At 35.5% G+C, this 238,244-nt stretch overlaps 18 protein-coding genes and 3 long non-coding RNA genes across 40 annotated transcripts; 8 read left to right on the plus strand and 13 right to left on the minus strand.

Annotated features, from left to right (window-relative positions):
• Nucleotides 1-9,783: 9,783 nt before the first annotated feature.
• LOC6583621 (membrane-bound transcription factor site-1 protease) lies at nt 9,784-15,175 on the minus strand. 2 transcript variants are annotated; one of them, XM_002009251.4, is made up of 6 exons: nt 14,932-15,172; nt 14,332-14,871; nt 13,283-14,135; nt 10,706-11,445; nt 10,110-10,644; nt 9,784-10,049 (listed from the first exon to the last, which is right to left on the minus strand). In XM_002009251.4, exons 1-6 carry the CDS (start codon nt 15,136-15,138, stop codon nt 9,850-9,852), a joined length of 3,075 nt encoding a protein of 1,024 aa, XP_002009287.3. In that variant the 5' UTR covers nt 15,139-15,172; the 3' UTR covers nt 9,784-9,849. The 2 variants fall into 2 exon arrangements, with proteins under 2 accessions (XP_002009287.3, XP_043865537.1); XM_044009602.1 differs by lacking the exons at nt 9,784-10,049; nt 10,110-10,644; nt 13,283-14,135 and having other exon boundaries at nt 11,365-11,445; nt 14,932-15,175.
• Nucleotides 15,176-17,806: 2,631 nt separating this feature from the next.
• Nucleotides 17,807-29,571, plus strand: LOC6583622 (lachesin). 2 transcript variants are annotated; one of them, XM_002009252.4, is made up of 8 exons: nt 17,807-17,989; nt 26,242-26,311; nt 27,246-27,572; nt 27,629-27,898; nt 28,144-28,241; nt 28,296-28,598; nt 28,665-28,835; nt 28,934-29,571. In XM_002009252.4, exons 1-8 carry the CDS (start codon nt 17,987-17,989, stop codon nt 29,096-29,098), a joined length of 1,407 nt encoding a protein of 468 aa, XP_002009288.2. In that variant the 5' UTR covers nt 17,807-17,986; the 3' UTR covers nt 29,099-29,571. The 2 variants fall into 2 exon arrangements, with proteins under 2 accessions (XP_002009288.2, XP_015018462.1); XM_015162976.3 differs by having other exon boundaries at nt 17,808-17,989; nt 27,234-27,572.
• LOC122757516 lies at nt 22,357-23,440 on the plus strand. The gene is made up of 2 exons (XR_006357576.1): nt 22,357-22,579; nt 22,642-23,440. It is a non-coding gene; the product is annotated as an uncharacterized LOC122757516 (long non-coding RNA).
• Nucleotides 29,572-33,810: 4,239 nt separating the features above from the next.
• On the minus strand, nt 33,811-41,020 carry LOC6583623 (dynein regulatory complex protein 11). The gene is made up of 8 exons (XM_002009253.4): nt 40,161-41,020; nt 37,222-37,552; nt 36,856-37,145; nt 36,602-36,758; nt 36,160-36,423; nt 35,815-35,972; nt 35,169-35,752; nt 33,811-33,992 (listed from the first exon to the last, which is right to left on the minus strand). The coding sequence occupies exons 1-8, from the start codon at nt 40,894-40,896 to the stop codon at nt 33,891-33,893; spliced, it is 2,622 nt and encodes an 873-aa protein (XP_002009289.1). The 5' UTR covers nt 40,897-41,020; the 3' UTR covers nt 33,811-33,890.
• A 5,376-nt stretch (nt 41,021-46,396) lies between these two features.
• LOC6583624 lies at nt 46,397-49,021 on the minus strand. Of its 2 annotated transcripts, XR_006357611.1 has the most exons (6): nt 48,896-49,020; nt 48,677-48,840; nt 48,488-48,621; nt 48,143-48,213; nt 47,914-48,086; nt 46,495-46,674 (listed from the first exon to the last, which is right to left on the minus strand). XR_006357611.1 is itself a non-coding variant. In XM_002009254.4 (5 exons), the coding sequence occupies exons 1-5, from the start codon at nt 49,019-49,021 to the stop codon at nt 46,582-46,584; spliced, it is 588 nt and encodes a 195-aa protein (XP_002009290.4). In that variant the 3' UTR covers nt 46,397-46,581. The 2 variants fall into 2 exon arrangements, 1 of the variants encoding a protein (XP_002009290.4); XM_002009254.4 differs by lacking the exon at nt 47,914-48,086 and having other exon boundaries at nt 46,397-46,674; nt 48,896-49,021.
• A 1,578-nt stretch (nt 49,022-50,599) lies between these two features.
• On the plus strand, nt 50,600-52,611 carry LOC6583625 (GDP-Man:Man(3)GlcNAc(2)-PP-Dol alpha-1,2-mannosyltransferase). Of its 2 annotated transcripts, none has more exons than XM_015162978.3 (5): nt 50,600-50,768; nt 50,829-51,021; nt 51,083-51,541; nt 51,639-52,315; nt 52,374-52,611. In XM_015162978.3, the coding sequence occupies exons 1-5, from the start codon at nt 50,752-50,754 to the stop codon at nt 52,447-52,449; spliced, it is 1,422 nt and encodes a 473-aa protein (XP_015018464.1). In that variant the 5' UTR covers nt 50,600-50,751; the 3' UTR covers nt 52,450-52,611. The 2 variants fall into 2 exon arrangements, with proteins under 2 accessions (XP_015018464.1, XP_002009291.2); XM_002009255.4 differs by having other exon boundaries at nt 50,600-50,765.
• A 2,120-nt stretch (nt 52,612-54,731) lies between these two features.
• LOC6583626 (fatty acyl-CoA reductase wat) lies at nt 54,732-58,589 on the plus strand. The gene is made up of 10 exons (XM_044009566.1): nt 54,732-56,152; nt 56,204-56,319; nt 56,378-56,445; nt 56,518-56,844; nt 57,234-57,343; nt 57,423-57,508; nt 57,581-57,690; nt 57,771-58,022; nt 58,098-58,355; nt 58,418-58,589. The coding sequence occupies exons 1-10, from the start codon at nt 56,041-56,043 to the stop codon at nt 58,497-58,499; spliced, it is 1,521 nt and encodes a 506-aa protein (XP_043865501.1). The 5' UTR covers nt 54,732-56,040; the 3' UTR covers nt 58,500-58,589.
• Nucleotides 58,590-64,541: 5,952 nt separating this feature from the next.
• Nucleotides 64,542-104,618, minus strand: LOC6583627 (transcription factor AP-2-epsilon). 7 transcript variants are annotated; one of them, XM_015162983.3, is made up of 9 exons: nt 104,132-104,618; nt 104,016-104,063; nt 72,962-73,189; nt 72,720-72,902; nt 71,528-71,735; nt 70,544-70,733; nt 70,212-70,476; nt 65,710-65,877; nt 64,542-64,835 (listed from the first exon to the last, which is right to left on the minus strand). In XM_015162983.3, the coding sequence occupies exons 2-9, from the start codon at nt 104,052-104,054 to the stop codon at nt 64,725-64,727; spliced, it is 1,392 nt and encodes a 463-aa protein (XP_015018469.1). In that variant the 5' UTR covers nt 104,055-104,063; nt 104,132-104,618; the 3' UTR covers nt 64,542-64,724. The 7 variants fall into 7 exon arrangements, with proteins under 7 accessions (XP_015018469.1, XP_043865503.1, XP_043865505.1 ...); XM_044009568.1 differs by having other exon boundaries at nt 104,016-104,618; XM_044009570.1 differs by having other exon boundaries at nt 72,720-72,884; nt 104,016-104,614.
• A 16,998-nt stretch (nt 104,619-121,616) lies between these two features.
• On the minus strand, nt 121,617-123,589 carry LOC6583629 (alpha-soluble NSF attachment protein). The gene is made up of 4 exons (XM_044010407.1): nt 123,364-123,589; nt 122,451-122,766; nt 122,052-122,372; nt 121,617-121,996 (listed from the first exon to the last, which is right to left on the minus strand). The coding sequence occupies exons 1-4, from the start codon at nt 123,453-123,455 to the stop codon at nt 121,847-121,849; spliced, it is 879 nt and encodes a 292-aa protein (XP_043866342.1). The 5' UTR covers nt 123,456-123,589; the 3' UTR covers nt 121,617-121,846.
• Nucleotides 123,590-123,865: 276 nt separating this feature from the next.
• Nucleotides 123,866-126,735, minus strand: LOC6583630 (serine/threonine-protein kinase polo). Its single transcript, XM_002009260.4, has 5 exons — nt 126,370-126,735; nt 125,767-125,991; nt 124,920-125,699; nt 124,426-124,854; nt 123,866-124,353 (listed from the first exon to the last, which is right to left on the minus strand). Exons 1-5 carry the CDS (start codon nt 126,466-126,468, stop codon nt 124,159-124,161), a joined length of 1,728 nt encoding a protein of 575 aa, XP_002009296.1. The 5' UTR covers nt 126,469-126,735; the 3' UTR covers nt 123,866-124,158.
• A 576-nt stretch (nt 126,736-127,311) lies between these two features.
• Nucleotides 127,312-134,657, minus strand: LOC6583631 (DCN1-like protein 4). 4 transcript variants are annotated; one of them, XM_015162986.3, is made up of 7 exons: nt 134,576-134,657; nt 133,827-133,893; nt 133,542-133,756; nt 128,627-128,718; nt 128,312-128,565; nt 128,050-128,257; nt 127,312-127,988 (listed from the first exon to the last, which is right to left on the minus strand). In XM_015162986.3, the coding sequence occupies exons 3-7, from the start codon at nt 133,646-133,648 to the stop codon at nt 127,909-127,911; spliced, it is 741 nt and encodes a 246-aa protein (XP_015018472.1). In that variant the 5' UTR covers nt 133,649-133,756; nt 133,827-133,893; nt 134,576-134,657; the 3' UTR covers nt 127,312-127,908. The 4 variants fall into 4 exon arrangements, with proteins under 4 accessions (XP_015018472.1, XP_015018470.1, XP_002009297.1 ...); XM_015162984.3 differs by having other exon boundaries at nt 134,608-134,630; XM_002009261.4 differs by lacking the exon at nt 134,576-134,657 and adding an exon at nt 134,011-134,035.
• On the plus strand, nt 130,413-132,323 carry LOC6583632 (lysosome-associated membrane glycoprotein 5). The gene is made up of 5 exons (XM_002009262.4): nt 130,413-130,694; nt 130,838-130,920; nt 130,982-131,230; nt 131,314-131,723; nt 131,869-132,323. Exons 1-5 carry the CDS (start codon nt 130,604-130,606, stop codon nt 131,909-131,911), a joined length of 876 nt encoding a protein of 291 aa, XP_002009298.2. The 5' UTR covers nt 130,413-130,603; the 3' UTR covers nt 131,912-132,323.
• Nucleotides 134,658-141,952: 7,295 nt separating the features above from the next.
• On the minus strand, nt 141,953-143,652 carry LOC6583633 (dysbindin protein homolog). The gene is made up of 2 exons (XM_002009263.4): nt 142,716-143,652; nt 141,953-142,640 (listed from the first exon to the last, which is right to left on the minus strand). The coding sequence occupies exons 1-2, from the start codon at nt 143,467-143,469 to the stop codon at nt 142,540-142,542; spliced, it is 855 nt and encodes a 284-aa protein (XP_002009299.1). The 5' UTR covers nt 143,470-143,652; the 3' UTR covers nt 141,953-142,539.
• Nucleotides 143,653-144,932: 1,280 nt separating this feature from the next.
• LOC6583634 lies at nt 144,933-146,346 on the minus strand. Of its 2 annotated transcripts, none has more exons than XM_015162987.3 (2): nt 146,084-146,346; nt 144,933-146,032 (listed from the first exon to the last, which is right to left on the minus strand). In XM_015162987.3, exons 1-2 carry the CDS (start codon nt 146,104-146,106, stop codon nt 145,102-145,104), a joined length of 954 nt encoding a protein of 317 aa, XP_015018473.1. In that variant the 5' UTR covers nt 146,107-146,346; the 3' UTR covers nt 144,933-145,101. The 2 variants fall into 2 exon arrangements, with proteins under 2 accessions (XP_015018473.1, XP_002009300.2); XM_002009264.4 differs by having other exon boundaries at nt 144,933-146,027; nt 146,084-146,344.
• A 239-nt stretch (nt 146,347-146,585) lies between these two features.
• LOC6583635 (transmembrane protease serine 9) lies at nt 146,586-150,231 on the minus strand. 2 transcript variants are annotated; one of them, XM_002009265.4, is made up of 4 exons: nt 149,447-150,231; nt 147,263-147,601; nt 146,904-147,199; nt 146,586-146,844 (listed from the first exon to the last, which is right to left on the minus strand). In XM_002009265.4, the coding sequence occupies exons 1-4, from the start codon at nt 149,457-149,459 to the stop codon at nt 146,689-146,691; spliced, it is 804 nt and encodes a 267-aa protein (XP_002009301.2). In that variant the 5' UTR covers nt 149,460-150,231; the 3' UTR covers nt 146,586-146,688. The 2 variants fall into 2 exon arrangements, with proteins under 2 accessions (XP_002009301.2, XP_015018474.1); XM_015162988.3 differs by lacking the exon at nt 149,447-150,231 and adding an exon at nt 147,782-148,992.
• A 7,196-nt stretch (nt 150,232-157,427) lies between these two features.
• Nucleotides 157,428-162,120, minus strand: LOC122757468. Its single transcript, XR_006357514.1, has 2 exons — nt 160,650-162,120; nt 157,428-157,597 (listed from the first exon to the last, which is right to left on the minus strand). It is a non-coding gene; the product is annotated as an uncharacterized LOC122757468 (long non-coding RNA).
• A 6,160-nt stretch (nt 162,121-168,280) lies between these two features.
• Nucleotides 168,281-189,824, plus strand: LOC6583637 (protein I'm not dead yet). 2 transcript variants are annotated; one of them, XM_015162990.3, is made up of 10 exons: nt 168,281-168,482; nt 185,939-185,964; nt 186,032-186,158; nt 186,221-186,337; nt 186,406-186,554; nt 186,618-186,732; nt 186,803-186,879; nt 186,936-187,394; nt 188,256-188,631; nt 188,692-189,824. In XM_015162990.3, exons 1-10 carry the CDS (start codon nt 168,459-168,461, stop codon nt 189,193-189,195), a joined length of 1,974 nt encoding a protein of 657 aa, XP_015018476.1. In that variant the 5' UTR covers nt 168,281-168,458; the 3' UTR covers nt 189,196-189,824. The 2 variants fall into 2 exon arrangements, with proteins under 2 accessions (XP_015018476.1, XP_002009302.1); XM_002009266.4 differs by lacking the exon at nt 168,281-168,482 and adding an exon at nt 178,326-178,472.
• Nucleotides 182,383-183,036, minus strand: LOC116804299. Its single transcript, XR_004364268.2, has 3 exons — nt 182,825-183,036; nt 182,588-182,692; nt 182,383-182,533 (listed from the first exon to the last, which is right to left on the minus strand). It is a non-coding gene; the product is annotated as an uncharacterized LOC116804299 (long non-coding RNA).
• Nucleotides 189,825-190,815: 991 nt separating the features above from the next.
• Nucleotides 190,816-196,152, minus strand: LOC6583638 (catalase). Its single transcript, XM_002009267.4, has 2 exons — nt 195,945-196,152; nt 190,816-192,497 (listed from the first exon to the last, which is right to left on the minus strand). The coding sequence occupies exons 1-2, from the start codon at nt 195,999-196,001 to the stop codon at nt 191,034-191,036; spliced, it is 1,521 nt and encodes a 506-aa protein (XP_002009303.1). The 5' UTR covers nt 196,002-196,152; the 3' UTR covers nt 190,816-191,033.
• A 371-nt stretch (nt 196,153-196,523) lies between these two features.
• Nucleotides 196,524-219,652, plus strand: LOC6583639. Of its 4 annotated transcripts, none has more exons than XM_015162992.3 (7): nt 196,524-196,886; nt 198,409-198,599; nt 205,574-205,636; nt 211,358-216,868; nt 217,922-218,050; nt 218,122-218,846; nt 218,914-219,652. In XM_015162992.3, the coding sequence occupies exons 4-7, from the start codon at nt 211,363-211,365 to the stop codon at nt 219,124-219,126; spliced, it is 6,573 nt and encodes a 2,190-aa protein (XP_015018478.1). In that variant the 5' UTR covers nt 196,524-196,886; nt 198,409-198,599; nt 205,574-205,636; nt 211,358-211,362; the 3' UTR covers nt 219,127-219,652. The 4 variants fall into 4 exon arrangements, with proteins under 4 accessions (XP_015018478.1, XP_015018477.1, XP_043865368.1 ...); XM_015162991.3 differs by having other exon boundaries at nt 196,562-196,579; XM_044009433.1 differs by lacking the exon at nt 196,524-196,886 and having other exon boundaries at nt 197,771-198,599.
• A 1,009-nt stretch (nt 219,653-220,661) lies between these two features.
• On the plus strand, nt 220,662-225,377 carry LOC122757622 (nuclear hormone receptor FTZ-F1-like). The gene is made up of 3 exons (XM_044010335.1): nt 220,662-220,822; nt 223,992-224,655; nt 224,959-225,377. The coding sequence occupies exons 2-3, from the start codon at nt 224,106-224,108 to the stop codon at nt 225,375-225,377; spliced, it is 969 nt and encodes a 322-aa protein (XP_043866270.1). The 5' UTR covers nt 220,662-220,822; nt 223,992-224,105.
• Nucleotides 225,378-238,244: the final 12,867 nt, after the last annotated feature.

Genomic DNA, 238,244 nt, shown 5'->3' on the forward strand with positions numbered 1-238,244 from the left:
AGCTGCACCAAAATCTCGCGTTTTTTTTTTTTTTGCTTACAGAACAACTCTGGGTCAGGTGACTTTCAACCCTACGTTATATAGTAGGGACAGTTCCGAAAAAATTTTGTAAAATACATTTTACTTTATACATTTTACTTTTTCCTATAGTGCACTGCAGCCATTGCGTGTTTATGAGTGCGTGCGTATGTCTGTCTGTGAGCGTATGTGTGTGCATGTGCGTAGGGTTCAGGGGATCTCGACTAGAGCTTTCTTACTTGTTATATCCTGAACCCATTGTATGTAACAGGCAGAAGGAGACGTGGCAGACCCCACAAAGTATGTATACAGTGACGAACTAAATTATTGGCACAGCAAGGTTTTTAAAATTTATACCAATTTTTAAAGTATTTTGAAACGTTTTTTTAATGAAGCAAAAAATTAACCAAATAGAAAAGAGTATTTTTTAAATTATATAAAAAAATATTGCGAAAAACTTCATCGTACATTTTTTTAAAATTAAATAACAAAAAAAAAAAAGCTAAATTTTGCTGAATCTAATTATTGGCACACTTAGTATTTTTTTTTTTTACGATTTGACCGATTGGGCAAAATTGTTTTGGCAATTTGAATTTTAATATAGAACATTTTGTAAGAATTGAGCATATATTTTTACTTTTCTTAATAATGGCACCTAAGCTAAAAGAGACATCGATAGCTCTGAGGAAAATTATCCTGCATTTGCACGATCAAGGCAAACTTTATGCAGAAATTGGAGGTATAATGGAATGAAACCGATTCACTATTCAAAGTTATGTGCAGCGCTCCAAGGAAACCCGCAATCTGCTAAGTTCATAAACATACAGGTCGCCTGTTGAACAGCCATGAATGCCGGAAAGTCGTGTGAAAGGTGCAAGTGAATGCCAAAATAAGATCAACACAGATTGCTGCTGAAGATACAAAAGAAATGGGGAGGGATATGCACCCGATTACGATACGAAGAGTACTGCACAGGGTCGAATACAGAGCGCGTGTGGCTCGACGAAAGCCGTGCATCTTAGATGGCAATGAAAAGACGCGTTTGGACTACGCTAAAGAATATTTTAGCAAGCCATCTGACTACTGGAGGCAGGTCTTGTTCTCTGATGAGAGCAAGTTCAACATATTTCGGTCAGACGGGCGTCACTCGGTTTGGGGAAAGCCAAATATAGCATTTGATAAAAACAATGACACTCCAATTGTTAAGCATGGTGGTGGGGTGATGGTCTGGTGTTGCATGTCTGCTGCAGGTGTGGGCGAATTGGTATTTGTAGATGGAATAAAGGACAAGCACTTTTATCTAAATATTTTAAAAGAGAACGTTAAAAAAGTGCCGAAAAACTACAATTACCAAACTCGTTCACATTTAAACATGATAACGACCCCAAGCATTCCGCCCATATCGTCAAAATAAAGCCGGCCTATAATACCGCCCATGTGTTGCCGTACCCAACACTATCTCTAGACCTAAATCCAATTGAACACTTGTGGAAAGAATTGGATAGGCGCATTTCAAAAGGGGTAATAACAAAAAAAGCCGACCTAAAACGAGCTCTTATTGAGGAATGGCATAAAATTAGTGATGTCACTCAAAAATTAGTTAATTCAATGCCAAACCACTTATCAGAGGTTATTAAAGCTAAAGGGTTTAAAGTTTTTTAAAGTTTTAGCCCAATTTCCATACAATTTCTATGTTTTTATGTTTTTATCATAGCTCGCAATTAACTGTTAACACTTTTTCGTTGTCTGCAAATAAGTGTCTTTCACTGACACAGTCAAAAACACTCAGACAGAAACTGTTTTTGTCGCGTCTGGCTTAGCTCGCTCGCGCTCTGAGGGAGACAGTTATTTCTGTTTTCGTTTCCTCAAGTCAAACACTGATCGTTTGCTTGAGTTAAATGAAGCAAACGGTAAGTTGCGTTTGTATGGGTAATACGCGCGATTGCTGCGTTCTTTTTGTATGTATGTATGCGTGTATTTACATGCACACGAAGGCAAAAACAATTTCTGCTGAGTTTTTTAGTCAAAGTGTTTTTTGCTGAGAGTCTTTGTGTGAGGGAAAATCGTGTTAGCTTTAGGCGACACTCATGTGAGAGCGGCACACGAATGAGTCATTGCATTGCGTCTGAGCGAAACAGATTCTAAAGAAAACAAAGAGTGACGCTCAGAGCGAGACGTGTCTGCACAATTTTTTTGGTTATGATGCGAAGAAGAGCATAAACGAAAAAACGATCAACTCTCATTTGCAACTCTGGTTTTTATACCTCTGGTTTTTATACCCTGAAACCACTTTCAATGGGAAATCAGGGTATAATGGTTTTGTTGAAATGTGAATAACAGGAAGAAGGAGGCGTGGCAGACAAAGTATATATATTTTTGATCAGGGCGACGAGCTGAGTCGATTTGGCCCTGTCCGTCCGTCTATCCGTATGTATGAACGCGTCGATTTCAGAAGATATAAGAGCTACAGACTTCAAATTTTTTTGTAAATATCCGTATTTACAGCGCGGATATCGAGTTTACATAGCTCACAAATAAGTCTTTTTCACTGACACAATCAAAAAGACTCAGACAGAAACTGATTTTGTCGCGACTGGCCTAGGTCTGCTCACGCTCTGAGCGAGAATGTTACTTCTGTTTTCGTTTCGCTCAAGTCAGTCACTGATCGTTTGCTTAAGTTTAATGAAGCAAACAGTCTTTTCCGTATGTATGGGTAATCACACGCGATTGCTACGTTCTTTTATGTATGTATGTATGCATGTATTTACATGCACACGAAGTCAAAGATGATTTCTGTTGAGTTTTTAGTCAAGCTGTCTTTTGCTGAGAGTCTTTGTGTGACAGAAAATCGTATTAGTCTTTACGCGACACTCATGTGAGAGCGTCACACGAATGAGTCATTGCCAGTGTTTAAAAAACTGCGAACAGTTTTCGCAGTTCTGTTATTGCTTGAACTGTTGCTGCGAGCATTTTCGACAGACGCAGTCGCAGCAAAAGCAAAAACATTTTTTGATCAGCAGCGCAGCGCTTCGGGAATCGACAGCTTCGGCAGTTTTAAGAATGCTAGAACTGTTGCTGCGCGCATTTTCGACAGACGCAGTCGCAGCAAAAGCAAAAAACAATTATTGATCAGCAAAAACTGTGGAAGCTGTCTGTGCTGTGCTGTGCTGTTCGGCAGTCGACAGTTTTTCTCTAGCTGCGACTGCGACTGTCGCCAGTGAACGCAGTTCGAAGCGCTGCGCTGCTGATCAATAATTGTTTTTTGCTTTTCCTGCGACTGCGTCTGTCGAAAATGCGCGCAGCAACAGCTCTAGCATTCTCAAAACTGCCGAAGCTGTCGATTCCCGAAGCGCTGCGCTGCTGATCAAAAAATGTTTTTGTTTTTGCTGCGACTGCGACTGTCGAAAATGCTCGCAGCAACAGTTCAAGCAATAACGGAACTGCGAAAACTGTTGGCTGCAGAAGCACAGCACAGACAAAATTTGACGACTGTTGCTGCTGTGACTGTAAGCATTTCAAACGATCAACTCTTATTTGCAAGCTCTGCGAGTTTATCATTAAAAATCGATAACTCATCCCGATATTTATTTATCGATAAAAACCGCATCGAAAATCAGTTATAAAATTATACATCCTACATCTTTGGAGCTACAGTCTCCAAATGTATAGTGATATGCATTTTATACAATTTCGGTTTTTGCCAAATTTACCCCCCACCCCCTCACCACCATGTTTGTAATATGCGTATGGCAAGTGCACGCATATTATGGTTATAATTACGATCTAAAAGTTTCATGAAGATCGTATGTCCACAAAAAAAGTTATTAAACGATTAAGTTCTCATAGTAAGGGCTGAAGTCAGCCCATGAGTTTTTATGCGTGGGTGCTTGTGTGTGTATGCATCTGTGTATGTGTGTGCGTGCGTGTGTGTGAAATAGCTATTGCTCGAAGGGTTCAGGGGATCTCGTAGTCGAGCACACTCGACTAGAGTTTTCTTACTTGTTATTTTTGATGTGCCAATAATTTTGTTCAGCTATGTACGCAATGTAGTCGTAGTCGAGCAGTCTCGACTAGAGCTTTCTTACTTGTTTTTGTATAATTTAATAAATACCCTATTCTTTGGTTAATTTTTTGTTTCATTAAATAAAAACTTTTAAAAATTGCTATAAATTTTAAAAACCTTGCTGTGCCAATAATATAGTTCGTCACTGTATATATACGAGCTGAGTCGATTTAGTCCTGCCCGTCCGTCTGTCCGTATGTATGAACGCGTCGATCTCAGAAGATATAAGAGCTAGAGACCTCAAATTTTCCCGTATATACGTATATAAGAAAATGTCCGTACATATAGCTCGGATATCGAGTTTATCAACAAAAATCGATCTAATACCGTTATTTTTATCGATAAAAAAGCTTATCGAAAATCAGTTATAAAATTATATCTCTTACAGAGCTAGAGTCTCCAAACATTAAATGTAGATTTATAGAACTCCGATTTTTGTTATAATTCACCCCTAACCCTTATATCCTCCCCCTCACAACTAAATTTGTAAAAAGCGTATTTCAGGTACAAGCGACTTGTGCCTTGGCAAATGCACGCATTTCATTATTATAATCATAATTATCTTCATTTCATGAAGATAGTATATTCACAAGAAAAGTTATTAAACAATTAAGTTCTCATAGTAAGCGCACACTGCAGCCAATGCGTGTTTATGCTTGGGTGCCTGTGTGTGTGTGTGGGATGATTGAAATAGCTGTTGCTCGAAGGGTTCAGGGGATCTCGTAGTTGAGCAGTCTCGACTACTACTACTACTACTACTTTCTATTATTTCTGTGGACAGTGGGAGTGAGGTAGGCTAACTAAATGTACGAATTAAGGTATGTAAGTTTACCAGTCACCGACTAACACTCATCGCGAGCAGACGTCAGTTGCTAACCAATCGTGCTGTTATCAGTTCTCTTCTCTCCTCACACTCTTTCTATCAACCGTTACTTGTACAAAATATTAGTTCAAAGCGCTTGATTGCAGATAAAAAAAAAAAAACCATGGGTGGCCCGGGGCCCCCAAACCTGGGACATAATCGGTTCAGCACTCTGGCCGATAGTCCCCCAACAAAAAAACGAAAACCACCTTCAAAAACTTTAAGTGACTTTCCCGAACTGCCATCTAACAACATTGCTAACCCAAAATATATCCGCCAAAGACAGTGATAAAACAATCTCAGAATATTCTTGCTTCGCTGTACACAAGGCGCTTAAGCACATCAATAAGAATATTAATGCAATAACAAATTTAAAAGACGGAAATCTACTAATGTTGGTTCAATGAAATTCTTGAAGAGCTCGCCTCCCAAAAAGTTATCGCAATCTACAAATTCACCAAGCAAGTTGAGGGTGTGGCAAAACCGTCGGGGGTTATGCTTCTTACCTTCGATCTCTACAACCTTCCATCGAAAATCGACATATGCTGGCACACTGTAAAGGTATCCGAATTTGTTCCGAATCCCATGCGGTGCAAATCTTGCCAAAAACTCGGCCATACCCAAAAATACTGCAAGAACGAACCAAGGTGTAGTAACTGACTCACCCCGCACTCTGGTACCTGCTCTCCAAAATGCGTGAATTGCTCACAGAACCATGCTGCCTCAGACAAAAAATGTAGTGCATTCTTACAGCAAAAAGAAATGCTGAAAATAAAAACCACGAAGAAGTGTACAGTGAGAGAGGCAAAGCTTCATTACAAAGCTCCCTTGCCTAAACAATCCAAGCCCGACAGCTACGCCGCAGTCACAGCAAACATAGAAAACGAAAATAGCACAGCACAAAAAGCAAAGTACAGCATAAACCGTTACACTGATAAGAGCAATATTGGTGGCTCTGACGATCGCCTCTCGGCGCCCGACTCGCTTCCACATAATAACTGTCAATCTCCTTCTACTCTCTCCTCATCACTTCCCTCTTCATCCCAACTGTCCCCTTCTCTATCTTATTTCTTAGAAAAAACACTCAATAACCGAACAAAACCAAAATCACCTACTCACTCACACTTAACACAAAACAACACCACCGATTGTGGCTCAATTGAGATTATCTGATTCAACACCAAATAACACCATCGATCTTGACCCAACTGAGTCAATGTCCGACTGATACAATAATAATAATAAATAAATAAAAAATAAAAAAAATACTATGTTCCCTGAAGACATACATATATCAATTATTACTTCATTTATCTATGACCATTAAAGTTATTCAATGGAACCTAAAAGGATATATAAATAATTTTGATGAATTAACGATTCTAATAAATAATATAAATCCAAATATAATATGTCTTCAAGAAACTAACTTACCTTTTAACTCAAAAAACATAATCTGCAACAAACAATACATAGGTTACTTCACTAACCTACCACACAACCTTAATGCCAAACAAGGAATAGGAATTCTTGTTAAAAGGCACCTACCGCACTCTCTGCTCCCTTCTCTGACTAGCTCAAGTATACTTCACTTGGCCACTCAATTAAAACTTAACGAAAAATGTACTATTCTTAACAGCTATATCCCCCCTGATCAATATTTTTCTGGGAACGAAATACTTACAATAATAAACAGCTTCTCCGCTCCACTATTGTTTACTGGAGATTTCAATGCCTGGGGTTTTGCTTGGGGCTCTCCACGCACCACCTCCAGAGGTAAAAACATTATCGAAGCCGTCTCAAAAACTAACCTATCTCTTTTGAATAATGGCAGTCCAACATATTTTTCCACACATAAGACTTACACACACATAGACCTCACGTTTATCTCCTCTAATCTGCATCCACACTGCAATTGGGAAGTTTTAAACGACTTATACAGCAACGATCATTTCCCAGTCATAACTGAAATACTAAATCAGTTTCATTTTGAAAAGTCTAATTTCTCCCCTAAATTCAAAATTGATTTAGCCAATTGGGAATTGTTTCGCTTAAACTATAATACCCACACCTCATTCACACAAAATGCAGACATTCAACTGCAAGTCTCCCAAATGACCAAATCAATTCGAATGGCGGCAAATAAGGCAATTCCACAGACCAAACCCCACACATTTAAAAGAAAGATAATTTGGTGGAATAAAAATCTGGGAGATCTTCGGGATAAAAAGCAAAAATTATGGCAAACCTATAAATACAAAATGACAGATGCTAACCTCATAGCTTACAAAAGAGCAAATGCGTTCTTTAAGCGTGCAGTTAAAGAAGCCAAACGTGAGAGGCTCGGTGCCTTCACATCCAATATTTCTCCTCAATCCTCCTCCAAAAAAATCTGGCGCGACATTAAATCCCTGGTGGGAGTCCCCCCTCCCCAGCTTAAGTGTATCAGAGCTAATAATACATTAATAACGGCACCCTTAGAAATATCGAACATATTTGCCACAACTTGGTCAAAGTATTCCGAAGACTGCAACTTCAACATTCAATACAGGCAACAAAAGGCAGCATCCCTTGAGTATGTTCATGCTCCTGGTAGACTTAGTCTATCTGCTAAACAACTCGAATACGATTTCACAGAGTTAGAACTATGAACTGCCCTAACAAAGGCTAAAGGCAAAACACCAGGTCACGACAGAATCTCGTATCCGATGCTTAAACAACTGCCCGCCACAGGCAAAGCAGAGCTTTTAAACCTATACAACAATATATGTTCTGTTGGTCAGTACCCCCACGTGTGGAAATCTGCCATCATTGTATTGTACAACAATATATGTTCTGTTGGTCAGTACCCCCACGTGTGGAAATCTGCCATCATTATCGGTTATTCTATTCATTATAGCATTTGAAAAAATCTACAAAATTGTATCTAATCATAAAAAAATTCAATCAATCATGTACGCAGATGATGCCATAATCTTTAGTAAAATCAAGGACTTAACAAAACTTAACAATATTTTAAAAGATATACTTAAGGAAATATATAACTGGGGTCTGGGCTCTGGTGCAACCCTATCTCCCAGTAAATGTAAAATTTTGCACATTTGTAAAAAAAAAGATGTACATACTCTAGTTTAAGCTTGAATAACTTTACTATAGAATGCGTCCAGGCTCTTAAGATATTAGGCCTATATTTCGACAAGCGAATGACATTTAAAAATCACTGTCTGTATCTCAGAGATAACCTTGAAAAAAAAAACTAAACATTATAAAATAGCTCCAAACATTCCTTAATAAATACAAATAGTCTTATAAACGTCGCCAGGGCTCTTATACTGGCAAAAATAGATTACGCGTTGCCAATATTCGGCTGGTGCGCAAAGTCACATATCCGCCTGTTTAAACCAGCCTACCACACAGCGGTTCGTCGCAGTATCAACGCCTTCCCAACATCTCCAATAAAATGCGTCCTAGCAGAAGCGGGTTTGTCCACAATGGAGGACAGAGTTGCAGAAACAATAGCCCTGCTTATCCCGAAAATGTTCTGCTCACCCAACCAGCTCCTTCAAACTGTGGTACGGAAAGCTATAAATCAACGGAGAACCTACCGATACCTCTCCACAATACGCCGATGCGCCGCTCTCTCCAAAGAATGGAATATCGCAACTCCAACAACACCGAAAATCCCCAGCGCCCCTTCATGGCTTCTTAGACAATCCTCTATTAACTGCGCGCTACAGGAATTTCCAAAAAATCACACAAACGGGGAAACTTTCCGCCAACTATTTTATAATGAAGCCAAGGAATTTTATGTTAATCGAACGTGGATATTCACTGACGCAACAAAATCAGCTGAACTCACTGCATTCGCATGCGTTGACATCAATGGTAAAATTCTATCAGCAGGAACACTACCAGAATACTACTCTGTATTTTCAGCCGAAGCAGAAGCTATTCTGAAAGCCATCGTTTACGCACAAGGCAGAACTGGAAAGTTTACGATATGTACCGATAGCCTGTCGACTGTAGAATCTGTCAAAAATCTATCTAACACAAACCCAACAATCGTGCAGATACGAGAAAGTTTAATAAAAACCACTCTAAAACTTAACATATTTTGGGTTCCCAGCCACAGGGGCACCAGAGGCAATGAGTTGGCTGACAATGCAGCAAAAGCAATGTCAAAGTATCCCACAATCATGATACTCCCTTCAGCGGAAAAAGATCTGCGAAAAGTTATTCTCAAACAGCTCCACTCGCAATAAATCGAAATCTGGGCTAACTTTCATCACAGATACAGGAACTGCAACCCAAATTTGGAGAAAGTCAAGTTCCCTATCAACACATCCCGAACGAAAAACACTATTTTCACCCACCTCCGGATAGGACACAGCAGTGGCACCCACAGCCATGTACTGTCAGGAGACCCAAAACCGAACTGCCACTTATGTGGTCTAGAGCTCTCTACCGCACACCTGCTGGACACCTGCAAAAAATTAGTTAGCATTAGAAAAGCTCATTTTCCAAATATACTACCCTCATCCATCTTACCCTACGTCACAACAATAAATATAAATAAAATATATAGATTGTAATTTAACAAATAAGATATAATCCTACATAGAGCCGAAGGCCTGGTCGCTAGCGCTCTTATTATATACTTAGCTTTAATATTCTTGTGTATTATAGGTAACTTTGTAAAATAAATAAATAAATGTAAGTTTACCTCAACTTGTAGTTGACTGTACATTAATATTTTGCTTCAGCCGTAAGTGCTTGTTCCAAATGGAATTTATTAATTTTAAACATTATTTTATAAAAATTTCAAAAACAAAATAAATAATTTACTTGTACTTTCAGCACTCCTTCAAGAAGGATAAAGAGTATATTCATATTTTATTAATATATTTTATTTAAAAGAACTAAATCCTATTTTTCCTTTTAAAAATAATATAAAAACAATAATAACAGTTAAGCTGAGTGTTATCATAAATAAAACAGATATCTTAATATTATTGTCGATTTGGTCAGAAACGTATTTATCATTATTCCAAGTTATTTTGGCAAGCTCAGTATTCAAGTTAGCAATAATATTATTATTTTGATTTCCTGAAATGGAGTAAATTGTTAGTTTTATATGATGAAATAATTCAATAGCTTATCAGATACCTTCGATTCTATCGACATCCAGTTCTAACGTTGGGCTGATGGCTAACGTTGTTGCCACTATCCATTCCAGTTTTTCGCATTGCAATATAGGCTTCTTCTTATATCTGACCACCAATGAAAACTTTTTTAAATTACTACCTGGCATTCTGATAGGTAAAGCCGTTTCCTTCATTTCCCTAAACTCTGAAATTCGATTCAAATTGTCTAATAACATTGATTTATGAGAATTCATTGCAAAATCCAATATGGTTGTTAAAAGCCAGAAGCATGCTTTTTCCATGTGCGAGGAATCTAAGCAATTGGAATCGCCAAAGACTGCAATACGACCTGTGAGCGTCTCACTGAACAAATTTCGATTTTCTAAAATTGAATGATTAAATGGAACATCCCAGTCCTTAATGCTTTCGTTAGCTGGAGGGTCCCTTCGATTCTTAGTTTTATCAAAGAACCGATCTTTGGAATTAGTTTGAAATAATCCCATTATAGGTAAAAATTGTTTCGCATACATATTTTGTGATTTTCCGTTTGTAATAATCTTAAATAGAGGTGGAAATGTTAAAATTAATATTTATGTTTATTAAAATTAAAGTTATTACCGATGCGCCTTGATCATTTAAATTGGCTCCAATAACTACATCATCTCGATTATTTGGAAATGTTTTAAGCGTTGCTCCACTTGCATAATACATTGAATGGTCTCCCAATTTGAAGTGCCCTTCACCAACAAAATCACCGAAAGATATATTAAAAGGTCTCAAAAGATCGTTCAGGGCTGGAATATTAGCTCCACCAGTATCAGGTATCCACCATTGTCTACTGTTCTCATCAAAAAATTTTATGTGTCTCATTACCGTGGTATTATACCAATCCGCAAATATAATAACACTTAAGCCATTTTCATAAACATAATTTTCGAGACAGGATATCTCTTCGTCATAGAATTCTTCTTCAGGGTCTACGATTAATAAAACTCCATATTCATAGGGGTTAAAGCAAGTATACGGTTCTCTTAACACGTCGATATAATAGCCAGAGTTTCTCAAATGAATATATGTGTCACGGAAATTTGTATGAATGTGATCTGCCCTCCAATCGAGCGGATCAGTTTTAATCTTTAAATTGTCTCTTGGTATATAGCCTGGTGGATATCTTAGACTATGAAATTGATCCCACAGAATTCTTTTGTGCCGGGGTGGCTTTGGTGTAATTTTTATTGTCAGATGCAACTCTACTTCCCTTCGTAGAGTCGTATTTGTGCCAATTGGGAAACTATCTATCAATAATATTATACGTCCCTTAGCTATACCTTCATAGTTCTGTGCTTCACTATTAACAACTGAAATTAGAAAACAGTTCATTTTATAAAACACACCATTGGGTACGAATAACTAATTATTCATTACAAACAAGTAAGAAAGCTCTAGTCGAGACTGCTCGACTCCAAAATCCCCTAAACCTTTCGAAGAATTGACATTTCACAATAATGCTTCGCGTGGTTCAACTTTCACAAGAAAAACAACGAAAATAAAATACATACATGCATATGTGTCTACATTTAAAATTTGCACTCCACCTCAAAAGGATTTTAATCGCTAAAAAAAATATCGGGAATCATTATCGATTTTTGGAGAAAAAGTCGATATAAAAAAGTCGATATATTAGTTATTCATACATACGGACCGACAGGGATAAATCGACTCAGCTCGTCGCACTGATCAAGAATATATCAGGGTAGGGTTGCCATCCGTCCTGGAATTCCGGGACATGTCCCGCCTTTGGACGTAATGTCCCGGTGTCCCGACCTAACAAAAAAAATCGTCATTTTGACTAAATGCGACTCAAATTGCAAACTTGAAGAACTTTTTGTCGAGACAAATGAAGAATTTTTTGAGAAAAGCAGCGCAGATAAGGTAGTACAGTTTTTTGCAACAAACGTGACTCAAAAGTATTAAAGATAGCTCAAATCCTGTATGGGATTCTTGAGCACAATGCAAAATTTTTTGACTTATTAAATACGTAGTGGCCGTCGACTCCTCAATTTTAGCCAGTTCTTAGAACGAGCAACCGGTTACCTAAATGCAAAATTTGAATTCTTACGCTCAAAAAATGTGAAAATTACAGGGGATTTCTCGATATCCCACGCCCCTAAAGAGGCGTACAAATTATTTTTGGGGCATCGATAGAGGAGGCTACCAGTAACTTAACTATCCAAATTTGAAGCTCCTAGCTCTTAAACTGTAGGAGATATAAACTTTTGCGGTTTGCCACGCACCCTATGGGCGGACATATGTATATCTACCATAGCTCGTTGGACTTGGGTGATCAACCCGCGTATATATACCAAATTTCAGATCTCTAGCATCAATAGTGCCTAAAATATAGCAGAATTCGAAAAATCACTATATCTTCTTGCCACGCCCCTAGTGGGCGTAGATATATAATTTTTTCACCCATCTTCATAGAATTAAAACATTAGCTTACGTGCAAAATTTCAGCATTCTAGGTTTATAACTTTAGGAGATACAGTTTTGTCCGATTTGCCACGCCCCTAATGGGCGGAGATATATCCGCCATAGCTTGTGATCTTGGGTGGTTGGCGCGGACCTACATACCAAATTTCAGCTTTCTAGCTCTTTAACTAACATGATTTCTGGTATATCGGAAAATGAATTTTCCGATTTGCCACGCCCCTAGTGGGCGGATCGGGAAAATTTTAAAACTTTATAAATCGGAGATATACACGAGTATGTGTTCCAAATTTCAAGTCTCTAGCTTCAATAGCGCCGAAATAGATTGCGTTCATACGGACAGACGGACAGACGGACGGACAGCAAGACGGACATTGCACAAAACCAATATACTCATTTCACTTTCGTGAATGAGTCTAATTATATATGTAAAAGGATGTATTCACATGTATGGATGTACTGGAAATTTGTCAAGACAGAAAATTTAATTTACGTTTCATTTATTTATAGTGAGTATGGGCCTCTGGCCCAGATGGTAACCCTAGTTCATGGTATAAAAATTATATGATATAGTATGAGGGCAATGTTACTTGTCTTACGGAATGGAAATGTGTGGGAATGTGTGTGTGCATGTGCATGTGTTGTTCAGGGTATATCTGGATATATTCAGGAGTTTCGACTAGAGAAGGCTTTTTACTCTCTTACCAATGTAAACTGACATCCATCCAGTCCAAGGCCAAAGCGTCATTGAAAAAGATGTAGAAATGTTAAGGTACCGACCAAAATTATGAGGATCTGGTACCCATCTCGGTTGACCAATAATTTTACCAGTTACAGATATACCATTAAGAATTGTAACGTTTACAATCGCAGCAGTGCTTCCATAAAAGAGTGGTTGGCTACTATAAGGCCACATATAACTTGATGTGAAATCGATCGAAGATGGGATAAGACTAATTTTTGGCTTGTAGGATAGTAACAACTGCATACTTTTTAACAAATTTAGTTTCCCTTGACCTTGCTCAAAAATATTATAATTCGCCAGCTTTTCAGCACCTTCAACAAGCACTTGTTTTAAGGATGACGGGTTGACTAATTCTATTTTATGCGAAACGCCACTCCTGAGCAAAGCTGCGACTCCTGCAACAACTGGCGATGAGACTGAAGTTCCTGATAACCTTCTGCATCCCTTGAGTACGTCACTTCCCTCAACTTGACTGCCATAGGTGACAATGTCTAACCCTATTCTACCATAACCAACAGGAAGTTCCCAGGTTGTCATTCCTCGAGAACTAAATCTGGCGATTTGATTGTCAAAATTAATACTTCCAACGCCGATAACATCGCTTTGGTCACCCGGGTTATTCAGAGTTCCGTATATGGGACCATCATTTCCAGCGGCCGATATCATTATTATATTATTTGCTGATAGTTCTAGAACTTTATCGACGAATGGGGAGTCCATAAAATCTGGCCCTCCAATGCTTAAATTGATAATATTCACTTTTTTGTAAATGGCATAATTGAAAGCATCTAAAAACCACGAAGTATAAGATACCTTTAATTAAAAAGAAATTGGATATTATGGTAAAAATAGGTAGGGAAACTGAATTAGGTAACTAAGAATCAGATTATATTTTTCCAATATTTTTTGGCGTTCTAAATCCAATGGTAAATACTTTAGATTCCAATCTTAGTCTGATTTCAAGTCATAGTTTCTGCCAAATTTTCGGCTTGTGTGATTCGATGTTTACCTGAGAGTTCGTGAAAACTTTATATATATGCAACTCAGCATCTGGAGCTAATCCAAGGCACTCCTTTGAAGAAGCTATTACACCTGCAACGAACGTCCCATGGCTCACGCCATCTTCAGAAGATTTCTCATTTGTCCAATTCGTTCGCTCCTTGACGTTTCGAAAATGGGGATGATTTTGAGTTAGGCCGGTATCAAAAATTGCAACTTTAACACCCTTCCCCGTAATTCCAAGTTTCCAAAGAACGTCCGCATATAAGGAGGCAGCCACATGCTGCTGCTGCCCGGACTTCGCGTACTTATCCCGCGCAACTCCTTGAGGATGGCGAATATTGTATGTGGTGCTGTGTGTGTTATTGTATGATAAAAGTCTTTGAACATAATGATGACGAGAAACTCCTTTAACAGCGGGGTGGGCTCTGATAAAGCTGAGTGTTTGTTCAATTAAAGTGTAATTTGTATCCGATATATGCAAAATGTCGAAATCACTTGGGTAATGACTAGCTAAGTTATAACGGGATATAATTGACCATTTTAACACCTAAAAATATAAAGTGTCATTTTTTTGTAAGCCATTGATTTATAAATGCATATTACACACATTTCCTCTTATTAGCCTCTTTGAAATAAATGAATTCCTAACTTGCGTATAGTATTTTGAATGGTAGGTCACAATATATTCGTTAGGAACGTTCTTCTCCTTAAATTGTGGTAATTTAGAGGAGAGATTCTTTTCTTGTATGTTTGATTCAGCTATAAAAGACGCAAGAACCGCATTTACGACGAATACATATGTTAATGCACTCATTTATGAGAAATACTACAGACAATACAAACAATATTTTTTGAGCCCAACGTTTCACATATGGTCGACAAGGTAGCGCCTAAAATTTTTATGTTGCGCGTAGAATGACAATGGAACACATTTTAATAATATTATTAGTAATAGTATTAACCAAGTAACACATAGACTAGACATTTATAACTAATTTAGCAAGGGACTGCGAGTGTGTGTGTGCATGCCCGTTGTCAGAAATAATTATCGAAACGCTTTCAGTATGTTTGAGCTGACTCATTTTTCGGCGTGGAAAAAATTTGTTCTAGATGTCTAGTCCATGTGTTGTTTGGTTAGTTGTAAAAGTATTAAATCATGGTGATGTTTAACTTAATAAAATTGAGTACTGAATTATATAATTCTTTTTAAATTTATTTTAAACTCTACGCACTTATTACTTATTATTCTTTACTAATTTTGTATTCTTTTTTTTTTTTTTTATATATATATATATATATATATATATATATATATATATATCTTGAACTCAATGAAAATGGGAAATCAGGGTATAATGGTTTTGTTGAAATGTATGTAACAGGGAGAAGGAGGCGTGGCAGACCCCACAGAGTATATATATTCTTGATCAGGGCGACAAACTGAGTCGATTTAGCTCTGTTCATCCGTCCGTCTGTCCATATGTTTGAACGGGTCGATCTCAGAAGAGACTAGAGACTTGACATTCTTTTTCCTAGGCCCTTGTTCCGTTATTTTGTTATCGATTAAAAACATTATCGAAAACTAGTAATAAATTTATATCTGCTACATCTTTAAAGCTAGAGTCGCAATATATGTACTTTATAGAATTTCGATTTTGCTAAAACTTACCCCTCACCCTTATATTTACCCCCTCAACCACATATTTGTAAAAGACGTATTTCAAATAGTAGAGACTAGTGCTTTGGCAAATACAAGCGTGTCTATGATATATTTATAATCTATAAGTTTCATGAAGATAGTCCATCCACAAGAAAAGTTAGTAGACGCTATATGCACGAAATATGTTTAGGTACTCGGAATTCAATGTTATAAACGAAATATTTTTCTATGCTACTAAAAGAAAATAAGACCTATTTCAATATTCTTCTAAAGCATTAGGAAATATCAATGTCGAGAAAACATTAAATGTGACGAAATAACTATTTTTATACCCTGAACCCATTGAAAATGGGAAATCAGGGTATAATGGTTTTGTGAAAAGTATGTAACAGGCAGAAGGAATCATCGCAGACCCCATAAAGTATATATATTCTTGATCAGGACGACGAGCTGAGTCGATATAGCCCTGTCCGTCTGTCCGTCCGTCCGTCCGTCCGTCCGTATGAGCAAAAGGATCTCAGAAGATATAAGAGCTAGAGAGCTGAAATTTGGCATGCATACTCGTGAATACCATAGGCAGTACGAGTTTGCTTTATTTTTTCGATAACTCATCCGATAACTTTTTTATCGAGAATAATCGAAAAATCGACTTGGTTTTTTCAGCCTAATTTGGACACTTTTAAACCTGGAGACTTCAAATTTGCCTTGTATATAGAGTTAATGGACACAAAGATTTTGTAATTTACAGATTTTGGATACCACGCCCCCTTCGCCCCCAATTTGTAAAAAACGCATTTCAAGTACTAGAGACTTGCAATGTACACACATTTTAACCATATGATTACGGTTTAAAAGTTTCATTAAGATCGTGTGTCTACAAAAGAAATTATTCAACAAATAAATTCTCATAATATTGCCCACATTGCAGCGCAGCCTAAGCGCTGTCGCTGCTTACTGCGCAGCTAGCAGAGCGCGTGCTTATAAGTGCATGTGTATGTATGTGTGCATAAAAAAAGTCCAGAATGATTAGAATATCAGCTTGGAGGAGGGTTCAGGGTATCTCCTAGTCGAGCAGTCTCGACTGGAGCCTTCTTACTTGTTTTTTTTAAATATGTAGATTTGAATATTACTTTTAATTTCTCTTATTGAGACAGAGAATCGCTTTCTTACTTTATTTGTTGCGTGCTGAGCTTAAATAATCGCTGGTTGGTAGATGAAATATGTTATTTTTCGCAATTCAAGCTTATATAACAGTTTGTTTCAAAACGATTAAAATTTTTATGTATGTATTTGATCTCAATTACTCTTGATTTGTCAATAATGAAAAGTATTGATGGGCATTCGTGTATAGTTAAAAAATTTGTCAGGTTACAGTTTTAAATTTGGATATAAGCAATTAAGCTCTCTTTTCAAGCGGTTTTCATTTAGTGGATGGATCACGTTGCTTTTTTTATGAAAACATTGCGACTGACACTAACATTTGAGCACTCGCAATAACTAATATTTGAATACCCGCAATGTTTCTTTCTTTGCGGATAGCTTTCACTCTGACATCAGCCTTAATATAAATATGTATATAAATAGGTATTAAGGATAGCTCGCCATTTAAAATTTGACATTTCACCTAAGATTTGTCTATAAAGGTTGTGTCTATAAAAGCGATTTAGTTATAGTGAGCACAGGATATTTCTATAGTCGTGTATTCTCACATAAAATTAACAGTTTTTATTTTATTTTAGCCATGGAGTCAACAATACAGTCATTCGCCAAAAGTTCTCTCGGAGCTTTTGAGGTAAAAGCATCTAAAAGTTGGGCGTGCGCAGATCGAAATGAAAATGTTAAGGATAAATACAATTATACTTGTCAGCCAGAAACATTGGTCTATTTTGTAACTTATAAAGATTGTTGTTTACTTAATTAAGGATACCTAAAAAGTTGTACAACATCTAGAGGAAAAGGTTATTAAATGGAATAAAAATCAGTTTGAAGCTAAAATAACAATATGGTAAGTCAAAACCTAACTGTTACATATTTAGCCAGTTTTTATAAGTATGTATGTAGATATTTATTTAGGGTTTTTTAAAGGCTCTATGCAATTATGTACATATATATATATATATGTATATACGTACATACATATGTAGATACATACATAATCTACTACTACTACTATGTTTGCCACTGTGTTAAGCTTAAATTGCATTTAGACTATTTTATTATAAATGTATGTATATGTATATATGAATGTTTATGTATGTGCATAAATTTAAAGGTTTATATGTATATGTACATCATACTTAAATGATTAACTGAGGAATAATATAACTTTGTTCGATAAATTGGTATGTACATATGCATTTAGGTTTGCTGCTAAAAGAGAACTTAACTTCTTAAGCTACAAAGAAATAATTTTTTTTGTATAAATAAGTCTGAATAATTCCGAGAAAGCATCATTATAAAAAGTGGTATACATTACAGGGCAAACCACTACAATGATAGATATGCATGTATGTATGTATATTTATATGAATATATACATACATACGAAAAGAATACATTCCGTGCTACGGAATCTCTAGTTATATAAGTATATGCATATATGTGCGTTATGTGTATATTCTTAGACACATCTACAATATAAATATGTATGTATATTCGCCTCATAAACTTGATTACATTTGTATGTATGTAGGAATATGTACATATGTATATGAGGAAATATACATACATACATATGTATCTGTATCTACACATAATTATACCCTGAACCCGTTTTCAATGGGAAATCAGGGTTTAATGGTTTTGTTGAAATGTATGTAACAGGCAGAAGGAGGCGTGGCAGACCCCACAAAGTATATATATGTATTCTTGATCAGGGCGACGAGCTGAGTTGATATAGCCCTGTCCGTCTGTCTGTCTGTCCGTCTGTCAGTATGTTTGAACGCGTCGATTTCAGAAGATACAAGAGCTAGAGACCTCAATTTTTTTGTAAAATGCGATGCGGATATCGACTTTTGCTTTAAAAATCGATAACTTGCCAAGTTATTTTTTATCGATAAAAAACCTTATCGAAAATCAGTAATAAAATGATATTTCCTACAACTTTAAAGCTAAAGTCTCCAAATTTTTAGTATAGATTTATATGCATTTTATACAATTTCGGTTTTTGTTAATTTAATTTAGCCCCACCCCCATATCCACCCTCCCACCCACTTATTTGTAAAAGGCGTACTTCAAATACTAGACTTATGCTTTGGCAAATGCATCAATATAATCATAATCTAAAAGTTTCATGAAGATCGTATGTCCACAAGAAAAGTTAATAATGATACTTAAGCGCACACTGCAGCCCATGCGTGTATAGGCGTGTGCGGACGGCCGTATAGCATTGCTTCGCAAGCACTTTACACTCCCTTAGCCTGGGACAGCTCGTCTTTGCTCTATTCTGCGAAGCTCCATCATAATTGTGGCCGCGAAGGTGGTTATAAGTTTCCAAGCTGCCTCCGATTCCAGCATAACGTTGACCATGTTGTCTGCTCTAAGGGAGCGGCCCACTGCTTCTTCCAGACGTCTCTCCTCTAGGAAGCGTCCACATTCGAATAAGACGTGGTTGGCGTCCTCCACCAGACCTCGTCCGCACCAAGAGTATTCTTCGGTTTCTTCGTGGTCAGAACGCTTTAAGTAGCTCCGAAAGCACCCACGTTCCGAAAGAATCTGTGAAAGATAAAAATTCAACTCGCCGTGTTTGTGTGTGTGTGTGTGTGCGCGTGTGTGTGTATGCGTGTGAGTGTGTGTGTTTGTGTGTGTTTATGCGTGTGTGTGTTTGTGTGTGTGTGCCCTGCTCAAAATGCATATCTAATGCTTACTTCAAATACATTAATTCATATACATAATTCTATGCCCATATATATATGTATATATATACTAGCTGGCCCGGCAAACGTTGCATTGCCCTCTATGTTATTTCTAGGTAAAAAATTGTTGAAAGCTATGTTGTTCAGGTTGAGATACACTCTGATTAATTTATTAATCGGATTTTCATTCAAGCACCTTGTGGTAAACGAAATTCTTTGTTTTTTTGGTCAGGTGCAAGAACAAATAATGCGGATGGTTTGCCAACACGTGAGCATGCCACGTAATTGCTACCGTAATTTCGGATCTCGCACGTACAGTTGCCAAAATCAATGACATGAGAAATGTCCTCCCAGTTCCACCGGGGGCATTAAAAAAATAAGCCACCATTTCCATCATCAATTGCATTAATCAGTGTATCATAAATTTCCCTCTACTTAGGATTCAACAGTGGTACATTTGTTTGAACAGATTGCATTAGCTCATGTGGATCATATTCATGTTCACGGGCTGCCTCTCTTTGAGAAGCACGAATTAAGGCCCTTCTTTGCTGGGTACTAACGCGGCGCCTTTCTCGTTCTTCATCAGATAATTAACTCGCGATATTCCGTTGCCTAATTGCATCATGGGTCCGCCGGGAAAGATTAGATCTTCTAGGACGCGGCATTTTTATACCCTGAACCCATTTTCAATGGGAAATCAGGGTATAATGGTTTTGTTGAAATGTATGTAACAGGGAGAAGGAGGCGTGGCAGACCCCACAAAGTATATATATTCTTGATCAGGGCGACGAGCTGATTCGAGTCCGTCTGTCTGTCTGTCCGTCTGTCCGTATGTTTGAACGCGTCGATTTCCAAAGATATAAGAGCTAGAGACTTCAATTTTTTTTTTTAAATGACCGTATATACAGCGCGGACGTCGAGTTTGCTTTTAAAATTCGATAAATCATCCCGTTATGTTTTTATCGAGTAAAAACATTCAAGTTCAAGTCAGATGCCACTATAGCTAATTGTGAATGATTTCTATTTTTTTTAAATTTCTCAAATATTCAATATAGTATGTAGATCATATGCTGAAAGTTTCATTAAATTCCGTTCACTCAAAAATTAATTAAAAATCATCAAATATTTGGCCAATTAACAAACGCACGTACATCAACTTCCTCTAGAACATTCTTTGAATCACATCAGCTGATAGTTTCGTTTAGTTTTGGTAGATGGCGCTGCAGCAGTGAATCTATTCGAGTTTTGCCAACGAAGCTTTTAGAAGTGAGGTGGCGTAGTGTGTTAGCGGCATGACGCTCGATCGAGAAGTCGCGTTTCGAAACCCGATCGGTGCAACTGATGGTAATTTTTTTAATTGCTTCAAAATATTTTTATATTTTCATAAATGAGTTTTCTATTTAATTTATATTTTTAAATACACCGAAATTGAAATTTTAACCATACTAAATGTGCGTATTTAAAAGTTTGGATATACTAGCAGATTCTTAGAATCACATCAGCAGTTAGTTTGATTTAGTTTTGGTAGATGGCGCTGCAGCAGTGAATCTATTTCAGTTTTACCAGCGAAGTGAGGTGACGTAGTGTGTTAGCGGCATGACGCTCGATCGAGAAGTCGCGGTTCGAAACCCGATCGGTGCAACTGATGATAATTTTTTTAATTGCTTCAAAATATTTGTATATTTTTTTTATATTTTATATTTTTATATTTTCATAAATGAGTTTTCTATTTAATTTATATTTTTAAATACATCGAAATTGAAATTTTAGCCATAGTAAATGGGCATTTTTATTAGTTGGGTTCAGGGTAGTATCTAGTCGAGCACTCTCGACTAGAGTTTTCTTACTTGTTATTAATAGTAATACTGAATATACCACATAATTCAATCGAGAAATATAAATATAAATAATTTACAGAAATTCATGTTTGAGACAAACAAATACCTGAACGCGTATTATTTTTATCATGTGATTTTTTTTATGAATAGTCAGGTTCGCCTGAGGCTGTGCCGTAGACTGACTGACTACTTTTGTTTATTTACTTCTATACTATTGTATAATATGAGAGCAGGACCGAAAACTGTCACTGTTATCAAGCCTACTGAGTATCAAAAAAAATTTGAATCTTTAGGGAAAAAACCGCGTTTTTCAAGTATTCGTCAAATTTTTTCAGTATTTTTAAGATCTATTATCCTACTCGTAGCGGAGACAAATCTGTTGGAAGCAAAAACATGAAAATTGGTCCAGCAGATCTCGAGTTATAAGTGGAGGAGCACTTTTACACAACTCTCTTTTATATATATAAAAGATATATATATATATATATATATATATATATAAGTTAAAACTTTCGACAATCTAAGGAGGCTGGAGAGTCCAGTCAGACATTCAAGGGGAGAACCTAACGAGTAGAACAGATTTAGTTCAGTTTATATTCGGACTAGAGAGAGTTTAGACCTATTGTTCCAAATTATATAAAATATATTATTTCATTGAATACAAAGCTGTTATATATTCACAAGAACCCAACACAGCGTCCCCCAATCACTAGTACTCTAGTATGGGAGCGCTTAACTGGCGCCCGAGCAGGGACCCACATTCTTCACGGAAATAAAGGGAAATGGTGACGTGTCAATAATTCTATAAAAATAACTTATTAAAAAAAGCAAGTACAAATAAATTGTTCCAATCCAATTGGGCAATTGTTGGCAAAATTACGAAGTACTTCTGCGATTTGCAAAGTAATGGGGTGAAAGTCCTTGCCATAACATAATAATACAATAAATAATAACATAATTTCTAGCAAGTGTTGGTGCACTAGATAATTCTATAACATAAAAGAAATCGTGGCTAAATGGTGGTATTGGCAATACCTAGGTCAAATCCGTGTCGAGACGAGTCTTAAAACGAAAATACAAGAAATTTGCAGGCATAATGGTGGTACGAGATTGATTCTCGTATTGAGGTTCAAGTCCTTGCCGTAAGACAAATGTCATAAAAAATAAACGTCACAATTTCCACCTGTGTTGAATGATGGGTTTCCGTATAAATTAAAAGAAACCTAGTGGTCAAAGTTAAGTTTAAAGCACTAACTATATAACAAAATTAAAAGCCGGTTGTCTGGAAATCTCTAATCAACAAACAAAGCATAAATATGCAAAAATAAAAACATGAATTGCAGAGACCTTCTATTCGATCGTGGAATAACCCTTACCCTAGTAGGTCTTAGAACCAAAGAGGAATACTTTGGGCTTCCCTTTCGGAAGGGAATAAGTCTGGCAACAATATATAAAAGAAAAAAGTAAAATAAATAAATAAATGAAACGAAAGCAAGAGAGAGACCAGATGATTGTGGAACCACCCTCACCTAAGTAGGTCTTACACCAAAAAGGATCCTGAGGGCTTCCCAAGCCATATAAAATAATAAAAACTGTTTGCCGGTTCGGTAACAAAAGATAATACAACTAGTAATTGGTAATTCAAGTAATTCTATAACAGACAACACAATAACACACGTAGTAATACACATAACACACGTAATTCAATACAATTAGTAATTCAATGAAATAATATAAAAGAAACAATCAAATTAAGACTAAGGACAAAAAAAGATTTGCAAAAGACAAAGTAAAGGAAAGCCGAAATGTGACACTCAAAACAAAAACTGGAAAAATTCTTCATAAATCACACTTAAGAAATAGGAAAAAAAAGGGAAAATGCACATTTTAATTAATTGAATTGTAATAATCCTCTAACTTCCTTAACTTCCTTAGCACCCATAGCATCCACAGCATTTTACACGTGGTATATCCTTCCTAGTTTCCGAGGAATGAAATAGATGCGCTTACAATGTTGGATGTATTGTCATAACCACAAATGAATAAAGGTGGTCATCGATGGTCCTCTTTATGCTAACTTATGGACTCTGGAACTATCGACTATGGATAATAAATTTATATTGGGCAATTTATATTGGATAAATACCATTATATTGGACAACTTATATTGGATGAATATCATTATAATGGACATATGCACCCTGATCTGCGGGACGCAGATATTTAGATGGGGAAGAGTTAAGACTTTCGACAATCTAAGGAGGCTGGAGAGTCCAGTCAGACATTCAAGGGAAGAACCTAACGAGTAGAACAGATTTAGTTCAGTTTATATTCGGACTAGAGAGAGTTTAGACCTATTGTTCCAAATTATATAAAATATATTATTTCATTGAATACAAAGTTGTTATATATTCACAAGAACCCAACACAGCGTCCCCCAATCACTAGTACTCTAGTATGGGAGCGTTTAACTTATATATATATATGTATATATGTAAGCTCTCTCAATAACTCTTAATTTTATGTAAAGTTGAAGTTTTATTTATGACTATAAGATGCCCTGAATCACAACCGATTTGTTCTTTTAACATATTCCATTAGACATAACCAATTTTAACTTATTTTCGATTAAATATATATTCGCATATTCAAAGTCTAATCGAATGTTTTTCACCCAAAAATAATCAATCTACATTACCGCGGCCACGTGCCCTACCCCTACTATAGTTGTTTTGGGGGGACCTCATCATGCAAATGTGATGGTGGTAAAAAATATAATTAAAGTAGAGTTAATCAAATATGTTCATCCAATTCAAATCGGATGAGAGAAGCCGAAATTTCAATGGATTTTCTACTTATATTCTGATTAACATAATAAATGTTTTTATTACCCACTACGGGAGTCTTAAGCAGGTGAAATTTCATATTGTATATTTCATTACTCTACATTCGCACTTATACGTTTTGCCATATTTTGTTATTTTCAAAGATTTTACCAAAACAAACAGTCGATATTATTTTCCTGAAATCACTAAGTTAAAAAAAAAAAAAAATTATAAATGTATAGTCGAGACAGCTGGATCCCCTAAATCCTTCGCTGAACTTATATTCCAACTGATATTCGCTCGACAAATAAGTTACCATAATATTGGCTACATTGCAGCTCAAGCGCATTCGCTGCTATTTTAGCAGAGCTCGTATTTATGCGTGTGTATTTGTGCATAAAAGATTCTTAGAATGATTGGAATATTAGCTCTTTGCGGTGTTCAGGGGATTTCCTATTCGATCAGTTACTTGTTTCCTTTTTATACCCTGAACCTATTGAAAATGGGAAATCAGGTTATAATGATTTTGCGAAAAAGTATGTAACGGGCAGAAGAAATCATCGCGAACTCTATAAAGTATTTAGTATAAGTATAAAGTATATTCTTGATCAGCACGACGAGCTGTCCCTCTGTCCGTCCGTCCGTCCGTCCGTATGAGTGCGTCGATCTCAGAAGTTGTAAGAGCTAGAGAGCTGAAATTTGTAATCTGAAAATTTAATTGTTGAAAAGTTTCTTTTGTAGATGGACTATCTTTATGACTTTCAGAGCGTGATCATATGGTTAAAATGCGTGTACATTCCAAGTCAAAAGTCTCTAGTACTTGAAATACGCCTTTTACAAATGTGAGGGTGAGGGGGTGAATGAGGGGAGGGGGTTAATTTTGACAAAAATCGAAACTGTATAAAATGCATATAAGTATGCAATAAGTATACATATAAAATTTGAAGATTCTAGCTTTAAAGATGTAAGAGATATAATTTTAAAACTGATTTTCGATAATGTTTTTAATCGATAACAAAATAATGGGACAAGTTATCGATATTTAAAGCAAAACTCGATATGCGCGTGCTATACACGGACCTAGAAAAAATTTTAAGTCTCTAGCTCTTATATCTTCTGAGATCGACGCGTGAAAGCATACGGACAATAGACTCAGCTCGTCGCCCTGATCAAGAATATATGTACTTTGTGGGGTCTGCCTCCTTCTGCCTGTTACCTACTTTTAATCATTATACACTGATTTCCCATTTTCAATGGGCTCAGGAAATTAGATTCTCGCCAAAACAACATCAGTATATATTTCTTCATTGGGATAAGAATTTAAGAAGTCATTAGCAAAAGCTTTGCAAATTCTACTAACTATACCTGTTTCAGTTGCTTCCTCTGAAAAACCATTCAGCAAATTTAAATCTGTCTGTCGTGAAGAGTTTTTAATTTTGTTTTAAATTTTGAATGTAATGAAATTTAATGTTTCTTTTGAGTAAAAAAAAATTGGGGTAATCAAATTATTCTAGTATCGTTTTTTAAACTCACGGAACAGCAAAGATCGTTTAGCCGCCCTCAAATCATTGCGCCCGGGGCGTTCTCCTCCCCCACCTACTTACATCAATGTAGACTGAAGTGTTAGCGTCAAGAGAACTGATACTTGTCTATGAATTAAAAAATACATTTATTATATTTTCTATGTAAATTTAGTACTAATTTATATTAAGCAATATTTATTATGCATTTCTCTTCCAGATACTTTGCAATCAGTGGGCAACTATGCAATTCTTCATTTATTTTTTGGCTATATCGATTTCATTTACAGGTAAGTGCATTTCAAGTAGGTCAAACAACTTAAATATTCAATAATATTTAAGGACCGAAAATAATTAAAATTTACTGCGTTCAGAAATATAGCAGGGCGACACGCCAATCACACAATACAATCTATTTACATAATTGATATGAAGTGGAGTGAAACAATAAAGTGATTTGTTTAGCAGAAGGTAATATAAATATTTAATCCTTTTGTGATATGAAGAAATAAAGTTAAATAGATTTCATTTCAATGGTTAAGAAAGCTCTAGTCGAGACTGTTCGACTACGAGATTCCCCAAACCCTTCGAGGAGCTGATACATATTTCTTCGCTTTTTTCTGCTTACACAAGAAACATACTCACAGACACACATAGGCACGCACGCATAAACACGCATGGGCTGCAGCCTGCCGTGCGAGCTTACTATGGGAACTTAATTGTTTAATAACTTTTCTTGTGGTTGGACTTTGCCATCGAAATTCTATCAAATACATTTGAGTCTACATTTAAAATTTGGATACAAGCTTTAAAGGTGTAGGAGATATAAGAGAATAATTTATTTTCGATAAGGTTTTTAATCGATAAAAAACCGAGATGAGTTCTCGACTTTTAGAAATAAACATCGCGTTATATATATATACGGACATTTAAAAAAAAATTAAAGGTCTGAGATCGACGCATTCATTAGTATCATGAGGCTTGACTAATCTGCTTCTATCGCAATTTCCATTCTGTTAATAGTATTCTAAAATTAATGAATGCAGACGTTTGTATAGAGCAGATGCGTTAATTTACTTAACTTTACAGTTTAACCTTTTAAATGAAAATTTTTAAATTTTAAAATTAAAACTAATATTTTTTTAAACCAGTTAAAAAAAAAGTCCTCTAAATTGTATCTAGCTTTTAAAGCCATTTATGTTCATTTTTCAGTTTCCATTTCAGAGGGATCATTCATACTACCAGAAAATGAAGCTCCTACAACAGCACCAAAATTTTTGTCTAGGGGCCACCTTTACAAAGTAATAGTAGGCGAAACAATTGAATTACCATGTAAAGTTCAAAATCTTGGTTCATACGTATTACTATGGAGAAAAGGCTCTTCCGTGCTCACTGCTGGCCATTTAAAAATTACAAGAGATCAGAGATTTAAGATTGGTGCAGACTACAACCTTCAAATAAATGGAGTTAAGACTCAAGATGCCGGCGACTACATATGTCAGCTTGGAGACCAGGAGAATCGAGATCAGGTCCACACGGTGGAAATCTTAGGTATTTTTAAAATATTAATCATCTCCCTATAAATTATTAATATAATTATTTTACAGTTCCGCCAACGTTGAGGGCCCTTCCACATAATGGTCAAGTAACTGCGCGAAAGGGAAGCACAGTTACACTTGAGTGCAAAGCATCAGGCAATCCTGTTCCAACAATATACTGGTTTAAGAAAGACGTTTACTCTGGGCCAACTCATTTATCAGACAGTTCAACATTGATTTTAGAAAATGTCGATAGACATCACGCAGGGACATATCAATGTTCCGCCGATAATGGTGTTAAAGAACGAGTATCAATGGATATACAGCTAACAATATTATGTAAGTAGATCTACGTACATTTTTGCAAAATACAACATTGTATTGGTAGGTAATATGTAAGCTTCGACACAGATCGATTATGAGGCATCCCGATGTCAGGAAATCTATATTAGATTCTATTAATATTTCATTCCAATTGGTCGCTGTGTACTGAGGAATTTCTAAGATAGGAAGAAATCGCAAAAAAGATTTCAAATAAAAGTAGTAACATTTACTAATTATTTTATGAACTTTTTTCATTAAAGCTCCTCCTGAAATTACGGTAGAGAAAGCTTGGGTTCACGCTGCAGAAGGATATGATATAGAGCTAGTGTGTGTGGTTCATGGGGATGTAAATTCTGAAGTAAGTTATAAACGGAGAAGGTAGAAAAATATTAATGTGAAATTGCTTCAATAGATGCTGTGGTACCAGAACTCGTTCCTACTGGATCCAACTGATCGACGTTCCATGTATCCTCATGATGATAGATACAGTCTCATTATTCGAAATTTCCAACAAACTGATTTTGGAAACTATAGTTGTGTTGCCGACAATGCGCTGGGACGTACAAAGAAATACATTGAGGTTTCTGGAAGACCAGGTCCAGCTGATTTTATCTCGCCAGCCTTAAGTGGCTTTTTAGATCATTATAACTTGACTTGGACTATAGAGTCGATACCCCCTCTAGAAGAAATTAAGTTATTGTACCGAAGGCTGCTGGTAAGTACTAAAAGAAAAAATAATTATTGACAAATATATGTTCCTAATCAAACAAACAATTTTTAGATGAACGAAACCTACCAGCATCCCGGTAAATGGCACGAATATCATATAAAACCTATTCCGATTCGGACAGACGGTACACATTATTTAATGTCATACGTCATACGGAACCTGGAACATAATGCTGTCTATGAGGCAATAGTGCAAGCTAAAAACAAATATGGATGGAATGAGGTTTGTATATACATTTTAGCTATAGCTAAAATAGCTATATAGCTAAAAATAGCTATAGTATTTTCAAAATAAAGTCATTAATTATTTATATATTGTAGATCAGTGATATTCATCAGTTCTATACACGCAATCATGATCTTCTCCTGGATATAGATATGGAATATAAAATGGGCATTTCAAGTTGCAGTCGATTAGCAATCACCATGGATGTTATAATTTTACTATATGTTATTTTTATTTTATCGGTCAAGATTATTATTTAAAAATATTTAATCATTTGCAAATCTAAGTTCAAAGGTGCCTTACTATGTATTTAGAATATGTACATATTTATAATATTTAGTAGATATTAAAAGTTATGTTGAGGTAAGAGAATCATACAGTAACACACTTAATTTGCTAGTGTATTAAAGATTTTAGTTTAGTTCTTTTATCAAGTCAAAAATATATTAAAAAATCAAAATTGAGTTTAAACTTATGTAAATACATATAGGAATATAAATATATATAATTTTTGTTATTTACTGAATCATCATTATTTTTTGTTGATATATATTTCCTATATGTTTCAAATAAGAAAGCATAAGTATTACAATGTTATAGAATTTTCTAAATGGAATAACATATGTTTATTAAATAAATGTAGTAGTATAATTCATATGTAATAAATGACAACAAAGTAAATATAAGTAAGAATATTGAAGTCGGTCTCTGCCGACTTTGTCATGTTCTTTCACTGTCAAAAAAAGCGGTAAAGATTGAGTAAAAACTCAAGTAAAAGAAAATGAATAATTTTTAGTTTGTGAGCGAGTATTTTCATCCCACTGGTATATAAGTAGGTATGTAGATTGAAATAACGAAGACAGGCATACCATACAAAAAATTTGAAATGTTTATTTTGATTATGTGGTATATCCACAAATATTAAAAGTTCATATATAATGTAAAGATTAAAAAATTTACTAACTCATTGTTCCGCCGATATACTGCCGACAAAAAACTTTCAAATAATAATACAAAATTTGTTATTCCCATAAATTGGCAAAATCTTAGGCGTCCGAGATGTATATTATTTATTTATTTATTTATTGTTATCAAGAATTAATTCTAAATAACAATTTGTTAAGCCAGAGCGACAAAGACCTTCAGGCATCGAGATGTATATATATAATTAAAAGTGTGTATTGCATTATAAATTATTGCATTTCGAGATATCTTAAATAAATCATTCCTTAGCCACGTAAAAGGGATTTTATATTAAGGTTTTTTTTTTTTTTTTCATTTTTGCCTCTATTGGGTTTACTTAAATGTGTCACCACCAAAATATGATATTTGTATATTGGAAATAATAACATACATGTATATACAATATAATTTAAATGTAAGCTATAAAGAGTTCTAGTACTGTTAGATCATGATTAAATTCATGACGGTATCAAATATAAAAAAATATAAAAACCAATACGATTTAAGAACTAAATAATCAAATTAGCTTAGGTAATAATTTACAGATAATCTAAAATATTTATGGGATAGATCCTAATGAGTCTTGAGATATTAAGTAAAAATATTGGAATTACTAAAGTATTTACTGTTTTTAATGTGTAATAATATATATATATAAGCGATCGTCCATGAGATGAGCAAAGAAAATTCCAATCAAAGCATCAGCAATTCAAATCATTTAATACATACAGCTCACATTAAATAAGAAACAAAATTAAAATAAGAAAGACTTTCGTGTGATTACTATTTTAAGCTGTCTCACTCACACATGTGAACTGATACCTTGAACTTTACCTATTGGTATTGGATATGCTGGTATTGTGGACAACGAATTTCTGGAATAACCATTAACTTTTCTTATTTTGTACAAAGCATAAAACCAAATCTTTTTCAACCTATATTAGCTACTTTGAATGCTATTTTGAAGGGTGAAAGAGCTTAGGTACCTCGTAGTCGTTACATGGCGACTACTGTACTTATTGGTGAATTGAATTCGAATTGAAGTTAATGCTATCTATGAACATTTTAGATCTTTATTATATTGTGGAGAATTTCATTTGTATACCGAAAACCCAGCTATAGTTGGAATTCAGGTTTATAATGTATGTAACATGAGAAGGTTGCGTAGCATACCCATATATAATATATATTTTCTGATCAGGATGGCAATATGAGTCAATCTAGCTATATTCGGCTGTCCATCCGTCCGTCTGAGTGTCTGTCGGTCCGTGTCAAAGCTGGAGACTGGATATCGTGTATGCCAAACGCATTACAACTTTTGTTTTTATACCCTGAACCCATTTTCAATGGGAAATCAGGGTATAATGATTTTGTTGAAATGTATGTAACAGGCAGAAGGAGGCGTGGCAGACCCCAAAAAGTGTATATATTCTTGATCAGCGCGACGAACTGAGTTGATTTGGCCCTGTCCGTCTGTCTGTCCGTCCGTCTGTCCGTCTGTCCGTATGTATTAACGCGTCGATTTCCGAAGATGAGATCAAATTTTTTTTAAATGTCCGTAATTACAGCGCGGATATCAAGTTTATCATTAAAAATCGATAACTCATCCCGATCTTTTTTTTATCGATAAAAAACCTTCTCGAAAACCAGTTATAAAATTATATCTCCTACAACTTTATTGCTAGAGTCTCCAAATTTTTTATGTATGCTTATAAGCAATTTATGCAATTTCGGATTTTGTTAAAATTTACCCCCCACCCCTATATTCACCCCCTCACCCTCACTTTTGTAAAAGGCGTATTTCAAATACTAGAGACTTGTGCTTTGGCAAATACATGCATATCCATGTTGTTATCATAATCTAAAAGTGTCATGAAGATCGTATGTCCACACACAGTTATTAAGCAATTAAGTTCTCATAGTAAGCGCACACTGCAGCCTATGCGTGTTTATGTGTGTATGTGTTTGTGTATGTGTGTGTGTTTGTGTGTGTGTATGTGTGTGTGTGTGTGTGTGTGTGTGTGTGTGTATGTGTGTGTGTATGTATGCCTGTGTGTCGTGCGTGCGTGTGTGTGTGTGTATGCCTGTGTGTGCGTGCGTGTGTGTGTATGTGTGTGTCTGCTTTTGTGTGTGTCTGCTTTTGTGTGTGTATGCGTGTGTGTGTATGTGTGTGTGTATGCGTGTGTGTGTATGTATGCCTGAGTGTGCGTGCGTGCGTGTGTGTGTGTTTCTTGTGTAAGCTGAAAGACGCGAAAAATTATTGAAATAGCTATTGCTCCAAGGATTCAGGGGATCTCGTAGTCGAGCAGTCTCGACTATAGCTTTCTTACTTGTTAAGCATAGCTTGAATATCGTATGAGCTGCTGAGGTCCATGAAATGAACAAAAAAAAATGATGTATTTTAAATGATCAATACTTGTGTAATGTCAAATATATATAAATATATGTCATCATAAAATATCACGGTCACTTAACTATTACTCTAATGTATATATATATTTATATATAAATATGTATAAGTACTTATTATGACGTTTCCAACTGCATTATGCGAATATAATTTAATATAGATAATAGAGCTATACAAAAAACATGTATCTCATAAAGAAATCGGAGCGGAGCTAGATTTGTAAATCTGATTTAAATTTTCAAGCATGTTTTATAATTAAGCTTTTTATTAATAATATTTTTCCAAAAAATAAATATCAGTAATACAGTAGTTATTATTTATTGGCTAAAAAGAGTGGCAACAAAAATCAAATAAGCATTTTTATACGTACATAGGTTTTGGCCTGGTCTGTCGTCTAGAATCGGGTCGACTTGATTAATTTAGAGTCTATGGATGTGTAGTTATTATTTAAATTAATTTTGTATCTTCCTTTTTATAAAAAAGCGGCAGAAAATAGAGTTTTGTTGAACATCATTTAGGAACCAATGTTAGCTAAATATGCTTTTGTAGGATTTGGATATTTAAAAGGACTTGAATACTGTTTTGGGACATTCTGTTAACCCAATATGTTTAGATCTATTCGAAGGATAACTCTAAGTAATACCGGCACTTCAAATATTTTTGTTTTCCATTCTTTAACGCTCAACTCATATATACATATTTGGTATGCGCTATCAAAACAAATGAAAAAGTAAAGAAAATGAGAAAGTAAAAAACAGTATTCCTGTTTTTAACCTACAATTCAGTGATCGATAAATATTTGATAAATTAACGATCAAATTTGAAGTCTATGGGGCAATATGTATAAAAGCAAGGCTACTTGCAAAAACTTTCTTAACATATTTAAATACCATTTTAATAATCTATAAGAATACTTGGGTAAATAAAGATAGTACATATACATAGCTCATTGGCCTAGAAAAAAGAAACAGATGTTATCAAATAATCTAAGCACATACTCGATCTTGATAATTTCCATGGTATTTGTTACTTCTGTTTAACTATAGTCTGAGTGTAAACTAAGAAGTAATTAAAATTGAAAAATTGTAATGAGATATATTATATAAGTGAGCCATTAGCTTAATAGATTTTAAATGTCCGTCTGTTCATAAAATTTTGATAATACTAGTTTGATTAGAATTCACCGAATAGCTGTAATTGAATAAAACAAACGATCAATACCAATACAAAAATATTTTAAGCACCGTCTTATTAGCATTTAGGTAATTAAGTTTTAATTTTAATATATATAACTAGCTAATTAAGGCACATAAAATTAATAAATTTACTAACCTTAGCTAATAAATAGCCAAAACATTAAAAAGGAAAAATACATTAAATATAACTGCTAGAATAATATCGATGTAAATGTTTGATAAATAAAAGTCATATCATTTTAATAAGAAACTATAATATTCTTATTCTGCGTTTGAGGTACAGTGTTTTAATATACGAAAAGTTTTCCCGTAGATGGTCCATCTTCATTAGAACGTAATAATATCATTAAAATTACGTATGGCTTTATACAAAAATCCATAACATAACTTAAACAGTATGGTATACACGACTCTACATGTAACATGATTTATTTACTATATAATCAAAGGAGATTTATAATAATGGCTTCATTTCATAATCGATTATTTCTTTTTTTGCTTTGCCAATTTGGCAGCCATGGCTGCGTTTCTCATTTTTTCAAATTTGTTTGAGGCACCAAACCATTTGTTGAATTTATCCATTAGCTAAAAAAAGAAATAAATTAAAAGTCAATCAATCGAATAATACAAATATCGATTACAAAATTTATATCTTTATATATTCAAATTAAAAATATTTATACATTCTTTGAATAAATATGGTACCTTATTATTAGGCCCGAATTATATTATATATTAAAGAGTTTGTATTCATTTAAGCTTTTATATTTAGAATTTTTATATAAATGTTTTAGTTGATGAGTTTAATTAGTTCAAGGAATTGTATTTGTAATATTATCGTAAGCAAAACCGCAATCCTAATCTTAGCTTTATTTTCTTTATAGTTAAATGCTAATCATTATACCCTGAACCCATTTTCAATGGGAAATCAGGGTATAATGGTTTTGTTGAAATGTATGTAACAGGCAGAAGGAGGCGTGGCAGATCAGCGCGATGAGCTGAGTTGATTTGGCCCTGTCCGTCTGTCTGTCCGTCCGTCTATCCGTCTGTCCGTATGTATGACCGCGTCGATTTCAGAAGATATAAGAGCTAGCGACTTCAATTTTTTTTTAAATGTCCGTAATTACAGCGCGCATATCAAGTTTATCATTAAAAATCGATAACTCATCCCGATCTTTTTTATCGATAAAAAACCTTATCGAAAACCAGTTATAAAATTATATCTCCTACACCTTTATTGCTAGAGTCTCTAAACTTTTTATGTATGCTAATATGCAATTTATGCAATTTCGGTTATTGCTAAAATTTAGCCTCACCCCCACATCCACCCCCTCACCATCACTTTTGTAAAAGGCGTATTTCAAATACTAGAGACTTGTGCTTTGGCAAATACATGCATATCCATGTTGTTATCATAATCTGAAAGTTTCATGAAGATCGTATGTCCACAAAAACATTATTAAACAATTAAGTTCTCATAGTAAGCGCACACTGCAGCCCATGCGTGTTTATGCGTGGGGGCTTGTGTGTATGCGTGTGTGTGTATGTATGCCTGAGTGTGCGTGCGTGCGTGTGTGTGTGTGTGCGTGTTTCTTGTGTAAGCTGAAAGGCGCGAAAAATGATTGAAATAGCTATTGCTCCAAGGGTTCAGGGGATCGTAGTCGTAGTCGAGCAGTCTCGACAATAGCTTTCTTACTTGTTTTTGAATAGGTACTCTTTACTGCTTAGTCTAGGATTTTTTTAGAAGATTTTTATGCATACCTTATCCTCCGGTGGGAAGAGTGGAGGATCCATTTCCGTCAAGAAGTATTCCAAGAACTCCATTGGATCCAATGCTTCAGCCTTAAGGCGCATTTTTCGGGACACACTCAATGTATTAGATACGCTGTTCGCTACATCCCCAGAGTTATAAGCTTTCATAATTTTTGCCAATGCCGAATATGCGTAATTCTCTAAAGCTTCTGGTGCATTTTCGGTCATTAAATCCAGCCAAAGTAAAAAGCAAGTACCATAGTCGCATTTCGGAATAAGTAAGATTTTTTGGAAATTTCGCTTAAGGAGCGGTTTGGCCATCCAAGGTAAACTTGTTGTACCGAGAAGTACAATTTTATCTGACTTTTTAATTGGCTTTAAAATTTTCTTCTGAATATACGGAGCCAGTAGTGTTGGCAATATATCTTTTTCCTCAGGTGGAATCTTTTTATGAAATACGCGATGAGCTTCTTCAATATATAATATTGTTGGCTGAAATTCCCGGGCTACTTTCATGACAATATGTAAAAACATGTCCATGTCTTGAGAGAAATTGCAAACCTTTTCCGGACTGAGATTTATAAAAACAGCATCTGTAGAATTGTATATATATATATTATTTAAGATAATATTGTCTATAATCAAGTGCTCATACCCAACTCAGATGCAATTATATTGCAGAGCAGTTTTTTGCCGCTGTTGACTGGCCCAACGAGCAAAATTGACTTGGGTTTAGCAATATCAAATTCACTCATTCCAAGCATACTTTCCTGAACAACCATTTTAATGTCTCCTTTGGCAGGGCCGACAGTTCTAGAATTACACAAGAAATGTTCGAAGTTAAAATAGCGATTTTAGGGAGTCACAAAGTAAAAAATGATGCCAATAAGTCTATAAACAAATAACAATTGACAAATTGAAGTAAAATGGGAGAGTCTGAATACTACTGAAAAAAAACTAGAACTACATTATCAATGATTGCATTGGAATAAATTCTTACGTTAAATAGTCTTCATCTCTAGTATCATCAGCAATAAAATTAAAGTCGGCAATGAATTCATTGAAGTCTCTATGAGAAACTTCTTCAATTACAGATGCGTCCTTCAGTTCATGATACAATGAACTGAGAGTTCTATCTCCTGTCGGATCTATAGCTCTTTTCTTCTTTTTGCCCTTCTTCTTCTTCTTGTTTTTCACCTTCCCAGGTTTATAGGGTTCATCTTGATCAGCAGCTAAAGCACTTTTTAGCAGTTCATATTCAACGCTGAAATTATTATGAAACAGATTATAAATACATTTCTTTAATTTGGTGTCACTTAACAAAATAAATTGTTTGTCTTAATTTTGACATTCTAACTGTTCTAACTTATTACTTTTTTTTTTTTAAATGAAAATTTTCAATGAATAGATTTTTGAGCAGAGGAAATATTGTTAATATTTACCGCATATACTCGTCTACCAATTCCCGCAGTTCGTGATGTATTACATCTAATTGTTGTTCAGTCACCCACGCTTTAATTGGATCATGATTCTTATTTAGATATTCATCAACATTTCGCCAATCGATTGAAAATTGCTTCATTGTCTCTTCAATATTAACTGTTACAATTCAATAGATTTAATTTAATTAATTTATTCAAATGATATGACATCTCATAAATCTGATATTTTCATTAACTTAGTTCTAATGACATACCTATTGGCTTGCTTGATGCTATTGAATAGGCAACATCAATTATTCCGGCATCTTTTAATTTCTTCCTTCGCTTCGCATCCTTTATTTTTTGGTTCTTAATTTTCTCTTTCATTTTCCTCTTTTCCGCTTTTTTCTTATCTTTTATTTTTTTCTTTTCCTCATTTGTCAAAGGTTTCTTAGTTAGACTTTCCTGAAATGCTCCTACGTCCATAGTTTCGTCAATAACAACCAACACAGTTCCGTTCTTGACTGGATCAGGATATGGGTGGAAGTTCCCAGTTGCTGTATAACTGTAAATCAAAAATTTATAGTTTATTTGTATTAATTTAAATGTAAATTTTTTGTTGAATATCAAAAAGTACTTACAATTCTGCAAACCAACCGCGAATATGATCAGAAATATCTTCCATCATCCAGGGGCTTCGTAATTGAAGCAAGCGGGTTCGTTCATCCATAATAAGTTGTTCGAATTCCTCATCAAGTTTTCTTCTCTTCTGCTCATTTCTATACATCTCAAGTACAGAATTAGAAAACTGGTTGGGTCTCTTTAGTTGTCGTATTTTTCGAATGCCCAATAATTCTCTTTTAAATTGTTTTTTGATTTTATAAATTTTTTTTGTTTTATACGCTCTCCACCAAGATTGAATAAGGCTCGCTGCGCGATTTCGAATTTCTTTTAAATCTTCTATATTATCATCTAAAATTTTAATTTATCGTCTTATTATTTACAGGAAAAAAAGTAAAACTACAGGAATGGTAGAGAAATAAAAAAAATATCTACGTTTTCAATAAAATGTAAATTCACATTTTTTTACACTTCTATACCCATTAAAAATTGAAACAAATGTACATACATACATGTACAAATATAGTGAGGTTGGAGAATATTTTAAAAATATCGTATCATGATATTTTAAGTTTGCCAAAATTACTGAGGTAAGTCATAAAGGCCCAAAAAACCATTCAAAATTGACAAACTACTGAAATTTCAGTTTTTGTGCGCTGCTGCTATTTGAGAAACCATAGAGAGAGACCATAAAGAGAGGCAGAGAGAGAGAGAGAGAGAGAGGAAGGGAGAAAGAGTGCATAAGCGTGCTTCATATGGAAATGTGTTCATTTCTTGCCAGCGCTCACAGCGCACTCATTTTGTCGTGTCATATTTTCACTGCTCGAGCCTCAAAATACCGAGCCGAACAAATACGAAGTTGTCTGGTCTCTTCAGTGCATTTTTTGTCGTTCGAAAAAATTGTACTACATGTCTAGTCTATATGTTGTTTATATAGAGCGACTTCCACTCAAGCCTGAGTCGCACTCAAATGTTGAGTTTGGCGAGGTAAGGGTCATTGCAGTCGAGCTTTAAGTGACCAATAGGAACGCTATCTGGGAACGCTTCCTGCTGCTGCAAGCATTCTTGCTTTGTTTCATTTAAATATAAATACCAAATGAATAATGTTACGTACATATGTATAGGCAACTTCAATGATCTTCTGAAGTGCTTCTTCACTCCTTGCTCTTCTAAGGAAGACAGTCAGACTGTGAGACAGACAGAGAGACAGATATATACACAGACAAAAACACGTATCTCATTAATCCGCTCAAGAATATATGCACATACATACATATGTATAAAACGGTGTTCGAATTAATAATGCTCAAAATTAAGTGAATGAGTGCGATAATATGACATGGAGGCAGAAAATTCAGCCGAGTAAATAAGAATTGGGTAAATGAGTTGCTAAGTTCACACACAGACACAAAATTGTTCATATATGTCGCCGCGGCTCGCCAGCATGTAAGGCGGTGTTTACATGTTCATGTGTTTTAGTGGAATACGGTAAAATTAATAGTATGTAAGCGGTAGTGGGGAAGTTGTAGAAACGTAAGTTGTAGCTGTGTAAGATATGGATAGTAGTTATAAGATAAATTAGTAGAGTTGAAGTCGTAAGTGTAAGTTATTGAAATCGGATTATTAGGTTTAGCGCGCGCACCGTCGGCGATGTGCAGTGCAGCCCTGCCTCAACGTGGTGAGCGCCCGCGAAAGCGGAGAACCCGCGCTGTGGAGCGATGCATTGCCGACGCGAAAAAAAATACGGACGTGTTAGAATTGAAGCATTGAACGTGAGCGGGCGCGCGAGTTAAAGAAAAGGCGCACGAGTAGTATGTAAGTGGCAGTATGAAAAATAAATATACACATCGAAGCGCAAAATAAACTGTGAGTGCATTTAATTCATTTTTATACCCTGAACCCATTGAAAATGGGAAATCAGGGTATAATGGTTTTGTTGAAATGTATTTAACAGGCAGAAGGAGGCGTGGCAGACCCCATAAAGTATATATATTCTTGATCAGGGCGACGAGCTGAGTTGATTTGGCCCTGTCCGTCTGTCTGTCCGTCCGTCTGTCCGTCTGTCAGTATGTATGAACGCGTCGATTTCAGAAGATATAAGAGCTAGAGACTTCATTTTATTTTTTTTAAATGTCCGTAATTACAGCGCGCATATCAAGTTTATCATTAAAAATCGATAACTCATCCCGACCTTTTTTTTATCGATAAAAATCTTATCGAAAACCAGCTATAAAATTATATCTCTACACCTTTATTGCTTGAGTCTCCAAATTTTTTATGTATGCTAATATGCAATTTATGCAATCTCGGTTTTTGTTAAAATTTACCCACCACCCCCATATCCACCGCCTCACCCTCACTTTTGTAAAAGGCGTATTTCAAATACTAGAGACTTGTGCTTTGGCAAATACATGCATATCCATGTTGTTATCATAATCTGAAAGTTTCATGAAGATCGTATGTCCACAAAAACATTATTAAACAATTAAGTTCTCATAGTAAGCGCACACTGCAGCCCATGCGTGTTTATGCGTGGGTGCTTGTGTGTGTATGTGTGTGTGTATGCGTGTGTGTGTATGTATGCCTGAGTGTGTGTGTGTGCGTGTTTCTTGTGTCAGCTGAAAGACGCGAAAAATTATAGAAATAGCTATTGCTCCAAGGGTTCAGGGGATCTCGTAGTCGAGCAGTCTCGACTATACCTTTCTTACTTGTTAAATATATATATATATATACTTATATAGTCTGCCCCAATTTCTGGCTTTTCCATCCAATACTCACTTTCAATGGATTTATTGCCACACTATTTGGGGCAATATCGAAGGCAGGACTCCTAAATGGGAATTCTTGTGTACGTATTGTTATTCTTAAGTCATCAACCGAAGAGTTCAATATTTTGCATACAATATAGCAGGCAGAAGAAAACATGCAGATATTGATTAAACATACATATGATGATTACCTGACATACAACCTCCCAAGTGATCGATTTTATCACGTAATTCTTTACAGGACTCATCAGTCTTAATAAAGTCCGCCGTGAATATAGTTCTTTTAACAGGAATACTCATTGCTTGATTTGGCTTGAAGGTAAATCTGTAATTAACCTTTTTCCTTTGTTTGACCTCTAAGAATTTCTTCTTATCATAATTGATATTAGCCTTATAGACACGAGCACTTCGGGCCCGCTCATGGGCTTGTATAAGCGCCACTGCATCGCTTATTTTAGTCCAATCCTTTGCATCGCTTTGCTCTTTCTCTTGATCATTCATGTAGAGCTTATTATCTACCAAAATGTTTGCAATATCTAGTGGACGACGATACAGAAATTGCGGAGATCTCCAAATCATCAAATCCACTGGAGTCAACTTTCTTACAATTAGCGCTTTGTCCATATAAGTATATTCACTTAGTTCCATTTCTTTCAGCTCTTCTTTGAGCAACATGAGTTGCTGAGTAGCATTTTCAACGAGCGCTCGGACCACCTTTCTTTTTTGCACTTGAAAGGTATTATAGTAAATAAAAGTTAATTTATTGACAAGTTCAACATATAGGATATATAGCTCGGAGAATATTTTAAATGACACGGATTTTTCCTCTGGTGGGTCAATTTTTTTAAATCGGTTTTGCTTTTTTATCAATTGACTGATTTCTTTCGAAGTAGAAATCCAGTACTTATGGTTCAAATTGAAGGACATCTTCAAATTCTTTTCAAATTTTACAAATTACTGCTAAACTTAAAATTTATGTTCGATAAATTTTTTTGAACTAATATATGTGTTACAGCCAAGTGAATTGACACATCAGTCACTATATCCCTATATGTCTTCAGTTCATGAAGTAGGCGGATGTATAACTGGGGCATATTTCATGAATAAAAACTGCTCGATATACGTACATCTTTAGAGTTGGACCTTAAAAATTTTGCATTCAGATTGTATTTTATACAATTTTGATTTTTGTTATACATACTTTGGATATCAGCTGAAAATTTTACCAAATTCTCTTTTAAACCTCAATTGCAAATATAGCCATTATTGAATGAATTGCTTTTTTCTTCTTAAATTTGAAATCAAAATCTGGAAGCTGCATTGAAATTCAATAGAAACGATTAAACAAAATCTTCGACGAATTAACAACAGCATGTGGCAGGAGGGCTAAGAATTTGTACATTCTATGCTTTTGCTTAATGACGCTCTAGCAGCGAAGTGGCGGTGCCGTTTTACGCTATAGGCATTGCGTAGAACTCCTGGACTCTATTGTAGGCGGCATAAAGTGGTCTGATACCTCATTTAATTAATTTTTTGGTTATCTTCTATTTGTCTAATTTCTTTCCATTTTTTTCTTGACAAGCATCCTACTCTATCGTGATAATGTTTTTAAATAATTTAAATAACTATAATTTTAATTTTTATTAAAAAGCAATACGCATTTGGTTTTTCGTTCTTTCTGGTCTTAGTTCAGCTCAACATCAGGGATTTTGTCTTTTGTTTTGTTAAAATGTTTATAACAGGCAGAAGGAAGCGTGGCAGATATATTCAGATCTGAGAAGATTTAGCACTGTCCGTCTGTCTCTCCGTACGTTTGAACGAGCCTATCTCAAAGTATAGAAGAGCTAGATGTCCGTAAGGTCCGTATATATAGCGCGGATATCTAGTTTACCTCCAAAAATCGATAAATTATCATGTTTTTTTAATCGATTAAAAGCCTTATCGATTATATGTATTTTATAGAATTTTTATTTTTTTACCCTGAACCCATTGAAAATAGGAAATCAGGGTATAATGGTTTTGTGAAAAGTATGTAACGGGCAGAAGGAATCATCGCAGACCCCATAAAGTATATACATACATTCTTGATCAGGACGACGAGCTGAGTCGATATAGCCCTGTCCGTCTGTCCGTCCGTTCGTCCGTATGAGTGCGTTGATCTCAGAAGTTATAAAAGCTAGAGAGCTGAAATTTGGCATGCATACTCGTGTGTACCATACGCAGTACGACTTTGCTTTATTTTTTCGATAAATCATCCGATAACTTTTTTATCGAGAATAATCGAAAATCGACATTGTTTTTTCAGCCTTGTTTGAACACTCTTAGACCTGGAGACTTCAAATTTGCGTTGTATATAAAGTTAATGGATACAAAGATTTTGTAATTTACAGATTTTGGATACCACGCCCCATTCGCCCCCAATTTGCATTTCAAGTACTAGAGACTTTTGCTTTAGAATGTACACACATATTCACCATATGATTACGCTCTGAAAGTTTCATTAGAATTGTATGTCTAAAAAAGAAATTATTCAACAAATAAATTCTCATAATATTGCCCACATTGCAGCGCAGCCCAAACGCAGTCGCTGCTTACTGCGCAGTTAGCAGAGCGCGTGCTTATAAGTGTATGTGTATGTATGTATGTGTGCATACAAGAAGACCAGAATGACCAGAATATCAGCTTGGAGGGTTCAGGGTATCTCCTAGTCGAGCAGTCTCGACTGGAGCCTTCTTACTTGTTTATTTATAATTCAACCCCACTCCTATATACATCCCGAAGCGCTTAAATTTGAAAAAGGTGTACATATTTCAGATAGATTTATGTTTTTGCAAATGCATGCATTTCCATGTTAAAGTCACGATCTGAAAGTTTCCTGAGGATAGGCCAGCGAAAGAAAAGTTATAATATATATTTACGATTATTGATATAAGACTATAATTACGTATATTCAGAGGTGCCAAGATGGAAGGTTACAGGACAAGCTACAAGTTTATATTTTGACTCTACAATTAAATGTGACTTTGTGAATCATTGTGAAATTTATTAAACAAGTAAGAATGCTGCAGTCGAGACTGCTCGACTACGAGATCCTCTGAACCCTTCTCGATGGAATCACGCTTAAAAGAGGTGATTAAACCAAAAGAAGGTAAAAACAAGTAAGAAAGCTCTACTCGAGACTGCTCGAGCAATAGCTATTTCAATAATTTTTCGCATCTTTCTGCACACACACACACACATGCACACATACACGCACGCAAGCACCCACGCCTAAACACGCATGGGCTGCAGTGTGCGCTTACTATGAGAACTTAATTGTTAATAACTTTTTTGTGGACATACGATCTTCATGAAACTTTCAGATTATGATTATAACATGGATATGAACGCATTTGCCTAAGCAAATAATTTTACAAATATGTGAATGAGGGGGTGGATATAGGGTGGATATAGGGGTCAAATTTTAACAAAAACCGAAATTGTATAAATTGCATATAAATCTACACTAAAAATTTTGAGTCTTAGGCTTTAAAGTTGTAGGAGATATAATTTTATAACTTATCTTCGATAAGGTTTTTTATCGATAGAAAAATATCGGGAGGAGTTATCGATTTTTAAAGCAAAACTCGATATCCGCGTGGTATACACGGACATTTTACAAAAAAATTGAGGTTTCTAGCTCTTGTCTCTTCTGAAAACATACTGACAGACGGACAGACGGACGGACGGACAGACAGACAGACAGACATGCAGACAGACAGACGGACAGGGCTAAATCAACTCACCTCGTCGCACTGATCAAAAATATATACACTTTGTGGGGTCTGCCACGCCTCCTTCTGCCCGTTACATACTTTTTCACAAAACCATTATACCCTGATTTCCCATTAAAAATCGGTTCAGGGTATAAAAAATCCTAATTTAAGAACTGTTGGGCAATAAAATCATTGAAAGTGAAGTGCACGAAATAAGCTGTGACATGGAAAAGGCCAGTTATTTTAGTTTTCTTTAGTTTTAAATGTTATTTGTTAGAACAGAAAAACAATGAAGTATGTTAATACATAATGAATAACTGATAAATAAGATTCCATTAAGATTTTTTGAATATCCTTACTGGTTTAGCGGGAATACGGCTTTAAAATTTTACTATACCGCTGCACGACATGAGCTGTGAGCCACTGTATATATAAGATGATTGGAAGAAGATATCGGTGGAATATGTCCAAAAACTAATAAACGTCATCCGTAGACGATTTGAAGCGGTCATTGAAGCGAGTGTTAATAGTTTTAAGTTAGTTTAAGTTTTATTAATTATTTTTGCAGGACAACTTGAAAAATATAATGTAATTAAAACTATGTTGAAATCTCACACTTAGCTTTTTTAAGGCATTTTTATACCCTGAAACCATTTTCAATGCGAAATCAGGGTATAATGGCTTTCTTGAAATGTATGTAACAGGCAAAAGGAGGCGTGGCAGGCCCCACAAAGTATATATATTCTTGATCAGGGTGGCGAGCTGAGTGTGTGCGTGTGTGTGCGTGCGTGCGTAAAAGACGCGAAAAATTTGAAAAATTGAAATAGCTATTGTTCGAAGGGTTCAGGGGATCTCGTAGCCGAGCAGTGTCGACTAGAGCTTTCTTACTTGTTGTTTAATGTTAAAGAACAAGAATATAGTTTTTCCCATGCGAAAACACTTTCGTGTCAAGCTGTATACTAATTACAAAATGCCTCGCGCGGACCGGAACGGGTTTCATGACTCATGAGCGCCCACCACCTGACCAGCTATGCAATTAGAAAATACAAAGTCATACAAATATTATACACACTTTAGATCTCTACATATACGCATATTTGCAAGTTACGGATCGTGACGCCATATCACTCTAGTGACGGCCACATCCAAGGGTATACTTTTCCTGATTCAGTTTTCCAAGATTCAGTTAGCCAAAAGAGTAAAATATATCAGAATATTTAGATTTAAATCCGTTTAATTTAGTATTTATTGCTATTCCGAGCATCGTCTCATTTGGTTCAACTGCCAATACGGACTGCCCTTTGTCTGGCGGCGGCCTCTATTTAGCGCGCTTACGACGTCGACGTTGACGTCGTAGCAGCCGAGCGACAGTGGCCGCTGTCGCGTCAGTGGCTTCAGCGTGAGTGATTTCCTTTGCATTGTTTGAAGCAGGTCTAAATTCCGTGTGCTCAGACCGTGGACAAGTTCCAAGTTGAGGTGATATCCCCTTTTGGTTAGGTTTGTGATCACCGACGGCATCGCCACTAGATGTGCGTGTTGTTCCGGGTAATAGAACGTCAGGACTCGGATTTGCCCATCGCCTCGATGGCCTCTTCAATTTCATCCAGTTTTACTATGTGGATCAGGCTGAATTATCCATCCACTCTCCATCTGCTGCCCTGTCTCAACGTCACTAGTGGTCCGTCATATTTGAAGACGTGAAGAGCGTTGATATTAAGCATATTAATGAAAGTAATGGGATGCTGAATTAGTACAATATTAAATAAATGTTGCAATTGCGAAAAAACAATATATATATATATATATTATAATTATTATTATTATTTATTATTTTATTATTATTATTATAAATTATGTGACAGTTTAAAAATAAAACCAGTTATTGAAATTATAAAAATCATAATATTTTATTCAGTGTCAAAATTAAAATAAAATCAAAGTAAATAGGAAAACAAAACTTATGCATGTAGAATTGTATGCATATATGTACATATTAATTGTCGAATTCAGTTATGATTTTAAATGAAAAAAGTAAATAGTATAAAAAACTTAAAAGCAAAGTTAAACCTATTTTATTTTATATATGTACATATGTATATTATATATGTACATATGTACAAATGCATACAAATGATGTAGAAATGAATACATATAATACGCTTTACTAACCAGCATAACCGAATTGCAGCAAAAGTACGTCACAGGGCCGTAGCAAACAAATCAATTGCGTTCGTTCTGCTCCCATCTCGCTCTCGTTTTTCAACTACCGCTCTGACGAAGCGTAGTCGCTCATTTCGTTTTGTGCTATTGCTATCGCTACAGATTTTAACACAACAAACTACGAGAGCAGAGCAGAGCTCATACATTTTTTCCTTCGACTATGGCTCTGCTACGGCTCCCGTCCTAAGTGAGAGCGGTAGCAAGAGCAAAACGAAAAACTACGGAGTAGCGTAGCATTTTCAAACGCTGTTTAGCGCGCTTACGACGTCGACGTCAACGTGGTAGCAGCCGAGCGGCAGCGGCCGCTGTCGCGTCAGTGGCTTCGGCGTGAGATATGTTGGGAAGCAGAGGTGTCAAGCTGGTGGTAGGGAAGAAAGGAGGTGCTATGCATTGACTGGTGTTAACTTGCATTTGTGATTCGACTTGGGTTTCTTTAGTGAAAACACGGAATATTTTATATCATACAATATTTATTATTTTATTATTAACATATTCAACATGAGCTGGTGGTTTTAAAATTGCCCATATAAAAAAATATTGTATTATAATCGACAACATTATAAGTTGAATCTAGTTATTATTATATGTTTAACATAAGAATACATATTAACACCACACAAAGGGTTATTATTTATTTTTAAGGGATTTCAAACGGAACTACAACCGCTTCTCTATGATCAACTTGTATACTTAATACAGCGGCGACGGATTTTTGTATAAATATTCGCATCTGAAAGTATTATAAAAAAAATTAGTGTTATTACATTAAGGCTTAGTGTTAGTTACGGCTTAGACTAGTGTTTTTACATTTAAGTTTAGTATTATCCTAAATAAATAAACACAGATTAGACATATAAATGATAATTAATTAAAATGAGCCAAGCTTGATTTTTTATACCCTGAACCCATTGAAAATGGGAAATCGGGGTATAATGGTTTTGTTGAAATGTATGTAACAGGCAGAAGGATGCGTGGCAGACCCCATAAAGTATATATATTCTTGATCAGGGCGACGAGCGGAGTCGATTTAGCTCTGTCCGTCCGTCCGTCCGTATGAGTGCGTCGATCTCAGAAGTTATAAGAGCTAGAGAGCTGAAAGCATGCATACTCGTGTGTACCAAACGCGGTACGAGTTTGCTTTATTTTTTCGATAAATCATCCGATAACTTTTTTATCGAGAATAATCGAAAAATTGATTTTGTTTTTTTTAGCTAATTTGAGCACTTTTAGACCTGGAGTCTTCAAATTTGCGTTGTATATAAAGTTAATCGATACAAAGATTTTGTAATTTACAGATTTTGGATACCATGCTCCCATGCTTTGTAAAAAACGCATTTCAATTACTAGAGACTTGTTCTTTGGAATGTACACACATTGAACATTCAACAAATAAATTCTCATAATATTGCCCACACTGCAGCGCAACCCAAGCGCAGTCACTGCTTATCTCGCCGTTAGCATATGTATGTATATGTGCATAAAAGAAGTGCAGAATGATTAGAACATCAGCTTGGAGGGTATCTCCTAGTCGAGCAGTCTCGACTAGAGCCTTCTTGTTTTGTTTACTGTTGATTCCTAATGAACTCTAAACACGTGACGTAAATTTATTGTGTGAAGTGAAATAAAAAAGTAGAGTGTGACTTCAAAAATTGACTATAGAATCAGTAATTATTGATGATCATTAATTATTGAAGCCTTTACGGTTGTTGGAGACTTTTTATGAGATATGGAGAAGCTTTTCACTAAACAAAGCACCTGTATCTTGTTACCGCATATTGTCTTTATAGTACCTATGAGAGATGCAAAAGATGTGTTTTTGTCGGGTGAGTTCGGGAGCTAGAATCCTAGGAACTTTTGTGAAGTCGGAGTTCTTCTTATGCATTAAGTAAAATAGTGGCTCATGTAAGGTGTGATTTTTTTGTTAGTGAATATTTTGAATAGTGTTGTGGAACACTGCCCCAGGGAATACCTTATCCGATTTGTGTACTTGTGGAGAAGTGTCCATCAATATGTATGGTGTGTCAGAGTGTTTGAGTTTGTGCAGGACACTTTCCTGCTAAACACACTCGAAAGAAGTGGCATATCGTGCGTGGGTATGTAAATAATGAGAAAAGCAGCTCTACGCAGGGATCAGGATGCCACCTTGTGGAACACTACCGTATTGAGAGAATAAATAAAAAAAAAACAAATTTACTAACCTGAGCAGTATCATCTAAATGAATACCTTTTGATATATAAGATTGATGGTTGGGTACGTCCTTTAATAGGCCTAAAAAAAAGAGAAGAAAATATTTGATGGATTAATTATATCCCTATTCTTGACACATGCAACAGAGTTTGAAGACAAATTAAAATATGTATATTTTCTAACCGTTTCGAAATTGTGAATTTTTAATATAATGTAAAAACAATGAGCTGATAACTCTGATCCACTTACAAGGACCCGGTCATTATTTAATTTTAATAAGTTGACATTGTATATAAAATTTATTATCATCTTTTACTTTCATATCATCTACATATAAATTATTGCGATATCAAACCTTTTTGTACAAAGCCAGGGTGTTGAATGTTGTTCCATTGCTGTTGAAGACGCTGTGAATATAATTTAATCCTATCTGAATACTCTTGATGTTCCAAGGTGTGAGAATCCAGGGCTCCCACATTGATCATGTTGCTAAAGTACAACAAAAATAAAAGTAATAATATATATATGATTTCTTTGTACGTACATTGCAGTATTTTGCACCAATCTTGATAACGCATTTTGGTCATCCTTCTTTGGTAGTGATTGAGAATAATCATTGCTTAAATCAGCTGAGTTACTTCGCCGCAAAGCTGGACTTTGATTAACAGAATCCGCAAGAAGATGCGTCCTTTCGCTGGGTTCAATGCCCTATTGAAAATGTTTTTAATTATAATAATAATAGAACACATATTCATGACCTCACTTGACTGCCAAGGTCATCTGTACAATGCCAACAATTACAAATGGATGCTAAGCATTCCCATATAGAACGAATGTAGTCCATATCTACGCTGTTATTGTTAATCATATTTAGTGATGGAAAAAGCATCCACAACAACGGCATTCCCGAAATGTAAAACAAAATGTGAGTGTTGTAAAACATCATTTTTAACTTTATCTTACGATAAATATGCAAACGTTCTAGGTCTTCAAGCGATGATTAACTTTGATTTATTAATTTGGGGATGAACGATAAATTACGTAGCAGAAATATGTTTTAAAAATTTATTTGAATTAATTTTTTAAGATATCATGACTTGATAGCTCCTGTGCGAAATATATTAATGTAAAATATCGATATATACCAAATTAATGGCAAACAAAAGTAATAATACTACCAATAATAATATAATAATAATACTACCCATCGGAGACATCGAAAATCTTAAAGATTGAAGGCTCAAAATGAGGACAGATTACTCTGCAGCATAGCTCGCAAATAACTGTTGACACTTTTCGTTGTCTGCAAATAAGTGTCTTTCACTGATAGAATCAAAAAGACTCAGACAGAAACTGATTTTGTCGCGACTGGCCTAGGTCTGCTCACGGTCTGAGCGAGAATGTTATTTCTGTTTTCGTTTCGCTCAAGTCAGTCACTGATCGTTTGCTTAAGTTTAATGAAACAAACAGTCTTTTGCGTATGTATGCGATTGTTGCGTTCTTTTATGTATGTATGTATGCATGTATTTACATGCACACAAAGGCAAAGATCATTTCTTTTGAGTTTTTTAGTCAAACTGTCTTTTGCTGAAAGTCATTGTGTGACCGAAAATCTTATTAGTCTTTACGGGACTGTTATTTGAGAGCGTCACACGAATGAGTCATTCCAATGCGTCTGACCGAAACCGATTCTAAACAAAACAGAAATCGGCAGCGGTGCCCTGCAATGTTTTTAATTTTTTTCAAATTACAGCTAACATCGATGTATGTGAGGGAGAGCGCCTAATAGTATGGCAAAAACTAAAGTATCGTATTTATTATTAAAGTATCGGAGCGTATCGAATATTTCAGATCAAATAAGCGATTTTTTTGAAGAAATCGATGTTTTTTGTTACCTTAAAGTATTGATGTAAATTTGAAGGAAAACATCGATGTCGATGTCCCTAAATATTTTCAAAATCAAGCATCGATGTTGGATTAATACATCGGATTATTTATTTATTTTTTTTTTACTTTTTTACTGGTGCTCTCATAGCGTTATTATTATTTAAAAAAAAAATTAATAAAATAAATAAAAATAAAAAAAAAACTTAAAAGTATTCAACATTTTTTGACAAACATATAAATATAAAAATAAAAATGAGCTTTCATAGTAGTATTTTGCTTAAGGCCTAACTTTAAAATTTTTAACATAGGAGAAATATCTTATACATTTCACTAAAATTAAACAGAATTACATATTATTTTAGAGGAACAGAAGATACTAAAACAAAACAACAAAAAAATTGATTGCAATTTCAAATAAATTAGGATAGGTACTTTTCATACCATCTCAGAAAGAAAAAGGGTTTCTTTCAAATGGGGTTAACTGCATTCGCAGATGATGTTTTGCAAAACATCGATGCATCGTTCAATATCGGTATCAGCGAAAACATCGGTAAAAATTGGTAATAAAACACCGATGATTTTTTACATTACTACCTTAAAGAACATAAACCAACACAATCAACAAGAACATTATGAGTGCGACAAATTCTTTATAATTTTAGGAATATAAAATTTCTACTACTATTTCGAGAAACTTTAAATAGATATTGTAATAAATATTAAAACTATAACATGGTGATAATAATGTTGTATGATTTTATAAATATTATGAAAAAAATGAGTTTTAATTAAAAATTTTTTTGCAATAGATGCTGGTGCTTTATATTGTTGCTGGGTATCGCGTCTACATTCCTGTTTTGTCTACGTCAATGGATTCGAAATAAGAAGAAAAAGCTACAATCCCAGTCAGATAATAAATGGAATGTTGGCCTGTTTCACCCATATTGCAACGCTGGCGGTGGCGGCGAGCGTGTCTTGTGGTGCGCTGTGAGGGCGTTGCAGGTATATATATATATTTAGGAATAATATATGTTTATATACAAAGAATTTCGTTTCGCTTTAGAACAAGTATGATAAAATAAAGATAGTCATTTACACAGGAGATATTGATGCGACGCCCAGTTCGATTCTGCAGAAGGCGAAAAACGTATTTAATATAACGTTGGAAGCTGAACAAATTACATTTGTATACCTTAAACAGCGACAATGGGTTGAGGCGAGAAAGTATCCTCACTTTACATTGTTGGGGCAAAGTTTGGGCTCCATTGTATTAGGTTTGGAAGCAATATGCAAATTTCCACCAGATATCTTTATTGACACCATGGGATATGCTTACACGTTTCCTATCTTTCGCTACTTGGCTGGTAGTAGAATTGGATGCTATGTTCACTACCCTTTAATAAGTACCGATATGCTAAGAAAAGTGCAATATCGGCAATCATCTTTCAACAATAAAGCGTATGTTGCTCGGAATCCTTTTCTTACCTGGATAAAGCTCACCTATTATCGCTTGCTTTCTAGGGTAAGTAATTTATGATGACGTGTGAATATAAATGTAACGCATGAATATAACATCTATAATATAGAGCACATAGTAATGTGACATATTTTATTTATAGGCATATAAGTGGGTAAGCTGCTGCTCCGAAACTATTATGGTGAATTCCACTTGGACTGAAAACCATATTGTTGAACTGCTGAATGTTCCATTAAAAACGCATCGAGTATATCCTCCATGTGAGATTGAGCACCTGAAAAAACTAGAACATATAGAAAACAATGACGAAATCATAATAGTGTCTGTGGGGCAGTTTCGACCCGAGAAAAATCACCCATTACAATTACAAGTTTTGTATGAGCTAAGGACTTTGCTGGCTAAAGATGAAGCGCTCTGGAATCGTATTAAACTGGTTATAGTAGGATCTTGCCGGCATGAAGAAGATTACGAAAGGCTTCATAACATGGAAGACCTCGCAAAGCATTTATCTCTTGAGAATTCAGTCGAGTTTAAAGTAAATGTTTCTTATGATGACCTCTTAAATATATATAAACAAGCTATAATTGGCTTACATACTATGTGGAATGAGCACTTCGGAATCGGAATCGTTGAATGCATGGCAGCTGGTATAATAATGATTGCTCATAAGTCAGGTGGTCCATTATTTGATATCATTGAGACATCTGAAGGTTCGCAAAATGGATTTCTTGCCACCGATGCGGTTGAATATGCAGCTAGCATATTAAATATTATAATTAATCCTGCTGAAACGAATAGGAACATAAGGAATGCAGCACGGTGCGTACTTTTTTATTTAGTAGCGCTGACCATATTTTTAATTTTGTTTACATTTCAGATCATCTGTTGAAAGATTTTCAGAAAAAGAGTTCAACAACCAGTTTTTACGAGCTATTTCGCCCCTTTTTGTATGAATGACTGGATAACCAATTATGAAATTCTATACATATGAGCTTGTGGACAATATCTTTTACAAAATGTCAAATATGTCAGAAAGTCAACTATTTAATTGATAAGTCGAAAATTATATATAGACGCTAGATTTTTTGCCAAAGTAATTATCTTTAATTGTTTCAGCTCTTTGTGTTATGTTTTTCATTTATTGGAGAATGTTTCTCGTGCGTTTGAATATATTTATATATATATTCAAATGCATTTGAAAACGAATGGTCCTCATAATATCAATATCTACCTAAATTAAATCTACCAAGAGCATAGTGTAGACCAAATACCTACACTACATTGAACTTATTTAGAAACAAAAATTAAACTTCAATATTAGAAGAAGTAAGAGAGCTCTAGTTAAGACTGCTCGACTACGAGATTCCCTGAACCCTTTGAGCAACTAATATTTCAATAATTATTCGGTTCTTTTCTGCTTACAGAAGAAACACACACACTCCCAGACACACATACATAGGCACGCACGCATAAACACGCATGGGCTAAGGGAGCTTAATTGTTTAATAACTTTTATTGTCGATGGACGATCTTCATGAAACTTTAAGATTATGATTATAACATGGATATGCATGCATTTGCTAAACCACAAGTCTCTAGTATTCGAAATACGCCATTTACAAAGGTGATGGTGGGCGGGTGAATATAGGGGGTGGGGGTGAATTTTAACAAAATATTTACGGACATATAAAAAAAATTGAAGTCTCTAGCTCTTATATCTTCTGAAATCGACGCGTTCATACCTACGGACAGACGGACGGACAGACAGACGGTCAACAAAACCATTATACCCTGAAAATGGGTTAAGGGTATAATAATTTTGCTAATTCGATATCATCGGGAATGGTACTGCTGGACATCAAAGTCGCATTTAACTAAGTTTATTTAGCCAATGCTTCATCCACAGCAGTCAATATTTCGGCAGGAACCCCAAGGCCTATTCTATACAATATATATACCTCCACCTCGGTTTTTTCGTATGATACGGCAATTCTTTGTGGGGGAATTCGTTCCGTATGTTTGAACGCGTCGATTTCAGAAGATATAAGAGCTAGAGACTTTTTCTCCTTGGTCCATGTATACCACGCGGATATCGAGTTTTGCTTCAAAAAGCCATAACTTGCTCCGTTATTTTGTTATCGATTAAAAACATTATCGAAAACCATTAATAAATTTATATCTGCTACATCTTTAAAGCTAGAGTTGCCAAATTTAAAATGTAGATCCATATGTACTTAATGGAATATCGATTTTTGTCAAAATGTACCCCCCATTCCTATATTCACCCCCTCACCATCACATTTATAAAAGGCGTATTTCAAATACTAGAGACTTGTGCTTTGGCAAATGCATGTATATGTTATAATCATAATCTGGAATTTTCATGAAGATAGTCCACTGCAGCAAATGCGTGTTTATGCGTGCGTGCGTATTTCTGTGTGTGTGCATGTGCGAATAAATATTGAAATATCAGTTGCTCGAAGGGTTCAGGGGATCTCGTAGTCGAGCAGTCTCGACTAGAGCTTTCTTGCTTGTTATACCCTGAACCCATTTTCAATGGGAAATCAGGGTATAATGGTTTTGTTGAAATGTATGTAACGTGGCAGACCCCACAAATATATATATATATTCTTGATCAGGGCGACGAGCTGAGTCGATTTAGCCCTGTCCGTCTGTCTGTCTGTCCGTCCGTCCGTCTGTCAGTATGCTTGAACGCGTCGATTTCAGAAGATACAAGAACTAGAGACCTCAATTTTTTTGTAAAATGTCCGTGTATACCACGCGGATATCAAGTTTTGCTTTAAAAATCGATAACTTCTCCCGATAATTTTTTATCGATAGAAAACCTTGTCGAAAATCAGTTAAAAATTATATCTCCTACAACTTTAATGCTAAAGTCTCCAAATTGAATGCAGATTTATATGCATTTTATACAATTTCGGTTTTTATTAAAATTTACCCCCACCCTTATATCCACCCCTTCAACCACATATTTGTTAAAGGCGTATTTCAAATACTAGAGACTTGTGCTTTGGCAAATGCATGCATATTCATGTTATAATCATAATCTAAAAGTTTCATGTAGATCGTATGTCCTCAAGAAAAGTTATTACCCGCCTTTTTAGGCGTGTATGTGTGTGTATGCGTGTGTGTGTGTGCGTGTGTCATGTGTAAGTAGAAAGACGCGAAAAATGATTGAAATAGCTATTGCTCGAAGGGTTCAGGGGATCTCGTAGTCGAGCAGTCTCAACTAGAGCTTTCTTACTTGCTATTTATTTTTTATCTTTTTTTATAATTTTAAAAATTTTTATCACCATCTCCTTCCACATGATTAATCTAATAAAAAATACATAGTTAAATACAATATATACAATAATGATTATTATTATTTATCCTATTAAAATTTATAATATAACGTTATGAATATATTTATTTTTGGAAGATTATGAAGTTTGAAGATACTTAGCAACTTGATCATCCCGCGTGATGAGTTATGAAAGATATACATTATCTTAAGTCTAAAGTTTAATGCTGTAATTATCTTATGTATATTTTTTGTTTTATTTGGAATATACGAAAGAGAGCAAATAAACGATTGCGAAGAAGTTCGATGATCCCTGTATGTTTACAGTAGTACAAATTGATGGCATGCTAGAGTTATATTTTCATCTGACCAATTAGAAAGGGTATATCTTTTTGCGTTCTGGCTGTTAGCATTGCACAGTGGTTGCGCCCATATGTCAAAAAATGCATGCATTGCTCAATAGATCAAGGCCACCTAACTACAAATATGTCATAAAAATAAAAAGAAAGTTTAAAGATCTAAGTTTAGTTTTCTTGTTTTATGCCGAAACATCCACGTGTTGTCCACAGTAGCACAGTGCAGTGCCTTCCGGTATCGCAGCTCAATATCAGGTTTTTGCAGCATTCAGTGAAAGTGATTATTAAACGTAGTGAGTATGACCAACACAAACAAATAATATTTTCTAACATCGGCCAGTCGAATTGGATATACTGTACTTTTATTTTATAAGGTACCTAATATGCAAATAATTAAATGAAGGAATGTCTCAATACTTATCACATAGTTTGTAATTTTTGTAGTCAATTTTTGTTTATGCTTATAATTTTTTATACACAAATTTATAATAATTTACGACGCTCTAGGTAAGCAATTTTTACATCGCCCAATATTCATATACATTTAATATGAGATCCGTCTCAATTTTAAGATTGAAAAAAAGAAAAGCATTTTAAAATTTTAATTTTAAGAGTATGGGAAAATGATTGTGAACAATGTCGCTCACACTTGCTAGTTAAACATGCGAAGCGGTTGAGGATTGAAAACACAGCAAGAGAGTTGCAACACTTGCTTAGAGGCGGTTGGTTTCTTTTTGAATTCCACTTATTGAGTATGTTGGATAATATTTTAAATAAAATCTGAGTCCCCTTAAGATACAAATATAACAATCAACAAATACTTAATAAAATTTACAACCTAATTCATCAGTTTTGTGAGTTCTTACATCTGTAGTACTAAGAAAATGTATCAATCAAACACAGTTACAATATTAAATGAGGATCACTCAAATATACGAAAGTTTTTTAACAAATCGAATATATTTATAACGGGTGGAACCGGATTTTTGGGAAAGAGTAAGTAAAATTGATTAATGAAGAAGATACACTTGAATGTTTTTTCTTTAGTCTTAATAAACAAACTACTTGCATCGTGCCCTGCTTTAAATACAATATATTTGCTGGTACGTACTAAAAATAACGAAAGTGTAGATGCTCGATTGGATGAAATGTTTGCGGATCCGGTAAATATTATGTTTCTAAATATAATTTATATTATTGATTAAACCAAACTAATTTCAGGTGTTTGAAAGCCTTAAACAAGTTTCTACAAAGTATACTTTGCACTTAAAGGCGATTGCTGGCGATTGGTAAATTGAAAATTAATTTTATAAATTCAAGTTATATTTATATTTTATTATATTTTTCATTTTAACTTACAGTTTGAAGCCTGGCTTGGGATTAAACAGTAATGATCGTCAATTATTAATAGACCACGTTGACGTTGTGTTTCACATGGCTGCGACTGTTCGATTTGATGAGAAACTGAAAAGAGCTGTTAAAATAAATGTTCACGGTACATATGATATAATGCAACTCTGCAAGGAAATGAAAAAGCTGAAAAGTGTTGTCCACGTATCCACGGCGTACACACATTGCCCTCGAAGAACGATTGAAGAAAAGTTATATTCGACCCAGAATAATCCCAAAAGTTTAATGCTAATGGCTGAGTATATACCCGATAAGCTCTTGGATTATGTAACACCCATGTAATTATATTATAAATTGCAAAATTATACTAGTCTTATATTAATTCATATTTAAACTAATTCATACATAGTCAATTTAATTTTGCTAAAATGACAATTGCCATTCGATAATTATATTTTTAAGTATCCTATTTAATCAATAAAGTAGCGTTGATTCATTGCCAACAATTCTATAAAGAACAATAAAGTAATACAGCTGGATTTACTAACCAAGACTCCTGCTAATTCGAAAGGATTTTACTTAAATCTTTAAGGTAAAGATCTAAATAGTAATTTAGTTTAAGGTCCGATTCTTGGTAATAATATAATTTTGAATTTTGGTTAATAAGATTTCATTCATTTGTATCGTCCTATTATCAAAAATTTCAAAAAATATTGTTCCATTGCAGTCTACTGGGAAAATGGCCAAATACGTACACCTTTACAAAAGCCGTTGCTGAGGACGTCATTCGAGTTTACACAGGTATACTTCCTGTTGGCGTTTTTCGTCCTGGTATTGGTATGCTTCTTCATATATTTTTTATTAAAACTGTTATCATTTCCAACTATATACTGTTTATGATTTGATTTTTTGCTAGTAATATCGACATATCAAGAACCAGTGAGCGGCTGGATAGATAACTTTTATGGGCCAACTGGAGCAATAGCCGGAGCAGGCACTGGGGTATGCTTTATATTGTGTTATTATTCATTTTTAGCAATAATAAGAAATTAATGTAAAAATATTCTCTTATAGTTGATACGCACATTACAGTGCAATCCAAAAGCCCTAGCGAACATGGTTCCAGTGGACTTCTGCGTAAACAGCATGATAGCTGCTTCATGGGATATATATGAAAGGCACAAGTAATGTTTTGCGAAACTAAATCGATCTTCATTGATTTATGTATCTATGATATTCTTACATTCAACAACTATCATTCCAGTGCTAAAAAATGTTTGGCAGATATACCGGTGTATAACTTTTGCACACCCAACGAGAATCAGTTAACTTGGGGCGAGTTCACAACAAAGAATACAAAATATGGTCTAATGTACCCAACATCAAAAGCAATTTGGTATCTGAGCTATTCGAATACCACTAACAAAGTATCCCATATGCTTTCCATATGTTTACTCCATTATTTACCTGCGCTTTTCATTGACTTTTTTTGTTTGTGCATTGGAAAAGAGCCACGGTAAGTGCAGATATATGTGTATGTATGTCAATGTATACCTTTTTAATTACGTAATATTAATTACATAAATTGCAGATTACTTAATACTTATAAGAAGATACATAAATTCATAAATGTGATTTCCCATTTCTCCACTCGTGATTGGGACTTTCATATTGATAATGTTCAGAGCCTTTGGAGTCGAATGTCGAATATTGATAAGACCGAATTCTTCTTTGATATGCGCCAATTGGATTGGGATTTTTATCTTCAGCAATATTTTCGTGGCATACGCAAGTACTTGTTAAAAGATCCATTGGAAACCATACCAAAAGCATTAGTTAAATGGAATCGGTAAAAATGTTTCTATTCACTTTTATGAGCTACCATGAAATATTAATATTATTCCTTCACAGTTTGTATTGGCAGCATCAAATCCTTAAAGCTATCATTTACTTAATTCTAATGATTATAGTCTGGACATTCTTGAAGAACTAAAAAAAGAGCATGAATCATGAAAAACTATTTCTCCGCTGTTTTCACAGGAAGAAATTATGAAATTCAACAATAATATTTGTTCGAAAACAATTAATATGATAGGTGTATTGGGTTTTATAAAGTATATATCTGGAATATGGGGGATCCAATAAAATATTTTATTATTTGCTTAAATCCTGTTTATAAATAACCCTGTGTAATTTTTCTTATAAAAATATAAAATCTCTAAAATGCTCCTTTCAATATGTGAAACATGCTCCTCCATCGATTTTGACATTCGAATGGTCAATGATTTCATCCATCTGACCGCGGAAAGGAACTGGCTGCTGAAAAGAATTAACCGCTGCACGGCAACTCATGATGCATTTTTCAGTTTACCTACGATCATCAATCAATGGATATATGATAAGTTTAGAGTACTCAAATGAAAAACAAGTAAGAACGTTGCAGTCGGGCGTTACCAACTGCGGAATACGCATTCACCCCCATTAGCAATTTAGTAGCTAAGTTTAGCTCTAATACTGAAGAATATGCAGTTTTTCTCGATTTGCCACGCTCTTACTGGGCGTAGTCACCTCATTTTCGACCAGTCCACTATGGGCGATTTGTCGATTTTGGCGGCATAAAGTCTAAAAATAAAGCTAGAAGCGTAATTTTTTTTTTTTATTTGAATATCAGATTTTTTTCTCTTAAATTGTGCCACGCCCTTTATTAGCCCCCTTATTAAAAAAAATCTGCAAAACTTTGACACTTTTCTGGGTTAAAGAGAACTCACACTATATTATTGTTAATATATAATAAAGGTTATTCGTCTGTGGTTGTTGTTGTTCCAAATATAAACAAGTAAGAACGTTGCAGTCGGGCGTTACCGACTGCGGAATACTCATTCACATCCCATCAACAATTTAGTAGTTAAGTTTCGCTCTAATACTGTAGAATATACAGGTTTTTCCGATTTGCCACGCCCCAACTGAGCGTAGACACCTCATTTTTTGTCAGTTTTTAGAAAGAGATAACGGTACCCTAACTGCAAAGTTTGAATGCTTAACCTAAAAAAATGTGAAAATTACAGGGTATTTTTCGATATGCCACGCCCCTAAAGAGGCGTACAAATTATTTTTGGGGAATCGATAGAGGAGGCTACCAGTAACTCAACTATCCAATTTAAAGCTTCTAGCTATTATACTTTAGGAGATATAAACTTTTGTGGTTTGCATATATCCGACAAAACTTTTTGGTCGAGGGTGATCAGTCCGAGTATATATACAAAATTTGAGGTCTCTGCCATCAGTAGTGTCCAAAATATAGGAGAATTTAAAAAATCACTATATCTTCAGGTCCGATTTGCCACGCCCCCAATGGGCATAGACTTATAATTTTATCTTTAGATTTTATAGAGTGATATCATTAGCTGACGTGCAAAATTTCAGCATTCTAGGTTTACAACTTTAGGAGATACAGTTTTATCCGATTTGCCACGCCCCCAATGGGCGTAGATATATCCGCCATAGCTCGTGATCTTGGGTAGTCAACGCGGACCTACATACCAAATTTCAGCTTTCTAGCTCTTTAACTAACATGATTTCTGGTATATCGGAAAATGCATTTTCCGATTTGCCACGCCCCTAGAGGGCGGATCGGGAAAATTTTAACACTTTATAAATCGGAGATATACACGAGTATGTGTTCCAAATTTCAAGTCTCTAGCTTCAATAGCGCCGAAATAGATTGCGTTCATACGGACAGACGGACAGACGGACAGACGGACGGACGGACAGCAAGACGGACGGACAGCAAGACGGACATTGCACAAAACCAATATACTGATTCACTTTCGTGAATGAGTATAAAAAGCGTGTAGTTGGTGAACGCAGAGGTAACTTTAAGTGCATCTGTTTTTAAGGAGCAAAACCGAGCAAAAAAGGTTTTTAATACCATAAACAAGACATATTGCCTAGTAACTTACCATTATTATTTGCATGTTTTTATTTGCCAAGGAACACAATTAAAATTGTTAGATTTTTTGCTAAAAATATAATCAGCAATAACACTGGGCAATAAAAAATATACAAACGTGTATGCACATACTAGTTGACCCGGTGAACTTCGTACCGCCTAAAAGTCTCTATATAAGTCGGGTTTGTTACAACACTTATGGTTTTTGATTTGTTGGATTTGTCTCCGCCCCGAATAGCAGCCCGAGTATATATACAAATTTGAGGTCTCTAGCATTAATACTGCCGAAAATAAAACAGAATTTGGAAAATAACTTTGTCTTCAGGTCTGATTTGCCCCTAGTGGGCGTAGACATATAATTTTTATACTCATTCACGAAAGTGAATCATTATACTCATTCACGAAAGTGAATCAGTATATTGGTTTTGTGCAATGTCCGTCTTGCTGTCCGTCCGTCTGTCCGTCTGTCCGTCCGTCCGTCTGTCCGTCTGTCCGTCTGTCCGTATGAACGCAATCTATTTCGGCGCTATTGAAGCTAGAGACTTGAAATTTGGAACACATACTCGTGTATATCTCCGATTTATAAAGTGTTAAAATTTTCCCGATCCGCCCTCTAGGGGCGTGGCAAATCGGAAAATGCATTTTCCGATATACCAGAAATCATGTTAGTTAAAGAGCTAGAAAGCTGAAATTTGGTATGTAGGTCCGCGTTGACCACCCAAGATCACGAGCTATGGCGGATATATCTACGCCCATTGGGGGCGTGGCAAATCGGATAAAACTGTATCTCCTAAAGTTGTAAACCTAGAATGCTGAAATTTTGCACGTCAGCTAATGATATGACTCTATAAAGTCTAAAGATAAAATTATAAGTCTATGCCCATTGGGGGCGTGGCAAATCGGACCTGAAGATATAGTGATTTTTTAAATTCTCCTATATTTTGGACACTACTGATGGCAGAGACCTCAAATTTTGTATATATACTCGGACTGATCACCCTCGACCAAAAAGTTTTGTCGGATATATGCAAACCACAAAAGTTTATATCTCCTAAAGTATAATAGCTAGAAGCTTTAAATTTGGATAGTTGAGTTACTGGTAGCCTCCTCTATCGATTCCCCAAAAATAATTTGTACGCCTCTTTAGGGGCGTGGCATATCGAAAAATACCCTGTAATTTTCACATTTTTTGAGGTTAAGCATTCAAACTTTGCAGTTAGGGTACCGTTATCTCTTTCTAAAAACTGACCAAAAATGAGGTGTCTACGCTCAGTTGGGGCGTGGCAAATCGGAAAAACCTGTATATTCTACAGTATTAGAGCGAAACTTAACTACTAAATTGTTGATGGGATGTGAATGAGTATTCCGCAGTCGGTAACGCCCGACTGCAACGTTCTTACTTGTTTCTTTATAGAACCATAACGTTAAATCACGTACAAAATTTTAACGTTCTAGCTTTGAAACTTTAAGAGATTCAGTTTTATCCGATTTGCCACGCACTCAATGGGCGTGGAAGAAATAAGCGTGTAGATTATAACAAAAAAGCAAAATTTAATTGGGTTCTTCAAAAATAATGGGATTAGTTATCAATTTCTGGAAACAAACTCTATTTACTCGTGGTATATACAAACGGACATCCTACTTTATGGGGCCTGGCATGCTTCCTTCTGCATGTTACATACATTTAACTAAACCATTATACCCTGATTTCCGATCATAATATTTCTCCTTACAAACCAATATTATTGCATATATGTATATAAGATAAAAATAATCCCGTTTAAAAAAATTCTATATACTTTTCATCAGAAATTGGAGTGCCATTTGGGGTTAGATTGAGCTATACATACATATACAATCGTAAAGGTGAATCTATAGTTGCGTAAGTGCAATTCTTGTTAGTGTCTTTTAACAGCAGAAATTTAGCAAATACAGTCGTGCTTATTTGCTGTTTAACCAAAAAAATAAAAATGCGAAAATCTATATTAGTTCAACTAACGTATGCTAAAAATTTGGAGATTCGATCTTTCAAATTAGGAGATATCCTGAATCCTTCAAGCTGATATTCTAACCATCACGTATAAGCACGCGCTCTGCTAACTGCGCAGTAAGCGGTGGCATGGGCTGCGCAGCAGTTTTGTTGAATAATTTCTCCTGTATTAGGACTATCTTCATGAAACTTTCTGAACGTGATCATAAAGCTAAAATGTATGTACATTTCTTTAATACTGAAAATACGTTTTTTTTTTTTTTTTTTTTTTTTTTTTACAATTTGGTGGCGAAATTCAAAATCTCTAAATTTTAAAATCTTCGTATTCAATAAATGTATATACACAGTAAAATTTGAAGTCTCCAAGTCTAATAGTATTCAAATTTGTAATGGAACGTGTCGTCGTATGATGAAGGCGAATAAACACTGCTATCAGGGCGTGGGGGCGTGGCAAATCGGACCTGAAGATAAAGTGATTTTTTTAATTCTGCTATATTTTAGACACTATTAGACCTCAAATTTTGTATATATACTCGGGCTGACCACCCAAAATACCCTGTAATTTTCACATTTTTTGAGGGTAAGCATTCAAATATTACAGTTAGGGTACCGTTATCTCTTTTTAAGAACTGACCAAAAATGAGGTGTATACGCCCAGTAGGTCCGTGGCAAGAACTTCATTTTCTACAGTATTAGAGCGAAACTTAACTACTAAATTGCTCATGGGATGTGAATGAGTATTCCGCAGTCGGTAACGCCCGATGCAACGTTCTTACTTGTTCCCATTAATTCTGTCGGCGTGGGGGTGGGTTTCGCCACACCGTGACCATATATACAAAAATTAAAATTTTTAGGATTCCTTGACATGTAACATAGGCTTTAGACGGCACTAGTACAAACATGAGGACAAGAAATGAAACTAACACGGACAGTTAGACAGACGTGGAAGCCGAGGTGGTGTTGGCTTCACGCTGTCTTCACGCTGTCTTCACCCAACCTCACCATGATCTTCCTTTGCAACTTTTGATCGAAGATCCCCAAAAGAATGCTTCGACCCTCTCTCTCTTTTACGCCAGTATACTATAGGCCTAACCTAACATATTGATGCTCTATTATTTAGCAAATAAACTCAAAAATAAATTCCATGCTTGTATACAAAACAAATAAGAAGGCTCCAGTCGAGACTGCTCGACTAGGAGATACCCTGAACCCTCTAAGCTGAGACTCTAATCATTCTGCACTTCTTTTATGCACACATATATACACATGCATCCACACTCACGCATAAGCCTACGCTCTGCTAACTGCGCTTGGGCTGCACTGCAGTGTGGGCAATTATGAGAATTTTGTTGTTGAATAATTTCTTTTGTAGACATACGATCTTAATGAAAGAGAGCGTAATCATATGGTAAATATGTGTGTACATTCCAAAGCACAAGTCTCTAGTACTTGAAATGCGTTTTTTACAAAGGGGGAGAAGGGGTCGTGGTATCCAAAATCTGTAAATTACAAAATCTTTGTATCGATTAACTTTATATACAACGCGAATTTGAAGACTCCAGGTCTAAAAGTGCTCAAATTAGGCTAAAAAAACAAAATCAATTTTTCGATTATTCTCGATAAAAAAGTTATCGGATGATTTATCAAAAAATAAAGCAAACTCGTACTGCGTACACACGAGTATGCATGCCAAAGTTCAGCTTTCTAGCTCTTATAACTTCTGAGATCGACGCACTCATACGGACGGACGGACAGACGGACAGGGCTATATCGACTCAGCTCGTCGCGCTGATCAAGAATATATATACTTTGTGGGGTCTGCCACGCCTCCTTCTGGCCGTTACATACTTTTTCACAAAACCATTATACCCTGATTTCCCATTTTCAATGGGTTCAGGGTATAAAAAAACGTTTAGATTGTTTTAAAAACATATTTTTATTTCTTTGTATAGATTTAAAATATTTAAAAAGTAGATTACTTAAAAGTATAGCCCGAATAATTAAATTGTTTTAAAACCCTTTGTGTCTTTTGACGGAAACACATTGATTTTCCTTTTCTTTTCATTTCAAATTTTAAAGAAATCATAATACCATAATGTGTGTGCACATATCCTTTTAATACGTACTTTAAAATTACTGTTTTACAAATTTTCATTAATTTACACTAAACTAAATACATTTACAATAATTTAGTACTTATTAAAATAGATATTGTACCTAATTTTGTATTAAAGGTTTTTATTTAAATACGAGTAGCGTGTTTGTTACAGTGTAGTCTATCATTTTTTATCGTTGTCAAGTTTACTTTTATCCAGAGATGAAGATACCATTCCGCCTCCATTTGAAGGATATAGTTTTTCCAAATAATTAAGAGATTCATTAAGAAACGTCTGCAAATAAAATTATTTATTTATTAACTTATTAAACATTTTTACTAAAGCACTATGCCAATAGACTCTAAACTTGCAGATAAATAGTAATTAAATTAATTAAACCAACTGCGGAATACTCATTCACATCCCATCAGCAATTTAGTAGCTAAGTATTGTAGAAAATTAAGTTTTTCCCGATTTTCCACGCCCCTACTGGGCGTAGACACCTCATTTTTAGTCAGTTCTTAAAGCGAGCTAACGGTACCCTAACTGCAAAATTTTAATGCTTGCGTTCAAAAAATGTGAAAATTAAAGGGTATTTTTCGATGGTCTTGGGTAGTCAGCTCGAGTATATATACAAAATTTAAGGTCTCTAGCATCAATAGTGTCCAAAATATAGCAGAATTTAAAAAATCACTATATTTTCAGGTCTGATTTGCCACGCCCCTAACGGGCGTAGACATATTTGTTGTATTGTATTGTAATTGTAATTAAACTTTATAGAATCATAGCATTAGCTTACGTGCAAAATTTCAGCGTTCTAGCTGTAAAACTCTTGGAGATACAGTTTTATCCGATTTGCCACGCCCCCAATGGGCGCCATAGCTCTTAATCTTGGGTGGTCGAGGCGGACCTACATTCCAAATTTCTGCATTCTAGCTATTCAACTAATATGATTTCTGGCATATCAGAAAATGCATTTTCCGATATCAAGTCTGTAGCCTCAATAGCGCCGAAATAAACTGCGTTCATACGGACGGACAGCAAGACGGACATTGCATAAAACCAATCTATTAATTTATTTTCGTGAATGAGTATAATTATAGCTAATAAATCGGAACTCAAGAAAGGCAAATAGCTAGAATGTTTAATATATTTATAGTTCATTTACCTGAAAAGCATGTAGCACAGCAATAATTGCAGGGGAACCGAATCCATGCGTTATTAGGGAAAAGTGTGTTAAATGCCGTTGCATTGAAGGCTCCAACAAATGCTGTGATCTTGTCCCAAAATGAGTGGTTCGATCCTGACTCAATATTTGCATCAATTCTTTTGTAATCTGGAATATTATAAAGATATCATATTACTTCAATTTGTGTATATTTCGATTAAAATATCATATATAAGTAAGAAACAGTTCTCTAGGCCCAGCTAGAAAATACTTGTTACAGTAATTTCATTTGTACATACACATGGTTTATCAAACATGCTTTATATATATATATATATATATATATATATATATATATATATATATATATATATATATATATTAAAAGGTAGCTTTGGAACATAACAAATTATATAAAAGCAGCAGAAATTTGGTCGTTCAGTTCCAACGTTAAATCTATCTTTTTAGATATAGCTTTAGTATATTCGACATATCTTTTTGATGTTCTGTTGCCAATGTAAGTATATATTCCAAATTTCAAGTCCCAATAGCACCTCATTTTTGGCAATGCTCATTAACTCTATTTATATTTTTTTCTATTTAAATTAGGTTCTTTTTGGTTATGTATAACTAGTGGTTTTCTATTATGTTGAGATTTGGCTTTGAGGTGGCGAATCAAAGGAGGACTTTAGAGACTTTCAAAAACCTGCATTATCTGTTTGACCTAATGACACGGGGCGTTGACCTACTGAAATGTGAAAATGAATACGGACTCGTCAATTAAATTATTTCCAGAGGGTAAGCATGCTTAGTTAGGACATCCAAAGTTTTTGTTGTTAATTATAGCTCTGTTAACAGGAACCAAATCTTCATAGCTAGCGAAGGTTACATATCCCGAAAGCATTGCAGACTGTGCTGAAAGGCTTCTTCATACGGGTGCCATTATTTTTATAACCTGAAGGAGGCGTGGCAGACCCCACAAAGTATATATATTCTTGATCAGCGCGATGAGCTGGGTCGATATAGCCCTGTCCGTATGTCCGTCCGTACGTCCGTCCGTTCGTCCGTATGAGTGCGTCGATCTCAGAAGTTATAAGAGGTAGAAAGCTGAAATTTGGCATGCATACTCGTGTGTACGCAGTACGAGTTTGCTTTATTTTTTGATAAATCATCCGACAACTTTTTTATCGAGAATAATCGAAAAATTGGTTTTGGGTTTTTAGCCTAATTTGCGTGCGTGTGGATGCCTGTGTATGTATGTGTGCATAAAAGAAGTGCAGAATGATTAGAATATCAGCTTAGAGGGTTTAGGGTATCTCCTAGTCGAGCAGTCTCGACTAGAGCCTTCTTACTTGTTTATTTTAACAATATAAAATAAACTTTTTGAGCTCTAGTAGCCGCAAAAAATGATTCAAGCCGACCAACAAATTTTTTGTCAATTTGATTAGTAGTATTTCTCTACTCAAAAGATATAATTAATAGTTATTAGCTTTTTGGTGACTTCGCTCAATTGCTTCGTTAACAGTTATCAGCAACAAAAATTTTACAATATTTGAAAGTAATCTAGTCTATCATATTTGTTAATACCCTTTAGCCATGAATTTAACATTCTATTTAACAGGTTTATATATTATTATTTTCATGTTCCCATTGTAGTTTTTGCGGTATACAAATATTGGAGCATCTTGCTTTTGTCGCTTGCTTGGTGTGCTCGCTACTTTATCAAACAAAATTGGAGAAATTTAAAGAAATTAAGTAAATAACAAGTACGAGTGCTGTCTCTAGTCGAAACTGCTCGACTAGTAGATCCTCTAAGCCTTGCATAGAACTGATATTCCTACCATTCTACACTTTTATACACACATACAAAATACATGCACTTATACATACATCCACACGCACGTAAGCACGAGCTCTGTAAAATTTGCAGTTAACAGCCACTGCACGAGGGATGCGCTGCAGTGTGGGATATATATTTATGATAATTTATGGGTATATTCCGAAGAACAAGTCTCTAGTACCTAAATAGTTTTTTTTTCGAATTGGGGCCAAAGGGGTTGTGGTATGCAAAATCTGTAAATTACGATACGAAGTAAATATGAAGTCTCTAGGTCTAAAAGTATATAGATTTAATAGTATGAATATTATTCTCGATAAAAAAGTAATCGGATGAGATATCGAAAAAAAAAATTATTAACTCATACTGCGTATGGCCCCTAACCAGAGAACACATAGACTAGAAATCTAGAACAAATTTTTTCAACGACAAAAAAATGCGTTGAAGAGACCAGACAACTTCGTATTTGCTCGGCTCGGTCTTTTGAGGTTCAAGCAGTGAAAATAAGGCACGATAAAATCAGTGCGCTGCGACCGTTGCCACGAAATAAACACGTTCCCAAATGAAGTACGGTTATGCGCTGTTTTTCCCTTACTCACTCTCTCCCTCTATTTATGCTCTCTCTCTATGGTCTCTCAAATAGCAGCAGCGCCAAAAAAATTTAAAACTGTTCGCGACGATCCCAGCTCTTTCCTTTTCCTTTCCTCATACAAAATGTTAGCGTTTTCATGATTATTTCTAGGAAGGGTATGAAAGCGTAGAGGCGCATAAAGAATATGATTTCGCGACGGGCATGCACACAAACACTTGCTTGAGCACTTGTGTGCATTTAAGCTATGTGCGCAACTCTTGCTGCCTGTGCAAATTGTAAAGCCCAAAAGTTGCATCGATGGATTCCCATCTATTATAGTTTGGAGACGGTAGCTCTAAAGGTGTTGGAGATATAATTTAATTACTATTTTTCGATAAGGTCTTTAATCGATAACAAATCTATCGGGAGTAGTTATCGATTTTGGGAGAAAAACTCGAGTATCGAATGCGCGTGACATACACGGACCTTCTGAGATCGATGCATTCATACCTACGGACGGATATATAGCCCAACTCAGTCTCCCTGATTATAAAATAACGGTAACAGTTATCGATTTTTGGATCGATTTTAAAAATCGATACCTTGTCCCGTTAGTTTATTATCGATTAAAATAATTATCGAAATTCAGTAATAAATTTATATCTGCTATATCTTTAAAGCTACAGTCGTTCATCCCCTCACCCACATATTTCTATGAGAGCATGACTAAATATCAATCATTACTTACTGATTTAGATAAAAAAAAAATTGTGCAGTTCCGAAATTAAAGAACTTTTAGAGAATAACGAATTTTTCGATAATGTTTTTAATCGATAACAAAATAACGGGGCAAGTTATCGACCTAGGGAAAAAATTTCAAGTCCTAGCTCTTATATCTTCTGAGAACGGCGCGTTCAACCATACAGACAGACGGACAGAGCTAAATCGACTCAGCTCGTTGCCCTGATCAATAATATATATACTTTATGGGGCCTGCCACGTCTCCTTCTGCCTGTTACATACATTTAACAAACCCATTATACCCTGATTTCCAATTTTCAATGGGTTCAGGTTCAGGGTTCAAAAAAAAGTTAAATGATTAATGAAATAAAAATAATCAAAAATAACCAAAATTACAAAAATAAACATAGAAATAATGATTAGCTGAATAGTTTAGCTGTTTAGCTATTTAATTAAATTATATATAAAGTAAATTTATAAAAATTTATACGTTTCTTTTGGCATTGGTAGCAATTAACCGACCTTGTAGTAAACTTGGGCTTCGATTTTGAATGTAGAATTAGAGCTAGAGACTTGAAGGGTTCAGGGGATCTCGTAGTCGGGCTGTCTGGACTACAGCTTTCTTAATTGTTTTTGTTTTTTCTGTAGTCTGATATTTACCGAATAGGTAGTTTATCGTTGATCAGGGCAACGAATGAATCGATAAGAGCTCCTTGTATACCACGCGGAAATCTTTACTTACTTTATTTACTTTAAATACCCTATTAAAATATCTCCAAATTATGTGTATTTTATACAATTTTTAATTTGTTAAATTTTTGAAGCTCAGTTTTAAATATAATCATTTGAATCAAATGTCATATTTCATAAAAAGTCAAATATTCAATAGAAAACGTAGATTTATTTAAAAGAAAACTTTGGCCAATTAGTAGCCGCTCGTGGCAAGTAGCGCTGAAAAACGTACAATATTTTTCCTATATACACATACATACATATGTATGTCGTGTGGTCGAATAAATTCAAACACCCACGTTTTTCTATGCTGCTGCACACATCCATATATGTATATGTTTAAATGTGTATATTAAATGTGTAGATTTGTTTGTGTTTATGAACACCGTATGCAATGCGTTTATTTCAAAATCCTAATCATTTGGAGTTCATGCAATCGCCCAGTCGGGTACCCCAACTAGATGTCTTTTCTAATCTCTTGTTATATGTATGTATGTACCCTGTTAAAGATTTCTTACATGTTTGTTAAATATGCTATCTACATGCATAGGCATTGTAATTTTTTAATTTTAAGAACTTAATAATGGAAAAACTCTTATTGATTATTTAGTAGTAACATACTTGTTGTGAGTGAAGTATAATTTCTTTTCGTCGATATGAATCCTGGGGTTCTGTCTGATGCCGTACAATATATTCAGCCAATTGTCTGGCTGGAAACTCAGTTTCGCAAACAAAGTGAAAATCTTTGGCCAAGTGTGTTGCCTCTCCCTCGACTAAAGATGTTAGCAGTGTGACATTAGCAGCTTTTCGTCGTCCCGCCGGTAAGTTCAGACCGATTTTCTCAAGCTTTTCCCTCAAAAGGCGGCCTCCATTTTTGCTCTTTGCTCTTTATTGAAAATATATTTATCGATTATTAGAAATTTGCAAATTGAACAAGCTTGGAGAAAACGGACCTTCTTAACACCCCGCCAAGTAACGATGCATTTAGGCATTCGGGCGGTGACAGTCTGCGTTGGACTTCGGCAATTGTGACCTTATACTTCGATGTACTTGATAGAAGACTAAGTCGACCTGGAACTGCACAAAACACCTCACTAGGCGATCCAGAGCCAAGGTTTCCAGCTTCCTTCCCACTTTTCATGCCTGTGTCGAAACGCGTTGGTTTATCAAATACAAAAACGTTAGTATGAATAGAATGCTGTATAAATGTACATTGCGCATTGTAAAAGAAAAATTATTCATTGTGTTAATGTTTTGCAATCCAAGTGTGAACTCAGCGTGTAGGGATCATTTTACAATAATCCTGCCAATTAGAGGAGCTAGCTTCTATTTCATCATACACTCACATCATATTTATGCAGTTTAGGGGTTGATGGCATAGTTGTTTTGGAATGTTTGTGGCACCGCCCCATTCACTCCGCCTATTTTTTAATCTACAGGAAGGCTCGCTCTCTAGTATATGAAATTTAATAGCATTCATACATCTACCAAACACCAATCACAATATAAATGCAATATTCGAAAAACTGTACAAATTTTGTTTTTAGCGTTGTATTTAACGGCAATTTTAATGGAACGATTGCGAGGCTAATAACGTTAAATTCAAATTTTGTATTTCCTTTATTCATGGAAAATTGCAAGAAATTGTAAATTTATCTTTTGGTTTTTATAATAACCAGAGTATGCATATTGCACTTGACAATAAACTGATGCTATTTTTCATCCCCTCGTGTGAAACTTCGAAGAACAATAGGCTAAGTAGCCACAGGTACATCAGACATAATCTGGTCTGGTTATTAGAAGTCCTACTCTAATTAAAAAAGGTGATAATAATAAATGCATTTCGTTCATATAAAAAACATGTCCATTGCATTAAACCAATATACTCTTTTCAAGCACTTGTTTGCAAACCATTTAGTGTCCTTAAATGAAATTACTTTTTATTAGAGGTAAGTCTGACATGAACGCCACATTCTCATCCAGGGCAGGTGCTTGGACATCATCAACGGCATTCTGCAGCGCTTGATGTAAGGCCAAAGATTCATGTTCATGTCCGAGTCTTGTTCCATGCGCTGCTCCGGCTGATATTGCACTGCCGTAATCGCTTCTTCGTTCCGTATATGGAAAGCCGTGAGACAACTGAGTCTATAAAATTTCAACAATAGAGAGGATTGTCATATTACATATATCTCTTTATGGAGGGTAATCTTAAGATTTTCAAACTATAGCTTTTATCACTTGAATTATTTAGCTACATTTTTACTGAATATTTAATCATATTTTTATTGGCTAAGAAAATTAAGTATATATTGTTAAGGCTGGAAATTTTACAAGCACTTTGTATAGTAAAATAAAATCAATTAAAATCGTTGATCAAAATTTTGGGTAGACCATTCCCCTCACCGTGCCTAGGGTTGAAACAGCTTAGCTCTGCGCCAATCCCAGTGTTTAGACAGTCGTGTATTTTTGCTTTTTATGCGTGTATGCGCACAAGCTCTACGGGGGAACGCCTTTTAGTTACAGCGTCAACGTCAACATTAACGTTGCAAATGCTTCGGCCGTGGTTGCAAAAGCCCAGTTCGTTCAAAACACGCAGAAGTGTGCGAGTGTGTGAGTGCACCGTACATACATACATATATATATATATATATATATATATATATATGTATATATATATATATATATACATATATATATATATATATATATTCTTGCGTAAATTCGTGGGTATGTGTATGTGTATTTATGTAAACCCTTTTTCTTTTGGGACAGGAATGTTCGTTGTTATTTTCAAGATGTTTCAGTGAAATCCCAAGGAAATTTTTAAAATACTTCTTAGCTTTTGTTGCGTTCTATTTCATAATGCACTTAACTGGAATTCGAAATGCCATAACTCTGGCAATTCATGTAGATTGAAGAGATTTTCAGCTGCTTAGCCCTCAGTATATTTACATAGTTATAAATTGAACACATACATACATATATGATGCACAGCTAATAAATAATATGTAATATATTTAAAATAAACTTGAAGCTTTATGTATATGAGAACGAAAAATTATTAGTTGATATAACTGACACTTGATTGGGGTACATTAGCTTATAGTATGTTTTACTCTTAATACTTACAACATGTCCTTGCAAGTCTTCCCTATGAGTCCTATGAATACCCAGTTGATCTTGTGTCGACCTGAGGCCAGCCAACTGGTTGTAGTGATGAAGTGGGGCGTGGTGCAATGAGGATAGGGGCTGGCCGTAGGGATCCGTGCCTAAGTACTCCAACGGTCCGTGATTCTGTAAATAGCCAGATATCTAAACTATTTTGGCAATGATACGTCCAACTGGTACGCCGTCCAATTTGGAGCACTTACCTGTTGCTGGGGAGGGCTCTGAGCAGAGTGATGAAAAGGTGGTGGAAAATACGGGGGCTGAAAATCAGACTGCAATGATTGGTGATGCATGGTTGCTGCCGACCCATGGGTACCACTATGTCCACTGTGTCCGGATGTGGGACCTCGGCCCGAATGCCCTCCTGAATGAGTTGTATAAGCCGGGCTGCTGCTGGAAAGGCCCAAGCTGCCATGACCACTAAGGCGCTCCTGTTTTCCAAGTAAAATTTCAATGAAATAAAGTTTAGCACAACTCACAAACAATTTATATGTGTAATTATGACAGACAAAGACTTCCCTATCCGAAATGTATATAATTAAGAAATAGGAACTCAATAAAGGCTTGTTTTATTTATTTATTATAAGATTATTATTATTATTAATTGCATTTCTAAAAGCTTTTTTGCTTGGTTTGTGATATCAATGCTTAAGCAATATTTACATTTTATGGCTTTACTGAGTAATTACTTATATATTATAAAATACAATTCTTATCCGCTTGCTTTTATTTTTATTCTTGCTGATTTAAAAATAAAAAATATATTTTAGGAATTAAAATTTTCTTTTGATAGAAAGACTTAGTCCATTACATAATTTATATAAAATAAGACAGAGAGAGAGGACAAAAAGATGATGATGTTCAGAAATATTTGTAGCATTTAATCATTTAAAAATGTATGGAATAAAGCCTTTAAGATTTTTATATTATTGGTTTACTTCAAATGTGACCAGTCAAATATAAGAACGCCACTACGAAATATCGCAAGTATACATACATCTTTTATTTATTTATTTATTTATTTTTATTTTTAGATACATATTTCATATTCAAATTAATTTGTTTTGGCAAATAAACTTATCCCGCGTTGTTGTTGTTTTTTTTTTCTTTTTCATTCTTCTAACCACTGTTTTTTTCTTTTTATAATTATCATTTCAATTAAAAACTTGAAACATAGCATCATGAACAAAGGCTTGAACTAGACGTAAGGATCTGTGTGAAGTTACAAATATAGAATTTAATGGATAACAGATGACATTCTCCCTAAACAGAGTCAATATTAAGAACAATTTGATTTAGATCACAAAAATTACATAAACTAACAAAAACAAAAATCTTCGAGTAATTGTTGTACATTGTAGATTGATTACACATAACTGTTGCTGGAGCTGTAGCTTGCATTTATTTTAAATCATCATTGTATTGCCCCAACATCTAATTTCGAGTAGAACGCACATTAAGGAATATTACCGCCGGTCTTTCCGCATGGCGCCATTCGAGAGAAGTTCAGGTTCAGCTTTCCTACGTTACTAACCTGAATTTCAATTACGGCGGGCATATCCACATAAGATAGAGTCATGATATCATATTGTAACTTTAATCTATTGAGAACGAGATCCGGTAAACATGTCTACTTCGATTGGATCACTCAATGAACAACAATACACACAACGAACACATTATTTTAACAATAGTCCACCATATCATCTTCTCTCAGAATGTTATGTTGCACTTTACTTTTGTGTTATGAAAATCACCAAATATTTTATAAGCAAGTTCAACTACAGAAGGAAAGTCTAGAAATTAATTCAAACTCGGTCCCGACGGCGACGACGAAGTAACAACGACGACGGCAGCGACAGCAACAGCAGCAGCAACAGCTACAACAGTCTGTGAATGCCAAAAGCGAAATGAAAACTGGTCGCGAGTCGCGACTGTGTGTTGAAAGGGCAGCAGCAGCGTAGCCAGAACAGCGCTGAGTCGCGTAGTCGTCGAAGTGCCCGTCATACGGCTCGGAAGTTTTTTGCATTCGCCAGCCAGGGTTAAGCATAAGAAAAGTAAATATGGAAGCATGTATGTACATATGTGTATACATACCTTATATGGTATGGAGTGCATGATTTTGGATGAATATTAGACTGAATGAATGTGATTCAATTGAATTTTAAAATGAATATTATGGAATTCTATGAATTTCATAGTTTTATATCCATTTCTTTATACATCAACTGATACTTTTCTCTAACTTTTAGTAACAGATGGGAACAAAGATTTTATATATTCTTGATCACCCATCTATTTTGGTTGTTATTATGTTTAAAATTGAGCTATGTAGATATTTGAAATTTTATTGTATATACTTATATAGATCAGTTCTATTTCAAACAATCGTTTCCTATACCCGTTTTAATATAATACATTTCAAATAAGATCAACTTTAAGTTATTAGGTTAAAAATTTTGCATATAGGAGAGTTTATATATTTGATTCAAACTTCGATCCTAAGACACAAAAACAAAATAAAAATAAATAAAATTTAAATAAATAAATAACAAACATACAAAAAGTATATAGTTTTATTAGTACCTTAAGTTCGAAATTCGAAAGATAGAAATAAAAAACAAACAAAATTTAAGCATTTATAACAAACAAATGTATATATAATATGTGAAAATCACTATTTCGACCAAGGTGTTCATCGCTCAGTTCGCATTAGGTTAAATACTTGAACAGTCGAATTAATGTAGACTCATAACATTATGTTATTCGTAACATATGACAGTAGTATTTCAAATATACATACGTACACTCACTAATACGCGAACACGCGCATATGTACATATATACAATATAACATATTGACTTTTGTGTGTCGCAAAAGCCGTGAATGGCTTCTGATATGGCAAGCCATCGTAACATCCGGTTTGCCAAATCCTTAGAAAAAGAAGGATGTTGAGAGACTTTAATGATAATGTGTGTGTGTGTGAACACTGCTAATGTCTTCTTATTCATAGCGCCTATTGTTCGTTTTTGCAAATTTATAAAATTCCATGGCTCCCGTTTGGCCATATGTAAATTATATATACATATTTATGTTATATTCACGAAAGGAATGATTTTCACCGATTTTCAAGCTGCAGTTCTTTACATTATGAACTCTTATGATTTAATTTTATATATACATATATTGCGTATTTAAATGAAACTGTATTTTTTTTATATTTTACATATAAATATGAAACTAAATCTAGATGTACAATTCATTTCATTTTTTCTGCATTTAATTATATGTAAAGCATAGTGCTCTTTTTGGAGGACTGGCGAATAGATCTAACCTAATTTGGATTTTTAATAACATTAAGGATACACTATAAAAATTAACTTCTCTGGTTGTGTAACCCCATGCTTACGGGAGCGTGGCTAATCTAAAAATAGCTTCTCCATAACAGGTCATTCACCTTTGGGGCGTGGTAAATTGGAAAGATTGTGATTATATTATAAATTCAAAACAGATTTTTGAGAAGAAAAAAAAGTTGTGACGGGAAATTTTTGAAAGTTCAAATATTTTTTATATATATATATATATATATATATATATATCACTGGTAGAATTATTGGTAATTAACACAACATTTTACTAACTATTCCACTAGACTCGGATAATCAAGACATAAATTACCTAATATTCATTAACATGTGTATTTAAAAATATTAATGAAGACAAACTATAAATTTTACTTAGAGCTGAAAATAAATGTTTAAAGATTCATAGATTTTCGTTGTTTTAAATTGAATTAATATGAAATCTGCCTATGAATTATTGGCCTTCTAGAACAGATGCTTGCGTACATAACGAATATTTTGATGTTTGTATTAGTATTTAATTATGTATGTTTGTTCATCGTAGCAGTCTCGATGTAGACGACTAGCGCGAACGTGGCAATTGCGATCTGGACACGAGTTTATTGTGGCTTTATAAATTAAAATAATTTTGATTGATTACTTTGGATTATCTTGTCATTTGCCAGCATCAAATAGAATATTTAACGATACAGATAAACCGGTTTGGGTTTTTTTTGTATGAATTTCGGCTCTTAGGTTTTTTGACTTAACACACATCATGCAGACTCACTGAAAAATGTGCGTAAAGATTTGATCAAAAGCTAAAGACAGACGTCAGTTTAGATTCTACTTCAATTCGTAATATTTGCTACCAAGCGAAAAAATTTAAACAGCTTTTGCCGCTACGACAGACAAGAATCCAAAAAGCCAAGAAGCCTAAATAAAAAAAAATAAAAAAAAAACCAATTACAGAGCTCTTCCAAATTATGATTGACCAAATGTTTGTAAAAAACATATTCCCATATTTTCCGATTTATCAGTAATATAATTATAGTCACATAAATAGCGTATGGATCATACAAAAGTATAGTGCACTATGATTAAATTCAACTATCTAATATTTTTCAATCTAAGCTAGTGTACGGCTGATAATTTTTGAAAGCTTCTGTCATATCCGAATGTATTTAGACAGATAGATATTGGCTTAACTTATTAAAGTTACTTTTTAAATTGACCAAGATGTATATTTATTTATCAATTTTTATCAATATAAGCTAGAAGTAATGTGCCTGATACACCAACTAATCATAAAATAATTGTAATTAGCATTGAATAATATACCATCAACAGTGTTATTAAACAGTGAACTAGTTTATGTTTTCAAAATTTAATTGTTGTCCAATTTTGATTGAAAATAGTAGTACACACATATTCAAATACAAAGGGTAAGTTTTTTTTCTTTGGTCCATGTATCATGTTTTGAATTGTGCGCTATTGTCTGTAGTGAATATGCTGAAATTGGAAATTTTCACTGGTGGTCAATACTCCCATACCGTAATTCAAGCTATAAATAAATAAATTATAAAGGTTGGAATGACTGACTGACTGACTGGCTGGCTAGTTGGTTTGCGAGAAGGCACAGGTAGACAAGGCAGTTGGAAGCTGTTGAACAGGTCGAAATAGTTTCACCTCCACCTCAAGTGTGTGTGCAGAAACATAAATACTCACAAACACACGCACGTATTTAAAGGCCAACAGAAATGCGCACTACACATTGTATTCTAATGAAATGCTATCCACTCGCCAATGATCAATTGTCATTAAAAGAGCTTTGACTCCAGACTCTTTTTTTTTTCGATTACACAGGTAAACCGCCAAAAATATTCTGCCTCTCATCCCCGTACATACACGGTGAACGAAAATCGAAAAATCCCTAATCAGTTTGCATAGTTGAATCAATACGAATTTGAGATGTTTTCGCCCGCTTATTTATTAGCAAATTTAACTAACCCTAAATAATAAATAAAAAAAAATAATAAAACGAACAAGTAAGAAGGCTTCAGTCAAGATTGCTTGACTAGGAGATACCCTGAACCCTCTAAGTTGATATTCTAATCATTCTGCTCTTATTTTATGCTCACATACATACGCATGCATCCACACGTATAAGCACGAGCTCTGCTAACAGCGCAGTAAGCAGCGGCTGCGCTTGGGCTTTGCTGTAATGTGGGCAATAAGCTTTTACTGCGTATGATATACACGAGTATGCATGCCAAATTTCTCTAGCTCTTATACCTTCTGAGATCGGTTTGCTCATACGGACGGACGGACGGACGGACAGGGCTACATCGACTCAACTCATCGTCCTGATCAAGAATATATATACTTTATGAGGTCTGCGATGATTCCTTCTGCCTGTTACATATTTTTCACAAAACCATTATATCCTGATTTCATTATACACGGATTTCACTTAGACAGTGAGGGAGAATACAAGATAATCAAGTAAGAAAGTTCTAGTTGAGACTGCTCGACTACGAGATCTCCTGAACCCTTTGAGTAACTGATATTTCAATAATTCTTTACTGACACAAGAAATACTCACACTCACAGACACACATAGGCACGCACCCATAAACACGCATATGCTGCTGTGAACTATGGGAACTTAATTGTTTAATAACTTTTCTTGTGGATATGCATTCTTCATGAAACTTTAAGATTGTGATTGTATCATTAAAATGCGTGAATTTGCTAAAGCACAATTATCTGGTATTTGAAATACGCCTTTTACGAAATTCAAGGGTGTGGGGTTGGATGTAGGGGTGGGGGGAGAGTTATAAACAAAATCGAAATTCTATAAAGTACATATGAATGTACATATAAAATTTGGCGATAAATCTATCGTTATTTTTTATCGATTGAAAACCTTATCGAAATGAATCTATTTAATATCTCCAACATCTTTAGGGAGATATTAAATAGATTAATTTCGATAAGGTTTTCAATCGATAAAAAAACGGTAGATTTATCGATTTTTTTAAGATAAACTCTCTCATATCTTCTGAGGTTGACGCGTTCAGTCATACGGACAGACAAACAGATAGACAGGGCTATATCGACTCAGCTCGTCGACCTGATCAAGAATATACATATATACTTTGTGGGGTCTGCCACGCCTCTTTCTGCCTGTTAAATACATTTCAACATTATACCCTGATTTCCTATTTTCAATGGGTTCAGGGTATAAAAATAAGCTGACTTTTTAATTGTAGCGACCTATAAATATAGCCCGATATTTGTTAATGTACATACGTCATACCATCGCTAGAAATTAATGTCCGAGTCTGGTTTGACTATTTTCAAGAAATTTAATTCCGGGAGATGACTGCTCACATTTTTCCATACCCGTAGTTGAACGCCTAATATATTGTTTTATTAACCGGAAGGAGTTACCATAAATTCTGAGAGCCAAAAAGCGCCCTCTGTTGATAATAGATTTATTGTATGTAGCTCCCTCTAGCTGTTGAAATCCGGACCATTAAAAAATAAATGGTAAAATGCCTTCTCAATCGTACCTACTATAAGCAATAGATGGCGCATATTGATGCGAAATGGCCCAATTAAATTATGATAACAGTCAAACATATTTAATAAAATTTGTTCAACTGTGCCCTTTGAAATTTTATAATACAGAAATTTGGAAAATAGTTTTCCTAAGTGACTCTCAAGCATATCGTGTCAATTGTATCAATAGAAAATTCAAAATTAACCAGATAATTGGACGACAATATTTCCAAGCAGTGCATGTGAAGCAGTGTTATAATATGATTTAAGCAGTGAACCTGCATAGAACGCCTTGTTTCTTCTTGCATCAAGCATGACAACGAGAATGACATAAGAATGTGTATTTTACTTCACTATTTAAATTGAAGGCTGAAGTATCCATATTATATAAACTCTAACGTCTAATAAATTAACACAAATTGTATTATTATTTGTAACTTATATGTATGTATGTATCTTGTGAGGAGTATTAGAGGGACAGGTATCCCTTGTATAACGCGGTCTTAAACAACGCGGTTTCGATATAACGTGATTTGAAACAAGTAAGAAAGCTCTAGGCGAGACTGCTCGACTACGAGATCCCCTCGCAAAAGCTATTTCAATCATTTTTTGCGTCTTTCTGCTCACAGAAGAAGCACACACACACGCATACACACAAACACATACACACACAAGCACGCATAAACACGCATGAGCTGCAGTGTGCGCTTATTATGAGAACTTAATTGTTTAATAACTTTTCTTGTGGATGTACTTTCTTCATGAAACTCTTGGATTATAGTTTATTATAGTTTATACAGTCGACTCTCGTTATTTCGAAATTCAAGGGACTCTTAAAATATTTCGAATTGTCGAGTGTTTAACCATATGAGTACGAATTACCGCGTCTTAGCAATGATTTTTAGTTCGAATTACTGAGTGATAACTTTGAATTCATGAGTGGTTCGAAATAACGCAAGATTGAAAAAAAAAAAAAACAAGAGTCGACTGTATCTCCTAAATTATAATAGCTAGAAGCTTCAAATTTGGATAGTTGAGTTACTAGTATCCTCCTCTATCGAAGACCCAAAAATATTTTTACGCCTCTTTTGGGGTGTGGCATATCGAAAAATGAAAGGGTGTGAATGAATATTCCGCAGTCGGTAACGCCCGACTGCAACTTCCTTACTTGTTTTATCTAAAATATATGCTGTTAACTAAATGTTAAATATTAGTAAAAATTATGTCTAATGATTGAATTAATAGGTAACAAGGGGTGAGTCTAATCGCTAAAATTAATTTTCCGAAACTCTGATTTAGTCTACCTTATGTGTATAGTGCATGAGGAGAAATATTGTTTATTAACTGCTATATACCTTAAAGACAAAAACAAGGAAATTAATTTGAATTCACAATGTAAACAAAAATTAAATTAACGCTTCTGACAAAATATTTTAGAGAGGTGCAATTAATTTTAGTGTAAGTGCGGGAGCAGTCATTATAGTGAAGAGCTCATATACACATTCCTCGACGATTACGTAACAATTTGGTGTAGTTAAACAGTAGCTGTTCCCCTAAATTGGCAGCCGTCTGTTGCAGTTATTACCAAAATTACTGCATAAAATCGTTCCACTTAACTGAAAATGTTTGCAAGTCGCAACTGATTCGCTGGCTCGCGGATGCCTTTTGACCAATTTTTCGACTGTTGCGGTTCAGGCCTACATATATTTCAAAACTGCCAATTAGGTGTGCGCACAGTTCATATACATGGGTATTCTCTAACATTCTTCAGTGTATACTTGCGATAATTTATTATCTACCACAAGCCAAGTTCATACAATTTCAGATTTTATGAATTACTCTTCATAGTATTCGTGTGCAGTGAATCATAGGTATTGTAACTGCAGAGAATGACTATTCTCAAGTCTGATTGATAATTGTTTAATTAGGATTGCCATCGCGAGCATACAAATCAAATTTCGAGTCGATAACAACGGCTGTATAGTTGAAACTCGGATGTAATTTAAATATGAAATATATTAGATTGGATATTTGGAGCTCAGTCTTTATGTGTATGTATATTTTTTCATATTTAAATTACATCCGAGATTAAACTCCAAAGCATTAGCATATGTGGACATAATGTTGCACCGGACGTCCAGTCGATGCTAAGTCACTGGAGTTGGATTTGCCGGATGGACCAAAAGCGTTTTCGACTATAAATTAAATGAATTCAAAAGGAACCGTTCAAACTCATAATATAATATTCGTAACAACAATAAAAATACATGGAGAGCGATAATCGATTTTTGTTTATTGCGCTCGCGTTTCTCTTCTCGTTCCCTGTTACTCTGTTGCCCTGTGTCCCTGTTGCACTGTTTCGTCGGCTACATTCATGCTCATATCATTCTACCACTGGCAAGCATGGTCGCACCGTCCCTTCGCCGGTTTTCACTCCCACTGACATGACGAGGCCGACATCTGCCTTTTAATGAAGTAGTAAAGCTCATTCATAAACATATTCAAGTGGGATATACGCACAACTTGGATCAAGTGAAAATGTAGGGATGCAGTGCATGGAGTGTGAAGTGAGTGTTGTGGATGGAGCTCTAGCAGGTTTATGACGAATAGCAGAGTAAGAAAGCCAGCCAGCCAGCCAGCCAGCCAGCCAGCCAGCCATCCAGGTAGGCCCTACCAGACGGCAGACCTGCTTAAATACTAACCAAGCTCGGCAAAAAAAAAAAAAAGAGAAGAAAACAAAAAAATGGACTGCGATCTGCACTTCAATCGCGCCAGTGCAAAGATGCATTCGCTTCTCCTCCCATTCTGCTTCTCCCGATCCCCCTCCTGTTGCTGATGCTCACAACTGGTGAATTCGCAAACGAGCAGATCTCCGCTTTGCCACGAGCCTAACACACGCCGCAGTTTCGACACTTGCTATCGTTCGCAGTTCGCATCCGCGATGCAGAAATTTACATTTATCTTGTGTTTCAATTTCATTCTGAATGGACTTTTTAATTTCCTTTTTGCAAATGAAATCAATTTTGATGCGACGTAGGAACGGAGCACTTACATATTCATAATAATACCTACTCGTCTTGGCATACCAGGTATATATAAATATACGTCGGTATCTGCATAAACAATTCATCTTTCTGATATCTTCTCCTTCTTAGGCTATTTCCATCAAAAGTCTCGAGCAATCAAAATAATATGAATGGATATCCATATGACTATGAGCAATCTTTTCTTGAATTTGTTGTATGTTTTGATCCTAAGGACTAATTATTTTAACATTTAGCATCGAATTTAGCACAATTTTTACTACAATTACTGCTGAAAGTAGCAATATAAACCGAATATTGATTTCCAAACCAATTCTCTCAAAGCAAAAGTCTCAACTTACACACGAGGCTAGCGAAATTGAGCTGATATAGAGACTATATATTGTTGATAAACCCATTGAACTCATGCTTGGATATGTGCTTCTGTTCGTCGGTATAAATATAACTATCATTAAATATATAACTATCATTAAATATGCAACTATAGGTAAATATATAAAAATATAATTCATCCGATATCAACCAAATATTACATTTAATCTATTTATGTTAAAATCTGGAGATTTATACAGGTGCTAAATTAATTTTCTAATTTTGTTGTTTTGATAAAAACAAAGTTTTTACAATTCGAAAATGAGTGAAATCATACATAAAAGATAAAAATAAAAAACCAGTTCGTATGAAATAGAAAATTGTTGAAAAGATCAATAAACAACGAAAAAGAGAAAATAATTAATCATAGATTATGCTTCATTCATTCATTGGTACCAAAGTGAATTTTTATTGGCAATTTTATTTTATTAATATTTTAAAAAGGAAACCAAACAAGTAAGAAGGCTGTAGTCGAGACTGCTCGACTAGAAGATACTCTGATACTCTGCGCTACAGTGTGGGCAATATTATAAGAATTTATTTGTTGAATAAATTATCCATCTTCATGAAACTTTCAGAACGTGATCATATGATTAATATGTGTGTAATTCTAGTCTCTACTACTTGAAATACGTTTTTTACAAATTGAGGTTGAAGGGGGCGTGGTATCCAAAATCTATATATTACAAAATCTTCGTATCAACATATCGTATAAATGTATATATACAGTAAATGTGAAGTCTGCAGGTGTAAAAGTGTTCAAATTAGGTTGAAAAAAAAAAAAAAAACAATATTAATTTTTCGATTATCCTCGATAAAAATATATCGAATGAGTTATCGAAAAAATATGATAAACTTGTACTGCGTATGGTATACACGAATCATCATATCTCTAGCTCTTATAACTTCTGAGATCTAGGCGTTCATACGGACGGACGTATAGACGGATAGGGCTATATCGACTCAGCTCGTCGCCCTGATCAAGAATATATATACTTTATGGGGTTAGCGATGATTCCTTCTGCCTGTTACATACTTTTCGCAAGACCATTACACCCTGATTTCCGGTTGTCAAGGGGTTGAGGATATAAAAAGGATTGAAATATTATTGGATATCGCAGAGGCTGACGAGCATGGCAAACTGTTATGGGAACCAACTAAGGACAGATATAAGAACTCTAACGATTCTCTTTTTATATTGGTTCAGTATCAATATTTTTCACATATCAAAATCTCACGCAAATTGGGCGCTACGTTATTTTTTCTGTGCTTCTGAAAAATAATTTTTGGCAACGCATCACGCGATTCACTCTTCAGTCTTCAGAAAGACTAACTGAGAGACAAATAACGCTAACACATTCGGCATACCCATTTCAACGGCTATGAGAATTCCTTTTTGTGGGCGATTACTTTTGCACTGCCTCTTTGTTGTGTTTTTTGTGTTTTTGTTTTGATCTTCGGCCCTTGCCCCATCATTTTATCCTATATTTTTGAGCTGGGATCAAAAAGTTCCTGGAATTCCGATAAACCATATAATTTTACTAATTGAATGGGGGTGGATAAACGTAGCCAATGCAAACTTTAGATGCACGAATAATATTGTTGTGCATATAATACTCTCACCAACAGTCCAGCTCGAATCTCGTAATTACCCTGTTTCTAGCACATAGCGAGTTTAGTCTGCAAACGATACTCTTTGTGGACTTCACGAAATGCACAATATTATGAAATTTCCAAGTCAAGAAAAACTTGTAGGATGTATTCTATCCTACAGCCCGAGAGGTTGACCATTGTTTTATGTAAAAGCTAAATTAAACCAAAGTCAAGTAAAATAAAATAAATAAATATACACAAATTCTTGTAAAGAGCTGGACTGATCTTGACCAACAGCATATATGTATCAGAATGTTATCAGAATTGTATTCAAGTTCTTTTTTTTTTTTTTCAAATAAAAATATAAAATTGTGACTTGAAATAAATTATAAATATCCTTTTTTACATTTTGCTATTGTAGTAGTATGTACTTTGTTTGCATTGTTTGCTTTTGATTCTAGAGTATATATTTGTCTGTTTACTTTACGTGTCAAGCCCGGATAGATACAGTTGATTTGAAAAACATATATTTCAACTGAATCGAGGTGATGTTAACATATGAACAGCCTAGAGCAAAGCGAAATAATCAAAAACTTAGTTAAATACAAAATTACGAAGCATCAAATGCAGACAGGGAAAGCCATATTAATTTATTCCATCGACCGACTTCAGCAAGAATAAACATATAAATGTCAATCTGGCGATTATACGATTATATTTCTTAAATAATTATCTATCTACATCAATGTTAATTAGAGTTACTAAATGAGCTCACTAATAATATTTAATAATAATATAAAATATTTGCATATGTATTTTTCGTATGATGAATTTGATCGCGAAATTGAATTGAACACAAGAATCTGATATTAGGAATTACATTTTAATAGAGGCCGTCTCCTTTTTGAGGATGCGAAACTCGGCCCTTAACATAAGTGCACCAATTATTATCATAAATTTGGCTTTGGCTATGGTAATCAATCTGCTTAAATCGCAGACATGGAGTTTACTCTTGACTTGTATGGTAATTGCCCTAAGTGCTTGCGTGCATGAAATTTTAAATGTCAATCAGAGATCCCACAGCCCCATTTGGCTTCGATTCAATATAAGATTTGAGTGATAGTGATTCTAGCTGACACGTAATTGATCAGTGAGTGAGTTTCTTCCTCTTCCTCGCAACGTATCGTAAAACGGACAAAGCATGGATATACATACATACATTTACGCATACTTGTGTATGTATATGTGTACAAAGGACGAATAGTATTTCAATCTTACCATCATAAATTTTTGATCCTCAAATTGATGGTCATTGGTCCGATGTAAGATATGCATATTATATGTAAGTTTTTCTTTTGTTATTCCTAGTGTTTACATAAAGTATATATCATATATGCGTCGGAAAGCAATTATCCAGCAGTTCAGCTTTCAGATTTTCACTGGAACACTTTTTCAGCAATTTTCACGTTTAGACTTTTAGTTTAGAATACAAAACAGGTACGATTCCTAAGTAGATAGATCGATTCGGCACTTAATAAGGCAACTATAAGTCATTCGAGTACATATTTATTATTAGGAAGAAGTTAAATTAATGACACTGATTTGAGTATACATATATATTTATACACGTATCTATCATTTTTTTATATGTACACCATAGAATATATATAAATATATATACATATGTATGTGTAACTTATCCGATGTGACGGTCTTGGCAAATATTGGAACACTTAGTAGTAAACTTGGGTGGATGATTGTGATCGAGAAACGTAATTATTATTTGAACAGTTTGCTATTGTAAGATATGTCGAAGACACAGCATAATATTATATTATCCAGTTGGGTTTTTCGAAGAAACCCGCAAATAAACTTCTGCCTTTGCGCAGCCACTGACGGTAGTTCTCGACTGAACTAAATTTTCTGTTTGGACGTAAAAACCTTCAGGGGATGTATTGCGATGCTGACGATGCTGCCGCTTGAATACAACCATACTCACAAACGCACACAGTTACACACACACTCTCACACACACGCATACAGTCACATTTGCGCGCGGTAGTGTGCATAAACACGCGACCATACATAACATGTACGTGTATATGTGCGTAAAAACCTATTAAGCCCCAAAGACCGTTCGACGCTCTGTGAACCGCACACACTTTTCGAAACGCACACAAACACACAACACACCACATACATACAAACAGACATACACACGCACACACACACTCACTAGCACTAACCCTCACCCGGAGCAGATTTTCAAAGACATTACTACACTCTTAGCTAAGAGATAAAACCAGAGACAAAAATCAAAGAGAGATGAGCATACAGTCAAATCCCTTAAAACTGATTTATCTTCGAGCTATGTCATATAAATTGTGCTTCGTGGTCGATTAATGCCAAAATTAGATCGAACTAAATGCATAATATATGTTTTTTATTTAAAGAGTATTGAGATAGTTCACAAAAATATAAAAATATTTATATATACACACTTTACATAATTTGTATCAAGACTTAGTTTGAAACTAAATTCCTTAAAAAAAAAAAAAAAAAAAAAAACACTTTTATTGTTGGTGGTCTTATAATATTGGCCAATTGCAAGAGAATTCACAGCAAGGCCCGATGTAGCGAAGAGTAAGTCTTTATAAGAGAGCACAGGCTGTAAAAATCTTTTCAGTCGGTGGCACCAATACTACTTGGATTATGTATGTATGTATGAGTGGCAAGCGACCGTTGCTGGCATACGTGTTCAACGCGCAACAGCATCAACTACAACCACAGCCATTTATATTTTCGGAAACCACGCCCCTCAAGCTGACTACTAGACAATGGGCCGAACCCAGAGGCTGCGTCAGCGGCATTGCCGCTGCGTCGGCAGCGCAGCTTCTGCACATGTGCACACACACTAACACACCGACACACACAGAGAGAGAGAGAGAGAGGCATGCACACACAAACGTATACGAACATAGATAGATACGTATAGAGATATATACATGCACACACATTTGCTTGAAATGGTTATGTGTGTATGTATAAATGCATACGGCTTTTATTATCACTTGGGTGTGTGCGTTTCGTATACTGTACAAGTCCGTGAGTATATAAGCACAGTGGTTGCAAAATGGATACACACACACGCTCATTACACATATAAATATATAAATCTGTACATATGTATATATAACGGTGGAAAGCTGGGGTTGCTAGCACACTTTAGCCTTAGGGATGTAACTTATGCTACTGGGAAGAACTCGGCATTGGACGCCTGGCAATGCGTTTCGCCAGTGGTGGGTGCCCTACCAATCTAGCCGAGGGCTTTATTTTACACAGCATCACAGCGTGATTATGTCAAAAATAATGGGAGTGAAGGAATATTCACACACACATGTCTCTAAATATATATATGCATATATGTATATACTTATATTCAAAGAAATACATTAATATATATGTACATATATTCATACATATGCGAGTAGATACATACAAAAATACAACTAATTTATTGATTATTAAATGCTCTAATAATAATAGAAAAATATATTTTCTGAACCCAATGATTCCATGTAAATTTTAAATTTGCAAATACACTATTTAGTTCAAACCAAAACTGATATTCAAACTAAACTAAAAAACAAAATCTCACTTCTAACTGATAATGAGGGAATAAATAGAATTAGTTACCGACAAAAGCTTCAGTTTTTGTAGCTTACGAGATTCATAGATTCACAGGCACGGACGGACGTACACGGTTACATTATATTATTGTATACATATTCTGCCCCTCTCATTACATCATTACAAAATCAAATTTTCAATGGGTTCTGGTTATCTACATAAATAATAGTAATATTATAAGATATTGTAATCAGTTGGATTAGACTAAAATTCTCAAAAAAACAAGTAAAAAGGTTCAAGTCGAGACTGCTCGACTAGGATATACCCTGAACCCTCTAAGCTGATATTCTACTCATTCTGCACTTATTTTATGCACACATACAAACACAGCAGCGAATGCACTTGGGCTGCACTTCGGTGAGGGCAATATTAAGAGAATTTATTAGTTAAATACTTTCTCTAGCAGAAGGACTATCTTTATGAACTTTTTCATATGGTTAAAATGTGTGTACATTCCAAAGCACAAGTCTCTAGTAGTTGAAATGCGTAAAATCTGTAAGTTACAAAATCTTTGCATTCATCATATGTATACACACAGTAAATCTGAAGTCCAGTTCAAAAGTGTTCAATTTTTCAATTATTCTCGATAAAAAGTTATCGGATGAGTTATTAATATATGATAAACTTGTACTGCGTATGGTATACACGAGTCTACATGCAAAATTTCAGCTCTCTAGCTCTTATAACTTCTTAGATCTAGAACGGACGGACGGACAGATGGACAGGGTTATATCGACTCAGCTCGTCGCCCTGATCAAGAATATATAAATACTTTGTGAGGTCTACGATGATTCCTTCTGGTTGTTACATACTTTTCATAAAACCATTATACCCTGATTTCCCATTTTCAATGGGTTCAGGGTATAGTTAAGAAGGCTGCTCCTGTTGTTTAGAGTAATATGTTTTTCGATATTTATGATTTGAAAATATTAGCTTAGCAGATTGTACTTCTTTATATTTTTTGGAAGTCCTGTCCTTAACCTATTTTTATTTGAATCCAACCAACGAATAATTAGATGAGATATAAGTTCGCGTGTATCATGCATGTGTATGTGTGCATATCTATGAAGGTATTTGCAGTTAGTCGAATTAATGCCCTACTGCAGCCAGATAAAGAATTATTTGCAACCACTACCATGAACGACAGCAGCCACAACGGCAGTCATGAACATCCTGCGGCGCTCACGAGTTGGACCCGAGGCTTTACATTTTAGCCTCATCCTAAATTGGATGCTCAGTCTCGCTAGATGGAGCAGCCTACACGCACAGTGGTGCAAATATCAGTTGAATTCGTTAGCTCTAGCTTATTTTGTGGTCGTTAGCACCCCCAATAGTTGCATGTATAGAGTATATAGATATTGTATTACTGATGAGTGCGCCGAAAATGTCGTATAGTGTTCCGAATTCAATAATTCGCTTGTACTCTATTGAATTCTGGGCAAAATTAAGAATTAAACAAGTATGAAAGCTTTAGTCGAGACTGTTCGACTCCTAAATCCCCTAAATCCTTCGATCAATTGATATTTCACAATACTTCTTCGCGTCTTTCTGCTTACACAAGAAACACACACACAGAAAACATAGAGATGCAAGCATAAACACGCATTGGCAGCAGTATGCTTACTATGGAAACTTAATTGCTTGATTACTTTTCTTGTTGACGGACTATGCTCATGATCAGATCGTGATTATAACATTAAAGTGCGTGTATGTGTCAAAGCACAGGTCTCTAGGATTTGAAATACGCCTTTACAAATATATAGGTGAGAGGGCGGATATATGGGTAGGAGGTAAATTACAACAAATATATAAATTCTATAAGATACATTTAAAATTTGCAGACCCTACCTCTTAAGGTTTAGGAGATATAATTAAATAACTAGTTTTCGATAAGGTTTTTAATCGATAATAAATTATCGGTTATCGAGTTTCAGAGATATGCGCGTGATATAGGACCTAGGAAAAAGAATTTCTAGTCTGTAGCTCTGATATCTTCTGAAACCGATGCGTTCATACATTCGGACGGACGGACGGACAGACAGACGGACAGGGCTAAATCGACTCAGCTCGTCGTCCACGTCGTCGATCAAGAATATATATGCCACGCGTTCTTCCGCCTGTTACATACTTTTAACAAAACCAATATATCCATTTTCAATGGGTTCAGGGTATGACAAATATAAATGACATACATGTATGTTTACGTGTATCTTCAGATGGATACATGTATACGATGTGTTTGTACATATGTATGTTTCCACATACATGTTATATGCAGACTATTTAAGCATTTGCCGACTGTGGACCAGTGTACGATGCATCACGAGTTATGCGGTACGGCAGCAAAGAGTAAAAATCAATATTGTTTCGTTTTTCGAGCAGGGATCTGGTATCGTGAATCCGAATCGTAACAAAAAATGGCGTCTCGATCATCGATCGTTCGCTTGCGCTAAGACCACAAATGAGCAGCCGCAGTCATAAATCGTGCCGTTGCAATGAAGCCGCCTAAGTGGAGGAGTGTCGAGCACGGCGGCAGCAGCGCTGCAATTGGATAATGCACCTGAGCACCCGTTTCGAGCCTCCTCAATTATTGCCGCTTTCTGCAGCTGAGCCAAGTGCAGGGATACGTAAGCTGTACAGCCACTTGTGTACACCTACCGTACATATATGCATATTCATATGTGCGTGAACACACTAAAACTACAGTACATAGTATGTAATACCCCAATTCATTCGACAGTAGATGCAGGGCAGAGCAAGAATTAGCTAGCATGTCTGTTGCCACTCACGACTTTTACGATTGCCGCTTTCAATACCTTTATTAAGTTTTGTGAATACCAATTTTATTTTCACTCAAATTGGCAGGCCTGTAATGCCGATTTGTGCCAACTACCACTAAAATCAAACACTCAGAACAGGCCTGAATTTATTTTTTATACATTCCGAATATATTACTCTTTTAAAAATTCGCTTATCCCGACGATTTTTATACTCTGAACCTGCGGAATCATCGCAGACCCCATAAAGTATATATATTCTTGATCAGGTCGACAAGCTGAGTCGATATAGCCCTGTCCGTCCGTCCGTATAAACGCCTAGATCTCAGAAGTTATAAGAGCTAGAGAATTGAAATTTGGCAAGCATACTCCTGTAAACCATACGCAGTACAAATTTGTCATATTTTTTCGATAACTCATTCGAAATCCTTTTATCGAGGATAATCGAATATTTTATATTTTTTTCTCAGCCTAATTTGAACATTTTTACACCTGGAGACTTCAGATATACAGTAAACAATTAATGAATAAAAAGATTTTTTAATTTACACACATTTTAACCATATAACCACGCTCAGATAATAAAGATAGTCCTACTACAAGAGAAATTATTCAACTAATAAATTCTCATTTATTTCCCACACCGCAGTGCAGCCCTAGCGCTGTGGATACGTGTGTATGCATGTGTGTATAAAATAAGTGCAGAATGAGTAGAATATCAGCTTAGAGGGTTCAGGGTATATCCTAGTCGAGCAGTCTCGACTGGATTCTTCTTACTTGTTTTTCATATTTTTCAGTCAACAATTAAGTATAATAAGTCGCTGTTAGAAATGTATATACATATGTATTTATGAATGCATACTTGTGTGCATAGCAGCGACACAAATACTGCTAAGACAGAATAAGAGAGACAAACTGCAATACCAACGTCACACAATTATTCTAAAAAAAAATTTAAATTTTTTTATTTCAAAACCTACATATTACGAAAATGGAAACCGTAAAAAATAGAAAAAATAGAAATTGCTCAGCTAACTGGGCAGTTGACTCAACGACTGCGCTTCGGCTGCAATTGGCGATATGTCATGCAAATTTATTTGTTAAAAAACTTTTCTTGTAGATGGACCTAAGTTTCAGAATGTGGGAATGACATTCATATACGTATATTTTCCAAACAATAGAAGAATTTCTCATTTAAAATACATCTTTTAAAAATGTCGGGTGTACTCGAAACAGGTATGAAAAATGCAGCAATCAGTATTGTATAAAATCCACATGAATCTATTTTGAAAATACTCTAGATCCAAAGATATAAGGAATATAACTTTCTAAAAAAAAGGATAATCAATAACAGAAAAACGAGAATATTAAATATGATTAAAGAAAAAAAAAGTCTTTTTGAATCTTTGACAACATCGGAAAAACTTCTTATACATTCCCCCAACAATATGCATACAATCCATACATACAGTACAGTAAAATTTCCGAACGGCCCCAGGGCACTTCGTCCATATTCGTTAAGTCTTAAGTTGCAGACAGATTCAAATTTTTGGTAGATGCGTCCGTCGCTTCTTGGCAATAGCAGAAGTCCCTTGAACGCCAGCAATGGCGATGCCGATGGAAACGGCGGCAGAAGCGGCAGCAGCAGCAGCAGCAGCAGCAACGACTACAGCAACGGCCCACTAATCATGACCATGAGCCAAGCAATGCTGCAAAAAGGCTGCTGCAATGTTGCACGACGTCGAATTGCCGCAGGGGAAATGTGCGCGCTCGCTGTAGCCATAGCCAGTGCCAGTGCCAGTGCTGTGGAGATATTGCCCCTTGCGCTGGCCATTGCTGTTTTCGTGGTATATAAGTCTGTATTTTCAGTTGCAGTTGCAGCAGGCGGATGTTTACAGCATATTTCCTACGGCTGTGCTCGTGTGCACCTTTAATCCGCTCTTCTTTATTTTTTTTCCTTTTTCGTTTTTGCAACCCAGCTACAACTCGAGAGAGAAGAGCCAACAGGCTAGCACCGGTCCATTTAAATATGAGGCTGAGAGATAAAAAAACATCTGCAGCTGTGTTTGCTCGTAGTGGATTACTGCTGGTACATATATAGGTTCCAAGTTTCAAGTATCAAAAGATCCACTGTTTCCATATATATTGGAGCTGTGATACTGTCCTAAGAATTAGAATATATAATAATTTAAAAACTAAATAGCTTAGCCCACTATACAATGCATTTTAAAATGTTTTTTTTTTTTTACAGCAACTGACGTATATAACACATATAGAGTTGGCCAATAAGCAAGACACACGTAACTGTTTGCTACTAAGCCGTAGATATCTGGCACCGAATAGCTCTGCTTAGATTGGCATCAGGAGCTAGAGAGATACCTTTGAAAACTTTTCGCTCGATCAGTTAACGTGAATTCTTACACGTTTATATACATATACGAATGCCCGTTGTCCTAATGGCCTTTTTTGTGACGAATGCAAGTTTAGTTTTTCTCTAAGGACTACTAAGTAATTTGAGCATTGCCGCCGGCTAAAATATACATTTGATGTATGATCAGCGCATGCGCTGGGCTGCTGTGTCTACCCGATGGAATAAATGGTGCCGCACATTAACACCACAATGAAACTTTCATACGTGTGAACTTTTAAATAGATTAAGCCATGTGTATGTGCCGAGCTGGTTGATCTATTTTAGAATTATCATGCTAATCATGCTTATAATGCGATCTGAAGAATAGGTACTAATCTTCTGAACAACTTCAAGAGTAGAGATCCTCGCGATTTCCACTTTGCGGTCGTTCCACTACGACCCAGATCTCGTTGTAAAACTTGAATGCCGAATTGCGTGCGGCGCCTCTTTTAGTCGATAAAAGAAATGATTTCTATGTGAGAAAATTATCAATGCGTCGGAGTTGAAGTCCAATCAAATTACCATTATTAAAACGAGCTGCATCGTAACTGCTGCAGTCAACAGTCGACAGTCGACAGTCAGGAGTACCGACGCGACGGTCTCTGCGAGTGCGTCGGTTTTTGGTCGCGAATGAGACGAGAGGGCTTCATGATCATTTGATGATCCCGAAAATTAAAAGCTACTCGTACAAATAACAAAACACAAGCATGCCTGAGCGGTCGTTAAGAAATATAAATTGGACAATGAAATCATTAAAAGGGCAACTAATTCTTAGCGTTCTTTAAATGATCTACTCGGATTTTAGTATCGAAACTTTTATGACAGCACACGATAAGTCTCTCATTCCTTAATACTGATGCAGTCTTCACATTATACGCACTAACATGACCTCTCGAAACGTACATCATATGCATCACAATTTAAACTTAACTTAACCTCTAATCTCTATTAATTCCTGATAATATATATAGCATTTTTTACGCTTTCAAAATATACAAGTTCGTTTCATAATATATTATAAGATTTTGGAAGGAGAAGAATTGTTGAATATATGTATATTCCATTATGCAATTATGAGCAGCTCAAATAAATCATTCACAAGCCACATAGAATCTGAAAACTGCATATCAATCTAGAAGGGACCATTGATCCCACGTCGATCATTTTAATTTCATAAATTATGCACTCAGCAGAGCTTAAAATGATTTATGTATGGATCAATATCATCATTAGAAATTTATGGTGAGGTTTTACACAAAAATAACAGGTTTCTCCGCATGCTGAATATTTTGCAATGCAGAAACTTGACTAAGTTGCAGAAACTTAGCGTTATTAAAACGAATAACCTCCAGAATTTATATCACTTATATGAACAATCATAACCAACATCCTTCATAAACTTGTATACAATTGGACTTCTGACTTTTTACCAAGAGCTTGGAAATAAACATATTAAATAGTTTGTCTGCTTTTATTTCTGTGTAGAGTTATATTTATCTCAGCTGCTGCTTATGTTTTGCATTTGTCACAATAAATGTGTCCTTCGAGTCTTAATAACTGTATTTACATATGAAGGTGCTTTAACAAGCAGTTCAGCCTGTGTTCCCAGCAGTTAAAGAGCAGCTTGAACGATTCTGATTTTGAGCTTATGTAGTAGTATATAAAAAATCCGATTTTACGAAAACAATATACTCGCTAACACTTTTTGCATAGAGTATTACTCCGAATCGCCTGAGGATGCGTTTCTACATCAAGATTGTCGAAGAAGTGCGTAAAAATTGAAATTCAACGGAACCGTAACAGATGCTTAACAGTTGCGTAGTGCTTTTTGCTTGTATTATGTGTGCACATTTATACCCGTTCACGAAGAAAAAGAGTATATTATATCTGTCGGTCTAACGGAAACCATTGCGAAGCTAGATCAACTTTTAATAAAGTGTGAGTACCCTTAAAAAATGTTACGTATATCAATACGTCAACTGGGATTGTCAAATCGAAAACTATGCATATTTGGAAAGTCCCAAGAAAAATATATATATTATATACCATAAAAAATTATGGCTGATATATACATGTTGTTGCACGATGCTATAGAGCATCAATATATATAAATATATATATACCGGGAAATCCGATGCAAGTATTATAAAGCCGGTTACTTCCGACTGCAACATTTTTATCTGTGTGGGAACGCGTTACAATAATTTCATACAATAGACTAGTTTCACCTTACTAAAGTTAGAGATGCCGATGTTACATTTAATTGCCTGCAGTCGTGCTCCCAGCGAATTGAATATATTGTTTATACGAGAAGTTACTGCGATCGCCATGCAGATGAGGTGAGCAGTAATTCAACTCAAATGCGACTCAACTCTTCTAGAGGAAGAGCCGGTTAACTAGTAGACTAGGTATTATATATAAAATAATATTCTGTATTATTAAATTTAATTGTCTCCAGCTGCAATCCATGCAGCTATCCAAAATTCGAACCTTATGGTTTTATTCGATTAAATTAAATTTCGTCTGAAACAATAGCCGTACTCATTTGAATCTACAAATTGTATGAATAAATTTAATAAATAAAATGATAATAGCATTGATGATCAATTACTTTTGTCAAGTTGAAGTCAAATATGGGTTATACGAGCGAAAATCATTATTTGATCTTACAAATCCATTAATGGTCAGCGATCTGAAATTATAATGTAGTCCATCTTCTTTTATATAAGCTGTATGTGTATAAACTAATTTAAATTAACAAAACTTTGACTGCCTTTTCAACTGTCGCTGCTGGATTTGCAGTTTGGCTTGGAATTGAAGTTGGAGTTGGAGTTGGAGTTGAGCGCGTGCCGACCCCCACTGACAAATTTGCTTGGCAGACTAACTCAAACACTGAGTACGCGTGAAACATGATATGCCGCCATTAATATAAATCATTTAATAAGTTCAAGCCGCGACGCCGTTGGTGCGCTGTTGTGCAGTGCATTACGGAGTAAATACTCGGCGTCATAAAATATACACATAAAAGAGAGCGAAGGAATACCTGTTTGGAGATATTTAGGGCTGAGTAAGCCTTATATCATAATTGTTTCGCATTCAACTTCACCACTAGAGAACGTGTAAATACATAAATTAAGCGCTTCGTTAACGTTATTCCTTTCTTCTCTTGAAAGCGATTCGTGTGTTTCAGTCATAAGGCCCAAAATCTGATTTATTGTGTGTAAATTTGAATTCGAATTTCAATTTGAGGTACATTCAGCAATCACACAAAAACAAATTTATACCAAGTATGCATACATATGTTAGTGTACTAGTATACGATTTTTATCTATCATTAATAAGAATAAGCAAGTCTGACTTATTGTTACAAATTCAAAACAAAGCCAACTTAGTTTAAAGAAACATGTATTATTTTTTGAATATTAACAATAATAATAATTTCAAATATATATATATATATATATATATTGCTTATAAAGTTTAACGATTACTGATATTCAATTCGGTCTTTAGAACATACCATGTTGTATTTGCTGACAAAAGACACTCGCACATGTTTATCCACTTCGAAGAGATGTTTTTTTATAAATTTAATTAAAATGACTGCTTTCAGGCCACGTGACCGACCTTCGTAATGTATCCGTTATACTCGTATAGAATTTGGCTATACAAGCCGTGGGCAACTCATGGCCCCTTAATAATGGTTGCTGTTGATGTTGTTTTTGCTTTTGCTCTTGCTCTTGCTGTTGATTTTCCGTTTCGCCCACTCAGGTGTGTGCGCGCCGACCTGCAACCGTAAAGCAACAAAGAAGGAAAAACATATGCGTGCCGCATAGCCGACGCTCGCTGCCACTCGCACTACTTGGCTTTTCACTTTTTAGCATGAAGTGCCCACTAATCACTTCACCCAAAATACGAACCCGGCGCTCACTTATCGCAAGGCCCATGCAAAATGCTGGCAGCAGGACAAATCGTAGGATGCTTAATACTTGCTCGCAATGGGGTTGAAACATTGTGGATAAACTAGGCAAAACATACATTGTTGTATTTTATTCTGTCGAATATTCCATGCTGTGTTGTGCTTTGTAGTGGCCGCAGAGTGTTTCATCACGTCTTCAAGCGCAAAAATAAGGTCACGTGTCGCACGTTGGTACTAAGGGGCATTTTTTTCTTGGTGGAGAAGCTTGATTTTGGTTATATAATACCTACGGCACTCAACTGACAAAGTGCCACATGATCTGCATTCCCTTTTGGCCACTCGCGTGCTCAATATTAACATATCGAATTATTAGCCAACCCGGAAAATAGGATAATGCGGATAAGGATTATGAGCACGAAGCATTAAAGTACAAGCATGACGTATGATATTTCATAATTATCTCTTAAATGTCTTTATGTGTGTAATTGGTATTTAAATACAATATTCATATCAGTATGGTAATTATATCATTTTCTGCTACACGATTATTGCCACGATTCTCTTTACATAGTCATAGACCGTTAATAATACCATCAAGTACAAATGCCACAATCATTCTTCGTTCTAAAATGTAAAGTATTTGGTCGTACTCTGTGCCATGCTGTACTTACTCACTTACAATCTGAAAGAAGTATATGTATTATATAAATTGTCTGGGATATTATTGGCCCAAGTGTTGCTTGGATTAAAGAATCCCTCATTTAAGTTTGACATTCACCATTTTTATGATTTGTATAGACTTTAAATGGTCTTATCATGATTGTATTTTATGAACTGCCAGGTCAAAGTAGTATTTTAAAAGCCCTTCGCTTAAATCGTTCCTGATCTTGTATTTTTTATAATTTTCATTATTTCCTTGCTCTTATTTTAAAATATGTATATTCGTGTATCATTAAATTTATACATACGAACAGACAGAACGACAAACCAAAAGGTGCAAGATCACCACTATTGTTGAATGTGTTAAATACATGATTTATAAGTCAAACCTTGGATTTTAAAAATTAAAGGGAGTTTGTAAACGAAAAATTTCAGCAACAATTTGTGTCATAAATATATGCTCTATTACACTTTCATTTTTCAGACTATTAAGAGATCAAATATTTTCATATTTCCATAACATTTATTATATTTATGAAATTAGTTGATTAAGTGCCAAAATTCAACAATTTTATACGTGTTGGTCGAGGTAACAATCGTAATTTTTAGCTTAGAGTAAGCCGTAGATTAAAATTAAGGTTTACAGGTTTAGTCTTAGCAACCGAAAACACCAATTAACTCAAATATCAAGGGAGAGCACTTAAGGGGCACTTAAATATATTACGAGTGTAATTTATTTTTCTGTTTTAAAAATTTGACGAATTCAAATATGGAAATTACTCAGCTTAAATATCACGTGCTTCACAGCTCTTGACTCACGCGCGGCCACGGGATACTTTTTCTCATATGTCACGTTTCTTAATTATTAATTTTAGTCGAAACAAGTAAGAAAGCTCTAGTCGAGACTGCCCGACTACGAGATCCCCTGAACCCTTGGAGCAATAGATATTTCAATACTTTTTCGCGACTTTCAGCTTACACAAGAAACACGCACACACACACACACACACGCACGTACGCACACACAGGCATACATACACACACACGCATACAGACACAAACGCATACACACATACACACATACACACACACATACACAAACACATACACACACAAGCAACCACGCATAAACACGTATGGGCTGCAGTGTGCGCTTACTATGAAAACTTAATTGTTTATTAACTTTTTTTATGGACGTACGATCTTCATGAAACTTTTAGATTATGATTATAACATGAATATGCATGTAATTGCCAAAGCACAAGTCTCTAGTATTTGAAATACGCTTTTTACAAAAGTGAGGGTGAGGGGGTGAATTTAGAGGTGGGGGGTAAATTTTAACAAAAACCGAAATTGTATAAATTGCATATAAGCATACATTAAAAATTTGGAGACTCTAGCAATAAAGGTGTAGAAGATATAATTTTATAACTGGGTTTCGATAAGGTTTTTTATCGATAAAAAAGATCGAGATGAGTTATCGATTTTTAATGATAAACTTGATATGCGCGCTGTAATTACGGACATTTTAAAACAAATTTGAAGTCTCTAGCTCTTATATCTTCTGAAATCGACGCGTTCATACATACGGACAGACGGACAGACGGACAGACGGACAGACAGACGGACAGGGCCAAATCAACTCAGCTCGTCACCCTGATCAAGAATATATATACTTTGTGGGGTCTGCCACGCCTCCTTCTCCCTGTTACATACATTTCAACAAAACCATTATACCCTGATTTCCCATTGAAAATGGGTTCAGGGTATAATTAACGAAAAGGGGATTTTGAGCATATGACACTCGAATTTAGGTAATAAGGTATGGAAATGCAGGCAGGACGGATCTGAAGGAAAGATTCGGTAAATACATGTCGACCTGACCCTATGCCCTTCAGAATCATTTTAAATATTATCTCATATGGCCATAAATAGTTAAATAAACAAGTAAGAGTGCTCTAGTCGAGACTGCTCGACTAGGAGATAACCTGACCCCTGCAAGCTAGTATTGGAATTTAAATCAAATTAGGCTGAAAACGAAATAAATTCATCGATTGTTCTCTATAAAAAAAGAAATCGGATGAGTTATCGAAAAAAATATGATAAACACGTACTGCGTATGGTATATATGTATATGCATGCCAAAGTCAATCTCCTATAACTTCTGAGATCTAGGGGCTCAAACAGACAGACACGCGAACAGGGCTATATCCACTCTGCGACGAGCTGCTCAAGAATATACATAATTTATGGGTTGTGCGATGATTGTTTCTGCCTATTACATACTTTTCACAAAACCATTATACCCTGATTTCCCATTTTTAATGGGTTCAGGGTATAACAACATTTTGCTGCTAAAGCAAGAAGTAAAGCGTGAAATTTATACTATATATATTATAGTATAAAGTATTTTATACCCATTCATGAAAGGGGTTTTGTGCAATATCCGTCTTGTCCGTCCGTCTGTCCGTATGTGCGTATGTGCGTATAAACGCAGTTTTTTACGACGCTATTGAAGATAGAAATTTAAAATTTGGAGCACATATCTCAGATTTAAAAAGTGTTAAAATTTTTTCGATCCGCCCACTGGAGGTGTAGCAAATCGGAAAATGCATTTTGCTAGAGAACATATAATCTGTATCTCCTAGAGTTTTAAACCTAAACCGCTAAAATTGCACATGATCTCATGTTATGATTCTATGAAGATGGATAAAAATATTATATGTCTACGCCCATTAGGGGCGTGGCAAATCGGACCGGAAGATTTATTTAATTTATTTTTCTGATATATTTTGATATTGATGCTAGAGACCTGTATATACTCGGGCTGACCAGTCAAGACCAAACAGCTATGGCGGATATATGTATGTCCGCCCACAGGGAGCGTGGCAAACAGAAAAAGTTTATATCTGCTTTAGTTTAAGAGCTAGAAGCTTCAAATTTGCTGGCGGGATGTGAATGCAGAGTTGCTAACGCCCGACTGCAACGTTCTTAATTGTTTCTAATTCAGTTATACTTTTTGCTTTATTAATCGCACATCCTTATATTGCCTAATACTGTTGAATTCGATAATTGAATCACTGTTGATCTCTTGGAGCCTTCTTTCAAAAATTATCCATTATTACGTTTTTACGTCCTTAATGATTAAAACATAGACTGTATGCAATGTAATATATACTCACAACGATGTCTACTTACTATTCCAAAGTTTATATTGAGATGTTAAAAAATAATCATTATATAATATTAATATACAGAAGATTGGCATGTAATAAATAAAATAATATTGAGCAAGTCACCTATTATGCGAGTGGTTAAAATTCCCTTAACAAAAACAATAGATGCATGGAATAGCAAGCACATATAGAGCTGACCCTTTGCAAAAGAGCTTTGGTAGCTTATGAAAAAATGATTAAGAAATTGTGGCTTAGCCGACGTTGATGACCCTTTGCATGTGAGTCCAAGACTTGATTTGCGTTACTTAAAGTGTAATCAGCCTCACCGCTTCACAGCGGCTCTGCGGGTTTGTCACCCCCATTAAAGAGTGTTTGATGTATTATGCGCTTCATTTGGTCGACAGGTCTGCGCAAATAAAACTCAGTCCTCGAACCACCGCCAAAGCAAGCAACACACAATGGAATGACTGCTACTGACAGTGCTAGCATCAAAGTCCATTCGCCAACAAATTAAACAAGGCAGCCCAGCTTTTGTCCATGTGCCGAAGCTTAATACTTTACTGTCATTACATTACTATCATTTGTTATATACGTTCTGTATGTGTATAGATATATCATAGAAGGCTTACGTATCTTACTAAACAAGTTTGTAACGAAATTTTAGTTTATTTTAGAATTAGCTCTAACAAGCCATATTAATTGACATATTAATTTATCAACGATCTATCTAGTAACTTGTAACTCTAAAATTATACCAATATAAGACATTAAATATTTAAAAGTTATATAACTTTTGTGGTTAATAGAAATGTTGCGCTCATACGATAGATGGATCGATCTAGATCGATTCTGTTCATTGTGCTGTTTAAGAATATGCCCATTTTCAAATGGTTAAAGGTTTAAAACCCAAGAATATTTATTATATTAATATATATTATAATGTTTACATTTTTACAGTAGCAACTTGATTTTGTTTTATCTTTTTATACCCTCAACACATTTTCGATGGGAAATCAGGGTATAATGTTTTTTTTAAAAGAATCTAACAGGGTGAAGGAGGCGTGGCAGACCCCACAAAGTATATATATTCTTGATCAGGGCACCGAGCTGAGTCGATTTAGCCCTATTCGTCTGTCCGTCCATGAATGTGTTAATCTCATAACACATAAAGCTAGAGAGTTTTTTCGAGCTATTCTTAAAAGATCGACTCCCGATATTTTGTTATCCATTAGTAACCTTATCGAAAATAAGTTATTTATATTATATCTCCTACACCTTTTGAGCTAGAGTTTCCAAATTTCAAATGTAGATTTATATATATTGTATAGAATTTCGATATTTGTTGTAATTCACCCCCACACCTATATACACCCCTCACCCTTAAGTTCCCGTAGTAAGACCACTGCAGCACTGCACTGCAGCTCATCCGTGTTTATGCGTGCATATTTATTGTCTTAGCAGAAAAACGCGAGGAAATGTTGAAATATCATTTCCTCGAAGGATTCAGGGGATCCTGTAGTCAAGCAGTCTCGACTAGAGCTTTCTTACTTTGAAAATGGGAAATCAGGGTATAATGGTTATGTGAAAAGTATGTAACAGGCAGAAGGAATCATCGCAGACCCCATAAAGTATATATATTCTTAATCAGGATGACGAGCTGAGTCGATATAGCCCTGTCCGTCTGTCCGTCTGTCCGTCCGTCCGTATGAGTCCGTCGATATCAGAAGTTATAAGAGCTAGAGTGCTGAAATTTGGTATGCATACTCGTGTGTACCATACGCAGTACAAGTTTATCATATTTCTTCGATAACTCATCCGATAACTTTTTTATCGAGAATAATTGAAAAAATTATTTTGTTTTTTCAGCCTAATTTGAACACTTTTAGACCTAGAGTCTACAGATTTACTATGTATATACAGTTGAAGGATACGAAGATTTTGTATTTTCAGATTTTGGATACCACGCCCCCTTCGCCCCCAATTAAAAACAAAATTTTCAAGTACTAGAGACTTGTGCTTTGGAATGTACACACATTTTCACCATATTATGATTACGCTTTGAACGTTTCATTAAGATTGTATGTCTACAAAAGAAATTATTTAACAAATAAATCTCATAATATTGCCCACACTGCAGCACAGCCCAAGCGCTGTCGCTGCTAGCTGTGTATGCATGTGTGCATAAAAGTAGAATATCAGCTTAGAGGGTATCAGGGTATCTCATAGTCGAGCAGTCTCAACTGGAGCTTTCTTACTTGTTTAATTTACATCACTTAAAATCATAAAATATTCGTTTATCATTTTACCCATTTCACCTCATTTTAAGTAAGATTTTCTATTAATAATCGTTTTTACACATCGTACATTATAGGGGATGATTTTCTCAATTTATTTAACCACTAAACCGAAATAACAATATTACACGGAACTTTATAAGAGAGACGACAGAAAATTGATTTTTTATGGTTAATTTAACCTAGCAAGCATTTGCGCCTGTAATTACATTTGTGAGCACATACTAGAAAGCCAACAATATATTATGGGGAAAATGTGAATTTGCACAAAGTAGTTGTTGGAAAATTAGTATGTTCCCGCAAAAAGGGCTAAGGACTACCTATGACTATGATGTTATCGTTGTCCACAATCTTAATTTCATATTGAATAACAACAAGAAATTATTTTACAGACAATATGCTAATATATTTACCTGCCAGGCGTTGGCATCTAAAGTAGCCAGAAATGACATGTCCAACTCCTACGGAAATTAGAGAAAAGTTGCTAATATAATTTCCCAATTGGCCAACGGTCTGCAGGACGTGTCACCTTCCGTCGAAAATTGCTTGTGAAATCCAGAATGAAATCCTCTGTGAATCTGTGGCCAGCAAATGGTAAATTATGCAAATATCAGTGAATAATGATTCACAAATCACGTTGCCTTTCCCTTTGCCGTTGCCGTTGAGGTTACCGACGCTGCTACCGTTCAGGTTACCGTTACCGTCGGAACTTTTTAATACACTGTTTCAGACAGTTTAATAAATTGCACCGTATTGTTTTTCTCAGTGCCGAATTGAACCGAGATAAACTAGGAAGTTGTAGTACTTGGCTTCAGGGTAGTCAATTTCCGTTTCAAATCCCTACACTTCTGTATAAGGACTTTAATGCACTACTGAGCGACCTCTGAGGTTCTGGATATGGAAGTAAAGCGACGGCACCAACTACTTGTTTGCCGAACTGAATCAACTTCAACTTCCGTATCTCCTTTGTGGTTTTCGACCAAAAGATTTGGCCAGCTTACGTGCTTGATGCTTTTCGCTATGCGACTGCTACCAGGAGTCAGCCTTTGGCTATGTACTACCCGGAGGTGTACTGCATGCAGCTTCTGTTGGTCCGTTTCCATTTCGCCCAAGATAACGCGACTCTTCAAACATACCTCTCCGGTACATATGCTTGCTATGCGTGTTTGTGTAAGTGTGTCGGTGTCGGTGGGGGTGCGGGTGCGTGTGGATGTGGGTGTGCTGTACACGTATATGTATGTACATAGGCATGTATATGCACATATATGACCCATCGCGCATTCACTCACACAGAGAAATTTCTGGGTATATACAGGTACATCTGTATGTGTGATATTCGGTTTTGGGAATGGTGGATTCAATCTTCTGCATGCCAGCATCACCCGAGGAAATAAAGCATATCCTTGGCCAGCTCTTATAGATGCTCTTGGACAATGTGTATCCATGAATATGCAGATAATATGGATGTATATACATATACCAACATTCATGCATACATACTATTTGTTCATATGTATGTAGGCATACATACATATATGTATGTATACCATATATAAATTAATTATGATGACTGTCCTTACATACATACGGATATTACATGCACACATATTTGTAAAGAACACGTCAGAATTCTCAGGTGCTACAAATTACAAATGTATCATGAGACTAGACTAAGTAGTCATAGGTAAATCACGTTCGCTGTATGGTAAATCATATCCAATGTTCCATCAGCAAAATCCCCAATGCCGAGTTTTGCCTCGGCGTCTTTTTTGCCGGAATACATATTGCTGTTGGGGATGCGAACAGCGTTATATACTTTGCACACTCTATGCTCTATAATATGTATATTTACCCACCCTTCCTGCAACCAATCAGCTGTGCTCTCTTTTCACTCTCTTAGTTTGTATTTTTTCTCTTTTTTGGAAAGATTTATTCGATTTATACATATTTGCTTAATTTCTCTTCAAAGTAGAATAGCTATTTTTTGCGCTTTTATTAAATATAATATTGTATGTGTATAACTTTGCAGAAAAGCGTTTATATTTACATACAACAAAAATCCTTTAACTATATAATGAGGAGTGTTTAATAACACGTATTGTGTTGAAATGGGCATGCTAATACCCATGGCAAATCATATCATTTGATCAGAAAATTAAGAAATCACATAAATATGTGAAACTTTATTTATGAAACTGATAAGGTTATCATCACGTCAGACCGTGTAATAGGCAGTCGAGGAGAAGCGAGAGACCTCATCCTTATCCATGCTCAAAGCTATAATGGATTTCCTCCAGATTAAGTGCAACGGTTCAAATGAATCCATTCTATACTACTACCTTAATATGAAAATATTTTTATGTGTGTATGGAAAGACAGAGTATATATGAAGGCTAAGTAATTATTTATCATGAGAAATGACCTGATTTCAAATTGGGTATGCACTTGCGTCAGGCGAGAGCAACGACAACGGCAATCAACGTCATTAAGGGTATGCTAACCCATACAAGAGAGAAGGAAATTGAGAATAGATTAGTATTTAATGAGTTTTTATATTTCTACAAAATCAAACCTAACGATTCGTTCATATTCAATTGCAGTGGCCTTACGGGTACCACCGGAGGCCTCATCAGTGCCTGAAAATGCGTCAGGTTTGAACGCACGTGCGTTCCTGCTAAGGCTGCGGTATAGTCGGGCTCGAAGCCGAAGAAGCATTTAGGCTATGGTATCTGCTGCTATGGTCTGGTATGGTCAGACTGTGTGGAATTTTAAAATTCATATACATATTTATATTTCCACTAATTCATTTTTAATAATTTGTTTGGCTCTGCGGACCGCTCCTCATCACGCCCCCCGCTCTTGTGTGTTAATTATCGTATGCTCGTGGTTAAGAGACAAGCTGGCGGTCAGTCGCAGAGAGAGATAAACGACCTGGGCCCCGCATTCAACAGGAGTAGGTCGCCTTATAATGTGCCTCGCCGAGGTATAGATTTGGGGGTGAGATCAGTGGTTCTAAAACAATTTATTATGCTTTTCTTTCTTATTTATTTATTTATATTTTTGGCCCGCTTAAGTAAGTGATAAGTTAAGGTTACAGATAACTCGATTGCGAACTTTATTGTCTAGTCACATCTAAAGTTATATTTAATATATACAATTTATCTAACCAATTATTTGTATGAAACACTTCAAAATTCGTTGCTACAGCTTTGCATTCGCATAATGCAAAATCAAAATTAAGTCTGTTTGGTGTCTGATATTTAAGGCAAATATGAGCACGAGCTTCTGCCAGAAATATGTGCCACATCTGCAGCATGCTCAACAGAGAGAAGTACTTGCTTTTGCCTCTCCTCTTCTTTACTTCAGAATCGGTTACAGTGTGCTACGAGCGTCGTGATCTCAAAAAGGAGGAGTAGTGCACATAGCGCAAGGGTCCAGAGTCCGGCAGTGGCCTCCAGCAAAAAGTGGGAGTTGCAATAATTGTTTAATTATAGGATTTTGTTCGTTTGACTTTGCATTTTGCTCGCATAACATTTGCTCTTTATTCTTATGTCTTACACCTACACCATTTCGGGTATTTGAACGATGTAAAGCGTTTTATCCCTTGCAATGGCCTAACATATGGCATGCAAATAAATTTACGTACATAGAATCGATCTACTAGCTCAAGAAAAAGGGACGAGCTCTTTAAAGAAGTTCATACAATATTCAATATTCAAAGTAACACGATATAAAATGACGTATCTTGTGCATGTAGCAAAAAATAAAGAGTAAACATAAATCGCCATTGAAGAATATTAAAAGGCTGCCCTGTTCATTTGGGACTTGTTTTGGTTATGTTGCGTTTCGCCGTTCCTCTTCTTCGCATTCGCTGTGTTGTCATCGCACTCGAATCTGCAACCAATTCAGCACACGACAGCAGGGAGCGGGACAGCAACAGGCTACAGGCACCAGGCACCAGGCATCAGGCAACAGGCAATAAGCAACAGAGCGAACATGCTAAGGCTTCACGTAGGGCCTGGCTGTGCCAGCAAGTCAACATAGGCGAAGGAGCTGGAGCAGACTGCTGGTTGGCAATCAGTCGGCAAACGTTACCGAGCTTGACTGCCTAATAAAAATGTATATTTTGTTTTTTGTATATGCTAGGCCGTTGAGGAGCCGTCTATGTGCTATTCCTTCCCATTGGTAGTTCTGGTACGTGGCACGTGTTGTTTCAGCTGAGAAGCATGTACTCATTTGTGCACTTGTCCACTTTTGTTCCTAGACTAAGGAAGCCCGAATCAACATTCATAGGTATTCGCCTAGCAATTGAATCGGAATGTTTTGGAGAGTAACCTTAGACAATTGCCAACTTTTTTAGATTCTCAAATCCTATCGCTACTGCTCCCTTTCCCACTCCCGATCCTACACCTGTCTCCCTTTCCATTCCCGCTCCCGTTTCTGCAGAGAACAGTATGTGCATAAGCCCGTGCCAAACCCGATGCTCCTACCTTCACATTCTCATTTAATGCCCGATGCCGCAGGCCGATCAGGTTGATCGCAAAAGAGTGTGCAGCCGTTTGCAAATGGGATCCAACCAGCGGAAGGAGGGTGGGGAGATCGACGTAGAAGAGAACGATGACCAGGCTGCGTAGTTTCTGCTTGAAAATATCAAAACTTCTACTCCCTCTAATTACTATAAAGCGTAATCTGTCTGCCAAAACACCCACAACGAGCCTCGCATCGCACCGCATCGCATCGCGACGCGTCGCTGTTCTCCGAATGCCCAAAGCAATTACATACATACATACATGTACAGCATACATACATATACATCTACATACCAAGTATCCGGGGACAGGGCAGAGAATACTTCAGCCTGCCGGACAAGATAGGGCACATTGGTAAGCAGTCAAATTGGCGGGCACTTTGAACGATGCTTCATAAGCGTTAGACGTGACGAGAATAATTTGCGTGATAAGGATCTCAAGTGCCTTCTCTCGAATAAAGGGCATGCAAATTTTGAAGATAATGCTATGATTACCAGCAGTTAATATTGTATTCTGCATCGTCTTTAAAATCTGAAATATCGCTTGGCACACGCATTGATAGTTCCCTATATCAACATAAGGATTAGGCAATCTCTATCAGAAAAACTTGATAACATATTTAATCTGAACACATACGCTATCGTTACAATTATATATTCTTGATAAGGGCGACGATCTGTCCGCCTGTCCATATATTTGTAGGTCCCTGTACATCACGCGCGTCAATATCGATTTTCTTATTGATTATCGATATTGATTGAAAACCTTATTAAAAATCAGTTATAAATTATTAATTAAATTATCTTTAGACCTAGAGCCTCCAAATTCATGTATATTTGATACAATTGCAGACAAAATAAAAAAAGAAATGTATTTCAAATATGGGAGGTTCGTGTTTACTAAATTAAATACAAATATCTGAATGTTATCGCATTCTGAAAGTTTTACTCAAAAAGTTCATCTAATGTACTAAGGGAATCATTCAACAAATAAGTTGCCTTGAGCTCATGCGCTATGTCAATTGCGCAATTAGCAGAGATAGTGTCCATGAGTGTGTGCATACGTTTGCAGAAATGAAACAAAGAATTATTGGAATATCAATTCTTTGGCGGTTTCGGAAGATCTCCTGTTCAAGCAGTCTCGACAAAAGCACTTACATATATTATTATAGATCCCCACTTGAGATTGACCTAACATTATAATAGTGATATATTACATAAATTTTGTTTATATATATTATATTATAAAAACAACTAAGAACGTTGCAGTCGGGCGTTACAGACTGCGGAATACTCATTCACACCCCATTAGCGATTTAGTAGCTAAGTTTCGCTCTAATACTGTAAAAAATACAGTTTTTCCCGATTTGCCACGCCCCTACTGGGCGTAGACACCTCATTTGTGGTCAGTTCTTAGAACGAGATAACGGTACCCTGGCTGCCAAATTTGAATGCCTACGCTAAAAAAATGTGAAAATTACAGGTATTTTTCGATATGCCACGCCCCTAAAGAGGCGTACAAATTATTTTTGGGGAATCGATAGAAGAGGTTACTAGTAACTTAACTATCTAAATTTGAAGCTTCTAGCTATTATACTTTAAGAGATATAAACTTTTGCTGTTTGCCACGCCCCCTATGGGCGGACATATATGTACCATAACTCGTTGGACTTGGATGGTCAACCCACGTATACATACCAAATTTCAGGTCTCTAGCATTAATAGTGCCTTAAATATAGCAGAATTCGAAAAATCACTATAACTTCAGGTCCGATTTGCTACGCCCCTAGTAAACGTAGATATATATTTTTCACCCATCTTTATAGAATCGAAATATCAGCTGACGTGCAAAATTTCAGCATTCTAGGTGTACAACTTTAGGAGATACAGTTTTATCCGATTTGACACGCCCTTAATGGGCGGAGATATATCCGCTATTCTTTGTGATCTTGGGTGGTCGACGCGGAACTACATACCAAATTTCTGCTTTCTAGCTCTTCAATTAATATGATTTCGGGTATATCGGAAAATGCATTTTCCGATTTGCCACGCCCCTAGTGGGCGGATCGGGAAAATTTTAACACTTTATAAATCGGAGATATACACGAGTATGTGTTCCAAATTTCAAGTCTCTAGCTTCAATAGCGCCGAAATAGATTGCGTTCATACGGACAGACGGACGGACTAATTCACTTTCGTGAAGTAGTAGTAGTAGTAGTAGGGACGTAGTATCCTAAATCTGTATATTACAAAATCTTTGTATCCATTAACTTTATATACACGCAATTTATACGCAAATTTGTAGTCTCCAGGTCTAAAAGTGTTCAAATAAGGCTGAAAAAACAAAGTCGATTTTTCGATTATTCTCGATAAAAAAGTTATCGGATGAATTATCGAAAAAATAAGATAAACTTGTACTGCCTATATATATCTTATATCTTCTGAGATCGGCTTGCTCATACGGACGGACGGACGGAAAGACGGACAGGGCTATATCGACTCAGCTCGTCGCCCTGACTAAGAATATATACTTTATGGGGTCTGCCATGCCTCCTTCTGCCTGTTACATATATTTCAACAAAACCATTATACCCTGATTTCCCATTTTCAATGGGTTCAGGGTATAATAATAGAAGACAGACAGTTCATATAAATTTTTAAAAATACTTTTTACTTTAGTTAAGATGTGTATTATTGGAAAATAAAAAAAGTTTAAAAATTAACACACAAAACATTGCATTTATGCCAAAATTTCGGGTTTTTTTCCTATACGGCACTGCAGCCAATGCATGTTTATGCGTGCGTGCGTATGTCTATGTGTGTGTGCATATGCGAACAATTATTGAAATATCAGTTACTCGAAGGGTTTAGGAGATCTCGTAGTCGGGCAGTCTCGACTAGAGCTTTCTTACTTGTTCTACTCTAAATATTTATCTAATATACGCCGTTGGGGTGTGCCAAGCTAGGAGATTCTATAAATGAAATACTACCATTTATAGTGCTAGGGACTTGAAATTTAGATTATATACTCGCAGGTCGAATTTCACTATAAACTAGGTTGTGCAAAAAAAAAAATTCTTGATCCGAGCGTTAAAGCATACCATTTAAGTCGTCTGCCCATACACAAATTTGATGAATTTATGTATAAATACAGATACATAAATATATACAGATGTGCTGTAAATAAGCACGTCAAGTGAACAGATGGCGCCAATTCGTAGCGCCGTACTAAGCGGTTAAATAAACACGTGAATACACGAGCATTCCAGTTTATATTCACACAATCAGAATTCAATTGAGGATTGACAGGTTCATGAATGGATATTGTTCGAGTTGTTTGTATTTGAATTTCATGCCCAGCTACAATTGCTCTTTTAGTGTCCATACAATTGGCATTGCCAATCGCCGATTGGCAACAGAGCTGCAGAGGAGGATTACGCACTTGAGTAAATATTGCTATTTCATGGGAAAGCCAATAGCCGGTAAATAAATGCTCGAGCTGTGCGGTTCATTATTATTCGGCTAATCCTAGAACCAAATTACGTGGCAAGTGGATGGTCGGCTTCAGATAGAACAGCGCATTGCACTATAGGAACCTAAATACTTTCTTCAAACTTATCCTAATCCTTGATTATAACCATACATACATAGCCTATCCATATCCAAATGTAATCATATATAACAATACGTGTAGAAGCCGGGTATCCTATACTGCTAGATACCCTGCTACCCTAGATACAAGCTTCAACATACTCATTTGCAGTGTTTATTATATTAATATTTAAATATATTTTACGTATATTTATAATATCTAGTTAGAGATAGAGTCTTAGGTAATCGAGCAAACAATCAATGGACAAGTTACTGTCCAGTTCCTGATTATATATATATATATAGATTTGTATTTTAATTTTGTTGACCTGAGTAAATATCAATCAACATGTATGTATGTATTGATTGATTTTTCTGAAATATTTTATAAAATCGTATTATATTAAAAATAACTATGTAAAGACAAGACAAACACAGATTATTTATATGAATATGTATATATAAAATATGTATGTATAAATAATACGACATTATACTTACACCATATCAATTAATAGCTTAGAATTTTCAATAAAAAGAAAACTTGGAATATTATTCTCATGATATGTGAGTTGACTATATTTATAGTTTATTTCATCATGTATAAATTACCTTTATTAAAGACAGTTAATAACATTTTGTAATTAAAATTCAAAATTTTAAAAAATCAAAATAGTCTCTGTAAAAATAGCTTTGATTTCATTTACTAGGAGTATTTAGAATTCCCTTTAAAGAAAATACCAACCCCCATCACTGTTTACATTGCAAGGATTCTTTGTATAGATTTCGCATAAATTTCAATGAGAATCCAATTGAATTGCAAATGTGTTTTAAGCACCAAGGATTGAATTTGAAATAAAGTCGAAGGAATATCATGGCATTTAGGCTGACCAATATATCCTAATAAGTACCTAATAGCTGTATCGGAGCTAATTGGGGATATGCAAGTTTCACAAGCCTATACCACCCTTCACGAGTGTTCTTTTGATGGCCTAAGGTAACACATTAGCGTTCACAATTACTTAGATATACCACCCTCATTCTGCTGACTAGTCGGGGGTATTTTTTAATGAGCGCTTTGGTCGAGTCGGTATGCCAACACTTGACAAGTGCACCAGGAAAACAGCGTACAAACAGAATCCTAAATATCGTATGTATGTACACAATTATCTCCGTCCACCTCGAATATGCCACATTGTTGCTCAAAGGATTAGCCTGTGGGGTAGAGAGGTAGTCTGCAGTGCGCTGGCAGATTGCTTGGAATGACGTGAATTTTGACAGATGGTAATTTTCAATTTTTGTTTTTTGATCTGACAATTTGTGTTTAAATTTAAAAGTGTTTTGTTGTCCTTCACTACGCCCTATTTGACAAATAGCCAATTTTCATTTGCAAGAAATTGATGGAGTAGCTGACAATGGCAGTTTAGAGGATTTAAAACTTGAAAGCCGTACTCCTGCTCTTAATGTTAATTCCGCACTATGTCACAATATTTTGCATTGATCTGAAAAATTTAGTTATAAATCAGCGAAACGATTAAGATTACGATTTATATGGTATATGGCCATTGAAAACGAATAACTTTCAAGAGAGCATCGTCCATTCAAAAAATCTTCATAGAGAAGACACTTTATACTGAAATATGACATAAACACATACAACAGCATAACATACATATATGTTTGAATTATTTAAGTTATTTAGTTATAAAAGCTTATCTTTAATACACTGCAATGTTGTTAGCATATTTCATTCAACATGAAATGTTGAGAACTGAATATGATATGTCATAGTGATTTTTTCGATATGTAATGATTACTAAGATAAACGGTTCAGTTTCAGTTTTGGCCATTGAGCAGCGATATAGTTTATGACTGATCTGGAATAAAACACCAAATATTAGTCATTACCTTTGTCGCAAAACTAGTTATGATTTGAAACTAATGGAAATTTTTTAATTCTTAGCTCTGTATCCACTTTATTTATGTTTTTTACACTGTCTGCTATATATATTCATAAGCTATGCCTTATTATTTAAATACAATCATTCCAAAGAAGGACGTTCGTGGTAAATATATTGATAACTCCCTTAGCGCAAATTATGGGTTACCACATGTTAGTACTATTTTCGGTTTGAAGCTAAGCGACCACGAGGGGCGACTCAATTTGTACACTGTCCGGGGGGTGCTAAAAAAGAGATGGGGAGATTCGCGGAACAACAAATTGTCACGTAGCCCTCACTTAGTGACACTGATAGGCAACACCATCGCGAGCGTTTTTTAGCACGCGCATGTTAACAAATGCAAAGACGAGCGCAAGGACGGCAGCGGCGGCGGGGACTGAGGTGGAGGTGGTGGTGTTGGAGGTAGAGGTAGAAGCGGGTACCACTGCATTCACCGGGCTGTTGGGAAATCGTAATTACAATTTGATGTTGCAACCACTCGGCGTTAGCACTTGGCACTTGGTTCTCGGCACTCGGCATAGAGTTTTCCCAATTCTGCTCTGGGGTGGCTAGCCAGTGGTTAAGCGAGCGTGTAATTCACAATTTGCTCTGGTTACCCACGCTCGCAGCCAACAAATGTTTTAATTATGGTTTACCTTACATTTGCAATTTAAGTGAAATTATAAAGAAAGCATCTAATTATCTGAATGCCGTTGAGCCAATGCCAAGTTCCAACAATAACAACACACATCTATTGTGCCGAGGTTAGCATTGAATCAATAGGCTTCATCATAATACATTTATTATTTATTCAAAATGTACTATATTTCATAAAATTGCATTTAGATAAAGACCAAAATAATTTTGTTACTAAAATTAGAAAAACAAGTAAGAAAGCTCTAGTCGAGACTGCTCGCACGCATAAACAAGCATGGGCAGCAGTGTGCGCATACTATGAGAACTTAATTGTTTAATAACATACGAAGCACAAGCTTATCATATTTTTTCGATAACTCATCCGATAACTTTTTCATCAGGAATAATCGATAATTTGGGTTTTCGGCCTATTTTTGTTGAATAAATTCTCTTGTAGAGGAAATATCTTAATGAAACTTTCAGAACGTATTCATAATGCTTAAATGTGTGTACATTCGAAAGGACGAGTCTCTAGTACTAATTGAAGAAGAAGGGGGCGTGGTATCCAAAATCTGGGAATACAAAATCTTCGTATTCTTTATGTCTAAGAGTTGAAAAACGAAGAATTGATATTTCACAATAATTCATCGAGTCCTTCTGCTTACCAAGAAACACGCACACTCATACACAGAAAAACATAGGAATCCAATCATAAACACCCATTGGCAGCAGTGTGGACTTACTAAGGAAATTGAATTGTTTAATAACTTTCCTTTTTGATGGACTATGCTCATGAAACTTACACAAGTCTCTAGTATTTGAAATATAGAGATACAGAGGTGGGGGATAAATTACAATAAAAACCGAAATTATATAATATACATATAAGTCTACATTTAAAATTTGGAAGCTCTAGCTCTAAAGGTGTACGAGATAAATTTAAATACCTAGCTTTCGATAAGGTTTTTAATCGATAATAAAATATCGGGAGTTGTTATCGATATTTAGAGAAAAACTCGATATGCGCGTAATATACACGGACCTAGGAAAGTCGAGTCTCTAGCTCTTATATCTTCTGAGATCGACGCGTTCATACATACGGACGGACGGTCGGACGGACACACAGGCAGACAGACGGACAGGGCTAAATTGACTCAGCTCGTCTCCCTGATCAAGAATATACTTAAGAAGTTTATTTGGTAAATATTTTCGCATGCGTTAAAATATATCAGTTAAAGTAGAGTTAGCAAATATGCTAACCAGTGCTACAACTATAACAGATAAAGGTTTGAAGAATGTATTTGGTGAATATCTCTCAACCTACACCACAGTCTCAACAAATTGAAAATTCAGTATAACAGCTTAAATCTTTTGTATATCGTATATTTCGATTAAAAAAGTAGAAGTAGGTATTCAGAATATAAACAGAAATTCTGTCTTTTCTAAAGAAGCAGTTGACTTATATTAAACAAATTAATTCACGATATATATGATGATTATATACCATACAAAGGTGTTCCAAAAATATAATAGAAACAATATACCACCGACTGTCGGTACTTCGAAATTCAAGGGACTCTTAAAATACTACGAATTATCGGATTCTCGAAATATTAAATGATTCGAAATTTTTAGGAGAATATAAATAAAACTTCGAATTATCAAGGTTTTTATTAAACTGCTGATATTTTACATATTTGTAATGTATGTTCAAATTGCTTTTCTTCTCCCCTCCTTCTACTTTTTCAATTAATTCTTATACCCTGAACACATTTTCAATGGAAAATCAGGTTGAAATTGAAATTTTAACCATACTAAATGTGCGTTTTTAAAAGTTTGGTTATTCTAGCAGATTCTTAGAATCACATCAGCAGTTAGTTTGGTTTAGTTTTGGTAGATGGCGCTGCAGCAGTGAATCTATTTCAGTTTTGCCACCACAGATTCCAAAAATGAGGTGGCTTAGTGAGTAGCTGCGTGACACTCGATCAAGAAGTCGCGGTTTCGAATCCCGAGCGGTGCAATTTGTGTAAATTTTTTTTAATTGGTTGAAAATATTTTTATATTTGAGAGAGATTTGTATTTCATTTATATTTTTAAATACATCGAAATTGAAGTTTTAGCCATACTGAATGGGCATTTTTATTAGTTGGGTTCAGGGTAGTATTCTTACTTGTTTTTCATATTTTTTATATACATATATGTACATGTATGTATAAAAATATTTTGAAACAATCAAAAAAGTTAACATCAGTTGTACCTATCGGGATTCGAACCGCGACTTCTCGATCAAGCGTCATGCAGCTAACACACTACGCCACCTCACTTCTGCAAGTGGCGCTGGCAAAACTCAAATAGATTCACTGCTTCAGCGCCATCTACCAAAACTAAACGAAACTAACAGCTGATGTGATTCAACGAATGTTTCTAGAAGTTTGAATGTATGTGTGCACACGCATACGATGCTGTTGTAGCTGCTGCACGAGCGTTTGGTAATTGGCCAAATATTTGATTATTTTTTATTAATTTTTGACTGAACGGAATTTAATGAAACTTTCAGCATATGGTCTACATATTATATTGAATATTTGAGAAATTTAAAAAAATGAAAAATCATTCACAATTACCTATAGTGGCATCTGACTTGAACTTGAATGTTTTTACTCGATAAAAACATAACGGGATGATTTATCGAATTTTAAAATTATATAATTTGAGAAATTTAAAAAAATGAAAAATCATTCACAATTACCTATAGTGGCATCTGACTTGAACTTGAATGTTTTTACTCGATAAAAACATAACGGGATGATTTATTGAATTTTAAAAGCAAACTCGACGTCCGCGCTGTATATACGGTAATTTAAAAAAAAAAAATTGAAGTCTATAGCTCTTATATCTTCGGAAATCGACGCATTCAAACATACGGACAGACGGACGGACAGACAGACGGGCCAAATCGACTCAATTCGTCACCCTGATCAAGGGGTCTGTAGGGTCTGCCATGCCTCCTTCTGCCTGTTACATACATTTCAACAAAACCATTATACCCTGACTTCCCATTGAAAATGGGTTCAAGGTATAAAAACGAAGAAATACATATATTAAGTGCTGGTTAAGATATTTGCTAACTCCACTTTAGCTGATACATATATCAGAAAATATGCAAAGATATTCACCAAACTTGGAATTTCAATTAAGATATTCACCATTTTTCCCAGAGGTGATGTATCTGAGCATGTAAGAATACATCTGAATCTTCCAAATTACTATCTTATTTTTTTAATTAACAGTAAATGGCGAATATCATATTAATTTCATCTTCCCCAAGCATCAGGTGATTTTATGATACAGCTCTCAATAAATCAAATTGAAAATCATCGATTGTATTTAAATAAAAAAAATTATAAAATGTGGAATCAAAATATTGTGCTGCAAATTTTTACCACTTTTTCAAACTGTGAATATGCTATTGTTATACAAATGCGTACATACAATACTGGTTTAAAATTGTATAATTGAATAATGGTATGGAATACCATTTTTGTATTCGTGTTGCACTGCATTGTTCAATATTACTACCAAACCGTTAAATAAAAAAATGGTCACTCGCCTGCAACAGCTGATTAAAAATAGGCATAAAATGAACAATTTGTTTATTGCGCCATCTAATGTACATTATTTTCATTATGTATAAAATAGTTTTGTGAAAGTGTGAGTATAAGGCAAAAGGAGGCCTGGCAGACCCTATTAAGTATATATGTACACTCTGATTAATATAATAGGTACACCCCTTAAAATTTAATTTTATTGAGATTAATGAAAAAAAAATTTTTTACTGCCCTAAACATCAACATTAAATTCACGTTTCTGTATTAGATATATATCAACGAAAATAAGTATATTTGGAATTATTTTTTATACCCTGAACCCATTTTCAATGGGAAATCAGGGTATAATGGTTTTGTTGAAAAGTATGTAACAGGCAGAAGGAGGCGTGGCAGACCCCACAAAGTATATATATTCTTGATCAGGGCGACGAGCTGAGTTGATTTGGCCCTGTCCGTCTGTCCGTATGTATGAACGCGTCGATTTCAGAAGATATAAGAGCTAGAGACTTCAAATTCTTTTTAAAATGTTCGTAATTACAGCGCGCATATCAAGTTTATCATTAAAAATCGATAACCCATCCCGAACTTTTTTTATCGATAAAAAACCTTATCGAAAACCAGTTATAAAATTATATCTTCTACACCTTTATTGCTAGAGTCTCCAAATTTTAAATGTATGTCTATATGCAATTTATACAATTTCGGTTTTTGTTAAAATTTACCCCCCACCCTTAAATTCACCCCCTCACCCTCACTTTTGTAAAAAGCGTATTTCAAATACTAGAGACTTGTTCCTTGGCAATTACATGCATATCCATGTCATAATCATAATCTGAAAGTTTCATGAAGATCGTACGTCCACAAAAAAGTTATTAAGCAATTAAGTTCTCATAGTAAGCGCTCACTGCCGCCCATGCGTGTTTATGTGTGTGTGTATATGTATGTAATTGTTTGTGTATGTGTGTGTGTGTGTGCATGTGTTATGTATGTGTGTGTATGTATGCCTGTGTGTGCGTGCGTGCGTGCGTGTGTGTGTGTGTGTGTGCGTGTTTCTTGTGTAAGCTGAAAGACGCGAAAAATTATTGAAATAGCTATTACTCCAAGGGTTCAGGGGATCTCGTAGTCGAGTAGTCTCGACTAGAGCTTTCTTACTTGTTTTTAGTTGTGCTTGACTAAAATAATAGGTATACTGTATTAGGTATAATAGGTACACTGTATAGGTAAGCTGTATTTCATTGTTGAGTTTCAAATCATTCAAAATCTTTTGTATTGGATTCAGATCAGGAGAATGACTGGGCCAAGCCAGAGTGTCCGCTTTGTTAACCTCACACCAAGTTGTTACTATTTTAGACGAGTGGTTTGGGTCGTTATCTTGTTGAAAAATCCAACTCAGGGACATGTTTATATGTTATTATATTTATTTTTATTATTATATCGAGAATATCCCTGTAGTCTGCTGGTCTCATAATGTCGATATTAGGAAAATCAGACGAGAGAGAAGCAGCCCCACACCATAATTATTCCACCGCCATGCTTCACTTTTTTTTTTTTTTTTTTTTTTTTTGTGTAGTGGGAATCAAATTCTTTACCTTTAGGAATAGTCATTTCTATAAAGGAAAATTTTAGTTCCCTCTCTACATAGGATAATACGCCACTTTTTTTTACACTAAGATCCTTCCCATGTGATGTGGCCAAATTTAGCCTTGATGATGGCTTATTACTTATTTTTTGGCGCGCATCAAACGAACCATATTTTCGGTACGACCTGGTAGTTTAGCCATTTTTTGTCATCTCCCAATTGAGGAAGCATTAACAGTATTATCCATTACGCATGCAATGACCCTTGAAGATTTGATTTACATATGCGTATTTCTATTTTATTGTACACCTTTAAAGCATATTGCACTAAATTAAGAGATGTCCTCATCAGTTTATCCAAAAATTAGTTATGACAAAATCTCCAAAATTACTTTGGTGTACTTATTATTTTCATCATGAGTGTATGTATAATCTTAATCACTCCGTCTGTCTGCATGCTGGAACGCGCATATTTCTAAAGTTACATATAAGAGAGAGTTGAAATTTTAGTATTTTCGTGTATATCAGATCGAATTAGCTTCAAGAAATCCACTATTCCAGTTTTTATGCTATCAATTAAAAATCATTTATACAATTATATCTCCTATGTCTTTGGAGCTGATCTCCAACTATCTTTTTTATTAATCACCTACACCCCCAATTGCCCCCCCTCTCTCTCTTCCAACTAAATTTGCATAAAATGTATTTTAAATGCTTAGGTGAAGACACACATTTAATTCATATTAACATATTAAGATTAAGACTAAGATTTTTATTATATAAGATTAAATGGTCTAGACAAGTTATTTAACAATGATGTTCTTATAATCAGACCACTATTTATATTCTAATAGCAGTTATTCGCAATGACAAATCAGTTAGGAGCTAATAAAATTGTACGATTTCATAGAGAATCCGTAAACGCCTAGAGCACGTCCATTAAATTGAATATAATTTTGATCAATTGAGACGCACGGACAGGAATCTGAAAGTTAGGCTATTTTCTCTGATAAAGATTGACTCTGGAAACATTATTTCTGGCATAACAAAAACTTAGAATGTGAAACAAGAAACAATGATCTCACAACTCTTTCAAGATGTCACTTGAGTGTCAGAGGTACGACATTTCAGACGATATAATAAATAAAATACATAGAAAATACAAAATAGTATGGACATTGGACAAATCGAGTAAAGGATGAAGTAAGCGAATACGTTGTGTTTGATTATTAATTTATTATAAAACACCTAATGAATAAGCCGTTAAAATCTTTTTTTTTTCTTAATAGATCCAATCTGATGGAACAATTTATTATTATATTTATCGTTTTATATCAAACGAATCAATTATCCCGGCAAAAAAAGGCGAAGTCTGATTAAACATAGTGCATTATTTTGAAGCTTTTTACTTTCCAACCATTTTCAATATTTTATATTTCTCTCATTACATTATATTGTATATGGTAATGGTAAGAAATTTTTAGGATTTAGTTATAAAATTTAAATATATCAGAAATTTTAAGCATTTAAACCAGCAAAATTTTATTATGCTGTTTAAGCAACAACTACAGATTAAAATTGGATAAAGTTTTATTTAATTAATCATTTATTTATATTTTTATACCTTTCGGATTCACCAAATATTTGAATTTGTTCTGTGATGGAATTAATAACTGCGACCCTCAAGATATTCTAATGAATTAGTTAGATTCTTTAATATGTATTCATTTTTATTTTTCGTAAGAATGTACTTTTTTCTATCGTTTAACCTCAAGTTTTTAATAATTACCAACGATTTTTTTTTATAATTGTAATCTTCTGTTTATAGCTTTTATTATATTTCTTTAGTTCAGAAACTGCATTTATTTTATTTATTATTTCTTTTTTTTTTCGTTTTCCTAACCTTAATAACGCATACTTGACTGATTAAATTTTTTTAATAGTTAGTGCTAAAACTAGAATATCTTAATCATTGTCAATTGACAATATGTTTAACACATTAGTGATTATATAAGAAAAAAAAAAAAAAAAAAACAAAGTCTTAATAAAAACCGATCCATCAAATTAATATGTTCAACCAATTTTATATTACTTTGACAAATAATTTACATTGTACAACTCAACAAAAAGAAATGATCCAAAGTCATGACGATATTATTTATAAATTAAAATCATTAAGTTTTCACTTTAAAAATGTTGCATATTATAGTGTAGAATAATGATTTTAGTTGAATTAATTTTTCTCTTGTGAATTTCGTTATATGTATATACGTAGATATATATTTTTTGTTAACTCAAAAAGCATTTAAGAAGTTATATGCGTTTATATATTTGTATTTATACGCGTTAATATATTGGTATTTTTATCGCAAATCAGGATCCTCGTCTGCGGCCTTTTTAATGCGTAGCAATATTGTTGTATACCATTGATCCAAGCGTGAGATGCTATCGTAATCCTTTACTGCTTCTGTAAACCCCTCGATATTCTGCTCCTCAAGGTGCTCACATAGAACCTACATAGAAATGTATTTTATTGAATGAAAATGTAAGTTACAAAATCTTAATTACCTTGATTAGTTTGAACTCTCGTGAGTCTTGGAATGCCGGGTATTGCTGCGCATACTTTTCGATTGCGTGTTGCGCATTCAACAAATCAACGCTTAGATGACAAAGAGCGGCACGAAAGAAATACTCCTTGGCGCTGTATTTCAACAACGAGCTCTCGAGTGATGAGGCAGCAACCTGCTCATATATGGATATTGCTTTTTCATAATCCTCCAGTTGGGCTGCATATTGGGCAACTTTTAGCATACACTTATTCGCCGAGCTAACTGACTCTTCGCCCTTAAAATAATCTGCCGCTTGTTCATAGTGTTGAATGGCTTTGGCCTTCACGTCACCAGATAAATTACAAATTAATTACTTTCTAGTCTGTGTTATAAATGCACATATATAATAGTTGCTTACCAGAGTAGCTGGGTCACTTTCATACATTTCAGCAATGCTCTGATGATGCTTGGCTGCCATTGTAAAGCGTCCCATATCGGTGTAAATGTCTATGGACTTCATCAAACAGTTGACGGCGCTTTCCACGTCAACCTTCTTGTAGCAATTCGAAGCGTCCACGTAGCAAGTGCCTGCATCGTGGCGGCTGCCAGCTCGTCCATGGAGAGTGGCTGCCTCACAGAAGCATTCACCGGCTTTACTCCAGTTCTTCGACATTTTAAACATATTGCCAGCTCGCTGATAGCACTCAATAGCATCTTCAATTTTATTGGAACCACTGCAATGATTTATAACAATAGACAACTATAACAATGGATATCACTCGCACTTATGACCATATATTAGCCCATACTTAATCGGGCCTATCACGTAATAATAAGGATCAATATTTTCTTATAGTTTTGTAGTTTCCCTAGTGTGTTAATTAATAGTTCTAATGTCTGCATAAATATGGAATGCACAATAATTACATGATTAGCTTATAAATAAAAATTAAAATTAAAAAAAAAAATAATAATAATAATAATAATAATAATAATAATAATAATAATAATAATAATAATAATAATAATAATAATAATAAAACAAACAAATATTTTAATATCTAAATTTCATACTTTTGAATCATATTTTAATCCACATTAATATATATCTAAAGTTTAATACAAATAAATTTTCCTTTCAGGCATCAATATTTCTGTATGGGCAGATACATACATCTAAGTATATGTATATATGCTCATGCGTGGTACATACTTTAGGGAATCGCATTCGAATGTTCCTAAATGCAATAATTAAAACGAAATACCTACATTATGTCTTCTAGCGCAGAAAATAATAATGAATACGCTCGATAGTAGTCCACATTACTCACCCAAAAAGCGAGCCGAGAAAACCCTTTTGTTGTGTCAGCTTCTTTTCCGCCTCAGCCATAAGCTGAAGGGCCTTCTGCTCATTGTCTCCCATTATTGTTCTTGTGGATATTTTGTTCACTAAATTGCATTTAGATAACGATTCGGTGGCTTTCAGATATTCTGCACAAATTCGACTTGGACCTTGCTGAAAATAAAATCAATACGATATGTATTTTGTAAGTAACACTTTGGTCACACTGCTATGCCATCCAGTGTGACCAAAGTGTTACTTACAAAATACATATTATTTCCCTTTCTTTAAATATACTTAATAAAATACAATCAAGAATGACATGTGACGCAATGGAAATAAATATTTCTTAGACAACACTTCCAAATCATTTTATTTTGCACTTAAAAAATATCTCGGAGTTTCGTACTCTCTCGATTATCAGTATTAAAAAGCAATGCAGTATCTAAATACCGATAACAATCGATTTACCTAAAAGAAAACAAAATAAATATGCTGATTCTGATCATTTTATATCATTATTACTTTCTTTATATATTAAAAATTATGAAAACATTTATTACAAAAGCTAATATCTTAGCGGAAAAAAACTGAATATATAACTTAATAAATAAACAAGCGACTAATTTAAACAGCAACGGGAATTTGGAGTATATCGAACATGGAGGAATAGATTTTTTGCTTTGCGCGCTATATAGAAAATTAATGTATTCTGTTTAACTAGACATAAACGTAACGAGAATGAATATATGAATCAGCCGGCTGTAGTAATTTCCTTTTATGCTCAAACAAACATCTTCTCAAGCATTTTCCTGAGTTTCTCATGAGCATAACGTATCTTTTGGTATAGATCCTTGGAAACTCCGTTTTGTGCGATAGTTGAAAATCGATATGTGCGAAAATTTTTCTCATGATCCATGTAGGTGATGGCACTCATACGGGGGCATAAAATTATTTTCATATGATCTGAAAAGTTAAGCTAAGCAAGAAACAAAAATAATACATATAAAATTTTGTTCTGTAATTTAAGTTGAAAGTTTATGGTTAGTACCTGAACAGAGCCATTGGTTAAATGCATAACCACTGCACAAGTCGTCCGAAACCAGGAATGAAGATGAGGCATTCGAGAAATTTGATCATTTTCATCAGGAACATTATTGGCCCCTGCCTTTACCAGATGCTCAGTCATATAACGTTTAAAATATGACAGCAGTTTCATCTTTTTATCCAGAGACTTGCAGTAATCTGTCGTAGTCATGTAAGATTCTTTACCCTCCTTATCAATAAAATGCACGTTTAGTTGATTAGGCAACAAAATGAGTTTTGTGGTGTCATTGAACATAACTCCGATGCCCTCATCACACAGTTGATAGCCAAAACCGTATTTATCGCTATAGTCGACCCACTTTGATATCCAAAATAACGGCTGGGCAGCAGGATCGGTATTCTCATCGCCAAGATTTCCTTGCAGTAAACGCGGCTTTTAAAATGAAGAGGAAGCATATTTATATTTATATATTTGATATTTAACCTCATTCTGCATACCTTATCATTAATAAGCTTCGTCAGCTGCTGATGCAAGCTCTCTATATCGCTACGATAGTCTTCATTATGACGACAAACCTGAGCCGACGCTGTAATAGCGTCGTGTAAATTATTCTTTAAGAACGTCGACTCTAAACGAGTATCATCTCGCAGACCATTGTATTCCGCCAGCGGCTTACGCTGAGTAGGATCCTCTATAGTATCGTTAATGCCGATACGTGGAGCCATTGTTAAACAAGAACTGGGCAAAAACACTGGCACTTGTGTGGCCTTAAGAAACTCAAAATTCAAGAGCTGTCCTATTGTAGGACGACTTTCTGGATTAGGTTGCAGCATTGCAATGACCATATCCGCAGCCGGTTTTCTTAAGTAGCTCGGCACGCGGTACTCGCATTTTTTTATTTTTGAGTAAGTGTCTTTTAATGTTTTTGTTTCGAAAGGCGGCTGACCAACCAACAACGTATACATAACGCATCCAATGGACCAAATGTCCACTTCAAACGAGTGACCCTTCTTTGTCAGAATCTCTGGTGCAATATAGTTAGGAGTGCCGCAAAGGGTTTTCTTGCGTTCACCCTCATACTCAATACGAGTTGCTAGTCCAAAATCTCCAATCTTCACATGCAACATGTCATTTAGAAATAGATTGCCCAACTTTAGATCACGATGAATGATGCGATTGTCGTGAAGATACTTGACACCCTGTATTATCTGGTATATGTAATAGCGGGTTTCAAACTCTGTAATACTCTTACGGCGCTTATGCAACTCCATCATTGACTACAAAGCAATATGTTGAAAAAAAATTAATAATACATGCACGCCTTTATCAATTCATAATACTTACGCGTTTCTTGCACAGCTCCAGCACAATATAGATGTTCTGAACATCTTCAAAATAGCTGTGAAATTTTACAATATTTGGATGGTTTAGACTGCGGTGAATAGTTATTTCCTGAGCCGTCTTCTCCTTCTGGTTGTGCTTTATCATAAGCTTCTTGGATACAATCTTGCCGGCAAACACATCGTCGGTCTCCACATCAATTATTTCATAACATTTAGCAAATCCGCCCTGAAAATTGTATTTTAAAATTATCAGAAATATTTCAAATACATATATTAGCTGAATATATGAACATATGTACATACATACATGCATACATTCATTTATTGTGTAGTACGCGCCAAAACAGCCAACTGGTTGTTTGCAACCAGCCAACTGGTTACTTGCAGTGTTTGACAACACTAATTTCTGTTCGTAGCTATATACATGTGTGTCTGAATACACAACCTGCACACATACATGCATGCATACATAACTGCATATCGCGAAAACAACAGGAACAAAATGTCCAGGGCAAACGATGCAATCGCCTCTATGTAGGACGGCCACCGCATGTTTTCCCTCTATTTTTATACAAAATGTCTGCGAGACAAACTTAGCACTTACCTTACCGAAAAAGCGCATACGCTTATAGGTCTTACGGTGATTAGAGTCAAAAAGACGATCAGGTATATCCGTGCTCTTGTCCTCGGGCTTTGCGGCCATTTTTTCAGTTTTGTCTTTTTGGACTGACTCGTTTATTTTATTTTTTCTATATCTGCTCCGCCTGCTTGCTTCTTTTGTTTTCTGAGATTTAATTATTTTTGTGCACGGTACGTAAATATTTACCCCGAAGTATATTAAAAAATATGATAAAATATTCACACTAACAATGATCTAAAACGAGATACCCAGGCCGACACGAATTACAGGCACAAAGTGTAGAACGCGCCGAAACAGTTTATTCTATTTGAATGCCAGTTTGAGTAGTTCGTCGGCGTCACTAAGTCTCAAACGATAACATGTTTTGAGCAGCACTGCATGGCCAGTGCTGGAAAATATTCACAAAAAGCACGCGTAAACGTTAAAATTTAAATTATATGTATAGCCAGCATAAAACTATGGTTTTTGGACTTTATTCAAATCTAAATTTGTGGGAGTTGCATAAAAGCATCAAGAGATCTACTTTAATACTATAATAATAATAATAATTATGTAATTTTTTAACTTTTATACTTTAACAATTGAGCGAAAAATACTATGTATTGAAATATCTGGCCTCTCACTGCAGCAACCAATTTATAGATCTGGCAGCACCATCCGAGAGAGGTTGCAAATTGCAACTAATGAAGAGGGATTTTCGATAAAAATAGATTTTATTTGTCGACAATATTCATTCAATTATATTAATTAATGTAGCTGAATAAGAAAATGTGAGCCCTAAATGCAACGATAAATTAGGTTGATTTCCCGTCTCGAGAATCCATTAATAACTAAAATCGTTAAATAGCTTCAGTTGATTTTAGAGAATAAGTAGGGCCTAACCGAATACATTGAAAATCAGCAAGCTGTATTTCAATAAGTTTATTGGATATTATGATCTCCAAAAAGCTCCTGCTTGCTTATCCACTTCCTCAAAAAGCGAGAAGACCCTTAAGTTTTTTAACTACGGATATAAGTTTGACTATGCCACTTAGAAATACATACATATGTATGTATGCTTGAATCGTATAATATTTTTGTTACTTGTATATTGGCATTCGTTCAGTTTTAGGTTATTGCGACGCTTTTACGATGGTTTCGAAATGAGCTTACTGTAAAACTGTTGTCTATTACCAGTTTCAGTGATGCCTTAAAAGTAACACTTTATGTAGATTGTTTTTTAAATGTTTACAATTAAATTATTACATTAATTATATATATATATATATATCAATAGTGTTGTTTTATAGTTGGTTTTTCTTCTTTTTTTTTTTTGAAAGTTTTACGCAGTCTCAAGTGCCTTGTGTCTCTTTCTTGGTGTACGTATGTTTGTGTCAGAGTTAGCGTGTGCAATGGAGGAGGGCTTTGCGTTTTGCATGTCGTTGTGTGTGTATCGCCGATCGTCTCATGATAGACACTACAGAATTTCTAAAGTTGAACTAAAATTATCCGATCCAGGCACTCTCAGCTGGATCCCGAGCTCCCAACGACTAGCCCGCGTTGCAAACGCAGCCATTCCACAAATTCATCCAGCATGACGGGCCCTAAAATTGGAAATGATAACAAAACATGGTATGCTTATCGAGCGTATTAACTGTTACGTACATGCTCCATCAATATCATAGTTTGACAAATCAATACAGATTGTGCGCGAAAACTCGAGTATATTACACCATTGATCCTTATTAATAACCTTGTACTTGGATTGCTCTAGGAATTGCGCAAATTGTGGATACAGTGTCCAATGCTTGCCCAGAAGTAATTGTAGCATCGCTTTAGCCGTCAGAATATCCATGCTTCGCTGATCCGAGTCCTGCATAAGAAATTGGTGTGTATATTTATGCTTGCAAGATTATTATTAATTTACCTTGGCAAAATCATAGGCGTATCGGTATATACTCTTGAAGGAGTTGGGATCGTTGAGTATGCTGCGCAGATAGTCCAGTTTCACAACCATTTTTGCTGTCGAATCACATTCGAGATCCGTGAGACCTTTTAACCACTCTTGCTGACTGAAGAATCCCATCTGTGTGGCACCCATTTTGTAGGCGAGCACAAGCATCACAATATTCTCGGGCTCAACGCCAATATCTTCACAGAATTTCTCCATGCCATCTGGTCCTATAAATACGAGTGTTTATGTTGTTTTCCTTTTGAGATCACCAACTTTTGTTTTACTCACCCAGTGTATCAGGCTCATCGGGCGTGGTGTATTCGTGGAACCAGGCGAGGCAGCGTTTCTGGCTAAAGCCGTCTTCTGCTCTTATATGGCGTCTGGTTAAAAACAACAATGTTATCAATATAATTATCTATGTTATTAGTATTATTAAATGAATTGTTAATAGTATACTTAGCCATAAAACATTTAAGCACATATATTTATGCTATTTTATTTATTTTTAACTATAATTTTCTTGAGCAATCGCTCCGATGTTGACGTATTATTCAATGTTTTAATTTTCTTAGTGTTGCCAACTAAAAATAGCAATAGTAAACTTAATGGTGATGCCAATGCAATCAAAAAGAGGCCGAAACAACATTCGAAGATATTTAAATATACATACATATATATATATAAAATGAAGGTCATTATATTATACATACATACATATGTATTTCTGAGAATATTTTTAAAGTATTTTTTTTATAACAGTAACCACTTTTTGATCGTAGTTTTTGTTAAATTATGTACAAGCACACATGAAATAAGTGATCTCATCAAAATTCAAGTGGTTACGAAGAATAATGTAGATATTTCTTTGAAATACCTCATCAGCTTTAATTCCAAATTAACAAAAAATATAAAAATATTCACTAAAAAAGAAGTCCAAATGGGGAAGACGATTTTAAAAACAATTAACACTGCTCTAATCGAGACTCCTCGACTATGAGATACCTTGAACCCTTCTAAGAATTGATGTTTCAGTAATTCTTCGTGTCTTTCTGCTTACACAAGAAATACCTACACAGACACACATAGGCATGCACGCATAAACACGAATTGACTGCAGTGTGGGCTTACTATGAGAAATTAATTGTTTAATAACTTTTCGATGGACTATCTCCATGAAACTTGTGGATCGTGATAATAACATTGAAATGCGTGCGTACTTGAAATACGGCTTTGAGGGGGTGGATATAGAGGAGGGGGTTAAATAAGTCTAGGAGATATAATTAAATAACTAGTTTTCGATAATTGTTTAATCGATAACAAAATATTGGCAGTACTTCTCGATTTTTTGAGAAAAATTCGATATGCGCGGACCAAGGAAAAAATTTTAGGTCTCCAGCTCTTATATCTTCTGATATCGATGCGTTCATACATACGGACGGGCGGACGGACAGGGTTAAATCTACTCAGATCGTCGCCCTGATCAAGAATATATTTACTTTGTGGAGTCGGTCACGCCTCCTTCTGCCTGTTACATACTTTTAAGAAAACAATTATACCCTGATTTCTTATTTTCAAAGGGTTCTGGGTATAAGAAAAACAGCACATGCGCATCTTGATAAAACTTCGAAATCATGAATTTAGGGATGGCGGCTGGATTTGAACCAAAATCCGACCAAAACACACGAATTTTAATTTAAACTTTGGAATCTGTATCTCGAAAGGCGTAGGAGATATGATTGAATAACCAACTCGATCTGCCACACTTCTGAATCTATATAACCATGTCTGGCTGTTCGCATGAACGCCGCGATATCGGAAGATATAATAGAGACTTTTTCAGTCTCATAACATAGTCCACACTGTAGCGCAACTCAAACGCCGTCGCTGCTATCTGTGCAGTTGGCGGAACGCATGACTTTGTATGTGTGCATAAAAAAGTACTGAATTGTTGGAGTATCAGTTCTATCAGTTTATGCAGGGTTTGGGGTATCTCCCAGTCGAGCACTCTCTACTAGAGCACTCTTGTTATTAACTGAGTTCCGGCGGCTGCGCGCTGGATTGTGAATTGAGAGCGAGAATTGAATGAATTTTATGTCAATATATGGCAGCTGAGAACTCGTGAAATAGGCGCGGAGCAGAATGCTGATGAATAAGCATTCAAGCCGTAGTTGTGCGCACGACTGCAAGCGAGACACTTCGTTTCTATCGAATTAAGGAATCGTACGTAATAATACCCTTAAAAGGTTTTTGTTAATAAATAAAAAAATGCTACAATTTCGTAAAAATAACCGTGCTTTGAAGTGTGTCAATGGATATGTATTCAACATTATCTGTTGCATACTATTCGCGTTACTTGGTGAGTTGTTAAAACACCCCTTTGCTTAAGGGAATGAATGGGTGGGAAAAAATCAATAGCACGGAGGACACATCACACTGCTGACACAATGACTTAGAGGAACAAAAATTGCAATTTAGAGTTAAACTCATATTTTTTCACAGCGAACAGCGCTCAAGGCCTTCAGCTCAGCGCCTTTACAACGAAAACGCCGAGAGTTTCTAAATATACTACTAAATCGCCATCGGTAAGGGATGAGCATCCTCACCCATTTCAGGTTTTTTTTCAAGTGTCAAATACTCTTGCAGGCATCTTCGATGAATCATGATGCCACTACTTCGATTTATCGCTTAAATGCTACTAATGGCATCACCTGCATTCTTATGCAAGTAGATGGTTTAATAAGTATCCGATATCGGAATAAGTTGAACGAGGATGTGGAGGCAGACCTATATATGCCGGATAATCCAGTCTTGAGCGGCGAGTGTGACAATACGAATTTGGAAATATTGACCATGGACTTCAAGGGCTTTTCGCTGTCCATGACTTTCAAAAAGGTAAGGGGCTAAGCGTTTGCCAATGGGACCAAAATGTCAGAGGTTAACTAAAATTAATTTCTACTATACACACACATGCATAGTCGTCAGGAGGCGAGGGGTGGTACATCAACGTTTTTGAGCTAACATACTCCTCATCGAATCCATTATTCGAACATCCTGACCGTCCCAATTTGAATGTGAAATTGACCTCTCCAGCACAAACGCCCATGTATTTTCCAACGCCCGTGGGCAAGTCGTACCTTTGTGACAAGGAACAAACTGTGATTTTGTATGCCCCTCACGATTCTGGCGATCAGTCTGGTCATATTGCGCGTCTTTACTTGCGCGACATGCATATGCAAAGCTTTATGTTCAAGGAGAGCGGCAAGTGGGGACCATCCTTCCACTGTAGTGCCACCGGATCCTATCGCGACGAAACGGCACCCTTAGCCGTAGGTACAGCACTGGCCATTGCGGTTCTATTGACTATTTCGGGCTACGGTGGTTGGCGGTGAGTAATTCAAAATTTGTCTAACTAAGCTTAATGCAATACGAGTATAAAATAGTTGAGTATTTATAGATAAAATAGCCCTTACTACAAATTTACAAAGTTTAAATTCCAAATTTTTAATAGTTATACTAATTCAATTTTTCAGGTATTTCAAAGTCAAGAAGGTTCAGTACGGGTCGATGGAGTAAACCAAGCCTCAATGTACTACAATTAACTTAATTCTTTTCGAATCATACCTTTCTGTTATTTGTTGTAGCCAGTATTGAAGTATCCAACTATATTATCATGTTCTTAAAGGTAAAGGAAATTGTGAGTCATCGGAACCACAAACATAATTGTTACAAAATTATATATATATATAAATAAATGCAAATGTCTTCCATATAGCTAATATTATGTGAAATGTTAAATATTATATTTATTATAATTACGCTCATGTGCATTTGTTAAATATATGCGAGTATATATTTACATAACTAACCAAAACTTATTGCAAACCTATTGAAAACTTTCAAATATGTAAAAGCAAAACTCTGTTTATTACACATGCAAAATTTAAGGAAGGAAACTGAAATAGATAGACCTCCTATATATACCACATAAAAATATAGAAATTTGTGCCAATCTATAAAAATAAGGAAACTAATCAGATTCAAGTTACAAAATTATGAATTAAACCCGTCAAATTTTTTAGTATACCGGTTGCATAATACAAAATAAATTATTCTATATGTTGGGCACATTAAAATGAATAAAAAATTGCACCACTAAAATAAAGATATATGATCTTTAGATATAAATATTTAACTTTCTTTTTAATAATCTCTTAACTAATAGTTCATAAACACACACATATATATTAATTTATATGTATAGGATAATTAAATTAAATTAAATAAATAAATTCATTTATTAATTAACTTGAATAAATATACATAAACTACTTAACAATTCCATAATTAAATTCGATTCTTTTCATCTATAAGCGAACTCATGAAGACATAAATAAATAAACAATTAACAAAAAAATAAATAAATAAAATGAAGAGGGACCTGATACCCGTCATCTCAACGAAGATTTATTTATAAATATATATGGTAAAAACAATAAAGACCCTATGTGTATCTAAGAATTGCAGTATATCTCCCAATCACAATAAACTGATTTATACGCTATTCGCTTAATTTTCAGTTATCAGATAGTTTTGTTGATCTTACATACATCGTTTCGACTTATAGTTTTGTTATCTAATACGACTTCTTCTTATATGGTTATATGCATAATAAAACACTATCTTAAAACAATTCTATACTATACCCCATTTGGCATTTGCTCTAAAAAATACCAGGGAAGGTAAGAAATGTGGTAAATAAATACTCGATTTATCAGATATGAAAAATGAAGATTCTAAATACCAGTTTGCATTAAGACATTAGTTAGTTAAATTTTGAAAATAAAATTAGAAATCCTTCTTTAAAATAGATATCAGAGAAGCTAATAACAAATATTTATTATTTTTGTTAGAATATTATCTTCGGACAAACTTTAGATTATTATTAAATTTCCAATTTATCAGTTATTAGGCTTACAATTAAACCTTTATGATTTTGAAAACAACCCATATTTCTGTCTAGAGGTCTAACCAGTTAGGAAATTTAATCTTCCAATAACTTCTAAACGTAAAAAATCGTTGGTCAAACTATATTTAAAAAAAAGTGCTACTCTAATTTTTCAGCTTAAGCAGTCTTACCATTGAATCATTCCGTCAGTTAAAGCTTTTTTATAATTAATTCTAAATAAATTGTGGCGACACTCACCTGCTGCTTTGTTGTGTCGCTATAGTTATGTAGCTGGTGCGTGCTCTTTTTGATTGGCCATCCATATTGTCACCGATTTCTGGAGCTCTACGTTTACCTCGTGGCATGACTTGTGTGATCAAAGTACCAAAAATTTACCTGTTTTACCAAAGTAAAAACGGCAAAATTTCGATTTGGCTTATATATCTATATATAGTTACTACACGAATTTCTTGCTGTGGATCAAAAAATAATTAAACAAAGTTAAAATACAGCAATATTTAATATGTAAGAATGTATACTTACCACTGTCCCTCAGCGCAAGGCAGTTATTGTAACATTATATTACGGCAACATTGACATACATATGTAGCTAAAATATATAAACTAAAATTAGGAAACAGCAACGATTTGTATATTTTAAAATTTCGTATGTTTAATTTTTCAGAGTCAACTATGTCCGGTAAATTTTTATTCATGCCCGCCATACCTAATCAGCAATAAAGGTGTGTCCTGAATAAAAACTTAGCACAGATCCGAGTCCCGGCAAGAGAAAAAAAATTAAATCTTTGGAGAAATTTTCACGGAGTGTATAGGACACAAAATAATTATCTATATATATGTATATATATACATACATTTCCATTAATTATAGTAGAAGTAAATAATATGGTTGCATGCTTGAGTTAATTTATGCAATGCAATACATCTAATGTTTATGTTGGTTTATATATCGTCCGCACTAAAAATAATTGCATGTAAAAAAACGTTTTCAGCATATCTTGTTCGTATTAAAAACACCGGCAGCACATTGGATGAGAACTTGGTATGAACTTGCTATCGGTATCGTGGTTGTTTTCGCCATCTCAACCACACACTGAAGCAGCTGATACGCCAGTAGCAGACGGCTCCCTGCGCGTGCTTCTCTTTTTACGTCGTCAAATGCAACCAGCTCGACTCTGACGATTTAAAGTGTGTTTTTTATTGTTTTTTTATTGTACATACAATATTTAGCACTCCGTTTAAGATAATTCGACCAAAAATTTAATATTTACCATCTATATGTTAATAAAATTAATAAATTTACAGGACAGGTCTTGGCATCAATGATATCGATATTGTGATATCGATGCGGCGATGTTTTCGGTGTTTTTGTAGGTATTTCCGCATATCATCGAATCGTCGTTTTTATGGCAGCCCTAAAGTATTTGCAGTTGGCGATATATAGAATACCGTGGAATTATATTTATTTGAAGTTTAAAAGTACAATGAAATCATATTTGGATTGAAAAAACCCGTACATTTTCTCGAATACTTATTTTTATTATTATTTTAACTCTAACTCATTTAAAAATAACAGTAGTTTTTCAATCCAACAATCGGAAAAATATATGGAAAATTGAAAATTTGACAGATATGTGTTAGCTATTATTATTTAAAAAATAAAATTTTATATATATTACTAGCTGGCCCGGCAACGTTGCATTGTTGAAAGCTATGTTGTTCAGGTTGGGATACACTCTGATTAATTTATTAATCGGATTTTCATTCAAGCACCTTGTGGTAAACGACATTCTTCGTTTTTTGGTCGGGTGCAAGAACAAATATTGCGGATGGTTTGCCAACACGTGAGCATGCCACGTACAATTGACCATGAGAAAAACACGCATTTTCCAGATTGAGGCCACAAATAGTCAAAGATTGGCCCTGTGATTTGTTGATCGTCATGGCGAAGGCAAGACGAAGGGGGAATTGAATTCGTTTAAATTCAAAGGGCATATCTGTTGAGATCATCGGAATCCTAGGAATAAGAACTTCTTCATCTTTAAATTTTCCTTTGAGTATCGACGCGTGAATCACATTGCTCATCAGTTTTTTTATCACCAAACACGTTCCATTGCACAGTTTTGGCTGGTTTAAATTTCTAAGCATGATAACTACCGAGCCAACCTTCAGTTGTAAATTGTGCGGTGGTAAACCAGGCACATCCAAGGAGTTCAAAAATTCAGTTGGATAATTAGTGGCTTCTTCTTCGTTTGTTACACAGTCGATAGATTTGAATGAATACAGAGTAATAACGATTTTATTTTGAATTTAAAATTAAGGTCATCCACATCTTTATTTTAAAATGTCGTGATTCTAGTGTTTCGCCATAAAGCAGGGAACGCAATGGCTCTGGTGGCGGGACCACTAATGGCAATGGCACTTTACCACTAAGGCAGCACAAACCGGGCGTTTCACCAGCAAACTTCAATGTGCCACAATGCTGGTAAACAACGTCCATTGGACCAATGCAAACTAAACGATTCAAGCTGTAGTCAATGGTGCAATCATATCGAAACGCTGCTCGATTAAAATCAATCCTTGAACCATTTCTTATTGCCGTTTCACGGGCTGCCTCTCTTTGAGAAGTATGAATTAAGGCCCTTCTTTACTGGGTACTAACGCGGCTCCTTTCTCGGGCGATTTCTCGTTCTTCGTCAGATAATTGACACGCGATATTCCGATGCCTAATTGCATTATGGGTCCGCCGGGAAAGATTAGATCTTCTAGGACGCGGCATTTTTATCAATAGTAACACTGAATATGCCCTCGCACAAAACCACATAAAACAATCGAGAAATATAAATATAAATAATTTACACAAATTTATGTTTGAGACAAAAAAATACCTGAACTTTCGAGATATTTAGCTTTTGTACGCACGCGTATTGCTTTTATCAAATGTGCTTTTTTTTTATGAATAGTCAGGTTCGCCTGAGGCTGTGCCTTAGACTGACTGACTACATTTGTTTATTTACTTCTATACAGGACCGAAACTGTCACTGTTATCAAGCCTACTGAGTATCAATGGAAATTTGAATCTTTAGGGAAAAAACCGCGTTTTTCAAGTATTCGTCAAATTTTTTCAGTATTTTTAAGATCTACTATCCTACTCGTGCCAGAGACAAATCCAACAAATCAAAAACCATGAAAATTGGTCCAGCACATATCAAGTTATAAGCCTCTGTACACTTTTACACAACTCTCTTTTATATATATACTAGCTGGCCCGGCAAACGTTGCATTGCCCTATCCATTATTTCTAGGTAAAAAATTGTTGAAAGCTATGTTGTTCAGGTTGGGATACACTCTGATTAATTTATTAATCGGATTTTCATCATTTTGATATTAAAGTGATATCCATCGTCTCCTTGCCAAAAAATCAGCGGGTATTGTAAAGCGTCATATGAACAGTGCGTTTCAGATATTCTTTGTAGTTGCCCAGTACTGCGTCGTGTAAGCACAATATCGCATGCTTCCAAGCTTTCACCAACAATCAGGATTGCTACTTCATCGATTGTTGGAGCATTAAATGTGCGTTCATGTGTTCGAGCTGGTCTTTTATCTGCTCTGATTACTTCTTTATAGTCATCTCTTGGCATGCACTCTAAAGCAGTCTTGAACAGATTGACCAATGCATGATGTTCGTGAAGCATTTGCTTCATTGCCCATGAAGTATATTTGCAAGAATTAGTGCTGTGTATCTTCAATAGGTTGCAATGATCCAATGCGATGGCAAATCTGGCCTTGAATCTTTAAATTCAAAGCCATAGTTATAGTTAGATTTACAAACACTTTTTACAGAAATCTAGCAAACTACATCATTCCAATTTTTTTTATTTTTATTTTATTTTTTTTTTTACAATCATAGAAAATAAAATTTTTAACGTAAATTACCTTAAATGTCGGATATGATAAATATAGGATAGTACATCATAAAATAAAGCAAAAGAACAGAATATACCGCAGGGATTATGAAAGAAGAGAAGAAAAACAATAAATAGTGAATGAGACAAGTAAGGACAATTAGCAGTCAGAAAGGTAGACTTTTGAATTTTTACGATAAACAGGCAAAAAATCGGTCAGTTCGGTGTGATCTGCCAAACTGTACGCACGACTTAAAACAAAAACAAAATTAAGAGAACAGTTAGTCTGGCTGGCGCCGCTATGTCGCCAACACAGAGCAGAAAAGTTCCAAAAACGGACACTGGTCAACGGCAGAGCAACAACAACTATTATCAACCGTTACAAGCGCTGGATGACGAAACTGATAACGACAACTGTGAGGAAGTAATTGTCAACAAAACCAAAACTCACATTCCTCCTATTACGGTACTTAAAACTACTGCTGAACAACTGCATGGTATTTGCAATTTACTAAATGTCAAAGACTACTCAATTAGAAAAATTTCTATTGGAGTTAAATTACACTGCGAAGAAGAGGTGGATTTTGCCAATGTCTGCACCCACCTGCAAAACTCTAAAAATGAGTTTTTCTCCTTTGCAAAAAAACACAATAAACCATACAAAGCGGTGCTTACGGGACTTGATGACACTCCGGCTGATGAGGTTAGGAACAAGCTTACACAAATGGGACTTCAATGTACAGATGTCAAGTTTATTCAAAGGAAACGAGCCAACAATAGTAATTTCTCGCTGTATGTAGTTTACTTTGTCAACAAATCAACAAGTCTAAACGAGCTGAAGAAAAACTACTCTGTCATTGACCATATCAGAGTCAAATGGGACTACCAAAGACGCAGACCAAACACCGTGACTCAGTGCTATAACTGCCAGATGTTCGGGCACGGATCTTCCTATTGTAGTGTAAAACCATACTGTATGAATTGCGCAGGAAACCATAAAACTATTGAGTGTTCAGAAAAGTTACCTGTTAAGTGTGCAAATTGTCACGGCTCTCATAAGTCTAATTCAGTGGAGTGCCCAGGCAGAATAAATTATATAAAGTCAAGGGATAGGGGCGTCACCAAAGCACGGGTAGTCAGAACACCATTACAGTCTCCACAGTTAAACTGCGTAAAAACCTTCCCAACTCTTAATGGACAGATTTCTGAACCATTAAAGACAACCTGGGCCAGGCAACCAAAATTAAGCAGTGATCTCTTTTCGCTAGACGAGCTAAAAAGTCTTACTTTTGAGCTCATTAGTAATCTCAGAAATTGTAAATCCAAGACTGATCAGTTTGAGGTAATAACCTCACTTGCCTTCAAATTTCTTTCTTAATGTTAGACAAAGTAAAGATCATTGCGTGGAATGCCAGGGGCATTCAAAACAAAAAAGAAGAATTTTGTCACTTCCTGTTTAACAACGACATTGACATCTGCCTTGTATCTGAAACCTGGTTAAAAAATAGTATTTTCCTCAAGATTCGTAATTATAGCTGTTACAGAAACGACCGTACGACTAGTAGAGGAGGAGGGGTAGCAATCTTTATTAAAAAAAATATCCGCCACTCTTTGCTACCTCTCCCAAATACTAAAATTATTGAAACAATTGGCGTAAAAATCTTCATTAGTGATGGCACTGAGACGTCCATTTACTCATGCTATTTCCCAGGGGGGCCGCGAAAATTCCTCGAAAAAACAGCTTTTTCAGGCCGATTTACATAAGTTGTGTAGTGCAAATGGAACATTTATTCTGGGAGGGGATTTTAATTGCAGACATCAGTCGTGGGGATGCTCTAGAGCGAACTCGTGGGGTAATCTACTCAAATCTAAGGTAGACTGCAGGAACTTTTATCTAATGCATCCCTCTGAACATACATATTACCCTGCAGGAAGTCACGGGCAACCCTCAACTTTAGATTTTTTCCTTACTAATCGTCCTGGTTATCTAGCTAGCCCACGTGTGCTACACACATTAAACTCTGATCACCTTCCAGTGCTGCTTGAGGTATCTGTCAATTCTGCCATTACCGCAAACTACTTTTACTTCGATGTGAAAAGAGCAAACTGGGTAAGATTCGCCCGTTTTGTCAAAAATTCGCTTCCACCCCTAAACTCCAACTTAATGTGCCGCACAGAAGATGTTGATGATATGATTAATGTTTTTAGTGATGTCCTTCGCGAAGCCAAAGATATTAGCATCCCAAAAAAACAAATCAAATTTTCTCCAAAACCACTGCCGCAAAACATTCTCAACCTTATAAAGAGTAGGAACATACGACGGCGCACCTGGCTGAGATATCGTCACCAGTCCGATCTCATCCTTTTAAAATGGTTAAATAAACTAATCACCAAAGCGATACTAGAATTTAGAAATAAATCCTGGAATATCACTCTTGCAGCCTTAGATAAAGGTTCTTCCCCCTTTTGGAAACTCTCCAAAATTGTTAGAAAGAAACACTTAAATATCCCAACATTAGTCAATAATAACATCAGTCACACGACAGAAGAAGAAAAGGCTGAGGCGTTAGCTCAATCCTTTCGACTAAATCATATCGTAGCTGCTGGGCTCGGTGATCCGCTAACTAAAGCCGCTGTCGATGCCTCAATCCTCTCAGTCGCGCAATTATCTATAGAGCCGCTGAATGATTACTTTGTTAGCTCCAGCGTCATAAAAGGTATACTGAAAAAGCTGAAGAAGAAGAAATCTCCAGGTATTGACAAAATTGACAATATATGCTTAAAAACCCTACCTACGAAGGGAATAAAGTTTATTACTTACATAGTCAATAAATGCCTAGAGCTATGCTATTTCCCTTCTGTCTGGAAATGTGCTAAAGTTGTTCCTATTCCAAAACAAAATAAGCCTGTCGAGTTGCTCTCGTCATACAGACCTATTAGTCTTTTGTCGGCAGTCAGCAAAATACTAGAGAAGGTTATCCAAGATAAATTAACTCATTTTGTTGAATCCAATAATATCCTTCCAAGTCACCAGTTTGGATTCAGAAGCGAACACAATACTGTTCAGCCCCGTTATAGAATTAAAAAAATCATTAAAGATAATTTTTCTAGTTCTATGTCAACGGGAATGGTACTGCTAGATATCAAAGCCGCATTTGATTCAGTGTGGCATGACGGCCTAATACACAAAATGCTACATCTTAATTTCCCACCTGCGGCCATAAAGATAATCCAAAGTTATCTAAAAAACAGATCTTTTATTGTATATTTAGGTAATGCTTCATCCACAGCAGTTAACATCTCAGCAGGCTGTCCCCAAGGCTCATGCCTATCCCCTATTCTATATAATATATATACCTCTGATCTCCCAATATCACCTCATTGCACTACCTCGGTCTTTGCGGACGATACAGCAATTCTCTGTGGTGGAATTCTTTCTGCAGATATAGTTCGAAACCTCCAAACAGCATATTACTCTTTAGGTACATATTTCTCTCAATGGAAAATTTTAGTCTGCCCAGAAGAGACCAAGGCTATATTCTTCACAAAAAAACGAAAGGACATCTACGTGCCAATAACAGACATCAGATTGGGCTCGGAATATATAAAGTGGGATCCAAATGTCAGGTACTTGGGTATTACACTGGACAGAAGACTTACATTCAAGGACCATATAACCAATACAAACAAAAAGCTCAAACATATTCTTCGTACGTTATATCCCTTTATAAATAGAAACTCGAGGCTAAGCATAGAAAACAAAATGTTCTTGTATAGGTCAATTTTCCAATCAGTTACTTTTTACGGTGCACCTGTCTGGTCAGATATAGCCAAATGTCACATAAGTCAATTGCAAATCGCACAAAATAAAATCTTGAAGCTTATTTTGAATCTTCCTTGGCATCATTCCACGTTAGATCTACACTGTCGAGCCAATGTTGAATTGGTAGATATTAGATTATCGCGACTATCGCAAAATTTCATAGCCAAGTGTCATGAATCAACATATTCACATATAAATGAACTGGCATAGCCATTTAATTTTAAGTATTATTTAGTGTTTAAGTTAGTTTGTAATAAATAACCTCGGGGTTTTCTATTTCTTTGATTTTTCCCCCAAATAATTAAGTCATATTATATACCATGTCATATCTCTAAGTAAATATCTAAGCAGAAAAGGCCTAGTTCCTAGTCTAAACTCTTTAATTATTGTAAGATACCATTCACAAAAAAAAAAAAAAAAAAAAAAAAAAAAAAAACTGTAATTACAACAAAGAGTGACATAAATTGAAAAATTTGAAAAAAACAGGCAAAATTGCCCTTCAGTCGTTAAACAACATCCAAAAACTAGCATTTACAAGGTCCTGGCCTAGAAATCTGTTCTTTAACAAATATAGACTTATAGCACCTAGTTATATCGGAACGCTAAAAATAACAACTTCAACGTTATCCAGAAAGCTGAGTGGATTATCTTAAGAAAATCAACGGGTCATCATGGTACGTTCGGGAGTTTTGAACATTCCACAAGCGATTAGGGGCGCGCATTTGCAATACAGTTACAACATTAACGGCTTGTTATGATGTATTAAGATTTAAAATACAATTTTTGTTTTCTTAATGTAAGACAAAACATAATAGTACGAGGCATTGTGCTCTATCAATATACCAAATTTCAAGTCTTTTGCAGTATCTCTGAGATAACAACTATTAAAATGAAATCAAAAGTATTTATTATTGATGTAATTATCGTTGTACGTTTTAATTTTATTGACAGGTTTTAAGTAACACAGTCAAACTTAATATTTAAACACATTTACAACATTAATAAGCGGTCTATCTAAAAAAGATGACGTCACACTGCCAAGTTACATATCGCATTACAAAATTTCTCTATCGTGCATATTTGATCGCAATGTCTTACACGGTTGCAATATATGGTGTATACAATATTATATATATGTAATCAATAGTTGGAACAATTTAATGAATTCTGTTCCCGCTAATGGAAATTAAATTCCTGTATGACCTGTATAAATATTTATGTATGTAAATCTATAAAGACCTCAACTGTGTGTACAACAAATATTCCAAAACAATCTATAATTTTGGCACTGCAAGCACAAAATTTCTTTTTAAATGGAAATAGAATCCATGCACAATTTTACACTTTTGTTAAAGTATTATCCCTAGTATTTCTCAATCGGGATTACCTTAAATGCTAAGCGTAATGTATTTAGTAATAACGTTAAAAGTCGACTAATATTGTTTAGTGTTAAATTCTCTAGAGTGTACAAGAGGCACTAATGGCATTGATCGAAGATAGACGCATTTTAATCATTAAGAAAATGCTCCAAGGCATCTGACGTTGCGAAGTCCTTCTCTTCAAGAACAACGTCTTCTAAACACAATTTCATTGCTTTCGTTTCTATTTCTAAAAAGGAAATAAAAAATTAAAATATGTACATGTTTTTCGTTTTCAAAAAATTGAACTAAAACAAATATATACTTGGAAGCTGTCCGCTTTGTTTGTACTCTTCTAGATCCTCGCAAAATGCATCATGAAAAACAGCTTGGCGTTCCTTTTGAAGCCGTCTCAAATGTTGTTCATGTGTTTGAATCGTTTGCTGATGCTGATCAGCAATCTTCTGTCTATACTGCTCCAGCTCAATCAGCTTCTTTTGCTTGTGTTTGGATAGCTGAAACTGCTGTGCAAGTACGAATTCCTGTAGCTCGCATTCCTCGCATAGATTCTCCAACTTGTCAAGTTCTTGTTCCAGCTCCAGGCCCAATTTCTCCAAAGATCCAATTACTTCTGTACACTCCTCTAATTTGACCACTAATGCAGGTAGAGCCGAGAGACAACTATTTAGTTCATTTATTGTTGCACGTTTCTCGTTAGCACTCCGCAACACGGCCGTAATTTGAAAAGCCAAAGTTTCCGCATTTTCAGCATTCCGCTCGTTGGCTGCGTGGATTTGTTGCCAGCTGTCCTCATATTTTGATAGTAAATTGCAACCCGCGGCCACGTTAAGTTTTGTGGGTACGTCTGATAAATAGACGCTGCTACCATTGGAGAAATGGCTTCCGTTTAAGCTCAAGTGCGACGAATCAAGGCCAGTTGCTTTTGGGGCTGTCGCCTCACTTGTCCGACTGCTGGTGCTGCCCCCGACACGTTGGCGATACTGCTCGTGTAGACTCTCTGAAATGACTATGCCCTCCTGAATTGCATTGCTTATTTTCTTTTTTAAGCTACCAAGCATTATATAAGCCACGTCTTAGTATTTTTTATAGAAAATCAGCTGTTAATCAGCGCTGTTAGTATACAACTGCGCCGTGGTGTTTTAACACAAAATCAGCTGGTCGAAAAGTGACAAGAGAGAGAGAACTGTCATTTGACAGATCGCTCGTGAGAGCGAAGGCAGATATGTACAATCTGTTTTCTATAATACTCTATAAGCATCTACCACCACTTTTTTATTTACTTTGACCACAACTGCCTTCTTATTTTTTGTGAAAAGTAGGTAACAGGCAAATGGAATCATCGCGGACCTCATAAAGTATATACATACATATATTCTTGTTTAGGGCGACGAGTTGAGTCTATATAGCTCTGTCCGTCGTCAGAACGCCTAGATCTCAGAAGTTATAAGAGCTAGAGAGCTGAAATTTAACATGCATATTCGTGTATACCATACGCAATACAAGTGTATCATATTTTTCGAACTTATCAGATAACTTTTTATCGAGAATAATCGAAAAATTGATTTTATTTTTTGTTCAGCCTAATTTGAACACTTAGACCTGGAGACTTGAGATTTACATACATTTTAATTTATAAAAACGTGTTTCAAGTACTAGAGACTTGTGCTTTGGAATGTACACACATTTTAACCATATGATCACGCTCTGAAAGTTTGAAAGATAGTCTGCCAACAAGAGAAATAATTCAACTAATAAATTCTCATAATATCGCCCACACCGCAGTGCAGCCCAAGCGCAGTCGCTAACTGCGCAGTCAGCAGAGCAGGGTGACCGAATATGGTATTTTAAATACTTTTTGGTATTTTATCAGCTCCGATTTTGCTCAAAAGTATTTTAATGGTGTATAGGTATTTAGTAGCATTTTTCTTCGATTTTATGGTATTATATGGTATTTTCGGTTTGGTCACTCTTTAAGTCTTAATGAATCGAATGCTTAATCCTTAAGACTTGCTTAATTTAAAAAAAAATGGATGCGCACTGCAAAGCGTGCCAGACTAACATATTGAGTAGGCTGGCGTCACTTAAGCAGCATGCGGCTACACAAAAACATAAAGATTTAATAATTTTGCCCGTTTCTAATGCGTCGTGTGAACGCATGTTCTCTCAAATTAATTTAATCAAAACGAAAAATCGAAACCGCTTTAAAAATGTAAATATATCACATATATTACATGTACAATAATCATTGCGCGAAAATGGGTGCAATAATTTTAAGCCCAGTGAACACGTGTTATGTAAAGATTTCAACAAATTGAATTTAAGCTGCTCTGACGAAGAAGGCTAGTAAATATAATTAAATGATCTTAAGAGAAACTAGCAAGACTGAACAAAAAAGTTCCTTTATTATTTTATTTTAAGAAAATGTTACAAAATGAATTTTAAGCATTTAATTAATTTTAAGACTTTAAATATATACTGGAATATGGAATTGAATACGAATGAATACATAACTTTAAACCTCTTTAATTTTTACACATTTCACTCTAAATACTTTATTAAGCGGGGATGCCGAAAATCAATCTTATTTACATATATACAGAATTTTATAAAATATATTATATATATATAACATTATATATAATATATAAATATTTTCTACTAATTTTTTATTTATAAATCATTTTTTGTATCTAATCTTCAGTCAAGTCCACTGTAAGAGCAATATCGGTGGTATATCGTAACTCTAACGAGTGCGTTAACTCCAAAGATGATGGTTCTTCTTTTGTCTGCTCCACCTTACTCTCAATTATTTCTATATCACTTTCGCTATCGACGATAGTTAGATTCATGCAGCTGGAATTGTCCGATTCACTTTCGCCATCATAGCGCTCACAGCCGTCTGATTGTTCATCTTGGGAACTCACATCGATCGTAAGAATTGCTGGAATTTCATCACATGAAGATGCTATAGATAGTTCATCTAATTGGATATCCTGTTTGAGCGTTTCATCATCCGACATTAGCTCCTTAACAATGTCAGTCGACGACAACACGAATGGAAGTGGCCTATTAGCGGGTGTTTGATATAGCGGTCGACTGTAAGCCATAGACACTGCTAGAGCCAAATTGTTAAAAGCGATATCGTCTGATGCAGGATTTGATAATTTCTCGGGTGATGGGACTGCTAGTTCACTGCTAGGACTTTTCCTATGATGTCTTCGTTTAGATTTCTTCTTGGTTTTCCTGTGTTTCTTTTTGTGACCTCTGCTGCGACAGCGGTATTCTCTAGACGAGCTTCTGCTACTGCGTCTTTGTTTGAGATTGTTACTGGACCGACTTTTACGTTCCCTAGTTCCATTGAGTTCTTCCCTGATGCATCGGTTATAAAAGACATTTTCTTTGCGCCTTTTGTGTCTGGAATCTAATTCCTGAAGTTTTTGTTGACAGTTTGCCCGCGTGCGCTCAGTTGTCCGCCTGTTATGTCGTATCGCACTGTTTATTGTTCGTCCTAGAAACATTTTGTTTGGTTTACCCAGCGGATTTATTTTGCGCTCTTGTGGCACATGACATACGTTGGAATCTTGACGTGGCAATCCCCACATAAGCTCTGCAATTGCTAGACTAAGACAAATTAGGAAAAATCTTAAGTGATAGACAAAAAAATTATTTTACTTTGTAAGTGCTGAGTCGTCCATACTTCATATATGTATGTACTAGTTCTTTATACACAAAAGATTGTTTTTCCTAAAGTTTACAATAACATAACAATCCATGGTCACCCAAATATTTTACATTTGCTCTAATGTTAATAGCAGTTCAATGTTAATATTCCCCGGTAAAGAGGTGAAATTATTGACCACTTTTGTGCATTTAGTATTTGAATTTGTTATTACATAATTTATTTTGAATACTTTTCCTGACTGTCTGGGTTCGTGCTTAAGTGTCCTGCTCAAGTTATGCTTCAGCCCTGAAGCTGAAAGTGTGACGTCATAACAGAACTGTTAGCTTACATGAAAAAAAAAGCAGCTGCTGTTTGCTCACCAGTCTTAACAGTGCCACTATACTTTTCGGTAAAAAAAAAACATAAATGCATATGTATGTATGTATATATTTATGTTGTTTAATAAGCACAGGCGTACTCCTTAGATTAATTTTAAAAATATTTTCTGAAATGTTAATTTTTATAATCATAAGAGAATTTATTTATAGTTCATTTTTGTATGACATGATATGTCAATATCACAGTTTTATCACATTCAGTTTACCATGTTTTATAGCTATTGCCGATTTCCCATTACATTTTTCATCCATTTCACATATTTGCTGACACGCGTATATATGCCTGGAAGGCCTGGACGGGCACAGCCGATGCCCGTAGACACAACGCCTAGTAAATAATGCTCCTTCGACATCAGTGGGCCACCAGAGTCAGCCTGAGAAGTGTACAACATAACATAACATTTTGTGATCCACTCTTAAATTGCATACCCACCCAACATGAGTCAATTTGACCATTCTCAAATCCTGCGCACAACTGAGTGTCGCTAATGCTGTTGGATTTTCCTTGCGCTCGATATGAATGCTCGCAGACCTCATTGTTCCATATTTTAACTCTTGCCTTACGCAAGACATCGGCACGCTCGCCATCTGCCTGGTTCTCTTGTGTCCATCCCCAGCCGGATACCGTTCCGTATTCCGGCACCAAGCTACGATCCTCCTCCCCTGAACTAACACAGCTGGGCTGAATATGTGCCGAAAAGCCCATAGGTTGTACGAGCTCTAGCAGGGCTAATTTCGCAAATGTGAATTAATCTTCACTCCTTCTGTTGACATAAATAAACGGATATTTACCGATATCATGTTGCACATTTTTGCAATCATATTGTGGATGTGGTACAATGCGCTTAAAGTCTACTCGGAATCCCTGGGGCCCGTCACTGACAGCATTCAGATAATCCCGAATACTATGGACACCTACAACGCCTTGAATCTGCGTGGGTTTCATGAAGTTTTGCAGACCATTACAAATACAATGACCAGCGGTGAGTATCCAGCGCTCATGTATAATGGTGCCCCCACAAAAGTGGCCACCACGACGCATTAGACTAACCATAAACGGCATTTCGTTCCGTTCCGCTTCGCTTCCGCCGACGATCTTAGGATTGCGGACTGTGCAAGGTAGTCCTGTAACTATTAATAAGAAATAACAAAATATTATTATTGAGGAGGTTAGCCTTATGTTAATATTTTCTAGTAATGTTGACATTATTGTTATTATTGTATATACTTTGAGGTATTTCAAAACCTGTTCCGTTTCATTGCAGTATTGATTGATGCATAACAATAACAAATAACAAATATTGCACTTACAAGCGATTTGAGCCTGCGCATAATTTACAATTTGTATAAGTACAAGGAATTGCGCAAATTTCCACATATCGCCACTATTCAAAAACTGACCGTTACACATATGCTGGTGCAAACCTAGTCAGCGAACTGTCACAAATATTCTGTGCGCAAATAAATTTATATAGGTTGACAGGCCGACTGAGCCAGTGACTTACTTGCTGCTGTTCTATGCGGATTAGTGCTCATTTGACGAGTTTTTTGTTGTTGCTTTTATTTTTGATAACGAACGGAAGTTTCAACACCTGTTGCCGAGCTTCATGTTTGCTGAAACCGACGCAGCGCGAAGCGACGCTGACGTTGACTTCGACTGCAGCTCGGTGTCACACAGCATGTGCAGCACGTATTAGCACTTCATATGTCTTACTTGTCTATCTCTTTCTCCCTCTCTCTCTTTGTTCGTCCCTCCCTTTCGCTTGCACCCACAACATTTTGGGTGCTGCCGAATACAACGAAACATAAAACGTAAACAAAAGACAACATCGAATTTTTTTCTGAGTTCGTGTTGCCTTTTTTATGACCCAGTGAAGTTCATGACATTGAACAGTTCACAAATAGTTGAGGTAAAATGAGTAAGTGTATTTACTTCAGGCTTACTATACATATGTTTGTAAATTAATATTTTATTGAAAGGGATATTTCCCATTATCTTTATTTAGTATGATATAATTATAGATCAGATCGATGAGGGGACTTGATCTACCCATGTCCGTCAGTCTGTTCGTTCGTCGGTCTCGTAATCTATTACAACTTGAAAATGTAAAACTTGTATAAGACATCTTTTATGTGGGTGATCATATTAAAATTCTTATTGCAAATTTGTTATATTAAGTAAGCTTGCATATGGGAGTACCAACTAAGAGGTGCATATTTTGTACTATACAATTTTTGTAATTTTCCACGTAATTAAAGAAGCTATATTATAGGCTTTGATTGAACTTTCGAGGATGGCAACAAATGAGCTCTGCCCGACGTAATATGCTCTTTTCAACTAATGAGCAAGTAAAAAAAAATGAATGTTAATAATGTATGTGAATGTTTCCACAAATTGTATATAATGTTAACTGCATTTGAAGCTAAGGGCGCAAAATGATATTTCCATGCTACCAGCATGGTGCTGGTAGCTGCAAACAACAGTAAATAGCGCAATATCATTGTAAAACTGTAATGTAAATTATGACTTTGACATTAACATTGCCCTTAAGAAAACTAGCGTGTACAATGTCGGCGAGGTTTTCAGAAATGCAGGTAGCTTTCCTTGGACATATAATCAGGAATTGAATTTTAATTCAAAAATAAACGGTAATATTAATTACAAGAACACAACCCGTGAATTAATATTGGTTAGACAACTATGAAATATGTTATTTTTATCTAGAGAATTGGTTAAAATGAAATCGAGTTTAAGACGCAGAAATATTTCGCACATCCAGGTTCAATGATCGGGGACACTTTTTGTCGTTGTCGTTGTCTCGCCATATGCTAATTCATAAGAATCGGTCTGTTGACAGCCTAACCAAAATAAATAAATAATACATAACAACCAGATAGAGACCTAGTAGTTCCCTAAAAAACTGGTTAGGTGCATTGACATCCATCGGCCGACAACATTTATATTTATTAGCTTACCTCTTAGACGCATTCAATGTGAAGGTCGTTTCTCGATATTTTTTAAATGTTTTTTATTTTGTTTTTGTTTATTTGTTTTCAGTAAAAAGTTCAACGACTGAGTTTTTCGGTAACTTATTCCAAAGAGGGAAGTGTTTTAAGGTATTTTTTTGATGCGGGTAGATTACGGAACATGATAATTAAATTACAAATCAATTAAGAAATTTCTTCTGGATTAAGTTCATATATTCAGCTTGTTCGCAAGTTCAATATTAATATTTACTGCAACTTAGGAGCTAAAAATAGATGTTTTGCGTAGAAAACTATTGAATCGCGCGGGGGAGTACACGAGTATATATTAAATTATTAAGGCGAAATGGATAAACAGATAGACACTGCAATAAACTTGCTGCTATTGCTATTTTCACTTTGTAAATAGGAATAAAACAATAGTGCTTTATATTGTTTGAAGTATTTATATTGTTTTATTTTTTGACAATTATATATTAGCACCAATGTGCTGGTATAAGTTCTAGTCTTTATTAAACAATGACCGATTAAAATAAAAACTAGATACTAATCGCTCTTTCTCAATCAATATATGTATATTTATTAAATTTCATGTTAAATAGTTCTTATTTAAAAAGCTGCTTAATTACGAAAAATCTGCTCTTTAGGCTTTTTATTTTAAAATGCAAATAAATAGTTATAATAGGTCTCAAAATATTATAAGCCCTTAGAGGGTTTGGATATACATACATGGGTATAATTGTAGGACTGTTGAAAATATATCGAAATATGAATGGGCGTAGATATATTCGCCATAGCTCGTGATCTCGATGCGGATCTATATTCCAAATTTCAGCTTTCTAGCTCTTTAATTAATATGATTTCTGGCATATCGGAAAATGCATTATCCGATTTGCCACGCCGCTAGTGGGCGGATCGGGAAAATTTTAACACTATAGATCGGAGATATACACGAGTATGTGTTCCAAATTTCAAGTCTCTAGCTTCAATAGCGCCGAAATAGATTGCGTTCATACGGACAGACGGACAGACGGACGGACGGACAGCAAGACGGACATTGCACAAAATCAATATACTAATTCACTTTCGTGAATGAGTATAATAATTCACTTTCGTGAATGAGTATAAAAATAGCTGTTTTCCATAGCGCTTTATAGCTTTTCGGGGGTCGTCCAATCATTCGGCCAATTTTATGTAGCGGGTTTTTGATCTTCGAACCAAAACAACCATTTATTTCAACAATAATTACCCGAATGAAATTCCAATGAATAATGTGACTCGAAATACAATAGGATTACCTTTGGAAGCATTAAGCAACACCTAGCGGTAAACGGGATAAACGAAGTGTACCCAAATTTTTCTAGCATCCTTCTAGGTAGTTTTTCCTATCCTATGTGCATAAAATGGCTACAAGTGCAGCAAGACCATCTTTTTTCGCTTATTTCAGAAAAAAAAAAAAATATATATATATATATATATATATGTATATATACTATATAATATAAATATAAATATATATATAAACTATATAATATATTTTCATAGAATTAATAAGGTATTTTAAACAATTTATACATACATCAAATGGGCGCACCTCAACTTTACTTAGCGTCTGTATGTATAAAAGAAACCGACAATGATTTAAAAAGAGCTGTAGGAATTAGTCAGGCACATTTGTAAGTATAATAAGGCTAAATAAAATAATTATTTCTTGTAATATACGTATTACTTTAGTGTGTACCTCCATACTGACTAGAAGAAACATAATTGAAATGATAGTTACTTAAGTAAAATTTCAACTATTTTTATGTTATAAATAAATTACGAACAACATGGGATTCGTAAAAATATTTGTGTTTTATTTCTATAGTATCTGTGATGTGCTTCGAAATTAAAAACTATTTACTTACCTCAATTGTAGTTAATTTTGTATTTTAATTTTTTTGAAATTTTTGACAAAATGATGTTTGGATGCCTTATTTGGTTTCGATTATTACTCGAAAGCCATGTTAAGTTAAATTACGGGCTTTCTGAGCAACAATCAAAATTATATAAGGGTCCGTTTGGCTGACGGTTATTATTTTTATTTTACAATCGTTTGTTTTGTATTGCTATGAAGAGGAAACACGTCAGCACGGTGTGAGTGCTGCACTGGAACTGCACTTCTGATGCGAATGCTGTAACGTTGTCTGCTGTGGCTCTGGGCCTGTGATCCTTGTAATGCGTCGTGGACACGAGCTATAGCTACTTTACGAATGCCTATTCGTAATGAAAGACGGCAGCAACAGCAACAACCCCGTGCGAGTGTTGGCCTGTTTACCATTCTGCTCTTTGCCCGTGCGGCGTATACGTAATCACAGCACTCGGCTGTTGCTGCTGTTGGGGCCGACCAATGAGCGTCAAACCTTGATATTGTATTGCATGCATTTGCTTGACGATCTGCGCAGGCGTAAATTATATAGTTGTTGGTTGGGCCTATTCCGTTCCTATTTTCGAATAGGCGTATGCAACGCCCCCCATAGATTTCTAAATAATAAAGCTTAAAATGTTTATAATTGTTTAACTACTTTTGCTAGACTTAATAATGAGTCTAGCAGCTGATGAAATGAAACCGTTGAAAGCGTTTGGTTAATGAATGACATATTTTTACTCGACTTACATTATATATTTTTAAGAATTTTGAGGCACATTATTAATTATTTTAAAATTGTTGATATTTGAGGGAAAAAATATACGTTTCAGACCGTTTTTGCAAATAGAAATATGATAATGAAATTGAAACGCATACCGAAAAGAAAAAGAAACAAATTTCAGGCATAACCGACAATATTATAATATTAATTTTTTGCCCTAAATATTAATAGGCGCTCGCTATAATAAATATAAGGAATATATAATTGTAAGAATATAATATATATATATTTTTTCAATTTAAAAAAAAAAATCTTTTTTGAGTTATATTACGTATAGAAAAATTATGATTAAATTGATTGAAAGAGTTATAAGCAATTTGTACTGTGAACAGCCCGATATCGTTTAATTCCAAAGTGCTTTTGCTCATGAATGACCAATTTAATTAAGCAACATATATATAGTTGTAATCTTGAACCTCTGAGAATCAAAATATATTAATAATTAATATATAATTAAAATATTAATATTAAATTAGATCAATAAGGAGAGCAAAATACTGTAATAAGCCCCAATGCTCTCACACACGATTTACATTCAACACATTAGAATTCAGCTGTTTGATTGACAGAAACATTTGATTCGGTATATTGTGATTGATAAGTCGTTGACACGCTTTTAGAAGGCTTCCCTGTCTGTGTTGTTGTATCTAATCCCTTCGTATCGTATGAGTTTTAAAATTAAACATTTATGTATATGTATACGAGGAGGAACATTATAAAAACTAAAACCCACACAAATGCCAAAATGCAATGTGAATTGCATTATTGATGACTACAAGTTTAGCGAACGGCCAAAAGGTTTCAATATGCTAATTACTTCTCTTCTTCGAATTACATTTGGAATATAAATACAATAACAATAATAACAATAACTACAGTAGCTGCCACCTCTAGCTAATGATGTAGCTGTAACAGCATTTGGCTGCAATTTCCCCAGCGACTTGAGTGGAAGCTAACAAATGCCAAAATCTATTGAAAGCGACATTTGGAGCAAGACAAAAAGAGATGAGAATGTTTAAATCGTACGATGGGAGCAATGGACTAACACATACTATATCACGTGTGATACTATTACTTACTATATATATATATATATATATATATATATATATATATATATATACATATATATAATATAATATTATATTATATAAAATATATACATACATTGATGTTCGATTCTTTCTTGCTGCTCCTCGTACACATTTACATACATGAGTTACATACGCCAGGACAGAGTGTATATTACCATTTACGAAACGCCTTTTACGTGGTATTTTTATACTCATTCTCGAAAGTGAATCAGTATATTGGTTTTGTGTCCGTCTTGCTGTCCGTCCGTCTGTCCGCCCGCCCGTCTGTCCATGTGTCCGTATGAACGCAATCTATTTCGGCGCTATTGAAGCTAGAGACTTGAAATTTGGAACACATACTCGTGTATATCTCTGATTTACAAAGTGCTAAAATTTTCCTGATCCGCTCACTAGGGGACCTGAAGATATAGTGATTTTTCGAATTCTGCTATATTTTGGACACTATTGATGCCAGAGATCTCAAATTTTGTATATATACTCGGGCTGATCCCCCAAGACCAAAAAGCTTTGTCGGATATATATGTCCGCCCACAGGGGGCGTGGCAAACCACAAAAGTTTATATCTCCTAAAGTATAATATCTAGAAGCTTCAAATTCGGATAGTTGAGTTACTGGTAGCCTTCTGTATCGATTCCCAAAAAATCATTTTCACGCCTCTTTAGGGGCGTGGCATATCGAAAAATACCTTGTAATATTCACTTTTTTTGAGAGTAAGCATTCAAACTTTGCAGTTAGGGTACCGTTATCTTGTTCTAAAAACTGACCAAAATGAGGTGTCTACGCCTAGTTGGGGCGTGGCAAATCGGAAAAAACTGTATATTCTACAGTATTAGAGCGAAACTTAACTACTAAATTGTTGATGAAATGTGAATGAGTATTCCGCAGTCGGTAACGCCTGACTGCAACGTTCTTACTTGTTGTTATTGGTATAACAAACGAGCAAACCTGTAAGAAAGTTGGAAAATGTGTCTAAAATTTGGATATGCTGGCTGGCAGTCGAACTAGATCCCAAAATGGTAAGCAATTGAGCAAAGCCGGGAAAAGGCGTTATCCTTACACTTAACCAGCAAGCAGCTCGACTCTGCATTCTCCACCACTTCTTGTCGGCGTCTGTGCGCGTTGTTTTTGCGTGACAATTGGCCCAATTTATTATTCATTAGGTTAAAAAGTCACAGCACAATACAACTGACAGCCAGTCAGTCAGCCAGCCAGTTACCCCACAGACATTATTAGCAATGTTTCGTCGGGTCCTGCGGTGGCATGAATTTTCAATTCTTGGATTGAGATTGCACGCTGAACATTTTCAACACTAAACGTAAAACTTTGCAACTTTTCTAATTGATTTCCAACGAAATTTTGTTTTGTTTGTTTTTTTTTTTACCTTTGTTTTTTTATAGTTGGCTGACATGCAGACATTACATGTAACTTATTAATGAAAATGCGTTTTTTCTAATCTTCGGGTAAGCCTATATTAAATGTATTTAAAGTCCAATTAATTGGCTGACTGTATGCACATCAAAAAGGGAATTCAGAATATGTTATTATAACAATGAGATATGTAACAGACAGAGACCCTTTATAGAAATTATTTTCATACTCATCAATCGTTGCTTTAATTTAAACTCTTAATGTATCATCTGTCAATAAGCAGTCGGAATGAAAAGTAGCAATATAATATTTTGTATGGCTCTTTTCCATCGTTAATATCTGCATGTGAAATCCTCTCTCAGTGGCTAATGGGCATAAATGGAAATTCTATTAAGAACGTACGTGCCACCACTCTTCCGACAATCCGCCAAAAGTTCTCTACACGGCTCGTCAATTAAAACATGAAGATATTCCCGAGTATACAAGTATATACCCTGTAACCGAGTCCTTAAAATTCGGATTTAAATTTTATTTCAATGGCAGGTACTTGGAATTTCGAATATACTCGGCTTGAAAATCGAGAATCAAAAAGATATATCTACGATCATAGGGAGCAAACCGCAAAAGTTTGTATCTAAGTAACTCTACAGTCTACATTGCTTCCTTTCCCCTTAATTGTTTTTTTACTAACTTACTTTACTCTCCACTACTATTACTCTCTATAATATTTAGACGTTAATTCTAAAATAATTAATTAAATGACTTATTTAAAAATCGAAATTCTCACACACATTTCCAAAATTTTACGAAATACATGTGAAGTAAAGGGTATTCAAAAGTGATTCAGAGCAGGCAGTAAGCAGATTTGATGGTTTCCAACTCCCTCTGTTGACTTTTAACCTTTCGGCTTTTTGGATTGCTTACGTAACGGTAAATCAGGTGTCACTTTGATGGTTAGAGTGTTGTGGGCCTATGGGGGCAATGGGGCAATGAGGTGATAGAAGGCTGTGTGGAGAGTGGTATGCGGCTGTCCGATGCCAGGCAACTGACAAGAACGATAATGCTTGTTGAAACAAAAATTTTCACAGACATCAACATACACACGCACGCACATGCTGGCCACAGGAAAATTTTGTCAACGGTTAGTTATTCGACTATAAATGCATACACAAGAAAACACACACACAAATACATGTAAATATATATATCAATTTTTTTTTTGCGTTTTGCCTACTTTTCTGCATATTTAATACGCAATTAAGCAATTTGAATAGCAGCTAACATGGAAAATGCATTTCATGTTCTCACCTCCTGATGATGCTAAGGGGCTTGTCAGGTGGCAGATGGAATCGAAAAGTTCATTTGTGCCCCGCCTCCTACAGATTGCCCACTCCTTACCCTTCTCAATTCTATATGAAGCATTGCTTTTAATTGGCGTAAAATATTTGACAAGCTCTCCTGTCTTTTTTATATTTAAGATAGGTAATCTCAGGTTGAGGTCTATATATAATATTTGACATTTTACACAACATTTTTGGAAGTAATAAAAACTGAAATTGTAAATGCTTCAACATAGTTTTTTCTAACATGAAACAGAATTGTGCGCCTTTAATAGCTTTATCCTTTTTCTTTGCTTTCTATAATATATGTAAGTACAGTTGTGAAAGCCATTTGGTTAATTTTTAGCTTTGATAATCCTTAAACTGCGAGTGAGTTTAATAAAAGTAAAACAATTTGCATCAAAACTTCTGAGGCTGCCAAAATAATTTTATACTTAAATAAAATATTTCTGAATATTACTGAAGTACTCAAATATATACAAATTTTTATATAACAAGTAAGAAAGCTGCTATTTCAATAATTATCCGCATATGCACACACACAGACATACGTACGCACGCCCAAACACGCATTGGCTGCAGTGTGCATTAATAACTTTTCTTGTGGATGTTCTTTCTTCATGAAACTTTCAGATTATGATTATAACATATAACATATGCATGTATTTGCCAAAGCACAAGTCTCTAGTATTTGAAATACGCCTTTTACAAAGGTGAGGGTGAGGGGTGAATATAGGGGTGGGGGGTAAATTTTAATTGTATAAAATACATATAAGTTTACATTTTAAATTTGGAAGCTATAGCTTTAAAGGTGTGGGAGATATAATTAAATAGCTAGCTTTCGATAAGGTTTTTAATCGATAATAAAATATCGGGAGTAGTTATCGATATTAACAAGTAAGAAAGCTGTAGTCGAGACTGCTCGACTACGAGATCCCCTGAACCCTTCGAGCAATACCTATTTTAATCATTTTTCGCATCTTTCTGCTTACACAAGAAACACGCACACACGCTTAGACACACACACGCATACACACACACACACACACACACACACCACACACACACATATACACACAAGCACCCACGCATAAACACGCATGGGCTGCAGTGTCCGCTTACTATGAGAATTTAATTGTTTAATAACTTTTTTTGTGGACATACGATCTTCTTTCAGATCATAATGCATATAAATATATAAAATGCATATAAATATACATTCAAAATTTGGAGACTGTAAATCCAAAGATGTAGTAGATATAATTTTATAACTGATTTTCGATAAGGTATTTTATCGATAACCTTATCACTTGCAAATCAGAATAATTATATATTTATAAGACATAAAGGTAGAAGAAATGTATGGATTGCTGTTCAAGGGATATCATTATTATTATTATTATTATTATTATAAAGGCGAAGTATTTTTTGAACAAAGATGCGTAGTATACACTCATAACAATTGAAAAACACCAAGTTGGAATTGCTGCAACGCATTGCATGTTATATATTTTAGATTTGCCATTTTGAATTAGACCTTTCGACCATTGGCTATTTCACTGACCAGCTGAATACCCGAGCAGGCCTATAACAGTTATGTTCGTTGGCTTCCATCAACCCTTATTAGTGTTCCTACTCGCTGACCGCCTAAAATTGAAGAAAAAAATGTATATTCCTATATGTACATTCGCTTGACCGTTCGACCATTTCGGTTTGGCCATTGCAGTGCTAGCTCGTACCCCTTACTGTAAGCGTTAAGGGTTGTTTGATTCCTATATGATTAGTTAGCTGTCATTGTTACGATCGTATCGCAAGCAACGTATTCGAATTCGGATTTTACAAAGTATTTCAGGGTTTTTAAGGCCATGGGCTTGGAACATACATACATTTACGAAGCATTCGACAAATTTGTACCTCCTATTCTTTTCTGGAAGGCAAATGCGAACTATATTCGAACTATTTACGATCCTACTTGTTTTTAAAGTTCCCACTTTATAAACGGTAATTACATTTTTTTAAGGTAAATACAATATCGAAGTGCCATGTATTCTAAATTTGAAACAAAAACTCGCATCTGTTTTCCTAAGCAAATTACTTCTAAAAAATACCATAATTTCACTGCTTGATCGATTAGAAGTAATTCCAAACTAATATAGCAGCTGACAATTTTAGCACGATTCTTCAATTACCCTAGAACGCAATGACATGCGGATACATATGTGTGTATAGAGCAAATACGTACTATTGACACAGGTCTCCATGTCCTTTAGCCAATTTTCCAAAAGTTTTGTTTAATAATTTCTGTAACACTTATACATAAGTATATCGACTTAAGCATTGAAATAAAAACTTATGAAAATGTTCAGAGCAAAATGTCCCCCACAACGTTTCTTGCCTTCGTACCCTTATAACATGTTAGTCAGGGACTAAGGGACACCCTTCTGAAAGCTTTTGTTTCTAATATTCTATGCTTATTTAACACATACATTACTAATAACACTTGCACACATACATACGTATGTACGTATGTACATACTCGCAAAAAATATCATTCTAAACTTAAATACTGAATAAATGGACTATCAAGTCAAACTTTCCAAAGATAATGATATTTATTTGTGTGATTATGATGGTTATAAATGAAATAATTATAATGCAAATCTCTAACATCTAAAATTTAACATATGAAATGGAAACTATTCCCCTCTCAAATCCTAACCTAAAAGCTGAAAACAACCAAATCTCTGATTCAATAACGCAGATTTACACAGTGAATCTAGTCGATCAGTTTTTAAAGTGGGAAAGAAGTTACGTTATTAAATTATTTCATAGTACTGATACTACTTTACTACTTACTACTTACTTTACTTTACTACTTACTACTGTTACTAACTTACGAGTATGTAGCTGTATAATTTGGTGTACTATTCTTCAAAAGTAAGAAAACTAGAGAATATTTTTTTACAAAGAAACAAAAACGTCAAATCCAGCAGCATTATACCTCTTAAAATATGCACTGTTTGCCTCGCCCTTAATAGGCGTAGATGCACTCGAGAATATATTCTTAATTTTAAGTCTCTAGAGCTTTAAAAATAATCGGCACGCCCCTACTGATCGTATCGTGCGATCTTGGTCACGCTATCAGACAAGGATAATGAAGAGTATATTTGTCTATGTATATATACATATATCTTATACATTCAATTTTCCCCTAATGAATGCGTTTTAAAAGAAGAGAAAGGATTAATGTGAGTCACTGCAACTAGCTTAGGCGTAAGTCAGATTTCCTTCAAAGTAAGAAAATGGTAAGAAAATGTGTGTGTGCATGTGCGAATAATTATTGATATATCAGTTGCTCGAAGGGCTCAGGGGATCTCGTAGTCGAGCAGTCTCGACTAGAGCTTTGTTACTTGTTCTTATTATCTTGTTTTGTGGGACGGATTATAAATTGTGTATAAAATGTTTTCAAACTCATTCACGAAAGTGAAATATTATACTCATTCACGAAAGTGAATTATTATACTCATTCACGGAAGTGAATTAGTATATTGGTTTTGTGCAATGTCCGTCTTGCTGTCCGTCCGTCTGTCCGTATGAGCGCAATCTATTTCGGCGCTATTGAAGCTAGAGATTTGAAATTTGGAACACATACTTGTGTATATCTCCGATTTATTAAGTGTTAAAATTAAATTATGTTAAAATTGATCCGCCTACTAGGGGCGTGGTAAGTCGGAAAATGCATTTTCCGATATGCCAGAAATCATATTATTTAAAGAGCTAGAAAGCTGAAATTTGGAATATAGATCCGCATCGAGATCACGAGCTATGGCGGATATATCTACGCCAAGTAGGGCCGTGGTAAATCGTGAAAAATTGCATTTTCTACAGCGTTAGAGCGAAACTTAACTACTAAATTGCTGATGGGATGTAAATGAGTATTCCGCAGTCGATAACGCCCGACTGTAACGTTATTACTTGTTTTTTTTTAAGTATCGAAAAATATTGATATATCAATATTATTCAAGTTGCACATCTAATATTTAATTGATATTTTTTCTAAACTTAAAATATAATCGATAGGATATTTAAAAAAAATATTCGACAGCCCTATTAAAAAGGTTCTCCCGCTTGCTTTTTTTAAAAGATAAAATTTACCCTTAAATGAAAGCTTTGCTAATTCAGATATGAAATATTTTAGAAATTCAAAGTAATACAATTATATAACAAATAATTTAGCCCTATTAAATTAATTTCAAGTCATCGAGTCATTACTATGATATTATGATATTATATATATATATATATATATATATATATATATATATATATATATATATATATATATATATATATATATATCTTACAATTTAGAAATGATATATATATATATAATTTTTGTTCATTTTTAAATTATAAGATATATTTTACAAACAAAACTTATTTGCCAAAAATGACATTGAACAATTTAAGCAACAGCTCTAAATGTGCGATTGACCGTGTTGCTATCCTGCTCGCTCAACCGCGCGGCCATTTTTAAAAAGAATGCACACACACACTAACACACATACACGCACTTGGGCATTAGATATGTTGCGCATTTACGTAAAAATGCCAAGTTAGTTAATTTACATCTTATTCCCTTCATTGTGTTTTGCCAATCAATGGAGAGTACGTGAATTCCATTTGCTGAAAATCTTACCAAAAGCCACATGTTTTTAAATAATTTTGAGTGATTGAAATACGAATTTTGCTGTGTGCTCTTTTAATGGTTTTGTTGGTAAAACTTTTGTGCAGTTAGGTTAAATTTTGATTAGTTTCTTTATTTTTTTTTTTATCAATAAGTTCAACATTTCCAACAGCTAGACACAAAAATGTGCCAAAAATGTTTTGTCTGCTTAGTTCCTCGTGTGTGTGTTTTTCTTTTATCGGCGGTTTTTGCTTTTGTCGGCGTTTTTACTCTCCTGTTTGGCGTTCTCTCTCTCTCTCTCCGACATTTTACAATTTAAAGTTTCAAATGCGCAAAATCCAATCCAATATAAATATGTGCGCACGCCACGTCCGATTGCTGAGGTGAAAATTTGTTTTATATTTGATTTTATCTCTTCTTATTTTTTCATATTGTTTTTTACTTAAACATGCCACAATTTCTGTAAATTTTAAACACATCATTTCAGAACTATCGCACTTCAATTTTTGCTTAGCCCGTTGCACGTCCATCCACGCACTCTCAACGACTAAAATCGGCGAATGCGTTGAAAATTAAAAAAAATAAATTCGATGCTGCGACGCGCGCGCAAAAATTGAACTTCGAAGCGATCCTGCCTCCTGGCTGCTGCTCCTGCCTCTATTTCATTTACACAAAGGGGTGAAACGCAGTTTGCTTTGTAGAACGGGAAAAGGGAACACCATCCCCTTTGGCAACCCTAAAAAACGGGTTGTCAGCAAAACGCAACGTTTCCTCTGTCATGATCCTCTCTTCCTATTATGTTTTAGTACAACATTCGTCATGATCATTACGATCTTTTCACAGTGATCATGACGTTGTCCTTGTGCAATAACCTGAGATTTTTTTTGCGTCGCCGCTTTGTTGACACACCTTTAGCCGCCTCTCCTTACACACAGTAATTCTCGTATATTGGGATTGTGAAAGTCTCTCCTCTTAGCTCTCTTCTTCGCTTGCGCATCCTGTACAGTTTTTAGCTTTGCGCGCTTTTTGCACACATTTCTCTCTTTTTTTATTAAATCTATTGAGATTTTTATTTATTTGAAGTAAATTTGTAGAACGTGATCATTTTGAGCCGTTTACTTATAGATCCGTATAGATTCATACATATGGTTATATTTGCTCATTATATCTGCTGAACCCATTGAAAATGGGAAATGGGTACAAAGATTTTGTGAAAAGTTTGTAACAGGCAAAGGGAATCATTGCAGACCCCATAAAAATATATGCATGTGTGCATAAAAGAAGTGCAGAATGAGTAAAATATCAGCTTAGAGGCTTCAGGGTATCTCCTAGGTGAGCCTTCTTACTTCGTGTTACTTTCGTGTTTCATAACTCAATGATTTTATTTTCTGTGCTCGTCTGATAACATAATTGGTCTCCCAATAAATTATGTAGTTTGTTATAGTTTGTTTTTTTAATTATTCTAATGTCTAATTTAATTTACTTTAAGGAATGTGATTATGAATATGATATATTATGAATAAAGATATATGATTATAAATGCTATATTAGTCTATAGCATTGGTAGGTAAGATAGACCAGGTATCAATAAAATCAGATCTTGCGAAGCGAATCGTAAAATCTAACAGATCAACTGACACAGCTCGGTCCTACCCTCTTGTCTCTTATGGCTTTACAACCCCAAGAATGAAGTGATTTCATCACTTAAAAGTAACTGAAAAAGTGACTTCGTAAAAATGTGTTATCTAATATGAACATATAAACAATAAAATCTATTATATTTGAGGAAATTATCTACTAGCGCATAGCATTTCATTTCTAGTTCAATTCATCGCATCATAAGAGGAAACGCTCACCTCCAAGCCCTTTTGCACGCTTAACCCAACCTCTATTTATAATTATAAAAAAAAATGAGGGGTAAGTTCGATAGGCAGCAGTAACAACAAAATCACAAAAAACGTAACGATTTTTTTTTTTTTTTTTTTTTGGGCAAAAACCCGAAATGTTTGCACGCATATCCCAGCAATTATTTACGGGTTTTTGCACATTTTTGAAAAGTTGGATAGAGCTGGTATGGCCATCGATTCTGAAATTCTGAAACCAAATATTGCCACTTATGGAGTTTGACTCGCCCGCAGCAAAGCTACTGAAGTACCAATAAACACCTAAGCCCAACCAAAGAGTCTATTTGGAGCATCTTCCAAGATATTTCGTATTGTTCTGATCAACTTAACAAAAACAGACATTGAGAGTGCTCTGGTCGGTATTGGCCGACCACTAGATACCCTGAATCCTCCGAAGAGCTAATATTCCAGCCTCATTTTATACATAAATTCAAACAAAACAACTATTTCTAAACAATAAGAAATTATATTCTGTTCGCACGAGTTTGTAGGGCTTACAAGTTTTTTTTTCTTTATCAGGGGATCCAAAATATACAAATTCTTTATTAATTTCAGAGGTCTATATTGTAAATTTAAAGTCTCTAGCTTAAGAAAGTTTAACTTCGATATATCGACATCGATATTTATAATATGTAATTGGATAAGTAGGAAAAATCGAATAAAAATGAAAAGCTCGTGCTGCGCATAATTAAAGTTATTTGCTAGATTTTGCGGCTGTCGTCCTGATCAAGAATGTATATAATTTAACAAAACCACTATACCCGGAATTTCATTTTCCATGGGTTCAGGGTATTAAAAAGTATATCTGAGCTGAACCCAAACAGCTGCATGAAAAACAAAAACGAGAAATAATTTTTATATAGTGATGCATAGACTACGAGACACCCTCGAATATGACGAGACAATATATATACAATTATTATATTATTTGTTGAAGTATTCCAAGGAGTGTAAGAATTTAAAAACATTTATTGTCAGTTCACAGTTAATAACTAATTACCCGTTTTTAATCAAAATTTGTAAAGTTAAGTTAATAACATTTATTGTTATTGTCTTAAATTTTTTCAACTGGATTCGGGCATGCCTGAACTGTGTGAGCACACAGAGCATTACACCACTGCAGGAGGCTGCAAAATCCCTTCATAGAACGAGGTAGCCGAAACAAAAACAAAGCACAGCGCTAAAAAAAGGGAAATCCAATGCCGTGAAAAGGGTAGAAAGGGCGGTAAAGAGGCTGAGATAAACCAACAACAACTGCGAGAGCGGTACCGACGCGACGGCAGCGACTGATTGCAAGGCCCGAACAAATGGGATGGGAATCAGAATGTGAGCGGGAATAAAACTAGGCTGACCGACTGCTTCTGATGGGAAGTTCGTTATCCTCCACAATCGACGGCGCATTTTTTTTATTTTGAGCAATGTGCCAGTCGGGTAGCTCTCTTTACTCTTTCATCTTCATCATCACAATGACCATCATAATCGTTGACAGCAGTACGCAACTGCAACGGTTTTTTATTATAGCTGTACCCTGTACTTGTTAGTAGAAAGGACAACAAATTAGATTGATGTCGAACTATATATATATATATATATATAGTTCGACATATATATATATATATGAAAGATTACACGATATCTTATATTCAAGTTCATTCATTTACTCGTTCTTAATAAAAAATTTCATGTTGCGATCAGTTTGAAGGATTTCTGAAACTCTAAATAAAAATGCAACCGATGGGTGATAATTGAATGATGATGTTGATAACGGCTTGCACTACTTGGAAAAATATAAATTTGGTTACATAAATCGGGATACAACTTCCGCTTTGCGCATCTACAAATTAAATAATGTATTTTGGATTTCCGTTAGACGTTGAAGAAGTTTAACAATTACGTATGTATAGTATTTAAGATCATAGATCATACATTTTTTGTAGAAAATAATGCGACAAAGAAAAGTTAGTTACACAGTCAATATCTAAATACTTATTCGTCACGTGGCAGGCGTATGCGTTTTCTCTATGCAGGTGCATTGATTCAAACGAGTTCATTGATGGATACAACCTAAGGAGCATATTTAGACGGCTAGTCGAAATTTAAGGTATATCCCAGATGAGCACTTCTGGCTTCAGATTTTGCAGTTTCCGTTGAGCTTATTAGTCTCGATCGTATCTTGGAAACTGTCAAAGCAATATTTTGGCTTATAGGTTCTTGTGATAATTATGATGATATTACGTAATTAATATTCAATCTCAAATATATTTGATGTATAAGCTGATAGGAGAAGGGATTAACTGGTATCGAAGCAACAAAAGGTGTGGTTACTTTGAAATATATGAATGAACGTCAATCATATTTATTGACTGTCAAATTAGCCTTGACTTATAGAGGGCGCTAAACAATCTATTACAAAAAAGACGAGCTCAACGAACCTATTTATTGGTTCATGTATTTGCTACAACACAAATTATAAACCAAGAAATAGTGTTTTTGGTTTGTGGATATGGTTAAGCAATTAACTTAACGAAGCGAACAGCGAAATATCATTTTATTGGAGTAATAGTAGATTCTATGCAATATGTAGAATTTCTACTACTCATTCATGACTTTTAATGATTATTTTACTGTTATTGCGTTACACTGAATTAAAAAAAGAAACTGAGTTGCGTCAGTCGTTCAGTTAAAAATTGAAAGGGTATTCTCTACTTTTTCATATAGCTTAAAATTGCAGAATGAATGAACAGAAAAAAGAAGTCGCACTAACGGTAATCAAATTATGTAGAAAAACAATTAGATAATATCAATTGGTTGAGTAACAAGTAAGACAACTCTATTCATGACTTATCAACTACGTGATTCCCTGAATCCTTCGAGTGACGGATATTTCAATAATACTTCATTCATCGTATGTCTGTATGTATGTCTGTCCCCTGTCCACCTCACAGCCTGTTTCTCAGTCTGTCCACCTTTAAGAGCAATGCATAAGGATAACTACAGAAGACTATTTAAGTTTACTATATGTGCATATGCAGCAGTATCCATTTCAATGTATTTAAGTAAAACGATGCTAGTGTAAGATCAGAAGCGTTTTTCTGTCTAACATGAGTATGGGGGTGCTGTTCTAACTAAACAAATGAGCCGTATAGTAAATTCAGCGCATCGTAGATGCGACGTTTATTCGTAGAGTTCTTGATATAGGCTAAAGTATAAACTTATGAGCAAGCGCAGCTTGCTTAGAGCTAGGCGAATTAATGCAAGTAATGAGAGTTGTACAATGCAAAAGAGGCAGTAATTAGGGTGAACCTAAATATAACAAGTAAGAAGAGTCTAGTTGAGACTGCTCGACTAGGAGATACCCTGAACCCTGAACGCAGTAAGCAGCGACTGCGCTTGGGTTGCGCTGCATTGTGGGCAACATTATAAGAATTTATTTGTTGAATAATTTAATTTCTAGACCTACAATCTTAATAAAACTTTTAGACCATAATCATAATGCTCAAATGTGTGTACATTCCAAGGCACAAATCTCTAGTACTTGAAATACGCCTTTTGCAAAGGTGAGGGTGAGGGGGCGGATATAAAGGTGAGGGGTAAATTACAACGAAAATCGAAATTATATAAAATACATATAAGTCTACATTTAAAATTGGAAGCTCTAGCTCTAACGGTGTAGGAGATATAATTAAATAACTAGCTTTCGAGAAGGTTTTTAATCGATAATAAAATATCGGAAGTAGTTATCGATATATAGAGAAAAACTAGATATGCGCGTGATATACACGGACCTAGGAAAAAAAATTTCAAGACTCTACCTCTTATGTCTTCTGAGATCGACGCGTTCATACATACGGACGGACGGACGTACAGACAGACGGACAGGGCCAAATCGACTCAGCTGATCAAGAATATATATACTTTGTGGGGTCTGCCACGCCTCCTTCTGCCTGTTACATACTTTTAACAAAACCATTATACCCTGATTTCCCATTTTCAATGGGTTCAGGGTATAACAAGTAAGAAAGCTATAGTCGAGACTGCTCGACTACGAGATCCCCTGAACCCTTGGAGCAATAGCTATTTCAATAATTTTTCGCGTCTTTCAGCTTACACAAGAAACACGCACACACACACACACACACACGCACGCACGCACACACAGGCATACATACATACACACACACGCACACACACACACATACACACACACACATACACACACATACACACACACATACACAAACACACACAAGCACCCACGCATAAACACGCATGGGCTGCAGTGTTGGCTTACCAAGAGAACTTAATTGTTTAATAACATTTTTTTGTGGACATACGATCTTCATGACACTTTTAGATCATAATAACAGCATGGATATGCATGTATTTGCCAAAGCACAAGTCTCTAGTATTTGAAATACGCTTTTTACAAACATGAGGGTGAGGGGGTGGATATGGGGGTGGGGGGTAAATTTTAACAAAAACCGAAATTGCATAAATTGCATATTAGCATAAATAAAAAGTTTGGAGACTCTAGCAATAAAGGTGTAGGAGATATAATTTTATAACTGGTTTTCGATAAGGTTTTTTATCGATAAAAAAAGATCGGGATGAGTTATCGATTTTTAATAATAAACTTGATATGTGCGCTGTAATTACGGACATTTCAAAAAAAAATTGAAGTCTCTAGCTCTTATATCTTCTGAAATCGACGCGTTCATACATACGGACGGACGGACAGACGGACGGACAGACAGACGGACAGGGCCAAATCAACTCAGCTCGTCGCCCTGATCAAGATATATATATATTTTGTGGGGTCTGCCACGCCTCCTTCTGCCTGTTACATACATTTCAACAAAACCATTATACCCTGATTTCCCATTGAAAATGGGAAAGTGTTCCCATATACATATATACGCCCACAGAAGGCAAACCGCAAAAGCATATAATTCCTACGAGCTTGAAGATTTGGATAGTAGACTTACTAACAACCTCGATGACCCAAAAATATTTGTGACATATCGAAAAATACCCTATAACATTCAAATTTTCTACTTAAGCATCCAAATTGTACAGTTAAGTTACTTCTGAATCGTTCTAAGAACTAACCAAAACAGTATTTTCTACTGTTTTAGAGCCAGAAACTCCAGTCAGAAAATTTGCTGCCGTCTGCAACATTCTTACGTGACATACTCCAAGGCTCTGGACGATGTTGTACTGAAGTTGATAAATCAAGAATTTAACACCTTGTCAATACAAACCTCAAACAGTCTACATGACTAAATCTCTGATAGTTTGTTACGTCACTAGCAATTATTGTGTTCACTGTGTTAGCGCTTATGCTGCGTGCATGTGCGGTTTATACCACCTATTCGACACGAAAGGCGAGGGAACAGTGTGTAAAAGGTCACGGCGAGTGGCCAAAGGGAAAGGTCAGTAGCAACAACCAAAAGATTTCACACATATGTACATACATACATACGTACCTTAAGTAAATGTACACACACATACACACATACTTACACACATGCTCTCACTCATATTAACACTCTGTTAGTAATCGCTCTCCTCTCTCACTCGCTCTCTCTCTCGTTTCTGTTTCTTTTATAATCACGGGGCTGCCGCTCCCAAGCGCTTTTGATACTCTCAACGGCAAACACACTTATCGGAGATTTGCTTTCGCCCTCGACAACTCGACACTCTATAAGACGCAGAACATAAAAGAAACTTTGCTACGAGACTCATTCGCATTTTTGTCATCGAGCGTCGCAGAATATTTGACAGAAAGTTGTGTAAACCAACAAGTCGTGTCTTCACGAGCTACAAATAGAAAGTGAAAATTATGAAATAATTTTTGTGAATATATTCCAAATAATATTTGCGAATCGAAGGGGCACGCATATAACTAAATATAGTCATGGCTAAGGAGACAAGCAAAATGGTAAGCTTCCCCATTTGTAAAGGAAAAAGAAATGGATATTTTTATTTCCATAAAATTCAAATCATATAACTGCCAGCGACCTTGAAATATTGTATTGGGTCGTTAGGCAGTGCCGAGCGCTAGTATACGGGTCGAACAATAAATAATTATCAAATCAGTCAAGCTATGTATGTACATATGTATTTACGTCTGCTATCGCAAAAGTTTTGTAATTTTTTGTATTTTTTGCTCTAACGCGAAACCGATCTTAAGCTTTATATATTACCGATATCTCTATCTGCTCATAAATTATACTTAACTTTCCGGTGCGTCTTAACTTTCTCTCAGTCGCTTTTAGTTACATACATATTTCTATACATTCATCGAGCTGTTGTTTAACTAAGAGCAGTTTGCTAAGCTTTTTATGTTTTTTTTTTGCAATGAAATATATTTTAATGAGAATATTAATTTGCATCTTCATTCTTTTGACTCTTAGGAACGATGATTTAATCACTAAGTATATAAATTTTAATAAAGAGAATCCCATGACTAAATGTTGTATTATCTAATTAGAAATTATTACGAAACTATATTTGATGACGTCGTTGTTCTTAACTCTACTTCGAATAGCTGCGCTATATCGCAGAATTGTGTGAGCAGTTCATTATCTATATATATACGTATATGTATATTTCGTCCGAACCACCTGACCATAGAAGCCGTAATGCCCTATGATAAGTCATTCCAAATAAATATTCCGAATGGGGAAAATACTTTCAAATTAGGAAACATATTTTCATAATCTTAAAATGATAAATAATTTGAAATTTGTTTAGTTTTGCAAACAAAATTGAATATTTAATATATTAATGCTTCTTAGCTATACAAGAATTGCTTTTACCCTTCAGTGAATATAGAAAAACATTCTTAAAAATCGCTGACGAAATTCATAAGGTAATATGAGTAAATGTTATAAGTAGATTGTTTATAAGCACTCGAATAGATTGCTCGGAAAAACTTCCATAGTCACCTGCTTTTTAATAAAAGACTATCTGTGTATTTGCTAAATAATATGCAAATATTTCTGACTATTTTTATGATTTGACATAAGGAGCAAAATCACAATCACCCAATTTGGTAACAGCAAGACTGACTCAGTCAAACTAACTCATCGACTTCGGTCAATTGAGAAATACAGCCTCCTCGTCCATTAATAATAAACAATGCACAGACACATATTAGAACAATGCCATATTGTTCTCTATCATGGCTAATGGATTTTCTGAAGGGGTATTAAAGTAAAAGAAACACATTAATATTCAAAATAATGATTTATTAAATACATAAAAATAAATGTTTATTGATTATGATTCTTTTATAAATGCATTCATCCCAGATAATAATTTTACACTGTTTCAGAACAGTGGCAATGGATGATTGTTTTTTATACCCTGAACCCATTGAAAATGGGAAATCAGGGTATAATGGTTTTGTGAAAAGTATGTAACAGGCAGAAGGAATCATCTCAGACCCCATAAAGTATATATATTCTTGATCAGGACGACGAGCTGAGTCGATATAGCCCTGTTCGTCTGTCCGTCCGTCCGTCCGTCCGTCCGTCCGTATGAGCAAAAGGATCTCAGAAGATATAAGAGCTAGAGAGCTGAAATTTGGCATGCATACTCGTGTATACCATAGGCAGTACAAGTTTGCTTTATTTTTTCGATAACTTGTCCGATAACTTTTTTATCGAGAATAATCGAAAAATCGACATTGTTTTTTCAGCTTAATTTGAACACTTTTAGACCTGGAGACTTCAAATTTGCGTTGTTAAGTTAATAGATACAAAGATTTTGTAATTTACAGATTTTGGATACCACGCCCCCTTCGCCCCCAATTTGTATAAAACGCATTTCAAGTACTAGAGACTTGTTCTTTGGAATGTACACACATTTTAGCCATATGATTACGCTCTAAAAGTTTCATTAGGATCGTATGTCTACAAAAGAAATTTTTCAACAAATAAATTCTCATAATATTGCCCACACTGCAGTGCAGCCCAAGCGCAGCCGCTGCTAGCTGCGCAGTTTGCAGAGCGCGTGCTTATACGTGCATGTGTATGTATGTGTGCATAAAAGAGGTCCAGAATGATTAGAATATCAGTTTGGAGGGTTCAGGGTATCTCCTAGTCGAGCAGTCTCGACTGGAGCCTTCTTACTTGTTACAAACTGCATCTGGATTATTTTGAATGTTCAGTGGCATCTTCAATGCCGAATGACGTGTTCTGCCTCCATCGTATAAAGTAGCTGCAATGCCAAACGGCTAATGCCATACCTTTTTTTTTTGCTTGTATCTCGGCAAGAAGTAACGAAACAAGTAATGGTTTGCCACTCATAAAGTAAATTTGTAAAAATGTATAAGGTTTGTTTGGAATTGGTAGCAATGAACAGACTTGGTGGTAAACTTGGCCTTTGGTTTTGAATGTGGAATTAAATTTTTCACCATTTGCAGCAGTATTTTAAACTATTTCCGTTGCTCCAAACGATGTCATTTTAAAACATAAATTGAATTTTCGATTTGACTGCAAGAACAGCGAAGAATTGTAGTGTACGGGTTTACCTAGCTGCAATTCTCTCGACGAAAACGTTGTATGTAGCCTGTGGATTTTAGATACAGGTTTGCTCTATGGCGTACAGAAGGCTTCGAGGTGCGCACTCTTGCTATGCTCGTCACTAGCTCGCCGGATTGTCGGCAGGTTGATTTTAGCTGACGCATTGCGCATACATTCCGTCGGGTCCATGACTTAAACGGCGTGTTTGGGTTGGCCTAAAGTGATGACAAGACCGTGATCTAGATGAGGTTGTTCTGCCTTATGGTGATCGTTATTTGATTTGATTTCCTTTCATTTTCATAGTCATTTTTAAATTTAAGGGCAAGTCAGTGCGGTCATTCCTTGTCCAATGTACCAATGGCCACATTGGAATGAGCGTAATATTTAACATCAGGCTCATACTGAAATGCTAGGTGAAGAAATAAATGTGATGTAAATGCTCGAAGTACTTGTTGACGTTGGCGGTCTATTTCTCTACGTCTTTTCGTCTTAATTGTCTTTGCTGGTTTCGCTCATCTCGTGCCTCTTGCAATTGTGATGCACGTAACTGCGCCATGCTCACACGGACATCTGCATTGCTTTGTTGCCTTTCTCATCTGATCTTTGTGCTCTGCTATCTTGCATGCCTCTATATTTGAGTGTTCGACGACTCAAATTAACCCCCTTGCGTTTTCATGGCATTGTTATCTATTAATCAAACATAAATCAATCAAGTTGAAAAACTGTTTGGTGGTAAACAGTGACGTAATATAGTATTCGAATGCTCATTATTTGCCTTACCTTACGTATATTTATTAAGTTCACGTATTAATAAAATGTGCATGAATAATTGTTTAACATAAGCGCATGACCGAAAACTGTCACTGTTAAAAAGCCTACTGGATGAATTCTCAATGAAAATCCAAAGATCCTCAATAGCAATCAATGCTTCATTGTACATTGCGTCATTGAATATTATCGTAAGGTCGTTGCGTCAAAAAAAAAAAAATAAAATAAAAATAAACAAGAAAGGTTTAGTCGACACTGCTCGACTACGAGATCCCCTGAACCCTAATAGCTATTTCAATAATGATTCGCGTCTTTCTGCTTACACAAGACACACGCACACACACGCATACACACACACACATACACGCACACAAGCACCCACGCCTAAACACGCATGGGCTGCAGTGTGCGCTTACTATGAGAAATGAATTGTTTAATAACTTTTTTTGTGGACATACAATCTTCATGAAACTTTTAGATTATGATATATGTACATGTATTTGCCAAAGCACAAGTATCTAGTATTTGAAATACGCCTTTTACAAAAGTGAGGGTGAGGGGATGGATATAGAGGTGGGGGGTAAATTTTAATAAAGCCCGAAATTGTATGAAGTGCATATAAGTATACTTTTAAAATTTGGAGACTCTATCTTTAAAGATGTAGGAGATAAAATTTTATAACTGATTTTCGATTTCTATCGAAAATCAGTCGAGAGTGCTTGACTAGATACTACCCTGAACCCAACTAATAAAAATGCCCATTTAGTATGGCTAAAATGTCAGTTTCGATGTATTTCAAAATATAAATGAAATACAAAACTCACTTGGGATTCGATTTGGCAAAACTGAAATAGATTCACTGCTGCAGTGCCATCTACGAAAACTAAACCAAACTAACAGCTGATGTGAATGTTCTGGAAGAAGTTTGAATGTATGTGTGCTCACGTATACGAGTCTGTTGAGGCTGCTGCACGTGCGTTTGTTAATTGGCCAAATATTTGAATATTTTTTATTAATTTTTAACTAAACGGGATTTAATGAAACTTTCAGCATATGATCTACATATTATATTGAATATTTGAGAAATTAAAAAAAATTAAAAATCATTCACAATTAGCTATAGTGGCATCTGACTTGAACTTGAATGTTTTTATTCGATAAAAACATAACGGGATGATTTTTCGAATTTTAAAAGCAAACTCGACATCCGCGCTGTATATACGGTCATCTAAAAAAAATTTCAAGTCTCTAGCTCTTATATCTTCGGAAATCGACGCGTTCAAACATACGGACAGACAGACAGACGGACAGGGCCAAATCAACTTAGCTCGTCGCCCTGATCAAGAATATATATACATTGTGGGGTCTGCCACGCCTCCTTCTGCCTGTTACATACATTTCAACAAAACCATTATGCCCTGATTTCCCATTGAAAATGGGTTCAGGGTATAAAAATTGAAGTCTCTAGCTCTTATATCTTCTGAAATCGACGCGTTCAAACATACGGACAGACGGACAGGCCCAAATCTACTCAGCTCGTCGCCCTGATCAAGAATATATATACTTTATGGCGTCTGCGATGATTCCTTCTGTCCGTTACATACTTTTTCACAAAGCCATTATACCCTGATTTCCCATTGAAAATGGGTTCAGGGTATAAAAAAAAAGAAGAATGGTGGCCCACCCTTTAAACTTTGGGCCATGAAAAATAGATGTTGGACGATTCTCAGACCTACCCGACCTGCACACAAAATTTCGTGGGAATCGAATGAGATATAAATGCAATTAAAGGTTATACTAAGATTTTATAATTAAATACCTTCTCGTTAAATGCACATGGAAATAAGAACATTGTAGAAGACACACCTGTACGTTTGAATGTATATGTACATATGTGAACACGATTAGAAAATTGCTTGGCACTGCTCAGCGTTACTTAACATTGGGTTGCTAATTAGCCAAATCGATCGTGAGCGACTTAACATAATTAATGAAACAGCTCATGACATATGTATATATGTTATTGAATAGCTATTAATTAATTAGTACAAATGCCAACCAGAATATCAAAAATCCGAATTTAATGAAATACACATGAAACTGTATAACAATTTTAACTGTAACTGTTTCAATCGAGCACATTGAACAATTATATATTTATTGATTTTTTATGCAAACCTTCAACACAATTGAAAATCGTTACTTATAGGCACACACATGCATACGGCAAATCGACTCAGTTCGGCGGTCTGATATATATGTACATACATACATATGTTTATGTATTCTACCACGCCACGCCCTTTTGCCGCTATGCAGTTCTCCTTCTTGATCATAATCCAGTGTATGGTTAATTTTTAAATTTCATATATTTATCATCACATTGCCACTAAAATTGTCTGTACTGAAACTCAAGGAACCAGTGCTATTTATAACTAATCTCATGCAACCGTTTTCTTCATTTATACCTATACAAATAATATAAGTATATTATATAAATATTTTTTCCATATGATCGGTTTAATACTTCAACCCCGCTCATTCACGTGCCGTACGATGACGCACTCATTGTAGAGTCCAAAACAATTGAAAAGAATACAGAAAATGCCAGAGTAATAGATCTATAAATATGCTTTTATAGTATATAACTTTGCCTTTCAGAGACAATGCTATGTACAGAGGCGTTGTCTTGTTTTTATACCCTGAACCTATTTTCAATGGGAAATCAGGGTATAATGGTTTTGTTAAATGTATGTAACAGGCAAAAGGAGGCGTGGCAACCCCATAAAGTATATATATTCTTGATCAGGGCGACGAGCTGAGTCGATTTGGCGTTGTCCGTCTGTCCGCCGTCCGTCTGTCCGTATGTTTGAACGTGTCGATCTCAGAAGATATAAGAGCTAGAGACTTGAAATTTTTTTCCTAGGTCCGTGTATAGCACGCGCAAATCGAGTTTTGCTTTAAATATCGATAAATTGCCCCGTTATTTTGTTATCGATTAAAAGCATTATCTAAAACCAGTAATAAATTTATATCTCCTACATCTTTAAAGCTAGAGTCCCCAAATTTTAAACGTATACTTGCATGAATTTTATACAATTTCGGTTTTTGTCAATTTACCCCCACTTCTAATTTACCCCCTCACCCTCACATTTGTAAAGGCGTATATAAAATACTGGAGACTTGTGCTTTGGCAAATACATGCATATGATATAATCATAATCTAAAAGTTTCATGAAGAAAGTACATCCACAAGAAAAGTTATTGAACAATTAAGTTCCCTTAGTAAGCCACCACTGCAGCCAATGCGTGTTTAAGCGTGCGTGCGTACTTCTGTGTGTGTGTCCGTATGATGTGTGTGTATATGTGTGTGTATGCCTGTGTGTGTATGCGTGTGTGCGTGTTGTGTAAGCAGAAAGACGCGAAAAATGATTGAAACAGCTATTGCTCGAAGGGTTCAGGGGATCTCGTAGTCGGGCAGTCTCGACTACAGCTTTCTTACTTGGTATTCTTGCATTCGGATATCAAATTCAATGTGGAGGAATTCTCTGATTTATTTTCCTTAATTTTTCATATTCAAATTCATAAAATATGTTTTTGCATTAAATATTAACAGATTTTCTGTCAATAACTTTTTGCTCTTTTTTCATTCTATTTGAGTCTGTCTAAACTTTTGGAGTATAATAATCGATATCATCTGATTTTACTTAGGTTTGCAGTTACGCACATTTTCTTCATTGAGATTGGTTTACATCCTTAAGACTGGTATATCATTTACTATTTTGTTTCGTTCATCGATATTTCTACATTCAATTATTAAAATGGCCACCAATGCGAGTGTTGCAAATGCAGTTTGTCCACATTTTTGATATTTTCCAGTAACGTGTTTTCTGCTTCGGGCCGACACGACGGGTCCGGCGGTTGTCAGATCTCTTAGCAACATTTCTCTTTTAGCTTCTGGTTTTGTTTTCTTCGATTTGTCTAACTTGTTTACAAACACCCGCTCTCAGGTGTCTCTCCTCGTTGAATCTATAACTGAACTCCATCCCCTTCTATTTTTATACCCTGAACCCATTGAATATGGGAAATCAGGGTATAATGGTTTTGTGAAAAAGTATGTAACGGACTGAAGGAATCATCGCAGACCCCATAAAGTATATATATATATATTCTTGATCAGCACGACGAGCTGAGTGGATATAGCCCTGTCCATCCTTCCGTATGCTTGAACGCGTCGATCTCAGAAGAATAAGAGCTAGAGACTTGAATTTTGTTCGTAGGTCCGTGTATACCACACGCATATCGAGTTTTGCTTCAAATATCGATAACTTGCCCCGTTATTTTGTTATCGATTAAAAATATTATCGAAAACCAGTAATTTATATCTCCTACATCTTTAAAGTTAGAGTCACCTAATTTTTAATGTAGATTTATATGTACTTTATGGAATTTCGATTTTTGTCAAAATTTACTCCCACCTTCAATTCACCCACATATTTGTAAAAAGCGTATTTCAAATACTAGAGACTTATGACTTGGCAAATACATGCATATTCAAGTTATAATAATAATCTGAAAGCTTCATGAAGAAAGTACATCCACAAGAAAAGTTATTGAACAATTAAATTCCCAAAGTAAGCCACCACTGCAGCCTATGCGTGTTTATGCGTGTGTGCGTATGGCTGTGTGTGTGCATGTGCGAATAAATATTGAAATATCAGTTGCTCGAAGAGTTCAGGGGATCTCGCAGTCGGACAGTCTCGACTACAGCTTTCTTACTTGTAACGTTTGAAATTGCTTATCGTGTCTCATATTTTTGTTATGTTCTACTGTGAGTCTTAGTGAGGGGAGCGTGATTCATGTTAGAGAAAAGGTAAAATTGCAATCAATTGTAAACGAATTCAGACTTCGAGAACTGTAAAAGTATTGAATGCAAAATTAAGTTTCATAAAAAAACGCAAGTACCACGGCGATATTCTAATTTGATTTATAATAATAATAGCCAGCTATACATAACCAAATGAATGTATTCAAAGCTTTTGTAACAGTAGCTTAAAATGAATTGTATACTTCGTTTTTATACTTATTCAGAAAGTGAATTACTGTGTTGTGTTATTGGTTTCCGTTAGGGCTGTAGAAAATATATCAAAATATCAATATATCGATCTATTTTTATCGGAATATATTTTTAGCCTACATATAAAATATTTTTGCGATATTTTTGATATATTTGCGTTGGTCGCTCTTGTAATAAGTAATAAGCGCAAATGTCAAAACTTGAATAAGATGAAAAAGTATTATTCTGACTTTAAAAGTGGAACGACCACATGTAATTAGTGTCTTAAAGTAATAAAAAATAAGTGCTAACACATCAAATATGGCGTCACTTATGAAAAATATGATGCCGAATACTGGAATTAAACGATCTTGATTATTTAAATAAAAAATACTTATTCTTATTATTCTTGTTTATTGGGACGGATTATAAATTGATTGTGGAAAAAAAAAATCTAAAAAAAAAATCGAAAATGATTGATATATCGATATTTTTAAAGTTGCTTTTGAAATATCATATTTATCTTTTCAAAACTTAAAATATCATCCATACGATATTTTAAAAATATTCGACAAATCTAAAGAAGATTTGAATATGTATTTATGCCAGCTTGAGCGAGAAAAATTGGAATAATCACACACGCTAAAGTTTTACAGCTGAAACAAAAAATTTTACGACTAAATAAGCGATGTATGTATAAATGTACAAATAGAGGACGTGACTGATCAGGACGGGACTGGCAGCGTTTTGACCGTAAATGAGTATTCTGCAGTGATAGCACCCTAAAATTTTTTTTAATTTTTATTTTTTTTTTTTTTTTTTTGCTTCTAATAATCCACATGCTCTATATTTAATTGGAATATCTATTAAGCCCGCTCATAAGGCATCTTTCTCATAAATCTACAAGACTATTTTCAATGGTAAAAAAAGCAGCACATAAGAGCTTGATATAAGATAATTCATTAATTTAACATATTTAATTAATTTGATTTAATTTTTAATGATATACTAGTCATAATATAAATATGTTACGTACACTCACGGTGTCATCTCCCAGCATAGATCACATCTCTCGTTCAAAGTCTCCTATATGGCATTCTTATGCAGTAAATTTCCCGCTCTTTTAACTTTTTGCGTTGCACAGTGAACTCTTTATTACATAAATATTATTAGACATAAGCTTACACTAGTTTAATAAATATAATATTTGACATGTCGTTAAGGAAAGTAAATAAATTTTAATTGTTACTTATGACCCATAAAGTTTAATAAATGGCAAACAGTAAATCTTCAATTTCACGTTTTATTCCACTGTGCAACAAACTCAGATATAGGCACACGTACACACAGTTACTGTACGCGTGTATTGTGCCGGCCTCAGTCAGAGTCTCTCAAGTCCCTAGAGCCGTTTCCATCGACCGATTGCTCGAGTCAGTTCAGTCGCGTATTGCAACGTTAGCGGGACGGGCGTGTTCTGTTTATCGTATCATATTTGCCGTTCTCCTCGTTTTGTGGTTTCGTCTCTGTTAAAAAATATATTTATTTCAACGGTGGAGCACGCGGATTGTTCCAAAAAGTAAAATAAATGTTTATATATATATATATATAACTATAAGCAAATTATAGAAATAAGCGATGTAGTTTGAAGAAGAAATAAATATCGTTATAACAACTAAAAGTAATTGTATACATGCAAATGTACATAATGTTTGTTGCTGTGTTCATAAAATATTTGTGTGTGTATTTTAACAGCGATAAAAATACCGTGCAATGTTTATTTTCAATGTGATGCACATGTTCTAGATCCATGTCTACGTACATACATACAATGTATGCGAGTATATAAATTCTAATGTTTGCATTTGCTTCATATACATAACTGAAAATACAATCTTCTATCGAGAGTGAAAAGGAGCAGAAACTAACTGCATATGTGTATGTGTATGTATATACATACATATGTATGTCATGTGAGCAGATCTCACGATTTCTTTGTTTTCGGTGAACCGTTGCAAAGGTTTATTCTTATATTTTTGTCCTAACTTTATCATGTATTGTCTTTCCCATCAATATTCAGCTGATATTGTTGTGTGCAAGCAGGCATGTATATGTTTTCCTTTAGTTTTATTTCCCTTTTATTTTGGCTCTGCCGCCACCAACACATGCGGTGCGAAAAGTAATACAACACAACAGCCTAACTATTGAGTCAATAGTATTGACTATATATATATATATATATATATATATATATATATATATATATATATATATATATATATATAAATATGAGTGAATATAATTAAGATAAACTACATTTGTTTACTTTTAAAAATTCACTTATGCGAATATGTAGATACGTAAATATGTATGTACATACATAGGTACGTGATGTTGTGGTTTTTAATTGTCGCTGTACTTGCATGAATTTTCCACGATGTGTATAGTAAAGCAATTGAAAGAATTATTTTCCCCATATTTGTAACTTCATTTCAAATAAGTGCCAAGTTAATTTTAGATTGCATAAAATTATAGAGCCGGTGAGTTTTACTGTATTTATATCAATCTCAGCTTCATGTGATCATTGAAAAATATCACTTTTAATCATTTATCAAAGAAAAAGCTAAAAACTTCAAACAATTTAAATTTAAATAAATATCATACAATTTATTATTGAATTCTTGTTATTCGATTGACACATTTTATTTAATTCATATATTGCATAATAGAAATTCAAATTGTCATACAATTCACTCGAAAAAAAAATAATTGAATTTAGCTATTTCAGCTTATCAATGAATATAAATTCGTCTACAATTTTGAAGCCATTATCTGTCTCTAAACAACGTGCTTAGCAAACATTAAGAATCTACTATATCAGGTGATTTTTTTTTTTTTTTTTAACAATTTTTTTTTTTAACAATTTTTTTCATTTTTCACTGTTGTGTACAAAAAGCAATAAGCAATTAAAAATTTAATTTGCATCACCTTTCGATTTTTGGCTGTGCCATTGAACTTTCTGACATGATATTGCTCATCAGATTTAACAGCTGTTTAACTGCTGTTCTATGTACTGTATCAAGTTTATTTCCTCTATACGACCTATATCTGCATACATATAGTAGCTGTGATTGAGTGCTTATAAATGAATTTTTCAAAAGATGAAGATAATATATAAAATAAGTATGTACATATATATCAATATATATAACGATTTCCAACAACAATTGTGAAATATTAGCAAAGTATTACTTATGTTTCAATTAGTATATTAATATATATTTTGATGGACATTTTCCGGAAAAATGCCAAATCTAATATTAATTAGCAATAAGCAGGTTTTGCTAACCATTTTATTCACACTCAATGAGCTCGCTAATCAATGTACGCATAAAAAAAAATGTTGACGTCATCATAATATTTGATCATTATATATGACTGATATGACCGCCCGTTTGACCGATCAGATGTTGAATACAACCGCCGATATACAGAGTTCAATGTTGTAAATAAAATGAATGTATATGAATAAATAAGTAAATATAATAAATATAAGTATATATATATATATATATATAATTTAATTACTTACTGGGTAATGAGCTGTTTAAAGTCGTTTCGTTATCTTTCGGAGAATATCATCATCATAATACATCATCTTCCTAGAGGTTTACAAAGAGGTTTATAGCTGTGTGTTGTTCTTGACTAATTGTTAAAAAATTCTTCAAGTACATATTTTGTATGTAAATAATTATACATATTTACAATTTGAATGCCTTACACCTCAGGCACAAAGTAAATTTAAATAATACATAATACATAGAATGATAATTTGCGCTATTATTTTTGCTTTTATATAGTTCCATCAATAGGAACTTAAATTGTTGAATATGCGCGTCACACCGTTCATTTTTATTTAGTATGCTGAGCATAATTAACTAAGGAAATGTTCAGTATGGGTTAAGTTATAATTGATATGAGAAAGCAAGCAAACCAATGATAGACTGAAGGTTAATTGCTCAATCTTAGTTCAATCAAAATACTGCAAATGATATATTACAAATAGAAATAGAATATAACTTAAATTGAAATAAAGAGCTCGTTAGAATATTATTATATTGAAGTCAAGGGGAACCATCATTGAAAAACACAGCTAATTCTACTTCTCCGATCATTCCATTCCCATTTCATCAAAACTACATATATATGTATGTACATAAATGAATAATAACATGTTTTTGTTTGTTTCTTGTTATGTAGAGCATTATTATTTCATATGGCTTGAATACCAGTCTGTTGTCAACGGCACAATAAGTGAACGACCACAATTTGAATTACAATATGTAATTTATTCGCCTTGTCGATAGTCAATCGATCGAAGGTGGTTGCTCAGTTCAAGCTTGCCGGATTGAAAATGAGGACATAGTCTTAGGGGTCTCTGAAGCACACGCGTACAGTTCGAAATTTAAATAATACTTTTGCAAAGAAAATTTCTTATTGCTAACAACCAAAAATCTTGTTGCTTAAGTTTGTCTGTACTTTGATTTTTAAAATCGCCTTGTCACTGATTAAATATGTGTTAAAGGTCTAAAGTGCACAACAGCAGCAGCAGTTTTTTATATAGTCAATTGTACGTGAGCCACTCGAATTCTGTCTAAATATATATTGCTTATCAATAGTTCAGAATTTACGACGATCACCACATGTACTTTTTATATGCATTATAAAATATTTAAACAGCATTCCAGATGATAGGCGTATGAGGTCTAACTTTATAACTAATTTTCAAAATGTATATACAGCGCGGATATCGAGTCTATCACAAAAAATCGATAACTCATCCCGTTATTTTTTATCGATAAAAAACCTTATCGAAAATTAGTTTTAAAATTATATCTATATATAAATATACATTTTAAATATATACTTATATGCATTTTATACAATTTCGATTTTTGTTAAAATTTATCCCCCACCCCTACATATTGCAAAAGACGTATTTCAAATACTAGAGACTTGTGCTTTGGCAATTGCATGCATATCCATGTTATATTCATAATCTTAAAATTTCATTAAAAAGTACATCCACAAGAAAAGTTATTAAACCATTAAATTCCAATAGTAAGCCATCACTGCAGCCAATGCGTGTTTATACGTGCGTACGTTGTATGTGTGTGTGCGTGTATGTGTGCAATTATTGAAATATCAGTTGCTCGATGGGTTAAGGGGATTTCGTATTCGAGCACTCTCCTATAGCTTTCTTACTTGTTTCATCTGATCTTTGTGCTCTGCTATCTTGCATGCCTCTATTGATTTGATTTGAGTGTTCGACGACTCAAATTAGCCCCCTTGCGTTGGAATTCATGTCTGTTAATCGAACATAAATAAATCAAGTTGAAAGCCTGTTGGGTGATAAACAGTGACGTACTATAGTATTCGATTGCTCATTATTTCGCTTACCTTCTAATAAAACACGTATATTTATTAATCACGTTCACATATTAATAAAATTTATGAAAACCATAATGCCCTGATTTCCAATTGAAAATGGGTACAGGGTATAATCATAGTTGATTGGATGACCCAAAGCAACTTATGAGTACGTTTCTAATACTTGCAAAAATTTGGTTTGGAAAATATCTGCATACAACTAAAATGGCATAAGGTGCAGAGGAAGTTAACACTGAAAGTCACCTGTTACAAACTGGATGGTTTAGTCCTTCCATATGTTAAGTTATGCTCTCAAGTTCAAGTACAAGTACAAGTAATGTACTTAATTTGTTTTATATCACTGTAGTGCTTTAAATAAGTTATTATTATTAAAAATATATAAAATATCTAGATGGTTATCTAAAACAATATATTTATTTACTATTTTGTGATTTTGGCCCCTTGTTTACAACCTTAAATTAATATTATATGCAATCTTACCAGAATGCTGATATAGTCTGTACTTATATGGAGGTTTTGCTGGGTCTGTCTACCTTGTTCACTAACACTATCAACCGAATGTATTTCATGACCCATTATATCAATTAACTTGTAAACACTTCACTTATCGAACTCAGACAATGAATGCACAGGCAACTTTTCTTTACTATATCTCCCCACATCTTATTTTCAATTTCTTGAGTAGCACACAATATTTTATCTAGACTACAAATGCTTTCAGCAAGTGGCGACACATTTATTTTGTATACCCTGAGTCCATCTAGAACGTGAATTCTGGGTATAATGATTTTGATAAGATGTACGTAAACAACAGTCCAGAACGCCAAACTAAGTCATTTCATTACATTTAAATACGCTCATTCTAGCAGATACTAAGAACCACAATTGCGATTCAATTAGGTTTGCATTATCAGCCGCAGTTTAATTTGGATTTGCAGTGTAGTAGCTTCGGATGTACTCGACGAGTGCAATGACGGTGTTGGTAGAGATAATGCACGTTGGCTTTGAATTGTGGGTTTGTCGATATTGAGTAGACGAATATACTCTTTGCTATTGCAGCTGTTAGTTCGAATGATGCCGATTAAATACAAAAATTCTTATTTGTCTACACTTTTTCAGATTTAATATATATATATATATATATATATATATAACATCACATATTACAATTCCTAGATAATTCCCAGTCGGGCACCTAAATAGACTTTTCATATTTGTTTAAAAGTGAAATGTAATGATATATTTATAAATACGTATATTTAAAAACGACAACATTTTGAATTAAGACGTTATATGGAATTTAATATTTCATTTATGTGCTTAATTCAAAATACGGCCAATATAACATACCAATATATATAATATATAAACCTTCGTATATTTAGTCACATTCCTAAACAAATAGTCGAATGGACAACTCATTGAAAGAGTATAAGAATGCTCTAATAGCAGTATTATATCTCGAAGTTTTTACATCACTCCCACCTTATTTAATAGAAAAGGGAGGAACACTCTCTAGTATTATAGCTGACAACTGAAATCCGTGTGATTATAATCAATAAATTGAGCTGCAGTAGCATTACCTGTCTGTGAAGCACATTATTAGAATGTAATTGACGATGCCAACAACGAATTAAATCTTGTGAGAGGAAAAACTCAAAAAATGAGCTAGAAATAAACCTTATTATTGCTAGCAATATTTTAAATATATATATTTATATATATACTGATAAAGAAAATACTTCTTGTTTATTGTTTACACGTTCTTAAATTATATACAAATAATTAATTATATAAATATGATTACATCTTGAACTCTGAAGAGAAGTAATTAATTCGTTTAACAATCGGACTGGACACTTCGCATTTACTAGCAATCTATTAATTATAGAGATGAATGATATCACCATGAATTTATAAAGATTGTAAATATGTAGTAACTATAAACAATGAAAAAATTTGTTTCATTTTAATTGATACACAATTAAATAGTAGCTCGTATCGTCGACAATTGATAGTTTTTTTATTGGCCTGTTAACATATGTGATTCAAATCTATATATATGGTTATACATATGGCTGTCTTTGTCAGCTTTGCCTACTCGCATTCTGATATATATATATATATATATATATATATATATGAAATCTATAAGTATATATTTATAAGCTAAAGTTTTGAGACTTTTAATATACAGTCATGTGCAGCCTGATGAAGTGTCAAGATAATTGATATCTGGTATGTCTCAGAAACTCTTTTATTTAAACTGCTATAGAGTTTAAATTAGAAAAGTATACTCGTGTTGATAGCCCAGTAAAAAAAGGGCTATCAACACGAGCCTTGAACGCTTTATCGTTAAATTGATAAATTTCAATATATAAATCGATCTCAATATTCCGCCACAGTCATCACATTCGTGCTCGAATTTAAACAGGACAATAGAATTACATGGCAATAGTACATTTTTTCGTCAATAGTTTGAGTTACTTCAAATGCAATATCGAGATTGCTTAACTAGGAAATTCCCTGAACTCTGAAAAAATCGTATATAATAACCATTTAACGCTTTTTTTTATCCACATGCGAATACAGAAGAGACTCTAAACTATAATAGTCAATATTCATTATGAAAATTTTTGTATTTAAAAGAAATTTAAGTTCAGTTTTTTCAACTTCTAAATGTTCCCAGCTCTTTATCGGTATATAACTTGGATGTATGTATATACGACATAGTTCAATGAACAATAACGTACGTAAAATAGAGGCCAAACAAATGCGAATTGGCATAATTATGTTCGATTACCGATCGAAACGTATCAATATCAATACAACTAAGAACGTTGATGTCGGGAGAAACCACTTAATAATACTCGTTCAGTGTCTTAAAGCTCGTAAGTTTTTTATAAAATCGATAGTTTCCTAAATGAAAAATATAAAAACGGATTTTATAATTTATTCAAATGAATATTCAATATGGATAATGCATATGGTAAAAAAAAAGATGATATATTATTATATAGATGGGTAAAGGCCATAACTCTACTGTCTTTCGATAGCTAAATATATTTCCATGGTAATACGCATTTATATTTGATTCACAGCTGTTCAGAACGTATAATAGTCAATATACTGCAGCATATTAACTACTATAATAATAAAATATCAATAGACCAAGATGATAATCAAAATTTATTAATAAAATAATTATTGTCTGTATTAACGCGGCTTTCGAGGCTGAAAACTAGAAGTATTGAAATTTACTTATTTAGTAAGTTTAGATTCAAACAAACGTTTTTTTTTGTTTTTCAAACGAGTATAATGGAGTCGGTATAGCCTGAATGCGAAATCCTATCTTGCTTTTATATCATATAAAAAGCAAATTAAGCGGCGAATCATTCAATATTCTGTTGGTCGAGTCTATTTCTCTTCATATGAGTAACGAAGAATAAACAATGATAATTGAACATTATAAAAAAAAAATTAAATAAAAATAAAATGAAAATGCATATGAAAAGAACTGAAATTGATCTATTTTTTTTATTAACGTACGAAATGTCTATTTTTCACTTTTATTTATATTTATTTTATTTGCAGCTAAATCCAGAATTTAAAATGGAACTGTAAGTAGAAAAATTAGCTAATAAAAGTACAAAAACAGTATTGAAAGTGTTAAAAATTATTTTACAGAGAAGCGGCCGAGCCTGTAGAACCGCATGCACGGTGGGGATCTTTTTTTGCTAACCACTGGAAGGGATGTGTTGTATTCCTAATGCCTCTGGTTTGCCTCCCTATTATATTAATGAACAATATTCCGGTAAGAAATTCCCAAATGACTGTGCCTTGTGTGACTTTTAATATGTTTATTTACCGTTTCAGGAGTACAGATGTATGTACATCCTTTTGATAATGGCTGTGTTTTGGGTCACAGAGGCATTGCCCTTATATGTTACATCAATGATACCAATTGTTGCATTTCCTACAATGGGAATAATGGTAAAAAAATACCGGCTCTTATTAGTCAACATTTAAGTAGTATTAATAATAGATTTGATATTTTACAGGGATCGGAAGAGACATGTATGACCTACTTTAAGGATACATTAGTGATGTTCATGGGCGGCATTATGGTTGCCCTGGCAGTGGAATACAGTGGTCTGCACAAGCGTCTAGCACTGAGAGTTATTCAAATGGTGGGCTGCAGTCCCAGAAGGTTTGCATCTCTCTAATTCATGGTTTTAAAAATTGGACTAATTTCCTTTAACTTATTTTATAGACTACATTTCGGCTTGATTATGGTGACAATGTTCATATCCATGTGGATTTCCAATGCAGCCTGTACGGCTATGATGAGTCCGATCGTGCAGGCGGTGCTTGAGGAGCTCCAAGCGGTCAGTTTGAAAAAAATGGAGGAGGAAAAAAATGAAAACTATTTTATTTATTATCCAATTTGTCCAACAGCAAGGAGTCTGCAAAATTTATCATGAACCAGAGTATCAAATGGTTGGTGGAAATAACAAAAAGAAGAATGAGGACGAGTATGTATAGTAATAGCATAAATCTATTCAATTTTATATACTGCCTAATTTTACAGATTACCCTATCCAACAAAGGTTACCCAATGCTACTACCTAGGTATTGCATATGCATCGTCTTTGGGTGGGTGCGGCACCATAATTGGCACTGCAACAAATCTAACATTCAAGGGAATCTATGACACTGCATTCCCCAATTCTACCGAGAAACTAGATTTCCCCACGTTTATGTTCTATTCGGTGCCATCAATGTTGGTTTATACAGTGCTTACGTATGTTTTCCTACAATGGCATTTTATGGGTCTGTGGCGGCCTAAGAGCAAGGAGGCACAAGAGGTACAGGTAGGTAAGGATAACGCACATGTGGCAAAGAAAGTCATTGATCAACGCTACAAAGAGCTGGGTCCCATGAGTATACATGAAATCCAAGTGATGATTCTATTCATTATCATGGTCTTCATGTACTTCACACGAAAGCCGGGTATCTTTACCGGATGGGCTGACTTGCTGCCCGACAAGTGAGTATGTCAATTGAGTGCCAAACATAACAGAGTAACTCTTTTCAAATCTTCACAATTTATACTGTCCTATTAACTAATTAGAATAAAAATAAGTAAACAAGCTCTAGTCAAAACTGCCCGACTGAACCCTTCGAGCAACTGATATTTCAATAATTATTCGCACATGAACACACACACGCACATAAACAGGTATACGCAAGCACGCTTAAACACGCATTGGCTAAATAGACTCAGCTCGTCGCCCTGATCAAGAATATATATACTTTATACCCTGAATCCGTTGAAATTTGGAATATACACACAGTTTAACCTTTTGATCACATTCTGAAAGTTTCATGCAGATAGTGCCACTACAAGTAAATTCTCATAATATTGCCAAACTGCAGCACAGCCCAAGCGCAGTCGCTGCTTACTGCGCAGTTAGCAGAGCGCGTGCTTATGCGTGCGTGTGGATGCATATATATGTATATACATATGGATGCATAAAATAAGTACAGAATGATTAGAATGCCAGCTTGGAGGGTTCAGGGTATCTCCTAGTCGAGCAGTCTCTTACTTGTTTTCTTTAGGTATAAATGGATTAATTATTGTCTATTGGTGTTTTACTTGCTGATATTACAAATTGAAGATTATGCCCTCATACATAGTTATTATAAGAGTAAGAATGAGTTTTTTATTATTTCGACTTAATTACTTAAAGCTTAAGTTTTTACAGAAAATCCATTATAAATATTTAATTTTCAACAAAATTAATTATTATTTATATATATTAAAGACAACTTATACATTGATATTTAATATTACATTAATAATTAACTTTCTTTGTATTACATAATCTATATTTCTAATTACTGTTAGGGTTATCAAAAACTCGATGCCAACCATTTTTGTGGTGATCATGTGCTTCATGCTACCGGCGAACTATGCATTCCTACGATACTGCACACGTCGCGGGCCTGTGCCGACGTCGCCGACACCCTCACTGATCACCTGGAAGTTTATTCAGTCTAGAGTGCCATGGGGCCTGATCTTTCTGCTAGGTGGTGGCTTCGCCCTGGCAGCTGGCAGCAAGCAAAGCGGCATGGCAACATTGATTGGTAATTCGATGAGTGGCCTAAAGGTGCTCCCTAACGCAGCATTGCTACTGGTCGTCATTCTGGTGGCTGTATTTCTGACAGCCTTCAGCTCAAATGTGGCCGTTGCCAATATTCTCGTACCTGTGCTCAACGAAATGGTGCGTCCAAAAGTCTATTAAAACTGTTAAACCAGCTATTCATATTTTTCTATATCACAGTCACTGGCACTGAAGATACATCCTCTGTACCTGGTGCTTCCAGCAGGCCTCGCTTGCAGCATGGCCTTCCATTTGCCGGTGAGCACGCCACCAAATGCTTTGGTTGCTGGCTATGCGCATATTCGCAGCAAGGATATGGCGATAGCAGGTATTGGACCTACGATTATCACCATAATTGTGCTATTCATTTTCTGTCAAACCTGGGCTATGGTCATCTACCCGAACTTGGACACATTCCCGGAATGGGCACAAATTGCCGCCGAGGAAGCAGCCAACAAGAGTCGCTTGCTAGCCGAGTTAGCTGTCAATAAGGCGCACATGTTGGAGCTGGCAGCAAATGCGACGCGCCTATTGACAAACAATACTGAACTCCTAACAGATCTGACCACTGGTAGTTCAAATTTGGTGGGAGACCTGATTGCCAATAGCTCACAGCCATTAGCTCAATTAGCCGTCAATGGCACACGATTGTTAACTGATATTGCCTTAAATCAAACTCTCTAATTGGAGGTAACTAACTATTTGGTTGTCTTGTCTAAAAGTGGTCACTACCCCACGAATAACTTTGCTGTATAAAATAACACACAAGTGCCTTTTATTAAATATTTGTACGATCTACAACACAATTAAGTAAAAAGTTAAAAAAAAAAAATAAAAACAACTGAAAAGAAAGCTTATGAAAACAATTATACTTTGGAACGAATTTTCAAAGCCCAAAAATGAAACTTCGAACTCATTAATTATAACTATTTTTGTGTGACACTATTCGACTAAAACTTCCGGATAACTGAACATTTTTATATATTTATAAAGATCGTGCGAAAGTTAACAGTAATTAGGATATAATACGTCCTTTCAGCAACCAAGCGCATTTACTAAGAGCTTTGAAAGGTAAACCAATTTATGAAAAATTACATGTGTTAGTTTATAATTGCATTTAGCGAAAATACAATGTTATATATTCATATACATATATATTTTTTGTACGAAACGACAGGCATTGAATATATTTTTATACTATATTTTAGGAACTAGACTGACGTATCGTGGTTTTGCAAATGTAATTTTCATGAAATTATGTAGGAACACTTGAAATAATACTATTTTAATCAATATATTGAATGCATACAGAATAGACTATGTTTTTAAACTTCATATGTTAAAATTCAAATGATACAATTTGTATATAATTTTAAAATCAAATAAAAGATTAAAATGAAAAAAAAAAAAAAAACTCATTGCTCAAGTTTGGTTTTTATTAATCATTACGGGTGTTTGCAATACTAAGGGGAAGAATTGGCAAATAATTTAAAATTTTGTTGATAAATTGAATTAAACAAAATGTGTATTTCGTTTAAAAGTAACTGGACTACTACTTTGATAACCATAAAGATTCTTCATTATTATACGCTGAACCCATTTTCAATGGGAAATCCGGTATAATGAACCCATTTACAATGGGAAATCAGAGAATAATAGGTTTCTTAAAAGTATGTAACAGGAAGAAGTCGGGACAGACCCCACAAAGTGTATATATTCTTGATTTTGACCATATCAAAAAAATCGATAACTACTCCCAATATTTTATTATCGATTAAAAACCTCGAAAATCAGTTATTAAATTATATCTTCTACATCTTTTGAGCTAGAGTCTCCGAATTTTAAATGTAGACATGAGTCTAAAATAGGTATGAACCTATTTTATAGAATTTTGATTTTTGTTAACATTTACTCCACGCCCTTTTATACACCCCCTCACCCGTAAGTTTGTGTTTCAAATAATAGAGACGTCCGGTGTGAGTGCTGTTTTCAGGTAATTTTATTGCTACTTGATTATCTAGCCTATTGTGGGAGGCAGTTCCCCATAAATGAATGCCTTATATCCAGACGGGCTTCAAGATGTTTTTATACAGTAAGCGTTTAATATTCACACTGAGCTTCGACTTTCGGCCAAGTAGCCAGGTGTTCTCCTTTGTCCTTGAAAGCTTGATTTTATTTAGTATATAGAGTAGAGAGTAACTTCCTTTAAGGCAACCGATAAGGTGGGCATTGTTTTGATCCCTGGTTATTTATTTGCTTCTTGTCCTGTATCTAATAGAGAACATTAAACATAAGACTATTGTCTTACAACAAAATATTAGTTTTATTACGAATCGTTACAAATATAAATTTTTGTTTATTGATAATTTTTACCATATTAAAACAAGGCACACGAGTGGGGAGGGGTAAATATTATTGAGAGCCAAAAAAATTATCCGCAACCAAAGAACTGATAGTTGGATCAGCAGAAAGCTAGATTTAAAAAGCAAAACGCTGACCTATGCGCAAATTAAGTGAAACATCTAGAACTTCGAGGACTTAATTAGATTGAGGGCCTCGGTAAGCATGCGCCCGAAATCGGCATGCACCAGCGTAAAGTTCTTAACCGCACGCTCTTGCAGGAACTGACTAGCGTTGCTCAAATTGTCGGCTATGTTCTGCACTAGACGTTTCTTAGCACAGTTGTCGAGGACATGCACCCAAAAATCGGTGACCTGACCATAATTGTCCTCCGTGTCACCGCTGCTGTAGCGATAAACGTCGCCGGTCACCGGGCAACAAGTAGACAAGGCACGAGCTCTTGCGCATTCTTGCGGCCCATTGAACGAATTTGGGAAATAGTTGGGAGCTCCATCCTGATTTTCGGTAGCATTCATGAGGCCATCGCGTTGATAATTATTGACCTTAACGCGATATGGACAATTGACTGGTATTTGCAAATAGTTAGGTCCCAAGCGATGACGATGTGTATCGGAGTAAGAGAATAGACGGCCCTGCAACATCTTGTCCGGCGATGGCTCAATCCCAGGCACCAAATGTGCGGGGCTAAACGCAATTTGCTCTACCTCGGCAAAGTAGTTCTTCGGATTGCGATCTAGCACCATTTTTCCCACTGGTATCAATGGGTACTCCTTGTGGGACCAAACCTTGGTCACATCAAACGGATTATACTTGAACTTCTTGGCCTCTTCGAAGGTCATCACCTGAATATAAAATGTCCAGCTGGGAAATTTACAGGTCTTGATGCGATTGTACAAATCACGTATGCTATAGTCGGGGTCACTCGATGCTAGATCCGATGCGGTTTTCACATCCAAGTTCTTAATGCCCTGATCTGTCTTGAAGTGGAACTTTGCGTAAACAGGCTCACCCTTGGCATTGACCAACTTAAAGGTGTGGGATCCATAGCCATTCATATGGCAAAATCCGTCAGGTGTTCCGCGGTCACTAAACAGGAACGAAACCTGGTGGGTGGATTCAGGGCGCAGGGTCAAGAAGTCCCAAAACATATCGGCATCCTTCAAGTGCGTCTGCGGGTTCCGCTTCTGGGTATGTATGAAACTGGGAAATAGTATAGGATCGCGTATAAAGAAAATGGGCGTGTTGTTGCCCACTAGATCCCATATACCATCATCCGTATAAAATTTAACAGCAAATCCACGAGGATCCCGTACCGTATCTGCAGAGCCACTTTCGCCGCCCACCGTTGAGAATCGAACGGCTACAGGGGTACGCTTCTTGACCTTCTCAAACATTTTGGCAGCGCAATACTTAGTGATGTCGTGAGTAACTTCAAAGTAACCAAATGCACCGCCGCCCTTGGCATGAACCACTCGCTCTGGAATGCGTTCGCGATCAAAGTGCGCCATTTCGTCTAGGAAATTGACATCTTGTAACAGAATCGGACCGCGAGGACCAACCGTTTGCGTTGCATCCTTAATGCCAATGGGTGCGCCACTGCCAGTAGTAACTACGCCTGCGGATTCCTACCAACAAAAAGAAATATTAATTCTAGATTTTTATTTTAGATGAACATATAATACAACGTCTTTCTCGACTTGTTTTGGTTCTTAATTTTATCTCGATTACCTAATTTTTTCAATTTTATCTTTACGATATTGGCTTAGAGTGTGCATGGCATTTAATGGACCTCTGAGCTAGCAATGCATCGCATATAGAAAAGCGTACTTTACCCAGGAATATATTAGCAAATGAATATAATGTACTTAAACACTCTTCCATCGCAAATAGGTATGATTCTTTGTTCTGAATTAGGGTGCAGCAGTTGCCGTTCCCCAGAATAGTTTACCAGTAATTCCACACGTAGAGGCGCGCACATCATATGTTTACTAATGGTGTCTTAAAGATTCAGCGCTGACTAATAATGAAAATTACTTAACTGATGAAATTCAGATCAAATTAAGTGAAATAAGTGAGTTGTTGCTCAATTATTTATTTTTTAATATATACATAAATACTCTATAGCGAGTGAAACTAACTAGTTAGCTAAAGAATACTATTTAAATTGTTGCTATATATGAATAACTTATCTACAGACTTTGAATCTTGAGCCCTCAAAGTATTCTCGTATAAATTAATAAATTAAGTGTTTTATCAATTCTAATCGTTCTCAAAGAAACATGAAAGTTTTACCAATAATTCAAAATTGAATTGACATAAACAAGCTATAAGAGGACAAAAGAAAATATCGACATAAATATAAAGACATTCGCGGTATATAGAAAACATTTTTCGCCAGTTCACAGTCAATTGCTGAAACTAAAAAGATAATGGACCAGCTTTTCAATAACTGGCATATATTATAATGCCATAGCGCTAAAAAGGTTTTCTATTTTTATACCCTGAACCCATTGAGAATGGGAAATCAGGGTATAATGGTTTTGTTAATTGTATGTAACAGGCAGAAGGAGGCGTGGCAGACCCCATAAAGTATATCTTGTATCTTGATCAGGGCGATGAGCTGAGTCAATTTACCCCTGACCGTCTGTCCGTTTGTCCGTATGTATGAACGCGTCGATCTCAGAAGATATAAGAGCTAGAGACTTGAAATTTTTTATAGGTCCGTGTATATCACGCGCATATCGAGTTTTTCTCTAAATATCGATAACTACTCCTGATATTTTATTATCGATTAAAACCTTATCGAAAGCTAGTTATTTAATTATATCTCCTACACCTTTAGAGCTAGAGCTTCCAAATTTTAAATGTAGACTTATATGTATTTTATATAATTTCGATTTTTTTTGTAATTTACCCCTCACCCTTTTATCCACCCCCTCACCCTCACCTTTGTAAAAGGCGTATTTCAACTACTAGAGACTTGTACTTGTACATAACTTTGAACATTATGATTATGTTCTGAAAGTTTCATTAAGATTGTATGTCCAGAAATTAAATTATTCAACAATTAAATTGTTATAATGTTGCCCACACTGCAGCGCAGCCCAAGCGCAGTCGCTGCTTACTGCGCAGTTAGCAGATCGCGTTCGAATACATTCGTGTGTATGTACATATGTGTGCCGAAAAGAAGTGCAGAGTGATTAGAATATCAGATTAGAGGGTTCAGGGTATCTCCTAGTCGAGCAGTCTCGACTAGAGTCTTCGCACTTGTTTACTTGGTTTTTTCTTCTTATTCGCGAGCGTTTGCACTTTGAGTCAGAAATAAATTAATGTGGGGCCACTTGGGAGGGCGCTATTTGAAAGATAATAAGTAGCAAACAATAGGAGGTTCGTTGTGTGTGCGTGTCTAAAGAGCAAATTGATGATAAGACCATCGATCGATAGTACAAAAATGCAAAAAACTGGAATTTATAATTGAATTTTAAAAAAAGAAGAACGAAAAACAAGTTAATAAAACATTTACAGATTGCGTTGATGACTCGCTTCATTGTACAGAGCAAACCAAGAAGTCTTAATTGAAATGTACAGAAAATATGTTTGCATGTATCAAAGATGATTAAAGCTACTCAAAAGTATTACAATATATATATTTATGTACATATATATTTCGGGCATTTCTGCAAACAAAGAAGTCAAAAGTGTTTGTTTCAGTCATCGTAAAAATATACGTATTTAAATAATGCCTGACAAAATGCAGTTTCTCGCTAGTCTCCATGAAAAGTCAGTCAAAAGCAGCAACAACAACACGAACACTTTTGAGGGTCAAAAGCTTTCAAAGCAAAATTTCGAAACATATTCTCACATATGTATGTGTTCGAAGCCGAGTGCCAAATGGATTGCATAACCAAATGCTGCAGCTAAGTGCTTTAATTTTGTTGTTTATTTGATTATTTGCAATCGCTATAAGGCAAACCTCCAACTCCTCTAATTTGTATCGAACTAGTTTAATCGGGTTCAACGCCTTTGTAAATGGTCACTATTCTCTGTCTCTCTTTCTCTGCCTGCCTCTCTCAAATGATAGCAACCAGTTTTATGCAATATCGAAGTGAAAACCTTGCTGGTTGCAGCTCCTCGAAGGCCCCGGCTAAAAAGGTAGTTTAGAAATGCATTCAAAGTATGTATTCCCATGTGAGGTCACGCGCATTCAAGCATAAAACTGAAAATATCGCTGTTTCAATTAAATTAAATGATGGAATTGTTGCTTTGAAGAGATATGTATATACAATGTATATGTATATTTATATCTGCATTGTCGTCTCAAATATAAATTGCATATTGGAAATAGAACGCTAAGGTAATTGAGGAGCTGTTTAATGAAAAAGTAGCTCCTACAAATTATATTCAAATATCTTTCACGATCTATCGATTATAAAATTTATTCTCTTACTTTTTATTCTCTTATTTATGTACATATATATATTTATATTATATTCCCGGCTTTTGGATTGGGTACAACTGGAGCTATGCAACTATACAACTATAGACACCCAGATGTAGAATACATATATTTCTTTATATATACATATATAGCTGCAGATAAGCATTATCAACGAATAAGCGATAAGATTAATTAAAGATTTATAAATAATGAAGGTTGTTGTTTATATAAACTTAATGTCTTTTACTCTGAAGATGCAGAGAGCTATTTACACTGCTTACAATAAGAAACAATTTACATGACAAAACAAATATGAAATAAAAGATACAATTAAAGGTGTATGCAATATTGCATGAGGTTAACGCAAAAATAAGTTTAATTAAACTGTAAACCCATACCCACCCATTTGTAAATGCAATGTGTCGCTGCTTTAGAAAGAGAGGAGTGAAAGAGTGAGCAAGAAACAGAGACGAGAGCTACGACAAAGGGAGATGAGAGCCGCGCATTGGGCACGAACAAAACAACAAAGCATATATTCGAACTTTGGCTCTGCGAGTACAATCTACTGCGAACTTAAATGTATATTTTTTCTGTAGTGTTCATTTTCAGAGACGCTTTATATTTACTAAGTTACCTTTTGGCAGTTCTTATAATCAATCAATTGATTTGAAGCAGCATCGCGTGTAGCCATTTTGATTTCCCTATTTATTTACTGTTAATAACCAAAAATTTTGAGTATACTTTAATCACTTAAAAGTTTCTCGCGTTGATTCTGATGTGCGGCTAATTTTGTTAACTAAAACACGTAGAACTTAGTGCTCATTGCTTTTATAGGCGGTTTGTCATTTACAGTGTTCTGTGTGGCCGTATGACTTTACCATTAAAATCTTAAGTATGTAAGTTTTAAAGCGCGCACAAATTCAAAACTACTCCCTGATATCATTGTCCTGGAGTATCATTATTAATATCATTTAAAAGTCTATATGCTGAAATGGAACGAACCTATTTTATAAAAATTCAGAACAGCGTTTTTAAAAATGATACGGCGCGTAACAAAAATGTTATTTGAATTCATGTTAATTTTTGTGGTGGGTACCGATACACTATACTATCGATACTTTGACGATTATTTTCTTTGCTGAATTGTTATTGCGTAGGTTGGCAGCTTACATTTAATGAGAAGATTGGCAGCCCTCCATATTTATAGTCACTTTCTCAGTCATTCATTCTTCGTACGTTCGTTAGCCTTCGTCTCTCTCGATTTTTGAAGTAGTGATTTCTTTTTATAAAAATCTCAAATATATACATAGTATATACAGCATAAGCGATTATTTATGTACCTACACATAATAAATATAGTGCAACAAATTAGCATAAATTATAAGCATAAAATTGCAGTGTAGCTGCAATAAAAATTCAATGGCACTTTTATAAAGTTTCTTTTTACGTAAAAATACTCATAAAAACGGCGCGTGTGAAAATTTTCAACAACGACGTAGCAGCAAAAGCAGTTTTTGTGCTGCAAAAGGAGAAGCTGAGCAACAACAACACTGCAACAAAATTCCCCACACACAAAGTAGGCCAACAACAACAAAAACAGCAAAGCAAGCAACAGCACAGCAACAACAACAACAACGCGTGTGTGTGTGTGTAGAAGTGTATTATAATAAAACTGCGAGCGTGTGTGCGTGTAAAATACAAAAAAGAAGTATCAAAAAAGTAGAAAACTCAGCGACCGACAATTTTGTAATTGTGTCAGCCTATTTGTGTTTGTGTGCGTATGAGTGTATGTGCCGGTGTGCGTGTAAATGATTGAAATCATGTCTTAAAAAAATTTGATTTTTGACATTCAAACGCAATGTGCGTATATGCGAAAATAAAAAATGTTTATACATATATGTATGTTTACATTTATATATATATATATATATATATATAAATATATATATATATATAAATATATATATATATATATATATAAATAATGTTTAAATATAAACATATATATGTTAAAAACATACACATGTGGGTATTTTGGGTTGCGTTCATATCGACAAGACAAATTGTAAAATTGTCTTTGTTCTGTTTGCAAGATGTCTGCGGGCTGGCTTTAAGTATAGAAATAAGGTTTTTTGTCGACAAAACATCGTTGTCCGCTGCACTGTGTCGCCGACTTCGACTTCAGTTTATAACGGGATGAACCCATTACCAATGTCTGCAGATGTTTGTGTCCACTGTCGCATTGCGTGTAGGTGCATGAGTGAAAATGAGCACTGGTTATGAACAATGAGACGAACTTTTTGAATATTTGCGTCGTTAATTATAATATAAAAATGCCTTCAGCCGATGAAGATGTGTTTCTGTTGCTGGCTCGCTGGTTGCCTGATAAGTGCATGCGAAATATAAATTTAGAAAATAATTGAATAAATCTCTTACCCAGTTTTATATTATTCTTAATAGCATAGTGACACATAAGTGAAATAAATAAATAAATATAATTGAGAAGGCGAGCGGATATGAAGTTCTGCGACGTCGATCCTGACGCTGTAGGACAGGTTTATCCGGGCAAACATTTCACTTGACGACACTAAGCTACTAATATGTACATATGAATTCACCATGTTGTTTGCTCAATGAGTGCGACTGTGAAACAACAATGTGTGCAACAATAACAACAAAGGCAAGCATCGCATCACTAGAAAGCAAAGTGAAATTGAATAAAGCAACAACAAAAACACGCAATACCAATTCAAAACCGTTATTCAACAATTTCAAGAAATAAGTGAAAGAAGGCAACAAATACTGGTTTTCAAAAACACGCATTAACATGTGTATGTGTATATATATGTATATGCATAATTTAATGTTGGAGGAAACAACAACAAACAGAGAGGTGCTACAACTGAAAAGTAGCTGTGCGAGAGATTTGTATGTGTATTATTATCGTCGTATGTATGTGTGGAACAAGCAAATGAGTGTGTAGTCTGTGAACTGTGCGAGAAATAGCTAAACAAAGTGAAAAGCAATGCTAAAGTAATAAAAACAATAATAATAAGAAGTGATATAAAGTTGAAGTATTTTATAAATCTTTAATCTAGCCGAATCACCGAATGCTAATGTCACACACATACACACCATAACAGCGGGAGTAAAAGCAGCGACTATACCAAATAGTGGGTGTGGCAGCAGGACCTAAGCAAAGACCCTCGCTGAATTATCAGAGATTTGAAACGATCAAAATTTTCATGGACTTTCACAAATTGGCACGTTGCTTTTCAATTTTCATAAGGTAAGTATGTATGCTTGTCGTTAAATATGTATGGAGGTTTTGCTGCTTAATTAATATTTATTAGGCATTGCCCCAAATGGTTCTTGGTTTATAGAATAGCTGACATTAAACTATAGAAAACACTCAGAAATTTTGACATAAACTCTAAAAGTAAAGCTAGGAGACTGAAGTTGTGTGCACTTGAGACAAGATAAATCAGAATTTCGGAGAATTTATTTTAACGATTGAACCACGCCTTCGCCCGCCAATCATGATTGATTTAGACATAAGTTTTACTAATATTTAACATAAAGTTTACAGCACATATACAAGTTTTAAGATAAAAATAATTAAAGTAAGTCGTTAGTTATACAAAAGTGTATGATAATCCAGTTTATACCCTGCAAATTTTTAAAAAGAAAAGGAAAACTAATTTTTTTACTCTGAGCCCATTTTCAATGGGAAATCAGGGCGACGAGCTCAGTCGATATAGCCCTGTCCATCTGGCCGTCTGTATGAACGCCGAGATCTCAGAAGATATAAGAGCTAGAGAGCTGAACTCATCCAATCTCTCTTTATCGAGAATAATCGATAAATTGTTAAATTGAATACAAAGATTTTGTAATTGAAAAATACGTAGTTTAAGTAATAAATTAGAATGTAAACACATATTATGATAACGTTCGGAAAGTTTCATGAAGATAATTTCATCCAATTCGATAGTCAATTTGTCTGGATCATCTTTATCTTCGGCTTCAACTTCAAAATTTTGGGTTTCGCCATTTACTGGTACCCATGAATGAAAACTATGTGCACAGTTAGGGACATGGGATGCCAAACATAGTTATTCAAGTACATTTCAATGTATGTGAGCAGAACTCTCTAAATTTGTCGCTATTTATATAATGCTCAGAGGAGATAGAAGACAACTTTTCTCCGATTACCAGCTTCTTCATAATTAGCTTCCTTAGGGCGAATTTTATTTTGCGAGGAGCTCGGCTGTTTTCAGTTTCTCAATATTTCGCTCTCAATCCACTGTGAACGAGTTGTTTTGAATCTTTCTAGATTCCTGCTACTTTTTGGCATATATCTTCTAATAAAATCAATAAATTAGACAAATTAAGAAAAAATAATGTTTTCCATATTGTTGCTTGACTATATGTTTATAAGTTTTGAACGCCGAAACTCAGAAGATATAAGAGCTAGAGACTTGAATTTTTTCGTAGGTCCGTGTATACCGAGTTTGCATATCGAGTTTTGCTTAAATATCGATAACTTTCACAGTTATTTTGCTATCGATTAAAAACATTATCGAAAATAAGTTTAATAATTATATCTCCTTCATCTTTAAAGAGTCTCTAAATTTTATATGTATACTTATATGAATTTTATACAATTTCGGTTTTTGTCAAAATTTACCCCCCACCCCTAAGCGTATTTCAAATACTAGGGTGTGCTTTGGCAAATACATGCATATCTATGTTATATTCATAATCTGAAAGTTTCATGAAGATATTCCATCCACAAGAAAAGTTATTAAACAATTAACTTCCCTTAGTAAGCCACCACTGCAGCTAATGCGTGTTTATGCGTGCGTGCGTGCGTATGGCTGTGTGTGCGCGTGTGTGTGTGCATGTGTGAATAATTATTGAAATATCAGCTGCTCGAAGGGTTTAGGGGATTTCGTAGTCGAGCAGTGTCGACTAGAGCTTTCTTACTTGTTTTCCCGCGCTATTTTTGCTTACAGAGTGGGCAGTATGGGCAGTCCATAAAATTTTTCAAAAATACTTTTAGTTTAGTTAACTTGTTAATAATTAGAAAATAAAATATAAAAATTAACACAAAACAACAGTATTGGATTACTACGGGTACTTAATTATACTCATTCACGAAAGTGAATCAGTATATTGGTTTTGTGCAATGTCCGTCTTGCTGTCCGTCCGTTCGTCTGTCCGTATGAACGCAATCTATTTCGGCGCTATTGAAGCTAGAGACTTGAAATTTGGAACACATACTCGTGTATATCTCCGATTGATAAAGTGTTAAAATTTTCCCGATCCGCCCACTAGGGGCGTGGCAAATCGGAAAATGCATTTTCCGATATACCAGAAATCATGTTTGTTGAAGAGCTAGAAAGCTGAAATTTGGTATGTAGGTCCGCGTTGACCACCCAAGATCACGAGCTATGGCGAATATCTGCGCCCATTGGGGGCGTGGCAAATCGGATAAAACTGTATCTCCTAAAGTTGTAAACCTAGAATGCTGAAATTTTGCACGTCAGCTAATGGTATGATTCTATAAAGTCTAAAGATAAATTATAAGTCTACGCCCATTGAGGGCGTGGCAAATCGGACCTGAAGATATAGTGATTTTTTAAATTGTCCTATATTTTGGACACTATTGATGGCAGAGACCTCAATTTTTGTATATATACTCGGACTGATCACCCAATACCAAAAAGTTTTGTCGGATATATGTCCGCCCATAGGGGGCGTGGCAAACCGCAAAAGTTGATATCTCCTAAAGTATAATAGCTAGAAGCTTCAAATTTGGATAGTTGAGTTACTGGTAGCCTCCTCTATCGATTCCCCAAAAATAATTTGTACGCCTCTTTAGGGGCGTGGCATATCGAAAAATACCCTGTAATTTTCACATTTTTTGAGGGTAAGCATTCAAACTTTGCAGTTAGGGTACCGTTATCTCTTTCTAAAAACTGACCAAAAATGAGGTGTCTACGCCCAGTTGGGGCGTGGCAAATCGGAAAAACCTGTATATTCTACAGTATTAGAGCGAAACTTAACTACTAAATTGTTGATGGGATGTGAATGAGTATTCCGCAGTCGGTAACGCCCGACTGCAACGTTCTTACTTGTTTTTAAATAAATAAGTTATATTACAAGGAAAAATTGTCAAACTTCTTCAAGTGCACGACACTGTATATATATTTTATATATATATATATATATATTTATTTATTTATTTATTTATATATTTATAGACTAAAGTGGCAAAGTTTGTTGCCAACTCATGATACACACAAACAGTTATTTAATTCTATTGTCGAAATAAACCGGTTTAAAGCATTAAGAAGTCAATGCTTTATAATGGAGCTTAGAGCTAAAAGCGTGTATCACGCATAAAACATAAAAAAGCACAATCACAAGAACAATTTAACAGGAACAGAAATTTATTATATCTTTAGAAATTTAGATAATTGCAATTGCACTCTTCCACTGATATTTACTTTGAAATCTACATAATACACGAGATGCGATTATGATATTGTCTTCAAGCATATCATTACAAATCTTAATTAAACTAATAAACACTTATTTTCAGTATTCAGACTTTAGCCCATCTCTAATAGGAAAAGATGAAATGAGAGATGTAAGCACATAACTTTCAGCTTAGGTATTTATTAGTGACGCCGAATATCACACAGCTGTACAGGAAAAATTGGAAAGAATTATCAGCTGTCAGTTTTCAGCTCTCACTCTTGTAGATGACAAAAAAACAAACAACAAATACACAATTAAACCTAGAGTTTTAAATCGCTCTGCAAACATTGTCAGAAAAATCAAAATAATTCAAAACCATTTGATAAAGACAATGTTAACTTTATTAATTGTAAATTAGATAGCAAAATTTGTATTTAAATTTTAATGTATTTACAGTAATTTAATTTCCGTTTACTTTATGATTCGTCATTTGTTCGGTTTGAAAAGAAATATAAAACTAAAGAAAGTCTAACATGGCAATATAGTGGACAACTTTAAAGATGAGTTTAATACAAACTAAAACTTATACATTTTAACCAGGTCTATATACATATATTTGAATTGTAGTTCCAATTACATTGCGCTAAAGAAAATAAGCCCAAAAAGTGTTCCCATTGAAAATGGGAAAATTTAATTGTATGTAACAGGTAGAAGGCAGCGTGGCAGACCCCATAAAGTATATATATTCTTGATCACGGCGACGAGCTCAGTTGATTAAGCCCTGTCCGTCTGTCTGTCCGTATGTATGAACGCGTTGATCTCAGAAGATATTGGATAGTCTAAAAAGTTTTTTCGTATTTTGCCAATAGATGTCGTTGGCGTCGTATATTTACGGTGACGATGCTCTATCAGTTCGTGTAGCACAACAATGGTTCGCTCGCTTCCGTTCTGGAAATTTCGATGTGAAAGATGCACCTCGCTCTGGTCGACCAATCTTTGAAAAAGTCGATGAAATTATGGAAAGGATTGACCAAGACCGTCACATAAGCAGCCATGACATCGCAAATGAACTAAACATTCATCATCAAACGGTTCTGAACCATTTAGAAAAGGCTGGCTACAAAAAGAAGCTCGATGTATGGATACCACATGAATTGTCTGTGAAAAATGTATTGGACAGAATTAACATTTGCGATTCTTTGCTGAAACGAAATGAAATCGAACCATTTCTGAAGAGAATGGTAACAGGAGACGAAAAATGGATCAAATACGACAATAATGTGCGAAAAAGATCATGGTGCAAGAGTGGTGAAGCTCAACAAATGGTCGCAAAGCCAGGATTGACGGCTCGAAAGGTAATGCTGTGTGTTTGGTGGGATTGGAAAGGAATAATCCACTATGAGCTGCTTCAGCCTGGTCAAACGATTGATTCGACACTTTACTGTGAACAACTGATGAGATTGAAGCAAGCAATCGAAAAACACGGCCAGAACTAATCAACAGAAAGGGCATCGTATTCCATCAGGACAACGCCAGACCACACACATCTTTGATGACCCGGCAAACACTGAGAGAGCTTGGCTGGGAAGTTTTAATGCATCCACCATATAGCCCTGACCTTGCACCTTCGGACTACCATTTATTTCGGTCAATGCAGAACTCCCTTAACGGAGTAAAGTTTGCTTCAAGAGAAGCTTGTGAAAATCACTTGAAGCAGTTTTTCAAAGAGAAACCACGAAAGTTTTACACGAATGGAAATATGTCTCTAGTGGAAAAATGGCAAAAGGTGGTCGACCAAAATGGTGCATATTTGATTTAATAAAGTTTATTATAAATATTTAAAAATATGATTTGAAGTTTCATTACAAATACGAAAAGACTTTTTAGACTACCCAATATAAAAGCTAGAGACCTGAAATTTGTTTTAAATGTCCGTATATACAGCGTGAATATCGAGTTTATCTTAAAAAATCGATAACTCATTCCGTTATTTTGTTATTGATTAAAACATTATCGAAAATCATTAATACAATTATATCTTTGAAGCAGATTTTTAAATTTTAAATGTAGTTTCATGTATACTTTATAGAATTTCGATTTATGTTATAATGATCCACACCCATCTATTTGCAGTGATATTTCACATACTAAAGACTTTTGCTTTGGCAAATGTACGCATTTCAATGTTATAATTACGATCTAAATCGTTCATGAAGACTGTCCATCTACAAGAAAAGTTATTAAAAAACAAGTAAGAACGTTGCAATCGGGCGTTACCGACTGCGGAATACTCATTCACATCCCATCAACAATTTAGTAGTTAAGTTTCGCTCTAATACTGTAGAATATACAGGTTTTTCCGATTTGCCACGCCCCAACTGGGCGTAGACACCTCATTTTTGGCCAGTTTTTAGAAAGAGATAACGGTACCCTAACTGCAAAGTTTGAATGCTTACCCTCAAAAAATGTGAAAATTACAGGGTATTTTTCGATATGCCACGCCCCTAAAGAGGCGTACAAATTATTTTTGGGGAATCGATAGAGGAGGCTACCAGTAACTCAACTATCCAAATTTGAAGCTTCTAGCTATTATACTTTAGGAGATATCAACTTTTGCGGTTTGCCACGCCCCCTATGGGCGGACATATATCCGACAAAACTTTTTGGTGTTGGGTGATCAGTCCGAGTATATATACAAAAATTGAGGTCTCTGCCATCAATAGTGTCCAAAATATAGGACAATTTAAAAAATCACTATATCTTCAGGTCCGATTTGCCACGCCCTCAATGGGCGTAGACTTATAATTTATCTTTAGACTTTATAGAATCATACCATTAGCTGACGTGCAAAATTTCAGCATTCTAGGTTTACAACTTTAGGAGATACAGTTTTATCCGATTTGCCACGCCCCCAATGGGCGCAGATATTCGCCATAGCTCGTGATCTTGGGTGGTCAACGCGGACCTACATACCAAATTTCAGCTTTCTAGCTCTTCAACAAACATGATTTCTGGTATATCGGAAAATGCATTTTCCGATTTGCCACGCCCCTAGTGGGCGGATCGGGAAAAATTTTAACACTTTATCAATCGGAGATATACACGAGTATGTGTTCCAAATTTCAAGTCTCTAGCTTCAATAGCGCCGAAATAGATTGCGTTCATACGGACAGACGAACGGACGGACAGCAAGACGGACATTGCACAAAACCAATATACTGATTCACTTTCGTGAATGAGTATAAAAATGGTGTGCATATAGAGCAAAAGTTTTTATCTTTCACATTTTAAGATCTAGAGGCTTCAAATTTGGATAGTTATCTCTATCGATGACTCAAAAGTAATTAAATTGATATTTAGAGGCGTAGCACATGTTTGGAGTGTAAGCGTCTTAAATTGACAGTTATACTACTTATGGCTCGTTCTAAGAATTGGCTAAAAATTATGTGGACGCCCAGTAGGGGCGTGGAAAATCGGCGTAAAACTACATTTTCTACAATATTAGAGCTAGAAACTAAAAACCTACATAGCTACTAAATTGCTGATATCATCCTCTGCATAGCATTCTGCAGTTGGTAACGCCCTACTGCAATGTTCTTATTCTTTTTTTTAGTACCCTCAATCCATTGAAAATGCGAAGTAATGGGTATAAGGTTTTGTGAAAATGTATGTAACAGACAGAAGGAGGCGTGGTAGACCCCAAAAATGTATTCGCGGGAATGCGACGATATTATGTATACTTCAACTGTATTTTATATTAAAATATTCTACTTGCAGATGCTGAATGTCGTCAACATTTTTAGGAAGTTTTCCAAACTCTTTGGACTGTAGGTCACAAAGGTAATTATAATTATTGATTTTTATATTTTATTTATAATTAACTAGATAATCTGAAATTTCATTTTCTTTAGTTTCGTATTTCGTAATCGATAGAGTATTTTAAAATGTAGTTAATATATTGCATTACATTATGTCCGTATGTTTAAACGCGTCGAGCTCGAGACTTTATATTTGCTCCATCTTTAGAGCTAGAGACGCCAATTTTTAATGTAGATTCATATGTATTTTTTTTTAAATGTGTCGGCCACCTCCATATCCAACCCTTCACCCTTAAATTTATAAAAGGCGTATTTGAAATACAAGAGACTTTTACTTTGGCAAATGCCAGCATTTCAAGGTAATAATCACGATCTGAAAGTTTCATGAAGATAGTCCACCCACAAGCAAAATTATTTAACAATTAAGTTCCCGTAGTAAGCCCACACTGCACAAGATCTACGCCCATTGGGGGCGCGGCAAATCGGTACAACTATATCTCCTAGAGTTTTAAAGCTAGAATGCTAAAATGCAATTCTATAACGATCGATGAAGAGATTATATGTCTACGCCAACTACGGGCGTGGCAAATCGGACCTGAATATATAGTGATTTTTGAAATTCTGCTATATTTTAGGCACTATTAACGCTAGAGACCTGAAATATATTGGTATATATATTCGGGTCGACCACGCAAGTCCATCTTCGCCCATAAGGAACGTGGCAAACCGCAAAAGTTTATATCTCCTACAGTTTAAGAGCTAGAAGCTTCTATATAAAAAAATTAATTGTTACGTTTTTTTTAACCCGTACATTTCATATAGTTTATTGGTGGTTGCGCTCTTATTAGTATTGTGCTTCGTTTTAGTTAAAATTAAAATAGTGCGTATGCACTCCGCTCTGTCCATCTGTGCACATGCATATATACCTACACAAATAGTCATGAACATAGTTATTTATATTACTTGCAACAACAGCGACAACAAAAAAAGGCGTCACAATTTATTTACATTTTCGCTAACGGCAGAGTGAGCACAGAGCACTCACAATGTCGCGTGCACATGTGTGCACACATACACTGCTAGATACATACATAAATTTTGCTTTTTCAATATGTAGATATTTTAGGCCATGACCTCTACAATCGACAGGCAGTTCGCAACTGCCGCAGTTTCTTCAACTGCGTTGGTTGCGTTTTTGACGAAGTTTGCATCCCAATTTTTTATTTATACCCTGAACCCATTTTCAATGGGAAATCAGGGTTAATGGTTTTGTTGAAATTTATGTAACAGGTAGAAGGAGACGTGGCAGACCCCACAAAGTGTATATATTCTTAATCAGGACGACGAGCTGACTTGATTTAGCCCTGTCCGTCTGTCAGTATGATTGAACGCGTCGATTTCAGAAGATATGAGAGCTAGAGGCCTCAAAATGTCAAAAATGTCCGTGTATAAAACGCGGATATCGAGTTTTCTTTAAAAATCGATCATTTGCCCTGTTATTTCATTATCGATTAAAAACATTATCGAAAACCAGTAGTAAATTTATATCTCCTACATCTTTAAAGCTTGCAAATAAATGTAAATTTATATTAGTTATATCTTTAAGGGTAGAGTCGCCAAATTTTTAATGTAGATTTATATGTACTTTATAGAATTTCGATTTTTGCCAAAATTTACCCCCCACCCAGATATTCACCCCTCACCCACATATTTTTAAAAGGCGTATTTCAAATACTAGAGACTTGTGCTGTGGCAAATACATGCATATTCATGTTATTATCATAATCTAAAAGTTTCATGAAGATAGTCCACCCACAAAAAAAGCTATTAAACAAAATCCCCGTAGTAAACTCACACTGCAGCCAATGCGTGTTTATGCGTGGGTGCGTATGCCTGTGTGAGTGTTTGTCTGTGTGCATGTGCGAATAATTATTGAAATATCAGTTGCTGGAAGGATTCAGGGGATCTTATAGTCGAGCAGACTCGTCTAGAGCTTTTTTACATGAAAACATTGAAAATGGGAAGTCAGAGTATAATTGTTATGTTGAAATGTATGTAACAGGCACAAGGAAGCGTGCCAGACCTCATAAAGTATATATATTCTGCCCTGTCCGTATGTATGTTTGAACGCCTCAATCTCAGAAATAAAAGCTAGAGATTTGTATTTTTGTTTTTCAAATGTTCGTATATATAACTCAGATATCGAGTTTGTCTCAAAAAATCGATAACTTATCCCGTTTTTTTTATCTATTAACAATCTAATAGAAAACAAGTAAGAAGGCTCCAGTCGAGATTGCTCGACTAGGAGATACCCTGAACCCTCCAAACAGATATTCTAATCATTCTGGACTTCTTTTATGCACACATACATACACATGCACGTATAAGCACGCGCTCTGCAAACTGCGCAGCTAGCAGCGGCTGCGCTTGGGCTGCACTGTAGTGTGGGCAATATAATGAGAATTTATTTGTTGAATAATTTCTTTTGTAGACATACGATCTTAATGAAACTTTTAGAGCGTAATCATATGGCTAAAATGTGTGTACATTCCAAAGCACAAGTCTCTAGTATTTGAAATGTGTTTTTTATAAATTGGGGGCGAAGGGGGCGTGGTATCCAAAATCTGTAAATTAAAAAATCTTTGTATCTTTTAACTTTATATACAACGCAAATTTGAAGTCTCCAGGTTTAAAAGTGTTCAAACTAGGCTGAAAAAACCAAGTCGATTTTTCGATTATTCTCGATAAAAAAGTTATCGAAAAAATAAAGCAAACTCGTACTGCCTATGGTATACACGAGTATGCATGCCAAATTTCAGCTCTCTAGCTCTTATATCTTCTGAGATCCTTTTGCTCATACGGACGGACAGACGGACAGGGCTATATCGACTCAGCTCATCGTCCTGATCAAGAATATATATACTTTATGGGGTCTGCGATGATTCCTTCTGCCTGTTACATACTTTTCACAAAACCATTATACCCTGATTTCCCATTTTCAATGGGTTCAGGGTATAAAAAAACATTAGAATTGTGTAACGTCCCCATTGGCCTATATTACGGATTTAACCTGTTTTGACATCGATTTTTTTTTCCGTCCGTATGAGCAGAAGGATCTCAGAAGATATAAGAGCTAGAGAGCTGAAATTTGGCACGCATACTCGTGTATACTATAGGCAGTACGAGTTTGCTTTATTTTTTCGATAACTTTTTTATCGAGAATAATCGAAAAATCGACTTGGTTTTTTCAGCCTAGTTTGAACACTTTTGAACCTGGAGACTTCAAATTTGCGTTGTATATAGAGTAATTGGACACAAAGATTTTGCAATTTACAGATTTTGGATACCACGCCCCCTTCGCCCCAAATTTATAAAAAATGCATTTCAAGTACTAGAGACTTGTGCTTTGGAATGTACACACATTTTAACCATTTGATTACGCTCTGAAAGTTTCATTAAGATTGTATATCTACAAAAGATATTATTGAACAAATAAATTGTCATAGTATTGCCCACATTGCAGCGCAGCAGAGCGCGTGCTTATAAGTGCATGTGTATGTATGTGTGCATAGAAGAAGTGCAGAATGATTAGATTATCAGCTTAGAGGGTTCAGGGTATCTCCTAGTCGAGCAGTCTCGACTGGAGCCTTCTTACTTGTTATTACTTAACGCAGTGTTCGATTAATCTTGATACATTTTTCTGATCTCTTAAGTCTATCGTTTGAATAAATTACTCTTGTTGTTGTTGTTGGCAATAGAGTAAAAATATTTCTTCATCGTTAAGAGAATAAAGTTCTATTGAAGTCAAAATACATTGCTATGCGTTATCCTTAGCATATATCCATATAATAGGTTGAACATTGCGTACTGAAAAAAAAAATAAAAGAAGTTTAATAACTTCTTTCATGAAACTTTCAGATTATGATTATACGTGCATATGCATGTATTTGCCAAAGCAAATACGCCTTCTACAAATATGACGGTGAGGGTGGATATAGGGGTGGGGGTAATTTTCACGAAAATCGAAATTCTATGAAATACATATTAATCTACACTTAAAGTTTAGTGACTCTAGCCTTAAAGATATAGCTAATATAAATTTACATTTATTTGCTACATTTACATTTGCTACATCTTGAAGGCTAGAGTCGCCAAATTTTAAATGTAGATTCCTATGTACTTTATAGAATTTCGATTTTTCGTCAAAATTTACCCCCACCCCTATATTCATGCCCTCACCCTCACCTTTGTAAAAGGCGTATTTCAAATACTAGAGACTTGTGTTTTGGCAAATGCAAACATATCCATGTTATAATCATATAATCTGAAAATCTGAAGATAGTCAACCTACAAGAAAAGCTATTAAACAATTAATGGTAAGGGAACCAAGCCACCACTGCAACCAATGCGTGTTTATGCGTGGGTGCGTATGCGTGTGTGTGTGCATATGCGAATAAATATCAGTGAAATATCAGTTGTTTGAAGGGTTCAGGGGATCTCGTAGTCGAGCAGTCTCGACTAGCGCTTTCTTACTTGTTTTTTTATACCCTGAACCCATTTTCAATGGGAAATCAGGGTATAATGGTTTTGTTGAAATGTATGTAACAGGGAGAAGGAGGCGTGGCAGACCCCACAAAGTATATATATTCTTGATCAGGGTGACGAGCTGAGTTGATTTGGCCCTGTCCGTCTGTCTGTCCGTATGTATGAACGCGTCGATTTCAGAAGATATAAGAGCTTGAGACTTGAAATTTTTTTTAAAATGTCCGTAATTACAGCGCGCATATCAAGTTTATCATTAAAAATCGATAACTCATCCCGATCTTTTTTTATCGATAAAAAACCTTATCGAAACCCAGTTATAAAATTATATCTTCTACACCTTTATTGCTAGAGTCTCCAAATTTTTAATGTATGCTTATATGCAATTTATACAATTTCGGTTTTTGTTAAAATTTACCCCCCACCTCTAAATTCACCCCCTCACCCCTCACTTTTGTAAAAAGCGTATTTCAAATACTAGAGACTTGTGCTTTGGCAATTACATGCATATTCATGTTATAATCATAATCTAAAAGTTTCATGAAGATCGTACGTCCATAAAAAAAGTTATTAAACAATTAAGTTCTCATAGTAAGCGCACACTGCAGCCGATGCGTGTTTATGCGTGGTTGCTTGTATGTGTATGTGTGTGTGTATGTGTGTGTGTGTATGCGTTTGTGTCTGTAGTGTGTGTGTGTGTGTATGTGTGTCTTTATGCGTGTGTGTGTGTATGTTTACCTGTGTGTGCGTACGTGCGTGTGTGTGTGTGTGTGTGCGTGTTTCTTGTGTAAGCTGAAAGTCGCGAAAAAGTATTGAAATATCTATTGCTCCAAGGGTTAAGGGGATCTCGTAGTCGAGCAGTCTCGACTAGAGCTTTCTTACTTGTTTTTTTTTTTTTTTTTTTTTTTTTTTTTTTAATTTCTAGCTCCAATACCTTTGAGGATATTAACTTTTGAGCGTTATCCGCGACATTTTTTTGGCCTGAGATACCGGATAATGCATGTTCCAAGTGGCCGGATCGAGAAAAACTTGACACTTGGTAATTCAAGAGCATACATAAGTATATGTACGCTCCAAGTTTCTGGTATCTACCGGTAATAGCGTCGACAAAATTGCATCCATATAGATAGATGGATAAATTTATAATTAACCTGTTATTTTAGACACTTTACTTTATATTTAATATTGTTTTTCATTACAGCTACAATGGATCCTCTCAGACATAACGAATATCAAACGCATCAGTCCCACCACCCACAACAGCATCAACATGTAACTACGTATTCACAACATGTAGTGAACAACTACATAGCCCCGCACCACCATAAGCACGAGCAACAACCACCTGCAGCAACACCACAGCAACAACAACAGGAACCGCCGCAGCAACACTTGCCACCACATCCGCATTACCAATTGGGTGGTAGCAACTCACTCTACCCCAGCTCAATCAATAATTACCATAACACACAGCCAACGGATGCGGAACGTACCCGATCCACCGTCTATCTGATGAGCGCACGGAGTAGTGGTGGTGGCGCTGGAACCAGTAGTAATCCGGGGGGAACAGCTGCAGCTTCGTCGATAATGCCGTCAACCGGTATTGCTGCTACTGCATCTGGGGACGATCCACATTTACAATACTATACCTCCAACCGAGATTTGATCGCCGGCAAGAGGTCAACGGAAATGACGTCCTATCCTGGTTGGCAATACAAGACGAGCGGGACAACCGGAGTGGCACCTGTGCAACGTCACCACAGTAGCGCCATATACAATGGGCACTACTGGCTGCAGGACGAGCAACATCAGCAGCAACAATTACATTCAGTACAGCAACAATCACGTTTAAGATATGGCAAATCTCAAACGGCCACACGACCAATTGCAATCAGCTGCAATAGCAGCAATGGAAGCGTAAATGGAGGCGAAAGCAGTATTCGCTACTACGAGGACAACAGTAAATACTCTACTGTTGGATCTTGCGCTAAGGCCGTAAACTATGCACCTACCGCCCCTTATGAGCTACTGGAACAAGTGGTAAATCCGATGAATGCGTTGCTGGCCACAAGCGATCAGCAGCCTAGCCCCAATTATGCGCGCAAGTGTCCACAGCATTACGAGCCCCCAACAGAGCAGCGCAGCGCTAATCACAAAGTGATTTCTCCACAGGCTCCACCTAAACAGGAACAGCAGCATCAACATCAGAGTCTATACATGCCTTCAAATTTTCAAAATACCGTGCATAATGCCATTGAAAAATATGTGCGAGAAACTGCACCTGCTCCCAATTTGGACTATACACGCAAAGGCGCTATATTTACACGACCATCAGCCGGTTACTATGGTGTGTCAGCGGTGAGTGGAGGAAATAGTAGTAGCAGAGACAGCGGCGCATGTGTCAAATTGGAGCCGGATTCACCAGCGCTGGCCCGTTCTTCACTTTACCATAATCCTTACAGTCCGTCTACAGCCCCATCAACAAGTCCTTTCAAAGAGTCAGCGTCCGTTGCTGTGGACGTAAGTTCGCGCGACACATCGCCTTCGTTGGCATATGCCTATCCCACCAAGTATGACAAACTTTTGCCTCAGCATGAAACGCCAACAACGACAGGGACAGGGACATCGAGCGCTGGTGAGCAGAGGCGAAGTTCATTCAGCTCTATAAACAATTATACCGGTTATTATAACCATGGTACGCCATCTCCAGCAGCTGCTCAAGTGGCTTCACCTTTACCAGCCCAGCAGCTCTATAATAATACCCCGCCTCCGACGGGCAGCACACATACAGTTGCGCCCAATTATTCTACGCTGCAAGTATATTCACATGGGCCTGACATCTGCTGTCAGCCGTCGATGGCTTTAAAATCAGCTCCGTCGCAGCCCTCTGGTCCAAAGAAAACTCCACCCTCTTCTAAGCCCAATTATCGGGCGTTAATCAATGACATGTTAAAACGAAATACGACTAGTGAAGAGGAGCTCAATCTTCAAATTATAAAGAAGACGCTCAATATGGAAACTCCGGGAAGTCGGTTACCCACAGTACCCACAGTACCTACAGTACCCGGCAGAATCCGGCAGTCGCCAGTCACAATTACTGTTCATCCAACGTTGCCTCCAGTTATTCAACAACCAACGCCGCAGCCCACTTTGCCTACCGCCCAGTCACCTTTGGATTTGTCCATGCGAACGATCAAACAGACCGCCGACTCCACAGAATATAAATATCAGCGCATGCCTACCGATTCATTTGACAGAATAACAGTATCAGGCACAGGTACAGGCTTGCCACGTTTTGATATAACACCAAACTTTGCACGCACCAACAGGATAGTGTCGAGCCCATCAGCCGCATTGCCAGCAGCAGTAATTCGGCAGGCGCCAGCAAATACAGCGTTGCCAGTTGAAGCAACATCCATGGTCATTAAGGCGGCACAGCAGTTGCGGCCCAGCGTATTGGAAACCAATCCATACGCGAGGCGACCCCAGCTGCCGCCTGAGACAAGTGTTAAAGTAGTGCCAAATCCAGCGCATAGTCCCAGCACAACTAGTACGTGCACAGCCGTGAGCACGATAACGAATAGTGCCCACAATAGCAGCAACCCGAACTACTTGGGTCGCAAGCGTCATCTACAGGAGTACAATCAAGCCACAGCAGCGGCGGCAGCTGCAGTAGAGGCAGCCACAGCAGCAGCAGCCAAACAGTCGCGTTTGGAAAGAACTCAGATAGAAGGCATTGTCGACACATCAGTGCCGGTTATAGCTGCCAATAAGCAAGTGCCGCTGGCAAAGCGTGTAGAACAACCAATACTGCCCTCCAGTAGCCGCGTGATTGTTTGTTCCCAGCCTAAGCAGGAACAGTTGGTGGTGTCAAAGACGGAGTCACGTATACGAACTAAGGCAGAGCTTAAAGGATTCACGTTCACGACACCAGATCTAACTTTAGCTAATTCAACAAAAACAACAACATCAATAACAACAGATATCCCAACAAGTATTGAAAACAATAACAGTGCTACAGCGGATACTACCACACCCACACCTGCACTGCAACCCAATAACGTGAACAATCACATTCAAATAAAATTGGAGCCGGTGGCCACTCCGGAACCCGATGTGAAAGATGTGGACGATGGCGACTCGCCAAGCTTCAACAGCAGCAGTCTCTGTGACTGGGGTAGTACTTGCAACAATCTCGTAAAGCAGCTGCTCTGTAAAGCATTGCCCGCGAAAACTACATCGGGTAATGAGAGCATTGCCACAGCCAGCCGGATCAAGCTCGAGCTGAGCGAGGACGATCTACCCGTGGCGCGGATACTTAAGAGACAGCCACTGGCAGCGGATGTCGAATCGGCGGCAACAACTACCACACAACTGACTAACACAACCACAACGAATGGGAATGCGTTCAGCGCCGCTCAAAAGAAGCTAAGCAAGACGGAGCGTGAAAAGAAGCGGCTGATGCAGGAGCAGCGAATAGCTGCACGATTGGCACCCACGGCTGGTCACAGCAGTAGTTCCGAGAGTGATTCAACCGAGCTACGTAAGCGTAAGACTGCCAGGCAAAAGAAACCTCTTATGCGCAAGAATAAAGCACGTCGGACAGATGATAAGGAGATGCAATTGAAGCATTGCGAGCAGCCAAGCAGCGATGAGGAGCAAAAGTCAAAGCCAGAGCAAGAGCAAGAAAAGCGAATCAATGGCTCCAGTGAGACAAAGAATTCCGCTAATGCGACGAAAATCTTGATACCCGCTTTTAAGAAAACTAAAGTGCAATACGCGAGTGTGACGTGTAAAAAAATTAAAATCGAAACGCAACGAGGAAAAGTGATAAGACAGAATCAGAGCCCAGAGGGAAATGCTGACGATAAAACTAGCTCGAATGGAAGCGACAACAGTGATGATGAAGAGCCACGGGAGCAGCAGGGTGACGATGTTGAAGACGACGGCGACGAAGAAGAAAATGCGAATGCTGAGGAAGACAGCGCTTGCAATCATAGTAATCGGAAAGCAAAACCCACTTTTAAAAATCGCATAGCACTTAACACCATGACGCGATCCAAACGAAAAAAGGAACTTGAGCTTCAGTTGGCGAACAGCAAAGTGCTGCGAAATGACAAAATCATACGGAACTCGACAACAAAGATTAAGCGAAAATATGTACGTAAACTGGTGCCAGATTCTAAGAAGGAAATTATGATAACACGGCTGCGAAACAAACGCGATGAGATTATCGACAGGGCACCTTTGTCGGGACGTAAGCTCAAAAACAATCCCAGTCACAAATCCGGCCGTCAGACCAGCAACAAGGCAAATATTAGCCAAACAAATGCAACACCACAGCATCAGCTGTTTCTGGAGGAATATAGATATAAGTTGGCACTTAAGATACCACAACGCTTGATCTCCATCAACAAGTTGAATAAATTGCCTCAAGTAGCAGCGTCCTTACCGGATCTAGACCGTGGCCGGTATCTCACTCAGGGTATGGCTTCCTTTAAGCCCACTAGAGGGCGAAAGCCACGATCTAAACTACCGAATCAGCAATCGCAGCAACAGCAGAAGACGACACCTAAATCTATTATCGATGTACTGCATCTCCGTGTTACTAGCAATGGCAGCCAACAACAGCAGACCAATAGCAATCTGAGCAACTGCGCCACAAGCCTTCATAATTATAGTGAAACCTCACAGACCTCCGCCTCGAATTCATTATATGAACACTTGCAGGAGGCGACGGAGCCCAGTATGGAGGATAATACCCTAGGCAAGCGTCATTTTAGCATATTCGATACAAAGGTACTGCAGAGTAAAACCCGCACAGAATCCAAATTGCAGCAGCGACGCGAGATCATACGCGAAATATTTGTGGGCACGGAACGGCCGGCCTCAGCACCTCCAGAGTGTGCGCAGCACGACCAGGCCGGCGAGGAATGTGCTGCATTGAGCTATCAGCAATATGAGGACTTTCTAGACCAAATGAATCGTATTGTTACCGCTAATAATAACAAGCTTTCCCGGCACAACATTAGCGGTGAAGTAGAGCAAAAGACAGAAACAGATTTGCCCAGTCGACCGATAGCCTATAAGCGTAAGTATTTGCGTCGCAAGGGGAGCTCTGGTTTCGACTATATACGTAAAAAAAAGCGCCCTACACATCACCATCAGAATACCAATACCAGCAATAGTACGAACACCATTAACACTGTATCCGGTGATCGTACGGCAACCAACATCTTTCCGACTCACACTGCATCAGCAACAGTGGTAGAAACGGTGGCAGCCGATGATGAACGTCTGGATGATACCGACAGTACCATCGCGGGAAGCACATCCCATTTGCCGATGGCGGTCAAGACCGAAATGGACGTGTGCCGTGAAATACAGAAGTGGGTGCTCAACAAAGGCGTTGGTCAGAGCACAATGCACAAGGCGGCACGTCAGGGTCTAATCGATGTGGTTGTTTACTGCCTGGATCGCATGGGCATGAATCCGGATCAGAAAGACAATGCTGGTTATACGCCGCTACACGAGGCCTGCACGCAGGGTTGGTTAGAAATAGCCAGAATTCTTTTGCAATTCGGTGCCAATCACTCGGTGGCCGCCCAGTCAGGTATTCGACCTCTGCATGGAGCTATAGAGAATGACCATGAGGAGGTGGTTCGATTATTATTATCCTATGGCGCTGATCCGTTGCTGGCGACATACTCAGGTAAATGACAAAAGAAAGAAAAAATAATAATTGTATATTATTTATTATACGTTTCGGAATGATAGTATGACAAACTAATTACTCATGGACGTGTAAGCGCCAGTAGGGCCGTGTCGTATCGGTGTGATATTACGCTGTTGTTGAAGTTACCATGAGATTTCTCGATCCAATAGTGTTAAGAAAAACTTGCAGTTCGTGTTAAACGATTGACTTAGTATTTTAGTGAAAATTAAAGAATGTATTGTCACTAGGAGAATGACAACTATAGCTGTTGGTGAACGTGGTCCCGGGTGTCGCTGGGTGAGAGCGAGACGGATAGTTATGACCTTCGCACAGGATCGCTATGCTTTCGATAAACAGGAATATGCGACCAGAACTAGGTGTTTGACAGAAGAGGAGAAACGAGACTTGACAAAACACTATTCAGCAAGGAAGACCTTGGTAAAAAGAATTAAGCGACACCGGGAACTCGTTGGAAGGCAAAAACATAAATGTAACGCCACGACATACAATTCACTATATACAGAATTATATAGGGTTTTTTCCATAATCAGTCAAAGCGGATTTGTTAATTTTTATACCCTGATCCCATTGAAAATGGGAAATCAGGATATAATGGTTAAATCGATAACTCATTCCGTTATTTTTTATCGATTAAAACTCATCGAAAATAAGTTATTTAATTATATCTTCTACACCTTAAGAGCTAAAGTCTCTATATTTTAAATGTGGATTCATATGTATTCTATTGAATTTGGATTTTTCGTTAAAATAGACCCCCACCCCCAAATGCACGCGTTTTAATGATAAAATCTCAGTCTAAAAGTTTCATGAAGAAAGTCCATCTACAAGAAAAGAAAGACGCGAAGAATTATTGCAATATCAGTTCCTCGAAGTGTTCAGGGTACCTCGTAGTCGAGTAATCTGGCTAAAGCTTTCTTACTTGTTATTAATATTATTTTCCAAATGATCTATTGTCAATTTAAATAAATTTACAAAACAATTTCAACCATCCTTTTCATCCGTTCGATCTATATTTCTTTTATCTTAAAGGCCAAACCCCACTCATGTTAGCTTCAAGCAAATTGATGTTTGGCGTATTGAGCAGTCATCTCAGCGATGCACAAAGTGCGGCTGAGGACATAAAACCGATGAGATTTCCGGGACCCTGGGAGATATTTGGTAAACATCACATACATAGATGTTGAGCATACTACAGTTAAATAAAAATATAATTCTTTACTTGCTTGCAGATGAAAAGGAAAATGGTTTTAATATTTTCGATAATTTACCGAATACAGCATGTGATATGAGCAGAGCTCAAGCTAGAGGCAGAATTAAGCAGAAACGCAGCCATGGCGACAACGACAATCCAGCAGGGCCCAAAACCGACAGTAAAAACAGAAATATAAATGAATTACTGCGTGAGAGAAAAGATAGCAAGGAAAAAATTAATGCGAATGGGGAGATAAATGCAAAGACTGCAACGAAAACAATAATTACATCAACAGCAATAGCTACAGAATCAGCAACAGCCGTTAAACAAACAGAAGCAACAGCAACGCAACGGCAAGTAAAATCAGAGCCTGGTGCGGGCATAGAGGATACAAACAACAACAATAATAATAGGAAGAATGATATTAACGTTGAACAAAATGTAACGAGCGTTGTGAATGGCAAGAATGAGGTTAAACAGGAACCGCAATATGTTGACAATTTGAATATAAATAATTATGTGAAAGGTAATGATATAGTGGATGATCGCAACGATCAAGCTGATGATGAACAGGAATACAATGACGACGACAGAGACGCGTTATCGGATGAATTGAACGGTGATATTTTTAAATTCGAAGAAGCCGATGTGCCCTTGCCACCACTATACTTGCTCAAAGATGAGGGCAGTGATAAATGGGTACTCCTTAATGATTTGTGCAATTTACTTAAGGTTAAGTCAAAGGATACGCTGCTTAATAAGGTAAGTGCACACAACAAACTGTATTATTGACACAACATTTTATTCATTTTATTCCTTTTTTTAATAGATCTGTCCAAACGGGAACAGCCTAGCCAGCAACCAGAAGCAACTGCTGAGAGAGTTCAAAATTGACGATTTTCTGAAACAGGCGACGTGCCTCCAGCTCCTGTGTGCCGGCGAGAAGTTGAATATGTTTAGCTCCTCAAAGGTTGTGCTCATCAGATACAACGATAGTGTTAAAAATTTGTTGGGCGTTAAAACAATTTTAATGAAATTTTAGAAAGAGAATTTCGTAAGCTTTAAGACATTAGATAATACATTGTGCTACTTTAAATATATATATGTATAGGTAAGCCAATGTTAGCGGTCAGTGTAGTTCGTCTTTGGAAGACAGTCTTCTACGAAGCAATTAAAGCTAAGTGCAAAGTGATACAAAGGTGCTATACCCACACATTCAACAAAATATAAAAATGCAAGAGAAACACATAGACAAAAAATGAGCAACGCAAATTGGAAATTGATATCATTCTTTGACAAATGGAGCACCAGATAAATCGATAAATAAGCTAATCGAAATGTAAGAGACCTAATTGTGTAATTAAATTAATGGGTTTTAATCAACACAAAGAATAAAATTATATTATTTTAATGAGATAGAAAGTAATTGCTATAAATAAATAATGCAAGAAAGGTGTATATATGAATAATGTATTTTCAATTGAAATTACTACGTATAACTAAACAATTATATATGATTAAACACTCCAGTGTGCATAAGCTAATAAACATGTTTAAACTTTCATCTAGATTTATAACTTTTTGATCTAATATTAAACTAATAATTAGAAATATTAAAGTAAAAAATCGTTTTTGCAATTTATATAGAACACACAAAGGACGTGTTTATATTATATTAATATGAATATATATATTTATATATTAAAATCTATAAATGTATATTAAAATTGGTGTATTATATTGTAAATAAGAAACAGTAAACATGTTTAATGATTATATTTATATGAAAAAGTGTAATTTGTAATAACATATATAAACGGAAATGCAAACTATTTTCTATCAATAAAATCTAAAAACTTTCGTGTTTTGAAGATTATGAATGGAATCTTTTAAAGATATCGCCTACTATTTTTTCCTTATCATCTTGCTTCAGAAGCAGAAATCATCAAAATAATTTTGATGTAGACTAGTAAAAGAAATTTTAATAAAAACCCTTTAATTTTTGCTCGTTTAATATTATTAATAATTTGTATTCAAAACTTATTCTAAACCAAATTAAAAATGATGGACTTAACCTGGTTGCCATTATTTTGTAAATATACTCTTACAAAGATTTTTTATATGCATTACACATATCTTTTAAAACAGTAAAATGCCTTTCAATACTGCTTTTTGTTAAATTTTATGTTGTGATTAAAAAAAAAAAACAAAAACCTCTAGACGACTTGAATGTTTGCATATAAAAGCTCTGCAAGGTGGCGCCAGTTAGTTTAATATTATTCCAATAGGGGCCGTTTTTACCAAAGCCATTGAGCACGAATACAAAGTTGATTTGACGTATAAAAGCTTTAAGCTCAAAGCTTGTGGTGGTGTCTGCCATATGATGCCGTCCTTGTTCTTCAAATGCGCGTTTAAAGGCCAAGAATAATTTTAGCATTGTTGCTGGTGCTTGCTGCCATTTACACGTCCTTGGCCCCGCTCCACAGTCGAACAGTCCATCTCTTTGTACTTTTATGCTTGTGTTCGTATGCTGTGTGTTTGTATGCGTGTGTGCTTTCCTCTTCTTCTACCTACGCCAACAGCTTCGCTGCTCTTATAGTGTTCCCGTTTGTGTTGGCCTACAGACCTAATTCTTGCGTGTGTTGTGTGCTGTGCAAAGTTTTCCCGAAAAAAATCGAAATAAACAATAGATAGAAAGTAAAAGCAACTATATTCTATCAGCATGGCGCGTGTCGACGGTAGGAAAAGTGAAGCTAAAATTGTGCGAGCATTGCAGTTTCGAAAGCAAGAATAGCAACAAAAGCCACAAAAATTGAAACGCAAGATGAAAATGTGTATTAATATACATAAATGACTAGTAGCATCAGCTGAAGCTATGTAATTTAAATAACGGTGGTGGAAGTTTTGTAAAACTATCACATACCTATGTATGTTTGTACACATTTATGTATGTACGCAGATACATATATAGTTTTTGTTCGGTCATAGAATTGGAGCAAAGTAGCTAAAATAACAAAATTAAAGCGCCCCCTGCCAGCAAAACGCAAAACAACAACAGCACGTAAATGTTTGTAATTATATGTGTATAACTGAATACACATGTATGCGTGCGTCGTTCTCATGTGTTCGTTCGTTTGTGTGTATAGGGAATTGCAATTTGTTGTTTTTGTAGGAAGAGCTTTTCGCTTGTTGCGCGTGCTCGCCTTTCCCTTCGTTTCGTTCTCGTTACTGCCGTTGTGCAAGAAGTTTTCGCCGTCTGGCTCGGCATAATTGCAATAAATTTACTTTTTTTTTTTTTTACTTATACACATACATACATACATAGAAATAAGCAATAAACACTGATGCCATCGTCTCCCCATGCAAAAACAAATTCTATACGCGAAAGACAACAGCAAGAGCGAATAACGAATAGGCAAAATGAAAACGAAAGAAGCAACAAAATTGGCGCAGCGCAAATAAGAAGAACATATACTAGCGACGAAAACAACAAGAATAATAAAAGTGAGCGCAACTGTGGTTGCGAGTGCCACAGAAGCTAAAAATATGTTGAAAAAGCTCTTGACGACGACTTCGCAGCTGCTGCTGGCGCAGGCGGAAACTGCATCAGTGCTGCTTGTAGCAGAGAGATCGAAGCTACAGGGGCAGCATGAATCACGATAGTTCTTCTTAGTGCGAATAACCGTGTGAAGTGTACAAACAAATAGAGGAGGCGAACGGGCCAGCAACAACAACGGCAAGAATAGCACTTTTGCTTTCGGTCCCAACTGGTTTTAAGAACGACAATAAGAAATATCAGAATAAACTGTGCTCCCCAAAAGACGACGGAGTAGTATCAGCGTTTTTGTTGTGATCTGTTAAGCTGTTGATGTAGCGGCGCATGCGCTGCACCAACACGTTGCTGCCGACGCCACAAAAATAAAGCAAATTTATTGAGCATGAATGGAAGGTTTGTGGTTAATATTATTGTACTCTGTTTCTTTACACTGTATGACCCGCCGGCCATAACGAACTCCCAGATGTATAGAATATTTTTATACGTATTCAGTGAAATGAATATATTGTTTTCTTGTCCGTGTTAAGATGAATATATATGAAGACTTGCTTTGTGGGGCTCTAGAGAGTTAAAAACTGGAATATATATACAGATATGGCACCATGGCAAATTTACTCAATTGAGTATCCTGTACAGTATTTTGTGTCTTTTTAGGATTTGAGTATTAGTAACTAGTCAACTTGTTATCATATATGTACATATGTCAAAAATAAGGTATTCTGTTAGAGTTATATATTCTTATATAGTTTTGATCAGAGCCGGATTAACAAGCAGACAGATAAGGCAGCCTGAGGCCCCCGAAAAATGAAATAAAATTTTCTCACAAGTAACGAAAACGATGACAACGGGCCTTTTGAGAGCGAATCCGGCCCTGGGCTTGCGGTTCCTTGATCTCGTACTCTGCACACACACATGCGTAACGCATGCGATAATCACAGTTGTGAGGTGTCAATTGTGAAGTTTTTGTGACATGCACCACTGTGTATGGCAATGAGGAGCATAACTTAGGCATCCTGGCACCTGTGAACACTCCTAAATTTCCTGACCCCAACTTAAATCTTTTATAGTCCACTAACGGGTGTATATGTACAAATTAGTCAGGATCAGGACATTGCCTTTTTTTTTTTTTTTTAATTTATTTAATCGTTGAATCCGTACAATGCAAATATAGTAGCTTCACAACACAGTTAGAAAACAATATAAAAAGCCTAACCTTCTGATATGCACAGGAGGACTTATAAATATTCAAAATATTAGTAAACTAAAATTATCTAATAATTTTGGCAAACCCAAGCGTTTGTCGCCTTAGTGACCTCGCAGGGAGCAATCTTTTCGCTAGTCTGCAACGGTGGCTAGCCAGTATATCACTATATCTGCTAGTGTGTCTCCCAATCTATACCTCCACTGTATACAGTTTCAGATCTCGATGCAAGGTAGAGTCGCGATACCCGATTTTGCAGGACCTGTATGCGTTTATAGTTGGATTTTGCGCATATTCCTCAAATCTGCACACCGTAGAGCCAAATCGCTCTCTTAGCTCTCAGTAACATGGTGCTTCGTTCGTCTGTTAACCAGCCCCCGCAGTTGTTGCATGCGTTGCCCTCTTAGCCGCAGCTTTTAGGTGAGGACCAAACTTTAGGCGCTTGTCAAGGGTGATGCCAAGGTACTTTGCCTGCGAGGGCTGATCCAGTGTTTCTCTGGGTGTGACTGATGAAGGTTTTCAGGGTAAAGCATTGGTTAGTGGTCGTCCGTGGATTTATTTTCAAATTCCATCTCTTATACCAAGCTGCTAGTGTATTTAGGTAGCTTTCCACTTTATTTGCTGCCTCAATGTGACAGTTAGGGTTTTGCTATAGTTTTCTTGATATATGGGTTTATAGTTATGGGTTTTAGTTATTAAAGTACTTATAATCTTTATTGATATCTGTAGATGCATGTATGTACGTACATATATACATATATATTTTAATGTGTGTGAAGTCCACAATATCGAACAACTAAAAAACCTAGGTTTTAACAATTTATACAGACAGGAAAAATATGGTTTTATATGGGAACAATATATACATTTTTCAGAAAGGTAGATTTAGGAAAGCGGGGAGTAAGCAACGGAACAATTCAGTTGAATGCTTGGCGCGTATTGATTTGAGGTACTGTTGAGCGAGCCTCCAACACAAACTTGAATGGGGCCTAATGAACTGATTGTATGTGTTGTAGAGGTCTTCGAGATGTCTTGTTTGGTTAGGTCTCTGACTTTAATTTCCAACTTCCTTATAGCATTTTTCTGTATATTTTTGTATTTAAAAATATTGTACTTTTTATATAATTTATAATACCTTGATTTCTTTTAGTTGGAGTACATCGACTACTATAGTTACCTGCCCAACAGCATCAATTACACATCACTAAAACTTTAAGGAAAACAAAAATAATTAAGAGTACATCACAGAAAGAAACATATTACTATGGAGAACTTTAATGTACCTCTTCTGGCCGAGAGCAGTGGCAGGAGTTTCGTGAGTTATGCCAGCGGCAATAACGATAGCAGTAACAACCAACATCGTCAACACCTACAACAGCAACTACCGCAGCATCATCAGCATCTTAATCATAAGGATCAGATGTTGGCCGCTGGCAGTAGTCCGATTTTACCCTTCATTAACTATGCGCAGTTGAAAAAGGACACTCAGTCCAATCCTGAATCTAATCCAGTGGTTGGCAACTTTACCTCATTGCAGGCCATCGACAGCAGTCAATTGGATGTTGCTGTATCTTTGAGTGGACTGTGCGATCGGATATTCGTCAGTCCCAATCCGCATAGCAGCAACAGCACGAACAACAATCCTGCCGATGTTAAGGTATCAGAGCCATCTAGTGGTAACAATGGTCCGCTCATATTAGAATCAGTCACAATGTCATCGTTTGCCAATATACTGTTCAACAGCCGCAACAACACAAGTACCACTACCACTACCAATACCAATACCAATACCAATACCAATACCAATACCAATACCAATACCAATACCAATACCAATACCAATACCAATACCAATACCAATACCAATACCAATACCAATACCAATACAAATACCAATACCAATACCAATACCAATACCAATACCAATACCAATACCAATACCAATACCAATACCAATACCAATACCAATACCAATACCAATACCAATACCAATACTAATACGAATACGAATACCAATACCAATATCAATACCAATACAAATACCAATAACCCATCCATGGTTAACATTGAATCGCTCAATGACATTGATCCACTGTTACTCCAAAAGTCAAATCCAGTAGTGTACCACCAACTAAATCCATTGAAGAATGGATCCGTCTCAACACGTGTTGTGAGCTCATCTGGATTTTTAAGCTCCACAACAGCACAGCTCTTGGACTTTGACGTAGTACCGAGCAGTAACAGCAAGGACGCGGTTGTGGCAGCTAGCAATGGAATGGCTGACACAACAACAACAACACCAGCGGCTGGAGCAGCAGCGGGGATGACATCAGCCCATCGAAGATCGCTGCATAGCATCGATGAGCTGGCGGCCAGTTCGTGTGACGCAACGAAAGTCACAACCATTACAACACAGGTGCAACAGCACCAACAACATCAAGCAGGAAATCTCAGTGGATCCAATATAAGCTCCGATGATGAGTCTATCTCAGAGGATGAATTTGGTCTAGAGATTGATGACCAAGGGGGTAAGTAGGTCTGATTTCTATGATTAGTTCTGGAATTGGTTTAAAACGCTGGCAATATTCTGGATGAAATAATACAAACAAAATAAACAAAAATTCAAGCCGGTAATTGCAAATGGATTAATAAAAGCAGCAACCTAAAAAGGCTAACTTAAAAGCGTAAAAAATCATCTTACGGAAACGAAGTCTACAAAAGTGCAAATACAACAATTTGAATTATTTTATTCAATGGTACTCAGTACTACTTGCTATAAAACTCTACGAAAAGATATATTGCTGGAAGCTAACTATATATATTTGAATAGTATTTTATGGCGAGTAAATGTTAATACACATACATACAAATAAGCAGATAGGTTAACAAGGGGAAATAACCAGATCCCCAGATCCCAGATTCATGTGCATAATTGCTACATTTGCAATTTCTTGTTTCATGCATAAAAAACGAAATAAAATTATTAATTTTCATTGATAATAAAGGAATATTATGAAAAGCACGTACCGCAAGTGGTATGAAGAAATATTCCAAATGTCCTGCCTGTTACATATATGTCATACGCTGGAATTCTTACTTTCAATGTGCCTTGCAAATAATAATTGAATTTCTAAGACAAATTCCAAAGTTATTGGTGGGACCCAATAATATAGTTAAAGTGTTTTTTCAAAACAGCGAATTCGAATAAAAAGAAAAGAGCACAAACACTGATATAGCCTGGAAATTAAGCTACTCATTAGGAATATAATATGCATTGCGCTATAATACATAGCTGATTCGCTATAGTTTAACTCTATCTCGTTTACATGATGCTGCTCCGTCAGCAATCGCACGCAATTGCAATTTACAAGTACAGCATTAGTAATTGTAGATGACCTGCTTGTGGCTGACATTGAATAATGTCAGGCGTCTCGTCGCCCACTTAACCGACCTTCAATACTATATATATATATATATACATACACACACACACATGCGCAGATTTTCTATTGGAAAACTCACCGCAGGGGCGTCGTTGCAGTCCTCAGAATAGTGGTCAACATGGAACAAGGTCGCTGTGCTTTAGAATTATGGCCAAGCGCAAGCTCATTCAAATACCCTGCACTTTATTCAGTGTGTAAGAGTCTCATTCAAGCTTATACATGAAATATCATAATAAAAGTCTGAATAAACAAATAGCGAAGAAGTGTTACATTTCGCTAATTGTAGTATTAAGATTTAGATTTATAAAGTACAGGGTATCTCAAGCTGATTCTCGAGTAGCGTGCATTTGTCTTTTGTTCTGTTTTGTAAAATAATTTAGAGATTGGGCACAAGGATGCGAACACAAACATACACACACTATAAGAACACATGCAGTGAAATTGCATTTCGATTGGCTGCCACACGTTCTGTGTGTGTGGCTTGTGTTTACTACATACGTTCTCTCTCTTTGTCTCTATTGGTCTATACATACTTTGCTCTCTCTAGTTTTATGTTCTGCCTCAGTTGGTTTTACACCGTTTCACCGCCCACTGCAACGCCGGCTGACATTGACACAGATTATTGCAATGTTTGCGAAGCCGCCGTCGACAACTGACGACGCTGACTGAGCTGTTCGATAATCGGTCTGCTGCGTCTATTGCTTACCTCAGAGGATTTAAATGGGTCAAAGTCAACCGCTTGTTGCTGTTTTCGCTGCACTTTGGAAATAGCTAACGAGGCCACCGACGACGCAAATTGGGGCATCACATTGTTGTGGGTAGTGCATAGTTGTAGTTGCTGCTGCTGTCGCTGCTGTTTTCCTCGGTGTTATAGATTCATTACAAGGTTCTACGTAGTTGCGTCTGAAGTGGCGCGACAGAGACGGTGTCAAGGACAAAGCTGTATGTCCTTGCCTGTGCCGGACTCGTTTTTGGGGCAAGGGCAAATAATGGGAATACTATATGCAGCACTTATGCCCTTCAAGCTTGTAACATGGTTAAATTTTGGACTAAAATATGCTTAATTATGGTTTAAATGAAGGCAGGATCAATATTTTTAAATCAATTGACAAATCGACAAAAAAAAAAATCATATTATATAGAACATATTAAACTACCAGCCCCAATTTTTTTTTTGAGCTTAACTGGAAAAGACACTTCTAAACGGATTCTCCCAATAAAGATATAGATATATCGCTCAAAATTGTTGGAATATATCAAAACTCAAATGTAAACCGCACTCTGTAATTGAAATTTAACAAGTAAGAAAACTCTAGTCGATAGTGCACGACTATATACTACTCTGAACCCAACTAATAAAAATGCCCATTTAGTATGGCTAAAATTTCAATTTTTATGTATTTAAAAATATAAATGAAATACAGAACTCATTTAATAAAATATAAACATATTTTGAAATGATTAAAAAAAATTAACATTAGTTGCACCGATCGGGATTCGAACCGCGACTTCTCGATCGAGCGTTATGCCGCTATTCACTTCGCCACCTGACTTTCGGAAGCTACACTGGCAAAACTGAAATAGATTCACTGCTGCAGCGCCATCTAGCAAAACTAAACCAAACTAACAGCTGATGTGATTCAAATAATGTTCTATAAAAAGTTTGAATGTATGTGTGCACACGTATACGAATCTGTTGTAGCTGCTGCACGTGCGTTTCTTAAATGGCCAAATATTTGATCATTTTTTATAAATTTTTGACTGAACGGAATTTAATGAAACTTTCAGCATATGGTCTACATATTATATTGAATATCTGAGAAATTAAAAAAAATGAAAAATCATTCACAATTAGCTATAGTGGCATCTGACTTGAACTTGAATGTTTTTATTCGATAAAAACATAACGGGATGATTTATCGAATTTTAAAAGCGAACTCGACATCCGCGCTGTATATACGGTCATTTAAAAGAAAAAATCAAGTCTCTAGCTCTTATATCTTCGGAAATCGACGCGTTCAAGCATGCGGACAGACAGAAAGACGGACAGGACCAAATCAACTTAGCTCGTCGCCCTGATCAAGAATATATATACTTTATGGGGTCTGCCACGCCTCCTTCTGCCTGTTACATACATTTCAACTAAACCATTATACCCTGATTTCCCATTGAAAATGGGTTCAGGGTATAAGAATTAGTCAGAAGTAATATATATGTATGTGTACCATCTCAAGGATACGACATTGAAACTGTTAAATACAAATTCAACATTCTATATATTTAATACAAATTTGTATTTAATTGTATTGTGCAATATTTATTTAGATAATGTTTCAAGGTGAAATGCGACTCAAATCGGCGAATCGGAACCAATATTAACAACTATAAATGCAACCTGAATTTCGTTTTTTTGTTGCAAAACTTGAATCCACACATAAATTGTATTGAAAATTAAGTTTTCTACAATTATAATTTATTATTTAATACATATTAAGGCCGGTTTAAAAAAAATTATGTACATATACAGCAAAAATTTCTTGACTTTATATTAGATCTTATATCATCTAGGTAATAAATATTAACTAATGATGATTGGCATCCAGTTTTGTGATTAGCTATATATATACATATACACTTCGCGTCATCAGGTTAGCGCCCCCCCTTACACTTATTTTCTTTTACGTTTTTCTCTTTGCCTATTGCACGCAACTTCTTGGTTTTTTTTTTATTTCATTATCATCATATGAGATGTCTCTCATACCAAAAAAAAAACGCGAGTGAAAACCCGTTATGTTTTATTTTCTATCCTTCTCTATTTTCGCAAAAAATGTGTGCACTTATTTTGCGTCATCAGATTAGCGCCCCCAAATGCAATTGTAATTATCTTGCTTATTTTGGCAATTACACTCACCAAATTTTTTGTGAAGCTCAAAGTATTCAATATATTTATAGTATGGGTAAAGAAACAGTTTTATCTTTGGTTGAAAATCAAAGATTGAGGCATACTTTGAATCTAGACTATGCAACCATAAAATTGCTGAAAAATCAGGAAAAAACAGAAAACTAAGTGGCAATTTTCTTACAAATAGGGAAAACTATGGAAAAAACTATATAAGCGGCAATAATCAAGTGATTTCAGAAGGAAATAGAAGAGCATTAGTTCGAGAAGCTTCGAATTCCCACGAATCGACCACCAAGATTAGGGTTAAAATCAGTGTTAGGACGAGCTTATCAACGGTCTAAAGAGCAATTAAGAAAGTTAATTACTTAAAGAAACAGAATGTGAACGAATACACTTTACTTTGGTGTTTAGTTTCGTATTGGTCTTTATTCTTCTGAGCCTGGGTTTATATACCCAGACTCATGCATAATTTCAACCCTTAAATCTAGTGCGTCTATTGCTGAGTGTGTAAGGCTCAGCATTGGTCTATTGCATGTTCTTATCTTATCGCAGAGTTTGTAAGGCTCCGCGTGGTTCTATTATCTATTCTTATCCTATCGCTGAGGTTGTAAGGCTCAGCGTTCGTCTCTTACATATCTGACTCTGGGGTTGCAAGGGTTGGTGTCCATTTGTCTATTTATACAGTCCGTACATGTGACCCTTATCTTTTCCCAGCGCACTATCTGCTAGTCGTTGAGTGCGTCGGAGGCATGTATACGATCTTCGTATATTCATATGTTCCCATTCTTATCATATTTCTATGTTCATGCATGTGCATGAACATTCTGCGGGGGGCCAGAGAAAGTAATAGCTGACAATTCCTGTCCCTGGTTTCTTCTCTTACTTGTGTACACGAGAAATAGAGATATGATAATTATTGATAATCTTGACGAAATGTCCATGCTTGCAATCCTTGAGGTCTCATGTTCGTACTTGAACATTCTGCAGGGCCCAGAGAATGTGACATCCAGATAAACCGAGTATGCCACCATCACCTTGGTCTTTTGCTCAGGTGGCGGTTCCCATGCCAAGTGAAGTCGTGCCTTTTTGAAGAACTTCTGCGGCTTATAGGTGTCATCGTTTGAGGTATTAATACAGCTAATTGCATCTGTTGAGGAAGTTGTCGATCGCTTCATTATTGCTGAGGCCAAAGCCTCCAAGTGATAGACGTCCTTCTGTTGATTCTGATGCCTTATTGTGCCCATTGTTTCGTTTGTAGTGGTTATTGTTGTTTCCTTTAATATGTTGCTGCTACTTCCAATTGACTCCTTTTCTGATGTAATTGTACTTGCAGCTTTAGTTTCCATTGTTGGTGGCGCTGCTGTGGTCATCACTGAAGAGTTTGAGTCGGTATTGTCGCTTTTCTCTTCAGCTGCACTTCCAGTCGCTGTTGCAGTCTCCGCAGAAGTTTGCTCTTCCGTCGTGCTGCCAACTGTGGAAATATCATCCATTGGTCGAACTTCCAATTGGATATCTGTTGATGTATCTTCAGTGATACTCAACGTTGATGTCGAAGTTGTGGCAGAAATTCCATTCTCGTCCGCATCTTCTATGTGCTCCGGATCCTTTGTCGGAGTTGGTGGAGCCCAGATCTTTTTTATCGATCTCTTGTCTTCACCTATATTTGGTTTTGTTGTTACCACTTGAACCTTATTACGTTGTTCAGTAGCTTTATTTATATTTCCTCCCACGTGGAGGGTTGCCGGCGGGTTGTAATCCCACTTTTTGAACACTATTGCATCCAATGCAGCCTGATATGCGGTCATCTCATCAGCTGTGACGTTGTCACTGTTATCAGAGGTGCTCACGCAATTGCGGATACTGCCTTCATCGTTATCCTTCAGCAGTTCCATGTCCACAGGCAAATAACGTTTGTAGCGTTTGCATAAATAGTCCCACGCTGAATTGTAGTTACCCACTCCAATTGAGAAATGGCTTATAACTCGTTGACCTTCTCCTTTGAGATACATTTTGAGGTATATCAGTTTCGTCTTGTCGCTGATATCCTTTCTGTTGTGAATTATTTTGGTGAACTGCTCGAAGAACGTTGGCCACGCCTTAGGACTTCCATTAAAGTAAGGAAGTGTCGGTTTCGGTCGCTTTGGAGTGTCTTCTTTTACAATTTGCAGTGCACTTATTTTCCTTTCCAGTTTTTTTCGACACTGTGTACACTTTGAGTTCCAGTTCGTCTATGTACTCGATTTCGAAGGCAGGCCTTTCATATTTTACCTCCAAATCTTTCAGTGTTGACTGGACTTTCTTCCAGAGGAAATCTAGCGTATCTTTGTAGCTAACGATTTCATCCTGGTTGCTGAGCTCAATGTTGGCCAGCACCTCTTCAATGTGCAGCCGTACTCTTTGAGCTCTTTCGTCCACAAGGCTTACCAACTTCGCTATTGGGCTCGACCAACCAAATGAAAACATCTCTTGCTTTGATGTTTCTGGTCTCGTTTCCCAACTATAAAGTTGTTTTGTGTCTATGGCGTGGTCGGCAACTTCGACTTTCATGAACTCTTTATTGGTTCTGATTTCTGCCATTATGCCACCATATTTCTCTTTAAATATTGATGGTTGACGACACAGTTGTTTGTTTATTGTAGATCCATTGGCTTATCCCGTTGGAGGTTTTTTTGTTTTGATCACCAGGTTGATCTTGCTGTGCCTCGACTCACAGCTTGGGTTGGAAAGCCAATGCACAAATCTATAATACTAGCACTTCACTTTGTACTAATCACAAACATTTTTCCTTGTGGATGAATTTGAAGTATTAAAAATACTTCATCCGGCTCGAAGGACCATGAATGAATACACTTGACTGTGATGTTTAGTTTCGTATTGGTCTTTATTCTTCTGAGCCTGGGTTTATATACCCAGACTCATGCATAATTTCAACCCTTAAATCTAGTGCGTCTATTGCTGAGTGTGTAAGGCTCAGCATTGGTCTATTGCATGTTCTTATCTTATCGCAGAGTTTGTAAGGCTCCGCGTGGTTCTATTATCTATTCTTATCCTATCGCTGAGGTTGTAAGGCTCAGCGTTCGTCTCTTACATATCTGACTCTGGGGTTGCAAGGGTTGGTGTCCATTTGTCTATTTATACAGTCCGTACATGTGACCCTTATCTTTTCCCAGCGCACTATCTGCTAGTCGTTGAGTGCGTCGGAGGCATGTATACGATCTTCGTATATTCATATGTTCCCATTCTTATCATATTTATATGTTCATGCATGTGCATGAACAGAATGTAAAAAAAAAGACACCAGTCGATATGCTGAAATAAAATACGCATTAATTTTGGCCGGGCGAATATGACGTGGTCTACCCAATGGCAGCATGTTGTCTTTTCTGATGAGAAAAATTGAATTTGGAAGGAACTGATGGATATAATTATTATATCCATGACCTACTCATAGAAGAACATTATTTGGAACGGTTTCCAAGCCGCTGCGGCGGGGGGGTGGTGTGGCATTTGTGTAGGTATCAATATCTTACTACAGCACTTGCAAGCTTGAATTTTTGACATCGCGCATGAACGCATAGGACCATAATATCGTGTTTAAAACTGCTGTTCCGCATTTCTATAACCTGTCTGAAAACCGGCATTAGATTTTCCAGCATGATAATGCTCCAATTCAGACCGCCCGATCCCTGAAGTCCTGGATTCAGGGCCAAAAAATTGATCTCATGGAGTGGCCACCATACTCACTCGACCTTAATATCATTGGAAACGTCTGGGGATGGTTGGTCAGGAAAGTATATGAGTCCGGAAAGCATTATAGTACAAAGACAGAGTTAATCGAAGGTACTGAACACGCTTAATCAACCATATCCTTGAATAATATTGAACAACTTTATAATTCCATTCCTAATCGAATTTTTTAAGTAATTTCAAACAAAAAACGGCACTACGCACTACTAATATTACTTAAAAATAACAATAGCTTAAAATACAGGTGTTATTTTTGGTAATTAACTTAAATAAATTGAATTTAGCGCAGGGGGCGCTAATCTGATGACCAAATTTTTGTCACATGTTTTTTGTACATTTAAAAAAAAAAATTATTAAAAAATAATCCTTATTGTTACAGTAGCCATTCTTTTTGTATTTTAAAGAGAAATAAATGGAGTATAATGTAAAAAAATTTCAAAGATGGAGCTCTGCTGGTTTAGATTTTATTTAGCTTTGAGGTTGAGTGTAAAGGGGGGCGCTAACCTGATGACGCGCAGTGTATATAATTATTACAGCATTATGGAATCTATTTTTTATTCCTTGAAGGCATGAAATTCTTAGAAATAAATTACATTTAAATTGCAATCAGCTATTAGAATCTCTATTGTTTCTCCTTCTTCAAACCGCAGCAACAGGTTCTGCTGCTTGCTGTTAGTATTCTCGGATTTCATTAGCCATTATTTTACCTTCACCTCAAAAATTGTCATTGAGGGTATGGTTGTATTGTCGCTTTGTCGGTGCTGGGGCGGAGGCACAGAAAGGGACGCTAGCTGACCTTGTGCCACATTTTACATAGGAACGACGTCAGGGGAGATGTTGCAATTGCATATTCCAACAAGTAAGCAAGCTCTAGTCGAGACTGCTCGCTACGAAATCCCCTGAACCCTTCTAGGAATTGAAATTTCAATAATTCTTCGCGTCTTTCTGCTTATACAAGGCATGCACGCATAAACACGTATGAACGCAGTAATTAAGTATTTAATAATTTTTCTTGTCGCTGTAGATCGTGATCATAACAATGAAATGCGCGTATTTGCCAAAGCACAGGTCTCTAGTATTTGAATTACGCCTCTTACAAATATATGGGTGAGGAGTGGATATAAAGGTAGGGATTAAATTACAACATAAATCGAAATTATATAAAATACATATAAGTCTACATTTAAAGTTTTGAGACTGTAGCTTTAAAGGTGTAGGAAAAATAATTAAAAAAGTTTTCAATAAGGGTTTTCATCGATAATAAATTATCGGCAGTAGTTATCGATTTTTTGAGAAAAACTTGATATGCGCGTGATATACTCTGACATAGGAAAAATAACATAACATTAGCTCACGTGCTAAATTCCAGCGTTCTATCTTTAAAACCCTAGAAGATACAATTTTCCGCTATGGGAATTAAAACAAGTAAGAATGTCTAGTCGAGATTGCCCCTGAACCCTGCGAAGAACTGATATTTCAATAATTCCTTCCGTCTTTCTTCTTACACAAGAAATACACACACAGATCCATATACCCGTGCATGCACGAACACGCATGGGCTGCAGTGTGGCTAAATTACGGGAACTTAATTGTTAAGTTTTCTTGTGGATGGACTATCTTCATGCAACTCTCTGATCGTGATTATAACATTAAATTTAATGCAGTACTTGAAATTGCTAGTACTTGAAATAGACCTAGAGAAACAGAAACTTAGACGTGATGGGGTGGATATAAGGGTGAGGGTGAATTATAACAACAATCGAAATTCTATGATGTATCAATATCTTATTTAAAATTTGGGGACTCTAGCTTCAAAGTTGTAGCAGGCATAATTAAATTACTGATTTTCGATAAGGTGTTTAATCGATAATAAATAACAGAGTGAGTTAAGGATTTTTGAAGCCTCGACATCCCTGCTATAAATACGATCATTAAAAAAGTCTCTAGCTCTTATATCTTCTGAAATCGATGCGTTCAAACATACGGACAGACAGACACTCGGACACGGATACACGACTCTGCTCGTCGACCTGATCAAGAATATACTTTATATGCAGTTAATTAAATATATATTCGTATGTACATATACATATACATATTATATATAAAATGAAAGGTATTAATGCGTAGATCATATATATATATATATATATATATATATATATATATATATAAATATATGATCTAGCTCCTTTAGTTGTAGAGATATTTCAATTCAATTTTTATTTTCAATTTTTATAATAAAAGTTAAGCCATAACTCTTATTTTTAATTGTTATATAAAAATTTATCCGTAATAGTTATTTTAGATTTTTATCATATAAATTATTTATAATAATTAAAAATAATTTTTTTTTAATTACTCAAAAAAAAATCTTATTTTAAAATTTTTTGCTATCACAGTTATAATCGTTACCGTCCCTTGTTCAGAGTATAAAAAGAGGAAATGTAGCGCTTGCCACTCTGGAGTCGACGGTGGGCTGTAGGTAATAAAAAGGATAGAGTGATAGGAAGGCAGAACCATTTAATATTTCGAACATTCGATAATTCGTAGTATTTTAAGAGTTTCTTGATTTTCTAAATACCGAGAGTCGACTGTACTAGTCGGCAAAAATATTTTGAAAAAAGAAAGTTCAAACCGAACCAAATGAAAGGAATGAAGACAAATTTAATCAAATGCGTGTATCTTTAGCCTTCAATCAAATTAGAGTCAAGTCGCGGACCTGAATCCACTAAAGTTTGCAAAATATCAGGACATATCCCTTATCAAAGGAAAATGCATGCAGAAATGGCCTCTTTGATTATTAACTAAATTGTTATTTTTTAATAGACTCTAGAAGTAGTATTTTTTAAAAAATTTAATTATGGACTGATATCCTTAGCAAAGCTAAATATCACCCAGGCTAGCATGGCATATAGCGTTATCCTATTACAAAAAAAAGGCTGAGTCGATTTAGCTATGTCCGTCCGTCCGTCAGTCTGTCCGTATGTTTGAACGCGTCGATCTCAGAAGATATAAGAGCTAAAGACTTGAATTTTTTTCCTAGGTCCGTGTATAGCACGCGCATATCGAGTTTTGCTTTAAATATCGATAACTTGTCCGCTATTTTGTTATCGATTAAGAACATTATCGAAAACCAGTAGTAAATTTATATCTCCTACATCTTTAAAGCTAGAGTCTCCAAATTTTTAATGTAGATTTATATGTACTTTATGGAATTTAGTTTTTTGTCAAAATCTACTCCACAGCCCTAATTCACCCCCTCACCGTCACATTTGTAAAATGCGTATTTCACTAGAGACTTGTGCTAAAGCAAATACATGCATATTTATGTTATATTTATAATCTGCAAGTTTCATGAAGATAGTCCATCCACAAGAAAAGTTATTAAACAATTAAGTTTCCATAGTAAGCCACCACTGTGCGAATAATTATTGAAATATCAGTTGCTCGAAGGGTTAAGGGGATCTCGTAGTCGGGCAGTCTCCACTAGAGCTTTCTTATTTATTTGTTATTTATTTTTGTCCAAATTAAAATTCATGAAACATCGATGCATGACTTAATAGTGAGATGGTATATCTGAATATAATGATTATAGCATGGATATGCATGCATTTGCCAAAGCACAAGTCTCTAGTATTTGAAATACGCCTTTTACAAATATGTGGATGAGGGGGTGGATATAGGAGTGGGGGCTACATTTTAACAAAGCCCGAAATTGTATAAAATGCATATAAGTATACATTTAAAATTTGGAGACTCTAGTTTAAAGATGTAGGAGATATAATTTTATAACTGATTTATAATAATCGATAAGGCTTTTTATCGATAAAAAACGACGGGATGATTTATCGATTTTTTGTGATAAACTCGATATCCGCGCTATATATACGGAAGTATCTAGCTCTTATATCTTCTGACAGACAGACAGACGGACAGGACAAATCGACTCAGTTCGTCGCCCTGATCAAGAATATATTTACTTTGTGGTGGCCACGCCTCCTTCTGCCTGTTACATACATTTATTAAAACCATTATGCCCTGATTTCCCATTGAAAATGGGTTCAGGGTATAAAAACGGGAGTAGTTATCGATTACTAGAAACAATCACGATACCGCGCTGTGCATACGGACTTACCAAAAAATTTTGAACAATTGATTCATTCATATTGGCAGAGCTTTTCTTTGAGCTTTTGAGAGAGTATATCTGTGAGTGCGAGGCCTCACGTCTCTTAGTATTTACATAAGTATATGTTAGTTTGTACGCAATAGCTGCTGTCACAGTAAATAATGTAAAAACTGCAACGATCCTCAGACAATGCATACAACGAAGTCAATAAATATAGCAATTATAATAAAGATACAAAGAGCTTCAAGACTAAACTACACAGGCACACTCAAGTACATACATAGAAAGATAAACAAATATCCATTCTAGCTTGCATACATATGTATTCCAGTACAAACACGAGAGTGAGCTTTTAGTGCAAAAAGCTCAATATACATCCATAGGTAAAATAAGCCGAGCTATCAAGTGTATACGAAGTCGTCAATTCTAATGTGTATTGGGAAGCAAAGCAATAGTGGGAACAGTGTAGTTGTCACTGTCCCAGAAGGTGTCAAGGTCTAATAATTCTTGTTGTATCAAAAATAAATCTACTAGACTTCACAAAGTATAAACATGAGTAGTTTACATCCGAACGACTATCTATTTAAATTTAGCCATGCGCGTCTCTCCGCTTGTAGGGAGCGATATTATCATTTAAAATAGCAAAAGCTTATATTTTTTCTTTATATCTTATCCACTTATCGATAAAAGTGAACATTTTTTTTTAGTTTTCGGAGAAAAGCTTGAAGAAATTTAAGCCTAGAGTTGTTCAGTATAGTTTCTTTGATTTGCTTGATGTAAATATAATAAATTAGTTTGATTTTTAATGACAAAAACAATCAAGTAAGAAAGCTCTAGTCGAGACTGCTCGAACCCTTCGAAGAACTGATGTTTCAATAATTCTTCACGCGTTTCTGTTTACACAAGAAACAGACACGCAGACACATATACGCATTCACACACAAACACGCATATGCTGCAGTGTGGACTATTTTCATGAAACTTTTAGATCGTAATTATAACATTAAAATGCATGCCTGAGCTCTAATCTCTAGTATTTGAAATACTCCTTCTACAAACATAGGATATAAGGGAGGGGGTGAATTATAACAAAAATGTAATTTCTAAAGTAAATATAAATATACGTTTAAAATTTGGCCTCTAGCTTCAAAGATGTAGCAGGCATAATTAAATTACTGATTT

This window comes from Drosophila mojavensis, unplaced genomic scaffold (assembly GCF_018153725.1).
Source record: "Drosophila mojavensis isolate 15081-1352.22 unplaced genomic scaffold, ASM1815372v1 contig_74, whole genome shotgun sequence".
Taxonomy (NCBI): domain Eukaryota; kingdom Metazoa; phylum Arthropoda; class Insecta; order Diptera; family Drosophilidae; genus Drosophila; species Drosophila mojavensis.

Coding starts and splice junctions, on each gene's coding strand:
- LOC6583622 (XM_015162976.3), top strand. Junction 26,312..27,233: donor TATATCGATTTCATTTACAG/GTAAGTGCATTT, acceptor TTCATTTTTCAG/TTTCCATTTCAGAGGGATCA. Junction 27,573..27,628: donor CCACACGGTGGAAATCTTAG/GTATTTTTAAAA, acceptor ATTATTTTACAG/TTCCGCCAACGTTGAGGGCC.
- LOC6583634 (XM_015162987.3), bottom strand. CDS start 146,106: ATGGACGACTCAGCACTTACAAA. Junction 146,033..146,083: donor GACGACTCAGCACTTACAAA/GTAAAATAATTT, acceptor AATTTGTCTTAG/TCTAGCAATTGCAGAGCTTA.
- LOC6583632 (XM_002009262.4), top strand. CDS start 130,604: ATGCTACAATTTCGTAAAAATAACCGTGCTTTGAAGTGTGTCAATGGA. Junction 130,921..130,981: donor ATACTACTAAATCGCCATCG/GTAAGGGATGAG, acceptor ATACTCTTGCAG/GCATCTTCGATGAATCATGA. Junction 131,724..131,868: donor TCGGGCTACGGTGGTTGGCG/GTGAGTAATTCA, acceptor TCAATTTTTCAG/GTATTTCAAAGTCAAGAAGG.
- LOC6583635 (XM_015162988.3), bottom strand. CDS start 147,881: ATGTGTAACGGTCAGTTTTTGAATAGTGGCGATATGTGGAAATTTGCG. Junction 147,200..147,262: donor AAATGTGCAACATGATATCG/GTAAATATCCGT, acceptor TTGCGAAATTAG/CCCTGCTAGAGCTCGTACAA. Junction 146,845..146,903: donor GTCAAATTGACTCATGTTGG/GTGGGTATGCAA, acceptor TACACTTCTCAG/GCTGACTCTGGTGGCCCACT.
- LOC6583637 (XM_015162990.3), top strand. CDS start 168,459: ATGGCTAAGGAGACAAGCAAAATG. Junction 186,159..186,220: donor TATTAATGAACAATATTCCG/GTAAGAAATTCC, acceptor TTACCGTTTCAG/GAGTACAGATGTATGTACAT. Junction 186,338..186,405: donor TTCCTACAATGGGAATAATG/GTAAAAAAATAC, acceptor GATATTTTACAG/GGATCGGAAGAGACATGTAT.
- LOC6583626 (XM_044009566.1), top strand. CDS start 56,041: ATGTATCAATCAAACACAGTTACAATATTAAATGAGGATCACTCAAAT. Junction 57,344..57,422: donor CGTTTTTCGTCCTGGTATTG/GTATGCTTCTTC, acceptor ATTTTTTGCTAG/TAATATCGACATATCAAGAA. Junction 57,691..57,770: donor GATATATATGAAAGGCACAA/GTAATGTTTTGC, acceptor CTATCATTCCAG/TGCTAAAAAATGTTTGGCAG.
- LOC6583630 (XM_002009260.4), bottom strand. CDS start 126,468: ATGGCCGCAAAGCCCGAGGACAAGAGCACGGATATACCTGATCGTCTT. Junction 125,992..126,369: donor GTATGCGCTTTTTCGGTAAG/GTAAGTGCTAAG, acceptor TACAATTTTCAG/GGCGGATTTGCTAAATGTTA. Junction 124,354..124,425: donor TAACCAATGGCTCTGTTCAG/GTACTAACCATA, acceptor TTTCTTGCTTAG/CTTAACTTTTCAGATCATAT.
- LOC6583638 (XM_002009267.4), bottom strand. CDS start 196,001: ATGGCTACACGCGATGCTGCTTCAAATCAATTGATTGATTATAAGAAC. Junction 192,498..195,944: donor ATTATAAGAACTGCCAAAAG/GTAACTTAGTAA, acceptor TTTTGTTGGTAG/GAATCCGCAGGCGTAGTTAC.
- LOC6583623 (XM_002009253.4), bottom strand. CDS start 40,896: ATGTCCTTCAATTTGAACCATAAGTACTGGATTTCTACTTCGAAAGAA. Junction 37,146..37,221: donor CGCGGTTGGTTTGCAGAATT/GTAAGTACTTTT, acceptor TTTGATTTACAG/TTATACAGCAACTGGGAACT. Junction 36,759..36,855: donor AGCATCAAGCAAGCCAATAG/GTATGTCATTAG, acceptor GAATTGTAACAG/TTAATATTGAAGAGACAATG.
- LOC6583627 (XM_044009567.1), bottom strand. CDS start 86,011: ATGCATATCTTACATCGGACCAATGACCATCAATTTGAGGATCAAAAA. Junction 73,190..85,954: donor AGGATCAAAAATTTATGATG/GTAAGATTGAAA, acceptor CTTGGAAAACAG/GAGCGCCTTAGTGGTCATGG. Junction 70,734..71,527: donor AGACTTACCTCTAATAAAAA/GTAATTTCATTT, acceptor GTTTCGACACAG/GCATGAAAAGTGGGAAGGAA.
- LOC6583633 (XM_002009263.4), bottom strand. CDS start 143,469: ATGCTTGGTAGCTTAAAAAAGAAAATAAGCAATGCAATTCAGGAGGGC. Junction 142,641..142,715: donor ACAAAGCGGACAGCTTCCAA/GTATATATTTGT, acceptor TTTCCTTTTTAG/AAATAGAAACGAAAGCAATG.
- LOC6583629 (XM_044010407.1), bottom strand. CDS start 123,455: ATGGGAGACAATGAGCAGAAGGCCCTTCAGCTTATGGCTGAGGCGGAA. Junction 122,767..123,363: donor TTTCTCGGCTCGCTTTTTGG/GTGAGTAATGTG, acceptor AAATCATTGCAG/TGGTTCCAATAAAATTGAAG. Junction 122,373..122,450: donor AAAGTGACCCAGCTACTCTG/GTAAGCAACTAT, acceptor GGTGACGTGAAG/GCCAAAGCCATTCAACACTA.
- LOC6583625 (XM_015162978.3), top strand. Junction 51,022..51,082: donor GCGCTGTGAGGGCGTTGCAG/GTATATATATAT, acceptor GTTTCGCTTTAG/AACAAGTATGATAAAATAAA. Junction 52,316..52,373: donor AACATAAGGAATGCAGCACG/GTGCGTACTTTT, acceptor TTTACATTTCAG/ATCATCTGTTGAAAGATTTT.
- LOC122757622 (XM_044010335.1), top strand. CDS start 224,106: ATGGAGAACTTTAATGTACCTCTTCTGGCCGAGAGCAGTGGCAGGAGT. Junction 224,656..224,958: donor TACCAATACCAATACCAATA/CCAATACCAATA, acceptor AGTCAAATCCAG/TAGTGTACCACCAACTAAAT.
- LOC6583639 (XM_044009432.1), top strand. CDS start 211,153: ATGCATGTTCCAAGTGGCCGGATCGAGAAAAACTTGACACTTG. Junction 218,051..218,121: donor GGGACCCTGGGAGATATTTG/GTAAACATCACA, acceptor ACTTGCTTGCAG/ATGAAAAGGAAAATGGTTTT. Junction 218,847..218,913: donor AGGATACGCTGCTTAATAAG/GTAAGTGCACAC, acceptor TTTTTTTAATAG/ATCTGTCCAAACGGGAACAG.
- LOC6583631 (XM_015162986.3), bottom strand. CDS start 133,648: ATGCCACGAGGTAAACGTAGAGCTCCAGAAATCGGTGACAATATGGAT. Junction 128,258..128,311: donor ACGCCTATGATTTTGCCAAG/GTAAATTAATAA, acceptor TTTCTTATGCAG/GACTCGGATCAGCGAAGCAT. Junction 127,989..128,049: donor CTATGATATTGATGGAGCAT/GTACGTAACAGT, acceptor TTCCAATTTTAG/GGCCCGTCATGCTGGATGAA.
- LOC6583621 (XM_002009251.4), bottom strand. CDS start 15,138: ATGAGTGCATTAACATATGTATTCGTCGTAAATGCGGTTCTTGCGTCT. Junction 14,136..14,331: donor AAGTTTTCACGAACTCTCAG/GTAAACATCGAA, acceptor TTTTAATTAAAG/GTATCTTATACTTCGTGGTT. Junction 10,050..10,109: donor GGATGTCGATAGAATCGAAG/GTATCTGATAAG, acceptor ACTCCATTTCAG/GAAATCAAAATAATAATATT.
- LOC6583624 (XM_002009254.4), bottom strand. CDS start 49,021: ATGCTTTTTCCATCACTAAATATGATTAACAATAACAGCGTAGATATG. Junction 48,841..48,895: donor CAGATGACCTTGGCAGTCAA/GTGAGGTCATGA, acceptor CATTTTCAATAG/GGCATTGAACCCAGCGAAAG. Junction 48,622..48,676: donor TTGGTGCAAAATACTGCAAT/GTACGTACAAAG, acceptor GTTGTACTTTAG/CAACATGATCAATGTGGGAG.